At 30.3% G+C, this 271,543-nt stretch overlaps 2 protein-coding genes and 1 long non-coding RNA gene across 4 annotated transcripts; 1 reads left to right on the top strand and 2 right to left on the bottom strand.

The window, feature by feature from the left end:
• Positions 1–30,251: 30,251 nt before the first annotated feature.
• Positions 30,252–189,123, bottom strand: LOC129958516 (alpha-1,3-mannosyl-glycoprotein 4-beta-N-acetylglucosaminyltransferase A-like). The gene is made up of 12 exons (XM_056071041.1): positions 188,632–189,123; positions 124,744–125,070; positions 123,444–123,577; positions 120,944–120,990; positions 120,690–120,803; positions 118,005–118,080; positions 99,052–99,172; positions 87,129–87,259; positions 80,070–80,177; positions 71,619–71,812; positions 62,085–62,334; positions 30,252–34,900 (listed from the first exon to the last, which is right to left on the bottom strand). The coding sequence occupies exons 1-12, from the start codon at positions 188,717–188,719 to the stop codon at positions 34,853–34,855; spliced, it is 1,638 nt and encodes a 545-aa protein (XP_055927016.1). The 5' UTR covers positions 188,720–189,123; the 3' UTR covers positions 30,252–34,852.
• Positions 189,124–192,556: 3,433 nt separating this feature from the next.
• On the top strand, positions 192,557–193,388 carry LOC129958497 (uncharacterized). Its single transcript, XM_056071014.1, has one exon. The coding sequence runs from the start codon at positions 192,636–192,638 to the stop codon at positions 193,386–193,388; it is 753 nt and encodes a 250-aa protein (XP_055926989.1). The 5' UTR covers positions 192,557–192,635.
• A 30,447-nt stretch (positions 193,389–223,835) lies between these two features.
• Positions 223,836–259,127, bottom strand: LOC129958971 (uncharacterized). 2 transcript variants are annotated; one of them, XR_008783359.1, is made up of 4 exons: positions 258,811–259,127; positions 244,666–244,886; positions 237,420–237,615; positions 223,836–223,937 (listed from the first exon to the last, which is right to left on the bottom strand). It is a non-coding gene; the product is annotated as an uncharacterized LOC129958971 (long non-coding RNA). The 2 variants fall into 2 exon arrangements; XR_008783360.1 differs by lacking the exon at positions 258,811–259,127 and adding an exon at positions 247,837–247,925.
• Positions 259,128–271,543: the final 12,416 nt, after the last annotated feature.

The following is a 271,543-nucleotide window of genomic DNA, read 5'->3' as shown; positions in this document are numbered from 1 at the left end:
CTGAAATGTGGGAAAATGAAAGATTAAAGACAAAAATTCCTCTTCACAAACAAAAAACATAATATGAATAAAACAAAAGATACATGTCGGCTTACTTAATTTTCTGTAATCTTTTAAACGATCGATTATGCTATCCAAATTAAAAGAAATTTTATATATCTGCAAATATAAATTCATTTGAAACACAGGCCTCTACTCTTAAATTTATATTACCTTCAAAGAATAATCTATTACTTTGAAATTCTATTTCAACTTTTTTTGCAGTTTTCTAAAAAAGTTTCAAAGTTAAGACTAAGCAGCATATAATTTGAATGCGTAGTTGGTTTTCTTCAAATACGAACCATTTTGGAGACAAACTTAACCTACACGCTACATTTCCTTCACCTTCCGATATGAAAACGGTCGTTTTTCATTGGATGAATGAAAAGATTATACAACTTGGGAGGTGGTAGCGGAATTGGAAGGAAATATTCACACTTATTCTTCATGGACTGAATTTTGAAAAAAAGAATTTTTTCTATGATGAGTTTGAATTTTTTTTCTCGAGAAACTCGTGTTGTTAGATAGATTTATGGTTTTAAGCTATCTTCCTTTGAAAAGAAAAATTATGGCGTTCGCATCATATTTGTTGAAAATTTTTAACTAATGATAATAAAAATATTTTTTCATCATCATGATAAAGCGCATCGCTTTCAAAAGGATTACTATATTTATCTGTACAAATTTCAATCAATTATTTCACCTCTAACCAGCGAATGAGTTCATCAGACGATGAAGAAGTTTTAGGTCTAATGATACTTTTTTTTTTTTCCTTTGATGTCTTGAAATAAGCAGTTGCTTATCGAACAAAATCCCAATGAAATAAAATCAAGATTTTCTGCAATAGCGGTCATTTTGGATAGAATTCCGACTATTCTAAGCAGTTTATAGCAAACACTAGAATCTCAAATGATGTCAAATTATCAGCTAATTTCTGTTAATACAGAGTCATCTTACAGTTTTTTTTTTCTATATTTGAAATTCTAAATAGCATGGTTTTTACTTTGTTGAATGTATAATAAGAGTTTCAGATATATTTGAGAGTTAATAACAAACATGACAACTGGAAGGGTATGGTCAGAAGATTCAGTAGTTTTGATCGTCAGAAAAAAAAATGATGCCTAATCATAGCTTTAAGTCGGAATTTAAATGCCTATAGCCCAAACAAAATGCCTACCAAACAAAATAACCGAAGAACAAAAACAATCGCCAGAGCATTGAATAAAGTCTTGCTTAAATTAGTACCTTTTAAAATGGCAAGCTCTACCGTCCTTGATTATATACAAAATTAATTTTTCTATTCTATAATATATATTTATTTATTAAGTAGATCAGGAACAGTGTTTGGAAAGAAGAAATAATTGGAAACGATGACTGCGGTACCTACTGATGAAGCCTTATCGTGTTGGGAAACATGTGCCTTCTTTAAGACACTCTAGAGGGAATGAACAATACTTTTATAATTTTTTTCAGTGCTAATTTCTAACATTTGTCTAGTTTAATTGAAACTGTGTTAAATACAAGTGAGACAAAAACTTTCCAAGCTTCTTCATTCATTCCCTACATCAGCTATTTACGAGGGAAGTTGCAAAATTATACATTTCTTGGATCTGTAGTATATAACGGTTACGAGAAAGATTCATTTTTGAAATATTTCCTGCCAAACAGGAAAGTATTTTCAGTTATCCCTGACGACTTTTTATGTATGGTGTAATTAAGCACAGAATTTAATAGAACTGAAACCTATATTTTTCATGCATTTGGAAAAATTTATTTTATGATAGAAAGTAATACTGAATCTTGGTAACGGCCCATTTCATCAATAATGTTGGTTTTTTATATTAAATTAAAAATTTTAAAGAATACCCCGTCTTTACAAAAAATACTTTCATGTATGAAAGGGATTAATAACAATTTGATTCTGTTTGAGGTCAAATATGGAAGAAAACAAGAAAGGTGACGACGAATAAAGAAAAATATATGCTGAAAGAGAAATCTGATGATGAAGATTTTGATTCTTTTCAATCAGATATGGGGGCTGGGAAGATAAAGGAAATAATCTTAATTTGGATACAGTTGATTTTTCAATAGCTGTGTATATTTTGAGAAATTATGTTGAAGGTACCAGTAAGAAAGCCCACTATTCGTAATTTAAAGGATTGGAGTTGACAGCGATCAAATGAATGTCACATATTTGAAGAGCACTAGTTTGATCAAAATAAAGCTTATTTTAGAGGTTAATGAGAGTTTAAAGTTTCAGATTTCCAAAAGTCAAAGTTTCTGTCAGAACCTAACGTTTAAGTAAGCTTTATCAGGTGAGAGATGAATGAGTTGAGTAGGAGATTGAACGTTCTTCCTGAAGTGATAGCAATACATTCTGTTTCTAAATTGGACCATTGGCTCATTTCAAAATGCTTCTAGATATTTCTTTTTCGTGTCTCATAGAATTCAGTAACTCCTGATTTTATGAAGGTTCATTTTCCAATTTCATATTGGAGGTATTAAATATATATGATAGTTTATATGCGAATTCCCATTAAGAACGTATTTTTTTAATGAAAATTCCTTTTAAAAATAATACCTTGGGATATATAAATAAATTCTGGGATATTAAAAAATAATTTCTTATCATTTCAAATATATTTTCTTCAAATCAGTTAGCTGTTGTAATCAAATGTCAAAACAGGTGCTCTCAATTATCCCTATAATATCTTTGGTAAATGGGTATATATCGGATTAATTATGAGTGTTACTATAACTGATATTGTTTCATTAATATATTAATTTGGGAGAAAACTCATTTTTGATTAAGTTCTCCAGAGTAAGATATTATGTACTCACATAAAATAAAAGCTCATTTTCCATCTTATACGACCATTTCAAATCAAAGAAAATGAGAAAGTTTGCAAAAGTTGTTCCAATTATCCTAACTGGCTATTATAGTATTTTTAATTAGACCTGCTGTGGGATTCTTTTTCGTTTTTAAATTATTTATTTAATTGATAGAAAAACATGCTTTTTAATTTAGAGAAAAAAAATTAAGGTAAATAGATTTATATATCCATATTATGTAATTATCTACCATTAATTAAATATGTATACAGTGCAATTGTAATTAAGGCGGCTTTTTCAAAAAGCTTTAAAAAATAGAGCCACTAGTCAGAATGACCTGATATTTCATCTAAGTTAAGCAGTGGGAATTTGATTTGAGAAACAAAAAAGAATTAAAAGTTGACCGATAGATGGCACTCGTCATAAGATGCTAATTAAAAGACGGGAAGTGTTGTTATGGCCAGGGCCTCCGAGAACGAAAAGAGCAATAAAAGTTTTAATAAGTTAAGGGCCCTGGTAGAATCCTGTCTCGATAAGTTCCATCAAGCAACAAAGCAGAGAAATATCTGAAAGTTTACTCTTAAGAAATGGCTCAGTTCGAGCATGCGCGAAGCACTTAATCATCGATCATGGCGACGAACCAGGTGGGCGTAGCACACTAGAGACATGATTCAATAGCCCTAAATATACGTAGAAAATTTTAATAAGTTCTTTGCATTAAAAAATATCCAAGTTCCAGTAGTGGCACAAATAAAACTTTCAAAGTTATCATACTTCTAAACACATTTTAAATAATATAATATATATCCAGAAATAAATTAAACACGACCACACTCATCCAAGTTGCACACTTCCCTCAGCTTCAGAATGAGGTGTTTTTTAAACTTTAATTATTTTTATTTGTTTTCTAGTTTCCAGCTTTCATAAAATCGAAAGAATGATGTGCGATTTCGGCCACAATTCACATGCTTTTTTATTTTATTTTGCGCAACACTGATGACTATCATTACCTTTCTCTGCTCAGCGGGCACTAGTGAGCGTGCCAGGCAATTAGTTTTAGAGTGGCCAAAACGCTGACATTGAAAACCTCATAGGTAGGGATTGCAATACCGGATCAAAAGCTCAATACCGGTATTTGGTATTTTTTAAATCTTAATACCGGGATACCGGTTTTAATACCGGTAGTAGAAATTTTAGAAAAAGAAAGAAAACACACGTGTTTCTTTGTTTTATTTGCCAGTTTTGTTAGAGAGTGTAAATATCACAAAAAATAATTTGTAACTTATAAATTATAACAGTATATAATCACAAAAAAGTAAAGAAACATCTTATTTATTTAAATCACCAAAAAGTTTAAATATCACTATTCAATCTATGGTACTAATACAAATTTTTGAAAAGTGAATTTAAAAAACATAATGCATCAATTGTACTGTCATTAATCCTGGAACGCAATTTTTTGCAAAAATGACCAGCTGCCGAAAACGCTCTTTCGGCATCTACACTAGTTGGTGGTACTGTTGGCAATGCGCGATATACTTTTTCCAAGTATTTACCTCTAAATCCCTCATCTTCAAATAAATCGATTTCCCGTCGGATGGTTTTGGATATAGCTGATTTCTGAATTGTATTTTGGTTCGTTGAATTTCTTTTATTTATCGCTAATTTTAATTTTTTTTTCAAGAGACAATTCCTTTTCACTATAGAGAGTAATGACACAATAATCTTCTATAATTGAACCGAATTCTTCTGAATGTGGATAGGTTTGTGGGTAAAAAATGTTAAGAAAATTTACTCTAAACTTATTCAAAATTGAATTGGTTATTTTCTTTTCTTCTTTTTCATTTTCATTTTTAAAATCATTATAATTATGTAAATACCATAAGACATTTTCTATTTCGGTATGCCTTTCTTCTGTGCGATTTTTCAATGTAATATATAATTCTTCAGATAGTGATGTGTGCTGTTTTTTCAGTGACTGCAACATGAAATTTATTGTTGCATTAGCTGTTAATAAATTAGAATCTCTCCGACATAATGCGTCAATAGTCAGTTTTATTGGAAGTAAAGCTGATATAGTTCTGGATATTAAGTCGAATTTACTATCTGAAAAATTAATTTACAGGTTTAAGTCGATTATTGCTTTTTGGATTGGATTTCTCAGTTCAAAAATCGTTCCATCATTAGGAGTAAACTGTTCCAACGTGTTTTAGAATCTAATATTAGCATATATTCTGCTTTATTTTCAGTTAGTATATATTTTAGTAATATATCAGTTTTTATAGGGAAACGTTTAAATATCTTAACAATTTTTCGAACTTTATAAATTATAGGAAGCAATTCTTGATGGGTTAATATTTCACCCTCATTAGCAATATCTTCTTCAACAATTACATTGTCATTATCTTCATTTTCAATATCACTCTCACTCTTACTCTTTTCAAAGTTGGAATCCGAAGTTTCTATATCCACAGTATTTGAATTCTTCTGTTCTTTATTTTTTTGGTATTATACATCTATTACTCCTAATTGAATTCCATGTGCATAGCACAACTGCTGATTTGCACCAATCAACTTTCCAACTTTTTCCATAATTTTTGCTCCATCAGTCATTATGGAAATATTTTCTTTCAGGGATAATCCATGTTTCACTAATTTATATTTAAGCAATTAATTAAGCCATTAATTAGCTAATTAATTTCGCCCGTTAGGGAGACATAAAAACAAAAACGCATTCTATTTTGCTATGTTCGCGATCCCTGAACATATAGGGGAGACAATTTTAAAAATTTCTAGTAAATACCGAAAAACCGGTATTTAAACTTGTGAATACCGGTATTACAAAACTGTACAAATGGCTCAAAATACCGGTATTCGGTATCCCGGTATACCGGTATTGCAATCCCTACTCATAGGGTTTGGGATATGCTTTCACACCGGTAATTTTACATAACGTGCATATAAATTTTGGTAATTTTGGGCTGGGAAATACAAGGATTTAATATTTAGTGGAAGGAGTTGTTTAACTAGCTGAATATTAATTTGACGTGCATGTGTCTCTCCTTGTGATTTTAGTTCTGCAGATATTTAACCTAAAAAAACATTGAACAGTTCTCTACATATGATTATACATTTTTAAAATTTAGTGACATGTGAGAACTTACAGGTGTAGTAGCCAAAGTTCTTAACCCCTTCCAATAACAATTAATAATGAAAAATTGTGCACGAAGTGAGCATTTAATTTTTATTTAAAACACGTTTCATTTTATTTTGTACATAGTGTTAATCAAAACTATATTATTAATATGGATATAATTGCAATTCATAAGTTCATATTCAACACTTCTAATGACTTCGGATTAGCGTCTAGTTTTCCCAACAGAGCGTTTACACCAGGCACTCCGGTAAATTTCTTTATTTTAGGCACATTGTCTATTTCCTTCCATTCTTCTGATAATGTGTCTACGATTCCATAATATTCACTAGAATCATTTATTAGTCGCCCTGTATGTCTTCGTCTTATTTCTAATATTTCACTATCGTGAGTCTCATTATCAGTATGGCGTAAATATTTGCTTATTTCTTCTGATTCTTCAGAATCCCTCCAATCACCTAGATATTCATAGTCTGCACTATCCATTACGGTGTTTATTTCACAACATGTTTTTCCCTTAGTAAAAATATATACTGACCTGACCTATGTTTTCACTAAATGTTTATAAGAATGAAATCCCACTGACTGTCAACAATTTGGCCAGGACTTGTACCAAGAAATTCTAACAATAAACAATATGCGATAGAGATTTATGATATCAACAAAATTAATAAAAGTGCTGCCAAATTCAGTATACTAGAATTTTAAACAAAATTTATTATCATATTCAACAGTAACTTTAGTCGGATGACGAGTGTAGTTTGTCAGCGTGCTGTATGGCTTGAAAATTCAATGACGAGCTATACTCGTCATTTTACTGGAAGGGGTTAATTTTATTTTGCTGGACTTGCGTTTTAGAGCAGACTTCTACCAACAAATCAACAGAATGCATTTTACGAAAGGATGAAACTGCACGGACTACTGATGCAATGGCTGTATTAAAGGTGTCTTGTTCGTCAGAGACTTGTCACAATAAAACATGTATCAAACGGCTTAGGATTAGTACATATTGATTTCTGATGTCCACTGAAGAGAATTTTTTTCTCTCTCGTATGATATTCAAAGAAGGTTCAAGCTAGAGAGACAGCCCAACAGAAAGCAGCCAGTGGCTCTGGACACACCCCGCCTCGGCACTTACCTTATTGATAGCCAGAGCCTATAATTTCAGAGTCGTTTCAGAGAACAATAAAGCAAACCCTTAAAGCAAAGCCCATGAAGTGATTGCTTCGTTTTATTCCTAACAGATTAGGCACAAAGGAGACTAGTTATCAGTGAATTGATACACCTGGACCAGAATGCCCCACTCATTCGATGGGTTAGCAGGCATGGCCAATGCATGTGATTTTTGGTTACCCATGAGAAGAAAGAAACAAATAGAGCTGCGAAAGATTCTCGTAGGGAGCTCCCTCGATTGCCATCGATGAAAGTAAGAAAGCAAAAAGCAGCAGTCTAAGGCTAAGTAATCTAGAAGGCATTCCAGATCATTAAGGTACTTCGAGATCGTGAGGCCCTTGATATTTAAAGTTGATGTGTCCCAAAAGAGATTATGGCTATTAAGGTAGCTCAAAATAATGAACAGAGATGGAATTTAGCAAACCAAAGTATTAAAGTCTGTTTGACTGATTTTTTCATTAGAAGGCATGTAGAGGCTAGAAACCGTTATCAAGTATGGCATCTAAATGCGTATAGCTACAGCTTGTAAATTAAGGTTTAAATTTAATTGCATGGCTGGCATATCTGTACCTGCAAGAACTGAAACGCCTTCAGAAGCTGTATTTTGAATATTGTGCTTGCTGAAAATTTTGTTTTTGTAGATGTTTTGTTTATCTGTTTAAGTTGCATTTCCTGGAATGCAATGCAGGCGAGAGGATAATTGTAATGTCTCTCAATTCTGAAAATTTATTCATACAATCGCGGCAGTTCCATGACACAAATGTAGCCATAAATAATTTTAAAAGGGAGCGGAAAAACAAGGAAACTGCTTTAAGTAAGAGGCAATATTGAAGACTAGAGAACATAACCTCTAGATTTTTGGAAAATTTTAATTTAAAATAGTCTGATGAAATGTGAGATCAGAGTTAACTCTGTTGTCATCCATATAATTTATATTGTCGTCAGAAGAATGAATTTTTAAATGCTTTTCTTTTCCTTCTATTTTATTTATTTCTCTTTCTTTTGGTAATTCTTTTTTTTTTTTTACATCGTTTTTTCCTTTTATAAAGCATTTTTTCCCTCTTTGACATTTTAAAGGAAATAGAAGTTTCTTTCAATTTTTTATATTTTTTTTTTATTTCAAAGAGTGCAAGATGGTAGGTTTTTCTTTATTGTTATAATATCAGTTTCTTCTACTATGCGAGATACAGGAGTCTTTATGACTGTGGTTATTAGCTGCTGATTTTGTGAGCGACATTGTTCTGAATGTAGAAAAGAGGAATTTAATGCTGATGAATATGAGACCTGGTTTCGATATTCTGTTATTTACCTGTTTTGCGTGCTTTTGGGAAACGAAATACTTTTTATTGTTTTGTTTGAATTTCCTTTTCTTATTTGTAGCGTGGGCATGAATGGAGGTAAGTTTATTGATCACTTTGACAGTTATAAGAGTTTTGTTTCATAGAAGTACAGTTTTTATTATTGTAGTCCAGGAGAGAGCATCGAGCGAAAATTTCTTTATTTCCCTTGCAGGCTGTTGTCGTGTCCAAATTTGTGACATTTAAAGCAGTGGAGTGGATCTGGAATGTATGGTTTAACTGGACAATTGATATAAGCTATTCCTACCGCTTTTGAGAACTGGAGTGTCGAGTGATACAATGCTTTGTAGGAAGATTTTTTTTATTTGTAATCCTGCAAAGTGCTTTTATCTTTTGATCTTTTAAATTGTCTGAAATATCCTCTTCCAGATCTCTTTGGAATTCAATTTCAAATTTAACCCTCTGGAACGATTAAGGGAAAGGCGGTAAACAGAGATGACATCCATCTCCCCTTTCTCTTTTAAATTTATGATATTTTCAGATTGCTGCTTGTATTTTACTTCAATCAGAAGATGTAATATAATGTTCTACTATTATGTAATTTTTTTTATATTTTGAACTTCTCCTACGAGATAAATATTTTTAATTTTAACTAATTTTAATCAATTTAATTTTAATATTAACTAATTTTAAAGAGGGATTTTCTGGATTAACAGTAAAGAATTTTTTGAAAGCATTAATATAGTATCAAGCAATAGAATTCATGCGATATTGAGAACGATTCGGGGACGGTGGTATCGTCCACCATGGAGCTCAACAAAGATGGCAGTTACTAACTTTGGACATTTCCAGCCATGGCCATAATGCTAAAAAGAATCTATATGTTGGCCACCCTTAAAGCTAAATACAAGGAGAGACCCATTCACCTGATCCCCTTGAGCAGACCAATCAAGTGGTTGAGATCCGACCGATTGGTCCACCAGGAACCAAAATGTACAACTCATCAAATGGATCTCATGCATGTTCATTATGTAGATGATTTTGGCTGTCCATGAGAAGCAGGGAGCATACAGAGTGGCGACGGCTTCTCTTGGAGAGCTCAAATAGAATCAAAGGGGAGAGAATAAAGATCCCTGGGACCCTCAGGATTGTGATACTTGTATCACTTATAGAAGGTGAGCCCTGAGGACAAAAACAGTTAATATAAATACTAATACTAAATGAGAGAATAAAAACGAAGAGTTTTTAAAAGGTTAAGATATTCGATTGGTATTTTTCACCATCCAAGTCTTGTAAATTTGATGATGATTAATGAAAAAAGTGCAGACGATAGGGATTAAAACAAAGACATCTAATTAAAATATGATGAACTATAAAATTGATTCGAAAGTATATCGAAACATGCTCGCTAAATATGAAATGTTTATGGATGAAGCGAGTATATCCGACTCGGAGACAAATCAATATGAAATTCGTCACACATATAGGAAGAACAGGCCAAAAATCAATGTTTGATAGAACGCAAATTGCTATGGATCTACAAATCCCATGTTTTTTTTTCCAATTAGAATAAATATAATTTATAAAGGACTTCTTAGCATCGTTGTATGGTGGTCCTTCGTTTATAAGCAACAGGGCGAATTTTGCTGCAGAATTCGCCATTTTGTCTCTAAAAATGTCTTCATATCTCAGAATATAACCAAAAAAAATTATATGAAAACCAGCATTTTGTAGGAGACGCAAAGTGAATAAAATTCTGATAGAAATCGGAAGCATTGGATAGTGACAATAAGAAAGTATATCCCAAACACTCATGCTATCGGTATAAATAACAAATTTACGCTGAGAAGAAGGTGTCATTTTCTGAAGAGTACAGAAAATAGTTATTACCTCAGAAGTAAATACTGAGCAGCAACTGTGCAGGCAGTAGTTCATTGTATCAAATGAAAAAATAAATCCACAACTAATAAAGCCATTCGATTTCGAGACACCAGTTTCATCAAAATGCATGGATTTAAAGTCGAGTAATAAGCGCTGAAATGTTGACGAAATGCAGCCAAAATTTTAAATTCTGAATTCCAGATATACCATACAGGCTACAATTTGTCAAATTTGCCAAAAACTTGCCCATGCTATCGGCTTCGTAGTCCACCATAACGAATATAGGTATTTTATTTCAGGAAAAATTCCTTTCTTGGTAACACATCCCTGAAATCAGCGTTCGTCAATAAAGAAACCCTAAGAGGGGCCCATAGCCACTCCTGATTTTAATTTCCTCTTTACCTGCATCATGCTGTTAAAGTTAGGAGCACGAAAAAAACTTAGTCAAATAAGAAAAATAACTTTTATTCAGAATGGTAAAAAAAGTACAATAGGAAAAAAAAGTAGTATAACTTTTCAAAAAGAAATATCCAAAAATGCAAAAAAAAAAAAAAAAAAAAAAAAAAAAAAGTTGAACTTAACACCATGTAAGGAATATAATGATGCCTCTGAAACTGGTTGCCGCCACATCTGATGCATGTTTTTAGTCTTTTGGGAATGGACTTAACAGCTTTTTTTTAAAAATAACGGTTCACCCTTAAGTAATAAGATCTCCTCTCGAACTCACTTCTTATACCTTCTAAACTGGCAACTTCTGCACGGTAAAGTTCTTGCTTGAGAAACCTGAAAGAAATGAGCCCATTGAAATCAAATATGGCGATCTAGGTGGCCAAAAACTTGGCCCCTATGACCAATCCACCTTGAATAATGCCCATTTAGGAAGTCCTGAAATGCCATTGCAGAATGTGTAAGGACCCCATCTTATTGGAGAATAATTGCTCATCGTTTGGGTGCGGGAATGACATCAAGTAATCCTGGTAGATGACGTTAAAAGAATTAAAAATGCGTATTGCTTGTCGAAGGACCCTGGAAAACATGTGGACCAATTAAACAATCGCCGTTCATTCCAAGCCAAACATTTAAGATGAATCGTGTCTGGAACGAAGAGTTTCGTGCTACGTGAGGATTTTGTTGCGCGTAATGCCAAATGTGCTAATTGAAAAGGCCATCTCGAGTAAAAGTGACTCATCTGTCCGCAGTATCATTCTCAGGAAATGTCTTACTTTGATATTTCTTTGCAACAGCTAATGGCAAAATGTTGCCTGCTTTTGGAAGTCTGAACTCCGTAATTCTTGCACCTGTGTAAAATGGTATGGGCGATATTCGTTGGTATGGCGATAAGATTTTCATCACTGTACTTTGTGAAGTTCCAACTTCACTAGTAAGTGTAGGAAACTAGCACACGGATTTTCATCTAAAGTGTCGAGTACACTTTCCTTAACGGTGATGGGTCGGAACGATGAAACATCTTACTAAATGAATAGTCTTACCTTACCTTAAAACCTTAACCTCTGGTGAACTGCGGCAAATACAGCAAGGTTAGGTGTGCGACTATTTAGATAACGCAGATGATACTCTTCCTCGGCTCCCCGAGAGTTACAATTGCAAAATCCGTATGCAAAATGAATACCCGCGTACTCTTCGTTTGTAAAACGAGACATACCCGTTAAGAGGTGAGTAGTAATAAGCGCAACAACGAGCTGAAGCGACGTTCTGAAATGTTGGAGCAATAACAAAAGCAAACATCTAAACGGTTGACAAGCTAATGATGCAATCAGTGGATTGTCTTGCCTTTTGTAACTGTGTGTGTGATGCGCGCACAAGTAAATTACAACACATCTACACATCCGAAAACTTTCATAACAGGAGATTTGGGTTATATTCCATTTATCCGTAATTGTTTTGCTTGACGAATTTTCGTCAAATATCTCTTTTATTGAACATTGATTTCTATGATGCATTGCCAACGAGACAATTTCTCCTGAAATAAAACACTTATATGTCTTATGGTGGTCTCATTCGAAAGCGGATGGTATTGGCATGTTTTTGGTAAATTTGACAAACTGTAGCAGTTTTTTCGGAATTCAGAATTAAAAGTTTTAGCGACATTTCGATTTTGAATTTCGCTAACATTTCAGCGTTTATTACTCGGCTGTAAATTCATGTATTTTCCTGAAACTGGTGTCATCTTAAATTATTTAAATCATTCTTTCAGAATATGTGCTTACTTTGAGCGAGAATATGCACAAAATGTTTTAAACTTAGATTTCTTCACGATTTTGAGCAAAATCAATTTATTTTCCACAACTCGCAAACGGTTAGAGATGGGCTAGGGTTGCTATAATGTTTTATGATCCCCATGAGCTCTTCGATAACCCTCTTTCGTTTGTCAAAATTGATTAAACTCACCCTGTAGAGTGCTTTGGGTTTTGTTTTGGTTTACATGGTTTATTGACGAAAGAGCCATATTTGGTCAAACTATATTAAGCAGATGGTAAACTCTTATAAAAGAGTAGATAGAAACATTTAAACACTTACAAAAGCATAAGTAGAAAGACAAAAATGTAAAAAACCATAACGATATAAATAATGATTTCAGTATCTTAAAGTGAAACCATGATTCAAAAAAAAAAATCGAAAAGATGATGCAGCGTAAAAAAATATTTAATACAGTCAGAAATGTTTAATACAAACTAAATTTTAAAAAAGTGCTAAATGCAAGTCTTTATTCACTTAAAAAATATTTGGATGGTATTTTTCAACCATCTTCATGCCAAGTTAAACAAAACGAAGCAAAAAAATCGAACGTGATATGGATTAAAAGGAGGACATCAATTAAAATGCGAGGAACTGTAAACTAGATCTGGCACCTGCTATATATAGGAGCAGTTTTGCCAAATATGAGATATTTGTGAGTGAATCGGACATGTTCTATAAGGAGACGAGTGCATTTGCCATCCATCTCACATAAAGGAAAAATAAGCCACACGACCAGTGTACGTTTTCAAAGAATGTAGTTTGTAATGGATCTGCAGATTCTATGTTTTGTTTTTTACAGGAAGAAAAAATATGACAGGAGTAGGGCCTCTTCGCAAAACGTCCTTTAATAAAAAAAAAAAAAAAAAAATGCCATCGCAGATTTTGCAGCTGAATCTACCTTCTCAGAAATGCTTACGTGAGTCGGAATTCAACAAAACACGATATTAAAACCACCATACTGCAATAAACGCAAAAAACAGATAACAATCGGATGCATCCGACTGTAATAGTTAGAAAGCGTCTTCAAAGCTCTCATTCTATCTTAATAAATAATCAAATTACTTTGAAGAGAAGGTCAAAATTTCTATGCAACACAGAGAATTGTCCCCAATTCAGCATTAAAAATGGAGCAACAATGGTACAGATAATAAGTTAATGTGCCAGATTGAAATACGAGGCCAAAACCAACATGCCCATCTGATTTCGGGACATCCGTAAAAATTAACTCAAAAGAAAAATGACATAGAAACGATATAACGATGATATAGAAAACAGCCGAAGCAGTTGAAAAATTTTCTATAAAGGGATTCTATAAAGGAATTTAAAAAAAGAAAAATGTGAGATATCTCAGGGTGCGAATCTATTTTTTAGCGAGTTTATTTTACTTCCATTCCAAGTTATATTTATACAACACGCGTTTCGCATAGTTAATTCATCAAATTAAATAAACAAAAAGGCGTAACTGAAACTTTTGTCAATTACTTGTTTGAAAAAAATTAACAAATGTAACAATAAATAAGGTTTTTCAGAATAGAAAATTATTTCACTTAGATTGTATTCTTTTTTTAAAAAATGGCATTAAAATGTATATTTAATTTAAAATTTAGTAATAATACTTATATCATCGAAATTTATGAGGAATAAAGTATTTCTACATAATATCTTAAAAGAATCGCTTATCTGTTCTAGGTGCCTTTGAATGTTCTTGAAAATGATTACTTTATTGAAAATGGCTACAATATGGTGGAAACATATGGGGGGTCTTAAAATATGTCAATCTTGTTAAATTTCACAAATGCTTTAAATCAGTAGAACAATCCGGAAATTAGAAAATAAATTTTTAATGAAAACATTTAATCGGTGTTTAACATGGTATAGTTTGGTAAGTTTTTAATTGGATGTTTCGTTATTTCGAAGCATTTAAGAGCGAAGATGTCGTTAATTTTTTTATAAAAAAAATCATTAAAAAGCAACCTAATTTTGAAAAAAAATAAATTGTAATGAGGTATTTTAGAGCTTGGATCATTAATACCTAAGCAGTAAATTATGTGGTTTTGGAATACCAATTACCAAAACAGTTTGCTGACTCGCACTTAAAAACTCTGTTTTATTATAATAGCAGATGATGCTACTGAATCTGAAATTTAGTATAGGCTATTATGTGACATTATTTGTACATAACATATATAATCGCTTTTTCGATTATTTATTAATCTGGACTAATATATTGCAAATGTTGTTGCGCAAATATAAAAATATTACAAATTATTGATAGCAGAAAAGTTTGTCAGTATGATGATTCAAATTTTAATTTGCCCTATATTTTGATTTTTTTTTCGCAATATGCGTTATTAATTCATGAAATTATTTTGATTTTAATTGTTAAGGTATAAGAAAAATTTGAATTGGAAATATTTTTTATCAGAAATTCTATTTCAGCATAGTTGTGTAAAATCTTTCTAGTCTAAATACTGAAGTTATTTTGATGAAATATTGTATATTGTGGCTAGCACAAGGACTTTCTATTTTTATTTTAATTATTGGAAATTTTAGGCAAATAATTTACAAGTAATAAAAGCGTAGCTATTATTAAAAATCAAGAGTGATTTTAATTTGTCGCTTTTATCTATTTAAAACGCATACTTTCTTCTCAACCGTAAGGCTTTGTTTATTATTAAACAAACAAACAAACTTTGTTTATTATTAATAAACAAAAAATAATGCGTTAAATAAAAAAACAATGCATTGTTCCTTCAGAGCTGAGTAATTCATTTGACGAAATTACAGCTTTCTCGAGTTTTAACCATACAGAACATTTAATTTTCTGTCGCCGATTTATTTTTATGTCCCAACAATATTTCTTTGTGCTGATATTATAGCGTCGGATTGTTGTTGGAAATCTAGAAAGTTCGAAAACAAATAATCCTTGTAGTGGTCATTTTCTGGTGACCCATTATTACTCTTACAAAAATCATGTGACTACTGTTTTAGTTAGAAGGCACGCATTATAATGGGGCTTGGTGAGCGTCTTCTCTCCGCCTCTCAATGCAGTCCATGATGACACCTCCTTTTGTTAGAAGTGGGCAAGTTCTGGATGAAGAGAAACTGACGCAATATTACATCAGGACTAAATTATTCAATTAGATGCTGCTATAGAAAAATATTGATTTAATCTCCTGTCATAATAGAGCAAGAGGGGGGGAATTTAATGTCGCCGTGAATGAGGTTTTTCCAGGACTAGATTAAAAAATTGAAGAGGCATCTAAAATCTGTTTTTCCCATTCCTGTCCAGACGCATGCCGAGTGATGGAACAAAATGATGAAGCAGAATTGGAATGTGTGGGGCTTTACTTTATAATTTCTCTTTTGTTGTGCCGCCATCATCAATTGTATCTCCTACACGTAAACTATCCGATATGCGTCTCAAAATGTTTGTCTCTAAGATAGATAATATCTAACTTCATTTCTTATATTTGTGTGAAAAGTCAAAATTAAGTCAGTTTGCATTTAAAGTTTGTAGCTTACGTTTGAATATGTACGTGTAATGAAATTAGATAAAACTCTAGAGCATTCTCTTGACTCTCTTTGCTAGAAATTGAATATAAATAATGTATAATGTGAAATATAATGAAGAGTTCAAAATGTGTAAATAAGAATTTTTTTTTTTTTTTTGCATTCATTTATACAAGTTTTGTTATGCATTTTTGTTCGTTCAATATAGAGGGATTAATTAAAAATATTTTGTAAGAAAATATAATGATGCATGTGTTTCATTTGTATTTCATTGATTAGCATATTTGTTTATATTTACCAATAATGCTGATGATATAGTATGTGGGTTTCTTTTTTTTTTTTAGATACACCGTATAATCTAAACTAATGCTTTGTAATAAATATTTAAATGCTTTTGGAGAAGTTCTGTGATTTCTTTCATTTTTCAGCATGTGAAACAAATCATACGATGAGATGAGGTAGTGACATATATGTGATGAAACTGTGGTAGTGACTTGTTATAGAAGAATCTATGATTTAATTTTAAAATTCCATTATCTTGGGTGAAAATTGTTGATAAAAACTAAAATTCTCATAATACAGGAAGTATTGAATTTGTATTTCTTTCCGTTAATTTTTCAAAAATCCCAGTCGCAATATATTCTGATACAATAATAACAACACACCGTGCGCCTGTAACTATAATTTTAACATTATTTAAGCAGTGTTGTGAACATTAAAGTGAAAATAAATCACAATTGAGGGTACTGATCTTTCTTTGTTCTCACCGGCCTACCAGCATCAAAATTTAATTGTTCAAAATAAATAAAAAAAATGAGGAATATTAATCAGTATCGGGTACGTAAAGCTGGACTGTGCTTCTGTGTTACAAAATGTGACAGAAATATGTTGGTAACAAGAATAATGAAGACACAAAATTGCACAAAAGCACATGACAAAAGAATCGCAAAATAAAAACAGAAAATAGGCAAATTGCAAGATGAGAATAAATGTTATTTACCAAACAAAATAATATGAAAAAAAAAGAGATAATAAGGAGGAAATAATGAGGAATAAAAAAAGAAAGCATTTACAAAAAAAAACCCTAAATTAGATCGTCAATTTTTAATGTACAAAGAAGAGCGTTTAGTTTTCCATAAACTATTATAGTAAATTGCAATTTAATCAGGATTCAGCGTTTATATTTTATATATTAATTCGCTATATAGTGAAAAAATCAGAAAATGAGCAGGTGTTTATTAGGAATTCTTATAAGATAGACAAAAAGGAATTTTTAAAAAATCGGAGGATATTTTTTAAAAATATAATAATACAAAAACTAAACAGAAAAAAGCAAAAGAAATACAGAACTAAAAAAAAATCAAAACATTTAAACGCACAAATATACAAACAAAATAAATACAGTATTAAAAGATTGGTATCTTTGCAACTATTTGGTTGTCTGATTAATCAGTTTGAAAACAGATTAAATGAAAATATTGTACATATAAAGCTTCATGGGTCTATGCAAAATATAAATAACAGGGTGAGGGATAACCAGTTGAAAAAAAAAACTTTTCGTGGAGCTCATAGATGAACTGACCGCACACAAAATGTCAAATTTGGGGACCTTATATTCTGATATAGGGGGTGTCAGATTTTTCTTGCATTATCTTAATAGGTTTAACCATCAAGATATAAATAACGGATATTTATTCGAATAAATCGGGGATTTTTAAACCTATGTGCAGGAGAAAATAATCAAAATTTATGCAAATGATTTTTTAAATTCACTCTTTCTCCTTCATGCAGCTGTACTGAAACTTTTACTGTCATCATTTGTTTTATTGTCATATTAAAACTCAAGAGGAAAAAATAATGATGTATGCAATATCGCAACTAATTTTGCCTATTAACTCTCTTTAAAATCTTGCAATAATTTTTCAATTATATCTCTTTTTCCCTCTCTTCCGGAATAAAAGATGTCTCCCCATGAAAACAGTCATCGAAGCGATGTTTATAAGGGTACCGTCATTTCTAGAGCTAAGGTTCTGGATTTATCATTTTCTGTTCAATGAACAATACTCCTACTTAATCTTCTAAGAAGGAACAAGAACTGTAACGATTGCCAATAACGTTTTCCAAAGAATTCTTTTGAAATGTTGTTCGCGCTTGACTGATATCAATAGTATGGAAAATTGTTAAAAAAACTATCGAATTCGGTTTTCTGGAAGACATTCTTTGTCTAAGAAACTTTGAATGCAGAAAAATCTCTCCGCGTTTTGGGTAAATATCCACACTTGCTACAAATTCTTACGACAGGCTGAAAAAAAAAATGGTTCGTTTCGAAGAAAATATAGAATGAACACATGCGTGAATATGTAAAATATTCTTTTTCAACAAGAAATCAGAATATATCAGAAAGAAATGCATATTACAGAAACAAAATGCATATATTTGTAAGCTATCTACCAAATTTAATTCTTTTACTTTACAATTTTTTTTAAAGATCTGTGATTACAATTTATTTATGGATCTAATAACCGTCAATGAACCATTTTCATAAAAAAAAATGTACCATCCTAAATGTATGCTTAACATTTATTTAATAATTTGTTATGATTCATAACTGCAAAATGATATTTGGGAGGGGAAACGAAATAAGCAGGTTTCGTAATAAAATTATATATCTGTGGCAGAGGCTCGATCACTGGCACGATTTCATTTGCACGTTCTCCATGTCTTAGTTTTCGTAATTTTTGTAGCAAAAAAAGTCCTCTATTTGTTTGAATATGTAGTGGAATTATATTTTCTATCTAAGCATTGAATCTCTTTGGGAGATATTTCCTTCCTGTCAATGCTTTCTCACCAGATGATACGATTTTCGAGCAGAGCCTCTAATTGGAAGATGTTCTTATTTTAGGGCCACCATTTGCTTACAGGCAAAAGGTGCCCTAAAATAAGACCAGACTGTTGTACCAGATTTTTTTTTTCTTTTAATTACGGGTCGGTAGAACTATTGTACCAGTGACGAGTTAGGATTTCCTCCCCTCCCCCCCCCCCGACTAAACTTTCCAGCAACACTCCAATTGTCCCATAAAATCATTTGTTTATTGTGTCGTACCCCATAATTTCAGGGATTTCCGAAAGCAGAAGATAAAATCAGTGTTGGATTGGATTGGATTGGATTTTTAGATTTTTATGGCGCAAGAATTAAATCTGACCATGCTGCGCCAAAACAAGTGGCGTGTGTATATGATCCATTAAAGAAATCATTTCTTCAAGGTTAAAATACAAACAACGTTTTACACTTATAAAAGCAAAGCACTATAAGTTTAAAGGACAAAGATCTTAAAATTATGACTCCAATTACGGAAAAAATTCCAAGAAAATGTTTAAAATCCTTATGGTATTCATATAAAATGGATAAAATTTATAGATCTTAAAAATTCAAAGATATTCTTGTGAGAATGTTCTCCCACCAATTCACGCATCTCCAATGTTAATGAATTAAAAAACCGCAGTCGATGAGAATGAAATTTAGGACACTGAATTAAAATGTGTAAAACTGTAAGATTAACATTGCAGTCTGAGTACATCGGTGCACGCTGACCAAACAAAAGATGTTTGTGCGTAAGACGAGTGTGACCAATGCGTAGTCTGGTTAATTTGACATCTACCCCGCTAACAGAGACAACAGGCCACAAGTTAATAGTCGGTTTAATAAAATGCAATTTATTTTGCATTTCTCTATCCCAGGATTCTTGCCAAACAGAAATTATGTACTTGTCAGATGTGGCAAACAGATCGGTATGAGTGCATGGTCGTGATAGATTATATAGAGCCGCTCTCGCAGCGCAATCAGCCTTTTCATTACCAACTACACCTACATGACTAGTATGCTGAGTCCCTTTGTTTGAAGTGTTTTTAAGCGACAATGAATATCGATTGCAACAGGATGTTTGCATTTTGTATGCCATTACTTTGCATTACTGCTTCTATCAAAGAAAACATTTCTTCTTTATTCATATTTTCTTTAAGGGTAATAAAGTTTATAAGCTTTGTAAAAGTTTTTTTTTTAAGATTTTAAGAACAATAAAGGTTTTTAAAGATTGTAAAGTTTTAAAGATTATAAAGTTATTTTAAATTCATTAAAAAATTCGAAAAAAAAAACTCAAAAATGAAAATCAAAGATAAAAATAAAAACCAAAGAAAATAAAAAAAATTTTAAGATGTATTCAAAAACTCCGTAGGTCCATAATAAAATTTCAATAGTTTTTGCACTTAATTTAAACTCTATATTAGGAAGTCTTATTCTCATTATAACTGTACAAATCAGTTATTTTCTCAATAAGTTTAATTAAAAATTCAGAAGTGAAATTATTTAATATTTCGATTCCATTCCAATGAACATATTTATCGGAGTTTTAGATTATATTTTTGCTCGTATTTTGTTATCTAAAAATAAAGTCATGTTCAGTTTTCTCACATTATCTAAAATAAATCGATCATTTAACTTCATATAGCAATCCAATTGTTTTTATGATCATGCATTAATATGAATGTTTCAGATAATCATTGATATTTAGAAATAATATCCCTATCTAGTAATTTTTCATTTCCAGTTTATAATTTTTGATAAACTGAAATGCTTTGCCAGTTGACTTTATCTTTAAATTTTAAAATGAAATTTTCTGATACTTAGAAATTAAATTCCAGTGCAGTTCGTTTTTAAATTCTCTGAACAAAGCTTCGGTTAGACCAGGATTTTTAGAATTTTCTTTACAGTTGACGTCACCTATTAATTTAGAAAATGAATTTTTAAAGCGAGTGTTTACACGACTATTTCAATATAAAGAAAAAATTTTATTTGAGTTAATATTGGATGAACGGATAAATATACAAAAAAAGAATAGCCACTTTTTCCCTATTCCAAAAATATTATCTGATTTTTGATAATTGTTTCCTTTTTGAGTTTTATAACAAATTATTAGAGAAATAAATTATAAATTAAATATGGAAGAATTGAAATAATGCTAAACGCATTAAAAAATTTGATTTTTTTTTCATGTATCTCATTTTAATGAACCTGAAAATTAGATACAGAAAGAACTTTAACCATATGTAAATGATGGAAGAATATTTAGAAAAAGAGTTATAATTGCTTTCACAAGCTATGCATTTCTTTATCTATGAGTAAATTTATTTTAAGTTTATCAGCATTCACTTTCATCCCATTAGTAGTATTGAATTGAAATGTGGGAATTGTTGAGATTATTGAAAAATCATTAAATGTTTTAGATTGAAAAGAAGAATGCAAAAAATGTTACAGATTTTATGAACATTTGTTAAATTTATGAAAAGCAAAATCAATTTATGAGGAAAGAGTCTATCGACAAGAACAAGATTTTAAAAAAAATTTAAACTATTTTCCTGTTGAAAAATAACATAATTAAATGGATATAAATATATTCCTAAGGCTACAGAGTGTCACCCTAAATAAATGGTGCGTAAAAAATATTCCTACTTTTACAGAAATCAAAGTTTCAGGTATCATAAAAATTGTTAAATATGTTAGTTGGTTGTAAGATAAAATCAATCCTCTTGAAATGCACATTTCAGAATATCAATACTTTGGACCATTTACAAAATTAGATAAACGTTTAAAAAGAGGTGATTTAGGTATAAATATAATAACTAAAAGATGAAAAGAATATGATATTAAATATAGTGAAATATGATAAATAAATTGAGACATATTACAAATCAAGAATTATTAGATGCTATTGAAAATCCTACAAATTGTATTAATCCTTTAGGAGAAAAACAAGCTAAAGCTATTAATTACACTGGTGGACAAAATTAAGAGATGGAAAGCATTTTCGCACATTTCTCTAAAAATACCGCACAAAACCTGGACAGTTGATTGCCATATATGGTCACTGTAGCGCTATTGGCCCTGAAATAAGTTTACGTATTCTTGTGGGCGTTGCTAAGCCAGCAGGAGGTATAAAAGTCCGCATCGAGCTGTTCATCTCATTCTACTCTTCAACACAGTTGCAGATTTTAGTGCATTTTTTGAATAATCGTGTTGTTTCTTGCTGGTTTTTAGGTGAAATGAGTGAATATCATCGTTTAGACGACAGTATGAGGTGAAGAATTATGGGTATACTTGAGGCAGGCCAGTCCCAAGCTCAGGTTGCTAGGGAATTGGATATAACACCAAGCGTCATTTCCAATTTGGGGAGTCAATTTAAAACTAGTGGGACAGTATGTAGACGACCAGAACAAGGTCGCCCGAGGGCTACAACGGGCAATGAAGACCGGTATTTGTTCGTTTCAGCTAAGCGCCAGAGGACGGCTACAGCCACTCAATTGTCTAGGGACCTCGCGGCTGCTACAGAAACATCAATTTCGAGTAAGACAGTTTCCAGAAGACTCCATGAAAGAGGGCTGTATGCCAGGAAGCCCGCTATTTGCATCCCACTCACTCCTTTCCACAAAAGAGCGCGTGCAGAATGGTGCAGACAACATCAGAATTGGACACAGATTCAATGGGCTAATGTTCTCTTCACCGATGAGTCCAGATTCAGTCTACAACCTGATTCTGGGCGGTTATTGATATGGAGGGAACCTGGAACCCGATACCATCCCAGCAACATTATCGAAAGGGACCATTATGCTGGTGGATGACTCATGGTTTGGGCAGGGACCATGCAAGATACCCGCACACCACTCCATGTGTTTGACAATGGTTCTGTGAATGCCCAGAGGTACAGGCAGGAGGTTCTAGAGCCCTATGTGAGCCTTTTCAAGGGCGCTGTTGGCCCTGAGTTAATTTTTATGGACGACAATGCGCGACCACATAAGGCTCTCATGGTTGATGAGTATCTGGAAAGCGAGGACATTCAACGAATGGATTGGCCAGCCAAATCCTCTTACCTGAATCCTATTGAACATGCTTGGGATGCTCTAGGGAGAGCTATTGCGATGCGCCAACCTCCCCTCAGAACCATTTTAGAGTTAAAAATTGCTCTGGTGGAAGAATGGGAGGGTCTTCCACAACCCCTCCTTAACTCCCTTATTAACAGCATGCATACTCGTTGTGCATGCTGTCTGTCTGTCAGGGGTGACCATACATCATACTAGAGGCAACACACACTGTACAAGCCTCACTTTTATTGTCATCTTTTATCCTTAAGTTCAGACTACATTGGATTTATTGGCAATAGGTCCTGCCAGTGAATAGCACTTTCATTTTTGTTTTGCATACTTTATTATCATGGTATAAGCTATATCCATACCAAATTTTTTTTTATTTACATTCAGTATTTTTTGAGATATTTCGGAAAACGTCTTCCATCTCTTAATTTTGTCCACCAGTGTATTAAGCCTATTCAAGGGACTATCAAGGCTAAAAATACATTTGAATTGGGTTCGACGAAAGACGGTTTAAAATGTAAATCTAATACAGAAACAAAAGATTCAAAAGAAACTGTTTCTAAAAATAATAGACCTCGGTTAAAATTAATTTACATAAATTGTGCAAGTAAAAAGAGTCGTTTTTTAGAACTAAAGCCGAAGGATTAAGGATGAAATCATTCAGATTAAAACATCAAGTCTTAGAAAAGGCATGTAATCCAGAAACAGGATTTTGTAGTATTAAAGAATTGAAAAGAAAAATTGGATTCAGTTAAAAAGATGCTATATAGTTTGCATTCAACGTGTTCTACAGAGTGTCTACATGTTACCTTGGCCTGCAAGATCACCAGATCTGCTTCCAATTGAGCACGTATGGGATATCATTGGACGACAACTCCAGCATCATCCACAGCCAGCACTGAACGTCCTAGTATTGACAGAACAAGTACAACAAGCATAGAATTCCATACCACAAAGTGACATTCGGCACCTGTATGACACAATGCATGAACTTTTGCATGCTTGCATTCAAAATTCTGAAGGATACACCGGTTGATAATGTAATAACATTTCACATTTGAAATGCATTTTCTTGAACTTAAATTAACCTGTGATCTTGAAAATTTAATCAATTAAACATGTTAACTAGACAAATACATTGTCCAAATTTCGCTACTCTACAATATTTCTTGGTGTTGGAATTTTTTTTTCTGTCTGTGTATGTCAAAAGGGAAGTTGTTTTGTAATTAGATTTTTAATGAATAAATGTTTATTCCGCAAAAATTATCACAAAAAAACGAGTTTGATTCATATTTTAATTAATGCTAAATCAAGGAAAAATACAACATTTTCTCTTATTTTAAAGAATTATATTTTTCAAGGGGAGCGAATGAGTTGGAAAATTGAGTTCATTGTGAGGTTTAATATAGTGATAGTATATCTTTAGGATGTCCACTCATTAAAATATTAAAGCACAATAACCAGCCGTTTTAGATCATTTTAAAAAACTGACTTTTCGTAGTTTTATTATGTTGGATAGTCTCATTTGGAAATTTTAAATAACGAGGAGGCAGATAAGCGGCAAAGTGGTGACTATTTCAATCATTACCTCTATTAATATAAGCCACTTAAAAAAGCACACTAAAATACTTCTTTATCCAAAATCGCAGACACAGTGGGATCTTTAGATTGACAACGAACTTGATACTGTCAAACCTTTTCTGCAATCTTGGCCTTCATTAGCAAACAGAAAAGCAGATACAATTTTGTCTTTCTTACACATCACCCACTCCACTTGTTACTAGCAGAATAATCACCATTTTGCTCACAGTGTGACTATCAATCATTTGAGAAATTATTAGATGTAATCCACAACCAACGGCTTTGTATAGCTACAGAGGCTTTCAGAACATCGCCACATCCCAGTTTTCATGCTTTAACTGGTGAACTCACCTTCGAACTCAATTGCTAATTCCATTGCCCCATTTTTATAAAATTAAAAGTGTCGAATCTCATTCAGTGTGCAACAAGATTATTAATCCTATATACGGATCTTTATTTTCCATTAAACTGTGTTTTACGCAACATTTTAGATTCCGTATTTGAGAAATTTTAAGGTTCTTTAAAACTGACTTCCCGTTAATAGTAAATATTAATGCCCTATTCCTCCAAAGCAGGACACACTGTTTGATTTTATGGATGTTCTTTCCTGAAATTATCCACATCCGATGTGATTTTTCAAAATTGTTTTTTTGTGTTTGGAATGAGAATGCAAAATTGTTTGGAAATGAGAATGCCGACAAGATAGCAAAAAGCTAAAGCCGATTGAGAGCTGTTTTTTCCATCGTCTGATGCATAGCAAGCAATTATAAATAGCCAAAAATTTAATTTTGACATTCGATGTGGGAAAAGCTATCAACGAATAAACTATTCCAAATGCAATTATCTGTCAAAGGCTTCAAAAGTCAACTTTAAACCAAAAGGAAAGATGTAACTATAACGCGCCTCCGTATGGATCATATTTATTTAACACAAAAATACCTATTGCTTTTTTGATCATGCATCAATTTGTAATAAATGTTATTGTACTATAAAACATATTCTATATGAATACCGGGATTGTAGCACAGAACAAGTTCATTTTGGAACTGCTATTTTTTTAACTCAAATGGCAATTTAGGGGATAACTTTCATCCACATATTTTTGGCTTTTTAAAAAATATTCAAATTTTAAACGAGATTGAATTTTATTACTTTTACAATAACTTAATTTTTAACATGAAATCCGTGTCGAACATATTTTTTGACACAGCATGGCGAAATCTGTCTCTAGTGCCATAACCATTTATTACCCTTAATTCACTTTTTGATGAAGTGAATTGGGACAGAATTTGGCTGCAACTGTCTTGACAGAATTCTTTATTTCTGTCAAGAAGTGAAGTTTGTATTTGCTTTTTCAATACACAATTCATTTCTTTAATTCTTCACATTTTAACACTTTCATTACAATCCTTTTTTAAGTATGATGAGGAGCTATACAGAAACTAGGTGTATTTATGTAATCGCAGAAATGAAACTCTATCAAATATTTACTGTCAAATATGATACAAAATTATAATGATAAAAGAAGTAAAACAATTAATTGGCTATATTCCCTAATGGAAGAAGAATCTTTTTTAAACAATTATATAAAGAACATCAATTTTTTTTGAAATCAAACCCAAAAACTGACGAGACATTTTTTTCCCCTGACTCATTTAGTTCCTTTCAACAATGTCAGGAAAATATCTGAGAACACTTTTTTTTTTTTTTTTTCTAAATTTCTGACAAATTAATTTGCCAATCAGATTCACTGTACAACATAGCGAAAGCAGTTCAAATGGAAATAATTTAGAACAGAGATAATCATTGCAATTCATTTGTCTTTAATCCGATTTAGATTATTAATTAGGCTTGATTGAATAGTCTAAGAATTCAAAATAATCATAGTTAAATAATAAAAAAAAATTAAGTTTTTAAAAACACGCTTTTACATGAGTACTAAAGAGAAGAAAATATTTTTCCTTTTGAAAAAATATGGATGCAAAAATGACACGATCAACTATGAAATACTCTAAGCAAATTTTGTTTTAATCAGATTTGAAATATGTTTTAATTTTTAACGAATATTTAGAAATTTTCTTTTTCATAATCACTCTGGTTAAGTTAATTTATAGTGGTGTTGTCAGTGCCTAATGATTCGGTTTATGAGTCCACATTTTTGATAATATTTTCTTCTTTTAAGTACACAAATAAATTAATTTTTTTCAAAAACTTTGATTTTAATTATTTTATACTCTTTAATTTTCAATATATTTAATAATTGATTCTTAAAAAATTTTTTATCAATTTTTCCTAAATTCACTTTAAGCTTTGTTGGTTGGTTGTTGGATTTTTCTGACGCAAGAGCCAATTCTGGCCATACTGCGCCAAGCTTATGGACGATTAACTAAACGTGGAGAAAATACATGCGGAGATATAGAATAAAAGCCCTTTAAAATTGTTTGCTATACTCATAGTGAAATCAAAAAGTTAAAAAATTTATGTTAAAAACTGATTGAAGAACCTTTTACATACGTTTGAAAGCACGTAATTTAAAATGTTCTGTGATGTGAGGAACATGGATATGAATACTGAAATAAAACCTGCCCATAAAATGCTAAAATATTGCCTCGCCTATATTTCCAGAAATAGCTTTTTCGACTAGAAATGGTGACACATTATGAAAAGTTCCTTCAGTTTAAGATATTCTATGAATTATGAAGAAAGTCGGAAAATTGTTATGCTGCGGAATGGAAGCATAGTTATCCACTGAAGGGAAACGATTTTTTTGTTTACCCATACGACATTGATAAGGATTCAGGCACGACGGCACCGCCCACCACGGAGCCTAAGAAGGGATGGCAGTCACCGCTCTGGATATTCCCAGCCTCGGCATTTACCATAGTGCTAATCGGAATCCATACGCTAGGAGTCACCCTGGGGACAGTGACCATCCTTAAAGCCAAAGCCCAAGAAGTGACCCCTTCGCTTGATCCGTAGCAGACTAATCGCTCAGGTGACTAGCTACCGGCCGATTGATACACCGGAACCAAAGTGCACCACCCGGCAAATGAGTCGCCACGCACGGCCAACACGTGGGGTTCTTGGCTGTCCATGAGAAGCAGGAAGCAAACAGATTGGCGAAAGCTTCTCACGGGAATTTTTCCTTCCCTCGCTTGCAGTCCATGAAAGGAGGGGGGGGGGGGAGAGCAGAAAGCAGCAGATTGAGGGGAGGGTAAACTGAAATGAGGTCAGACACTGAGGTAACTAGGTGTCGTGAAGCCCGTCACACCTGAAGAAAATGTGCTCCTGAGGACAGATGAAGGCACTAACATGGAATCAAAATGAATTCATTGATAACTGAAAACGTTAAACTTACGAGAACGAACAACTTGAAAAAAATTTCAAAATTTTAATACTTTTCAATAACAAAATTCAATCTTTACAAAAAAAGAAATAAAAGTGTGAAATAATAATTATTTAAAGAGGCTACCAAATGATGGAATTAAACCTCCTGATCTAGAAGGATATCCTAACTACGCTCGCTACTATTTAGAATGCATTTGGTGCTGCTTCGGCTTTATACTTAAAAGTTGTAGATATTCTATTGGAGAATCGATTTGACTGATATTGCAGAAGTGCATCTTCCTCCCCACCCCAACGTTCATTGAAAGAGTACTATAAGACACGGATGATAAATAGAAAAACAAACCACTCCGTTACCTAATACATTTTAAATGGGAAAACCAGGGCATTTTTCGATATAATTTTTTTCAAATACCCATGTGACACTCAAACAATTAATGATTGGAAATTCTCAACACAAAGGCTAATGACTATTGCCCGAAAAAATATCTGTTTATATACATTATTTTTATAGTACTTTGAATTTTACATCTGTTTAACAAAAAATTTTCAAGATGAATAGATAAAATATTAAAAATTCAAAGCTAAATCTTTCGGTTTCAGACGTAAGTTTTCCCTCAGAAGAAGAGTTCGAAACGTTGATATACCATTTTATAAAAGCAAAATTTAAAGAATTGCCCATCTAAAATCTATTCTACTTCGAAAAGCAGTTCTAATATTACTTATTTAAACTAGCGAGAGTGGTCTCCCCGAAACTTTCTCGCATACTCTCCAATAAAGGTCTTAAATCCCTTGATCCTACCTTGCGTAGCATTTATGAACGTTAGTTGGGAAATATAAATCTTTGTCGTGAATTTAGCATTTTTACTGAATTTTACATATCGTCAGAATATGTATTTTGGGCCCTTTTTGCCAGTCGATGGACACCAAAATTTTACACAAAACTACAGTTTTCGCCACAAGATAACATTCCGATATCAAGTTAATACTAAATTAAATCATTGCGTTCATGTGAATGCAAAACTACAGACCGATAGACGGTGAAGCGTTTAACAGATTTGGTTCAAAATTCGATAAGTATCTTTATTTTAGATTATAAATCTGTGTACCAAATTTTTGCTAGCTAGCTTATTGAGTTTTGTAATTATTGAGTTCACTTATACTTGGATAGCCAGATTTCTCCAGAATGTATTTCTTTCAAAAATTGACAGAAATCAACAAACTTGGTTATAATTCCATACACCGAATTTCAGGCGTCTATCTCAAAGCGTTTTTTGTGTTTACAGACAGACAGACATAATGTCAAAAATGTGTCTTTCAGACTCGGGAAGTCTGAAACATGGAGAGTCGCCTAAATTTCGATTTCGAATTTTTGGCAATACTTCACATACAATAAAATAAAATGAAAAAAAAAAATTTAAAAAAAAACGATGAACACTCACCTTTTTTGGACACTTTTGTTGGCGCTCCATCTAGAAGCGGTGTTTTGATACATATAGCAAGCAAAAATTGTTATAAAGATGAGAAAGTTTTCAGTACGATTTCTACTATGAACACCAAACTCTTAGACATTGGTTTACAAGTTCATTGCTATGCAAAAGGCACGAGGTTTTAATTTTTCACATTTATTCCCAAAAAATAAAACAATGAATAAGAAGCACTGTCTAGATTAACCACTTAAACCATTAATTGCTCAAGTTCCAAAACAGAAAGGAGTAAAGAGATATAGCACATGGCTTTTTCTCACAAGAAATAATTTTAAAACGCTTCTAGAATTCAGCCTATTCATCAGTTGAGTTAAGTTTAGTAAAACTAATCTCCATTTTCTTAATGCACGATGGTTATTTTGGGACAAAATTCATATTTTTGAGCAAAAGTCAGAAGCCGAGTTGGCACCTAAACCTCCGTCTCACACAGCAGCAAAATTCAAAAGCTTGTATACACGACGATCCTCCATGGAATCTTGCAATTCTTACTCGCGTTCGGAAATGAGAAAATAAAAGCATTACTATGAAAGATAAGAACGGAAATTATTGGCACCAGAAGTTTACAACTGATAAAACTGTGAATAATTTCAAGGTATTTTAAAACTATTCGGACAGTAGTTTGACATTAAATTATAGTTTTTTTTCAACATGTATCACAAAAATAAAAAGTCAAAGATGGTTTATGATGATTATTACTCAGTGTACTATATATAATAAAAGTAAATTAAGTGACAAATAAAAGAAGACACACACTCAAATCACTTAAAATAAAATAATATAGTTATCTTTAATTACAATTTTGCACAAAGTTTTACAAAAATGGTTGGGACATTAATCTGTAACAGGGTCTTTATATAGAAATTTAGCATCTTCAAGGTCCAACATACATAGTATTAAAATATATCTGCCCTACTGTGAAACAAAATAATATTCAAAAGAGAATTTAAAAAATAGTATTTCAGCATTTGATGCGAAGTCCTTCTGAAATTTACTTCTTAGTATCACTCATGTTAATGGATCTTAAAATAGTCGTATTTCATCCACAACTCGTATCTACAGACACTTGTTTGGCACTTGAGATTTTTTAAAGTATATACAAGTATTTTGTTAATAATTTACAATTATATGACTCAATTAAGCATTCGACCACACTAGAAACTAAAAACAAGTTGGGTGAAAGCACTGCTTCCAAAACTTTTGATTGATTGGGAAAAAAAATAAGTTTCAAAACTTAGATACAAGAAAAGTAATAAAGCAGCTCTGGTCGTGCAGCCGTGCAGAGAGATATTTGAAAGAATATAATATACAAATATTAACATGTGAGCATAATGACAGTTGTAAAATACACGAAAACGTCACAGTGTTTTATATACTAATATTTCTTTTGTGTGATGCAATGGCGTATCGAGGTAAGCGACGCCCGTCAACATTACGATACTTTTGCCCTCAGTCATATTGCGGTTTAGCAAGTGTAAATGGTGGCCGGGTCATCACCCTCCTCCCAAATAAGAAATAACTAATAATACAAAATAATAATATGCTTCCATAGTGCTTTACAAGCAGATGCTCCTTTCGCTCATATAATTCGCACCACTGATATAATAATCAATCCATTCAGATTTTAAATGCAGAATAATCAGGACATAAAAAGCAAGAATATTTTCACACAAAAAATGAATACAGAAACCGAATTATATAAATAAAACGTATACGTATAGTATAATGAGCAACAATTATAAGATAACATGCCACTGAACAATAAACATAATACCAAAAACACACTCCTTTACAGACATAATAAGAATACAATTTTTCTGAATAATTAGAAGAAATAAACTTTATAAGCTCATAAAATTAGAAATCTCTTGTGTGGCATTTTTTTCGACAGAAATTTACTATGCACCAGTTTATATAGCATTTACTTCGCTCATGTCAAAACTGATTAGGTAAACATCATGCTTTTTAAGAAATAGATTGAATTTCAAATATCAAATTTTACAATGGAGAAATAACAATAGCTATCTTAGATTCGGAAGTTCTTTATGTTTCATATAAAAAAAATCCTCACTGAATTAATGTAAATATATTTAAAAAACGGTTTCAAACATGTATGGTACTGTATTCATTGCATCATATTTAATAAAGCATCATGACAATATTATCCATTCAAAATTAATTCATATTGTGTTACGATATGAATGTTTTGATGTGTAAATAAAAATAAAAACGGATTATGCAAATGAACTAAATATATGATAACAGTATTCAGCCTTTTAATCCAGATCACAGCACATGCTATTCATACTATATACTTTTAATCAAAAGTCTATCAAAAATATAGACGTACGGAAGGGAAGAGAGGCATATATAGATTTTTTGCTACGTTCAGACCTCTAGGGATGCATTAATATTGCGGGGTTTGTTTTCGGATGTTTATAAAGACAGCATTTATAAAATGTTGTGAGAATGAAATGTTCTATGGAAGATATTGCTAAAATGTCAAAATGTGAGCCATTCTTTATGGCATTTCAGTTTTTTTTTTTTTTTTCCATTTATTAAAGCACCTATGAGGTGAGGATATCTCAGCTTAAGTGTATCTATAATAAAACAAACGAAAATTTAAAAAATAGTTGTTAGATAATAGTCAAGCATTCAGTATAGAAATATCAGTACAGATGAGTAAGTTGTTGGGTTGGTCATCTAAAATTTGCCATTACATCAAGCAGCTAGATAAGGAAGAAGAAGGGCAGAGTAAATATCCATGGTCACCTCTTAAAAAAAGGTTACTAATCTTAGCGAGACAACTTAAATAAGAATGTTATAAAATATTACAAAAATCCATATGCCATGAGTCACTGAAAGTTAGAAAAGCTTAATAAAGAAAAGAATAAATTGCATTAAAAAAAACTGTTCCTAATGTAATCAAACTTTTTGCATTTCTTCAAGAGTACGTGTTATATACAGGAGAAAACATCCATTAAAATTTCATATGAGTAACTGAATTTTTTTTAAAAAAATTTGGCTTTTCGAAGAAAGATCGTTGAAGAAAGTAGATCTGGTTTTATTTCAAGAAGTGGAAAGAATCTTATTCTAAACGTGTTTTTGTACAATTTTAAATGGTTCCTAGGTAACTTTTATGCAGAAAAAAAAAGATATGAAGATTAAAATAGAAGCTAATAATTTTTTCTCAGTTATTCTACCTCATTTTCAGTATCTGCAAATGATTTTTTACGATTTTGCATAATGATTTTTTAAAATAATTTTTCCTGATTTTATGTTGTTAGATTAACAGCCTATTATCTAAATGTGAAAAACCAATTATTTAACTTTCCTTCCTAAATTCCTTATCCAGTCTGATATTTTGCTTTGTGGCATAATGGTACGTTTTGGATGACCAATGCAACCACACTTAAGCAATAAAAATTGAACAGCACAGGTATAATATCAGAGTCCCAAGGCTTTATCAAACAAACGAAAAAAAACATAATATCACTTGCTTAACTTAACTTTAGCATATATTATTCACTTATATGATTAAAAAAAATTGTTATAAAGATATATTAGTACCTGCTAACAACTTTTGTCATTATTTAACACAAGGAAATCACTAAATGGTAAAACACTGTAATTTAATGGTAATAGCATTAGAATACAGTACAGTTGTAATTGTTTAAATATAAATATATAGATCTTTATTAATCACATAAAAATTGCTCATTCAATATTAATCCATTCGACACCATTAGTCTCACCAATAAAGTTTTATCGTTTCAGACAAATACTATCTAAATAGAGTATAAATCGAATTTTCAATAATTTTTAATGTGTCATGTATATAATTTTATTCATTATTTTATTATCTTTGAAAAGTTTTTTTATTTGAAAAATCTAAAAATAATCTAATAGAAAATAAGGAAAATTATAAGACTTACTAAAGCATTAGTGAGAAATAAGTTTATATATTTATTCTATAACTTTAATTTCTGTTGTTTTGAAGGATAATAAAAAAATAATGACAATGATTTGATTCCATCTACTAAATGGAATAGCACAAAAACACTACTTTGTGCGAGTCAATGGCGTACGAATAAGTGCACTTCAAATGCATAATTGGAAAAGAATAATTAATATAATGTCTGGAGTTTTCCCTTTCGAAATTATGATTAACAAGAAATACTAAATAACATGCTTATAACTTTAAACAAATTTTACTAATTCTAAAACTACTAAACATTCAAACAACTGTAGTAATTAATTCGTTACAAAAATAATCTTCATTTCTTATAATAGTAATTTGACAAACAATAAGACAGTAATGCAGCAATATCGATAGATTTTAAAATCAAAGAAAATAAACATCTGGTTTAGTAATTATATATATAATTTCGGCAACAATTGTGAGTAACTAAAATATTTTCATTTTGAAACAAAATGTTATCAACTTAGAAATACACTTAAAAGATGAAACAGATTAGTCAAGGTATAAATTGTAGGTTTTGAACTATAGTTAAAATATAAAGACATTGAAATGTACAATACTGAATGATATTTCAAATAAAAAATCTAGAATCTTAAATGTTCACTTGAATTCATATATTAAAAGAAGAAGATTTAAGAAGTAAGAAATATTTTTTTACGAGATTCAAATAGAATTTTGTAGCTTTAATAAATATTAAAACAATAAAAAGGAATAAGCGAAATTAGCTCAATGTTTGCTTGGAAAAATAAAATATAAAAACTTATTCTAAAAATTAGTTATAAAAACTTACGCTTTCGAAGATTGGATGTTTTTAAATAAAGCAAAAAACTTCTTTACAAGGTTTTCCATTCATTGATAAATTTTCAATAAAAAATTGGTCAATATTGACTCATTTGCAATTATAAAACTTAGTCAGGATTTATTATAAGTTTTATATTTTCAGTGTGAACATGTTCATTAAACACTAAAAACACCTCAGTTACAAAGAATTAAGGATAAGGAATAACTGGAAATTAATTTTCTTTACCAATGGTCTAAATTTTCTATGAATTAATAACGTTAAGCACCAATATGAGAAATGCATGGAATTTTCTACTTGGTCATTTTTATGGGATGAGCGAAAATACCCAAATTAAAAAACTGACAAAATAACTAAAAATCCCCGAAATTACAAGTTTGTAATCTTCAAAATCCACCATCAAGAGATTGTATCCAATTCATCCATTTAGTGTTTCTTGATCTATTCTATCAAACAATATTGCTTAGTTATCACTTTATGTCTTAAAACACATTCCAGTCCTGTTTTATTAAAAGTTTCAATAAGGCACGAAATTAAGGAACACGTAGTCTGCAATGAAGGTGTTTTCAGCAGCAGAGCTGCATTTTCATGTCACCGACCAAAGATGCCCATTTTATTTTCTGCTGGTTGTATATGAATCTGAAAATAAATGAATACAAAAAAATCACATTAACTCAAAAAGACAATTTATTATACTTATGATATGAAAATAAAAGGAAATATCGATGATTTTCAACAAAATAAAATTGAGCACTAGATGCATTTCTGTCAAACTGTTTTTAAATATCGGTTTAGTTTTTCCCTTTAGAAATTGCAGTATGCCTACTCTAGTTAAAAAACAAAGGCGGCAATACTAGGAGAAAGAATGATTGCCCTCATTCCCTCCAATCAAGTTCACGACAAATTAAAAGATTCTTCGGAAGAGAGATACCAAAGAATCTGATAGTTTAAAATCCATCTTAATATTATTATATAGTGAACAATTGAAAGAGAGAATTATACGACCCAGTTAACAGTACTTATTCGCAAGAATGTTAGACAATTGATTCAGTTGGCGTCCCGTACCCTGTACAAATACAAATGAATCTGATGTCACAATCTGCCGACAATGTTTAGTCAGTCGGTTAAGAAATCAACACGACAAATAAAAATTTGCCAGGGAAAATTAGAATATTAGCATTACACAAGGGGCATGTATTAGGGTAATACCCCTTGTGTAATAATACGCTCATGCATTTACTAATACAAGGGTATTAGTAAACGCATAAGCGTCTTTCAAGATTCAAATTCTAAAGAACACTTAAAAAGAGACCTTTTATTTATCTAATACTGTGAATATATACATATATATTTGCAGCAATATATTTCAGATTTTTTTTTTCAGTTCGCTACATTTTTATTAAGATTTCGTACTTGCAAAATATTGTTTAATTTAAGGAGAAACTGGCGAATTATTAACAATATCCTGCCCAGATAGCCCCGTGTACCTGGCAGATAGAGGCAGTGAGAAAGTATGCTAATTTATATAATTCTGAAAGAAAATATGCTGGCTTTCGCTGGAAGAAAGCATTCTGGGTTTGGTACTTGTTTTAAGTCATTGCGAGAAAATTAGAATTCGAGGAATATAGAAGCTAAAATGGCACCTGAGTTTCTGTGATTAAAAAATAATTATTTTAGGGCACAAATAAACAAAAATTATTACAATTCATCCTCCCCCCGCAAATCTCATATGATGGTTTGTTATTACATGTGGCAAGATGATGACTCAATCAAGATTTATCAGAATTTGACTTAATAAATATTTTTGAAAAATTTACTGGACACCGTCATGGCCTAAAATAAACATTTAATAAGCAGAAAAAAGTTACAAATGTAAATTTATTTTTAAAACTCAATTGAAAAAAATTTTTAATTTTGAAAAATTCTATTACAATATGGAATCATTTTAATTTAGGATTTCGCCGAAATGAGCTGTAAGCAAACACCTCACGACATTAGCATTTTCTTCTAATCGCCAAAGGAAGTGTAATAAGAGATGTTAAATCGCATCCCCGCTTTTAGTTTTGATTTTTCCATGATTTCATTTTCTCGATTCTTTATAAAAAAATTTCCACTAGAACAAAAAACGGTACGTTTTTCTACACATCTGAAAGTTATTTTAAAGCCATAAATCCTGTAGTACTCTTCATTGTTTATAATCGTACAACATCCTTATATGGTCCAACACAAAGAAATTATCTTCGCATGCCCAGAATAAAGAAACACTTCTAAGAAATCTGCACCTTCATAACTGGTGTCTGAAACGCAATGTATTTTCCTTTCTACAACAATTTCATTTAATATCATTATGTGTAATTATAATTATATGGTCGAAGCTCATCTTTTTAAAACAGCAAAGTTAGGTTTGAGTCTGAATTTGTTGAATGGTATTTCCAATTTCTTGAACCATGGTAAGTCTTAAAAAGTCAATAAACAGAAACAGTAGTTTCTAACATTAACGAAATAAACCCAAACAGTTAGTACATAGGCAACTTATGAGGACTGATTAACTGAGATTTGGGTTGACGGAAATTTCAGCTACAAAGATAATCATACCCGGATTAATAAAGATTTCTAAAAAATAAATATATGTTAAAAAAAGTCAATTTTGTAAAAGTTTAAAAAGGCTTTGATTATTTTGTAAAATTTTGGATTATGAATTATCTTCCCATGAAAGTTGGACACGGATGGAGCAAAAGCAATACTACTTTTTATTGACTAACTGTCATCTGAAACTATACTAAAAAAACGTCGAAAAACATCTTATAGGCAAAATAGAATGAGATATTTAGAGTTTTGAGATCTCTTAAAGGCTTGGTGGATATATTCACCGGACTCACCGGATATTTTCGAAAATTTATCCCAAAATACTCCACTATTGATAAACCATTAAGTGATCTCTTAAAAAAAGATCGAAAGTTTAAATTTGGTGAAGAGGAAAGAAATTCATTTAATCAGTTAAAATTACTGTTAGCTGAAAAGCCTGTCTTTAGAATCTATAATTTCTAATTAGGAAACTGAATTGCATACTGACGCCAGCTTAGAGGGATACGGAGCTATTTTAATGTAGAAATCCCCTAATAATAAAAACTTTCATCCCACTTATTACATGAATAAGAAGGCAACAGATGCCGAAAAGAAATATTCTAGCTATAAACTTAAGGCTCTGGCCATTATTGAGGTAATAAAGAAATTTCGTGTTTACCTATTGGGAATTTCATTCAAAAGAGTAACAGACTGCTCCGCGCTCGAAAAAAATGTGCGAAAAAGAAACTTGTCAATTTGCGTTGCACGTTGGGCTTTATTGTTGGAAGAATTCAATTATGTCATTGAGCAACGTTAAGGTATAACGGATGGCTCATTTTGATGCTCTAAGTAGATCTCTCCTAAACGTATTTTGTATCTCATTTGATAACATCTTACCAAGATTAAAATCAGCCCAAGGTAATGAAAAATGAAATAAAAGCAATAAAAGATTTATCAAAGATTTCTGCTTACGAAGACTGCGATCAAAATGGAATTTAACATAAATTTGCTAAGGGTAAAGAATTAGTAGTTGTACCTGGCAGTATGCAAACCGAAATTATTAGAAATTCACATGAAAGAGATCATACTGGAGTTATACACCGAGAAACACTTTCAAGATTATTATTACATTCCTAAAATTAGACAGAAAGTAAAGAATATCATATCCAATTGTGTCCATTGTATCCTGATAAACCAGAAGAGAGGAAAGAAGGAGGGTCTTCTGCAGCTGTTATATAAAGATACACCGTTACACACCTATCATATTGATCATCTCGGGCCTCTGAAAAGTACGCATAAAAATTATAAACATGTTTTGGCGATCATCGACGCATTTAATAAGTGTGTATGGATTTATCTTACAAAAAGCACAACAGCTGAGGTAATAGCAAAGTTGGAAACTCAAAAGGCTGTGTTTGGAGCCCTTCCCAAATAATCTCCGATAGAGGTACAGCTTTTACCTCTGGTGATTTTGCCAAATATTGTGCCAAAGGAAAAAAAAAAAAAAAAAACATCATTTAATCACAACTGGCCTGCCAAGAGCAAACGAACAGATTGAACGGATCCACCAGACTATCATATCGATTCTTTCAAAATTATCCCTGGAAAATCCAAACAAGTGGTAAAAGTTCACAAATGGATTACAGCAAACGATAAATTCCATCTATCAACGAAGTATCGACACCACGCCTTTTGAATTACTTTTTGGCACGAAGATGAATACTGAAATCTTAGATAAGCTCAAAGAAATTATTGAAGCTGAATTTCAGGCCAATTTTTGAAGCTCCGAGAAAGCATGCGAAGCAACAAATCTTCAAGGTTCAAGGCGAAACTCGAAAGACATACAATCTAAGAAGGCGAGAACTAAAACCTTACAGAGTTGGAGATCCTTTTGCCATCAAAAGAACTCAGTTTGGACCACACCTGAAACTTAAGCCGAAGTATCTAGGACCCTAAAATATCGCTAGAGCAAACGCAGGAAATACCTACGACGTTATCAAAGAGGGAAACCACGAAGGACCTAACTTTACGACAACATGTACCAAATACCTGAAACCCTGGAACGCGATATCGGAACTCTGATATCATGAATTTTTCCCTTTTTTTAGAGCCTTGTAATTTTTATTTCCCGCTGCGTTTCTTTCCCTTTTTGTTGTTTTGTTTGTATTTTTGCAGTGTCGTCTGGAGGGCAGCCGATTGCAGGAAGGCCGAGATTGTGATGCCAGGTATCTCACTTCTCGCCATTAAGCAGCGTCTCTAGTGAAGGAAACGAGAGTTGCTGTCAGTTGACGTTTAGACGGAACGAGGTGAAGACGAAATATTACGACATGCTGTTGAAAAGACGAAGACGAACAATTACGACGTATTTTTATGTTAGCTCTGAACCTGATCATAGTAGTTTCATCTTGTAAATTTGTCATCTTCAATTCGTTCATCATAATTTGTACATAATTAACGTAACTATATCATTTCTTAAATTCTGAATTATCAACTAACTCGGAACTTTTTATTGATTGGCCATCACATCCCCCACATTATTACATTCACGATATTCAAGTAGAATAAATGCCTTTTTCTTTCAATATCATAAACATTTATTAATAATTTATATTTGCTGAATTCTCTTAAAAATAGTTAAATATGTTTTCATAAGTGCATAATTAATAAAACAAATCGTAAAATAACAAGAATTTTAAATATGAATTTCGCTCACCTCATTCAAAGCAGGTGTATTTTTAGCAGTATAAGTTGCAGTCTTTTTCAACATCTTGCAAATACTTCGATTAAAAAAAGTCGTCTTTTTTATTATCCTTCTCTTGAACCGCAAGTCACAGATACAGATATTTGACCAACGAGAATTGCAGGGATATAGAGATATAAGGACATAATTTATAAGGACCAGTCTGCTTTAATCTCCTTATTCAAAAACGTGGAGGCATTATCAAATTACAAAACCCTTCTAGCTTGTTTCAGTGTAGAAAGATTTTGCTCTCTTTGTTTCAGTGGCTACTGTCACTTCTTATGGATAGTTATCAAGATTTTATGCGCTTAATCCTCATTTTACTTAGAAGGATGAAAGTCAGAACTATATATTTTTTCTAGCGTTATGCGTACCAAAAAGCATTAAATTTTGACACAGAAAGATTAAAAAATATACGTAGTTCTTTAAAATCATTTCACCTTCCTTTTCGTAGACGCGATTTTCATGAAGCATTCGGCGTGCTTTCAAAACGTTTGATGCTGACGAAACGTTTTTTAAGAAAAGTAAACTTTCCACAAGAGAAAAAAAAAGTTTCAAGCAATGGTTTTTTTCTCCCTCCCTCCAAGGAACAAAGAGCTCGTGTTAAATTATGTGACAATTCTTAAATTTAGACGAAACAATTTATGATTTGAATACTATAATTATTAACATGTTAAACATAACATGTATAATGCGTATATATATTTAAACAGACAAATACTTCAAAATTTCTAGAATTAAAATGTTTCATTGTTTATGCGTAATTCACTGAACTTAAATGCTTGACCCCCCCCCTCCCCCGAATCTAAATACTATTTGCAGAAAATAAAAGAAAGAAAATCATAATATAGTTGAAGAGAACAAAAGAAACTAATGAATTTTAAAAAAGGCACAGAAGAGGTAAGGTTAAATGCGCGGCCTTTTTAAGTGTCCATAATTTGGCATTGATAAATATTAGTATTCTCATAACTAGGTTACATTTAATAAAAACTCCAACATGTAGTCAATAGTAATTCTTTTTCTGTTGCATAATGTGGGAAAAGGCAACGACTAGCATTAATATGTGAAATATATTTATTAAGATTAAAGGAGAAAAGATAAAACATTACTACATAGAACATAAAAAATACATGAGCGTGAGCTGCACGTCTTGCAGTCTCACTGCCCAACTCTCATCTGCCAATAATGGCGGGGAAGCATTACGTGATTAATGACGTGACGCAACATGGCCAACATGGCGCCATACAGGATACGAGATCTGTCAGCGCTTCCCACATCGGCCATCATGACAGGATAGGCGACCTCGCCTTATGGTATACAGTACAATGAAGTAAATATATAAAACAAACAGCAAACACAGGAAAATAATAATATGTAAAATTGAAATAGTCACAAGATAAAACAAATAAAATAGTCATACCAGCATAAGTATATAGCAATACAATAGCGTGCACTGGAAATATCGAATAACTAAATAAAAATAATATTAGTGTTCAGCATATAGAAATACAATAACACAAAATAAATAGAATAAAAATCAAAGTTTATATCGTCCATATATACACACACAAAAAGAAGGAAGATAGTTCTCTTTCTCTTTAAGTAGTGTTCAGTGTTTTCTTTTGAAACACAATTCAAGTGATATGTTCTATATTGCTGGACCATGGTTTCATATATTCTGCACAAGTTGAAGTTTTTGATGGTCCATCGAAGAAATCACACTTTTCAACATCGTATGTGTCGTTTGCTTTAATATTGATCACTTTATATGGTCCGAGAAATTTTTGTTTCAATTTCAGACCAGGGCCAAATTGAGTGCGCTTGATTGCGACGAGATCATTCAATTGAAATTTTTGAGCATGTTTCCTACGCAGATTGTAGGTACGGCAATTTTCTTCTTGGATTTTGAGGATTTGTTGTTTACGGAGTTCATCACGCTGTTGGAGAAATGCAGACTGGATCTCTTCGTTGACGATTTCGAGGATTTTTATATCATGCTCAGATTTCATTTTAGTTCCAAACAGAATTTCGAATGGAGTAGAATTGATACTTCGTTGAAATGTAGAATTAATAATTTGCTGAACGGAAGCAACATGGCTATACCATTTCTCAGGGTTTTCTATGGATAGCTTGGAGAGTACAGATATGATAGTAGAATTAAGTCTTTCTACCTGACCGTTTGATCTAGGAAGTCCAGCTGTAATAGCAATATGGGTGATATGCTGATGTTCACAATATTCTTTGAATGACGTAGATGTGAAAGCGGTACCTCTGTCCGTAATAATCCTTGAAGGATTACCGAAAACTGATCTTTGGCATTCGAGCTTATTGAGAACTTCAGCGGTGTCGGTGGACTTGGTCGGGTAAAGCCACACAAACTTCGTAAAGGAATCGATGATTGCCAGAATATGCTTAGAAGTGCTGGGAAGAGGACCCAAATGATCAATTTGGTATGTATGAAAGGGAGTATCGTCTTTGTCAAGTGGATGCAAAGTGCCATCTAATTTGCCACGTTTTCTGTTATTTAGAATGCATGTTACACAGTTGCGTATACATCGTTCAATTTTCTCTTTCAAGTTCAGAATAAAGAATTCTTTGTTTAACATTTCCTGCGTGCGTTTTACTGCAAAATGGTCTCGTTCATGACAGGATTTAATAATGTTGGCCTGCATATCATCAGGTACGACAAATAAATCGATTCCGTCTAAGTTCTTATATAAAATGTTGTTCTTGACTATGTAGTTCTCGTAAGGTGCATTTTGAAGTAATGTTTTTATAGCTGTAATATGCTCATCTGTCTGTTGAGCTTTGAAAATTTGAAGATTGACACAGTCTTGAATGATCATGCAGCATGGGCTTCGGCTAAGAGCGTCGACATGAGTCATCTTTGAACCGGTTCGATGCTCTATTTCGTAGTCAAAATCCTGAAGGTATAATGCCCATCGCGAAATGCGGGAATTCATTTCTTTTTTTATTTAACGTTTTGACGAATGCATTACAGTCAGTGATAATTTTAAAGTGTGATCCGAGGATGTAAATTCGGAAATTTTTAAGAACTTCTACAATGGCGAGTACCTCCAGTTCATAACTGGTGTATTTTCTTTCGTTGTCAGACGTTTTCTTGGACATATAATACACTGGATGGAATTTGTTATCATCTTTGGATTTTTGTAGTAGGACTGCCCCCAAGCCATCAATTGACGCGTCTGTATGAATTTCAATGGGACTGCCTTGATTAAAAATAGTTAAAACGGGTTTATCAGAAAGTAACTGTTTTAAACGTAAAAACGCAGTTTTTTGCTGAGCTTGAAATAGAAAGGGGCTGTCCTTACGAAGAAGATGACTAAGTGGTTTTGCTATAGTAGAGTGTGAGGGGATAAATTTTCTAAAGTATCCCGTAAGACCTAGAAAACGTTGTACGTCTTTTGCATTTTTTAACTCAGGATAATTAAGAACGGCTTTAGTTTTGGAGGGTGAAGGGAGCAATTTGCCGTGTTCTACTACGTGACCCCAAAATTCAATCTGACTATACAAAAACTGACATTTTTTAAAGTTTATATCTAGTCCATAATCGCGAGCTACTTTTAGAACAGTGTTAAGGCGTTCGAGAGCCTCAGATTCATTATTTGCGGGAATGACGATGTCATCCATATACGGGAGGACAATGCCTTTTGCAATAAGATCACGAAAAACGGCATTTATGTATCGCATAAAGACAGGAGGACATGAACTTAAACCGAATGGCATATAAAGGAATTGAAATTGACCTGTATTTGTGACGAAACTTGTGTAACAACGACTTTTTTCTTTTACCGGCACATGAAAAAATCCGTTACGCAAATCGAGAGTACTGAAAATTTTAGCATTTTGAAGATGATCTAAAATGTCATCAATTAATGGTAGTGGATAATGGCCTTTAACTAATTACGATTTAATTTTCTATAATCTATACAGACTCTATGTTTTCCATCTTTCTTACGAACTACGACAACTTGACTAGCATAAGGTGAAGAACATGGTTCTATAATTCCATTTTTTAACCACTCGTCTGTCTGCGCATTTACTATATCACGTTCGGCAAAGGGTAAACGTCGAGGAGTGTGGAAAATTGGCTCATCGTCAGTAAGCGTTATATTAAGTGCGATGTTCGCGGTTTTAGTTTTGTTAGGTTTATAGGCTAACAAAATCTGTTCAACCTCATTGCGAGTTTGTTTAGAAATATTCGGACCTATATCAAACGTGGGAGTTTCGGCAGAAATAGCCATTATAAAACTGTCAGTTTCAACAGGATTATCAGATTTAGAAATTTTGGAAAATACAACACCGTCAGGTTTAATTGTCAAATTTGCCTGATTTATTACGTCGCAACCTATTATTAGATCATAAGTAGTACAATAATTAGGTACCACAGAAATAAAAACAGGAAAACTTTGTTTGTCAATAATAATTTCAGATTCAAAGGAACCTATTATTTTAGTTTGGGAAAAACCGAATCCAGTTAGTGTTATCTTGTTATTCGTCAACGGTGGCGATTCTAGTTTAATCCATGCAGAATGTTTGAGAAGTGTCGAAAAACTACCAGTATCGACTAATCCGGAAAGTGTATTATTAAGAATAACAACCTCTTTATGCATATTCGACGGAGAATGCAATAAATGTAAAGTGTTGACATTATCACGTGGGGTAGAACTGTCATTCCGAGTAGTACGATGACAATCGGAAGATTTATGTCCGAAAAGATTACAAGAAAGACATTTAGGACCACGATTACGATTAGGGCAAGACTTTGCGATATGTCCAAAATCGTTACAGTTAAAACAACGCGTCTTACTGTTAGTCGGATTACTAAGATTCGATTTTGATTCTCTTTGTTGGACAGGGATTTTATGTATTGTATCACGTCTTTGGCCGTCATTAGCATATCTAGAATACATCTTTGAATTATTTGCGTTCATTGCACTTACGATAGTTCCGAAAATTCGTAATTTTTCTTTAAACTGAGAATAACATTTTGCACCGTAAAGAATAATTTTATCAGAAGGGGAACCCTGTATCCCATTTATTGTGTATTGAATAACAGAACATTCATCAATAAGGGTTTCAGACTGATTCGCAATTTCACGCATGGCTATAAAATATTGCATAAAAGTTTCATTCGAGCGCATTTTACGTCTTTCTAGTTGTTTATGTATTTCAATAGAAGTTACTTTATCGGAAAATTCATTAATTAATGCACTTTTAAAAGCATGATAGGAATTTAGATTTCTTGGAGAGAATAAAAAAGATTTAGCTGCGCCGGAAACTAATCTCTTTACAAAGATTAATTTTTGTTGTTCGCTTAAAGAAGGAAAAAGAGAAAAATTCTCTTCAACATCATAAAAAAAACTTTTAATCGAATAGGAATCATTTCCTGTGAAGTTTCTACAACTACCACAGAGATCGCGTAATAAAAAACAAAACTGAAGGTTTATTTCATTCATCGTTTGGTTATTCGAGGGATCATTTTCGAGTGATTCCCTTTTGGCGCCAGTAATTAATGCCTGACTGTTATTTATGAATGTTTCGTCTGAAGTTACGGGGATGGGGAAGGAAGAATTATTACCCCCCATTACTTGATGAACTTTCGGTTTCAGAAATCTGTTGAGGAGATAAAAGTTTTTCTTCTGTTTCCGATAAAAAAACTAGTATCTAGCGAGTTCTGAAATTCATTTAAATTTGTTAGGGCTTTAAAAATATTTTCACACAAAGCATCTTTGTCGGTCTCAGTTACTTCTAAGTGTAATAAATCAGAAACGGAGATAAAATCAGATAAAGAAAAATTATTCAACAACTCTTGTTTATGTTTTTCTACATCTAAATTTTCAAATCTTTCAAAATTTCTCATTCTTTTTCAAGAAGAATGATCAAAATTACTGTAACCTAACACAGAGTTAATCAATTTTACTGAATTAGTTTTTGCATATTTAAGGGAGTTAGCGATTAATTGAATATCGCCTAGTTTTAAAGACATTGTAATGAATTAAAACAGAACTAATACACATTCACTCGGGATTAAAATTTAAAGGGAGAATGAAATAAAATAACGTACTATAAATTACAAACTTGGGAAAAAATTGCGCCTACCTGGTTGGGAGCAGTCGAATTATTCACTCTTAAATGTTCCTTTTTTTAAAGCAGCCAGTATATGTCAGCACAGTTGCACAAGAACACGAAGTAATTGAAACTTTAACGTTTTCACTTGAATCATATCCATCAAAACGTGCACTAACGTCCATTCACCAGTCCAGTAAAATACCCACGGCAAAAATCCACTCTTATCAAAATTTTTAGCATCAATTTAACGTCTTAAATTGTACTAACGTCCACAGCTTTTCAACAATTTGGCGGGATTTGCTAGGGGTATTCACGAGAAAGGCCGAGCCCCCCAAAATGTGGGAAAAGGCAACGACCAGCATTAATATGTGAAATATATTTATTAAGATTAAAGGAGAAAAGATAAAACATTACTACATAGAACATAAAAGTTACGTGAGCGTGAACTGCACGCCTTGCAGTCTCACTGCCCAACTCTCATCTGCCAATAATGGCGGGAAAGCATTACGTGATTAATGACGTGACGCAACATGGCCAACATGGCGCCATACAGGATACGAGATCTGTCAGCGCTTCCCACAATAATAAACATTATCCATGCAATTTTTATATCAAAATAATAAAATCTTAGTAATATTTCTTTCGCAAATATTACTAAAGCTTTTAATGTCTTTTTTATAAAAGCTTTTACGTAAAATGCTTTTATTTATTTATTTTTTAACATTGGAAATAATAATCTTAAGAATCCATGAAGTAATTTCGGAGAATAATATCTCTCAAGGTATCAAGTTTATGCTTTTAACAAACTTCACGAAGGGAAAATTCAAATAATTAGATATTCCTTGTTTATGAAAATGAATTCATATTTCTTTCGTTCATTAAAAAATATTAAATAAATAAGCAGACGACAAAATATCAAAATTAAAATTATAGTATCTTTTAAGTATCATTGTCTATAAATCATGTAAAAAGTGGAAATTTATACATATGTATGATAGTAAAGAAAAATTGCAATTGTAATTTTTAAAATATGCATTTGTTTGTCTCCACATTTCAAAGAATCGTCCATAATTGGGCTATCCTCAAAAAATTCCGCAAAATAATAATAATTTATTGTTAAGTCCCGTTTCCATGGTCCGAGTGCGCCTTACCGTCCGGCGCATTTTGCCCTCTGTCCCCTCATTTGTGGTTATCCGGAGATCTTTGATGCCTTTCAGGAAGCTCCCGATCGACGTCCAGAGGCAAGAGTGGCCCTACAATGGGTCATATCGCAGATTTACAACCATATCCGTAAAGCCAACGGGCCATGGGAACGGGGCTTTAAAATAATGCTGTGATGGAACATATAGGAAACAAAAATACATAGAGGTGTTCACAAAGCAATGTTCTCCCCTCGGTATAAGGTCAATGTGGGTCCGCCGAGATAAAAATACATTCTATGAGCCTGGGACAGGTTAGAAGGGAGAAAGACTAAGTAATGTTTGCTTTTTGCTTACCATGTTTACACTCCTTCTCGTGCCGTTGTTTTAAAACTACGTGGCATTAATTTCAATTTATGATTAATAATCAACATAATGAGAATATAAAATGATAAGTAATATATATTATATACATATATATGTAATGATATTTTAACTCTAATTTCAATTTAATTAATTTTCATAGTAACTTCATCTTAATTTAGCCCATAGTAACTTCATTCTAAAAATATTCTCTTATTTTGTGATCCAATTCCACAGTCTCTACTTAATTAATTCAAGAGAAGCTTTGTTAAATTGTTGAATCAGCTAAAATCTAACTTTCCCACACTACGCGTGAAGAGATAAAATACCGCTGATCATGCAAATTCTTTTTTTAAATCTCCCTGTGTTTCCCCTACCTTCTCCGCGTCTGTAATGAAAATCCCTATCGAAATCTCATAATACATTAGCAATGTGAAGAAGTATTTTCCCTATCAAAATCATAGGTTATATAAGACCAGGGATAAAATGTCCGAGAGCTCTTCCCTCATTCCTTTCTGTGTCGTTCTGTGTGCTCGTCGCTTGTACATATGCTTGCTTCTTCAAAATGAAATAAAACGACGTCACGAAATTAAAAGTATCTTCATTGTCTTCAAACTGCATTCTACTTCACAAAAATAATATTACATATATATTCAAAATGAATTTGAACCATTTGCATTTACAGAAAAAGTTGATTCTACAAAATAATTTAAAGACTATTTGCTTAATAAGAATTCTACGGGCAAATATAAAGGTAGTTTTTGAAAACTTTTTACAAAAGTTAAATATTTTAAAATTTGTTAAAAACGTTTAACAATGTCTTCATTTGGATGTGACAGCTTTTGCTTATAAATATCAAGCAGAGATTTCTCTGCCATTTTTCTTTCTAATATTAATTTTATATATGATTAAAAATTTCAAAAAGACAAAGCTCATATTATTTTGAAAGCAACTTCAGTCTGTTACATATATAAATTAAAAACAATTGTGTTAATTTTATTTAATAATAGAATCATTCCTTCTTATATTAAGTATCAATCATGTGTATCAAAAATAATGAAAATGTTTTTTTTTTTAATTATTTTTCCTAAAAATTTTTTTAATTGATTCCTGAAAAATTTTAAAAATTGATTTCTCCAAAATTTTAAAAATTCATTTAAGAAAGACATAATGCAGTACCATCCTTAACATTCATGTGAATACTTAAGAAAATTTCTTTCTTTCTATAAACAATATTTTCCGAAATATTAAATACTATTAATTTTATGCATTTGTTATAAAAATAGTTAAAAATTTTTTAAATGTCTCTAGACGAAAACTTTAACATAAAAAAAGATGTTTTTCATAAAAAGCAAAAGAAAATTATAACAAACAATTTATCTTTAAAATAACGATATAAAATCAGAGTTATTTATATCATCAAAACGCGGATTGTGGAACGTGCGCTCAGCAGCATTTGCGCTAACTCATTAACCCTCCTGCCGGCGGCTTTCAGATTGCTATCCTTACCGAAAGCGGCACGCCGAAATAACAGGTTCAACCTTAAAATGTCGCGGTTTGGTCTAAAGGATTGCTTTCCCCTTTTGCGGTCAGTTCAGCGCTGCAAGTGGGAAGTGATTAGCAAATTTCATGCTGTGAGTAGCAGGTGTTTCTTATCGTAGTCTTTCGATTTCTAAGAGCATTTTTCTTTCAGTGCTTAGGAAGAGATTGACAATAACATCGATTGAAAATGCGAAAATGTGATTGGTTTTTTCAGAGGTTTTTCGATTATTTTATAAAGCAATACATAAAATTTATGTTAGGAATAAGTTATTATCATGTTTATTTTGATACTAGTCTAGTTTTTATAAATTGAAAGTTCTCACCTAATATTTTTTTCATTGCAATATGTTTCGCAAATTATTTTATTCCGTAGTACTGTGAAATTATTTCTCGACATTACGTGCAAGTGATTTAATTTTTAAACAAAAACCTTTCAGCGCATTGCCAATTTATTTTAATATTTTAAAATCCGTGTTTAAAACATTAATTGCGATAAGTAACACTACGTTATAACTTTGTTTCTTCAGTATTCAAAAAAATAATTGTGTAATTAGGGAATTTCATGCGATGTTTCACTTTCAAATATATCGATTTTCAGTATTTATCTGCATGATTAAAATTTTATAATTAAATATACTTTACAATATTTAATTGGAAAAGCTAATTGGCCAGTTATTCAGTAATGCTGAAATAACTGGTCGATGCGCCTTATGACTGTAACAAATAAAAATAATTGTCAAAATATTTCTTTGTAATATTTATGATACAAATTTGGCATGGAAAAATGACTCAAATAATACAGATTATTTAGACTCATAATTAACCATTTGCAACTGGAATTTTTTGAATACCTTCAAATCAAGTTCCTACAGAATATTAAGTACTGTTTTAAAATAAATTACAATTTTTGAAAAATCTCAGTTTTAAGTTTTTCGGGTTAGAATCAAAGCTCTTACTATTTTGCAATCGGATAACGACAAACCGTGGGGTAAACGAATCATTAAAAAGAAAAATCTGAATTTAAAAGCTTTGCAAATATAATTGCATTGATCTTTTTTACTTATTACTTTTACATTATTTATTGCTTTCGGTGATCAGCACATGTGTTACGTCGAGGTTAATAGCCAATATAAAATTTTTAATTAAATGTTTTCTTCGGCAAAACATCTTGAAATTTCAAATTTTGATAGTCATATAATTCATACTATTGCAGACTGATTGTACAATTCTGTATTGCAGATTTTTTGAATTTTCTGTCAGCTCCTTGACAGTAATTCCTTAATTTAAAACGGGAGTGAATAAACTTCAATTAATGCAAAACCTGTTTTGTTGAAACCAATCAGGCTTATTAAATTTCTAAATACAGGGAATAGAATCATTCAGCAATAAAGTTTTATGTATATACTGAATATTTCTTTTTAATTTTTGAAATGACTCGGATGATTTCTCATATCTCTTATTCAATAAAAATTTCCAAAAATTCCTTCTTATTCTGTAATAATTTTGAAAGTTATGATGGAATACACTTCAAAATCTCATTTTATTTTTAATTCATAATTTTTAAAAATTTTCAGAAGTAAAAAAAAAAAAAAAAAAAAAAAAACCATTTTACACATTTTCATTTTCTAAGATGCATATTCCACTAAGATACATATGGAAGCTCTAATAGAAGCCACGCACAAACATTCGTCAAAGTTAATAATAAAGATGGACGAGTGTGTGTGTCATTATTTGTCTGGTTGTATTGGTACTTTTCAGACCAGACAATTTGAAATAGAATTACCAAAATCTACACCTACATACTTTGGACAATGGGAATCATTTCTTTAAAATTTTAATTAACCCTTTCAAGGGACAAGGGAAGTATGCTCATCACCAAATTCAACAATTTTTGAATAAAGTTATGTAAGTTGGCATAAATTCTTATGAATTTTTCAATAAGGTTTCAATTGTAGGTTAGAGGTTTCAATTGTTTATCTCAAATAAAATGAAGTATCTTGATTTATTTCTTAGTTATTAATTGGAAAAATTAATTAATAAATCAGATTAAATTGATCTAATAAGTTGAATGAATTACTTTTCCTAGGCCAATCTTAATTTTAAAAACATTTTACTCCAACATGACTAAGAAAAAAAGGCCCTTTAAAGGGTTAATAAAAATTATTAAAATTTTTAAGTTCATTCGAAAATATCACAGTAGAAAAATAATTTGTACATTAATTGTGAATTCAAATTTTTTTTATCAATGATGCGAAATTTTGTGTCATGTAATTTTCCCACTTTTAATTAAATTAAAAATATTTTAGCATATTTTAAAAATATATTTTATTTTTGAATTGAAACTAAACGTTTTCATTGTTATCCCTATATTTCATTCCGGCTTTTTACCCATTGATGATGATTTAGTTAAAAGGTTAAAAAGATCTAAGCTAAAAGCAAAGGGGTAAAAATTTCTTTACTGAAATACAAATAAACCATGTGGCTGAAGAGAATGCTCCATAATTAGCATCTCAATAAATAAGACACTAAAAGTTCAAGATCTTAATTTTACCTCAAAGAATGAATTTTCTTGGTGATACATTCAAATGTATAAATGACACGTATAAATTATATTAGAATAATTTCGTATTTTATCGCTGATAAATGGTAAAATTTTAAATAATTTTTAATTAACAGAAGTTTTAATTAAAATTTTGAAAATTTCATCTCGAGGTGAACATTTACAGTTTTCTAATTATTTAATGTCGAAGTGTGTTCGCTCTAAGTCAAACAGTTTGATCTGGAGATCGCCAATACGAACATTCATATTCATTATAATTAGAGATATTCGCTACTTTAATAGAAATATTCGCAAGCAACCTTCATGTCTGACACCCTTGTTCAAACTAATTCTGTTTTTAAAAAGTGAAAATGTGAGGCTAAAGGTTATTAAGAATATAGAATTTCAAATTACATGGAAGTGGGAGTTTCTGAATTTTTTTTACTCTCGTGATCAAAAATAAAATAAAAACAAAGATCATATCCCGTCTTGTTTGTTAAAAATCACATCCAGTGAACTCGAACTGACCAAACAGGAGAAGAAAATAGTCTAAATGCCAGTTGTACGCATTGAAAATTTTTTAAATGCTAACATATGAGATAAAATTAGATCAAGGAGTTAAAATAATGGCAACAATTTTAAAATTATTAATTCTCACATTTAACTCACACATTCACTCACTTTCAAGTGGATTAAAATTCGTGGATTAAATTACTCAGCATTAAGAGTAAAAATGTCAGTTTAAACCAGTTTCATATAAACAGAATCGTGCGATGTATATATAAGATTGTACTGTGAAATAAGATTAATATTTCGATACAAAAAATAGAACCTGTAAAAACTGCGCTTATATTAACTTTGAAAATATTATTAAAAACCAGCGGAAAAATATAAAAACAATGAAACTTATATCTCTACAATGCTTACATTTTTGTTCGAATTCGTCAAAGAGTGTGAAATTCTATAAGGTTTAAAGAATGAAACAAATATTCAATTTTCATATATAGTTTATTACGTTATAAAAATAAGGATTTAATGTAACGAATACTAATCTTTCCGAAAAATCGCACTTTAATATATTGGTTCTATATATCTCCCCGTTTTGAAATACACTTATTAATGAATACTAAAAAAAAAATAATAATTCATTAAAAGTTAAAAAGTTTCGTTCGTTAAGTAAATTCTGTAAATAAGCTTAGTGTCTTATTTTCAAAAATAAGTTGCATAAGCAATGTCAATTCTAAAATCCTTAAATGAAAGCACGCTATAAAAAAGAAACTTGTCAAATTTTAATTTTATATTTTTTATTTATTTTTTACATTAACTATTTTCTTATGCTAGAAAGCTTTAAAATCTTATGTTTCAAATTATTAATAATAATACGTTTATGTATGTATTCATTCCAGGTATATATTTTCATACGTTCAATTTTATTCTCGTTATTTAAATTTTATTTTGGATACGTAATTATTATCAAAATCTCAAAAGTAACGGATCAGAACGTAAGCGAGGTTTTAAAATGCTTAAAACGGCGCGAGCAGGAAGACATCAATCATATCGTCCACTGATAACGATTCACTTTTCCTTATCTCACATTCCCTTCTCATTATCTCACAGCTTGAGATTAGGGGTAGGGAAAAACTGGAACCCGTAAAAATACGGGCAGTGACAGTTTTAGGGGAGTTTTTGTTTCCGTCTATAGACGGGTCCGCCGTTTTGAAGGGAGAAAATATTCCGTCTTTTTCCGTGTTTGCCGCTTTGAGGGTTAAATAGTGTCATTTGTGCTCGCATTGTAGGTTTACTGGGATTTAATTACATTAGACAGGAAAATTTGGCGTGCATCTAGAGGGGTTATAGAGAATGCACATTTCTCGGATTGATAAGAAAGTGATTGATGATTGAGGGTCCTTTTCCTTGAAAAATTCACTTTTTTTTCTCACGGTAAAACTTATAAGTTCTCTCCAAGAATTTGTCTCTTCTAAACATTTTTGAAAGCTTATTTTGCACTAGATGCCCGGGGTGGGGTCCCCCCCCTCTCCGTCATTTTGATCTTATTTTAAATATAAATAACAGTATTGAAGTTTCCAAAACATCAAAAGGAAAGCCATCGGCAGTATATAATGGATATCAATATCCGCAATATCACTGTGACCTTGAAAATGTGGTAACATGGTGCTGCATTAACGAAAAGTGTAAAGGACTGCTGAAGACAAAAGACAACTGTGTTCTCTCTGAAATGCCTCATTCTTGTAAGCCGGATGAAGCTCAAATCGACGTCAAGAAACATTTAGTACAAATTAAAAGGAGAATTCGTGAGACTGATGAATCAGTCTCAAAATTATACCTTGAGGAAATGTGTCCTCTTTTTCAAAGTGGTTGTGAATTTTTGACGGAAATTTCCACTTTATCCTCCATCAAGAGTTATTTTACATAAATTGAGAAGAAAAGTACAAGGGACTAGCAATGAAGCAATAAGTAATGAAAGCCGATACAGCAAGTAAAATACGCCTCCCTACGGAACTGTTAAAATGGATGAAACATCTAGTTTCTTTGCTTGCTGATTACGACTGCAAGTGAATCAAATGAAAGAATGATTGTCTTTGTGACTTCAAAAGACAAAAATATTCTTTAAAAATGTAAAAAAAATCTATTCAAAAGGAACATTCAAAACCTGCCGTAAGCAATTTCTGCAGGTTTATTCTCTACACGCAGAATATTGGAAACAATTAAGAGGAAGTTAATATTATCCCAATTATATTCGCACTTCTTCCGAGTAAAAAAAAACTACCTACGTAAAACTATTCAATATTTCAAAAGAATCTAATTGGAATCCTGAATGTTTGACTATAGATTTTGAAACTGCTGCTATAAGGGCGCGGAAATTGCATTCCCTACATTAGAAATAAAAGGCAGCAATTTTCATTTTAACCAATGCTTATGGAGGCAAGTGCAAAGTACCAGCTTGGCAGAAGCTTACAAATCCAATGCAGAAATTAGACTCCATGTTCGCACGTGTACTGCTTTGGCTTTTCTGCCAGAAGAAGATTTGGATGATGCATGGATGAAAATCTAGGAAGACAGTCCTCAACATTTTTTTTTTTTTTTTTTTTTAAATTTATGATTACCAATTTACGATTACCAACCAGTTGACCAATGGTTTGAAAATTCCACGACTGTGGAATTATTACAAGAGACTCCATAGAACAAACAATGCTATCGAATGTTAGAACAACAAAATAAATTTGTTTATTGGGAAATCACATCCAAGAGTAGAGGAACTGATTCGTTTCTTAAAAAGGGAAGCTGAATACAGAAGAGTTAAATTTAGAGGGAAATTGGAGAGCGAAAAAATATATAAATCTAGATAATAGAATAATCCGAACAATAGAAAAATATTTTTTGACAAGGATTTAAAGATATGCCTTGTAACTCTTGCAAATATAGCAAAATTGTTGTAAATTATTTTAAAGCAATAAATAATGCAATTTTATTTGAAAAATAATTTGTAGTAATGAAATGGAATTGAAAAAAACTAAGCAGGTGTAAACTTGAAGAAATAAAATGCATAAAATACTTTTAGGTAATATGAATAATTTTTCATGTATTTGTAATTCATTCTTATTTCTTTTGCCTGTATTATATTTTTTACTTTTTATCATTGACTAAAATAACATTTAAGTAGCAGTGTGATAGAGAATATTTTGCAGTATTTCAAAAATTGTTGAATTGAAATTATTCGATCTGTGTTAAATATTCGAATAATAGCATTTTTTAAAATAAACCATTTGTGTATACTTTATTATAAGTTTTTATTAATTTTTTATTAATATATTGCATAGCCACTTTAAAATATTTAAGTACTGCAAAGAATTTTTATAAAAAAAAATCACATGTCTAATGATAAATTAATTTTATATAATTATCTTAAAGATATGTTAAAGGATGATGCTGAAGCTGAAAGTAAATGGATTTCCTTAATATTTATTACTAACGCTCATTTGCTAAAATATTTGACACTTATTATACTTTAATGATTCAAAATTAATCAGCATAAAATTATAATATTTATTTCTTTGCACATTATAAATTTAAAAAGCATTCATGTTTGTTTGTTTTTTAAATTCATTCTTAAAATAGTCAATAAATATTTCAATTGTGGAAAAAGCTTCTTATATAGAGACCATTATATAAAATGAATAATTATATAACAATTTATATAATTTGAATAAAACTGTTTTCAATGGAAAATGAAACAAAGTTTTTTCCCTCCCATATAAATGTAAGACAAGCAAATGTCCAATTATCCTCAATATTTGACAAAGAATTTTTAACAATGAAAATAAAATAATTATTACATTCATAAACTTTCCTTTCAAACTATTTGATTCGTTGGATATCATACTATGCAAAGCTATCATTTATACTAAATATTGAAAAAAAATCATTCAATTTCTACCCTGATTGTATATTGCCTAAAAGAATTTGAAATAATCTTTGAAAAATTGACGCTAAAAACTATAGATATATCAAATTTTAGAACAGCAAGCCTCTATAATAGTTATTAATCAAATAGTTGTAATATAACCGAAATTAATTTGAAATAATTTTTTAAAAAATAGGCGCTAAAAACTATAGATACATTAAATTTTTAGAATAATAATTGTTGTAAGTATAAAAATATCCAAAAATTGTTAATCTCAATAGCTTGCGTCGTTTTAGTAGGAGTAAAATTGTCTTAACACTTATTTAAATCAGATTCCTAATGGAAAAGAAATAGAAGAAAAAACAAATGTGCATAAGTGGAATTCAGGGTGCTTAGTGAGAAATTACTGCAAAGATTAAGCACCTTTGTACATGTGAGCAAAAAGCTATCAATACCAAACATTTAAATCAACTTTTAAAATATTAACAATCAAGATCTGTGATACATTTCAATATTTCTTAAAATAACAAACTACCGGTTTATTTAAATAGATAAATCATTTCTGAAAATGCTGCCATTGATGTAGAAGCATGCCATGACCAAACAGTTTGTATTTGATTTTTAAATATGCAGCAACAAATAATATTCAACATAGCTGGTATAGAAAGTGTAAATTTCCTCCTGCATTAGTTCACTAAATTTAAAAATATTAGTTACAGTCTTATAAAACTAAGCAATCCGGAATGGAATTCTTTATGTTTTGCAGAATGACATATGATTTATATATATACACACACACAAATAAATCATAGATTTCAAGAATTCTTTTGCCTTTTTTATTCAATACATTAGTTAGGCAAAAAGCCCACCTTTGTTTATTTCAACTCACCTTTATGTTAAATATTCTTCTAAAAAATATTTTAAATGATGTTAATCTATTCATATAATCATACAGATATATACTGCTTTTATACAGAGAAATGTCTTATGATGTCTGAGAGATAATTGTATTTTACAAAAAAAGATAAAGAAAATAGATGTCTAAAAAGGTCATTTTCACATCCGAAATTTGAAATCTATGTTTGAAATTTGAAATCTATCTTCTTAGATAGAAGAGAATATCTAATACATAGGGAAATGAATTTTTAGGCTATGACAAGAGTTAAGTTTTAGCTTCAAATTCAGCTTTTAGTGATACTACTTAGTGATTCAGTTTTAGTGATACAACTATATAAATTAACAAAAAAAAAATTAATGTAACTGGTCAGTAAATAGAATTCCACACAATTATCATTTCATAGATTTTGTTTCCTTCTCAATTATATTTGATGCATTAAGAAGAAAATTAGTTTGTTGTTGCTTACTTTAAAAGGAGTATTTTTAAAATAGCTTTAAAATAGCTTTTTTAAAAAGAAAAGTTTGTCATATTTGAATCACCTAAATATTTTTTAATGGAAACTGATTGAAAACTAATTTCAATAAAACAAAAGCAGTAATTTTTTAAAAGTTTATTTGCTTTTAAGAATGGAAATAAACTTTCCGAGAAATACACTTTAAAGTATAATAAAGCATAGCCTATTAAATTGTTTCATCGGTCCAATTAAAGAAAATGTTTCTTCAAATTACATCACCAATTTCTTTAAGCTTAATAATGCAAAATATTTTTTTGATTTTTCAAGTTCAAATCAGCAAATAAAACCTGAAGTCAAGTTTGATATTTTATGATCTGTAGCACTTTTTTTTAATAATTTGTTTGTTCCTCAAGATATAAAAACACACTGCCTTAGTTTTTCTATTGCTTGGTGTCTTTTTATATTTATTATTATTATTTGCTTTAGTTTTTCCAATTCCAATTAATGATAATGATTATAACTGTATTCTGAGAGCTACAATAGACCTCTTGATCTGACTATCAAATTCAGGAAATAATTTTAATTCCAATTTAAGTCCCTTTTGGAGGAATTCCCCCCCCCCCAAATAAAGAATAACCTAACCTTATCTTTAAAGTATCTGAATAAATTATATTGTAACTGTGGTCAATACTGTGGCTAAACTGTGGTCAATAAAATTTACTCTCAAAGGATATAACATGTTTTGTTATTTAATTTCAAGCAGTCTAAATTCTATCTTTCCTTTGCTAAAGCATATAACTTATTTATTAACTTTCATTATTTATTTTTTAAAAATAGCCTGGTATTGCATTAATTGAAGTGCTTAAAAATTTATTCCAAATTAGCACCTTCGACACCTATAGGAAATTCCATTATCTTAATAATACTTGGGCATATGTGATCGAGTTCATGTAACATAAGGACTGGCTTTTTGAGTTAGTCAGCAAAGATTTATCAAATATCTACTGATAAAGTTAATTAATTTCTTAGTTCAGATATAATGCCCATAAAAATTAGCTGAATGCATCGGTATGATACAATATACTTTTGTAGAAAATGGGAGCAACTAAAGAACTTCTAAAAATAGCAGCATGTAACAAATAAACAGAAAACTGTGATTGATGATGAATTTCTTGCAGGAGAAATTGTTTTCACTTTTCCAAACATTCCAAATTTGAAAATTAATCTTTCTATCTAGATCAAAGCAACATTTTTCAGAAAAGAAAGTTCTGATTTTGCCAGAGGGAGGGCATATTTGTCTGATTTTAGACGTCGACCTTGTGTTCTGTACGAGTGCCTCTTATTAAAATTGAAATATTCTCTACACAGTCAATTTTGGAATGTTGAGCTCTGTACAGACTGTTTCTAATCTAGAAAAGGGTAGCCTACAAAATAGATCAAAATGTCAATTTTTTTCATCATATATATGACACTTCATTCACACCACTTCCCTGCGGTTGGAGTACCGATCCTACAATTTTTAATCACTAAATCATCCAGCCTATTAAAATGTTGGGAACTGAAAATGACACTGTATTCTTCCAGAACTAGGGAAGTAAAATGCCTAACTTATTTAATGAAATTTTGTAATTGCAAGTATCTCTAAATACAATATTAAAAAAACTTGTTCCTAAGTGCAACCACCTAATGCTTTTTAGAAGAAAAAAAAAATTAATTTCAGAAACTATGCTTACATAGCTGTGAAATTAGTCTTATCTTATAGCCTAATATTTAAATATTTACTATTGCAATTTCAATTTTGATTACGATAAAGCAGGAAATTCGGGGGGGGGGGACGAGAAGGGAAAAAAAAGAATAAATAAAATATAAAATAATCTATTTTATTTCTAGCTTCTTTTTTTTTCTCGTGCATAGATTTAGGACAAATTGAAAATTAGTATTAAATCATTGGCAACGGTTTTAAGAAAATAAGCAGAAATTTGCTACTACATTAGCTGCGAATAAAACTTTAACTCATGACACTGTATCTGAGAATTAAGAGTTTTAATGTAGTACGTATATATATTTAAATCTGATAGTAAATAAGCTAGAAAATGAGGTAATATATTTCAGATTTGAGGGAATTTCAGTAATTATCAACATTTTCTTATTAAAAATAAGTTTTTTTTCTCCTGAGAATTAATCAGCAGTTATTTTTAAAATTACTAATATGATTCCTATCTTATTTATATTAGACAAAGTTCTTATTATTTTGCAAGAAAAAAAGAAAGAAAAAGTGCAACTTATTTGAACAACTTCACCATATTAGCTCATTTCAAGTATCAGCTTGTGGAATATATATATGCATAAAACATATTGAAAGAGCTAAACATTATTGATATCCATTTAAATTTGAATTTAAAGCACTTTATGTTTTTTTTTTCGCATTTTGTTAAATAAACTTAAACCCTAAGAGATATAAAGATTAAAACCTCATAAAACTGAAAATTATACTTCACTTTATTAGATTAAATTTGTATTATGAACATCAAAATTATAATTTTTATAGATATCTTCTGCATGGGAAAATTATAAACGTGTTTCTTTATAATAAATTTTTTAAGTAAACTTCCCACATTTTATTTATTATTTTCAACACTCGTCTGAAACGCGGCAAGGATCAGCAGCATTTTTCTCACGGAAGCTTCGTTTCGTTATCAGGGATATGGAGTATCATTCTCACTCTGACAATGATTGATTACCATATTACGTACATTGTAAAATAGCCAAATCTTACATTCAAAGATAAAAGTTATAATGTGGTAACCTTTTTAAAGCTTGAGCACAAATGCGACAGACTGCATCGGACACACAACCGTTTACTCGCTACAACTGAAAAGTCTAATGCTAACATAATCTTAGACTTAATATATAGCTGCAATCAAAAAGTTACAACTCGGAAAATAGTGCTAATAAAGAGAAAAAAATGTATTAAGTACTAACATGAATTACAGAGATGATGCATATTCTGTTTTATTTAATCCATTGGTAAACTAGAAATATTTGAACGAATTTTAAACGCAAACAGATTTAAGAAATCAAAATCATGACAGGGGTCACAGTGGTCTGCTATAGGAAACTGACACTGCCCACAATAGAAGCGGCCCATCGCTTATTTTCGAGCCGTAATGCGAAAAGGGTCAGAATTCCAGACCCATAAAATGATTTAACTACTTTCTCGGAAGTCAATGCCATACCCTTTTCTCCTTGAAACGAGAACAGGATGACATTACCTGAAAAAGAAACTTCTCTCTTTATCTTATGATAGTTTAGAACTGTGAATTTAAGAGTTAGTTAGCGAACGAAAGCAAACTAGACCTCACTGATCTGCAAACAAATTTAAAATAAATACATCATAAAACATTTTGAAATTTGAACGAAAGTTTATTTGAATTAGAATGCATTAGAGTACAGCATTTTTTTCAAAATCAAAAATAAATTAAATACAGATTCAAGGGGGGACACGGATGATCAGTTACTAATAGTATTCGAATCCTGCGATAATGCTAATCATATTGCAAGTAATTTAGAACAAGTGTTATTGATATATTATTTTTTTCCTAATATTATATATATATATATATATATATATATATATATATATATATATATATATATATATATATATATATATATATATATATATATATATATATATATATATATATCTTAGTAATTTCCCGAATATCAAATCTTTTTGAAATAAATCATATATATATATATATATATATATATATATATATATATATATATATATATATATATATATATTAGCGTTTCTATTCATGTTTATTTCTCCCCAAGTTTCATTTTCATACAGTTTATTTCTTTCCTCGTTTTTTTAAGAGTAAGGAGAAAATTTATGTAAACTTGTTCACAATGTGAGTGGGGTGCCGCCAGCTGAACACTACGATGTGGATTTTAAGGCCCCACCAGGTCTTAAGTCACCAGGCAACAGCCTCTAACATTTGGGCAGAAAACCGCCACTGTCCCACCCCCACCCCCAAAGATTTGTTTTGGGAGGAACAGGTCATGATCCCCAAGACACCCCCCCCCTTGTATCCGCCTCTCTATACAGTTAATAAGGGAAGTGGAGTTCTTAAAAGAAACATTTTCTCTCCCTATGCATTCAGTAGATTAACAGCTGCTTTCTACTATTTCCATATTAAAATGAATTCCATAAAGTTAGAATGAAGAATTTGAACTATGTAAATCCAATAACTTAAAATATTTACTGACTTTTAATGATAATAGTAATTAAAATTATTTTTCTCATTAAAATTGAATTTACACTTATTTGCTACAAAAATAAATTTTTTCTGTAATTTAAGTACCATATGATTGGACAGTTATTTTATGCATAAAAATAATTCGTGTTTTAAGTAAAAAACATTTCTAAATTTGAAATTGTTATTTTCTAAAAGTATTTTGAAAAAATTAATTTATTAAAATTGCATGCATGATTAAACTCCACTCACACAATCGGAAATGGAGTTTACTGTGTCACTGCTAGTTGAGAGTGGCAATGTAGTATGATACATTTTGTGCCGAAATTAACGTTTTTCTTTCCAGAATTGTTCTGCTATTTTTTTTATAATTTCATTGAATGCATACCTAAAAGATATACTACTTATATATTAAATCTTTTCCCAACGCATATTCTCCCCATGCTAGGCATTTGCAACAATATTATACTTATACTGAACATTACGAAATTATACTTAACAACACGAAATTAATAAAATAACCATCCATGCAGTAAAGTTATTTGTGACATGCAATACCACATTTCTTTAAAAAATTGTCAATTTATAATATTTTAGATCTATTTCAATTTTTATTTCTAAAGACCCTAAGTATAAAATTACCTCAAACAACTGCAATACTTTTATTAGGCAGTTTAAGGTTAATATAAAATAGAATAAAAGCGTTTTATTAAATCTTTAATTAATTAAAATTTTCAAAAGAATGTAAAAATAAATTATTCTCAATACATTAATCCATTCAAGATTATAATAAACTATGTACCTCACTTAAAATGGCCCAGCGATCACTTTCAGAATGAACATACAATCTCATGACTTTAACAAAACCAACAGTAGAACTGATATTTCCTTCAGCAATCCCGGTTGATTCTTTGAACTGACCAACAACAAGGAACCCGTCTTTGGTTTTGGAATATATCTGATCTTCAGAATATGACACTGGTAATACTTCAACGGAAGTATTAAAGAACTTGTCTTCCGGATGTTCAACATTTCCACTTCTAAACAAATACCTAAAAAAAATGTTAAAAAAGGAACACTTTCAGAACGAAAGGTCATTTTTGAATAAAATTATACAAAACTAGAATATAATTATGGTCTCGTGGATTGACACAAAAGTTGATTGAAAATCATTGACTAGGTTATTTCAAAAATTGAATAAATGAATAAGTACACAGATCAAAGTGCAAGCAATATTTTTTATGCTTCGTTTTAAAACATTTAATATTAAAATAAGCGAAAGAATTTTTAAATCAAAATAAATTATTTCCCAAATTCGAAATATTTACAAAAACAAAAGCGTAATTAATAATATGTAAAAGAAATTTAAAAATTATAATAAATAAGTAGAGAAAGTGGACAGAGTGGCCAAGCCAACCGGGTGACCGGAATCATCAGGAAATTTCGGGAGGCCGGGGAAAAGCAGGGAAATTTATAATAAAACTGGAATTTTTTTTTTAACTCGGCAATTTTTATTGGTTGTAAAATATTGACCCATTATTATAATTCCAAAACAATTTATATTAATTAAACAAATACTTTACAATAATTATTTTTCTCCCTCTCCCTTTTAGATGATAATTTTGTTGAATTATGAAGTATCACACATTATTGCTTTTATTTCCGTAATAACTTTTTTTAAAAACATTATGAACACGGATTACTAAATGTTTCATATGAATGGATGCTATGGACGATATGAAATGAACGTATTGCTAATATTTTGTTTTAACATTTTTTTTTTTTTTTTTTATTTTCTGTTCATTTAAAATTTTCCATACATTCAACAAAATGTTTTATAATTTTAAAATGATATGAAACACGAGAAATTAATTTGCTTGATGCATTATAGGTACACATGCCACTTGCAGTTTTTTTTTTTTTTTTCAAAAACATTTTTAATAAAGAGAATGCTTTTCTTATACCTTTTGATGTATATGAAACTGTTTGGCACAAAAATTTACAAAATTCATTCAAACCATCTTTTTTGAAATTTATACCTCTAAAACATTTTTCTTTTTTATGCAATAAAGAAAAAAAATTGATAAGGACCAATTTTCCACTTTTTTTTCTCTCTGTTTTACGAGTTAAGCACTGAGCAAACGATTTTTTTTTTTTTTAAATTATAGTTGGTGAGCTAAAAATCAATGCAGTTTTGATTTCATTGAAGAATTTTTCTTATTCTGATGCAGAGATTTCATTTTGTATTTGTAAATTATTATTTTTTTTCTGTTAGTAAAATTATTGTTCAGTTCTGATTGGCATATTGATAAACAATATGGATAGGGGAGACCCGAATGGAAGTAAAACAAATCATTTCATTCTTAAGCACTCCACCAATGTGCATATATTTTTGTACAACATTTTTCGTGAGTAAATTTGACAAATAATTTTGGGATATGACTGGTTGTCTAAAGGTCGGTCTAGATGGGCATGTATCGTATAATGTTGGTTAAAATATATGCAAAAAAGGGAAGATTTTCATATGATTGAAGCTTATCTGAAATTCAATAAATGAAAATGATATATGTTTTTTTCCTAAGAATTAAATTTTATTTTACATTGATTTTAGATTAAAGAGTAGAACAATTTTTCAAATACAGTTAAGAACATATTGTGCAATAGTTAAAGATAATAAAGTAAAGAAACATCGATCTGAAGATATTTGAAATATTCTAAAAATGTAAGGGAAATTTCTTTAAAAATCTGGAAATGTCAAGGAAAAGTCAGGGAATTTCAAACGGCAGAAATGCTGGCCACCCTGTTGGAAAAGTTAATACCAGTAAAAATACATTTTTAAAACCGATATTAAAAACATCTTGTAGCCGACACAACAATGCAATACCATGTTAAAATACTGCGACGACGTATGTTTAAAAAATTCAAATATGTAAAATAACAGAATACAAGTTAAAAAAATAAGCTAACGCAAATATCGTATTTCAGAATCCGAGAATTTTGACAAACTTTTGATCCAAAATGTAATATGAAATTAGAAGTATTAACACATACATAAAATGAGGTGAAAAAAGTCATGGAATACCTCCGAATAACGTGTTGGACCAACTTTTGTCCCGCGTAGTTTAACAACTCGTCGTGGCATGGACTCAACAAGTAACTAGAAATCCCCAGCAGAAATATTGAGCCGTGCTGCCTCTACAGAAGTCCATAATTGCGAAAGTGTTGCGAATGCAGGATTTTGTGCACGAACTAACGTCCTGATTATGCTTCATAAATGTTCGATGGTGATTAATGTCGAGCCAAATTACACGCTGGAACTGTCTAGGATGTTCTTCATACCAATCGCAAACAGTTGCGGCCAGGTGACATGGCGCATTGTCATCCTTAAAAATTTCATCGTTGTTTGGGTACATGAACTCCGTGAATGACAGCAAGTGGTTTCCAAGTAGCTAAACACAACCACTTCCAATCAATCATCAGTTCGGTTGGATCAAACAACCCCGTCCATTCCATGTAAAAATAGCCTACACCATAATGGAGCCACCACCAGCTACTGTGTCTACCACCAGAACACTTTCTGGCGGACTTCTGGGAGTAATTTTTTTCTTGGCGTCAATTTGGTGCGTAAAAAAAACTCCTGATCATTCATCTTGCTTTAGCCGTAGTTGCACGTGTCTTTATATTCGCTTAGCTTACTTCTTTTATATTTTATTAAGATTTTCTCTGAATAATATTAACTGCATTTGATTATTTGTAAATTCAGTCTACAGTTAAAAGGCTTATCAAAGAAAGAAAAGTCACTGGTGAATTAAGTCTGGAGTATTTACAAAATTTATTGTGCCAAGTTATGGGCGCATTGCCATTATGTGAAAAAAAACCTGTAAACACCTATAGGGAAAAGGGTGGAATTTTAGAAGAGCTAGTGGATGAACTGGCAATTAAAATTAGGAGCAGTAATTCGGATTCCGATTCGGAAGAAATGGAATCTCGTGACAGATTTTTTTAAAAAAATTATACAACTGCAACTCGATCTTTGGGAAATAGTTTTGACATTTTGAAATAAGATAATTTTGCATTCTATTATTTATCTATTCTTTTAATTGTCCATTATTTCTGCTTTTCATGTTTGAGTCGATGATAAAAAAAATTTCACCTTAACATTCTTTTAATTGTCCTTTTTTTTAAAAAAAGTTTTATTTTGATTTTCTTTTTCTGTTCCTGATTGATATTGTCACATTTTGGGGGCAGAAATGACTAAAAATAAAGCACAAAATTATTTGGTTAGTTAATTGATGATTAATTAAATTTTATAAGCGTTTTGATTAATAATTTAAGTTGTAGAAAATGAAAGAAAGAAATAATACACCCTAACCTTTATAAATATTTTTACATACTTCAAACATTTCTCTTAAAAACTTGATATATTCACAATATAAATATGCTTTTTACAGAGTAAATGAAATGCTTTAAAAAAATATTAAAGTTATCCTTTTTTCAATATGGATTCAGTATTCCTACTTGTGGCCAAAACGCAACATAAATAATATTTGAAGTTTGATAGATAAATAATTAAATCTGCTTCTAAAATGTCATTATTACTTTTGTAATAAACGATTTGTTTCATTTACATTCGTTGAATGCTGTTTTGCCTTTCGAATTTGTCGTGAATTTTTAATTATTTGCATTAAGTGCCACAAAAATTAATTATAAAAGTATTTTTCATATGATTTGCAGTTAAAACTAAAAGACACATTCTTCAAAAAATTTTGTATCATAATACATTTTATGCCTTTTTTTTTATAAATAGAAAGCTTTAATTTAATGCCATAAACTAAAATTTAATGAAAATTTGTTAGTTAGAAATTTTTTTAATAAATTAAACAAAATCACCCTTTGAATTTATCGATATATGGATCTGGAAAATTCAGAAATTCATTTCAAGAACATAACTTTTAAAACAATACACATTTGAAACTTTTTATGCAAAATATATTCAGTTGTTTACATAGGAAAAATTAAACTGATTATTAATTTTGAATTCTTTTTCTTTGGAAATTGTATTGAAGATTTTAGTTAAAGAAAGTTCTTACATCAAACTTTGAATTTCATTATTTTTTAAAGGAAATATATTTTACGAATTCGGTATTTTATTTTCCTCGAAATTATTGAATTATTTCCATTGAAATTCAGTTATCTCCTGTCATAATCATTATCAAAATTAAAAAAAAAAGGAGAAATAAATCACGGATTGAAGCTTTTGCTTTTAATTTTAAATAATAATTATAAAAAAAAATTGAAGTTAAACTTTAAAAGAATAGGAATTACTCTGAATTTAAAAACAGCGATTTTATTATGATATATGAAAATACTTAAAGATCAGTATGCTTTTATTTCTTTGCTGGAATTCAATGAGAATATGTAATTATAAAAAAGTGATTGTATTAAATAGCTACTACCAAACATTATGCAACACTATAATGATATGAAGATTACATTACATTATAAGAAATGCCTTAAACTTATTTATTTTTCTGAAAAGAAAAAGAAATCAGCTCAGACTTGTTTTCTCGCCTTCTTGTTGTTTGAATAGCTTTTCTCAAGATGTAACTCCAGGAAGCTAAACACTTAACCACGTTAATGTGAGTTAGAGCAATTAGAATATTTAACGAGATTTCTTCTACTCAGGTACCCTGAATGTGATAATAGATACAAAATTGATGGGTATTCTCAAATGGCATTTAATGCGCTTTGACTTTGAGCAAAAATGTGAAGGAGAAACTGAAGGACATTGAAGTGAAAAATTTTCAACCCCGAAATAATAAAATGAATGCAGGTCCTTTACTGCTACTATACTAATGACTACTGATATTCATTAAACGGAAAAGCTAATTTTCTCGCTCATTATTTGAAACTGCGATTCGTGAGTAAATGTTTTTTCTTTGAAATAAGTAGGTTTCTTTTATCAAGCTAGGGAAAATGAATACATGGTCATCTGAAATACTACCTTAAAACAAGTTTTTACATCTTTTTTTCGTAGAGATAATGTAAAGAGATTTCAAATAATTTTTTAAAGACTTTACTTGGGTTTCTCTTTAAGTCCAGCACCCCTAGTACACGTCTGAATGAACACTTGAATTATTACAAAATTCAGAATATTTTTACATATAAACTTTGTGAAGTTATGTTTTAGAAATCTTGTGCATATTAAAAATAAATTACAAATCAAATTTAGATTTTAAAAAACCTAAAACTTGATAGTATGATAGTTCTGTGTTCTGGAAAAAAGTATATACTTCAGAGGAAATAAATAAATTTTGAAAAGGTTTCAGGTGTATTTAATAATTAGCTTTTTATATTAGAATATAAACAGCCTTTTATAAAAATTATGAAATAATTATGATAAATTATAATATCGTTTTAATTTTAAATTATACAGATTACCTTATGGATTACCTGTGGAGAATTTGATGTTTATTACTTACATAAATTTAAAACAAATGAAATGAATAGGATTAATTTTTTGCATGCACTGATTCTACTTTAGATTTCTTAATTAATTTTTTTTTCTTCTTATTGTACAATCTTTTGAAATACAAATAATTATTCAGTTTCTTCATTTGACTTGGGTTGTTATTTGTATACATATGACTGGAATATCAGATATTTTTAAGATTTCGAGTATTCAAATAATTTTCAACTTAGTGCATAATTTTTTGAATGTGTCTTTAAAAATTAAATGTAATAATACCACATATCACCTACCTGACACTAAACGTGCCAGTGTAAGAAACTTGAATGAACTTCCGCCTACACGTATGAACTCTGCCCACGAAATGAACTTTTCCTACAGTAATCTGTTTCTTTAGCGACTGCCGCAAATAAAGACATTTGGCGGGAAGTATTCTCGTGGTGGACATAAAGTAGCACAGTTCCGTGTTGTCAACCTGACTCCATAATTTCGTCGAGACCGTGTTACACTCGAACCCTACCATCAGCTCTTACTAACCGAAATTGCGATTCATCTGACCTAGCCACGGTTTTCCAAAAATCTAGGGCCCGTATGATATGGTCATGAGCCCAGGAAAGGCGCTGCAATCGATTCGTGCTGTTAGTAAAGGCACACGTGTCGGTTTTCTGTTGCATTAGCCCATTAAAGCCAAAATTCGCAGTCCTCGTACATTCCATCTTTTAGTTATTTCCCTCAGTGTAGCTTGTCTGTTAACACTGGCAACGCATACGTCGCTGATATAGGTCATTAAAATGCAGACGGTTGGCCACTGCATTGTCCATGGTGGGAGGTTATATCTGAAATTAGGTATTCTTGGCACACTCTTGACATTGTGGACCTCAGCATGTTGAATTCCCTAAAAATTCTCGAAATGAAATGTCCCATGCGTCTAGCTCCAGTTACCATTCCGGGTTCAATCTGTTAATTTCCACCGTGTGGCTATGATCACTTCAGAAACATTCTCACGTGAATCATTTGCATACAAATGAAAGCCCTACTAATGCACTGCTCATTTATGCATTATGTACGCGAAACTATTGTCATTTTATATTTGCATTTTGCTATCCCATGACTTTGTCACCTTAGTGTAAATTAAAACTGTGTAACGAAAAATAACCTGACTTCCCATGAATCGTTAATATTATATTTTTACAGATGCTGTAACTGTTAGTCACAATTACACTTAATTACTCTATGAATATATGACGAAAAATTTCCAATAAAAAATGCATACATTAGTATGGGAAAAATTAAGAATTACTCATGCATCATGCTTTTGCATTAGAATAAAAGATAAGAACAAAAAAACAAATAAAGTCCTCCAAAAGTTTTTATGTGAAAAACTTCATAAAATTAATTTTGGAGACTAGTTTTATAACAATGTGGAGCTGCTATAACTTCAACATTATATAGTGATGATTTTTGCATAAAATAAATTAAGCCCTTTTCAATTAACTTTCTGCACTGAATTTCATTACTCTAGCTGCTCGCTTTTTAAATTATCGTGCTTATATACATACGGATAGACTGACATAATATTTCTCATATTCTTTTTGGAGAGAAGGAAAAGAGAAAATTCTAAGGGTTGATGAACGGGAAGATTCCTTAAAGTCTCAATCAAAAATTCTCGAATCAAATCTTAAGTAATTCCAATATTATTTTTTTTTCCTTTAAATACGACGATTAGTATATTCCTCCATAGTACAGCTATATTCATTCAAATTTCCAGCAGTTGATTCTGAGTGGATAATACATCATGTAAAGAACAGACAACAGCTAGAACAGCTTATTACAGCTTATTTTATATTCTGTGTTGTTACGTGCCTTGGAGTTAACTTTGTTTCTTTTAGCTTTTTCTCGCCCCCTCCCCCCCCCAAACAAGTCATCGGTTTCTTCACGATTCCAAATAAGATTGCACAGAATAATATTAGAAATGTAAAAATTTTGCAAGCATCTTTCTTCAGATCTTTCAATAAGTAAAAATTGTCATGAAATCATATGAGAGCAAAGAAAATATTTTAATTTATCCGCAATAAATTTCAAATCTAAATGTTTATTTATCTTTAATTATTTCGTCATTTTCCTTTATTAATTATTTTCGAATTTCGTTTCGCGAAAAACTTTGATGAGTGCGGGATTGCCTACAATACATTCTTCTATTAATCGCTTTACTGAGAAAGATAAAGAGTGCTTTGTAAATGGACATGATCCAATTGAAGGAATTGAGATACAAGGAATTCACAGTATTCAGAGAGGAATACTCTAGTAGGGAAAAGACAGCGGCGAGAGAAAAAATTTTCCAGTAACCTAAGTATCCTTCCTGCTTTTCAACTGAAAACATGGATACTGAATTATTAAATTGTTGATGAATAAATGAAAAATCAAAAACTTATATAATAAAATTTAGATGCCGCAAAATAATCAGTTCTGCAATTTAAACACAAGCGCCCCGGAAAGCATTAAATTTAAAAATGTTCTTTGGCAATGTCCATTCCTGATGAAACAAATGTAACTAAACTCAGTGGCACGACAGCCCATGTGAGCCAAGGCCTACAGTGCCCATATCTGCTTTCTTGATCGACGGCCCTGGGATGCAAGGTATATGTCCGGTTAGGGGGTCAGCCTAACGCGGAACCCCAATGTTTAGTTCCCAAATATGCTTGGTCTTCAAATTACCCAATCGACCCACTGAAGGGATGAAAGGCTAAGTCGACCTTGCCCAACCCGAGGATCAAACCTCGGACCTGTGCCGCTACGCCACCGGGCTTCATGAAACAAATGCAACATGGCAAAATTATATTAAAATTATAATTTAATATAAAAAACATAATTTGTAGAGATGCATAATATACATTTTTTCAAAGAGGAAGAAGTCAAGTCTTTAAATTAAATGCATAACATTTTGCACAACTCTACATTCAATTTTTCATTTCTATGCTTATATCGAGATAGCGATACACTTTGCAATTAAGTGGTTCTTTAAAAGCCATTGCAAACTGCTTAATACAGAAGCTTGAATATAAATACTAATGGAATGCTCAGTACAAACTTAATTTTCATGCTGACTTAAAAAACAGTTACTGAAATGGTACTTGCCTTGTTTTTAAAAGCTGAAAAAATATAAGCATGTATATCTATCTATCCACACACACACCGGTAACTCTTTCTAATCTAGTATGATGCACCTGGTGATGAGTCATACTTACCTATTAAAAGTTCAAATGTTTCCCCTTTTAGTACATGATTTGTTTGTTTAATGTGGTCCTACTCTATAACCTTAATATATTTCTCTCTTTAGCAAATTGTTAGTTTGCTCTGCACATATAGAAAAAGAAATCATTCCATAATACAGTTATGTCTATCTGATTTCCTACAGTTTGGATACTCTCGTTAACCCAACAAGTGTCTGTTCCCATACGTATCGGATTGGAGAAAGTATATTGAATTAATATAAAAATAATTTTCGAAATGAAAATTATTTTTATTTCAATCATACGAAATACTTTTAATATAAAAATAATTTTCATTTCGAAAATTATTTTTATTTTAATCATTTAAAATATGATTAATATAAAAATCATATTGCATGTATATAAATTTGCATGAATAATAATTTTCATTTCGAAATTATTAGCCCCTTTACACGGATAGTAGTAGCTTTACACTGATTTCATAAAATAAAATTATCTAAATTAATCTGCATTTAAGTTAGATATCTAAATTTATCTACATTTACTGAAATGAAAAATATGATTAAAATGAAATGTACATCAAGGAAATATTGGTGGGCAAAATCTGAATTAAAGTAAAAAGTACTGACAAGCATACCTCTCAATCATAAGGGGTTTATGAAAGTGAAATGCCAGTATGTCACCAGGTTGGGGCAATAAACTCCAGAAAAAAGTATCTCCTTTATAAGCTCGTACAGCAGTATACCCTTTATAAGCTTTCAACGTAGTTTTCACATCAGCATCAGGATTTTTATGAGGATGATGAAGTGACAATTTTCCAAACTGTTTATCCTATTTTTTGTGAAAATATTTTTTTAAGAATCTTAAATAATAATTTCAAGATTCTGATCCTTAAATTTAAAATTTTTATCAGAAAAAAAACATTGTTATATAAATAAGAAAAAAATTAGACAAACAGATGGAAAATAAAACCAATAAGTAGTTATAATCAGATAATTTACATTTTCACTCAATAAAATAAAAAGTCACTTTTTAAAGTTAAAAAAGTAATCAACATTGCGGCCTTACAAATAAGAGAAGTTTTAAATAAAAGAACAAATTCGAAAATTAAGAAATAAATATTTAAAATTGTGTAATACATGTAAAAACAGTGCACACAAATTAAATACACTAAATTAATGAGCCAAGAAGTTCCTCGACTGCGCCAAAATGACTGAATGTGATCAATATGCAGAGAAAAAGAAATCATTATCAGGTTTGACAAATAGGCCTGTGATGATGACTCATAACTAAGGCTGGGCATCGAACTTAATAAGCGCAATATATCGTCAAAAATTAATCGATATTTCTTAATATATCCTGATGTTATTATATATTTATTGCAATTATAAATAACCTCTTTTAACATATTAATTAATTAGAATGTTTCCAAATAAAGAGAAATATCAGTTGAATTGCTGAATTGTTATTTTATATAATAAAAATATTCGTACTTTTCCTTCCAATAAATTAATTAAAAGTAATTGTATTAAAAACCTTTCAATAAAGTGTATCAATGAGAAAGCAATATCTGCGTTTTACAATTTATCACAATCGATTTCATCAAAAATGGAGCGATTTTAAAATTTTTAACTTTTTTGTTGTTGACTTGGTCAATGTCACTTTTTTCATATTATTATTCACAAAAAGATATTAATGCCATTCACATGCAAAATTAATTGAAAATTAATTTGAAATCTAAAATCTAATATCATGAAAAATAAATTCATTATATGAATTAATTCTTTCATGAGTCCGATCAAAATTATGAAATTATGTTTGCGAGTTGTCTGTAAGAATAATTATGGAAAATACATAAAAAAAATACAAAATTAAATTGTAATCGTAACATCAAAATTGTCGATTTCTATTAATTTTGTATCGAAATCCCTCAATAGATATATCTTCGTTAACGGGATGCATGTGAAAAGGGAAAGTAAAAAACTGGAACAGCAACAAGGATTAAAATTAAGATATAGTTTCTTTATCAAATTTATGGATCTGGATCATTTTGAGCTAAATCTATCAAAAATTACCCAAGTCAGTCTATCTATTCGAAAGTATATGAACAATAAATATAACACAAAAACGTAAGACTGATATAAATAAAATATAGTATGCGATGAAGTGGTCTAAACTACATATCTAAATTAAAATTTGCCCTCGGTCGTTCAGAAAGAAGACATTCAAAATCGATGACAAAATTTCCCTGAAAATATACTTACCAAATCAAATTTTTGAATTTTATGAAATCTATATATTATCTATTAGATAACAGTACATCTTATTTAGAGTTATTTCAAATTAATTTCATATTATTAAGAAAATTTACAGCAGCAGATTTTGCAAACATTATTAGTTTTCAATTCCAGAAAAACCAAAATTTATTATGCTTTAGTTTCGGATAGAAAGAATTTTATAAAATACTCTGTGTATTCTGAAAAATAAGATGAAATTACTCTATCTTTTCTATACAACAAATTAAGCTTCATTTAGGCTTTCTACCTGAATTTCTATAAGCATCGGGCACGCAACAGCTACAATAAGAACACGCGTCTGTGTAATAGTCAAGCGAAAGTAGAGAGAAGAATTTAATAGATATCTCCCACATGCAACCTTAAGGTTCGGCATTATGATTTTAAGGACCCTATAGTGTTCATATTTGAAGTATCCATTTCCATTTTAGATTTACTAAGAACTATTAAAAAGCAAGGAATCAGTCACTGAGAAGCAATATTTATTAGAGAAAGCACTCGGGTCTCATATCAATGAAGTGACCCCAAGATCACTGCAACAGACAAAATACACTAAACTAAATTTATCATGGATATCAAAAGTAGATTAAGTACACTTTTCTAATCAAGACCTCCATTGCTTTCCAACATGAATCCAGAATGAATAGTTCAACAATAAACTATGACTGTAAAAAAAAAAAAACTATTAACCAGTACAGTACTATATTTTGTAGAAAAATCCTACTTTAAGGTAATAAAATTAGAATGCTAGAGCAAAGTGAAAAAATACACCTAACAAATTAAGCTTATACAACATTATATATATATGTTACACAACCAATATACAAGGTGATTATAATTAAAGTTTAAGTTTCAAAACGCTATAAGAAAAGAACCACTGATGCGAATGATGTCAAATTTAAACGGTATGTTATTGAAGAAGGCGGAAAGCGTATGGCAGAAGAAAAAATTTAGTTTCAAATTTTAGCAACAGATGGCACTGTAAGCAGCAGAATCACGACGAGAAATGATTCGTAAAACAACGGCTAAGGTGTAAGTTGCACATTAAAGCGCATTGACAAATTAGAATTGTTGAGTAGTTTTATTTGCATGACTGTACGTGGTTGCGCAAAAAATAAGCATAGCGATGACCAGTGACGGTAGCGGTAACAGGACCGGAAGCATCCGTCTGCTCGAAAAAATATGGCTATAGGATGAATGATGCCATAAAGCCTCGCCACACCGTGCCCTTTTCAGGATGAAGTGGTACGGGGTGAGTTGCCAGTGGATTTTCTGTTGCCCATATTCGAGAATTCTGGGTATTGACGTACCTTGTCAGATGGAAATGGACTTCATCTGTCCACAAAATTTTCCACGGCCATTCATTATCCACTTCCATGCGAGCAAGAAATTCTAACGCCCTTGCTGGCAAATCAAACGGAAGCAACTCCTGCACATAGCCAATTTTGTATGGATAGCATTGCAGGATGTTTCGTACAATTTTCACCACCGTGCTCGTAGGCCTGTCCAATATTCGGGCAATTCCTCGTGCACTGACGGTTGCACACCACCGGCCGACCTCTCTTGTAATGCTGTGGCCACTTATTCATTGCACACCGTCGAATGCATTCGTTTTCTCCCTCTACCAGATTGCACATCAAACGAACCTGTCGTTTCGAATTTTTGCATCATTTTCTTCAGACACACGACACTCATTGGACCAATGCCTTCTTTTATACCCTTCAGTGTCCTAAACTTTTGCAAAGCTTTTTTTTTTTTTTTTTTTTTTTTTTTTGCACAATCATCGTTCTTGTTATACAGCTTTACCAGCAGAGCGCGGTCCTGCAGTGAGACACCCATGGCGAACGTATGAGACGCGAAATGAGGAACAGCCGTGTACCTGGCGATTTTATAACACTGAAATGTGTCGTGTGCATGACAGGTATTTTGATTTACATCTTCTACCGCTTACAGCGCCATCTGTTGCTAAAATATGAAACTAAATTTTTTCTTCTGCCATACGCTTTCCGCCTTCTTCAATAACATGCCGTTCAAATTTGACGTCATTCTCATCAGTGGTTCTTTTTTTATAGCATTTTGAAACTTAAACTTTAATTATAATCACCCTGTATAATTCACAGAAGGCAAAATTGAAAGGTTATAGACCACCGAGTCTATGCGCCTCACAGACTTCTGGCCTTCACTGCCATTCATTTCTGTTTACTTTTTAATATTCTCCTCTTCCTGAAATGTTAAGGTAGTGTTTCTCCATTCTAGCTTGCCAAAGGGAAAATCGCCACCTATTAGCTGCAGTGCCATGTTGCCAAAAGATAGAGGAATATTCTATTGCTTTCAATATATTACAATAGTTTCATCCGTTTTCAGTTATAAAGAAATGTAAATTCAAACGAAATGGTACTTTTAGGGTCCATCCAAAAAAATACAGGGCCTTGAAATAAATAATTTACTGCATTTTATAATTTGTCAAAATTCACAAACTGATATAGCAAGGGCTTAAGGAAAACATGGAAAAGATAAATTGTTTTATAAAGTTAATATATCAGTCGCACAAAACATCGTTAAACAATCAAATAACAAAAATAGTTTCTTCATAAATTTATGACATACAATTTGGAATGCACTAAAATATATGTACAATATATAGTTTTTACTTCCTTTAAATGATTTTTATTTCATTTTTTATAGCAAATTGACTGGTAATATCATTATATTTGGGGGGGGGTATCAATTTTAATCATAGATAAAATGGCGAATATAGGAAAACAGTTCTGGACATATACTAGAATCCACAGTAATTTTATATTCTTTTTAATCTTGATTTCTGCAGATGACATGGAAATTGATAAAGTTAATATAATTTTCAGAATAGTAAAATATTTGGATACATTTCAAATAGATTATTTTTAAATAAAAATTGTAACATTTGCAACGTCATGATCTTAGACGGCAAAACTAAAAGATTTTGATTTTATTAACAAATAGATGCAATCGACACCTCTTGCAAAGTCGTACAACGTCACTAACTTTTAAAATCATCATCTTCAGTCAATTTGTAAATATTAACCGAATTATTTAAAAAGTAACACTGTATCTTGCTTGTGATAAATTTTGAATATTTTCTTTAAAAAGTGATAGTACTATAGATAATAATCAGGAATTACTGAGTTCGGAAATATTCATCACCAGATAAAATAGAATTCTTCATAACAAAAGTTTACTTTTCACGATATAATTACACGAAAACACACATATATATTCGGTCTTTTGCTTTTCATTTTATTTTAATCAAATATGTAATTTATGTGCCTATATCTACTAGACATGGCGTGTAGCTGTCTAAAAATAATATTATTAATATTATAAACTTCCTTAGTAGGATAATTATAACAAGTAACACTAAATTATAATATTCAGTAAAGTGTAATAATATATCACATTAACTGCTTTGTCTCCCTTGTAAATGTGATTATTTTCATATTACGAGATTAAAATACATTAAAATGCATTATTTTTACCTTACTCACTAAGCAGTCACATGCACGGTTACACTCAAAACATCCATTTTTGCTTTGGCTTACTTAACGTAAAGTATGCACAGATCACTAGATATTCGAATGCATGTATGTTTGGATTAAATCAAAAAGCAGAAAGTCGTTTCCAACATGCAAAATCATTCAGCTACATGGTGCCTGATGCGTTCATACTGTTTGCATCCTCCTGTTGAATAGCGTAATAAACGACATTCTTTAGAGTACCTGCTACAAAGTTTCAAAGCTGATTTGAGGGATGTGTTCTTGAACTCAAATTTGGGTGATATGGTACCATGGCACTGAGTACTTAGTAAGTGGTTGTGCTTAGTTAAGTAAAAGTTTTTCATAGAATAGTACACTGATAATAACTTACATTTCATTAAAAAAAGAGAAAAAAATCAAAGACAGAGTTTTACATTGATTTGTTTTCGGCAAATTCAGGCCAGAGTCAAGTAGGTGTGGTAAAGCTATGATGAAGACTTAGGCATGAAGGAGATTGCGGGGCGTTTTTTAGAAGCGTTGATAGTAAGTTTCAATTTCTTTTATGGCGATGTTGTCACTTTTTTCTGCTTTTTCGAAGAATCTTACGGAGAGTTTCTTGCGAAATTCCTGTAATGTTACAAGGCTAAGGTCATTAAGGATGTTATCGCTCCTAAGAAACCACGGCATTTTACTGATTTGCAGAACCATCAAATTTTGCAATCCTACAAGTGCAGTGATGTGAGCGTTGGCAGCAGTCGCCCAAATAGGTGATGTGTATGAGATTAGGGGCCGAAGCATGGTCTTGTGGATAAGAAGCTTATTCTTTTGAGAGAGTTTTGACTCGAAAAAGTTCCCAAATAGATAAAAGTTATTTTCGAAGAATCGTGATTATCATTCATGGAATCCTCCAAGCTTTAAGGAAGAAAAAAACGACCGTATTTATTACAAATCTGTAAATATCTTATTCAATAAAAGTTTTAAGCCTTTTAATGTTAAACCAGAGAAATCTTTGCCAACTTTTCTCCTTTCATAATGGTGGACCCGAGATATCCCGAAAAGAAAAACTCACCTAAAAGTGTCAGGCCCGAGATTTCTGGGTTGCTGGTTTTCCCCTTCCCCCAGATATCAAGCAGTGAGATAATGAGATGGGAGTGTCTGTTATTAGTGGACGGTATGATTGATCGAAATGACAATGTTTCTGAAATATTTTTTTTTCTTTTTTTAATTAAAGAACTAAATCAATCACTCTTACTTAATTTCGAGAAATAATTTGCTAGTCCGACAAAATAAAAAATATTTTGTCAAGCCTGTTGCAACTAAAAAATACTAAACGAACACTTTTAATTGATAAAAATTAGACTTATATCAAAGTAGACATGATATTAATTTATTCATGTAACGTAAATTTTATGTAGTGTTTATGAAATAATCGAAAAACTTCTAAAAGGATCCCTCAAACTTCCTGCGTTTTCAATCTTTGTCATTATCAATCTCTTCCTAAACACTAAAAGAAAATATACTCTTAGAAATCGGAAGATTGTGGGATAAACACACATCTGTTACTAACACCATGTGGTCTCTCATTACTTCTCGGCTGCAACGCTGAACTCACCGCAAAAGGGGAAAGCAATATTTTCGTCTAAACCCTGACATTTTTAATGCAGGGTGGGCAAAAGGTCCGTAAAAACTTTAAAAATTCATAAAACCTGAAAAAATATCCAGAATAAAAAACGGTTTGCAGATTTGGCATTGATAGGTTACGGGATTTTTTTTTTTATTTTTTTTAAGATAAGAAAAAAAATAAAACAACCGACAGATGGCGCTGGTGTGAACGACTTAGTTGGAAATATGCAAATGAAACACGCTCTTTATCCAGAATCAATTCTCCGTTGCATGTCATGTAAGTGAACAAGGAATCAGCAAGTTGCACTACGTAAATTCCGACTTCAGAAAAGTGTGAAGACTGGAAAAGAGCAGTGGCAGGCCTCATAAAGCTTGTTCAGCGATTTGAGGATACTGGATCGCTGTAAGGTTTGGACGACCAAGTCTAATGCAGACACGTTCGGAGCGTGTTGCAGCCGAAATGGAAACATTAGCTTTCGAAACCGCGGCAGGGACTAGCAGTGCACGAAAAGCTGGCAGACACTTGGGATTACCACAATCCTCGATACGTAACATTCTTCATGGAGATCTTCATCAGTATCCATAATACAGTCTTGCCATGAACTTTTCTCGTCGGATACCGTCAAGACAGAAGCATTTGCAAGATTGGCTCTCTCCAAAATTGAACAAGATCCCTCCTGAATTTTTAACATCTTGTGGACAGATGAAGTTCATTTTTCGCTCCATGGCGTCGTTAGTTAATATTAGCAGACGTTGCAAGTTTCGATCCCGTCCATCCAATCCGCCGAAAGCTGTCCTATATACAGCCAGATATGCTGCACTCTGTCGCTGCTGGATTTGTGACAAGCCTGCAATGTGTTATCACCAGAGGTGGTGGACATATGGAGCGCATACTGCTATAATAAATGATTTGGTAACATTAGTTTTGTTATTTACGTGTCTTTTCTTTCACTTATGTACGAAACGCCACCTATCGGCTTTTTTTTTAATTTTTTCCCTTATCTTAAAAAAAAAATCCCGCGACTTATCAATGCTAACCCTGCAAAACTTTTTATTTCGCTTAATTCTCCGGGTATTATAAATTTTTAAAACTTTTACGGACTTTCTGCTCACCCTGTAGTAAACTTGTTCAGACGTGGCGCTTTCGGTAAATATAGCAATCTGAATGCTGCAAAAGGAGGGTTAATATATGAGTAATAAGTACCATGAAATTTTGCGGCCATCAGCAAATTTTTTTAATCAATATCATGAATTCGACGATATTCTATACAGAAACGTTTCACGAAGACGGCTTTAAAGCAGTTTTCAAATTGCAAGTATATGCCTATCTTTAATCATTTCGAAAGTAGCTATTTGACTACGATTAGAGAAGATATCCTGTTTGTTTTCTTTAAAAAATGACTTCTATTCCCAAGTAATAAAAGTTTCCAGAAGTGATTTGATGATAAATGCATGACTGATATAGTTTAATTAAAATAGAGACAGCATAACAAAGTATATTTTATTTCATGCCCTTCAAACAAACAAACCCTCCACGCAAACGATTTTATTTGCATAAAAATATCTCAAAAATAAATAAATAATAACTATTAAAATTTAATTTGGTTGATTATATATAAAAAGACATTTTAAAACATTCAAGCACATTTTGAACTTTACCTTTAGTTTCTGAACTTTGCCTTTTAAAGAAGAATGGGTGCCTACATGTTGAAACAATGAAGGCTTAAAATGAAGCCATACTTGGTCTTTCCTCTTCTTACAATCTTTCTGTTATAAAAATAACAATAAAATTATAAAAATAACTGAAACTTAATGAATATTTTAATATTTTATCCTGATTTAAATACAAAGACAAAGAAAAAGAATTTTTTGATTATAGGATCGTTTGATTATAGCAGTAAGAATTGTATATAATAATAATTCAGAGTTAGCCTTAAAATATAAAATAAAAAAACAGATATAAAAAATTTTCAAAACAAATTCCAATCTTAAAACAATAAAATTCTAGAGGATAAAAATTAAGGCAACTACACCCACAGCCAGCCTCAGGAAGTGCAAAGGCCAACTGGAAATAATTTTTAATAGTACCTGGTTCCCATCCATATTTCACGCAGAACATAAAATAAATTTAATTTAAAAAACATTTTTAAAAAGCACGTCTTTTAGTGAATTTAACCTTTAAATTGTTTTTTACGTTCTAGTAATTATTATTACATACATAATGGAATCTTAAAATATATTTTTTTTTTCAAATTCACTACCAGGTGATACCGCAGACATAAAATTAAAATTGTGTATAGTCACAGAGAATACAAATGCGAGTACAATTTGAAAACTCCATCCCATAAAGATGTGAGAGGTCTTTTCCATTACACTGAAAGATTTTTCTTTATTTGCAGCCACTGAGAATTCTGTTAAAAAGTACATTAGAAAAAGAAGTAATTTGTATCAAAGGCATAATCGCCAAAAATAATATCAAAATTTAAATCGTATTATTTCAAATAATCAAAATTTCTATAAAGGACAAAAAATAATTCTCTTGCAGGGTGGCCAGCATTTCAGCTGTTTGAATTTCCCTGACATTTCAAGGTGTTTTAAGAAATTTTCCTCACATTTTTCGGATGTTTCTAATACCTTCAGAACGATGTCGCTTTATTTCATTCTCTCTAATTGTTAAACAATATGTTCTTAACTTTTTTTGAAAAATTGTTCTACTCTTTTAACTAAAATCAATGCAAAATAAAATTTAATTCTCAGACCATTTTCAGTTATTGAATTTCGAATGAGCTTCCCTTATGTATTTTTTTTTTTTTTTTTTTTTTTGCTAGTATGATAGCCAACATTAGAAGATACATGCATGCCCATCTACACGACTTTTAGCCAACAAGTCATACCTCAGAATTGTTTGTCAAATTTACTCACGAAAAATGCAACAAAAAATTATATGCACATTGGCGAAGTGCTTAAGAATGAAATTATTTGTTTCCTTCCAATGAGGTCTGACTTATCTATAATGTTTACCATACTGACTTATAAAGTAGATATATACAATTACTAACTTATTTATGCAGGATGTAACAACTTGTAAATGTTTAATTAAAGCAAAATACAAAAAGAAATAATTCAACTAAAACAAAAAAGCATCAGATTTTATGCGTCAAAAAAAGCAAACAAAGAACATTAATACAGATAAAAACAATGAAAGCTGTAATATTAATATTTTGTCTGCAGCCCTTTAGATTTTATTACTGCCTTTAATCGTCTAGGCATAGATGCGACCAGTTTTGTTGTTGTTGTTGTTATTTTGGGAGGGATTTTTTGCCATTTTTTATGCCAATTTGTTCCAACTCTTCCTTATTAAAAATGGTTCTTTGGCGTATACTTTTCTCAAGATATGCCCATAAATTTAAAGTGGGGTTTAGATCTGGTGACTGTGGGGGATGGTCCAGTCTTCGCAATACGATAGAGTAACCATTCTTTCACAATCTTTGATGTGTGTTTGGGATCGTTATCATATTGGAAGATCCAGCTTCGTGACAATCCCAAATTCGAAATACCATGGGACAACATTATCTTTAAAAATAATTATAATCCATTTTGTTCATTGTAGATTCGACACATTACCGACTCCTGCAGCCGCCATATATCCTCAAAGCATAATAGATCTACCTTCCACCTCCATGTTTAATCGTCTTAACTGAATACTTATTACTGGATTCTTCATCTTTTGGTCTCCATATTTCTGTGAGCTTCTGCGTGCCAAACAATTCATTTTTTTTTCCTTATCACTAAATAAAATATTTCAAAAATCTAATCATTATTCAGGTACTTTTTGGAAAACAACAGACCCTTTTTCTGGTTCGGTTTCGTGGAGAATTGTTTCTTGCATGGAATCCTGCCATGTAACTCATTTCCTTGAAGAGTCCTTATTACAGAGCTTGCAGTCACTATCTTCACTGATCTTTGAGAGATGCTTCGAGATATTTTAACAACACTCGCTTAGCTTTACCTTTAGGATTAGCTTTGATCTCTTGTACTACTGCTATCACTTCTGTATCAGTAAGTCGTCATAGTCTTCTTGTTGTCTGAAAATCTTTACTTTATCTATACTTGAAATATTTGTCAAAAATTTTCTTCACAGTGCAATGGTTTTTTTTTCAACAATTTTTCCTATTTCACGTAAGGATTTACAATTTTCCTTCATGTTTACTGTCAGTTTTTTCGTTTCTAATGCTGTTTGTTTCTTCATCGCAACATCTCACAGATTTTTCTAGAAATTTACATAAATTCTGGCAGAATATAAGACTTTAACTTATATCAAGATCCTTTAAGAAAAAAAAATGGTAATATGTATAAAATAAAAACAATTGAAGGAGAAATAATTACGAGTGTTTATTTCTTTTTTTCACCTTGACGCATAAAATTAGATGATCTTAGGTTCAAATTGATTTATTTCTTTATGTATTCTATTTTAATTGAATGTTTACAAGTTGTTCGATTCTGCTTAAATAATTTAATAATTATATATATCTACTTTATATAATAAATCAATAATATATTTTAAATAACACATTTTCAAAATCCATCATAGTTGTTTACTGCCTTTTGACTCTCACTGTATATCTTTTTAAATATAAGAGATCCTCCATTAAAGCTTAAAACTACAACGGTAAAAGGAGCTGGGCATTAGTTAGGTTGCCTTTTCGCTAAATATGTCGAAAACTTGACAATATAACATTATTGATTTTCATTAGTTGCCAACAATGCTTCATTTTACTTATGGGAAGGGGACAGCGAATTATCATGTTTGATAAAAATTACAGATTTATAAAAATAATTTCCAGTTTTATAATAAATTTATCTGCCTATTCCCGACCTCTCGGAATTCCGAGACGATTTCCGATTTTCCGGTCAGCTGACCACCCTGTCTTGCTGTTTAAAAAGGAAAATGTTTCGGAATTCAACACAAAATGAATTCCCATCCATCATTATTACATAAATGACATTCAAATGGGGGGGGGTATTTCTTATCAGAATGTTTGAAAAATCTTCCTTTCTTTCTTTCTTTTTTTTTTTTTTTTTAATTATTCATTTTACCATGAACTTTCAATGTTATTTGATATCGGTATATATACGCGGAATTATCTCAAATTTATTAAAATGTCATATTTTTGTAAACAAATAATGCAAAATAATGAAAAGAGCAAAACTTGCTTAATTCGAAGCAGTTACGAAAACTGGATTTATTCAAAAATTTAAATTAAGAAAAATTTCTAAAACTGCAACAAGAGGAAACGATGGACTTTAAACTAAAATCGGCGTAAAGCGATTCATCCATTATATCTAACAATTTGAATAAATAGTACATGATAAATAAATAAAGTACGAAATCTTAAATAATAATTTTATATTTATTTATAACTTTTTTAAATAATTATAATTAAGGAATTCTTTCTACTGATGCATTGAACAGCAGTCAAAAACGGAAGGGAATTAAGGTCATCAAAAATTTTATATTCACGATCGCTGTCTACATAAAGTACTGCTGTATTTAACAAATGAACTCCACGCAGAAATTTTTAAAAATTGTACTTTGTGGTCTTTATTTTAAACTAAACAAAATACAGGGTATCTATAATTAAAATTTACATTTGTGAGATGTCCGGGTCAAGTTTAGGCCAGAGTTCATAAAAAACGATTGGTAACTACGACATAAGAATAAGCGACTTCTACAACAATCCTACTTTTGAAAAGATACGTTAAATCCTCATTATTATTACTTGACTAATTTGAAAGTTTTAATTCACAGGCAATTCGAATTTTTTTTTCCTTCAACTCTTTGAATTTTCTGTTAATATAATGTTAAAATATCGTATGTAAGATGAATGTACAAGGTGTCCATTACTGAAGTTCTCATTTACAAGACGTCTGTATTAAACACCATGCAGTAAAATTTAATGAAAACTGGGTGAGGGCATAATGAGATGATGGGAATTTTATCTAGCAAAGAAGTTCAAAAATCATCATTAGATGACGCTATGCGACAGTCCTTCTGGTATAAGCAAATGTCGTAACCATAGTAATCCTATGCTCCCGCAGCAGTACACGCGATAAAAAAAAAAAAAAAAAAAAAAAAAAAAAAATGCGATAGACAAATCTCAGTCATACCTGTTTCGAAGTTAAGAAAGATGACATAGATTATGCAGGAAATCGAATTGTTGCATCAAAACGGGACTTTGCTACTGAAGCTTTGCAAAAATTTTAATCTTTGAAGAAGTTACGAAAAGGTCCAGTCACTACTCACAGACTACAAAAAATGATTAAGAAATGTGAAGCAACAATGTCATTAGACGTTCAGCCAGGAAGTGGACGAACATGTGTTGCAGCAAAGGAAGTGGATGATGTTGCGATGCAAGCAGAGGAAGACATGATATCCCTTTTCACGAGCAGCACTAGTTTTCGGCGTATTGCAGAAAATGTTGACCAACTTCTTTCCACAGTTCATAAGATTCTTCGAAAGGTGTACGTTACTATCCCTGTAAACTGTCACTTGTGCAGCAGCTCTTACCAGCTAATTTTAATAGCCCACAAACCTTTCTTTCGCGATTTCAGCTCAAAATGAACGGCCATGAAACATTATTGTGGGCGGATGAAGTTCACTTCCATCTGTTTGGTGCGGTTAACATGTAAAATTGCCGTATTTGGGCTACAACAAACCCATATGAATATCTGCAAATACTGTTACACTCTTCGCATGTAACGGTTTGGTGCAATTGTACTGCTTCATTCATTCCAGTCCTCTTCCCCCCCCCCCGAAGAGCTCAGCTCCGCATGTATTATCACCGGTCAATGCTACCCATTGTTATTTGAGCAATCCGCGATTCCGACATTTCAAGCTAGGGGGTAAGTTTCAACAACAGTGTTTATGAAGAATGTTGCTTCCCTACACATCGTCCGTTGTATGAAACAAGTGTTCCACTGCCATTTTCATGACGACGCCATCATCAGCCGTCATTTCCCTACAACTTAGCCTCCCAGATCGCCAGGCTTGAATCAATGCGATTTCTGTTTGGATGTGATTTCATTCCAAACAGAAATCACTATCGTGATCCCATTACATTTGTCTCCGAACTAAATGATTGCATAGTACGCCATGTGCGTAACCTTTCCCGGCATTCTCTTCTGTCAGCAGTTGAACATGCGTTTTATGCTTCTAGATGGTAGCAGACAATGATGGACATGCCATCGAGCATGTTTTGCAAAAAGAAATTTTGTGAATTTCTTTCATGTTCTCTATAAAGCTATAATACTCCATCTAGGGATGGTTTTTTTTGTTAGATAAACTTCCCATCATTTCATTATGCCATCGCCCAATTTTCATCAAACTCTGCTGCATAGTATTTGATACAGACATCTCGCAAATGAGAACTTCAGTAATGGACACCTTGTACATTCATTTTACATACAATAATTTAACATTATATTAAGAGAAAATTCAAAGAGCTGAAGGAAAAATTCGAAATGCCACAGAATTAAAACTTTCAAATTGGACAGTGACTAATGATAGTGAATTTAGTAATACTAATGATAATTTAACGTATCTTTTTAAAAGAAATTTGTTGTAGAAATCGTTTGTACATATGTCGAAATTACCGATGTATTCCAAATTATTTTTGTATCAATTCTTGTCTAAGCTTGGTAAGTGAACGAAATATTTATTCACTAAGAATTAAAGGCTTCTGAACTGTAATAATAAATCTATTAGAGTCCGTCTACTTTGTACAACTTTTTCACAAATGTTTTAATTCGAAGGCATCATCGAATTACATCAGCGGCGAACTAGTCAGTTTGCACTACGGCAAGTGGATCCCCTTACTCATAAAACAATATTACTCATAAACGATGTGTGCATGAGAGAGAGAGAGAGAGAGAGAGAAAGAAAGAAAGAAAGGGGAAAACTTGTAATTGCTGGGAATTACTAGAAATTTCCACGCCTTTTTTCAATAAAATAAACAAATTAACAAAAAAATGTATGTTAAAAACACACTGGAAAGGCTTGGTCGCGAGGACTACACAGATTTTTTTATGGCCGTTGGAACACTGGAATAAAAAGGAAATAGTACTATCTCTCTTTACAGGAAGAAACGGTCCTTGTGAGAAGTAATTAAGCAACGTGTTTCTTTCTCTTTTTGAAGTTGTATTTCATTATTCAAAATTAAAATTGCGTTAAAAAAAAGTCAGCAAGTGAATTTAAAAACGTGACAAAATCCTAAAATCGATTATCAAAAAATAAACCGATGGCTAATTTTATTTCGAAAAAGTTCCGAGTACACTTTTATAGGCCTCTGGTGCGGGACTCTATTGGAAGCAATAGAACAATCAACTAAAGATCAGTTTAGCCTTTACCCATTTAAAGCGGAGGATAATCAAATTATAGTCTTTGAGCAGCACGTATAAGTAATATTTTTCCATCTTATATGCATTTTCTTTCACCAATGAAGATTATTAAAGCATATAATTTGAAACATATTTCGAATTTTCAAAAAGTCAGTTTTAATAAAAAAATAAAAAAAAAAAAATAAATAAAAGAGAGAGAGAGAAAGAGAGAGACTGGATTCTATTCAATCACATGGTGATAATGAAATAATTATTATGACACACACATAAAATTATGCATTTTTTATGCGACTGTTGCAATAATCAAAAATTTTAACTTACCGGATCTTTATCAAATCGACACACTTTTGTTTGCACAACATGATCAAGGAGCCAATCAACAGGTTTGTCATTATGAAATATTATAAAGAAGGTAATGAGCTTCGATAGGTCCACACATTTGAACATTTTGCCTATAAAAAATAAAAAACAAGAATCGAAAAATTAACACTTCGAATAAAGAGTCAAATAAACAGACGGGCCATGAATAGATACCAATAAATTTCCTTTTAATAAAGTTATCAATATCACACAGTAATATCCGAAATAATATTGGTAAACAGCATTGTTTAAATATCAAAAATTACGCACTCTTAAATCTCCAGGCCACTTTTTTTCCGAAATATTCGACATTCATGTATGAAGTTAGCCATTCGGATCTATTAATTACTTTTCGGATAGCAAACTATATCTGCATTACTGAAAGGAAAATAAACCAGAATATAATTGGACAGAATTGATTTTACAAGTTTCGATCATTTATATTTCGCCTTTTGCCTAAAAAGTGTACATTGGATTAAAATGTTAATGACAGTTTATATAATGCTGAAAATTATAATATAATGGGGCATATATCAGCTTGATATCCACAATTATTTTTATTTCAAAATTGAATTCCCTTTCACATCAGAATAATTTATTTTAAGTCCATAAACGGAAATTGGATCTGTTGATTATCTGAATTTTATTCAACCGATGTAGTGTTTTATAATTTCGTCAAAGGTTAAGAATCACTGGAAGAGCGCTGAAATGAAACTATTTTAATCACATTAATTTTGTAAGTATGCAACAATAGCGCTGATATACTGGAATTCTAAATAAAAAGTTATTTAGTAGCATAATTCTAAATAGATTTTCTAAGCATTCAACGAAAACGTTACAAAAATTTTCAAAGTTCCGCATGCTTTAGTTTCAGATAACTAGTTATTACAGAGAAAAGCTTAATGTAATTCTGTTAAAAAAAAAAAAAAAAAAAAAAAAAAAAAAACTGCAACATTGGTAAATTTGAAATTACAATCACTGGATAAAATGATACTAATGTTACAATTTCTATAGCATAAAGAGACCTCCTCCTTACATAAAGTTTCATAAACCAATGTACAGAATGTTGCTGTCTAAGGAAAATATACGGTAAGAGCAAACTTCGTGCCAAGACAATATCTAGATACATGATATCTGGCCACATTAAGATAACGAATGGGGTTTCGTTTTCACAGACTGGTTAAATGGGATGTGTGTCACTTTCGCTCGCTCATTAAATCGTGTCATTTGCGTTCAAGCATTATAATGGCTGTCCATATTATAAAGTTTATATATAAAAGTGGCGCATTAACAACTAACGACACATGATAATTAATCAATGTCACGGTGAGAATGGCACTGCATGTCTCTGATAAAGGAATGGAGCTTCCACGGAAAAATGCTAATGACAGTAGCAGTTGCTCTTTTGAAACGGGTAATACCGAGTGATAAAAGAAAGTTGAAAATAATGAATAAACTGAGAGAAATTTGCTCATAAAAGTTTATTAAGAAGGAATAAATCTATAACTTTCCTATACCAAACACATTTATAAAAATTATAATTTTGGTATGCATAATACTAATTTAATATAATAAACTGAAGTATAATTTTCAAATTATCTCAACATTTTGCAAATTTAATTTTTATAACTTGTTTAATTTATTTAATAGAATGAACAAAACATACAAAAACTAATTTAGATTCAAGTTTAAATGGTTATCAATAATATTTAGTTCTTTCACTTATTCTCAAAATTCTTCAACAATACAACTGTCTTCTAGTACATGTTACATACCTATAGTCTGTGTATTTTCTGTAGGCGGTTCAAGGTCACCTTTTCTCCCGCGTTACTGGTATCAGACAACCAATAACGAGGTAGAAAATCTGACCTTGAACCGCCTACAGAAAATACACAGACTATAATATGTGGCAAACTGTGGAGAAGTTTACATCAGTTGTTAAAGAAGTGGTTAAACATTTAAAAGAAAGACTGTTTCATACCGTCATCGCAGAAAATGCTATATTAATGCGTAAATGAAACAGTATGGATAGATTTTACATTTCTCAAAACTGACTGAATACTGCCTACAATTCATTAGAAAAAATAATTAAGTATTTTTTTAAGAAACAAAAATCAACGAAAGGATCCTTTAAATTTCAATTTAAAATATTCTTTTCCTTGATAAACCAAAAACAAAAATTTTAATTATGTTATCAAAGCATATATTAAACAACTTATCGTTTTATATGCACATGATGATCTATGTACATCTATCTTGAAACGTTTTTTTTTATTTATTTATTGCGCTTTTAAAAAATGTTCATCTGCCATATTTGAGTTTTATTGAAATATTTTAAGAAATTTTTAGATTAATGGCTAATTGAATATATATTTTATATTTTCTTCAGAAATCAATACTGAAAATATGCTAATAACGCATTTTTTACATGGAAGTTGTTCAAACAAGTTGCATAAAATTCAGTTTTTCTGCAAAATAATAAGCATTCTTGTTATAAACGAGCAGGAATAATAGGAATATTTCATGAAAAAACTATTCCATATAATAGTGAAAGTAACGGTAAAGCTGAAAGAGTGAATCGCGTCCTTTGAGAAAGGACTAAATCTTTATTATATGAAAGTGAGCTTCCATTAAAATTTTGGGGCGAAGCCATTAATTGTAGCACCCAAGTGTCTAATGTAAACCCCACGTAAAGGAAAAGAAAAAATGAAATTGGACAGGACCCTTGAAATTTGGACAGGTAGAAAACCGAAATTAAAAAATTCGGCTAAGTGGCTTATTTTCATGTTCCGAAAGTAATGAGAAATAAATTTGAAGTTCCAAGAAGACGTAGTATAATGCTAAAATACGCTAGAGAAAGAAAGGACTATCGAATTTATGATATTAAAAGCCGAAAAATAATAGAAGAGAGAGCAGTTAAATTCAATGAATCTTTAAAGGTAGTACTTATTTGGGGGAAACGAAAGCAAAAACTTGGGATATTAATCCACTGCTTGAAACTTCTCCAGCGGCATGCGAGATAAATAAAAATAAATAAATAAAAAGTTAAATATCTAGTTTAGAAATTCCTGCAGAATCGGCAGAGGATGAGAATAGTGACTCATCGATTCTATACCACAGCGGAACTTCGATTCAGAGAGACGCTATGGAGGATGAAAACGAAACACCAGATTTTCAGTCGAGTAGTAATAATATCGTAAATCAGAACCCAGTCAGACGTTCGGAAAGGCTCAATTCTAAACAAATCTCAGTTAATGTAAACAAATGTCAGCTAATGTAGTTCCTAACATTCAGAATGCTTACTTAACATACTCAGAACATACTTAAATGCAAAAAATAGTGCCAATTGGAAGAACTGGGAAATAGTAATTCGTTAAATAAACACGAAGTTCGGGAAATAGTAAACAAACCTGCAAAAACAAAATTAATACAAAGCAAATGGATACATTCTTTAAAACTAGATTACTCTGGTAAAATAAAATACAAAGCGAAACTTGTAGCAGCAGGTTTTAATCAAATAAAAAATAAATATTATTCCGAGTCCTATTCGCCCATTGTAAATATCGAATCTTTCAGAATGTTAGTTGCACTTGGGTATAAATTAAATTTATTTTTTAAGTTCTTTGATGTTAAAACTGCATATTTATATAGTGATATTGAAGAAACTATTTATATGTTACCTTCATCTGGTTATGAAAAATTAATTGGAGATGAAAAAGTTTGTAAGTTGCGAAAGAGTATTTATGGCTTACCACAATCTGGCTGAAACTGGTATATAATTATAAAAGATAAATTAGAAAAATTAGGATTGATGTAACTGGCCTCTGATAATTATGTGTTCATTAAAACTGTTGCTAAAAATATTTTTATATTATGTATATATGTAGATGATTTAGCAATTTTTTCTAGTAATGATGAAATGTATCAAGAGATTGTAAATAGCATCAAAAACATATTTGAATTACATGAGAACAAAACCAGTAAGTGTTTAGGCATAGAAATTGTTAAACATGAAAATGGTATTAGTCTGTGTCAATCTGAATATATTGAATCATTATTGGTTAAACATAATCTAGAAAAATGTAAAAATGTTAAAACTCCAATTGTAAATGGAGAAGATAAAGAGTTTCCCTTCCACAAATGAACTGATTGACATCACGATGTATCGAGAATAAATTGGTGAACTTTTATATTTAGCTAATAGAACGCGACCTGATTTATAATTTGTAACAACATATTTGTCACAATTTAATCATAAACCAGAAAAAAGGTACTATAATTTAGCTAAAACAGCACTAAGATATTTAATGGGTTCAAAAGATAAAAAAAATTGCTTTATGACAATAAATTTGGTTTTCTTAATGCAATGTCTGATGCTAGTTAGGGGTATGCAGAAAATGGCAAATCATTCTCCGGTGGTGTAATTTTATTAAGTAATTCATTAATTTCATGGCAATGTCATAAACAAAAAAGTGTCAACATGTGAATCTATTTGCTATTTCTGAAATATGTAAAGACATTATTTGGACTGTAAATTTAAACTGAGTTAAACTGTAAACAGTTCATAAATGATGCTGTAACCTTAAATTCAGATAGTCAAGCAGCAATTCAGTGGATTAAGTGCACCAGGCCTTCATATAAATCAAGACATATGAACTTACGTTTTCATTTTGTGAAAGATTTGTTGGAAGACAATGTAATTAAATTAGAATATGTTCAAACAGAATGGTTGGTTGCAGAATTTTTTACAAAAGCTGGAAGTGAGGAAAAGCTAAAATATTTCGTTAATTTCTTAATTTTTGCATGTACATGTAATTTTGTATTGTTGTGTGTACTTAATTTTTATGTGTATTATTATAAATGCTTGAAAAATATCCCTCGCAGTGTTGGGATGAAGTGAGCGGACTATTTTTCTCGAGTAGGAATATCTGTGTGGATACGCTTCTGGTTTCGTTCCGGCGCATTCCTCCCGCGAAATGCTCAACATGCTATGTGCGTAACCATCAATATATGTGTCCTTTACTTTTCTGTGTCTAATAAATATGCTGACTTCAAGAACCATGCTGAGATTTATTTAAAATTAACAACACCTTTTGCATTAGCAGTCTTATTTAGATAAATATTAAGGTAATTTTACACAGCTAAAATGATGCATTGAAAGCTATTGAGATTAACATTTTTGTGCTTTTATATTTGTCACAATTATAAATATTTCTTATTCTAAAATTTAATATATCTACAGTTTTTAGAGCAACCTTTCAAACATTATTTTAAATTCTTTGTGACTGTATTTCAATCAGGAAAGTAATTAAATGATTTTTTTTCAATATTTAGTGTAAACTACAGTTTTGCATGGAATAATATCCAAACTGACCAAGTAATACTACAGGAAAGGTCATATTTCCATCAACGAAAATACATTGATAAAAATTTTGGTTAAAAAGTATTTATTTCAAAATGAAAATCTAATCTTTTAATATAATGACTAATTAAAGAAGGTATAATGCATTTATAAATAAGACAGTTCAAGCCTTCTAGTTAAAATTTCGCATTTAACATTTTTGAAATATTGTCTATCATACATTTGCAATACTTGAGTGTTCAGAGGAAAAACAAACCAGTCATTTTTATTTATAAGAAATAACTTACTTTTTAAGATAGCGTCCATTTAAAATAGATATTCACAAACCAATAGGAGAATTAAACCAGTTTATATGTTATTTTTTCTTTCTTTCTTATTTCTTTAAAAATCTTTCGTATTTTTCTTTGTTTGTAAATTTTTATCTATGTATATAACATTTCATCTTACATAAAATATTAAATTTTAAATTATATAAATGCAAGATTAAATCAGATTTCTTTCTTCGACTGTAATATATTTGGAGCTTTTAGTCTGAAATATCAATGATTATTTTATTTTGATTGTTACAAATTCCGAATATTGAAGGTAATTTAACATTGCTTGTCTTACATAAGAAATATTTTTAAAAAGGTTGTTCCGCTTTCCCCTGAAGACAGTATTTTCCCAACTATAAAAAAATTATATACATTTATTCAATTTACATTATAATTTCCTATATTGGAAGCGTTTTCTGCAATTGGAATATTTACTGGCTATCTTAATATATATATATATATATATATATATATATATATATATATATATATATATATATATATATATATATATATATATATATATATATATATATATATATATATATATATATATATATATATGTAACAAATTCGAATCCTGTCGGCTTTTTGATATGTAATATTATTTGTTGTGAAGCATGATGCAGTTTGAAGACAGTGAAGAGATTTTTTACATTTTATCTTTTTCAATTCTTTTTAATATCCATCGGGAAAGCATAATTATTTACAAGCAGAAACGCGGACAAGTCCGCCACAGCGCGTTGCAAAAGCAGAAGTGGGGAAAAAGGGCCAAAATAAATTATCCCTCGCCTTATATAACCTTAGATTTTGGTAGGGAAAATATTTCTTCACAGTACTAATATATTAATAAGATTCTGATAGGGATTTCTGATGCATGTCAATCACATGTAAGGGAAACACAGGGATCTTTTAAGAAAGAATGTGCTTACTGGACATTTTTACCCCTTCACGCCGAGCGTGTGAAAGTATCGGCGTTTAGCTGACTAAGTAATTTTATAAAGCTTCTCTTGAATTAATTAAATAGAGAAAGTGGAATTGGATCACGAAATAAGAGAATATTTTTAGAATGAAGTTACTATGGGCTAAATTAAGATAAAATCTTGAAAATTAATTAAATTGAAATTAGAGTTAAAATATCATTACATATTATATATATATATATATATATATATATATATATATATATATATATATATATATATATATATATATATATATATATATATTTAAAGCATGAATAGTGCTTGAATTTATAATTTGCAAAGATTCATATCTGTCAAAAATTCATATTCACTTTCAAAAAGAGGAGGCATTTCCTTTTCTGAGATGGGTTCATCGGACTATCCATGTAATTTTTGCTAGATGTTTCTTGGCGTCGATCTTAGCTTCATTCGACTTACAAAAATGAGTGATTCTGGAGATAATACTGCTACACGTTGTACTTTCAAATGTTCTTTACACTTTTCAAATTTTTTCTTAAAGTAGCGGCATCTAATTATATTCTTAAGGCTACTGCAATATTTTCGGTTTTGATATCTATTATACATAAATGATGTCTTTACTTTTGATGTTTTGATAATTTCAATAGTATTTATTATTCATATTTAAAATCATGTCAATGCAATGAAGAGGAGGGGGAGGGAACGCAGACATACTGAATAACGTCAAGAGGTAAAATTTCTAAGATGTTCACGCGTTCTTTAAGAAGTTTTACCGTGGAAAAAGGCGATTATTCCATGAGAAATAACCCTCAACGATCAATCATCTCGTGTCAGAACCAAAAATAGGCATTCTCTATAATTCCTCTAATTTCTCGCCAAATTTTCCTGCAAAGGTAATTAAGTTCTAGAAACCTACGAAGTGAGCGCAAGTAGCACTATTAATGTAGGAACGCAAATGCGACTCAACGCAATTTCCACTATCCCAAAAATTCATTCTCGAGATTTTGATAATTCTTCGTGTTTCATTATAAAATGAAGCAGAAAAAACATTTATGGGATTGTTTCTGCCTGCCTGAAGACAGAGCTATAAATTAATAATGGAATGAGCCAGACAAATGGAATTTAACAACAACAATGCAAATATCAAATCCTGTATAAAGTACATTGATGGCATCCCATGCGATCCCCCACGATAACTCACAATCAGAAAGAGGTGGATAAATAGAATTTTAATTTCATCCAATCTGCCATTGCCAGATAGCAATAGCGGATTTAGGTATTTTGTGACTATAAGCAGTACACAATATGGGACCCTCTTTTAATAATATGGTCAATTTAATTTCACAGTGCCTTTAACATGTTAATGATTTATTTCAACTTAACATTCTTTTATGTCACTAACTAGGAGAATATGTATTTAATTTATTTGTTAAAATTCGAAACCTCCCAGTATCCACGTTCGTAGACAACATTATTGAAGTAAATGTCCGGTTTCATAAACATTTTAAAAACTAAGTGCACATTATACTTGATAAAGTTTATTATCCTAATATTTTATCATCCACATAATATGTATTTTTTTCACAAACTCATTTATTCGGCAATTAAAAAATTAATTTTTTATCGATCTGCTTATGACCAGTTTCCAGCCCAGCAGGCCTAGGCAACTGCCCAGTTTGTCTATTTAGAAATCCGCCACTGCTTCTTGATGTGTTGGAGTTTTAAAATTATATACACATTCATATTCTCTATGACTATTCAAAAAGTTATTATATTTTTTTAGAATTAACTTATGAATTGATCTATCAATTAACTTAAATTTAATCCCATGTTAATTACCACGTTAGTGAATTTGAGAAAAATATTCATTTTACGATTCCATAATGATTATAACAGGGTTGCCACTCGAATCTGGAAAAAAAAAAAAAATCCCCTGTTTTTTCCCAGTACATAAATTCAAGATACGAGAAAATGCGCGAATAGTACTAGCAATAGCAATGTATTATTTATAATGGAATATGGTTTTAAGGAATGGAAAAAACAATTTAACATTTTTCGAAATAATAGCATGTTAAAAAAAGATTTATATTTATATACAAAAAAAAATTATCTTTATTTATTATCTAGAATTAAGCAAGACAAAATTTATATAGTAAGGGGGGATATATTACCTCGCATGATTTTTAATTGTAAGTCAGACACAATTAAGGACTCGGGTGAAATAAAATACAAAACATTTTTGTTATCGTGATCCAACTCATTTAAAGATCATTTAACAAAAAACATTACAGAACAAGTCTTTTTTATTATTATTATTAATAATTATTTATTCATTTTTGCCGATTCAAGTATTTGGGCGTCAATTTCTGCCGAATTTTCAGACATCAGTTTCATGGAGCTAATGGACCTAATTCGTAATAAATAAGGTACATTTCTGTATAGCCTAACGCACATTTTTTAGCTATTTCACTTTCAGTGAATATATGTGAAAATATTTCCGATATATCATTGAATGGATTAAAGGACGAAGGTGACGCAATAAGTTTTAATGCCCATACAAAATCAAATTTAAATGATTGCTCTTAAACTAAAAAGTTCAAAATCGGTTTATTTTCGGACATTAAATCTGACGGTTTCCGATTTGATGTGTCATTCCATTTAGATACTAAGTCCAGCATCAGTGATGACTCTTTTGAATTGGCATGCAGTCTTGTATGTTTTCTTCTTTCGGCAGGGTTAGTAAGCGCCCGTTATGCCATAATTATTGAGGTTTATTATTTTCTTACAAAGCGAGAATTACACAACAAATTGATTTTGTGGAACTTCTCGAACACATTCAGCAAAACCAGGACTGATTTTTTTTTTTTTTTTTTTATCAATTTAATTCGTATTACATACGGATTTACAAATATTCTCTAATCTATTTCGAATAAGCTCACAGTTTCTCAAATAATAAATAAACCATTCAATAAACTCAAGAATGGTAGACTAAACCCCACTGCGCTACTTCCGCATATCGAATGTTTCGGCCACAGAAATGTATTCTACTCTTTCGCGCAGTTACAGAAGTCTCGCGTATTCTCAATTGCTGCAATTTGGGAATCTTGTGGAAAAAGAGCAATTGTCTCGCAAATCGAAACTAGAAGTATCGATACAAAAAAAGGGGGTGAATTTCCGCATTATACAATCCTGAATGTGTGCCCCCCCCCCCCGATTTTTAAGCTATAACTATGATCTTTTATTCTTGCAATTTTTTAGCGATCAGTCTTATTTGCGATGAGAAAAAAAATAACCAAGAAATTTAAAATCCCCTGTATTTTCTCTGTTTTTATAAATATTTTCAAATTCCCTTACATTTTCCTGTTATTTAAGGCAATTTTTAAATTCCCCGTGTTCACCCGGTTTTTCCTGTTCTCCTGATGGACTGGCAACAGTGTTGTAATAATAATTAATGACTAAAAAGTAAAAAACAATTAAAACTGTTTTTTTAATAAATTTATTTGACATTCGGTGTGAAACCAAGCGAGGAATCGGGTACTATAAAAAATTGTTTCCAAATGGGCCCTGTACCTTCGAAGGCCAGCCCTGCTTCATATATATTTTCCACGAACTACGAACAATAGATATAAACACACAAATAACAGTAAAGCAACATATTTTAACGATGATTTAAGTAAACATTTTCTGCACAAATACAATATTTCACACCAAAATAAACAAAACATAGAAGAAACAAATTCGAAATGAAAGCATTGCTCAAACTATATGTGAAGATTTATTCGAAAATTTGTTAAAATTAATGAAAAAAATTGCATCACACTTTATTAAAATTTTAAGATGAAGTGTAAAAAAAGTTCACTAATATTTTCATAAATTACTGCCAAAATATTATAAAACTCTGTTTGTACATATCTATCCCCCACCAATACGTACAATTCGTTTTAATTGTTAGGGGAAAAAATACAAGTGCATATATAATATAACTAATGGTAAATGTTAAATAAAATTAAATGATCCACATATTGATACGTTTTTACCTACCGTCATCACTCACACTCACAAGCGTCAAATGCAGTATTTGTAAAAGTTACCATTCTTGCCCTAATATGAGAGAAATTAAACACATGTGAACACTGCGTCTTATTTCTCATTAGAAAATAAGGAGACGCTTTAGATGCAACTCTGAAGATCATTAAATAACATAGAATCGTAGGAAAATTGCACACACAGCTACCGCGTCGGATAAATTTACTCTAAGTGGCTGCGCTAATGGCAATGACTTAGATAATTTACTTACACCAATCGAAAAGAGGAACTTGATTCCATATTTTTCGATAATGCAACTTCATTTTATCTACATCAAACATTGAAAATAAGATTTTTAAAAAAATAAGCGTTCGTACAATGAGAAAATCCACCACCACCACCCTCAAATTTGGGAAAATCACATTTAAGGAAATATTCGAGAATTCATTTTCACACATTTGCCATATTCTTCAAATGTATTCTTCAAGAAAACTTCTTCCTGAATTGTAATTTATTTTAGAAATTTGCAAAAGTACATTTTTGCATATGAAGCAAGACTTGTTGTTTTTCCAGAAGCACTGTATATACTTTCGTATACTGAAATAACTTCATAAACTTCATTACAATTCATTATATCAATTAAACTTCTTTGTTACAATCTTATAATAGAACTTTGTGCCATAAAATTATACGTAATAAATCAAGAGAAAGTATTACAATATGTTTAAACCACGGTCAATGAAGTTACTAAAGAAAATGAAATCTTTATGGTTTGCAAATACCCGAAAAAATCATCATAATTTTAATTTACCATATTAAATGAGAATAACATTAAAGTGTATACTAGTACAACGAATAATATCTTTAAACAGCAAAGCTAATTTTTACAGAAAATGCCCTTAAAATATAATTAAAAAAATTAAAAATATAAAAGCAACAAATTATAATTGCAAGTCAGAATAAATCTAAATGAATGCATACAAATGTGTTACTAAATTTAAATAAGAATTGTTCATCGCTTATTCTATTTCGAGAAGAAAATAAACTTTTTATTCGCTTCTAAGTCAGGGAAGATAATGATTTTAAAAATTAAACTGATAATTCATCTACAATATCTCGTTAAGAAATTAAATCCCACGGCTATTCCCAATATCCCTGAAAATACATAATGTACTATCAATACATTTTGAAAATTATTCAAATTTTTAAATGTTAAAGTTAAAATTAATATAGCTTACCTATAAAACCAAGCTGACAAAAATCCAAAATAATCCAATCCTTTTTTTCGCTTATTTGCTTATAAGCAAACTTCTTCATTGTTTCAATATAACCAGGTTTTGACAAAATGTCATCTTCAAGCTACAAAATAACAAAGTGATTTGACATCTTTTATAATGCAAAATTTCAACTGTTTTTAACAATATGTTAATTTTTCAAATTTTCATTTATTTAAAAAATTTATTTCTTATTTGAGTAACTGCTTCTGAATGAAAAAGGTGTCTGTATTAACATTTTCATTATTGTTATTTATACATAATCTGTGCTGTTGTACACTTGACCAAGAATCAATTACAAAACTCAAATTATCTTGAATGTTGCATATTACTGTAAATTGCGTTTCGTTATACAAGTTCGTTATTCAATATATAATGCATATTACAAACAGAAAATGCGAACATATAAGATTATTTGAAAAATAATTTTAAATATTAGGAGTTAAATTCCATTGGAATCCAGTATAAAAAGTCAGGATTTCTTTTCAAACCGTTTATTTATTACTATAAAAAAGAGAGAGAGAAGAACAAAAACAGTTCATTTAATTTCGGTTACAGTTAATAAATGATGTACAAATACTGGAGTTCTAGTTCACTTAGATCAACAAAATAATTTGAAAACATCCTCCAACCTTACGTTGCTGGAAGGCACTCAAACAAACAAACAAACAAAAATTTGAAATTCAGAATTAAATAAAAAATAGAATTAAATAAAGTATAAAACAGTCTAACTTTTATACGTCTAACTTTAGATGATATTTAACTCTCCTACCACATCTTATTTTTAAACTAAAAGGTATATAAATGTCCTTATTAGCATTTTAAAATCGCACCCACTTTTAGACTGCTTTTGAACAAGGATAAGGCAACTTTAAGTAGAAAATTCTCCCTATTGGTCGTAAAAGTTCTCCCTTAGAAGTATGCAGGCGTACTAGTTTGATAACACCTTCTTTTCTTAGGTAACAATTCCATAATGAGTCCAAAAAGCCAATCAGAAAATTTAACATGATCATTTACAATGAGGACACCTTTCGCCAAGTTCAACTTGCCATCCCTGTTTCTAGTATTCATTCCTCTGAATCAAAAGTCTCAAATAATCGGAAAAAAAGTTTTCCGAATAACTGAGATTAGCTGTTGTCCATATTATATTCTTTGGCAAAGAGCAACTTCATCTGCTTGATCGAAAGCTGGGACATCTATTTGCCAAAAATCTTGCAAAAATTAATTAAGTAACAAGAGTATATGTTCAAAATCCTTTTCTAACATGTCACAATTAAGTAACAAGAGTATAGGTTCAAAATCCTTTTCCAACATGTCACAAAGCGATCTAAAGTTTATAATTGACTGTGTATCATGTAAGACTATACCCATTTCTTTTTAAGGGGATATGATATTTTCCAGAAATCACCCTAAAATCTGCATCATTATACTAACTAACCACTTCCAGAGCCCTCTCGCCACCAAGAAACGGCTGGAGGATAGAAAAACCACTGTATTCTTCTTAAACTGCAAAACTGTACAATTTCATCCCAGTTGACATATTTTTAATAATTTGTAGCATCAATGAAATTATTTTCATTATCACAATATAGGATGAATGGTCTTTCTCTTCTTGTAATGAATCTATGAAAACTTTGAAGAAACTTTTTTGGCTTCAGTTGTTAATGCCAAAAGAAATTCAAAATGTATAACTTCGAATGAAGCAAACATACATATACAAATAAAAATCTAAGCTATACTCCCTCCCTTTAAATACCACGGTTCAACTAAAACGAAACAGAATATCTCAAAAACTGCAGCATCTTTGATTCTGCTTTCTGGAAGTGATGCAGTGGGAGTTCATAACTTTTTAGTGTATCTTAGGTAAAGAATAAATACATTTTGATAATACGGATAGAATACTCTTTCTCGCGTTCAAAAATTCAATAATGTTTATTGAGAATATTTAAAAGCAATAACAATTGCGCATGATTTTTTTTTTTTTTTTTTTTTGTATTTAGCTATGTTTAACTACGCTTGAAGATGAGATGGTAAAAAGATAAAGTTCTTCAAATCTTATGAATCCTTTCTACACGTTATTTCTTTCTTTCACTCAAAAGATTCCATTCCCATCTAAGTATGTTGTCAGTTTTTTATTATTATTATTATTATTATTATTCATTTCAAAAATGAAACATTCATCTTGTATCATCTCTGCAATTTTTAATTCTTTTTGCTTTACTTCTTTCTGTGATAAATCACCAGGATTCGTGAAATGGAGTTTCCATAGCTGAAAATGAATCTTTTCTTTCAATTAGATATACTAGATATGATTCTGTGACTACTAACCCATTAGATTCTATTTCCAGTAAAAAGTCTACCAGCAAAGTTTGTTCATATGAGAACATCAACTGGATTCTAATTGTCTTTTATATGAAAAGTTGGCGCATTCATAAATCTCAATTTGTCAATCCATGGATAATACGAAACAGAGGGAACACTATCGTAATTAATTTCCTGGTTACTTTATTAAATTATAATAAAAATTTCCATCTAGCCTTTCTAGTTCAATTTTGTAAACATCAAGAAGCTCATCAACACTCTTTTCCCCCTCAAAAATGACACGAGACAGAAATTGTTGATGTAAAAAGCTGCGTCCCGCAATTTCCAAGGGTTGGCAATCAGTCCCAATTGCATCCCGCGTTTTTCGCAATTTAGAGTGTTTATTTTACGATTACAGATTTTTATTAAATTATATTATTATCTTGTAACATATAATATCAGTTCACTTTCTTTGAAAAATATTTGAACTCATTTGCAAACATCGCATCTAAATAGAGATTTTAAAGAATTACGCAGTAAGAGGGTTAATTCTTTTAAGATATACGACTTTTGAGACTCCGAAGCATACGAGGCGCTAATAATTAAAACATAATTCCAACTTTTTAATTCAATCTTCAAAGACTGCAACAAGACTGAAATATTCGAACTGTTTCTGAAAATTACCGATTTATTTTGCCCTTTAATTTCCTTTTCCGAATTATTTGATGTGGACTTGCTTACATTTTTATACTAATTTGAATCGGTACATATAATTTGCATAATGCATCTTGTTAGTATATTTTGCAAAACATCGGCAATTTTCTCCTACCTATAAACACTTAAAATGGTACACTTTCTCTTTTATAATCTTTATTTTTTCGTTGTCATTTTGTGTGTTTTAAAACAATTTTTGACACATGTTTTCCACAGCAAAAAATGTACAATTTAGCGGCAATCACAGAAATAACCAATAAACTAACTGCACTTTTTTTTCTTCTATTTTCTTAAGATGAATCATCTTTTAAGGCACAACCAATCATAGTTAAATCGATTCGCTCTTCAGATTCTACTTCCGTTTTTAAAACTTTCCATTTTTTTTTGTTATTCCTGTTTAGAATAATTCATTATGCAATCAGCATATCATAGATGGCAAATGCAAAAATATAAAATGATCAGAAAACTAGTTAATTCGGAATTTACATTAGTTAGGAATAATAATATTTAGGAATTTAAATTCAGCTGGGATCCAAAATAAACAACGACAGTTCGAACCAATCTGTTTATTCAATTCTAGAGAAGAAAAAATGGGGAGGGGGGGGGGGCTCATCTAATTTAATTTCGGTTATAGTTAATAAGTTCAGCACAAATACCAGAGACCTGGTTCACCTTAAACTAACAAAATAATTTGAAAGCTGAATTTGACAAATTGCTAGTTGATAATCACAGAATGTTCACAAATAACCAGTATTGAAAAACTGTGTTGCTTACAAAAGGATATTCAACCGCAAATATTATTTTTAGAGTTGTAAGATGTCATTGAGAAACTGGTAGGATAAGAAATTCAGTTCGGGTTAGATGTCCTACCGAATCAATTCTACGTGAACTCGGCGAAATTGTTTTGGGCTAGGCCCTCGCTCATCCCAAAAGCAGCTTACGAGAAATGATCTAAGCGCGTACATATTCAAAATTACACGGATAGAAAATTTCAAACAAATACCGGACATACCCACATCACATAATAATGGGACAAGAGCTATCGCCCGTCGATTACGCACGGTCTTTGACTTTGTTTTAAACATATGTGAGAGAAGAGTATCAATTGGTAAGATAAGGTTGAGTTAAAACATAAATTAACTACTTTGAGGTGCTAGAAAATCTTCATAACATATACCCAAACAAGCACTAACTGCATTGATCTATGAATGTTTAATGTAGAATATGAAAATGAACTTTAATTGGTTCATTCTTCTTCGCTGAAGCTCTAACATCGACTAAGTATACGGCTATTTTATCCAACCCCTTATATGATTATTAAGAGAAGCCTGTTTTGTTCAGGGAAGAATGTAGTTTCTACATGATGAACCTCCTGCTCATAAAACCCTTGAGCCAAGCGCTTTATTTACCAAACCTTTTGGGAATAATATTTGTTATAGAGGTAGGTGCAAGTGACCCCCACGATCACCAGATTTATGCTCATACGATTATTCTCTTTGAGGTTAATGAAAAAATAAACCATACGAAAGAGAATCTACGAGTCGAGTATACGCATTTCCTAATTCCAAAGCATGTCCTAATCCCAGAATCTTTATTTCCTGTGTGTTTTAAGATCCTGGGGATATTTACTGTTTATCCTCCCCATATGCCTCCTACTTTCCACTTTATTTCGCCATCTCTCTACAGCAAAAGAAGGAACCCTCCATGAGAAGCTGTCATTGCGTTGTTTGTTTTTCATGGACAGCCGAGGTCCTCACATGTTGGCTGTGTGTGGCGACCCATTTGACGGGTGGCAATTTCGATTCTAGGTGTTTCAGTCGATCGGTATCTCAGCCATCTTGCTGATCTGCTCAAAGGGATCAACCAAAGAGGTCTCTACTTGGACATAGCATTAAGGGTAGTGACTGATCAAGGGGTAAAATTCACAGCGTATATGCAAGCACCATGGTAAACGCTGAGGCTGGAAATATCCAGAGTGGTATATCCACTCCTTGTTGGGCTCCAAAGTAGTTGGTACCGTCGGGGCTGGAATTCTTATCTTTTTTGCATACGTCTTTTGTCTCGAACCGATTCCGAAAAATCAATTAACATTGTACACACTGAATTTACGAAATTTCTTTTGAAATATTCAATTATTTACTAATAAACAATTTTCCAAAAAAAAAATATATAAAACATGTCACCGTTTATGATACAAGAGTAATCCAAAGTTCTGCTGAGAATATCACTTCAGAAAAAAAAATTAAATCTAGGGACATATTAGTCGAATGAACAATCAAAGCAACTATTGGTGATAATTAATTTTGGTAATAGTCCAATAGAAGTGCTAGGCCATTATACTAAAGGAGAGGTATCTAATAAAAATCTTATAAAGGTGCATGATGAAGAATTTGTTTCTGAACTGCAGTCACAAAGAGTCACAGGTGCATAACTTTAAAAAGAGACCGTAGAATAGTTTCGACCAAGCATGTTATTTCAAAATTTGCCATACATGCCATACAAAATTGCTCCCAAAAAAGATAACCGTTGTTTTTATTAGTTGCGAAGCGATGTTTTAAAAAGCGGAGGTTGGGACACACGCAAATTAGTTGCCCGTTTCTTCCCCTTGCTGCCTTCAATATTCTGAGACAGACCATGGCACTCCAAGTAAAAAGCCCGTAAAATGTATTAAACTGCAATGGCAGTCACCTTATCAAATTATGCACTTCTGAAAAAAGATAATATGCCTTTTTTTTTTTTCTGACGGAGTTGCATAGTTCACTACACGCCGTTTGACCTGCAATGAAGTAGTTTTAAACATTGGATTAAAGCAGTTGTTATCGAAATTCAACAAAAATTATTAACAACAATTTACTACCTACCTCTAAAGAATAAATAGAATAGAGACATTTAGGAAAAATTACCTAGAGAGTAGAGACATTAATTGAACATCCATCAAGCCCATTTTTATTTTAGGCAATTGAAAACAGCCATAACCCTTATACGGAGTAACCGTGATGTTAATATCAGAGAAATGCAAATAGAAAACTGATGGTCACTACCTTTGTGTGCTTAATGATAATATTCTCACTCATTTTCACTACACCAGCAAGATATTTTACACAAATGATCTTGCACTATGTTCTCCCATACTTGCCCTATAATGTTTTTCTGTGGTTTCAAATCTGTACAATAGTGATCACTACCCTATTATATTAGCGCACATTCAAAATGATTCTATATTTCATAGATTACCTATGAAATATAATTTCAATAAAGCCAGGTGGCCGTTGCTTAATTCATAATATAATCTGACACCAGATATGATTGATGATATTCCAATTGATTTGGCAGTTAAGTATGTAACTAAATATATAATTGTAATAGCAAATCTCGGTATTCTCAAAAGATCGGGGTCAATAGCAAAGACATGTAAGAGGTCGTAGAATGACAAGAACAAGAATTACAAAACAACACTAGATAAGACATGAAAATCTTTCGGAAGATACCCTGCCATCCAAAATCTAATTAACTTTTAATAAAAACCAAGATTCCTGTATAAACCGATGTATTAGATAGAATCAATCCCATTCAAAGACAAGTTACTTGTAAGATTGCATGGAACAAACTAAAAAAGATTTTCCGCTGATACTCAGAACTCAGATAATATATCTTTTTAAAAATTCAATGGACTAATAATGTCTAATGTAAAAGAAAATGCTCATTTAATAGGAAAAAATCTTTCTGACAAAATGAGGGAAGAATTTTATTCCAGAGATGTCCTTTGCTTTAAAAAAATAGAGAAACAAATATTGGATTTCTTACCTTCACATGAAGGAAAGTACAATACTTTTTTTTTAATATCATGAATTGAGAAGTGCTTTAAGCCGGCGTTCTGGCTTAGAAGTAGCGCGTCTTCCCCTTAATCTGGGCTTCCCGGGTTCGAGTCCTGGTTTGGACATGGTTGTTCTTCCCCTGTGTTCTATCTGTGAGGTGTGTGAAAGAACCCCCCTGTAAAAAGGGTTTGCGCAAGCGAGTCTATGAGTGTCATCTTCATATGAGCTAGAAGTCAGATTTCTGCTCTCGGGTGCTCAGGGATCTTTACCCTCAGAAGCTACTGCGACTCCTTTCCGTGGTAACGCGGACACATCATCAGAAGTGCTCTAAAAAAATCCCTCCAAATCACCGGAACCTGCCGAAATACACTATGATTTACTGAACTTTTTCAACGAGTCGTCATTGCTGATATTTTTAACTTTATTTAACAAAATCTGGTTAGACAAATACTTCCCATCTTGCTGGCAGTAGGAAATAATAATTTTCATTTCCAAACCTGGAAAGAATAGGCAATATCCCAACAAGTTCCCTCTAAAACTGTATAGAACAAAATAAAAAAGATTTTTGGCAGATACTCAAAACTCATATAATATATCCTTTTTAAAATTCAATGGACAAGCAATATATAGTGCAAAAGAAATCGCTAATGCTATAGGAAAAGCTTTATCAAACATATCGAATAAATAATTTTATCCAGAATATTTTACTGTTTTTAAGAAACAGCCAGAGAAAGAAACACTGGATTTCTCGTACGATATTATTTTTAAATTGCATAAAAAAATAAATGCATTTAAAAAATCTGATTTTACATCAACAGGCCCCGACAGAATAGTTATGATATGCTAAAACATCTCAGCAAGTCATCAGTGCGGGTACTTTTAATTTAATTTAGCAGAATTTGGATAAAAACGTTCTTCTTGTCTTACAAAAATAATTTCCTTTAAAATGTCTAAAAAGGATCGGCAAGATCCCATCAGTTACAGATATATAGCCCTCGCTAGCTGCCTCAGTAAACTAATAGAATGTATGGTTAGTGCTAAACTAATGTATGTCTTGGAAAAGAAAAACTGGCTCTCTCCTTTCTAAAGTGGCTTTCGCAATAAGATAATATTTTGGACAACTTACTAAAGCTAGAATGTAATCAGAGAAGCTTTTGTAAGCAGAAAAATACCTTGCATCAATATTTTTATATGGATAAAATTCAGGAGCAAACCTGGCATTACGGCATTTTAAAAGATTTATTTCCCTTAGATTTAAATCTTTTAAATCTAAGGGAAATAAATCTTTTAAAATGCGGTAATGCCAGGTTTGCTCATGAATTTTACCCATATAAAAATATTCCCTTAGATTTATACCCACAGGGGGGGGGCACCTCGAAATGAGGATGAGATGCTTCCGGCATGGTGGTTGGATCTCGCCACCCTGGAGGGTACACTAATAGGTAGGGGATCTGGCTCCTCCCATCGATGACGGGACGTACTTCCTTCGGGGAGGGTTGTACCGTGGCCGGTGACGGCCCTTAGGACTCAACCACAGTTCCCGCCAATGTTGCTGTTGCGGCGGTCCGGTCATTCAGTTTTATGGTTTAAATCCGTGTGCCTTCGGGCGGGTCGGAGAGTTAGATGATTGACTTCCCTTAGATTTAAAAAAGGTAATCTACTAATTTTTATACAAAACTTTTTATGAAAAAGAATATTTCAATTCGAATTGATTATGTTTTGTCATATATTTTTAGTCAGCATGAAGGTCTCCTTCAAGGTAGCACTTTGAGCGTTTTATTGCTTATCATAAAAATCAATGGAATCGTTTCAAACATTTGTACACACTTCACTTTATATCAATGACATCCAGATACATTGTGATTAGGGATTGCAATACCGGACCAAAAGTTCAATACCGGTATTCGGTATTTTTTAAATCTTCATACCGGGATACCGGTTTTAATACCGGTATTAGAAATTTTAGAAAAAGAAAGAAAACACAGGTGTTTCTTTCTTTTATTTGCCAGTTTTGTTAGAGAGTGTAAATATCACAAAAATAATTTGTAACTTATAAATTATAACAGTATATAATCACAAAAAAGAAAGAAACATCTTATTTATTTAAATCACAAAAAGTGTAAATATCACTATTCAGTCTGGGGTATTTTGAAATGTGATCTTAAAAAACATAATGCATCAATTGTACTGTCATTAAGCCTGGAAAGTAATTTTGTGTAAAAATTACCAGCTATCGAAAACGCTCTTTCGGCATCTGCGCTAGTTGGTGGTACTGTTAGCAATGCGCAATATACTTTTTTCAAGTATTTACCTCTAAATCCCTCATCTTCAAATAATCGATTTCTCGTCGGATGGTTTTAGCTATAGCTGATTTCTGTATTGTATTTTGGTTCGTTGAAATTTTTTTATTTATCGATAGTTCTAATTTTTGTTCAAGAGACAATTCGTTTTCACTATCGACAGTAGTGACATCATAATCTTCGATAATTGAGCTGAATTCTTCTGAATGTGGATAGGGTTGTGGGTAAAAAATTTTAAGAAGATTTAGTCCAAACATAATCAGATTTGAATTGGTTATTTTCTTTTCTTCTTTTTCATTTTTAAAATCATTATAATTATGTAAATACCGTAAGACATTTTCTATTTCGGTATGCCTTTCTTCTGTGCGATTTTTCAATGTAATATATAATTCTTCAGATAATGATGTGTGCTGTTCTTTCAGTGACTGCAACATGAAATTTATTGTTGCATTAGCTGTTGATAAATTAGAATCTCTCCGACACAATGCCTCAATAGTCAGTTTTATTGGAAGTAGAGCTGATATATTTCTGGATATTAAGTCGCATTCCCTATCTGAAAAATTAATTTACAGGTTTAAGTCGATTTTTGCTTTTTGGATTGGACTTCTCAGTTTCAAAAATCGTTCCATCATTAGGAGTAAACTATTCCAACGTGTTTTAGAATCTAATATTAACATATATTCTGTTTTATTTTCAGTTAGTATATATTTTAGTAAAATATCCTTTTTATAGGGGAACGTTTAAATATCTTAACAATTTTTCGAACTTTATAAATTATAGGAAGCAATTCTTGATAGGTTAATATTTCATCCTCATTAGCAATATCATCTTCAACAATTACATTGTCATTATCTTCATTGTCAATATCACTCTTACTCACTTCAAAGTTGGAATCCGAAATTTCTATATCCACAGTATTTGGATTCTTCTGTTCTTTATTTTTTTGGTATAATACATCTATTATTCCTAATTGAATTCGATGTGCATAGCACAACTGCTGATTTGCACCAACTTTTTTCCAACTTTTTTCATAATTGTTGCTCTATTAGTCGTTAAGGGTACAATATTTTCTTTCAGGGATAATCCATGTTTCGCTAATTTAGATTTAAGCAATTAAGCCGTTAATTAGCTAATTAATTTCGCCCGTTATGGAGACATAAAAACAAAAACGCATACTATTTTGCTATGTTCGCGATACCTGAACATATAGTGGAGAAATTTTAAAAATTTCTAGTAAATACCGAAAAACCGGTATTTAAACTTGTGAATACCGGTATTACGAAATTGTACAAATGGCTCAAAATACCGGTATTCGGTATCCCGGTATACCGGTATTGCAATCCCTAATTGTGATAGAGAAAGTATGGAGTTCATTCAGCCATAGATAATACGTGATGATTAAAATTAAACTGACATTATTCAGACACTTGTAACTCCGTTCCTACTGAATGAATTTGAATGAAATTTCAAATATCTGTTACTTAACTAGCGGGTCGAGGTTTCCATCGGAAAAAGAAATAGTTTGAAATTTTGCCAATTGATGGCCCCATACTACATAAAAATATATGCTAATTAGCAACTCATTTAATTTCGCTGTAAAAACGAAGCACATATTTCGGAGAAATATTTAGCTAGCAGTGAATATGCCGCTGACCAAGAAAGAGAGCGCATTCATCACAAAACTCTTTTATGAAAATACGTGCAGTGCTTTAGCAGCATTCCATGCTTACCGGCGGAAGAAAAACTTAAGGAAAGGGCATATGTCCGAAAGTGAAATTAAAAGCATGATGTGTAAGTTTGAAGAAATCGGTTATCTGGTTGCTGCACCGGGAAAAGGACTAGGAGCAACCCAGCCGGCAACTATGCAGGAAGTTGCAATTGCAACAAGTGAAGCATTTGCAAGTTCAAATGTTATTGTAAGAGACCGCCCAATATCACGACCACTTCACATTTAGTGGGCAGCAGTGCGCATGATTTTATGCAAAATTCTGAAGTTGTACCTTTACAAGATGCATTTCGTGCAACAATTGAAATAGTCTGAAAATTGAATTACTCTACACATCTAGATTTTGCATTGTGTTTTTTGGCGAGGACGCAAGTAGTTGAATACTGGAAATGCAAGTACTGGCCATCGCATACCTTAGCGACAGACGAAGCTCATTTTCACTTAAATGATGCTGTGAACACATAGAATTGCCTGCCGCGAATAGGATTCCATCAGTCCTCAAGCTGTGGAATAATAGCAGCTACATTCCCCATACTTCACAGCATGATGTGGATTCACGACGAATTTCATTCTTGGTCCGTTTTCTTCGAGGAAGTCACAATGAGCGGATTCTTTAGGTGCATAGTCATCAGTGATCGTTACAGAGACTCCTGAAAGATCATGTTGTCTCAGCGTTAAGGCAAAGAGACTGCTTGGTCACTACAGTGTTAATGCAAAACGGTAACCTTTGGTTATATGGCAAGGTGTGTAAAGAAGGCGATTTAAGCTCATTTCACTGATGAACCCGTCATCTTACGTACCCTCTCCCTTGCCTAGACAGCACTGTCACCAGATATGAAACCTAGCTACTTCTAGCTGTGGAATTTTCTCAAAGACCACTTTTAGCAAGGACGCGTAACTAATGATGCGGAGTTGAAAACAAGCTTAGTTCGAAATGTGTATTAAAATACCTATAGAAATGTTGCGTGCGGAAAATTGGTATCGGGGTGGTAAACTTTAAGCTTATTATTGACCGATAAATTCAATACGTAGTGACATAGAGAGCACAGGTGTGCAAATAAATGAAATATTATGTTATATTATTTTTGCGTTTATTTTTTATGTTATATTATTTGTTACAGCGCCAACTGTTGACAACCTCGATCCATGGTCTAAGTGACAATATATGAAGTATTATTCGGATTCGTTCAGCAGAAACAGAGCTACGAGTCTAGGATCCAAGCTTCATTACAAGGCTCCATATGGCTTAGCAACCAAATCTGGCCAGAAATTATTAGATGTAGTCCACAACCAACGGTTTCGTATTGCTACAGGAGCTTTCAGAACATCGCCACTTCCCAGTTTACATGCTTCAAGTGGTAAACTCACCTTCGAACTCAATTGCCAATTCCATTACCCTATTTTTATAAAATTAAAAATTTCGAATCCCGTTCAATGTACAACAAGATTATTAATCCTATATACGGTACTTAATTTTCCATAAAATTGTGTTTTACGCAACATTTTAGATTCTATATATGAGAAATTTTAAGGTTCTTTAAAACTGACTTCCTGTTAATTGAAAATATTAATGCCCCATTCCTCCAAAGCAGGAGACACTGTTTGATTTCATGGATGTTTTTAAGCATTTCCTGAAATCATCAACATCCAATGTGGTTTTTCAAAATTGTTTTTTAGGAACACAGACAAAGATGCCCTTCTTTCCGACCTGTATAAGGAGATGGATCAAAATGTGGCAACCTTGTCGTCTCAACAGCAGTTTTCTGATACAACAATATCTGAAAGACTCCATTCTTTCTGTTCTGTCTTTACATCCGAACTAAGTGCAATGTAAGCAAGTATTTTAAAAACTGTTGCTGAGCCGTGGAAATTTATGTCTCATTTTCCAAATTTAGAACTTATAATGATACCAAAATAAGTATCGCGGCTCTAAATTGATGCAACATCGGAAAGTCACTCCTTATTCAGGATACAACTGCCTCAAAAATAATTTCACAATTACATTTTGAAGTATTTCCGGACTCAAGGAAACGAGGATATCGCCAGTGCATACGAGATGTGAATGGATTTGAAGAAATTCAACAACACACACACACACAGACAGAAAGAATAATTGAGTTCTTGGAGTCATTACCTAGGGTCAACAGTATCCTGGGAGGAGATATATCTACTGTTCACAGTTATGAACTGGTTTTGAAAGCGTGGAAGATCTCGGGAAAAAATACACGTTGAATTAGTACTTGATACAACCTTTCGAAATAAAATTCTTACATGATTTTAATGAAAAAAACTTTAAATCGTAAGAATACATATAAATTAAAATTTCAGGAAAATTCATTTTCTTAAGTTGATTTCAGTGAGAATTTTATAATCAAGAAAACTATTATTGTGTGCAACATTAATAAATATAAAATGTTTTTTATAAGTTGGGTTAACTTTTACCCCAGAAAATAAAATTTTAAAAAGCCTTATTTATAAACTTGACTCGGGCGTGACTCAATTATTTAATATTTTAAAAGTGGTAAAAAATAGACCTGGTAGGCCGTTTAAGTTTACTAGTAATGTACTAGTAAAAAAACTTCACACAACTTTATGTCTGAATGACAATTCACAATTTAAATATTTTCATAGTTTCATCAATAATATATCGATTCACTTATTTAAATTTTATTTTTACACGAGGTGTTCCATAATTGCGAATCTGAGAAAAAATTACTTCAACATCACATAATAACAAATTTGAAATAAAAATTAATCAGCAGGAAGAAATTTTCTTTTATTTAAGTACATTAATAAAAGTATAAAAGATTCTCTCAAAATGAAGTGTATGATTTATGCTATAGCATGTAAAATATGAGAATTTTAATATAAGGAGAAGGAATCATATTACTAAAACATGTATATATGATATCAAATTGCTGCTTAAAACAAGGTTATGATTAAAGTCTTTGGGGTAACATTTGAGAGGCACATAATTAAAACAAATTTACACTAAAAAAACTTTCTAAAATTTTTCAGGATTTGAAAAATAAAATGTCTGGAAACATTCATTAAAATTTTAAAAGTTTAAAAAACAAATTTATCAAATTTATTTGTGAAAAGCATAATAAATGTATTCATTTTAAACAATCAATCAAAAAGAATTTTTTAAAATAAAACAAAACTGCTTTGATTAAAATATTTTATTTAAACATTTTAAAATAGAAATATAGGATAATACCCATCGAATCTAACACAGTAGATTTCCTACTATCTGAGTAATATTTGCTTCATATTATATAATATTTGTTTTATTATATAAACAAATAAAAAAATTATTTTTAGTTAATTAGGTATTACAAAAGACTTTAGTTGAAATTCGGTTAATCGCAAAGAATTTTTTCTTGAAACCAACGGCCAAGCAATATAATTTATATAATTATCAATCAGATAGTGTAAGTTAATTGCATCCAATATATTGCATACATGTTTTATTGGTAATTTACTTACAACTTTCTCTATTTCAAAGCTAATTTTATTTCATATGAAGGAATATAGAAGTTTATAATTCTGTTTTGTTGACTAATAATAACATGTGAATTCCTCAAAAATCTATTCCCTACTATCTAAAATCTACTGTCAAATCAACTGTTACAGTTTGGTACGCTTAATGTTACAAGATGGCATGCTTTTGTTCAACCAATATTCCTAAATATTCAATGATGAGAAAATGTTACATCATGTGACATCTCTTTATCTAAGAGTAATTTGGATCATAAGTAAGGGTAATATTACACATAAATATTTTCAGGCTAATTTCGTTACTATAAAAGCAGGAGTCTTGCATCTTGAGAACACTTTCTCTTTGCACAAAAAATGTAATATAAAAATGTAAAATTCAGTAAAGTAATAATAATTTTTCAAGGATTCTCAATTGGCGAGCATTTTTTTTCTTACAATTTAAAGAAGAGTGGCACTGGTTGAAGCTCTATCAAGAACTGCATCAAATCAATTAGTGAATCTATTATGGCTACCCTGCAGACATCCTGCTATGAAAAGTGCACAAAGCGGAAGAGCCTATTTTTGCCAAACTATTTCTAAACAAACTTTCGCCTCATTATACTTAGGTTTCGGCTGCCTTCAGGAGTAAGAGAGATAAGTGTCATGAGACCATGATAACAAATACTAAACAGAAATGAAAAAAGTTATCTGCTCTACATTCTTATGATATTTATTTATATATTCTTATTCTATTATTCTTATGACATTTATTCTTTTTTCAATTCATATACAAAATGCCCAAAAAAGTATTTATTTCTTTGTTTCCTAAAAACTATTTATTTCTACAAGTGTTTATTTCCTTGACGATTGCAATCAGGCATATACTTCCAGTTGCAAAATTCCAGCAAATAAAGTACCCCAGTGTAAGAAAATAATCTAGCATCTCTAGAGATTCTTAATAAAAAATTTAAATTTTTTTAATGACCCCCGTAGCGAAATAGGCTTCAGGAGTAAAAGGATTCTCTTACACTCATTTCTAAGCACACAAAATTTCAGATTCCAAGCCTTAAAAGTTGTTGAGATATTAAAAGACAGAGACTTCGATCATTTTTCCATATCTCACACAGGTTTTGAGGAAATCTTTCGTTATACATATCACGGATAATCAAGTTATCACAAAATATAATTAAAAGGACGGAATCAGAAAATAATAATGTATTAAGGTTGCCATTCAAATATGAAAAATAATTCTCCGTTTTCCCTATATGTATATGCAGTAAAACAGGAAGCGCACAAATAGTATTCATGTGCAAGTTACAATAAAATAGCAATACCTCCTAATTTTTATCTGTGGAAAGAACAAAGAGAATTAAGCAATATTATCTAAAATAACATTAAGTGAAAATTTATATTTACAAATTTTCTTTATCATTGCCTAGAATTTCTCAAAACAAATTCGCATGATAAGAGAAAAAAAAGTATTGATCACTCGCCTCATGTTCTCTAATGTAAAGCCATGCACAATTAAGAACTCGGGTGAGATAAACCACAAAATAGCATTCTTGCTATCATGATCCAAATCATTTAGTGATTACTTAAGCATTACAAAGATTATTATTATTATTATTATTGCCAATTCATAATTTTTCCCACCAATTCCTGCAGATTTTTAAGCCATCAGCTTCATTTTTTTTTTTTTTTTTTTTTTTGCAACAATTTAATTTGCAAAGTTGTGTAGCGTTCGTTGAATTCTCTCTCACACTCTTTTTCCCCTGGACTTTTTCCTTCCCTTTCTTATGCTTCTTAATACGCCAAATGCGCTAATTTTGCAAACTTTAGAAATCTCTTGAAAAATTAATATTTAAGAAACTTCCACAAAAGGTTAAGAAAGGCAGAATTCGTAAACCAATTAAAGAATTTTCTTTCAGAGTTTCAACAAGCATATCCTTACTGATACTAAGTCCACTTTCCACAGTCGCATTAAAATTTAACAAGATAAGAATTATTTTTACGACTTCCCAAAAATTAGGAAATTCTTTCGACCTCAAAACATTAGAAAAAAAGTCATATAAACGAATTTCTTCATTAAGTGAATCAAGCTGCTCTTTATATTCGGTTTTTTTTTTTTTGTTTTTTTTTTTTTGTGTGTGTGTGTGTGTGTGTGTGTGTGTGTGTGTGTGTGTGTGTGTGTGTGTGTGTGTGTGTGTGTGTGTGTGTGTGTGTGTGTGTGTGTGTGTGTGTGTGTGTGTGTGTGTGTGTGTGTGTGTGTGTGTGTGTGTGTGTGTGTGTGTGTGTGTGTGTGTGTGTGTGTGTGTGTGTGTGTGTGTGTGTTTGTTTTTTCGGGACAATTTCAAATTGGAACCTTGAAAATTCCAAGTATGCAGCATAAATGTGTGCTTTGGAATGAAGAAGCAAATAAATCATTCATTGTTTTACATCATAACACTGCATTGTTTTTCATTAAATATTGGTTTAAATAAGATACACCGTATAAAACAGCAAAATATTTGGACATGCATTCAAATACTTTTTTGTAGTCTTCTTTACAAATATATAATACTGCTAAAAATTGTCTTCGTTCAGTATCAATAGATCCACTACATTCAAGTAGCTGTAGACACTATCCCAAAATCCGTATTTTTCATTAGTCTTGGAAATTAAACCGATCTAAGCGGAAGGAAAGGAAATTGCGCGAATATCATTCTTTAAGTTTTAGAGTTATGGCGGCGATCTTTCATTCTTGCAATGCTTAAAGAAAACGGCATTTTTACATGAAAAAATTAAGAAATTTAAATTACTTGTACTTTCCTAGTTTGTAATGAAAATTTCAAAATCTTCCAACTATTCCTTGTTTTTAGATGACTTTTAAACTCCCTCTGTTTTCCTAATATTCCCAGTGTCATGATAATCTTGATGCATTTATCAACCTTCATTAAAAAAAATTTTAAAAAGCTTAAACATTACTTTAATTAAAGCCTTGCTGAAAATGAGCAATTTCTACCTCTAAACAAATTCGCATTCCTCTAAAAAATTTCATCCATTCAGTACAAGTGATTCAGTTCATCAATTGTGACATCAAGACATGTTTCTTGAATTCGTAGGCAAAGATATGTGGTGTCTACAGGAAACGGGCTAATCACAGATAAATGTAAGCAACCCCACAAGTAAAAGTCAAGAAACGTCAAGTAGAAAGGAGAAGGATATAGGAGAAAATACAATAAGTCCTTGTAAGCCATTCCACCTATCAAAGAATTCAGCATCAAACCATCGTCTTACAGCAGAACATATGGTGAGGAGGACCATCATATAATTGCAACTAATCTGTGTAAGTAAACATAACATCATTCATAATTTACTGAATATATCTGACACCATTCAGGATATTACTGCACAAAATTGAGCCAACAAACGAATTTCCGTAAATGCTACACCATAAACTTATAGAAATGCCTTTCATAATTAGTCTTTTATACGAAGAATGAATTTTTATCGTTCCAGAAGCAATGTTTAAGAGAGAAAGATTTGACTCTTATCTGTAGCGAAGCCCAAATGTAAAACTAAGAGTCTGACGATGATCTAATTGCTGGAGGAGCTCACTTGAGGTTCATTAAACAAGTCCACGCATATTATGGATCTCAGTTATTATTTTAAAGTATTCTTTGCACTACCACTTTTGGAATACTGAATTCTGAACTGACTGTTCTGTAGACCAGTATGAAGTCAGTTTGAAAAATAAATAAGCAAAAATGTTAATTTCTGTGTATTCTTCTGCAAATAAACCTATTTTACGACTGCATACCACACTAATAATCAACATTTCGGAACGTTCCTCGTTACTGAAATATTCTGTTCTTCTGGAAAGCTAAATATCATATAAATAAGATCAAAGACTTTTTTTAATATAATTCTACTACTTCCCTGAGATATCTATTTTTTTAATTTCAAGTCTCTACTTCAGAAAGTCGAATTTGGAACTACTGATCAATGAAAGTGAACACCAATATGCTTGCTTAGCAAATTTCATTTAAAACACATTGACAGTATGATGTATTATAGACATATATTTGCATATAAAGGTTTTTCTATATGTAATAAATTTGCATATAGTAAAATAAAGATTTACATCCAAATTTTTGATTAGCCTCTTTAAATTTTAAAACAAGTATGTCTGCAAATTTTGTAGAAGCATGAAATTTTGTGTATACATAAATAAACGTGAGAGAAACATTTTACTAACTGACAATTTTACCCGAAACGATCCTCACATAAAACTTCTATAACTGTTTATTATCACCCTCTCCAGAGCAAGTCAAAGTGTTTTTATAAAATTTCCAATCTTATTTAAAGAATTTATGCAACTGGAATTATATGTCTAGGAACAATATTTAGGAAAATGAATACTTGTTTCATTGTTTTGGAACACTTGTGTAATAAGTAATGGACATATGAGATATTTAACTCTTTTCAAATTATTTTTGACTTAAATTTTAACTTACAGATTTCAATATGAAAGAATCTGCAATTACATGCACGAATTAAGGCACATTACTGCTAGCAAAAGGGTTTAATATTTTACCTTACCTGTACATAAAATGTTCCCTTTGGCTGAGCATACATCATAAGATAAGAAAAGTCTAGATTTTGCTTTGTTCTCCATCTACAAACAAATAATTAATGTAAATTTTCAAAGTATACTCAAATTATCAATGTGTTTTTAAGATAGTACCACTGAATACATAAAAATATAATATCCATATGAATTTCTACAAAAGATACAATAGGAAATATAATCTCTAGAAATCACAAAAAATGCGAACTTTCACTGAAAGCACAAATTATGCACCAGAAAATTAATCTCTAAATTCTAAAACTTGATGTATTTGTTTTTATCTCATGAATATCTCTATTTTACATAATATCAGATCATTTCAATGCCTGCATCTGGGAAGATCTGCTTGAGGAGATTGTATATTGGATTAAAATAATGAAATTCAAAACCTCACACCTCCATCAGTTTCCATCACAAAAATGGAACTTTTCTGTTTAAAATATTAGTCTTGTTTAGTAAAATATTCTTGACACTCTGATGGAACTAAAGGCTGTAAAAAAATTTCAATCTCTAAATTTTTCTGCAATCTATTTATTGGTTCAAACAACATAAAATATAATTCTTTGTGTCATTTAAGACATTTTTCCATTAGAAAATGTATGCCTATTTCTACCATAAAGTATCTAAAGTAACAGACTGAGCACTGTGTGTGTGTCATCCTTTCAACAGTACATCCATAGAATATAATGTCAAAACAGACAGATCAAATTGTTTATTAGGGCTAATGTTAGGACCAGAAACAAACTTCATAAGTAGGTTTATGTAAGAGTGTATTTTTATCGCAAGAATGTTTACTTGAAAGTTAACATTGTATTCACACATAAAGTTTCAGTTAGCATTTAAAATTATTTCAATAAACATGTTACTTACATTTTAATTTTGATAAAAAGGTTAAAAAATTCAAGTAAAACATATATTTATTTAGGCATTTCACTAATAAAAATAGCAAGTGTTTCAGAATAAACATACAAAATGACTCTAAGACATGCATTTCTTTTTATACAAAATAAACATCTTTTTTTAATACAAACATTTAAAAATCCAACTCCAAAAAATTATTTTCTTATTATAAAATTATTCACAAAAATTTCGATTTCTACATTAGTCTATTATAAGCGGCCAGTTAGCTGCATACTGTGGTAAGATGTTAAAACTTTCTTTTGGTTCATTTTTTTGACTAAGAGGATAGAAGGTTAAAATTTCGAATCTAAAAGCAGATCATATGTGATATTTTTTCCCTTTTTACATCAGGCTTATATTATAAATCTAAAATTATTTAGAACTGTAACACTTTCCATCCTTTTTTACCAGGTATCCAAAATATTTGTGTAGTTTTTGTTAGTAAATAATAAAAAACCCTAAATGCAACTTAATTCACCAATTCACTTAACAAAATAATATCCTGCTGATTCAATTACATGACCTCAGTGAATTACAAATTTTTAAGTTTTTGTCCCTAAGATTAAAAAATTAAATTATCATCTATATGATAACTGTTGTACAGACGCTCTTTGTGCAAATTGTTTCTGCATGCCACAACCGACAATAGATCATAGAACATCGTCCGGGAATTAAAGTACATGATTTAAAACTTGCCAATCAAATTTGTTGATTACCTTCTTGGTCATTTTCACCTTATGAAGCCTGGGATTATGAAATAAGATCATTCCTTCCATGTTACTGTACTAGCTGTTTCTGCCAGACTGCAGCTACAACTCTTTAAACCGGGATGAGTATAACTGGGTTGTGACAGCTCTGCCACTCTATAGGAATTCAAAATATGCAAGACCACCGATATTCCACCAAAATGCAGAGCATTATTTTTTATTGATAAATACTTCGTGTAAAGGCAAATGATGTCACAGAACCAGGGAAAGACACACGATTTTTATTTCCTTTTGGGGGAGGAGGTATTTTTTGTATAATACCAATTTCCTATTGTACAAATATATTCCGAGCAATGCATGAAACGCCGATATTCTATAGAACACCTAGTCATTTTAAGACAAAATATGAAATATAGAAATTAGTTGTTTTTATTTTATAATTTACCTTGATCTTCTTTCAAATGGCAATTGCAATTTAGACACAGTATGGAAAGATCACAAAAAAATATTAACCGTGCGTGTGTGTGATGAGGATTGCACTTGATGCCTTCCTTGAGCATGGTTTGTCATAGTGAATGGTGGCCAAGCTCTTAATTTATTTTAAACTCTTATCTCCCAATGGGTATCAACTAAACCCATTATATGCTGTACCCTCACTCACTGATGTCTCTTCTCCCAATCCAAAATATTTTTTTGAAAGATTTATTGCCCTATTTGAACATGAAAAGCAAAAATTACCGTAAAAAATCCTTCGAAATTGACATGTTTATTTCATGACTGTATTTTCTACAGAAATACAGCACGCCTTACAACTTTGCATCAATGACGGCTGAAGGAAAATAAAATTTTGTCGTCATCTTAGTAACATTACTTATACTTGCAGTTTGAATTTAACATCTTCCCTCCAGGGGAACGAACTTTCTTTGAATACTTGGTATACATGTAAAACGTTTTTGTTTACAGTTTAAAAGTAAAATTACATCAAAATGCTACAACTAAATTATAAAAAATGGAAATAAAAAAATTGCTTTGTTTTTAAGAAACACTTACTTGACACGCTCTAATGGGTCTCCTAAAGTCTGTCTTAATTTGTCAAAATCAGGATAGTAGGTACTAGGAGGTGCTATAACTTCTAATAATCCAGAATTAATGTGCTCTTGAAATCTACAAACGATATTTTTATTATTAATGAAAATGGAAGCATCTGTTAACAAATCTCAAATTAAAATGTAACACTAATTGCAGATGTAATAACTTCTAGAATAAAGAATCATTGGAATTTATATACTATATTTTTCACTCACTGATTTTCTATGTCTGCTGCTTGTCGAGTGACATATTCACTATCAGTCTGTAAAATAAAAAGGACGGATTTAACATACTATATGATAACTGAGTTTTTCTTAAAAGATGTCCAGAATTTATAATTATAATCAGCATCAAAAGAATCTCTATCACCCTGGGAAATGAAATAGAAGTGCCTAAAGATTGATGGAAAACCGATGAATTCAGGACAAAACAGTAAATAATATACGCACAGGATGAATCTGCTTAGTACAACCATCCGATATTCTCACAGGACTGTTAAATTTATAAAAAAGATTCTGGTAATTGCTACAGTGTTTCATTTACCAAATATAAACTGATACTAAAAAAAAAAATTTACAAATTCATTTTTAATAATAATTCAAAAGTTTAATCTATAATTAATGTAAAGCAAACATCTAATGCTTGTTAAACAATTAAAAAAGATTTCTTCACATACTTGATATAATTATTTCATAAATTAGTTAATTTTGTCTACACGGTTATATTTTCTCGTCGTAAAATGACAAAACAGATCAACTGGGGATTTATTCTCGAAATCGTTTAGAAAATTGACTGAAATGGCGAGAAATCAGTATACTGACAACATAAGAACCAGTTTGTGAAATACTAGTATTGCAGAAATCATCTACTATTTGTACAAACGTACATGCTATAATAAACATACAAGGGGTGTTCAAATGATAAGATACGAAACGACACTGCGGATATAAATGAAGACTTTATTCAAAGTATATACCATAGGCTTGTGCACAATGATCCCATTGATTAACGAGCCGAAGGATTCCTAGTACCTAGAATTCCTGTGGCCGTGACGACACCCAGTCCTTTAAAGCGTCCTTGAGTTCGCCGTCCAAGTTTGAAGCGCTTCCCTTTCAGATGTTTTTTCAGGGGACCAAACACATGAAAATTGCAGGGCGATATGTCCGGGCTGTAGGGCGGATGGTCAAGCTGCTTCCACTTGAACTTGGCCAGTTCCGCGTGTGTGACCCTGGAGACATGTGGACGCGCGTTATCATGGAGCAGAACCCCGCCCTCCGTGAGTAGCCCCGGACTTTTGTTCTTGATGGACCTGCGTAGTCATCGGAGTATCTCACAGTACACATCGGATTTAATGGTTCTTCTGTGCTCGAGGAATTCAACAAGTAGCTTACCTTCGACGTCGAAAAAGACGGTGAGCAACACCTTGCCTATTAACGCCAAGGCTTTGAACATTTTAGGAGGAGGTGACGACGTACGCTTCCACTGCATGCTGTCCCGCTTTGTCTCTGCCTCGTAGTCATGGCACCAGCTCTCATCACCTGTGACGATTCGCTCCATGAAAGCGGGGTCTTCCTGATGCCGAAACAGATGTTGAAGTGCTATCCCCATACGCAGTTCCCTGTGCTGATCGGTCAGCTGTTTTAGAGCCCACTGCGCGCCCACCTTCCGATAACGCAACCTGTCGTGAACAATTGTCCACGCTGTTTCTACGCTGACATCCACCTTCACCGCCAACGTTCGTAATGCGACACACCGATCATTTCTCACTAGATCGTCAACCTTGTCTATGAGATCAGCCGTGATAACTGTGTTTGCCTGACCTGGTCTCGGATCATCAACCAAACTCTCACGACTTGCACGAAAACGGGCAATCCATTTTCTCACTGACTTGTCTGACACACAGTCTTCCCCGTATACAGTGACCATCCAGCGATGAATAGCGGCCGGTGTAAAAGCTTCCGCTGTCAGAAATCGGATAAATGCTCCTCATCGTCGAATTTTGCAATGTGAACGCCATCCTGTCTTCACAGGCACTGCCACGTCAATTGGACGGCGCTCTTTATAAGAGCCTCTGCTCTCTCCTGTGCGTGCGCATGCTCCGATCTACGCCGGAGACTCCAATAGCATCCGTAGATTTCTCGCTACGTTCTCTCATAGCGGCATAGGCAAATATGTTAACGGTTACATTGTTACGACGTTTCGTACCTTTTCATTAGAACACCCCTTGTATAAATTATATTTAAATGAATTTACATTATCTAATTTCATGTTTGTAAAAAAATAGTTTTTACAAAATTTAATTTTAAAAAATAATCATTTAAATCAGTACATAAGTTCATCCACTTCAAGTTGATAAATATGCAATTTTCGATCTTAAGTAAAAAAGTGTGGTAATTTTATGTTTCTTCAATTTCCCACAGCAATAAGCACCACCATCTCTTCACTGCTTGAATATGGCCCGGCACAACATGATGATTTGTGTTTATCTACCTGTTTTCTATCGCCAATAACGTTTTTAGTGAGTTCTAAAATACTTTGTATATATTGCTTTCGCTTGTTTTTAGATATTGTGTTCTAAATAAGGAAAAAAAAAAATGTAATTGGAAAAATCCTTCCTCAACTAAGTTTCTTATCAGAAAGTGCTTTAACACAAGATTTTTGAATAAAGAACAGGAAACAAATTAACTTACTAAAAAAAAAGAAAGTGAAACTTACTTCTGCAATAAAAACTATTATGACAGCATCATCTCTCTCTTCAGGAGACATATTTTCAATAAGATTTTGTAAAGTAGACATTAAGTAGCTTTGAACTTCACGTTTAACTGTAGGTATACCAAGAACCATAGTTACTAAAAAGAAAAAGGGGGAAAAATAGTATTTATGTATTTCAACTTTCTGACAATTGAAAAGTTTACCACATTTGCTCAAAATGAGAAATTGTCATAGAAAAATAGAGAAAAATTCTTAAAAACACATACAAAAAAAATGAAATTTTAAAGTAAACATTAATATACTCGAATACATTCGTAGACATCTGTGTTGAATATCTAGTTGAAGCAACTCATAGCAACACAGAGAAATATAACCTGCAATTAATCCATTGCCGATGATAATATATACAACAAATGTAGTATAGTTAACTCCGATATTCGAATCTGCGCCGGCCAGAATAAAGATGTAGTCTGGCACAAAGTTGGCTTGCAGGATCTTGAATTTACTGCATTGTGCTAATTATTATAACTCACCAACTGCTGTGCTAAAGAATTAAGGAATACATAAAAAGGATAAGCAAGTAAGTTTTTAAAGTAAACATTTTAGTCATAAAAATAAAAAGAAGCCATTTACAAAGATAACTGACTCAAACTTATAAAATATAATTAGATATGCGATTTACTAGAATAAGGATAGAGTTTGTGATTTTCGTTTCATTTTTTTTACATGCTTTTTATCAAATTCGTTTTTAGCAACGCTGCAGATTTTGAAATGAACAGATTCAATGGCAGCTTGAAATAATTACAATTAAACTTTTCAGAACTAGATTTTGCAAAATGTAATTTATTCAAATTAAATAAATTGGTATTTCAAATCTGAAAATAGATTTTGCGAATATTTTTAAAGACCTGAATAGACTCCATAAACATAGCCACAAAAAAGGCGACACATTGAAGAACCGGATCAATCGTATTGAAAACAAGGCAAGATAAAAATAAGTCCATTTAATGTTTGCTACTTAAAAATTTACCTTTTAAAAAAAGAAAAAGGAAGAAATTGAACGCCTTAAACAAAGGAATTTCATATCCCCCCCCCGTTTCTTTTCTTTTTCTTTGTTTTTTTATTTTTTTTTTTTTTTAATTCTTTTTTTCAATTCAGGAAACAAAAGAAAGGACAGATTGGATGGGATAGAAAATCGAGCATTTCAAAATTCCATGGCATAAAAAAGGAATGCGATTCAGTAATTCAAATAAGAATTTAAATTTGAAGAACGTTAACAAATCGAGACTAGAAACTCGTTTACCTCCACTCCTTCCTCTCGAAAGTTTAATGGATGGAGATAAACTATCAGGAGAACTAAGTAAATGAGGAAGAAAATGGTGAATAGATGGCAACTGTAAGTCCATCCCTCCTTGTATGCCTGCCAATAATTGCTGAGAGTCCTTCAATAAATTAGTAATGCTGGAGCTGTTCACATTATCTAGTTGAGTGGCCGCACTTAGTAAAGTGCCAAAATGTTGCCTCAGGTGGAAAATATCACTTCGTCTTTCCAAGTTCAGCATTTCAGCATGCTTTAGCCTGGCGTATAGTTCCACGACCTTCTGATTTAGAATGCGCTCTTCGGAAAGATCTGGGGGGGGAAAAAGAAAAGAAAGAAATTGAGTAAATACGCAATTTTATTAACGGTCTCAATAAGGAACATAATTATAAGAAATGAAAATGTAATTTTATTAGGTAACTAAAAATTGATTTTTTAAAGTAATTTTTATATTTTAGTTACATTATGTTAGAATACCTTTTTATAAATATTTTAGAATCTTGTAAATAATTTTATTTCAAACTAGCCGCCTTTGGCGATCAGCCGGTACGCCAATCTTAATGCTCGTTAAAATTTTAATAATTAAATATTTTATGTAACTCCTATTTTAATAGCTTCTTCATCAAAATATTTTAAAGCTTCAAATTTTGATAGTCATATAATTCATTCATAATATTATAAAGGCCTTCAGCCATAACGTAATATGTATCTCTCTAATTTTCTGTTAGCTCCCGTATATGCTTTAAATTAAAGTGGAAATGATTAAATTGCAATTAATATAAGAGTCGCAGAGTATTTAAATATTATGGGCACTAAAAAATATCTTTCTTAATTTATGTAATATCTCAAGAAGTTTTCTGCACAATTTTCTCATATTCATCATGAACAGATCAATTAATAAACAATGTTTAGTTTTAAATTCATGAAACTCTAAGAAAATAAAAAGAATCGTTTGAATCAATCCGTCGAAACATGTTAAGCCTTCAAAACCAAGTCTGTATCCATTGAAAATAGTTGTCAACAATCCGAACAAAATGCGCATGCATGAATTTTCAACGCCAATTATGGTAACGCAAATGCGTGAATTTTCTACACCAGTTGGGGTAATGCTACGCAGATTAGAAATTTTAATTTCCTTTATTCTGTTTTATTTTAATTCAAAAGTACTTCATAATGAATCTGAAAGATAGACTGATTAACAATGTTTAATTTTAAATATATGAAACACTAAGAAAATAAACAGAAAAGTTTGAAATAATCAGCCGAAAATATGTTAAGTCTATCCTCGTTAGCGTGGGGAAAAAACTGAAGCCTTACTCATTTGGCGGTAGGGAAATGAAAAGATTTTTTGGCGGGAAAATTAGTTTTTAATCAATAACCCCAGATGCACATTCCCGACCTCCAAGGTATGCATGTGCCAAATTTGGTAACTGTAGGTCGAACGATCTGGCCAGAAGAGCGTCAACACACACACATTGAGCTTTATAGAAGTATAGATTTAGAATCAGGTTAGGTCATTCATATGTAATCAAAATTTATTTAAATTTGCCTATTAATCGATACTTAAGAGCTGAATATGTTAAAATAATGTGTTCTCGTCGAGTACCCACAAATTCAGAAATTTCAAAATTACAGCACTCCAAGAAATGACGAAAAATGGGTTACAAAATTGAATTTTCACAAACATGAAATATGAAGTTAAATAAAAGACCGGGTGGCTAGAATTTCTGCTGTTTTCTCTGCCTTTTCCCTATTATTACTAGGTTTTATAAAAAAATTTCCCTCACTTTTTACAGATGTATTTAAAATCTTCAAAACGATCTAGCTTCATTTTCCTCTTCTTATTTATTCCACAATACATTCTTAATACAGGATTCTCTCTCTTATTGAAGAAAAAATTCAAGGATCACAAAATTACATACTTTCGATATATAAATGCAAATAATAAATTTAAGTAAAATATTTACACTATAAATTTCAAATGCATGATCACTTTCTTGCTTACTTTTTCTAAGTGCTTAAGAGAAGAGCACAAAGAGATTTATTATACTCATTTTCAGATAACAAGCCAAAACTCGCAACTCCAAGTGGGTTTCGAGATCGCCTTTACCGCTAGCCACCACACAGCAACTACTACATGCTAATTTCCCACAAACTAGTAAAAGATACTAATTTCACAAACACTTTCACAATTTAATTGAAACAAAAATCATTAAAAAATTTTAATTCCTTAAAAATTTCTTAAACTAATTTTTGACCAGTGCTTAGTACAATGAAAAGGAAAATGTAAGATGCAAACACAAATTAAGAAATTTTTATTTACATTTAAACAAATGAACTGGAAACAGTATATCATTAAAATATTTTTAACTTGAATATTAAACGACACTGCTTAAGCTTTAATTCCTAAAATTATTCCTAGACTATTTAATTCCTAAACTGCACAGAAAAATTTCAATTATCTCCCTTTTCTACTAATCTGTTCACAGATTCCTGCAGGTTAAAAATTATCTCTTCAGCTTTCGTCTTTCTTTTATTTTAAATTATTTAGTTTAATTGCAATGCTTTTCTTTTTCTCATGCTTTTCACCAATTTGAGATTGTAATCTTCGTTTGTCCACTTATCCCCCTCGACATATTTAGAGTAGCCATTTTTCTGCTTATACAAGTTATTTTGTGATTTGAAAATTCTCTACACAAATCGCATGTTTTTCAATTCACCTGAAACAAAATGTTTTATAGCATATATTTCTTTAGTAAATTTCTCAACCTCAGTATTTTTATTTTTAAAAAATTCCCTTTGTTCTATTGTCTAGCCATGGGACTTTCTCTTTGTTCTATAGTCTGGCCATAGGATTGCATCATCAGTCTTAATTACTTTACACAAGTTTCGATAAGACTTTTAACATTTTCAATATTTTAATAAAAACTTTCGATTTTTTTGGATACTTTAAACTCCTGAAATTATACTGAATTGCAACCCACATCATTCAAAACGTTGTTTAATTCTATTAAAATATAATCACATCCTTTTTCTTGTAGGCGGGTGCAATTCATGAAAACAGAAAGAATGATTTTCATCTTGTTACAGCATGGCTTGTTTGATTATTCTTCACAGATCTAAACACTCAGATTTCTGAGAAGTATGGAAATTATCTAAAATTTTACGAATGAAGGTATATACTAAGTCCTGATGTTCATGTTTCAAATCCGTTAGCTGTTCTTTCCAAAAAAATATGATTAATTATACTTTTTAGAATTTTATTCCTAAAGAATCAGTATTAATTTTTTTGATATCGAAATATGAGTACTATTTATAGTTTTTAGGCCTTTAAGAACATTACTTTTCATGGCAGTTTGCAAACGGGTAGTGGCGTTCTTTATTATATCATGCGCTAAAAATTAGCAGTCTATATAGAATATAAAAAATGGTTGGATAATTTTAGTCAATGATGAGAAAAATCTTTGTCTGAAATACAGGATCTCTATAGCATTTAGACTTTGATGTTATAAATTATTATATCTTCAATAGTAACTACATTCTCTAAACGTTTTGTTCTCCAAACATTCTTAGGAAGTCATCCATTCTATAAAAATTTGAAGTATAATCTTCACTTCTCTCAGGCGAACTTTTGAATTAATAATAAATATTAGATAAAAAGAGGTTTAAAATTACATACAAGCTACAACTACTTGAAAATTCGTTTTGAATTTCATCATTTAATAAGTAAAAAAATTACCAATTTACTCATGAACTATAAACCAACATAGATAAAATCATTCTCAAATCAAATTTTTCTGCAAAATATGAAAGTATCGTAAAACACAGTTGACTGTGGAATGGCCCATTAAAGTTATCTAGTATCACACTTGGGTTTTTATTTTTTATTTATTTTCATTCCAAAACAGATACTATAAATTCATTTGCCTTGTTTCAAGAAATGATTGAATGTTTATCAGGCATTAACTATATTTTATATATATATATATATATATATATATATATATATATATATATATATATATATATATATATATATATATATATATATATATATATATATACAGGGTGATTATAATTAAAGTTTAAGATTCAAAACGCTATAAGAAAAGAACCACTGATGAGAATGACGTCAAATTTGAACGGCATTTTATTGAAGAAGGCGGAAAGCGTATGGCAGAAGAAAAAATTTAGTTTCAAATTTTAGCAACAGATGGCGGTGTAAGCGGCAGAATCACGATGAGAAATGATTCGTAAAACAACGGCTAAGGTGTAAGTTACACATTAGAACGTATTGACAAATTAGAATTGTTGAGTAGTTTTATTTGCATGACTGTACATATCGCATCGAAAGGGACAAATCGGTTTCAAGAGTTTTGCGGCGACATACCGCATAAGAACCATTCATCAAAGAAATTCGGAAATATCGCGAAACTGGCGCAAAACATGTTGAATATGGTGTCCACCGTTGTGTGCAACAAGTTGAAAGCGACAAACAGCATGTTCCACAGCAGATCGCAGTGTCTCCGGGGTGATGTTCAGAATGTGATTTGAAATGCATGTCTTTAATATCGCTAAATTTGCAATTGGAGCACGGCACACAACATCTTTCAGATAACCCCACAGCCAGAAGTCACACGGAGTAAGATCAGGTGATCGGGGTGGCCAGGCTGTAAGGAAATGACGGCTGATAATTCGAGCACTTCCGAAATGGCGCCTCATCAGCTGCTTCACCGTATGTGCACGGGAGCGCCATCTTGCATAAAAATGATTCCATCCACACATCCACGCTGTTGCAGAGCTGGAATGACGTGGTTGCGCAAAAGATAAGCATAGCGATGACCAGTGACGGTAGCGGTAACAGGACCAGAAGCACCCGTCTGCTCGAAAAAATATGGCTGTAGGATGAATGATGCCGTAAAGCCTCACCACACCGTGACCTTTTCAGGATGAAGTGGTACGAGGTGAGTTGCCAGTGGATTTTCTGTTACCCATACTAGAGAATTCTGGGTATTAACATACCCTGTCAGATGGAAATGAACTTCATCTGTCCACAAAATTTTCCACGGCCATTCATTATCCACTTCCATGCGAGCAAGAAATTCTAACGCCCTTGTTGGCAAATCAGACGGAAGCAACTCCTGCACATGGCCAATTTGTACGGATAGCATTGCAGGATGTTCAGCACCGTGCTCGTAGGCCTGTCCAATGTTCGGGCAATTCCTCGTGCACTGCACGGTTGCATACCACCGGCCGACCCCTCCTGTAATGCTGTGGCCACTTCTTCAATTACCGTCGAATGCACTCGTTTTCTCCCTCTACCAGATTTCACATCAAACGAACCTGTCGTTTCGAATTTATGCATCATTTTCTTCAGACACACGACACTCATTGGACCAATGCCTTCTTTTATACCCTTCAGTGTCCTAAATTTTTGCAAAGTTTTTTTTTTTTTTTTTTTTTTTTTTTGCACAATCATCGTTCTTGTTATACAGCTTTACCAGCAGAGCGCGGTCCTGCAATGAGACACCAATGGCGAACGTCTGAGACGCGAAATAAGGAACAGCCGTGTACCTGGCGATTTTATAACATTGAAATGTGTCGTGTGCATGACAGGTATTTTGATTTACATCTTCTACCGCTTACAACGCCATCTGTTGCTAAAATATGAAACTAATTTTTTTTCTTCTGCCATACGCTTTCCGCCTTCTTCAATAACATGCCATTCAAATTTGACGTCATTCTCATCAGTGGTTCTTTTTTTATAGCGTTTTGAAACTTAAACTTTAATTATAATCACCCTGTATATATCAGACTTTAAAATAGACTACCCTGAATTTATGGAAAATGTAAAATGTAAATACATTCTTACAAAAATAATAATTCTCTCCGCATTTCAAAAACCAAATCAGTTCTATATCTACGGCGTAATAATATTATCTCCAGTTTCTTGGGATGTTGAAAATCCCTTCCTTGTTTAGTAATTCTGTTCGCTGCATCACCTTTCCCCTTCCTTCAAATAATAGAGAGATAAAAGATTGGAAATTGAAAACTCTCCCCTATCTTTCTTCTGTTACTGAAAATTCTCAAGACAAAACTAATAGTCCAGTCGAACTGTTATGAAAAACATCAGAACGTGAAGAAAAAAAAAAACACATAACAAAAATTTTATTGGTTTAAGTTGTTTAATTGCCTTTTGAAAACAGGATTAAGTTTGCATCTTCTTCTTCTTCTTATGAACAGCCAACCATCCCGCCACCACTGAACGGGACAGTATCGACAGGATTTGTTGTGGCCGACTGGGGAGAGTGTGCAAGTCGGAACACAGATTTTCTGCCCCTTAAATAAAGGCTATTGATTTGAGGAAACAATTTAATTGCAAAGCTATAGGTACTAAGAAGCCTAAACAATAAGCTATAGAATGATAAGATAGCTTCATCCTATCAGGAATAAATGTTTATAAAGTTGTAATTTAGAAAATATATATATACTTCATCCGAGTGAAAATTCTGTAATTCCATTTAAAAATGTGTTAAGACGAAGGAAAATACCTAATAAAAATTCATTTTAGATTGACATCTGGATTACTTTTCGAAAAATCCACCTTTATCGAAATAAACAGTGTTGTCGTCCAAGCACTGTTAGAATTCGTGGATCGAAAAAAAAAACTATTAAAAAATACATTCAAAATGTTTTTCGATTTCGGATGGTATAATAATTACAAAATCTTACAAAATAAATCAAAAATTACAATATAATCTCTTGGAAATACAAAAGTCTTATTTAGTGGCAAGTGGTTTTCGAATAAAAATAAATAACATTTTCTCCAACAGTAACGAAAATATATTCAAATTTAATATTGAAACAAAAAAATTTTATTTCAAATTTAACTTTCACCTCTTCATTTCTAAAAATTTACTATTATAATGCGATAGGAAATCGTAGAGCAGCATTTTTAAAATAGGATACCCCCCCCCCCCCAATCCGCCAAATGAAAAAATTGGTTTCATATTTCAAGGATTTTTAAAGGACCTAACAAAAATTCAAGTATTTTTCCGGGGCATCGAGTACAGCAAAATAAAATTCAATGAGTTTTTAAGAATTTTTAAGGACCATGGGAACCCTGCAATTAGTATGGGAAAAATAGTGGGTTCCCCCCCCCCAACTAAAACCAATATAGAATAAACAAAATTTAATGCACAGATAATAAAACAAAAAAAAGTCATTTTCAATCATTAATTTCAAGATAAGCGTCAATTTTCTAAACATTTCCCCGATTTATGCATACATAATAATCATCATACACAATACTAAATGATGTGAGCCCCTCTGTCCGTACTTTTCTCAAAACTGAATGTCACAGATTTATTCATGATAAATGTAATACAAAATCACATGACAGAGTCTTGAGGAATGAAATAATCTTTTTTCTTCTAGTGGGATTTTTTCTACTTATATTATTTACCACTTTTTCTACTTATATTATTTCAACTTCCACATCAAAGTTGAACAATAACTCATATACGAAAAAAAATCATATACGAACACAAAATGAAAAACATCCGAAAGAAAATATTGGCAATAATAGCATGCACTTTCAAACTATAAAGAAGTAGTATTGTACCAAAATTTAAATTTTGTGAAGTTTTGTGGCGATCAGTTTCATATATTATCTATTCTCAGATACGGAAAACCTCCCCGCTATTGCGCATGCGCCAGGAGGTATTAGATAAAATGTAATGGTAAAATCAACAATACAGCATATTTCGATTATGAGCGGAATTAGGAAGCATAGCAACCGCGGATAAATCGCAAAATAATAAAATAGTAATGATCAAAATGACAAGAGGGAGAAAATCAAAATGAAAAGAAGAGGAGAGAGGGAATCAAGGGCAAATCAGACAGAGGTGTAAACACAATTTCTCGAATTTAATTTCAAAATAACTCATAATAATTAATTAAAAATCTAATTAAAGCAAAACAAGTATTAATTAGTTCAGTAAAATAATTCACCTTCCTAATTTCCCTTTTTATTAAGGTACTGAGCCTCATTTTTCGATCATTAATAAAAATTTGCTATATTTCTAAAAAAAAATAAAAAATTGTTCCCCATTTCTTTTGCTGACCATTAAAAAATTATCAATATTTGATTCATTTTTTATGAGATTTAATTGAACCTAGATCAAATTCTAGAAAATATACGGTTATATTCTATTCTAGATTTTAGTATCTAGATGCAAAACACAAATAAATCACCAAAATTTATTGTAGCATCTTTATGGAAATATCGAATCAGACTTTAACGAAGAATACATTTTAAACTACTTTGAATTAGGTTCGAATTTAACAAAATTCTAAATATTCTGGATTTTTTTAATACTTATAAAATGTTTAAATAATAATAAAAATGAATTAAACGAACAGAACTACATTAATTTATAAATGCCTAATATTGAATAATGATAACAAATGTAAAATAATACTTAATAAAATGAAATAACTGAATACAAAATTTACCAAAAAGTTTTCTTGGAGATTTAATTTTCTTGAAAATGAACAATGCTTCTACCATATATATAATACTTATACGAAAAGAAATAATGTATAAGACACAGTCGACGGAAAGGAAAACACAAATAATCAAGCGTGTGTTCATTCTTATTAAGCCCTTCCAATTTAATAAGAAAGCAAACATAAAATTTTTAATTGAGAGAGGTACCCTAAAGAATATCACAGCTTCCATCGTCTTCAAGTGAGGAACTTTTGATGAAATAATTTTCCCACAGTCTCTTCCGTTTTCACATTCACTCTAAGTAGGGCTACACAATTTTCTTGTACTAAGTAGTGGGTCTTTTAGCATAATCAATGTTAAAGCATTTTTTAAAAACAATGCATTCAACTTTGTATCAATTTCGCCAGGATGACATGTCATGTTGTATGAACGAATGGATGCTCTTAATAATATAAGCTATATAAAATAAATCTACAAAGAAAATTAAAACGTTTTTATAAAAGAAATTTTTTAGAAATCCAGAATAATAAATAAAAAAAAATCAATATTTTCACCAAAATTCGATATTTTTTAGCATAGTCAATTACCTAAAATAATTTTTAAATACGGATTGCAATAACGACTATGAATTCAATGTATTTCCAGTATGATGCGAATAATACGTTCCCATGCACGAACAAAAATTTACTACTTTTCAAACACGAATAATATAGAATGCGGAAAAGATACGACGATATTGTTGTTTTTAAACAAGGCTGGAGAAAATATTTTGTAAATATATGTTCAAACTTATTCTTTTATGTAATACTTAACAAGATGTGAAAAACGCACATGTGAAAATGAGTTACACAAACTTTAGATTCGCATTGCACTTATTTACATATGTATATTTAGAATTAAAAACCAATGCATTTTATTTAAAATCAATTAGATCTTCAATATGAACTCTCGTAACGTGCGTTCTTATCATTAAGTACTTTTTTCCCCCTCGGAATTATTGCAAGCTAATATCCCCCCCCCAAAATGTTTTTTTCTTCTCAACAGTATGCATTGGTTTTTCATAATGTGTTCTATATTCATTGAACAATCACTTTAATTATCGTTTCATTAAGACACCTTTATCCAAAGTCTATTCAAAATTACAATTACTTAATTATAATTATAATTACAATTATATAATAAATAGCAATTATATAGTTTATGTCATGAAAAATAATTGATAGAAAAATTGAAGATGAGAAAAAAATATATTATCCGATTGTATAATTATACTGCTAATGTAGAATCTGAAAAATTTAAGAACTAATTTATTTAAGAAATTTAGTACGTACTCGAACAAGATCTTTCAATGTAGCTGAAAAGCTATCATAACATATATGTTTTTTTCGTTAATTGCAGTCTGTAATATTTTATTAGAGAAATAATTGCAGCTTAATTCTGCAACTGCAGTCAGCAATATTTCTTTAATGGAATAATTGCAGTTTAATAAATCAGATTGCAAAACACAGATATTTTAGCCTTAAATAAAACCTAAGTTACAATTACACAGTTTTCTTAATCCAGTGATCATATAATTTAGCAACATAAAAGCAACTTTACCTAGCATGCATACTGCAAAATAGTGCCGACAACAGTTGCCTATGTTTCATTAAATATATTTTAACTATTAACCAAATTTTAATTAGAGAATTATCATATTGAAACAAGCATAACATTATAGAAAAACTGACTAATTCATTGCCAAGGAAGCAACATTTGATGAATAAAATGATTATTCTTTTCCGAACTAGTCAATGAATTCTGAATCAAGGAAAGCAATCTTATCCCCCTATTCATCTCTACTACTAATAAAAATGTTTGTTTTTTTTCTTGTTTGTATGAGTGTGCGTGCGTGCGTGTGTTTTGACGATCGACAGGAAGATCGTTTGACTTACAGCTACTAAATTTGGAGAATAAAAAAGTACACCTCGGACTGAACTTTTGAAATTAAATTAGAATTTTAATTAATTAAAAATTAAGATAAAATTTGGCATTTTGCTACAATAACTGTATTATTTCACAAAAAAGTTTATAAACGAATGTATAAATTGTATACCATTGCAAAATTTAAAAAAATATTTTTATTATAATTTAATAGTCGCCTGAATTTGGGGATTTTTGTTAAAATATTTTTATCTAATTTCCGAAAACAGATTACATTGTTGCTCTGAAGCTCAAACCGTTTACATTGTTTATTTAACAACCTGATCGTGTGTTTTTCTTTCACTGCTGAAGTTAAAGACCAAGAGATTTTGTTTTCTATCTGAGTAGTTTACGAGACGGATAAAAAAGTGAAGTAACAATATCGCGAAATATATAAGACACATGAGCCAGGTATTTACATTTTTAATAGCATCACGATATCATGGGACTAGTCTGCATTAGAAAGATTCATGTACTCAATATGCGGAGCATATGCAAGACAATCAAAGTAATACATCTTTAATGTTTGGCAATTTCACGGTGATACGGATATGAAATTATATCTAACAGAAATTACAGATAACTAATATGCCCGGTGAACCAGCTGGTTCTCTAACGCGGCTAGGTTTAATATAAATGCTTTAATTTTCCTAATAATTCCACGATAGATGATTGAAATAGTGGATGAAACTATAAACAATTTTTTCTAAATCATAATGATATCTTAAATAAAAAAAACAGAGACCATCCGGCAAGATGAGATACTTTATTCCACATGTCATTTTATCAGGTCTACTCCCAAAATTAATAAAAATTAAAGCTGAATGAACATTATTAATGAGATGCTTGAAAATCAGCAGGCAACGTCGTCGACAACCGTCGCATTGATTTCTTAATCGATCGACCAAAAATTATCGACAAAATGCGGCCTTCTATTGACTTTTAACCCTATCAGATATTTTGCCAAATGTAATCATTCTGCCAACTTAAAACCGTTACTTGGATTTTTCGATTGTTTACAATATATTAACTTTATAAGATGCTTTTTCAATTATCATATACGTTAATGCTCAGCTCTCCACAGCCGTTCCGAAGAAATGAAAAATTTGCCGACGAAACTCTTACTAGGGTCCGTAGTGAGAAACTGCTGTAAAAATTCATTTTTAAGCACTTTTTAAACACCTTAACTCCCAAAATTAAGCACCTTTCTATATGTAAACTGCGTATTTTCTAAGTATGGTATTTTTTCTGTTCAGAAAAATTAATATTATTGAAAAAAATTTATGTTTAATTTATTTACATTAAATTTATATTATTGAAAAAATTTATATTATTTAATTTATTTATATTAAGTTTATATTATTGAAAAAAAATCTTAAAAATTCATTTTAAATGCTTATTTTTTTAAATTTTAATATTTATTTCTGTATTTGCACAACAACATCTATTGTAAAATTATGCCTTTTTGGATTTGACAAAAGGATAGAAATGATCATAAAAAATGAAAAAAAAAAAAAAACTATTAATATGAAAAAAAAAAATGAAGTCAACTTTTATAAGATTAGCAATAAAGATTCGTGAGCTTTTTCAACATTTCTTAAAAAATAAAATATCATAGATACAACATTTTTGAAAATGTCGATACTGATGTAGAAGCTCAGCATGATCACAAATTTTGTATTTATTTTTTATATAAGAAACAATAAGATTCAACATGGCTGGGATGGAAAGAGTCAATTTCTGCCTGCACTGACTCATTCTATTAAGTAATTTTCTTTGCAATCTTATAAAGCTAAGAACTAAAGCATTGATATGGCTATCATCAAACGACTGGCAAAACTGCCATGAAATTGATGACAGGACAATGCCATGTTCTAAATAAGTTTTTTTTTTTAAATCATTTTTTAATAGAAAGTAATAACAATGTTCCCAAATGATCACACTAAAAAGAAATTATCTTATCGCATCTTATTTCTAAAATGTAGTAAAAGTGTTTTTTGAACGTTTAACGTGCTTAAAATTTAATGAAAACTTGCTTATTAACCTATAAGCAAAAATTCTTACTTAAAGAAAATTACGGAAGAAACGTTATATTATATAAGCATTATTTTATGTGAAGCAGAATACAGTTTGAAGACAGTGAAGATACTTTTAATTTCGTGATGTCGTTTTATTTCATTTTGAAGAAGCAGGCATATGTACAAGCGACGAGCACACAGAACGACACAGAAAAGGAATGAGGAAAAAGCTCTTGGACATTTTATCCCTGATCTTATATAACCTATGATTTTGATAGGGAAAATATTTCTTTACAGTGCTAATATATTAATAAGATTCTGATAGGGATTTCTGATGCGTGTCAATCACATGAAAGGGAAACAAAGGGATCTTTTAAGAAAGAATGTGCTTACTGGACATTTTTTACCCCTTCACGCCGAGCGTGTGAAAGTGTTGGCGTTTCGCCGATTCAGCAATTTTATAAAGCTTCTCTTGAATTAATTAAGTAGAGAAAGTGGAATTGGATCACGAAATAAAAGAATATTTTAGAATGAAGTTATTATGGGCTAAATTAAGATAAAATCTTGGAAATTAATTAAGTTGAAATTAAAGTCATATATATTACGAATATCATTACATATATATTACGAAGAAATGAAAATGCCTTAACAAGTAATAGTTTTCATAAATAAGGGAAACAAATTCCGAAAGTCAAAAAAAAAAAAATCAGCTCTGTAGTTAGAAGCAAAACGGAAATAAATCAGCGAGAGCGTCACCCGAAATCTTTCTCGCATATTGCCAGAAATGCCTTGTGTTGCACTGGTGTACAATAGTTACAGAATATTAACACTAGGCGTGAATTAAATATTTTTACTAATTCTATCATATGATCGTTGGCACGCGTTTTGGGATTAATCTGTAGCATTGAAAGTATCCGAAAAGCGAATTTGGGTTTTAGACGCATTCTTCCCAATCGATTAAAACAAAAAATTTCACTTTATAGTCACAATCATTATACTTATAGTCACAAAATTGCATACCAAATTTGATATATTTAATTCACTACATTTTTGATCTATCGCGTTTAAATATTTCTGCAAATACAGACCGATATGCGGTGAACTCCTTGTTGGACTTGGCTCAAAATTTGACAATATTTATACAATAGATATTAAATCTGTGTATTAAATTTTAACTATCTAGCTCTTTTCGGTTTTTGTAGTTATGCTAACTTATATTCGATCAGACGGTCATACAAACAGATTTCCTCTAAAAGGATGTTACTGAAATTTTGATCGAAATCTACAAGTTTGTTGCGAAGACCGTATACCAAATTTCATCCATCTAGCACAAAGTGTTTCTGTGTTATCACAGTCAGACATTTTCCGAAAATGTTTTTTTTTTTTTTTTTTTTTTTTTTTTTCCGAATTTAAGGAGATATGAAACGAGGAGATTCATCAAAATCTCGTTCGAAATATTTGACGATTGCAATATTTTCTCTAAATTCTGTATACGAGAAAGTAAAAATGCCAATTGAAGCACTTTTTTAAAAAGTCTTTCTTGAAACCAGCGCGAGACAATATATCGTATTGCTTCAAATTTAACAAAACTTATCAAATGAAGAATTTTATTCAATGAACATCCTTTACAATTTTTTAAGTTTAAATAAAAGCAAAAAAGGCATTTTTTCCTCTTTTTTCTACAATTTTAACGGTTGCAAAATGATGTAATTCAACGATTCGAAGAAGCAATATCATTTTGAATTACATTATAATAAAAATATTTGTTATAAACTGTGTCCAAAACCTATTTCCTAGAAATTATTTTTAAAAAATTACATTCAACCAAACAAAATTTTTATTATTCAAAAGCATTTTTTAACCTTTAAAACGGTGTTAAAATAATTTTTATGCAATAATATGCTTTGATATGATGAAAACGCATTAAAATTCTATTTTTAATTAAACTTCGAATTAAACGTTTGTTTCAGAAATCCGTTCTTAGTGTGCCTCTAATGCCCAAAAAATAAATTCACAAGCTCCATGCTCCTCAACTATGCTAAGTGTTGCTCAGGACAAAACTTTACATAAAATGAAACGAAATAGTCAGGATATTTTTGGTGCCGTAATGTACATAAAATTCCAAAATCCCCAAATGAGGATTATGGTAGCTGCATTATTTCTATTTCCATAGTGAAGAAATAAATAAGTAATAAATGTTAGTTTTCAACAGCGAGCGAGTGGTAAACATCAACAAAAAGATCTGAAAAAGCTTATAAAGACTGTGGTAAACAATATCAGTTAAGTTATCAATACTTCGAAATTTATCAACAATGCGAATACTAAAACAATACTTCGAACCTTACTTATTTTCTATTAATGCAATGAAGTGCATTCGACAGAGTAACCAACAGGAATAGTCTCCCCAAACTTTTCTCGCATACTCTCTAATAAAGATGAATTTTGGTTTTAGGCGCATTTTTTCCCAACCGATTCAAACCAAAATTTGACACAAAACTACAATTGTGGTCACAAAATCACATAAAAAATTTGACATATTTAAGTTATTGCGTTTTTAAGTCATTGCATTTACTTGCTTCTGAAAGTACAACCCCTAATTGCATCCGGCTCAAAATTTGATAGGTGTCTACACTTTAAATGTTTAATCTGTGAACCGAGTTTTATTTATCTAGCACTCTTCTTTTCCTAAATACCGTGTTAACTCATATTTGAACAGCAGAATTTTGAGCAAAATCCATTCCTCTGAATGGATTTTGCTCAAAATAATATAAATCTATAAATTTGGTGGAAAGACCATATGCCAAAGTTTATCAGTCTAGCTCAAAACGTTTTTAAGTTTGACATAATGCCAAAAATATGTTTTTCGAACTCAGGGAGGTCTCAAAAGTGGAGATTCGCCAAAATTTTGAGTTCGAATTTTTTAGACGATTACAATACTTCTTTCTCTGCAAGAAAGTAAAAATATGGGTTCGACTTTTTTTAAAGTATTTTTTAAACATTTATTATTGCCGCAGAACTTGAATTTTAGCATTTAAACAATCTTCGAAACTCATTTATTGTACATAAAATAAAAAAGCAAGATAGAATCTTTCGTATTAATATCTTCTTTCCGATACATTTTGTAAAAATTTTTAAAGAATGCAGTAAACCCTATTTCAGAAATAATCTGAAGCTTTCCACACTATTCCGTTCATTTCGTGGAGGTTTACACGTTCATTGTAAAATCTTTTTTGTCTAATATCATAGCAATCAATATTTCAGAATCACAAGAAATCATTTTCTATGAATGAATATATGTACTTGAATATAATTCATTTTTCTTCCTCATCTTTTATAATTAGAGAGGAAAAATTTTCGCTAACACTATTTTTTTAAAAAATGAAAGACCACATCTATAGAATTTTCCCCCTCGTATAACACACCTCTTTTTATTTCTTTTTTTTTTTTTTTTTTTTTCCTTTTCCTTCTTCTTTCTTTCTTTTACAATTCAAGAATAATTTGCTTATATGATATTGAACTTTCTTGTTAATATGCTTACCTAAATATCTTACTTCTATAGATAAAAAATATTTTAAATTTTTGCATAACAAAATGAAAACATAAATAACGCTGTTTCTTAATGTAAATAAAAATACTACCTTTCTGTTAACTTTTCAACATGAAAACGGTATTGCATGGCTCATTTCTTTTATTTTTCAAATATTCTATTCATCTGCAAAAATTTTTTTATCTTTTACTTATCTGTAAAAATTTCAGTTACTCAAATTCTTTGTAATATTGTTACTGTTTACTAAACGCCTTTGGCGACCAGTTAGTACGCCTGGAAAATACGTTGCATTTGATTTCACTTTAATCTTTAATGCAAAACATGATATTTATAATTGCATCAGTTAAGTTTTTTTAGAATTCAAATTGAGAGAGAAATACAGGGTTAATAAAATAAATCGCATTATTTTTGGTATACTTACACTATATCTGCCTTTTACGTGCATAAATTTTCTCAATGAAATGCCATAATCGCCTGAAAATTACTATTGCTTACATTATATAACATTTTAGTTCTTTAGTTCCAGATTCTAACACTATACGGGGCAAAGCAGTTAGCTTTCATTATATGACAAAGCCCAAAAGTATATTAGCTAAATTAAAGAATGCTGACGAAAAAATTTGAAAGAAAAGTAAGCACAACCATCTTTTCAAACATAATTAATGTAATTGAGTTTTGTATAGATTCCACAAAAAATTGAATGAAATAAAAAAATTTGCAATGGCATTGTTAAAAAATATTAAGAGAATCTTCATTTCTTGACTTTTAACAAAGGTAGAAATACACACGATTAAATATATTATGAAACAATGAATTTCATTGCAACAAAGAAAAGTAATGTCTGAAAATTATGAATCAAAATGTTTTCAAAATTTGAAAAAAATAAGTAAAAAATAGTACGATAGTGAAACTGATGTCGTTAAAAAGATACATTTTGAGTTTAAAACACATTTTGAGCCATAATACTTTTGAGTTATCGTGAATTTCACTTTATTTTTTAATAAATTAAAATTTTCACAAGAATTACGCCTAAATGCACATTTCCACACTCCAAAGTGTGATTGTGCAGAACTTCGTAGTTCTAGGTCCAGCAGTCTGCTCTGTAGAGCACCAACACACACACTATTTTTTTAGTAGTAACGAGCCGTCTTCGGAACCAGCTGTTCCCCTGTGACATTAATAGCATTCATTTAGTAATATCAATATTACTAAATCTCATGAGCTATCAGATGAAACATATATATCTAAATATCAGAAGCTTTCATATGAAATAAAAATTAGCGAAATTGGGAGAGTGCTTGCTGCTGGATTTTTTAGGCTTTCCTTATTATCTTAAATTGTATGTGACGCTTCTATTTTTATTACTGAAACATTAACTGGAATTCAGTTTTTATCAGTTAAGAGCATTTTATTAGGTAGGCCATATTGCTTTTGCGTGTGTGCGAGAAAATTTTATTGGAATATTTTTTTTATAGTTTGATTTGAGGTAATAAACCCTAACTGAATGAATAGAAGAAATTATTATGGAAGGAATAATAATTTCTTCTAATGCAGTTCTCATCGAATAATTTTTAAATAAAAATTTTATCGAAGTGACTTTAATTACTTTAATGGAAATTATTGTGATATGGCCCTTAGTTGGCTGCGCCACATATCAATTCATGCTAAAGTTATTTATGCTTAACCTTTTGGGTACACATTTATTTGAAAAATTTTTTACACTTGGAGCATATCTTATTTCGTGGGCAAGTAAGTGCAGAACACTTTATCCAAGAATTAATTTATTTCGTATTATTCATTATATATACTCGTCTCAATTTTAACGACATATCAAAACGTCATGTGCGTCTTTGCCCAAACGTACTAATGCATGACGTACTGATACGTCAAATGTAGCCAATAATATTATATATTTGAAATAATATACATCATTTAAAATTGCTCCGATTATGATTAATTAACAATATTCCTTCCTTGATTTAGTTACGCGTGCGCGGCGTCTCTAAGTGTGTGCAAATAATTAAGAGTAAATTTTAAAAATAAAATAAAGGTCAAGTCTAAAACATTATGCCTAATTTTTGAGTCGAATCATTCGTCAAAGGAAAGTTGAATCACCAAATGTTTTATCCATATTTTGGCGATTTATGTAATCCTTTTAATTGCGTAAAGTTGGTAATGGCAATTGTTGTTGCTACAGTGACATCGGCTTTAATTTCCCTCAAACTATTCAGTCATTTAAGGTGTTTTAGTGCTTTAGATTCCAAAGGAACAAGGCATTTTTCGTATAACTCGATGATTTCTAAAATTTATATTTCAGTATTTTATTCTTTTCCTTACTCCAATTTATTATAAACTTTTAAAATAAAAAATATGGTTGGAAAAAAGGTTAAACTAAAATATAAATTCTTTTAATATATTTTTTATGACTAATGTAGCATTTTTAAAAGTGTTAGACCATAAATAGAGAGCTGAATTTTATGGAATAAAAAAATGCTAAATATGCAAACAATATATAATAAAAAAATGTAGTTTTCTCTGTTCCGTTCAATAATATGTTCACAAATTACTTAAAAATTCTCTTACAGTTTGGTATAGAGCAAAATAATCACTGATGAATTTAACAGAAGTGGTGAATTAATATTAAATGCATCACTTGCTAATATTAATCAGTATTAACAAAGAAAAGTCTCTAAAATCTACTTTCGGTGCTGACAAAACCGAAAGGACTGTATTGAAAATTATGGGGAAAATGGCGAAGAGCGTCATAATTTCTTTTGCACCCCTCTATTCTATTATTCTATGAAAATGTATAATATTAACTTTCCTTACTTCAGCGAAAGTGTTTTTTGTTTTGTTTTTTTTTCCCTCAAAGATATATTAGTAAGACAAAATAAGAAATATATAATCTTATATTATCCATAAATTTTAAATAAAAAAAACATGCAAAAATATTTCATCGTCTTCTGAAATATGTAAACATACTTTATTTAAATATGCAAAAATCATGTGTGCATTTAAAATTTAGTATACTGCATCTATTCATCTATCTAAACTTATTTTCGACTGTTTACGACCTCGCAAATAATATTCATCTTCATGAAAATCCGCTCTCTAGGAAAATATAATCATTGGAATTATAAGAAGAAACAAAGTAAAATGACGCATCTTACTCTGAATATTCGTGATTCACATCTTTCAACACTTGTCATTAGAGCTCCTCAGGTCAGAAATAAAATATATGTATATATCTATTAAACGATTGCAATTTAAAACCAGCTTCCTCAATAAAGATCATATCACCCTCATCCCCTACATAAAATTTTGCACCTTGGGTAAGGCTGCGAATGCCTTACATAGCATTGACAAGTGATAGTTACGAAATATTGATCTTTGGCGTAAATCTAACATTTCTATTGAATCTATTGTGCATATATAATTAGGAGCCTTTTTTTCTGATCAACTGAAACCAAAATTTGATACGAAACCATAGCTGTAGTCGCAAGATCACATACCGAATTTCATTGGTTTAAGGCATTGCATTTATAGTTATTGTGTTTGCAAGCATGCGAAAATAACAACCATGTTTAACCCTTCGACATGATTAGTTCAAAATTTGATAAAAATCTATAATTTAGATGCTAAAACTGTATACAGAATTTTATCAATCTAACTCTTAACGTTTGATAGTTATCGAGTTCACTTGTACTTGAAAAGTCAGAGAGACTTCCTCTGAAATGGATTTCCTCCAAAATTTAATAGAATTCAACAAATTTAGTCTAAACTACATAAACAAAATTTCAACCGTTTAGCCCAAAGCGTTTTGAGTTAGCGTGTTCACAGTCAAAGAGATATAATTAAAAATGTATTTTTCGGTTTCGGGGATATCTGAAACAAGGAAATTCGACATAACCTCAACTTTTTTTTTTTTTTTTTGTCCCAACAATGACAATACATTTTTTAATATGAGAAAGAAGAACCTACTACTTCACCGGCTACTTCAACCATAAATAGCTTAAGATTTTAGATTTCAAGTATTAAATAGATAATTTATAATATAAATTCCTTGAAGTTTTATCAATACATGATTTGCAACGACTATCGTTTTTACATGTAATAACTGATACCACCATTAAAAAAAATTGGTTATCTGAATAACATTTTAGAAAATCATCCAAGTACTTTATTTAAGAATAACCTCTAACAAAGGAAAATGAATTTCCAATAAACCAAATGCGTTTCTGACAAGACAGCAAGCTTCGCAAGCAAAACTAATGAAACAGGTAATAAAAAAAAATGAGATTACAGACGTAAACTTTGAATGGGAAGAAAGGAAAAAAAAAAAAAAAAACACAGTTTGCCGCGCTCCAAACTGGGGACTGGTCTAACTGCAGCTCTAGCGAATTGAATTAAAAGAATTGCTTCCATCGCCAATTAATCAGTTGTGTGGGCAGTGGGCTTTCATGAGTGACCTGCGTCTATCTTGCTCTTGATTCATTTCTCACTTATTTTCTTGTTTTTACTACTTCTCTGCTTTTTCATTGAAAATCGAGCTCTCAAAGAGCAAAAGTAAACAAAAACCATCGAACTCTCAGTATAGAAAATCAAGCAAATTACCCGAAACGAAAGCGCAGTCTTAAAAAATAATTTCAAGGGATACAGTCCTGCAGTCCTTGTGGACGAAAGACCACTGCATTAAGTTCAGTCCAAGTACATTAAGTTCCAAGTCCTGCTACATAATGTTAAAATATGGTATATAGTGAGAAATTGCTACAAAAATTAAAATTAAAAAATTTTTAACACCTAAGTCAAAAAATTAATCACCTTTGTACAAGTATATGCAGATATTAGTATCTTTTAAGCTTAGGATATTTTCTGTTTCATAATAATGAAAAGATTTTATTGAGAAACCTCATGTTTCTTTTCAACTTTATACATGTATTTTTTTTTTTTTTAATTTTAATACTTATTCCTTTATTTGCACATCTATTGTAAAACAAAAAATGTCTTTTGGTCTGATAAAAAAAAATAATAAATTTAAAAAAACGATAATGCAAATTATCATTATCAAAAAAAAATAAAATCAACTTTTATAAGGTTAAGCAAGGGTGTATAGCGAGAAATTGCTGTAAAAAGTAAGCAATAGGTCAAAAAATTAAGCTCCTTTATATATTCAAGTATATGGAAAACTGCGTACTTTCTAAGCATAGGATGTTTTCTGTTTCATAAAAATGGATTGTTTTTTATTGAATTTTTTTAATTCTAAATCAGTATTTTTTTTTAAAAAAATTTTAATACTTATTTTTGTACTTGCACAAAGTCTTCTATTGTAAACCAAATGATACCTTTTTAGTTTAGACAAAAAATAAAAATGATCACAAAAATGAAAAAACTATCATTACCAATATATATATATATATGTATATAAAAAATTAACATTAAAATTCTGTGAATTTTTCCAACATTTCTTAAAATTAACAGTTGATTGGATGGATTTTTGAAAATGTCGATATTGATGCAGAAGCAGAGTATAACCAAAAATGTTATATTTGATTTTCATATATGCAGCAGCAAATAAAACCCAGCATGATTTGGATGGGAAGTGTAAATTTCCTCCTACACTAACTCATCATATTTAACAATCTAGAACATATTATTTGCAGTCTTATAAAACTAAAAATTAAAACCTTTCAGGATGACTACCATCATAAGATTGACAAAAGTGCCACGAAATTAATGATTCTGCGTTTTATTTAGATTAAACTTTTTTTAACAGAAAAGAATAGCAGCATTTAGAAATGGTCAGACTATAAAAAAAAATATCTTATCGTTTCTTACTTCTGAAGTAACTTCGTTAGTAAAGGACTTTTACGAACATTGCACATTTCGAAAATTTAATACAAAACCACTTTTTAACTTCTGCGTAATATATATTTACTTTAGCTTTAAATAAATTACAAAAAAATATGATTACATATTTTATGACGAAAGGAAAATGATTAACAATTTCTAGTTTTTGTGAATAACAGAAGCAAATTCATCAAATTAAAAAAAAAGTCAGCTTTGTAATTAGAAGCAAATGTTAAATAAATAATGCCGGTTGATGTATTTTTTAAAAGTACTTCTTGAAGCGCGAGACAAAATATCGCATTGCCTCAAAATTTAACAACGCTCGTCAAATAAAGAATTTAATTCAGTGAACAGCTTTGAGGTTTCTAAGCTTAAATTAAAGCAAAAGAAAGCATTCTTTTACTATTATTATTATTATTATTATTATGACGTTAACAGCGGTAAAATCAAGTGACTCAACAATTCGATGAAGCAATGACATCGTTTTGAATTTCACTACAAAAAAAATCACTGTTACAAATTGTATCAAAACTAAATCTTCAAAACACATTAAAGAAAGAAAAAAAAAACTTTTAAAAAAATGCCTTCATTCAAACAAAATTAATAATACTAAAAAGCTACTTTTTTTTTTTTTTTTTTTTTTTTTTTTTAGCCTTTCAGACGGTGTGAAAAAAATTCTTTGTGCGATAATATAATTTGATGTTATGGTAAAAACAGGTTTAAATTCTATTTTATAATTATTCTATGAAAATTTTGAAAAATCCGTTCTTAGGCTTATAAACAAAGAAGCAACTTCCTGCCAAATTTTATATTCTTAATTTCAATGTTGGATGCATCATTTCTGAAAATGCCGACATCGATGTAAAAGCACAGCATGACCAAAAAATGTTAGCAGGCAGCAACAAAAATTTTTCTTCATCATTTTAAAACTGAATCAAAAATTAGAGGATGCACGAATCCATACGTTTTATATCTCCTGGAATTTGAAACAATCATTCCCTACTATATGTAACTCTCTACTAAACTTCAAGTTCAATGGTATCATGACCTGCGAGATTTTGAGATGAGTCAAGAATATCATCTGCACCAATAGGGAAATCATTGAAAACATATTGCGTATACGTATTCCAAAATTGGTAATACATTATAAGCAAGCATTAAATAGGCGATTATTATAGTTTTCCGTGTACCGGAAGGTTCATGTACGAAATAAATGAGAATCTCTCTTCTATATAGCAAAGATGGTTTAGAAGCTACTACATATAAATTAGTAATAGGAAACGTTTATAAATACTACCAAACATTTTCTTAGAACCTCATGGTGAACATAATTGAGGCTTATGAAGCAGAATATATACGACACCTTCGCCTTTTATCTTAGACACGAAGCTAATAGGAGCGGTCTGCAATCTATAAAATATTGGGGGAAAAAAATAAAATGAGCGAAGGCACTTCTTCCTCAAGATGATAATATGAGGAAGGAAACCCAACCGCTTATCAAATATTGTGTCTAAAAATATATGCATATATTCAAAATGAACTGAAACACTATTCAATAACAATTCTGGATCTGATTGAAGGGGTCCATTACGGGATACAAAAATACAAATACATTTTTATTGAGAAATAATAAGCCCATTCCTATATTACCACTAAACAATATTGTTTGAAGATGTTGTGGTGACGCTTTATAAGTCAGATAACAGCTACGAGACATGAGAAATTTCTTTTGTCTAGTGGTCTTGTTACTCGGCTACGAACCCAAAGGTTGCGAGTTCGATCCTCGCCTATCGCCAGCAGCAACATTGGTGACCCGGACGTGATACGCAAACTTCATACAACTGTTGTGGCGCCCTCTACCAGAAATAAATGAAGCTGATAAATAATCAGCCAATAAATAAATGAAGCTGATAAATAATCAGCCAATAAATAAAATGAAGCTGATAAATAATCAGCCAATAAAAAAAATGAAGCTGATAAATAGTCAGCCAATAAAAAATGCAGCTGATAAAAAATCAGCCAATAAATAAAGGAAGCTGATAAATAATCAGCCAATAAAAAAAAATGGATAAGGCGCAACAGCCAATATATCACCACAAATAACAGCAAAAACAGGACAAAAAATCGTTCGTCTCACCTCCGACGAACTGAAGGGGGAGTAATGTGGTGACGCTTTATAAGTCAGATAACAGCTACGAGACATGAGAAATTTCTTTTGTCTCGTAGCTGTTATCTGACTTATAAAGCGTCACCACAATGTCTTTCTATGAATTCCATATTGCGAGTATAGCATTAAATTTGTAAATCCTCAACCAAAAGAATTTTATTGACAGTCAGTGAAATAACTGATAAAATGGGATTAATGGCTAAAACTGTTGGCAGAAGCGGAAAAAAAAAAAGCAAATAAAGGAATCACCAAATGAATATGAGCACTTAAAAACTCTGCTGGACTTTTTCACTTCTTGAAGCTTACATCCTGCACCTACAAGGGTTATGGCCGGTGTCAAACTCAAAACTTCAACGTGATCCTTTCATAAAGAGCTGTCAACACTCGAATTTCCTCACATGGTAAATTTTTTTGGTGTCGATTGAAGGAAACAAAAATGGAAAAGGAGTAAAACCAGCTGTTTGTATTTCCTAAACAAAACGCTTCAAATCACAGCCAATGGAAAGAAGATATGAAAATACTTCTGACAAAAACTGCTGCGAAATTATTAAAACGAAGAAGTTGAAGAACTATCAAATGTAAAAGAACAAAAATATTCAAGATGCGAAAGAAACGAGCCTACAACACAATATGCCTAGGAGTTGAACGTGAATTCTTACTTCTGATAACTAACACTACTGATGGAAAAATAACTAGGAAAATCTTTAGAGCTATCTCCAAATCAATAGCACGACTAGCAGGCTTAATCAATGAGTTCTACGATTTAAGATTCAAAGGAAATGAAGAAAATGACTGGAATATTTTGCAGAAACATTACTAGCTATACAACTTCTCTAAAAACTGCACGATAAACAGTTCCATTTACAAATTTTTAAAATTAACTGATAAGTGAATCCAGGAGAATATTGCAGATGAAGAAAAATCAAGGCGGCCATGCAGTAATTGGAGCTTATATCGCGAAAAGTACATTGAAAAAAGGAACAGTTTTCAATCTACAATGCAATAGCTCTGGCTCAGTCGGAAGAACTTAATAGTACTTCGAATCTAAAATATTGTAATTTTCACAAATGCCAAGAACATGCGATCAACAATTGCTACAGATGGTAAAAAGAAAGATATTGAAATCTTCGTCTTCAAGGTGTTCGACAACTCTTCTACAACGATGATCGGGATCAATAGAATCAGTTCTATTCTGTTATCGAACCAATGGACTTAGATGGTTGTTTGTTGGTTGTCTTTAAAGAACGACTTTGATCGGAAATAAAGACTATAAATCGAAAATTTCCGATAGAGATAATATAAATTTCAATTTTTCTAGTTATGGTAATTTTTTTAAGCTGACTTTAAAGAATGTTTTATCAGCGCCGAATATATGTGTAGAAATTTAATAAGTGGCGCAAAGACTGATATAAAGAGATTAAAATTATTTGGCATAACAATAAAATGATTATGTATGATAGAAAAAGTAAATATTTTGTGACATTTCCGTCAGTTGGAAAGTTGTATGTTGTAACGGGATTATCTGCTAAATATTATGAATCTATAATAATGTTTGTAAATCAAGTAGAAATATTAACCCTTTGAACTCGGATGGTGACTCTACCTCAGGGTCTTGAAAAACGAAGTGATTGTTTCTGCCATCCGTGTGGAAAACCACCACTGATTGAAAGTTTAATATATTAAAATCAATTTTCTGAAAATTTTATTTGTTCGCCAACCAATGTTTTACCCCATTTTTCTACAACAAGCAAATATTACATCAACTCAATATCTGAATACAGATCTTTCAGAATAATAGATGGTGAATTTCTATGCGTTTACAAAAGGCATGAAAACGAGCACAGAAAGGTGGCTAATAAATATATTTTAACAACTAAAAATATCGTACAAACACAAGTACTTTACATTTAACAAAAGTCTTAGAAAATGAACAAAAACAAATCTGTCGAATAATTATCGGAGGCACACTCACTGAATCTACTTTTCTGAAATCTTTCCAAACCCCATTTTTAATAAAGCAGTTTCGATTATAATTTGTTTAGCGATAACAATATTACCAATACTTTTCCTTGCAGGTATATTTCAAACATTTTAAGCATATTAAATTAACTAAATGAAGAAAAAATTGATTTATAACGAGAAAAAATTTCGACATATAAAACTGACAAAAAAAAAATGCTTAGTCCAAACGAATGAAACGTTCGAATGATTTGCAACAGTTCGAAATGATTTGCAAACGTTCGAATGATTAAAGTGTTACTTTGGAATATGATCAGCATGAATTAGATACACATGATTTCGAGATAAAGTTGCTTTTCGAGCAAATTCCGGAGTAAATCATTTCGCTTAACCTTTACAATACTTTCTATTGGAAAAAACTTCAAATTAACAAAAACATTTATATAAAAAAAAGAAAGAAAGAAATTTGCAGAAATACAATGAAAATATTCCAAGACAGAAGTACAGGGCCGAAAAGAACTATAGCTTGAACTTTTCAAGTTCGATTTATTAAATATCATTAGGAGATCAAAAACATTACATTTATACTGTTTTTACTTTCCTGGTTAAAAACTGAATGGAGGATCTTTCTTCATTTTATTAATTTATCTTATACTTAAATGCAAGAAGATCACATTTTTTATTAATGGGCCAGATTCTGGTTGGCATTATTTACAAAGAAATAATTCCATATATATCCAGAACCCAAAATGCTAGATGAAAGCTGAACTATCCAATTTATATTATTTATTTTATTATTTCTGAAGGAATCATAATCTGAACTTCTTTTGATTTTCTAAAATCTACACGTGAAAAAATATTTAAGCAATTTGTTGAAATGTAACAAGTTTATTTTAATTGTAATAAATATTGTGATCATCAACTGCCTTAATTTTACTTAATTCTTCATTAATTATTAACATTTTTTTCAATAAAATTCACTTCACACATGGATGAACCCACAAAAGTTTTTGGGAGCACAACAAACGCAACCCACTAATCAAGTTCAATTACATTGTATCATTTGACAAATGAATAACGTTCCAGTCCTTGATTTTCGTAACAGGTCAATGATGCTATACATAATAAAAGAAGATTAACTTTGGCAGCTTTATCAAGGTCAGTAGCACTTGCCTAAATAGATCTACTAATAAAGAAATAATAATATATTATGCCTTACCACTCTCTACAAATTTCTAGAAATTGGATGTCAATCGATCTTGATAGTACATTTAGGAAGATTATCAAAATGCTGCAATGGCTCTCACTTGTTCAGAGATATTACAAAGAAATAAGAGAGAGTTGATTGTCTCTCTTTAATATGGAGAAACTAATCGAGTCATCAGTTAAATTTTTTTGTTAAGATATATGCAGAATTGAACTATATTAAATAAAAATCAGGACTCAAATTTAATTCAATATCAAATCAACTGCTAGTCAACTTCAAAAGTAAATCAAATCGTACTGATAAAGGTGTCAGTAAAACATCTGTTATCAGAGAAAGCCGCTCTTTCAGGAGCATTTACACAAGCCCAACTATTGCAGGCAGTAGTTCTCTAGTTTTGTTCCGCTGTTGTCCTAATGTAAATTATTTAGATAACGTTATCGGGACAATAATTTGCAGTCCTCCCAACAGGGTCGTGTGATGATCTACTGCAAACGCTCCTTCACAGACTGAGAATACAGCAGATTTTAATTTGTATAAATATTAATTCATTCAAAAAGTTTGTGGTGCTCTCACGAATAATTCCTTAGAGACAAATTAACCGCTGTATAAATTTTAACTAATATACCATGATTATGTAGGAAGATATTTAGCAAGGATCGACTAAACTTCGGAAATAACATTTTTTGTACGTGACAATGTAAATATATCTTTAAAATTGTATTCAATCCCCTGTTACAAACGATTACAACTTGATACATAACAAATTATAACCTGCTTTAAAGGTTCGATTCCTTCTTTTCTTTTTCTTTTTTTTTTTTTTTTTTTTTTTTTTTTAAGCACCTCAACAACGGTGGGAATTTTTTTCTAAATTAATTGCGCCTGAGCTTGAAGAGTCATTACGCAAAATGCGCTAAAATTGAAAATAAGCCTGATAGGAACAAATAAAATATATCTTCTATTATTTTAACGAAATGTTAACATTAGTGATAAAAATAATAATTTGATGGCAGAGAAAAAAAAAATGAAAGATTTTTTTTCCTCCTCTGCGTTTTATTTTTCTGCACGATATTTCTATCAATCTTTTCTTAACACACATTCATTAAAGGGCTTTTGAAACAATATACCTTATTTTGTATGCATACGCATGTATATTTTGTATGCTCGCACGAGCACGAGTATCGCTCGAGTATACTACAACAGTCTTTCAATCCCTTCACTTGTAAATGTAAATCAGTTTTCATTTATGCAGGCAGCTTAGTATTCTATACAAGTGCTTTTTAATTACATAAAGCTTCATTACATGAAGACACAGATCCAGTATAGATGTGTATTACAAAAATGAAAAGCAAACCGCAGAAATATTCATTCATTTATTTAATATATTTTTAATTTTCGCTATTGTGGTATTTTTTTAATAGTTACGGTAGCGATTTATCAAATGCTTTACTATTTCAGATATGAACAAAAATATGAAATCATTAATCTATGGAATAATTATTCCTAAATTGTATAGGAATAATTATTCCATAGAATGTCAAAGTAACTAGGTTAATAATCGAAAAATTAAAAATCGAAGTTAATTTTTTAACTAAACACAAGAAAATGAATAAGAATGGCAGAGCAGAAAAAGCATTTATGAAACCAAATATATTCACTAGAAGAACAAAATTACTAAATTAGAATTAAAAGTCCTAAGAACACATCTAACTACTGTCGAGAACACGCATTATATTTAAAAAATTAAAGAACAGAAAAAGGTTTAATTATTGTATTTGTTTTAAGAAGAATAAAATTCATTTCATAAAGACATAAGAAGAGTGCTTTAATTCGTAGAATTATTTGACAAATCATGTATGTCCAATTAAATAAAATCAAATATAAAATATTTACAATTATTTTAAAATTTAAAAATCACTTTAAAAAATCTTGTCTTCTCAGTAACATTTTTTTAAACCAAGATAAAAATGAAATACATTTGAAATTTAGTATATATTTTGCAATAAAATATTTTTGCATACCTTAAAGAGAAATTCTTACAAAACATTTTTTTTTTTTTTTTTTTGAAAAACTTCATTCATCTCAGCATCTAGAAGCTTGGAATTTGTTATTTTTAAATTTTATTTGAACCGCTTCTGTTCTCATTTAAATGTAAAGAAATGCATAATTTTACACTGCCAAAAATTGTAGTTATCTAGAATGTTAAAATTATTTCGAATGGTTTCCATATGTACATGGAATCAATGTAAGAATTATTTTGCTACCAAAAAAAAATCAATGCTAATTGCGTAATCCGGTCATTCAGTAAGAGCATATTCATGCCATAGCGGATTATGATCATATTCAATATTAGAATAAAACAATTAAGATAATATTTGTGATTTTTCTGAGAAACCTTGAAAAAATAAAAACAAAAACTTCCTGTTACAAAATATGCTAATTGTGCATTAATCATTAATAGTAATAATTTATGTCACACATTAGCATATCTGTAAAATTACATAGTTAAAAACTTGCAAAGTATTTAATAAGAAATTCATTTCTTGAATTTTGTGAGGGGTATTGAGCCGACAAGTAAAACTTCTAACTTACCGCAAGCAAAGCAACTCTCTACCAGATTTCAAAATATAATTGCACTGGAAAGCATTTTTTAATTTGAATTCTTATTCTTACGTAACATTAAAATGGGAAGCAATATCTGACACAAAAAAAAATTCGAGTGGAAAAAAAAAAAAAAAAGTGCCCACATTTTGAAATTTGTGACTTCGCCCATGTTGTTTTAGAAAAAATATAGAAAACTTAATATAACGTATAAACTACTTTTGGAATGAGCTAATTTTGCATGCTAAGATAAAACGACCTTTAATTTGTGCCAAAACCTATGGGAGTAAACATTAAGGAAAAGAACTGATTTTGATTAAACTGGATGTTAAAAATTACTTTTAAACTATATATATATAAGCAAAATGTGTAGAATACTTTATATTTCCATATTAAAAATATATGAAGTCAATAACCATATAATATTTAAAATTATAAGATGAATAAAAATCAATAATTTTATTTTAGTATTAGAGGGACAAAAATGTTTTACTTCATAATATCGACTTCATATTCCTTAATTAGAATAATTTTTTAAAAATATCTTTAAATATGATTTATAATAATAAGTTTTACATATGATATTTAAATCAAACCTATTTCATAGTTTCTACAGATCTTTTAAATCATTTATTTTTCTCCTGTTGAAAAGCATCATTATATATCAGATAACTTTTTTAAATTTAAAATTTTATTTTAGTCTTATGCTATGAAAAGAGAGTATTGATTTTACAACTAAACGAATATAGAATTTCTTTCTCATTCTCTGTATGATTTTATTTTAGTATTCATTTATCTGGCAATAACTATTAATTAAACATAAGTTATTTTAAAAAATTTCAAAACTTCCTAAGATAGAGTTATTTTTTTAATTATGTATTTCAACAGAAAATGGCATGGTTTCTCATTTTAAGAGTTAGAGCATCTTAACTATTCATCTGTCTAACTGATTTATGTGATATAAGTAGATTAAATATATAATTTATAATCACCTAATAAGCGCAATTACTGTAATAATTATTAGAATCATAGGTAACTTAAATGGTTAAAAAGTCGTTACATATATATATTCGGACAACTTTGTCAGATTTTTCTTTTCTTTCCGAAGTTTTATAAGCGAGCTATGAATAATAATTTTTTAAAACGATCATAAGTCTTTAGTCTCGATTGCTAGTTATACATTCTATAGAAGAAAGACAACTTAAATAAACATTCATTTCTTTAAAAAAAAATAATAATAACTGCTTTAGCAAAATTCTACTAAGGAAAAATTTTGCCATTTATGTAAAAACCAGTAGAAATCTTCAAAAAACATACGGGAAAATATATTTTTAATCTATGAAAATATTTTACACATTAGTATTAATTCTTTATTGTAAAGAAAGATAAGCAAAAATATTAAAAATTATTTTTTAAAAATTGAATGTTTAAAATTCACAAACCTAAAAATCAAAAAAAAAAAAAAAAAGAATTCATACTATTTCATTAAAAATGAATATTTCCCACGGCATTGTAAAGATGGTCAACTTTGTACATTCAATAAAAATTTATCATACATGTTTAAGAAATAAAATATTTTCCTTCTGTCATTCGCTTGATGATATTATACTTGAAACTATATGTCTCCTACAATTAAGTGAGCGAGTTTATCCTACAAAATTCTTTTTACAAAAAAAATTTTACAAAGTCCTTGATGTACTTTTTAATCTTAACAACAAATATTCTAAGCTTAGTTCTGAAGAACCATTTCATCAATCACCTAGGTCTCGTTGACTCTCAACATTTCATGATGTTCGTCAGATGCATCATGTAAAGAAAACGTACAACTAGACTCATCTCTGTTGCTGTTATCATTCCTCTAATTATTCTATTTACGAGTCCCCTAACCCTAATAATGATTTGTACTCAGAAGGAATTAGTATTTTTCTATCAACTGTAAAATTGCGGAATCTGCCTCCTAAGGAATCTATTGCACAAAGTATATCAATAGGCATTGCCCAGTCTGTACAAGAAAGCATTTGTTTGAGGATCTCCTCATCATCATTGCTCAATAAAATCTAGTGTCTCGGTTTCTTCGAAAGAAGACACAATTTTTATTTCCAATGATTCTTCGAGGAATATTATCATTTTCAAATGTTTCACCACAAGCTCTTTCCTTATTGATTACAGTAAAGACAGCAATTTGCAACATAGTATCGTCATAATTTTGATATCTATGTTTTCCCCAACGAGGTCCTAATGCGTCTTGGCCTGTAACTTAAAAACAAACACGAAAAACACACGATTTGAAAAAAAAAACTCATAAAAATTTGAGAAAAAGATAAAATTCTAGACAGGCAAAGTTGTCCAATTTTTATCCAAATTTCTGATGCAACTTTATCAAGTTATACTTTTAAACCAAACTGTAACATAAAATTCAAATCCAAAAATGATTCTGAAATGAAGTAATAAATGGGCTGTTAAAATCACTTAAGATGACTACATAAGCAAATTGTTGAACAAATTGAAAACTGATTGTGAACAACTTATAAGGATTAAACGTGTAAAAAGGCTGTCGTTAAATGTCTTCTCAGTGTGGTGAAATAATCGGCAAATTTATTAGTTCAGAAACTCAATAAGAAACCAAGCAATTTTTTTAAAAACTGGCAAATTGTTTCTGTTTATAATATATTTTTTTGCAAATTATTTAATACTTTTAAAATTTTTACATCTTATGGGTGCCTTTTTTCTGAACTTTTCATTGTGGGACTATGATAATAAACATTTCAGAATTATACTTGGCATGAGATGTATTTTTTTAAGAAACTGAATAATTTAGATAGTTGCTATGATTTTTTTTAAATTATCCGGATATATTTATAGTTGTGCATTTCATAAGATGGTAACTTTGATTAGTTTCCTTATATAAGAATCCGCAGCAATTAATTTGTTAATCAATTGTGTAATGTAATTTGCTTAAATATGTTCTTCATAATTGCTAAATAATGAGCAATTATTATAATTTATACATATATAACGTTAACACAGAAATTGGGCTTGTGATTCATGTGAAAAGATTTCTGACATGATTATGACCGCACGACGGGAATTAAAAAACTTTGAACGCGGAGTTGGAGATGTAATTAGACGCATGGGTCATTCATTACATTTCGGAAATCGTTAGGGAATTCAACAGTGCGAAATCCACAGTGTCAAAAGTATGCTGAGAGTATCTAATTTAACCATGGATAACGCAGTAGCCAACCATTTGCACTTAATGAGAGAGACCAGCTACTGTGTGAGTGGAATTGTCAGTGTTAATAGACAAGCAATACTGCGTGAAATAACAGCAGGAATCAATATGGGACGTACGACGGGCGTGTTCGTTAGGACAGTGCGGCGAATTTGGCTTTAATGGGCTATGGCAGCATAAGACCAACTTGAGTGCCTTTATTAACAACGCCTCTCCTGTAGCTTAAATTTTGTTCCAATAGTACATCAAAAAAGTCAATGTAAAAGCAGATTTCTCATAATAATTTTTAAAGAATAAAAAAATCAATCTAAAAACTGGATTTCACAATTGCTTGCGTTTTCATTTTAAAAACTAAATCAAGAAATATCATTTTTTGTCTGGGAAAAAGTCAGAAACTATTGTAGAAGACGGGTTAAACAGTACGCACCTCTATCTGAAGCATAAGTAACATTAGAATTTAATTAGTGCATTAATAGTTATAACTGTCTTCTGTCGAGGTACTCTGTATGAATTTTGCTATCTTTAAATTATATTATTTTACATGAAAACGTTTCAAAATGTTAAAAACGAAGAACTGTTTTGTTTTTTAACACTTTTTGTATTATTTCAGTTCTTCTGAATTCATAAAAACATTATGTTCATGTTTTATCGAAACTTCTTCTATCGAAACTCTGTTCTTCTTAAGTCTGTACATGAGGAAAGTATTTTTATATGACTCTATGTATTAGATGTTAAGTGAAACATAAAAAGTTCGTTTTGAGAATTAATACATTCCATGAGAAAACTACGATTTCGCGCAACTCAGAAGTTAAAGATATCAAAAATATTTTTCAGAGAATAGTTCAGTTACAAATTGTAACACACACACACACATATAGTCAACCTTCTAACTCTCCGACCCGCCCTAAGGCACACGGATTTAAACCATAAAACTGAATGACCGGACCGCCGCAACAGCAATTGGCGGGAACTGTGGTTGAGTCCTAAGGGCCGTCACCGGCCACGGTACAACCCTCCCCGAAGGAAGTACGTCCCGTCATCGATGTTCCAGTATACTCTCTAATACAGATATCACTTACCACCCCCATAAAATCGTGAACATTAGGCAATACCATCATCACCACAAATGCTCAGATCTTTATTTTCAAAGACGGCATATGAGTTTTGTGTTTCATCTTACAGTGAAAAAAATCAACTATGCATTGAGAATGCCTTTTTTCGAATCGACTAAAATCAAAATTTAACACAGTTACAATATCATGATTACATATAAGATTTCATTAATCTGAATCATGTTTTTAAATTTTCGCATTTACATGTACACAAAAGTACAGTACAAATAAACGGTCAATTCTTTGATGGATTTGTTTCAAAACTCAATAAGTATCTAGCTTTAGATATTAAATTTGTGCACCGATTTTATTCGAATGAATATAGCTAGCTATTTACTGTCTATCGCGCTCACTTATACTCAAACAGCCAAACACACAGACTTCATGTCAGTGAATTTTATTCAAAATTTGAAACATATTTGTCGTAAAAACCACGCAACTAAATTTCAATTTGTCTAATTCAAGAAGATTTCGAGCTTAGATTTATAGATTTATTTATTTCTCAAATTGTGATTTTTGGACTCAGGGAAGTTTGAAATGTCAAGATCTCGAATTGAATTTTTTAATGATTTCAATACTTTCTCTTTGGATACTTCGTTAAACTTGAAAATAAAAAAAATGGGCTTGAGTTCACAAATCACAATATTTTTTATGAATAATACATTTTAATATAAATAGAGGCCCCTGATGGGAAAATTTTATATTCTTTCTAATCTTCGAACTGAAATAAACAATGTCAACTTTCTATAACTCGAATAAAATATTCTATAATCTAGCATATTTTCTGATAAAGAAATATTAAATAACAAACAAATTCAAACTGAAATTAAATTTTAGAGGGAGGTACAAAAGTGCATATTGGGTAGCATTAAATTCATACTTTTGATGTGGTAATACAAGAAATGAAAAAAAAAGTAAAAATTTACAAACATAGAAACAGATACTGAAAACCATCAAAGTGTCACTTTTAATTGGAAAAACTTGCCTATAATATTTTGATGACATAACTTTCAATAAATAAACTGGACAGTTGACTCATACTATTCCGCAAATAGTTCTTGACTGTTTTAGAACAGAAAAAACGGTCTCTCACAACTTGCATTATAGATTCGGCATGGCTCTCCGTTAGATTTTAATTTGGAGAAAACTAAACAAAAAGCAATCGAAAAATTTTAATCACCATTTATAACTTAATAAATTAAGAATGTTTCTATTATTTTTTTTTAATTTAGTAGTATTATTCATTAATTCAAGTGATCTGGCATTATTGAAAATGGAAAATTCGCCTTTAGCGACGATGACATTTTTGAGGGAGAAAAATCAAACCCCCTCATTACTGGCAACTCTGATTCAAGCAGAAAAGAAAAATCGCACTATAGCATCAGAATTCGATTATTTATGTAAATGATTATTGTACAAAATTAATCCTTTTCATTGGATAAGCAAAAGACTGGTAGATATTCTTTTTATGCTTTTAGCTCTAAAGATACTAACCGCCCTTCATATTAAAAGAAATAATTTAACCGTTTCAACTACTTTTGACCAACTGCATTTCACCAAGATAAATGAAATAATATTTTAAAGCATTCTTGCACAATCAACATTGAACGTACTGACTAATTAGTTATGCATGCAAAGAGGCGAAATTAAGTGGGGAATAAAACTGACATAATCTGTCTGGTTGTTAAGGGGCGAGGGTTGCTCGATAGTTTTATTTTGCATTAACTCGCAAAATGGTGTGATAGAGAGGAACAGGTGATCATTGATGACTTATCTAGAGAATGTGAACTTCTTGCGAAACAGAAATTTGCAAAATCTAACTGGAGGTTGAGGTTGGGTGTCTGGTCAATTTGTTTCCTTATTAATTTAACTATAGATTGTTAGTTTAATAATACCGTTTTTTGCCATATCATAATTAGAAACTACTGAAAAACACGGCTTTTGGCAGTCTGTTGTTGTTGTTTTTTACTCCGATTCCTGTTAGTGTTTATTTTCTCCAATATTTCTTTTGGCTCTTTTTTACATTCATTTTTTTAAAGAAAAAGTAAAGGGAGAAAATTCGGTGAGCCAAACCGAAGGGAAGACTAAGGACAAAAAAGTTTTCCCGACTGCTTAGCACTATGATATATGTCGAAATAGGTTTTGAGGGCCCCTGCAGATCTGGAGGCACAACGCGACCGTCTCTACCACGTGTGCGGAAAACCGCCACTTTTAATACCTAAAGCAATTTTGCGAAGAATTAACATTTTCTTGTACAGAGCAAATCCCGAAGTAATACATATATCATAATACATTCACTTCAGTTTAATGCATCTAAATTATCAATACAAAGATGCTAATAAAATTACATAATGCAGTCATTCTAAAACCAAATGTTACAAATAAAAAAATATATTTACAGGGTTGCCCCTCAAATCAGGAAAAAAAAAAAAAAAAATAGTCCTGTATTTTCCCCTGTACGTATATGCAATGCAAGAGGACATCAGTTCACAAACATTGAAAATATTTAATGATTTTTTTTATACGTTTCGCTGAAAAAATCTTATTAAAGGATTTTCGTTCTTAAATCTTAAATTATTTAATTACACTACAGTTAACATGTCTAGAATATAAATATCACGCTAATTTCATTGAATATGTAAATAAAAATTTGTTTCTTTTCAGATATTTTTTTTTCGAACTATTTCAATTCGTTCAAATTTCTCACTAATAATTTTTCCAACTCATTAGATTTTGTTATAGCGAAAATTTTCTGGCTTGTGGAACAAGTGCATTAGCTTTATATTCAATTTCAGAAATTTCCTTTCCTAAGAGAAATTTTTTGTTCTTTAAAGAGATCAAGACTAACTTTCTCCATGTCACTGGAGCTATTTCTCTCGCCATATGCCCCCTCCCCCCCAAAAAATAAGCGATATTTTAAATGAGTCGATGTTGTTAACATTCTCAATTGTTTAACAATGTCTACTGTGTGGATTCTGCCAGACTGCTCTATGTGGTTTACATGTTTGTGAAATATATTTTTCATTCAAATTTTCCACTTCAATATTTTTATTGATGCTGAATCTTCTTTCAACATGTGCTTTTTTTTTTTTTTTTTTTCAAAATTATCCACAGTTTAAATTTATGGTCTTCAAATAAAGGGCAAATAAACCCACATCCGATCTCATTTCCCTAACATTAAAATGCTAGAAATCGAGTAACGATTATTCGACCAAGAAATCTAAAAAAACTAATAACAGCATCTTTATCTGTTTATTCTCTCTGATGAGAGTACAACACAAAGCATGTTTCTTTTTTATACACTTACTTATTCTCTGTCAATACAACATTTCTTACCAAGGCATAATTTACCGGAAATCTGTTGATGATGTTGATACATTCCAACGTTTTCAAAACAAGCTACTAACAATCACACTTGAAAAGTATATAACTTTATCAGATATTTCATTTGGAGAAAGTAAGACATACAAAAATGCGTTGCTACTTAAACCCGCACTGACTTTATCAATTGCAGAATATGATGCATTATTAGAAAAATTAAACTGACATTCGCAATTTACTAAAGAAGTAATTTGAAATGATTTTTTTTCAAAACTTGAAAATAAAATACAATCAAGTGAAATCAAAGCGTTTTCGTTGGCGGGTTAACAGACAATCCAAAAATGTGTTTTTCGGAGGTTTAAATTGAATTGAACGCGAAGATTGGAAGAAAATTCAAATTCGAATCTTTGGTGATTACATTTTTTTCTCTTTAAAAACTTCGTATAAGAGAGTATAAAAAAATAATTTTATTGGAATTAATTTGGATTGGTATGTTTTGGCAAGAGAACAAATAACCTACAAGTAACTTCGGAGCATCATATATTTTGCTTCACTTTTATTTTTGGAAGCCTTGAATCATTCAGTGAATCACTTTTGAAAGTCCATCGTGAATTAAATACTCATTTTCCAGCATACTGTTAAAAGGTTTTGAACTTTTGTACAAAAACTGCCTGAAGTAAAAATACTAAATTATTCACTAAATGTTGAAATATAACTAGAAAATGCTCTACAAACAAGTAACAACGTGAAGAAAAGTAACGACGAGTTGAAATTACTCGTGTTAAAAACTAACTCGTGATTTTTCATAAATACATATACTTTTTCCTAAAAAGAAAGGCAAAAAGCAAAAGATGAAAGAAGAATCAAGTAAAAGAAAGGGATCTAGTTTCTCCATACAATCATTATTTCTCTAAACTGATATTCAGCCTTTTCCACTGATCTCCAGATTCATTGAGATCCGTTAAGCATTGAAAGATCAGACAGAGCAAAGAAAACATACTCATATAATTGAGCAGATCTAGCATGGTTCTAAAGCATGATGAAACATTTTTTTCCCCAGCCAGAAAGAAAGAAAATAATAAGCACCTGGGAAAAAAAATAAACACTTTTAAGACCCTTAAATAATGACCAGCAAAAATAAGCAACTTTTAAGGACTTACTGACGCTATTGAACCCTCACTACACCACACATTTACAGGCAATTGCTACTGACGGTGAACCTCTCGAACGAAGGGTGAATTTTTTTTGTCGTTCCAAAAGTGATAATTTGAACATAGTTTTTTATTTCGATTAAAGTTACATTCGTCTGTTCAAATTGCATTTTTCAGAAAAGAACGATTTGATTTTGGTATCGGAACATTTGCGCTCGGTAAATCATTCCCTACCCCTGTTGCTGTCATAGGTTTACTGGGATTTGGACCTTTGGCAAGAAAACTTGGCGCGGGTGACGGTTTTTAGTTTTCCATAGCTGCATTTCCGGTCGGGCTTATTGGTAATAATGGAATGGCGATAATTTTTGTAAAAATTTTATTTGATCTTTCATTTATGAGATCTTGTACATACATTTATCTTATTCATATATCTTGCAATAAATGATAATTAATTCTATTATTAATAGAAAAGTAAGACTGTTTTTATCAGAAAAATAAATAGCGGAATTAAATGCATTTAAAAAGAAGTAAGATATAAGAGAATCTATAGCTGTTTTATTTACTAATATTTGAACAATCTCATATTTCTGAATGAATTTTCTTCAAAATCGCTATTATCTTTACTCATAAAAGGGAAAAAATGTATGTGTATGTATATATATTACAATAGTTCACTTAGCAATTTTATGTTTTTTAATCTCAATAGTACTCATGTTTTATGTCATAAAGTAAAATTGTCTTAACATTTATTGAAATTAGATTCGTAATGGAAAAGAAATTTTAGTAAAAAAAAAATGTACATAAGTGGATTAATTTGAACATAGGATTCTGCCAATTATCTGCCAGTTTTATATTATAGATTTCAAGAATTCTTTTGCCTTTTTCTTTCAATACATTAGTTTAAAAATTAAATTATGTAAAAATTATGTAAAATTTTTAAATTATGTAAATTCTATTTACAAAATCAATTCTGCTTTTATGCAAAGAAATGTCTTATATCTGATAAATAATTATGTTTTACAAAAAAAAGATAAAGAAAATAGATGCCTAAAGAGAACATTTTCACATGCGAAATTTGAATACTATATCTTGGATAGAATAGGATATCTAATACACAAGGAATTGAATTTTTAGGCTACGACAAGACATAAGTTTTGACTTCAAATTCAGGTTTTAGTGATACAACTATATCAATTAACAACAACAAAAAAAAATCTAATGTAATTGGTCAGTAAATAGAATGATTAGTGCGTTCCACATCATTTTATAGATTTTGTTTCCTTCGTAATTATATTTATTGGTTAAGAAAAAAATTAGTTTGATATTGCTTACTTTAATAGGAATATTTTCAAAATAGTAGAAATAAGGGAAGTTTGTCATATTTGAATCGCCAAAATAGTTTTTAATGAAATCTGACAGAAAAATAATTTCAATAAAAGAAAAACAGTAAATTTTTTGTAGTTTATTTACTTTTAAAAATGTAATAAACACTCTGAGAAATACGCTTTAATGTAGAAAAAAATATAGCCTATTAAAATCGTTTCATCGGATCAATTAAAGAAAATGATTCCACAAATTACATCACTAATTTTTTTAAGCTCAATAATGGAAAAGAGGTTTTGATTTTCAAGCTCATATCAGCATATAAAATCTGAACTCAAGTTTGATATTTTATGAACGATATCATTTCCTTTTTTATTCGTTTGTTCCTCAAGATATAAAAGAATACAGCCTTAATTTTTCTATTGATTGGTGGCTTTTTATATTAATTATTATTTTTTTGCTTTAGACTTTTCCAATTTCAATTAATGATAATGTTTATAACTGCTTTCTGAGAGCTACGATAGACCTCTTCAAATTCAGGTAATAATTTTAATTCCAATTTAAGCCCTTTTTGGAGGAGCTCCCCCCCCCCCAAAAAAAGAATAACCTAACATTATCTTTAAAGTATTTGAATAAAATTATACTATAATATGTACTAAACTGTGGTCAATAAAATTTACTCTCAAAGGATATAACATGCTTAATTTCAAGCGGTTGAAATTCTATCTTTCCTTTGATAAAACATAACATTTATTAACTTTCATTACATTTTTTTTAAAAAAATAGAATGATATTCCATTAATTAAAGTGCTTAAAAATTGGTTCCAAATTAACACCTTCAACACCTATGCAGAATTACATTAACTTAATAATGTTTGAGCATATGTGATTGAGTTCATGTGACATGAGGACTGGCTTTTTGAGTTAGTCAGCAAAGATTTATCAAATATCTATTGATAAAGTTAATTCATTTCTTAGTTCAGATATAGTGCCAATAAAAATTAACTGAATCTATCGTTACCATACAATATACTTTTGTAGACAATGAGACCAACTCAAGGACTTCTAAAAACGGCAGTTGTAACATATGAACAGAAAACTGCGAGTGATGATGAATTTCTTGCACGAAAAATTGTCTTCACTTTTCCAAACGTGAAATTTTTTCAAATTAATGTTTCTAGATTAAAACAACATTTCAACAACTATCTAGATTAAAACAACATTCGTCTCTCCAAATAACATTTTTCAGAAAAAAAAGTTTTGATTTTGCATTGCAACAAAAACAATGCTTTTCTTGCTGAGTATTCCAGTAAGTCATTGAGATGGTTTAAATGTTCAGTTCCCCAAGTTTCTCTTCCCTTCTTTATAAAGATGATAATGCAACTGCCGAAGAGTGAAAATGAACAACGTTATTATTATCAAATTTTTTTCAAGTCATAATGACTTGATGATGTACTAATTGCATTCCGAAATAAACGCTTTCTTCCACATTTGTGGCCAGTCCTTCGAAATTTAAAACTAAGCATATACCTACAAATGCTCTAGATAGAAATGTGAAATTTTGTATAGATGAAAATAAGAATCAATATATACTAATTCACTCTTGAAATTATGATGGATATAAAAAAATTTAATTTTTGTACAATTACCTATCTTATTTAATGAAATTTTGTAATTCGAAGTATGTTTAGATGCAATATTAAAAAAAAAAAGTGACTTTAGAAACCATGCTTACATAGTTGTGAAATTAGTTTTTATCTTAAGGCCTAATATTTAAATATTTACCATTGTAATTTCAATTTCGATTACGATAAAGGTCCAATCTATATAAATCTATACTTTTGGCAAGAAATTCAGGGGCGAAAAAAACAAAAGAACGAATAAAATATAAAATAATATATTTTATTTTTAGCTTTCTTTCGTGCATAGATTTAAGACAAATTGAAAATTAGTAATATATCATTGGCAGCGCTTTTAAGAAAATAGGCAGAAATTTGCTACTACATTAATTGCGAATAAAATTTAAGCTCATGATATTGTATTTGAGAATTAAGCGTTTTAACGTAGCACGTTTAGATGTTGCATTTAAATTAATTATCAACATTTTCTTATTGAAAATGTATTTTTTTTCTCCTGAGAATTAACCAGCAGCTGTTTTTAAAATTATTAATATGATTCCTATCATTTATTTTAGCCAGTCAAAAAGTTTTTTTTTTTTTTTTTTTTTTTTTTTGCAAAAAAAAAAAAAAACCTTATTTGAACAGCTTTAACGTAAAAAATACATTAGCTCATTTCAAGTATCAGTTTGTGGAATGTATATACATAAAAGCATACATACATATAGAAAGAATTAAACATTATTGATATCCATTTAAATTTGAATTTAAAGACCTTTCTATGTATTTTTTTTTTTTTTCATTTTGTTAAATAAAGTTAAAATGTAAGAGATATAAAGATTAAATCCTCATAAAAGTAAAAATTATAATTCATTTTATTAGATTAAATTTGTATTATGCACATCAGAATTATAATTTTTATAAATGTCTTCCGTGTGGGAAAATTATAAACGTATTCCTTTTAATAAATACATTTTTAAAGCAAATTTCTCACACTTTATATTTATTATATTCAACACTCGTTTGAAACGTGGTAAGGTCATCAGCATTTTTCTCAAGGAAGTTTCGTTTTGTTATCAGAGACAAGGAGTATCTTTCTCATTCATAGTGAGTTGATTACCATTTGGCGTACTTTGTAAAATCGCCAAATCTTACATGCAAAGATAAAGTTTATAATGTGGTAGTCTTTCTTGACACTTGAGCGGAAAGGGGGAAATTTATCGAGCGCAAGTGACATAGAACCTTGATTTTATCTAAAACAGAGCACAGTCATATAATTCTAGATTTCGAACCTGTAAGTTATTCGTATAACTGTTGTAACTGTTTATCGACTCTACGAATATTTTATGGATGTCAGTTATTATATTGAAATTACCTCTACAATGTCGGTTTTGGAATATTGAGTTCTGGATTGATTATTCGCACACTAGCGTAAGAGTAACAAGAACAATATGTTAAAATGTCAATTTCTGCATCACGTGTATTAACACATCATCTCCCTCCTTCCTTCCTCTCCGGAAAAATAAGAATCCATAACCGCTAAACCGTTCTGCAAACTCACTTATGGGATTTCGGAAAACCATTTGTATTCCTTTCATCACAAAATAACCAATTGAGAATCATTGTTTTGACTATTCTGACTTGTCAAAGCAATGCGTCCATTAAATAAATCATAACAAGATGAACTATGATCTTCAATGGAATCGAGATTCAAAGGCATCTATGTGAATTCACCCCCCCCCCTCCTTTCTTTAGAAAATTGGTGGTGGGGGGGGGGAGGCGGCCAATCAGCCAGCAGCTGCGAAAGAGATCATAACTGAATCCATCTGAATAATTCGGAATTTCTTCCGAAGTTTGTAAACACTAGAATACAATGACCGAGAAATACATCTATTCAGAGTTATCTGTGAAATAATTAAGCATACCAATTAATCGTTTATTGAAGGTAATTAAATAAAGCATGAACTGTTCAAGCATACGTACTTAGAGTAAAATTCCGCAAAAATACCCTTTCAACAAACTCTGGGTTAAGACCATTAATGAAATTCAAACGAATAAGTAGTATGGCAATATCTTCAAGGAAACTTCTTTTTTCTGACTCATGAATTTCTTATTTGGTTTAAACATATTGAGACTTCCAAATGAATGAAGATACAAAAATAATGCCAATGATTACGGTGAGTTAAAAAACTACAGCATTTTAGGTGATGAGGGGGGGAGGTCCGACAATTGCACACAAGTTACACATACAAACATTTTTCAGCCAAGAGCAACTGAACCAGAAATATTGTGAAAACTGATTCATTCAACAAAGGAAATTCATCTTCTATATCAAAATATCAAATACATGAAATTTTCACAGGGAATAAAAATTTAGAGAGCAGAAAAGCAAAAGGAAAAAATATATAACTTTTTTTATAAACTTATTTATATCAATTTTTTCCAACACAAAGAAGCTTAACAAAATAAGCGGAGGTCAATCGTGACGAACGGATTTCTTTGATGGTCCAATAACAACAACAATAAAAAAATGTTGTCACTCACTTAGAAAAGGAAAAGGAATTGCAGACTAACAAAGAGGAAAGAAATGCAATTAATTTGACATCATGTGAAGTTACGGGGTTAAACTCAGAAAGAGAATTTCAACAACGAAATTAATGTGCATAAAATTAGAACAAACAAAGAAGTGGAATTTTATTGCGAAACTTCAAATTAGCACTCTTGAACCTGCGATTAGAAGAATTTAAAAATATTTTTAACCGGAATGATCAACTATGGAGACTTTTTGCCAGGACTCTTTTTCTCTGAAATTTGAATTACCAAAAAAATTTGACGATTTTACATGCATTTTATTATAGTCAAAATTAATTAGAAAAACATTTCATTGTCTGAGAATTGGAATTAAAAAGACTCATTCAGAGATAGCAGCCAATAGACATGATACAGGCTTAAAACTCCATAAAATAATGAATTACGCCAAATATAAACACCCTGAAAAATAACAAGTATGAAAAACTGAACAATAAAAGGAAAAATAAAAATTATACAAAAAATGCTTCAGATATTAAGAATATTGTAGAATTATTATATAAAAGAAAATTAATCGATCTCAATAATAATAAAATTCGATTCTAAAATGTATCATATTTGAAACTGACACAGATTCTCGTTACGATCTGCATATTTTTTTGCAATCCAAATTAAAAGCGGCTTGAATTTCTAGTCAAAAAAACGGGAAAGAAAAATTTTGCTCCTGATTAAATATATAAAATATTTGCTTGTTTTTTTTTTTATTAGAGAAATTCAAAGATATCCTTAGCCATAAATTATAATTCTTTCCATTAAATACAAATTTTCTGCTATTAAAAAAAAAAGAGGGAGAAATAGATTGCTCACTTATGAAAGTACCAAAAACACTGCTTATAATAAAATTTCACTCATCCATTATTATTTAATGTTTCATTTTCTAGCGCATATGTGCCTTCGAGATAATGAAAAAATAATTGTCAGAAATATTGGATGTAGCAACTTTAAAACCTAGTTATTGATTGAATTGAACCTAGTATACTGCTAATTGAACCTAGTATTTTGAAAGATCTCAACAATAGATGATGCGTTACTTTTGTTTATAAAAAATTAATTATTCACAGTAATTTCGTAGCCAAGCAAAAAATACAAAAGGAAAATTTAGTACGATTATTGGTTAAGACTAAGTAAACAGACTATATATAAGACTATAACAGTTTGTACGAATTTTCAAGGTAACACGGGATTAATTATTATTCTTGTAATTTGAAAAATCATTATCAGCTCCTAGTTTATGAAACATCTTGAATTAAAATAGACCCGCTTATAATCGTGAGAAAAATCAAACGCAATAGGAAAAGGATAAGTAATTTTCTTCACTATACTTGTTTCTAACAGATGAAGAAAAATGAATACAAACTGTCAATCGAAGCCCGCTAATAAATGTTCCAATTTTATTCAGATTAATCATAATTATATGAAACGTTATCAAATCATGGTATCATTATGAAATATCATAATCAATTGGAACACTGCCTTCGACATGAAAAGCCATTATAATGACAAACTCATAAAAATGCAATAAATCGAAAAATGAGAAAGAAAATTTTATGGAGAGAATGCCATAGAATATTGCTCCTCAGAAGAGGAAATATTCCATAATATTCAAAATACTTTTTCTTTATTGACGCTTATTTCCCTTAATATTATATTTTCTTAGTATTCGCAATTTATATTTGTATTTTTAGATTTTTCAATCTTTCCATTTGAATGTTGTGTTTGCAAATGACCAGTAAGGAAAAATTTTTCTTCTTGACAGTCAGTTGAAATTCTCAGCAATAGTTGTGAATGTACCTCGCATAACAAACATAATTCATTCCTGCATATCGCTCTTAATGCGGAAAACTCGTTGAGCGAAACAATTTTTTCCATGCATTCCATTCTAAAATACTAATACAAATTTATAATAATGATTTATGCTTTGCTTTTATGAATGATGCATGCTTCTTTTTACAAGAAAATTGTTTAAAAGCATTTGCGAAAGTCAGACCACAGCATTATCATTATATGAATTTCTAGTGTGCAAAGCTACTCCCTTATCAGAGGGATGTTTCTAAACGTACGATGTAATAATTTCCCATGTTTTCAACACCACTCTTATATCATTAAAAGGTTGTTGTTTTGTTATTTTTTCCTCTCCTGGCCATATCACCCCCGCAGCTTTTCACTGGGAGACAGAATGTGGCTCTATAAATTTTTTGGTAGGTCTGGCTATGTTCTTCCACCAGCACATCGATGTCGCTACTATTCATCTCAAGTTCTATAATCTTAGCCAGAGGAAAACCTCGTCAATAAAGGCACCACAGACACTTCCTCAAACTCCCCAGAGTCACATTCGACAACGCTAACCAGCCAAAATTTCTTCCATGTAATTATAAGAGTTATCTTCAAACAAGCGCTCAACACATATTGATACAAGCCAATCCAGCATATGACCTCATTATTCCGCCTCGCCACTCGTTCTAAGAAACATCGCTCGTTAAAAAACGCTTCTTTTTTTTTAAACTTGTTATGCGAGGTGCTCGTTAAATGAGGTTTGATGGTATACTGTTAAATTATGACTATGAAGCGATGTAACATGTCCTCTGGGAAGAGGCCAAAAACGAAAAGAGAGTAGACAAGGCCTTTATGCATTCGAAATGGGACTTTCCACACAATTTCAAGATGAAACAAAAAATAGTTGAGTCTACAAATTGGTGGGAGCTTGTGATGTTATTCGCATGGCCACATCGTTGTCATGCAGTTTCAATTACAGTAATTAGATTTCATTGAAAAAACAAAAAACCAGTGGGACTTAGAAGTACTTTTATGCTTAAATTTCAGTGGTGAGAAAATGAATTAATTTTTAAGGCGTGACAAAATTTAATAAATCAAATTATATACACACATATATATAACAATCACTTGGGCATTTAACAAGGCACCTGAAGTGAAAACATTCCATTCTACATCTATATGTATCGAGAGTTGTTTTTTTTTATTATTATTTTTACAGCATCATAAAAACGAAAGCTTTTGTTAAAGTAGTGATAAAGATCTTTCGTTTTTGTGCTGAAGCAATGATGTGATCAGTTGATGCTGATGTCGTGTCCGCGTTAACACAGAAAGGGGGTGCAGTAGCTTCTGAGGGTAAAGACCCCTGAGCACCAGAGGGCAGAAATCTGACTTCTAGCTCATTTGAAAATGACACTCACACACTCGCTTGCACAGCCCCTTTTTACAAGAGGGGGGGGGGGGCTCTTTCACATACCTCACAAATAGAACACAGGGGAAGAACAACCCTGCCCGAACCAGGACTCGAACGCGGGACGCCCAGATCCCACGGAAGAAACGCGACCCCTAGGCCAGGACGCCGGTGATGTCATCGGTTAATCATTAAAAACTCAATCTGGAAAATTAAAAATACCATATTATATTTTAAACGTAAGACTGCAAGTAGAGATACACATAAGCAACGATAATATGAATTATTAACAGAAATAAGTACCTAAGTGCTAAAAAAATTTAATGCTGTTCTACAAATTTCATCCTTTTTTTGACATGCATTTTAACAAATTTGTTGTTATACATGTCAATGAACATCTGCATTGAAATAACTTGAATTAAAAGAAACCAGAAAGCTATAAAAATTGTTTAGTCCAGAACAATATTTTTCTAATTAACTTGCATGCAAATGCTAGTTTTCTTTTAAAGGTGGATCAACTGACAATGGAATAGTAGACGAAACCTATGAGTAGTGGTATAAAGGGAAGTAAGAAAGAATCTTTATTGCTGACGGAACTTGCCCTAAGTACAAACGTCGTTTTATGAATTCCAAGTATTCCCCTAGGACAGGGGTGGCGAACCTTTATGGATCAACGTGCCATCTTTTCTGAAGAAATGTCTAATGAGGTATAGACGTGCTATCAAATAATTTTGGCCTGTGATTTTTGGGAAGATAATAAAACTAAATACTAACAACTCGAAAACTTTATTTACCACGAAAAAATACATTTTGCACTGTATAATAGTAAATGTTTTGTATACGTGTAATTCAAATTAAATTAGCATTAATGTGACTTCTGTTGTTGCAGATTAAATAACAAATAATTTATATATTTATTTAACAATCAGTTCAGAAATCAATATTCCAAAAACGACAAAGCATAGAATATTTCAACGTAATAACAGTACTCGTAGATTCCATGGGCAGCTACAATTAGATTATGACCACGTCTAGAGTTTTGCAAATGGACCTACTTCAGGCGGAATCAAATTCTTCCGTTCTATCAAATGTTGATGAGTGACGCTTGAATCGCGATAGAACAATCAATCATCAAAACGATTACGAGAAAAATCCAGTCTTCGTACGGGAGAGTTTATAAACAGTGGCAATTTTCTACAAATGTGTAGTATAGCATATTTACAGACTGGTTCGTTGGTTCTATTTTCTACAACAACATACCGAATTCAGTTACTTTTGAATGCAATTGCATCTGAACCTGAATGAACTGCTTTTGACAATATTTCTACATCTGTGATTACAATTAGATGGTATTCCACCTCACCACTAGTCAGTTGTAAGACAATGTAAAATGGAATTCTCTAACAGGTGAATTCGTTTGCACGGACCTGTTGAATTCCCTTCTTGATCACCTGACTTGACGCCTCTTAACTTTTAGTAATGGACTAGCTTATGTTACTAGCACGCTTTCTGTAGATGTACCAAACCTTTACCGACGAATTCCTGTCTATATATCACAAGTGATTAACTGGATCGCGTATGTACAAATATTGTTAGAAAAGTGAAATTTTGTATAGATATAGATGTTAATTTTGAGCTTTAATTAAAATATTTGGTTATAATATTGGTTATTATAATATAAATGCCTTATCTGATTCCGCCCTTTTAATATCCTACTGTAATAGTGTATTATCTCTGAAATGTACAAAGAAAGACTCGTCTGAAATACAAAAAAATTGATCTAAATTAATAAATTTGCTCTTTTTATATTTCAGCAAATTTTGCAGATAGAAATATTAATTTTTGTGTGCTTATATACTGGAAAAAAAATTCCATAATGACACTTTTCATCATGGACACCGTATAAAAATATAATTTTCGTAATTAATGATAAAAATATTTTTTTTTATTATTATTATTATTCGTCTCCACAGAAATCAAATGCTTTCATTGAATTATCTACATTATTTAATGAAACTTTGCAACTGAAAATATATGTCTAACTGCAATATTTAAGAAAATAAATGCTTGTCCCACTTTTTTTGTAAGAGGGTTTTGAATTTTGATTAAATCATGAGTTAAAAAATGTATTATCATATCATCTCAGACTCTGAAATATTCGGTAATTGTTTTATGAATTTTTTTTGCTTGCAATTCCTGCCAAGATACAATGCTTAATATCATTTTGTAATCTTGCGAGTTATCTTCTCTTGTCTTCTCCTATTAAACCATTTGTCACCATTTTGAAATATTTTTAATCCCATGTACTTTCAAATATTCTTTAAATACTCCTTCCGCTTTAGATATTTTAAAAATATATTCCAGATATTTCGATAGCCTCTTCTTTTGAGATCTTCTCAGTTATCGGCATTTCGACAAAATTATAAAAGTATCAAGTAGCAATTCTGGAATAAAGATTTATTTTAAAGCTATAAAACAGGCGATACTGATTTAAAAGATTTGCTGTAGCAAATTAAAACATTTCAGTTAAAAATCAAATATTTCTAAAATCTTTCATTGCACAGCTCACTTGCCAAAACAGAAAGAGGAGAAAAGTGAGAAGATAATACACTTTGTTTATTTAATATAGAAATTCAAATAAACACAGTAGAATATATTACTGCAGATGTAACCTTATTTAACAGATTATAAAATAGAATGTCAATGGAATTATTAAATTTTGGCGCGAATAAAAGAATTAATCGATTTGGCAAGAGAAAAAAGTAATAAATTCAATATTCATATGTTTTTTTAATCTCTTGTATATGGAGTATATACAGAAAAAATATTGCGAAGGTCGAAATCGAGATTTTGAAGAATCTCCGCGTTTCAAGCTTAAATAAGTTTTTAAAAAATCCATTATTGAAATCATGTCTGTCTGTTTGTGAACACAACTCAAAAACGATTTCAGATAAATACACGAAATTTGATATGTAATTTTTACATCAAATTTGCAGATTTCTATCAAATTTTGGACAAAATCCTTTAACAGAAAGTCTGGTTCGCTGGCTAGCTGTCTGAAAATATATACAGTGGCTCAAAAAATTGGGAGTACACCTTACTTTTAATTGATAAATCCGACTTTCAATATAAATAACACATTACCGAGAAGAGCAAACATGTTTTTATTTTTACACATAACAAATGGTTTAATTTAGAGTAAAAATAAAGAAAAATCAACGAAAAACATATAAAATTGGAAATTTTCAGAAGCATTTTAAATAAAAAAGCGCAGAATTTTGCCTCAAAAAATTGAGAATACACCAATGAAGTTTTTGCAATATCACGCATAGAAACAAAGTGTCACAATTAATTTGCATGTCTTTTGGCTCTTATAATGGCCTCTAAACGTCATGGTACCGATTCGATCAATAGTTGGTGGCATCTGAATATATTTTATGCCATTCTTCTTGCAACGCTTGCTTTAAATGAGTTTTGTTTCTAATTTTGTGTTTTTGGAACAATGCTTCGAGTGTGGCCCACAAATATTTAATGGTATTGATGTCGGGGTGTTGTGTTGGTGAGTGCAACTGCTGTTTACAATGAAAAATACACCATATTTTGACGTTACGTGCATTCTGTTTGCGGTCGTTGTCCTACTGAAAAATGAAATTTCCATCTAAATCCAAATTTTTAGCACTTTCCATTAGACTGCTGCGAAGTATATCCAAGTAAACCATATCGTTTATAATGCCATCTATAAAAAATAAATTTCCTACCCCGGATAAAGCCATGCGACCTCAAATCATGACGGAGTCACCATCATGTTTAACTGTAGGACGTAAATTTTTTGGAACCAAAGCAGTATTAGGCTTTCTCCATACAGTACGATGGCTGTCACTGGCAAAAATGTTGAATTTTCTTTCATTACTAAATATAGCTTTTTTCCAATGGTTATTGGTCTTCAATCGATGAGTTTTTGCAAACTTCAAATGCTTTTTCTGAGTTTGCAAGCTGATGAACGGTTTCTTTTTAATAATGTAACTTTTGTATCCAGCTTGTCTAATTACATTTCGCACAGTTTCAGTACTTACACTTCTGCCTATGATATGAGAAATTTCTGTAGCAAGTTGGATGAACCATATAGTCGCAGCAATCTAAAGGAAAGTGCTAAAAATTTGGGTTTAGATGGAAATTCCATTTTCCAGCAGGACAACGATCTCAAATAGAAAGCACGTAACGTCAAAACATGGTGTCTTTTTCATTGCAAACAGCAGTTTCACACACCACCACAGTAACCCGACATTAATGCCATTCAATATTCGTGGACCATACTCGAAAAAATAGTTCAAAAACACAAAATTAGAAATAAAACCTATTTAAAACAAGTGTTACAAGAAGAATGGGGTAAAATATCTTCAAATACCGCCAAAAATTGGTCGAATCAGTACCATGACGTTTAGAGGCCATTGTAGGAACCAAAAGACATGCAACTTAACAGTGACAGTTTGTCTATATGAGAGATATTACAAAAATTTTATTGGTGTACTCTTTTGAGACAAAAATTCTGAGTATGTTTATTTAAAATGCTTCTGAAACTTTTCAATTTAGAAGTTTTTCGTTGATTTTTCTTTATTTTTACTCTAAATTAAACCATTTGTGATGTGCAAAAATAAAAACATGTTTGCACTTCCCGGTAATGCGTTATTTACATTGAAAGTCGGATTTATTAAGTAAAATTAAGGTGTACTCCCAATTTTTTGAGCCACTGTAAATACGATAACTACAAAACGCAAGGAGTTAAATAAAATTCGGTACATAGGTTTCACATCAAAAATGTAAATCCTTATATGATTTTGAACCAAATACGTCAAAGAATTACCGTCTGTTGGATACATGTTAACGAGATAATTCAAATAAATAAAATTTAGTATGTGATCTTATTAAAATTACAGTTTTGTGTTGAAGAAGACATCCAAGATTGCGAAGCACAAAAATAAAAAGGTAAGCATTCTTGGTATTCATAGTCACATAATTTTCTGCCAGGGAAGGTGAAAATAGCACTTTTGTTAGAGAATATGCGAGAAAGTTTTCCACTTCCGTTGTTGACAAATTCTATTATCGTATATTTTTATTAAAGATTAAACAATGATTATTATTGTTATTAATTTTGTTTAAACTGATTATTCAGCAACAAATTTACATCCGTCAACTCCCATTATATCGATTTTATCTTAAATTTTTATAATAAACATGTTAATATAGGAAGAATATATTTCAACAAGTCTATCATAGAAATAATGGTATAAAAAAAAGAGAATGGAAAAAGTTTTTCTAAAACCTATTGTAGCTAAAATTAAAATAATTATTCAATAACCTACCAGTATACTTATTTCTGCGGTAGATGGAGTCTTTCACTTATTCATTATGATCAGATAAGATTAAAAATAGACACACATAGAATGCATGCTGCGATGTGGATTTATATAAGATTATGGAGCTTCTGAAAAAATTATTCATTAAGTGGTCTTGATTCCTATTATTAGAGAAAGGTATTAAGAGTGAATATATTAAGTAAATGCATAGAGGAATATAAAAAAAATCCAATTAATCGGTTTGACTTGTGCGAAGCTCATTTATGAGACAGATGACATTTTCATTTTCTGAATTTTAATATCACTTTTAACTATTTTCTTATGTTTTTAAACGCACACAGAAAAAAATCTTCCCTATATACAAATCAGATTTTAGTTTGAAATGGCGCTTTCGTTCAGTGTTATATTTAGAGACAGGCATAAAGAAGTGGAGCTGGGCGATGACCGAACTTCATCATCGCGATATATCGTCCAACAAATATGACATTTTTCGATATATTGCGATATCATTCTTTATTTATATCTATTATAAATTATAAATAGCATCTCTTAGCATACTGATTAATCAGAACGAATCGAAATAAAATGAAGTTTCATTTTATATAATAAAAATATTCGTGTTCTTTTCAAAAAAAAGAACAAAATAATTAAGCTAAAACCCCTTTAATAAAATGTGTCAGTGCCAAAGCAACGTCTGCATGTTACAATTTATCATAATGCGTTTTTTCAATAATATAATAGTTTTTAAAATTTTACCTTTTTTTACTGCTGATCTTTTTAAAAATATCAGTTTCTTTCATTCTTCATTTTTAAAAAAAGGATAACGACTTAATAACGCCTTTAACAAATGAAATTAAGTAGTTTTAATAAAACCCGAATTCGAAATCTGATGTCTGGAAAAATTAATTTTGTACATGAATTACATAAATTTTCATTCTTATTTTAATAATATTATTGACAGATTTAATTTAAACATGCATTACAATTTTAAAAATAGGTGTATTAGATAATTGAAATTAACTATTCAATTTACTATTTCAAAATTCAAAAAGAGACGTAAAATAATAATTCAGAACTGAATAAAACATTAATAACAAATATTAGGGAGGATAACAAATATTAACAAACATGATGAAGTACATTAAAAATTTTAGAAAGGTCTTAAACATGATCAAATAAAAGATTAATATGACATTATATATCATCACCAATACAAACTCTATGAAAAAATAACCAACACTCAAGAATAACGCTATGTTTCTGAATATTAAAATTCTAGCTAATTATCTATTATTTTTAGTTATTGTATCAATATTTAGGCATATTGTGAAAATCAAAATGAAAAATTTAATTTTTCATATTTTATTTTAATTTTAAAATGTCGGGAGAAAATGAAAAAAAGATAATACAAAAAATAGTTCAAAAATTGAAAAATTACTACTAAAATATCTTTACATAAAAAACAGAAAAATAATAATTTTTCACAAAAAATTTCTCAAGTCAATTGAATGCAGGAATTTTCAAATCAATTCAAAATACTATATATTTGAAAATAAAAAAAGAAGATGAAAACGAAAAAGAAAAGAAAAGTCTTCTAAACTGTGCGAAAATTTAAAAAAAAAAAAAAAACGCAACATTTAATTCAATCACAAAGTGAAATAAATCGAAATAATAAAATGTATCCATTAAAAATAATCTTTAGCTTAAATTTTTAAAAAATAATAACTATTGCAATACAAATACATTTTGAAATAGGAAAAGTGCATTTTTTAAAGATATAAAACAAGAAAAATTATACACTTTTAGAAATATAAAAGCGAACACTACATAAAAGCATGCGAATTAAAAAGAAATGAAAAAAAGGACAAAATAATGGATGGACACCGATATACAAAACAATGCTAAAAAGTATTCGTAAAACATTATCAGGACTGATTATCTTTAGTTCATGAAAATTCGATCAATATTGAAAATCGGTAATTCGATAAGTATCAACATTTCGATTTGTATATGAAAATTTCAATTTTGGAAGTTATGCATAGAATTTGAAAGTTAAGTTATACTAATTTTGAACATTTTTTTTTTTTCTAGGGGAACAATGACTCGACATATCTTAGCTATACTTAGTTGTTAATAGTGTATTATCTTAGAGTAAGATATAATATTTGTTTTCTTTACTTAAAGAAGTTGTATTTCAATTTCGAATTTATTTAATAAAAATGTTTATACAGGGTGTTACCGAATTCGACCAACAAATTCAGAGGGGTGATAGTAGGCATCAGGAGGATAAAAAATTACCAAACAATGTGTTTGGTAGGTGAAAAAAATTGAAAATATAGAGTCGGGGAATTGTTGGAAACTGTAAAAAATTAATAAAAAATAACAAATGGTGTTTCAACTATAAACTTTTTTTAAATAAAAAAACATTCTTAAAAGGTTTTTTTTTTTTTTTTTTCATGCTGGTAACATGCGGATTTGATGATCTAGGGGGTCGAAAATTACTGAAATCGAAAAAGTAGTTTAGAAACTATATTTGTAAAAATATTAAAACTTGAATAACAGTAAAAACTTGAAAATGTAAGGAATTTCATATTCTATAATTTGATATAAACGTGTAGTGTGAGAACTGGAGAGTTTTAAAGATATTCAAGAAAAACTAAAATAGGAAACCAGAAAACATCGCTGCAACATCAGAACCGTTGCTCGCAGAGATCGTTGCCAAATTCGAAAGACAAATTCAAAGCAAGGATAGTAGGCATTATGAAAAATTACCAGAAAACATAGGGTCGTAAATATTATTTATTCAGTGAAAATCGCAAAAACAGACGCCGAAAAGACAATGAGTCTGGCGAATAGAATGGCCCTATGAATGCGAGAATTAGGAACAATGTAATCGAGAAAAGGCCTTGTATGTAAATTTTTCATGCGTTCGAGAAAAATAAAAGCAGCGAGCAAGTATTCATTAATGAGCATTGTAGAATTGATGGTCGTTATACTTCATTCGCAAACAATAAGCCAGATTTCACGAATGTAACTAAAATGTGCTGGTGCTCCATCATGCATTAACCAAATAGTTGGTGATCCTTGCAGTAAATCTGGAGGAACGTGCTAGAAGAAAACAAGGTACTTTTTGCCGCTGAGGTGTTCGGGTAGAAGATACTGTCCAAATAGAAGACTTTGCCCAGATGTTAATATCAAACTTGTGTTGTAAGTTCGACGAGATAATGATGTGTCGATTTTCGAATGACCAAATATTCGCCTTGTGCGTGTTGAAGACACCTTCTCTCGTAAAGCAGGCTTCATCTGAGAATAAAACTTTAGCAGAAAAGTGTGCATTTTCCTGTGTGGCATCAAGCGTCCAGCGTGCGAACTCCGCCCGATTTGCGATTTTCATTGAAAAACGTTACCTGCGATCCTATGTTTTCTAGTAATTTTTCATCTACTTAATGCCTATTATCCTTGCTCAGAATTTATCTTTCCAATTTGACAACGCTCTCTGCGAATAGCGGTACTGACGTTGCAGCAATGTAATGTTTTCTGGTCCCCATTTTAGTTTTTCTTGAATACCTTTAACTCCCCCAGTTCTCACACTACACGCTTATATCAAATTATAGAAAATAAAATTCCTTTCATTTTCAAGCTTTTATTTTTCTTCAAGTTTTAATATTTTTGCAAATATAGGTTCTAAACTACTTTTTCGTTTTCAGTAATTTACCGCCCTCTGGATCATCAAATGGGCATGTTACCTACATGAAAAAAAATTTTTTTTATTATTAATTAAACCATTCGGGGGTTTTTTTATAAATTTTTTACAGTTTCCAATAGTTCTCCGACTTTCTATATTTTTGAGATTTTCACCTACTAAACATTGTTTGGGACCCCATGTTGTATGGTGATTCTTTATCCTCTTGATGCCTACTATCATCCCTCTGAATTTGTCGGTCGAATTCGGTATATTAAGTTACAACTTCCGTGCCCCTGGCTGCCCAGAACAACAATACTAAGATTTTTTTTTTAAGAAATGCCAATTTTAATAGTTAAAAAGGTTTAAAAAATTATTATAGCAAATTAAAATCGGACTTAAAAAAACATTATATCAACAATTTAAAAAAAACAGGACTTTTGTTTAAATCGAATCTATAAAAAATTTAGTTTTTTCAGTTACAATGTATATTCGTAAGTAAATTTTTGAAATGCATTACAAAATTTAGACTTTAAAAATTTGTATAGAAAAAATTAAATAAAAAATGCTTGGGAAATGATGGCAATGTTCGAATTAAATATATTTGCTCTAAATTTCAAATTTAAATTAAATAATAATTAATATCCTACTTAATATTTTGATTGGACCGTAATTTCTTAGTTGGATAAATGCTATAAGTTTTTTTAACTAAATAATTTTTAGCATCTGTTTCTGAACAGATACATTTGGAGTTAATTATTTGTACGATTTTTAAATTTAATTCATAAAGGTATTAAAAATTATTACAAAACTTTTACCATTATTTCTGGAAAATATTTCGCATGTTTAGAAAGAGTAAAGCCTAAAAAATTTAATTGAATTGTAGATACTAATGAAAATAAAAGATACATAATTCTTATATTTAAATATAAATTTGTAGATGATATCATTCAGTTAGGGAAAAGAGAGTTTATTCCAAAATGACACGTTTAAAATAAGTATTTTTATATATAGTGGTGGAATGTAGATTATTATGATCCGTGCAGGAAGCAACAAGACTATGTTTTCAAGAACATTTCTTTTAATAATCACACTCACACTAAACAAAGACAAGACAGGACATTCAGGCCTGCAGCTTAAAAGAACGGCATATCATGTCATTTACATTACACTCGCAATGCATTATGAGATGCGTACTTAATCAGGCATCGCCATCTATCTATCATTCAAAAAAGAAAATAAGAGTAATGCAACTGCTACAATATTAGAATATGACAGTATTTATAGAAATATTAACACAAATTAAGAATGAAGGTGGAAAAGAATGAAGAGCAACAAAAATAAACACTAACCAGAAACCAAAATGAAATCGGAAACGCATGTTAATTCTGAATATCGATTTATTGTATCGCGATTCATCGTGAAGCATGATTCATGACCTTAAAACCTATATATCAATATTTTTCAAAAAATCGATTTTTAAAAAACATCGATTCTTTTCGATAAATCGAAAATTGGTACAGCCCTACTTAAAAGGCAGGTGCTTTATACTGAAAAACAATTCTTTCTGCTTTCATTCCTCTGAGTAGTCTGCCCACTAATATACCACTAATAAAGGTTGCAATATAAAATTCATTTATAAAAAAATATTTGTTTGAAGCATTTATAAAAAAAAAACAGTTCTGAACTTGTTAAGTGTAAGTAAACATAAATAGAAGGCAAATTTATTAGACGTATTTGGAATGACCTTCATAATTCCGCCCTCACAACATAAAACTTATAAGTATGCGGAAAGCAACAACTTCATAATTCTGAAGTTTTAATATAATGCTTCTTAACATTCCAATTCAAGTGCACTGATTCAACAATTACTACACAATTTTCCCCTTCCATCGGCAACATATAATATGCTGTATAATAAACAAACTCAAATGGCATCATGTGCCAATAAAAATCCTTCCATGTACACATTATCTTAGAAATAACAACCTTTTTAATTATTACCATTTAGTGAAGCTTTCTGTAGCTACTACCATCTTATATTCTATTCTTATTAATTTGAATTTAATATTTCCTTTCACTTCCATAATAAGTTTTCTGAACAAAAAGATTATGAATGGTACTTGAACTTCCATCCCATTATATAACACATACATCCAATGAGGCTTGAACCTCTGAAAAAAAATCTACAAGATTCATAAAATTGCCTAACATAAACCAATGATAAACTTCAAAATGCACATGCCTCACAGTTAAGGAACTTTTAATGTTCAACTTTTAAACTTGGTGCAATATTTTAATAAAAATAAATGCATTGTGAACAGGTTAAGAAATAACAGCAATTTACTTCTTATGCTTCATAATCTGTATAGATTTAAATTAAAAATAAGTTAATGATACTAAGATAATTCAAAATAATTTCAGCAAATTTAAGCATTAAGTACATATAGATAGCAAATCAAAGTTTCTCCAGTTCATTAAATAACAAATCTTTTTTTTTTTTTTTTTTTTCAATTTTATGTGAAAGCAGAGGAACAATCATTGAACAAGAAGATCATGCAGCTTGAACTTCAAATTAGTTATTAATTATCTCACAATTCAGATAACCTGAAATATTTCAAAAGATACTAATGCAAAGTGGAATATTTTGTATTGTACAAAAGGAACATATTAAGACCTATAAAAACATATAGCAGAATGAAAGAAGAATAAATTCCATTACACAGGAGCTTTAAGAAATTATAATACTATAAGCAGCAGCAGTGAAATATCTAAAATTTATAATAATGAGTATTTGTTCCAATTGATACAATTAGTAGGCAATTATGCGAGAACGAATATTTAAAATTTTATGATATTTAAACCAGAAATTCCATTTCAAAAAACTGTTTTTATTCCTGCTGCCACAATTTATGTAAAAGTCAAGACATACAAATGAAATGATTGGGCCTTGCAATAAGTAGAATTTCAAGCATTTAAACTTGAAGTAAATAGTGCTGCTGCATTAAAAAAATTTATCTATTTAAAATATGAAGGAAGAAACTATAGTAAAATTATGATCAAGCTAAAAACATATTTTAATGCAGATCACCATTTTTTTAATTATTAATAACAATAAGTGGTAGCTCTTCAATTCAAAATCTAGTAATCTCCAAAGATATTTCCAGACATGATACAAACTTGGAACAAAAAAGATGAACTTTATGAAAGAATGAATTGTGCTAAACACAAATACCAAGAAGTACAATAAGTATGATTAATGGAACAATAAAATAAATAAAATTACACAATCAGTGCTCAAAATATTAAAAATGTTGTACAATTACAACACAAATATGATAAAATTTAATTCTGAAAATGTTGAAATCTGCAGAAATGTCATAAGTGTTCTCCCATTCTTTCAAATCCTGTATAATATGATATATTAGATGTTTAACCTTATATAGTGAAGAAAAGTAAAAATTTTGGATCTCTTCCAATTGTTTATGATGTGCATTGAGCACAGATATGGTTATTCCATGCAAGAAGCCTAACAGTCCCTTATTTTAATTTCAGCATACTACATTGTTCATACAATAAAAGTACTCATCTTAATGACATCCATGGAATATAACTATGATTTAACAAGCAGTTAATCAAACCAATGTATTATTAGGAAGAAAAGTCAGTAAATCATATGAACTAAGCTAATAACTAATGTTTTGAAATAATGTAAGATGTGCCGTAGCTTTGCAACGCCAATGGATAAGATACCACTGAAAAAAATGCAAAATGTTAAACATTTTTTCAAATGCTAAGGCTTTCAATGACTAAGAGTCATTTATATTAAATATTATATATATATATATTATATATATATTCACAGCCTGCAAATAAAAAAAATAGTTGCCAAGAAATGACTACACTAATTTATACTTACATTTGAAAAACAACCTGGAATTTAAAAGCATTGAAAAGAAAATATGCATGTCTGTTGAAAGCTGGATTATATCCTTTCTTTAGTTTCTTTTCACGCTATTGACGTATTAATAGTGGATGTTAATTACTGGATATAAATGGATCAAGGTAAACCCTTTGCAATTTTATTTCTCATATCAAACAAAAATTTAAAAAACAAAGCACAAAAAACATCTATTAATATGTTAGATATAAAATATATTCATCAAAAGTATTATAATTAAATAGATAGAAATATAAGTTATTTAACTATCTAAAATACTTTTAAAAAAATACAGAACTTGAAATTTCTATTTCAAAGGTGTCTTTTGATTAATAAAATCATAATATCATAATAGGCTTATTGAAAAGCTAATAATATTTTGTCTTGCAATGGCATGCAAAACTAGTTCAGTGTGTGTGTGTCTGCCTAATGATATTCCTTAATATAATTTAAATCCTAATTAATTTCCTAATTTTTATCTTAATTTAGCCCATATTAACTTTATTCTAAAATGTTCTCTTATTTCCTGATCCAATTCCACTTTTTTTATTTAATTAATTCAACATGTATTCTATAAAACTGCTCACTTCAACAGTTTCTCACGTTCCGAGGGAAGGGATAAAAATCTCATTATAAAATCACTGAGGGAAAAATTTCTGTCTCTTTTCCACTTCTGCTCTTATGTCACAGTATAGACTGATGTATTTCTTACCGCTTATTCTTTATACATAAATTATGCCTCCCATGGTAAAATAATTTGAAGTTTTAAAACTTCAAAAAATTTTCTATTCGGTCATGCAACTGCTGAAATATGCTTATATATATATATATATATATATATATATATATAATCAGATTTTACATATTTTCCCTTTTCCCATTCATTGTCTTTATATATATATATACTAAAAACATTTCATGATTATCAAATCAAATACATAAACAAAATGTAAAAATGATTAATGAAAAATTATTAAATATAATTAATAAGAAAATCAATTCCTCAGAATAATTTGACATATTTAACAGCCTATTACGCATAATAAAGGCATAAAAATGCCTTTACATCAAGGAAAAGGTTCCCCCCCCCCAAAAAAAAAATCTTTTAAAAAAGAAAATTTGATTTTTTATAAATGAAACTGATAGATGCCAAAGAAATGTAGGAAAGTATTTTTCAGGATTTGTTCAGTAATAATTGAAATATTATATCGATGACAGCTAACAGAAATTAACTTTAGCACACGGTCAGCTGGAAGACAGAAATAAAATTGCATCTTGAATCTCACCGTTCCCTAAGAAAAGGGATAATACACTGAAGAATATTAAGATTAAATTATGATTTTACATAATCAATCATAACAAATGGCACCATTCAACCAAAACAATTTTCTACAGTGCTAAAACATTTCTTTATCCATTCAATTTATAGGTAAAAAATGGAATATCAATACTCTATACATGTAAGGAATACTTCAAGAGCTTTCACGTTCCTGTTTTAATAATGTGAGATCTTGAACTTTTATGAAAAAAAAAAAAAGAATATTTTAAAATAAAAGGATACCAGATATTAAAACCCAATAGAACAGCATTTCTTAAACTATAGTTGAAACTCTCTAAGAGTCGACAAGAAGATAAAAAGGTATGCAAAACCTAAAACATCATCTTCATTTTCTCTGATGAATAGCATTTGTAAGCAAAAGTGATTAATAAAATCCTTTCAACTTAAAGAATTTGATTATAATTTATATATTCTTTCATGAAAAATTTATAATTGTTTTTTGTTATCTTACTTGCTCTTGGAGTTACTATGTGCTTTCCTGGGTGAAAATAAAGTTACGAAAATTATTTTACAATTCAAAAGAGAAAAAAATTAAGAAACTTGGTAAAAGAGTATTTTTATCCAAAGAAAGAATTCTTTTTATATTTTAAGAATAAGCAAAAAAATTTAAGGCCTTCAAAAGATGTTCAAATACTCAGCAATGAATAACAAGTCACCTGTAATTGAAAATGATTTAACAGAAAAATAATGATTTAACATGAATAATATTTAAGTCATAACAGGAAAATATATTCTAAAAAACTTTCAAAATCAATGTTCCAAAATTTAACAAACAAGGATATAATGATTAAATAATAAAATTACTTAAAAATAAATGATATTATTAAAAAACAGTTGAAAAATATTCCTTTTAGTAAAATATTAAAGTGGTTTTAAAAAATATATCATAAATGTGAATAATTTTATAATCCCCCTAGATCCTCCTTCCTCCATATAAAAATTACACATCATCATCTCAAGTATAGGAAATAACTTGATTGATACAGCTATTTGTTTTGTATTTAATTATACCAATTCTTACTAAGAATTTGTAGTTTTATACCAGCCCATTTATATTAAAAAGTTATTTAATTCATTAAATTGATTTAAAAATTTCATAATTACATCTTATTCCTCCTCTATGGATTTCTTTTGATTAACTATTCATGGAAATTATAGAAAATGCAAATATTATTACCAAAATAATAAAAATTCAATAAAAAAAAAAAAGAGACAGAGAAGTGAAATAGCAAAAATAAGCTACCAAAGTACAAAAAAAAAAATACTGTTAAATATATTTGAAAAACTATCTGAAATATTTAATTGAAATCAAACCAAATTTAAATTAAATAAAAGCCCTAATATCTTTTTAATCTAATTTTAATAGTTAAAATAATAAATACAGAATCAGATGTAACAATATTTGAAAATAAATTTATTCTAATATCTGAGTAATTACAAAAAGGTTATACTAAATATATTAAAATTTAAAATTTTCTAAATATGAGAAAAAAAAAAGCTTAAGCATTGGCAAAAAGAAATAGGAAGTTTATGGTTTAAAAAAAATAAATAAATTATTTCTGCAGTAAGAACATGAAAAATTTATTTTTGCATACATCAAACATACTATGCAATTAAGATCAGTCCTAGATTAATGAATTTCTTTCAGTTTTGTATTATTAGATTAATTCACCAAGATCGATTCACCAAGAAAGATTATTTTAATCACTGCAGTAAAGAATTATATTATATTAATTGTACTGAAAAAGCACATAATAATAAAAACATTACTTAATGATTTTTAGCATAATTATTGTTTTACCAGTCATTACATTCAACATTTTCTGAATAAAATTCAATAATTGAAGAACTTTCAAATTATTTCTGAAGAAAACATATCACAATTCAATTCTGTGTAAAAATTACACAATTTTACTTTTCATTCATTTCAATAAATTCGAACGTGATGATCAGATATATTGAATGATGATCAGATATATTAAAATGAATTACTATATAAACGAGTCATTTCTTAAAGACTGTATGACTGATGCATCAAAAATCAAATTTGTTTTAAATTGAATATTATACTAAATATTTATATTAAGCAATAACATAAATGTTAGTGAAGTCTGAAATTATATTAATACCATGTACATATAAGCAAAATAAGTGAGGCTATGGAATGAAACTAGATTACAAAATACATGAAAAAATCTTATTTAAATTTTACTTACCGGGACCATTGAGTAAAATAAATAATGTAAAAAACGGCACAGTGACGATAAGAACACCTATATAAAATGCAAAAGCTGGTCTCCTCATTGTACTTTTCAATTGTTTCTTTTCATATTACTAAAGTTTTAATAGATTATTTTAATCACTGCAGTAAAGAAATGACATCATACAATATTTCACATCTAGAACATTTCTCCATCTGATACAATAAAACAAAGCGAGAAATTATGGTCATGATACACAACGATTTTAAAACATTTCATATAATGAACACGAAATCAGGGCAGATTTCAAGTCAACGCAAAAGTGTCCGCATTGTTTTCGATAAGCAATTCTAAAGATTTTATCAAACAAGATAATATTTACAGAGTACACCCGCCAACCTTACTTCTGTCTTGTCAATGGGATCATAATTATTCTACCCAAGGATTTTAAATTTGCCTGATAATAAGATATCTGTGAGTCATGATTCAATAGAGTGATTCGACTCTCCGTTATGAAACAATTCAATGAATCGATTCATAATATTAAAAGGATCTTAAATCTGTATTATCTTTGAAAATGCTTCTCTAATAATTTTAAAGGCATGATGTAAGGTTTATTTATTTTATTTTTTTAATTTTATTATAAATAGTAAAAAAAAAAAACTTTCTTTAATTTAATACAAGTTATTTATGCAAGTAAGAAAAGAAATAAGAAATGTATTTTAATTTTCCCCACTAGATGGCGACATATGTCTAATCATCTAATTAGCATAGATTGCTATAAAAATGGGATTTCGAATTTTAGCGCCAGAAATTATGCATTTCGCACAATAAAAAGAAATAGAAAAGTTTCTGATCAAAGTATCAGGCAGAAAATTCTTTCTTTTTTTTTAAATCAGCTTAGCAATTTAGGATTTAATGTGCTTTTATGTAAAATGTTAGTTTTAAAATTAACCTCCTTTTGAAGAATGTTAAATGAAACAACAATCAGAGCTTTTGCTGTTTTGAATTTGACGTTTCTATAGTTACTACGAATATAATATTTTTGAAATTTCGCAACAAATTTCTTCGGTTCAAATCTACGCTTCCGCCATAGCATCCAAAATCGTGGATGATCAGGATGTCGCCAGTTTATTACCTTTATATCGGCAAATGTATTTACTGCTAATTGTCGCATGGCTCTATCCGGTAACTCCTCTGGTATGGAAACAAAAAAGATTAGAGGAAAGCCTCGGGCTGAGTAATCTCCGGAAGTGAAAAAGCAATTTCAATTCTGATTGACCACATGTGATTGGCAAACGTGACTACACGTTGCAGGAACGAAGCCTAATATAAAACAATATGCAAAATTACGAGGCCTAATTATAAACAATAATAGGCGAAATTTGCAGATTTACAATACAAAGAAATGCTTAAAGCTCAATTAGAAAGACAACCATTCTTTTTATTTTTATGAATACATGAACACATCGCCAGACTAATGTTTCTTGAAGTCAATTTCAGCTTCCTCCGACCACAGAGAATGAGATCCAGAGGTCTCATTCTCATAGACACTAATGGCAACTTTTTTAAAATGATCATTCACATAGGCAGTAGCGCCGTCTTTGTTGATGCCTGCGACTTGGAACTATTGCGCGGTGGAATGACATCATCTTTCTTCGTGATGTCATGATAAGAATGTCAACAAAGCAACTACATTTAATATATTGACTTTTCTCGACCAAATTTCAGTCTTGGGATAATATCCCCTAATAAATTGTTATTTGAAATAATTATTTTTTCATTTATTTTCTCCCTTCTTATATAAAAACAAAAAAATTCATCTCTGCTTGTTGTATACTAGTGAAATTCAGATGCATTACCATATTTCAGATTAATTAAATTACATTTACACTTCACTATGAAATTTCATCAAATTATTTTTAAAAAATTCTATTCCACCAGAAATGAGTTTTTAAAGTTCATATGTAAGGTAAATACTTATTTTTGGCAACCTAAAGAGCAAATTTGAAATTTTACAGTGAATGAATTGCATATTATATTAAGTTCTATTATTGATTATTAATTTTCACTTTCCATTAATTATACTATATATCAGTAGATTTTAAATTGCAATTTATGAGTTTTAAAATATTTTATTCCAATTTGGACAACTTTTAATCAATTTTACTCTGTATTTATACTAGCTTTAATCACTCATATATCAGGTTTGGCTACTCTAATTTAATTTTATGTAAGTTATTTTAAGAGTGAAAATTAATTTCCGAAATTTTTTACAAATTCTAACAAAATTAAATACATATATTTAGTATTACAGAATAATCATGTAATAAATAACAAACAACAAAAATAATGTTGTCTTATTTTATTAAAGAAAAAAATAATTGAAAACAATCCACATATTACATGGCAAAAAATATTAGTAAATATAGCATAAGCTCATTTGAAAAAGAAATTTCAATCAAAAATGAGGAGTGATTAGTTTTATAAATTAAAAATCTATGAGAAAAAGGTTTGTATGCAATATCAATATTTTATCAATAATTATCTATTATTATAATTATCTAATATTATAAAGGTTCTTATCAATAATTTTACAAGATAAAAATACAGTTGGCTTGAGTCACATTTTTAACATGCTTCAGATGGTAAATTAAAAAAGTGGAAAACATGAAAACAACAAACTGACATAATTATTACAAATTAATTTTCAAAAAATAAAATTAAAAAACTATACATGAAAACCTTTAATTTTTTTCGAAAATAGTAGGTTGTCATTTCTTCATTTATTTTTTTGATTTTATGTTTAATCATCATCCTTTTAAAAGAAGAAATAAAACTGTGCTTTTCTTTGTGTTCTATGTGATTATTAAAAAACTCTAAAGTAACTTAGTTTAAAACAGTTTTAAATTTCTGACTTTTACCATCTCTTTGGAAAAAAAGGCTAAAATTACCAGAAAAACATTCATGTAATTTAGAAAAGTATTGAAATAAATATTCAGTTGGCCATTTTAATCCTGATTTACACATGTCATATTCTTTAAAATATAAAAAAATTGTATCATTATATAAATTTTTTTCATCATTTACTAGTAATTTTCTGCATTTAATACATTTATGAGAAGACAAAAACTTTTTTGCTAAAAAACCCTATACATATGATAAAATATTTTCTTCCACTATATTTATGGTACTCATGTTCAAGTTATCCATGTCATATTGTTTCTTTCCTTCATCCAAGTCCTCAGAATTTTCATTTATTAACTCACACAATTCTTTCTTGTTTAAAGAGGTAAAATCGATTAAAGTAGAAGCATCATCATCCTCTCTGTTATTATTTGTTGTCTGTTTTTAAAAAAATTAGAAATTATTACTTTGTGAATAGTATATCTGAATTCATAAGCATCTGGATTGTCTTGGAAGCCTTTACGTCGTCTAACAGAAGAAAATGTATTCTCTAAAGCATCTTGATTAAATCTATTAGTAAGGATAAATTTGACTTTAGTGAATAAATTCCGAAATTCCAATGAAAGCACATAAAGCTAAGATCCAACAATTTTTACATGGTACAACATTCTTCCTAATGCTTTTTCTTAATTTAAAATGCTATGTTGCTATCCACTCTATCATTTCTTCCCAGAACGAAATATGGAAACTGCCCTTTGTTAATGCACATAATTCTTTCTTTTCATGATACAATGTTCTTGCTGTAGTGATCGTAGCGTCATCTTTAATCATGTCATTCTAAAGCGCTACCTATCTACTTTCCCTAATACAATCTATGTTAATACTTCTCCCGGGGAATCCCCGTTCTGTATATACGTGCGCTAAGCAGCGATGTTCGATAGTTGTTAGTGTAATAAAGAGTTTATTTTTCTAATAGCGATGAAATACTTTATACTACACTCTACATGAACATCACCACAATGGTGACCCGGATAAGAAATCACGCATCTCTTTTGATTTAATTTGATTAATATTATCTTACTAAGTTTCGTTTTGAAACGAAAGCGCACTTCATGATGGAGGAAATCTCAGCTGTGAAGATGCCTAACTTCATTCCGTCCGACCCTTCCCTCTGGTTTACGATGGTAGAGTCAACATTTGAATTGGCTATTCCAAAGCCAATTACAGCTTCTCGCACTAAATTCAACTACTGCGTGAGCACTTTGCCACCTGAAATCGCGATAACTGTGCGCGATATCATTCTTTCGCCAGATGCAACTGACCCTTACAGCCAACTTAAATCTGAGATAATTTCCCGATGCGGAGAATCAAAATCTCAGGAAATTCGTAAGTTATTGGCTGGAGAGCAGTTGCATGATAGAAAGCCGTCCGAGCTGTTAAGAATTATGCAAAGACGTGCCGAAAGTCACAATATTGCCGATTCTCTTTTACTGGAATTATTTCTTCAGCAACTACCATCTAATGTGCAATCGATTCTTGCCTCAATACAACCTTTGACACCTCAAAACGCCTCTGAAATAGCCGACAAAATACTGGATATAACACCAAACCAGGTAAGTGCTGTTTCAAATGCAACTGCTACAGCTGATTCTGAACTGTTATCAGAAATTAAAATGTTGCGTAAAGAAATTGCACAGATGCGTCGCCATTCCAGAAGTCATTCACGGAATCGCCAACCTCGTTTTCGACGGAAAAGCCCTGCCAGTAATGATGATATCTGTTGGTATCATCGGAAGTACGACTCCAAAGCGCATAAATGCATTCCGCCTTGCAGTTATCAGCCAAACCACAACGGCAAGGAGTAGCGGCGACATACGCCTCGCCCAGTAGTTCTCGTCGCCTTTTTGTTCGCGATAGAAAATCAAATGTAAATTTTCTTGTTGACACTGGCAGTGATTGTAGTTTGATTCCTGCGACTAGAAATGATAAACTCTGTATTCCGATTCAAAAATTTTTTGCAGCAAATGGTTCCATCATAAATGTTTATAAACAGAAGTTATTATCTTTAGATTTAGGTTTAAGAAAACAATTTGTTTATCCTTTTTATGTTTGTGATATTAAAACTGCAATTATTGGTGCAGATTGTTTACATCATTTTAATTTGCAACCTGATTTAAGAAATCGTCGTTTAAATGATATATATACACATATAAATGCTCATGCTATTCTTAATAATACTGATGTTCATTCTGTAAAATCTGTATTTTGTAATGATGATTTTTCAAAGTTATTGAATGATTTTCCTAATATTGTTAAAGCTCCATGTGCAAACCAAACTGTAAAACATTCTGTTATGCATCATATTGAAACTTTTGGTTCTCCTGTTTATGCAAAACCTCGTAGGCTAGCACCCGATCGCTTAAAAATCGCTAAAATGGAATTTCAGCATATGTTGGATTTAGGCCATATGCGGCCATCTAACAGCAATTATGCCTCTCCTCTACATATGGTTCCGAAAAAGGGAAGTGACGATTGGCGTCCTGTTGGTGATTTTAGTGCTCTTAATGCTCAGACCAAAAAGGACAAATATCCGATTCCCAGTGTTTTGGATTTTACTAGCGAACTACATGGAACCACAATTTTTTCTCATATTGATTTAGTAAAAGCTTTTCATCAAATTCCGATTGCTCCCGAGGACGTTCATAAAACAGCTATTTGTACTCCGTTCGGACTCTTCGAGAGCACTCGGATGCAATTTGGTTTGTGCAATGCATCAAGTACCTTTCAGAGATTTATTGATGAAGTTACTAGAGATTTAGATGGTGTGTATGCTTTTATTGACGATTTATTAATTGCTTCAAAATCAATCGAAGAGCATAGACAACATCTCAGAGCTCTCTTTTCAAAATTAGACCATTATGGACTTACAATTAAATCTTCTAAGTGTACATTTGGTGTTCCTACCCTAGATTTTTTAGGATTTAAAGTTTCCAAAGAAGGTATTTCTCCAATTCCTGATCGAGTTAGTGCAATTCAAGAATTCCCCCGACCCACTACCCTTATTCAACTTCGTAGATTTTTGGGTATGTTTAATTTTTACCGCAGATTTCTTCCCAAGGCAGCTCATATATTATCACCTTTGATTAAGTTTCTTGAAGGCCATACTAACAAAAAGAAATCACCACGGCCAGCAAAAAAATCTGAAACTACTCTGCAATAGTCTGAGGAAGCTGATAAGGCATTTTCTAATGCTAAGAAAGCTCTTGCCGAAGCTACCCTACTCAAACATCCGATTCCTGGAGCTCCTTTAAGTCTGTGGACTGATGCATCCTTATTTGCTATCGGAAGCTCTTTAAATCAACTTTCAAATGGAATTTGGGAACCTATTGCATTCTTCTCAATGAAACTTTCTAAAAGTCAAACTAATTGGTCAACATACGACAGAGAACTTCTTGCTATTTATGCTTCCATAAAAAAATTTCGACACATGCTTGAAGGTAGGGAATTTTCAATCTATACTGATCAAAGACCCCTTACTGAAGCCTTTAAGCAAAAGCCGGATAAATGCTCACCTCGTCAACTAAGACATTTAGACTTCATATCCCAGTTTTCTGCCGATATTCGTTATGTCAAGGGTACAGAAAACATTGTTGCAGATGCATTGTCTCGCATTGAAATCAATTCAATTTCAAAGAAAAATTTAAATTTTAATGACATCTCACTTGCACAGTTAAATGATTCTGAACTTAAAGAATATCTGAAGTCTTCAAATTGTAAAATAGAAAAGCAATATTTTCCCTTAGAGGATGTAACCTTGTATTGTGACTTATCTACTAATTCACCTCGTCCGTACATTCCAAATTCTTTTCGTTCAATAGTTTTTGAAAATATTCACAATCTTTCTCATCCTGGCATTCGAGCAACAAGAAAGCTGATTACTAAACGTTATTTTTGGCCAAACATGAATTAATTTATTAAAAATTCTGTTCAATATTGTCATAATTGCCAACGTTCTAAAATTCAAAAACATACAAAATCTCCTATAGGCACTTTCGCTTTGCCAGATGCTCGATTTGCCCATATAAACATTGATTTCATAGGACCACTTCCACTATGTTATTAGCTGCAACAGCCAAATTCAAAGCAGTTGCAACAGAGTGACTAAGTACCTACAAATATAAAACAAATGTTGTTGAAAACAATTCAGGCAACTTGTTTCTTTTTAAAAGCATTAATATATTATACATCATTATGAATAAGAAAGCAATTAAATAAAAGTTGAACTTCCTAGTGAATCAATGAAGTAGAAGTTAATCTAAAAGGTGATTGTGAATTTACTATCCATTAAGCATAAATAAATCTTCATTCTTTGAAAATAAAACTGAATATAAAGTGAAAATTTTGATCAGACATTTTGGAAATTTTTACAGAATATAATAAGTGTGGTAGGTTAATCCGTAAATGCTTAAGTAGATGATGTAGAAAGTTTTAGAACAAGTATGCTGGAATTAATAGTAAAAAAAAGTATTATATTGTGACTATCTCTACCTGATCTGCCAGTTTTACATTCATTTTCTTTATTCTATACACTTACATTATTATTAAACATTCAAAATCTGAGCTTTATTACACTAAAATTACAATAAAAGACAGAAACATTTTGCCATCACATCATATTTAAAGCATTAAATCCATTAAAATATACTACGAAAAAATTTAAGAATCAATGAAATATAACTAGAAATATTATTTTACATGATTAAATTTACGAAATATGACAGTAATTCAATAACACAAATGGAAATTTCTCATGTTCTCTAAATAAGGTAATTCTAATTCGTTCAATTTATTTTCATATTCAATTTCCAAACAATTATTAAACATACCTGCTCTCATCCGAAGGAAATTTGAATAATATCAATCCAGGTGTTTCATTCTGACTTCTACAACAAAGACAACATCTAAATTTGCTCACTTAGAATTTTCTCGATGATTTATCTGTAGTCATACAAGGTCCGGCGTTCGCATCCATTCGAAAAATATACAAGAAACACAGTACACAAGGAAGAAAAATCTAAACAAATAAAAGAGAGAAAATGCCCAAAACAAGATAAATCAAGCAAAATAATAATTTCAAATGTAAAAAAATGAATCAAAAGAGAATCTTCAAGGTTTCAACAACACGCTCAAAACAACAAGCAACATGCTCAAAATGGCGGCGACTTCCTGTTTCGTTTCGAAAATTCTCCGCTTTCGTTTAGTTCCCGTACAAAGGCATCAACAGAGACCTCCGGATATCTTTCTCTGTGCCTCCGACTTACAAGATTGAGGCATTTCGGAGAAAATAAAAGTTGTCTTTTGTCTTCAGCAGCCCTTTATATTTTTCGGACTTTTCGTTAATGCAGCGCCATGTTACCACATTTTCAAGGTTACAGTGATATTGCCAGTATTGATATAAATTGTATACAGCTGACGGCTTTCCTTTTGACATTTCGAAAACTTCAATATCTGTTATTCATATTTAAAATCAGATCAAAATAACGGAGGAAAAATATTTAAAGACAAATTCTTAGAGAAAACTTATCAGTTTTACCGTCAAAAAAAAAGTGAATATTTCAAGGAAAAGGATGCTCACTCATCAATCATTCTCTTATCAGTACGAAAAATGTATTGATATAAATGTATAGCCCCTCTAGATCCACGCCAAGTTTTCCTGCCAAAGGTAATTAAATCCCAGTAAACCTACAATGCGAGTGCAAATGACACTATTTATTGAGTTAGCGCTAATGCGACTGAGCGCAAGTTCCACTATCTCGTCTCTGATAACGGAATGGAGTTTCCGAGGAAAATGCTAATGACCGTAGTGATCGCTCTTTCGAAACGGATAATACCGCGTTGTAAAAGAGTGTTGAAAATAATGAAAAAAAGTGAGAGAAATTTGCTTCTAAAAGTTAATTAAGAAGGAATATATCAATAAGTTTGCCATACCAAGCACATTTATAAAAATTATAGTTTTGGTATACATAATATTAATTTAATCTAATTAACTGACGTATAATTTTCAAATTTAATCTCTACATCTTGCAAATTTAATTTTTATAACTTGCTTAATTTATTTAATAGAATGAAGCAAATTATTAATAATATTTAGTTCTTTAATTATCCTCAAAATTCTTCAACAGTGCAACTGTCTTCTAGTGGGTATTACATACTTAATATGTGGCAAACTGTGAAGAAATTTACATCAGTTGTTAAAGTGGTTAACATTTGAAAGAAAGACTGTTTCACATCGTCACCGATGAAAATGCTATATTGATGTATAAATCAAACAGTATAGATGGATTTGACATTCTTAAATTGATTAGTGTCCAACATGATTTTAAAGATATACTTTTAAATATAAATAAATATCATAGATTTCATATTTGCCTTTCCATCATTTTAATGAGATGAAAGATAAAAAGTACTATTTTATCATGCATCCTTATGTGAATTGTGTTGAAAACTTCCACAAAACTGTCAATTTAACAGTTATAATATTAAAAAATTACAAACAATTAAATAAAATATCTGATTCATTATAACTCTTGAAAAATAATAAAATGACTACAGTTCTTGTAAAATAATAGTCAGCATCATTCAAAGCCTGTTTAAATTTTGTGGGATTAAAACTAATAAGCTAAGAACTCTTATGCAGGTTCGCTCAGGTCTGGCCATCTGAGGGAGGGAGGGGGGGTGCGGCGGATGCTATGCACCGGGGTCCCACTATTGAGGAGGTCCCACCGTGATCAAGAATTAAAATAGTGTTCTGAACAATAATAGCGTTTACACATACTGAAAGTATACAAGTTTGTTTCCAGGTGGCTGGCTGAGCGTCGACTGACGCCTTTATTAGGCAGCCACGTTATTTATCACAGCGATAACTATAAAAAGGGGGAAGCTCATTTATGAATACGGAAATCCCCTTCAGACATGTTAAGACAGAACGGCATAACTTCTGGGTGCAAGCAGCGCACTCAGAAGGCTGGTTCAATTGGATTTGTAAATCACCAACCATTTACTTTTTTCTACATTTAATATAATATATTTCATGTGTGCATCTGAGTATGTTTGTTTATATTAAGCTGTTAAATAAAAAGTAAAACGAAGATAAATTAAATGATCAACTCCTAACAATGCACATTGCATTACTTCTCCGCCCACCACGACCGGAATGAAAAGAATTAAGGAAGAAATTTAAATGGAGCAGTCGACGGATTTGGAAATATACGAAGTTTACAGTATATATTTACAGTCTAATGCAAGTTTACAAATATTATTAATATAAGTTGAATAGATTTACAGTCACTTACCTCAGTTACTAGGTCATAGCGTAAAGTATAGCATATAATAATTTGATAATTTATTCTATAAGCTGCTTAATACTGTTAGATATAACCATGTTCATGCCAAGGAAATATCCCTCAGGTGTCAAAAAAAGAAAATTATCAGAAAAGAAAAGAAAAAAAAAAAAAAAAAAAAAAAAGCTAAATTTCACAAAAAGTCACAAGCAGATCTGTTTTCTTGGCTACGGAGTAATTCTGGCCATCAACTTCAGAAGCTACAAATCAAATTTCAACTGGGGAAGAAAGTTCTGCGCAAAGTACAAATGAATAAATGGAAATGAAGCAAGTTATAGAAAAAAGAAACAGAAAAGAGATATTAAAGGCTTCAAAATACTGGTTCAAACAGAACAAAAACTAAGACTGCATGATTTTCTCTCATATGTTAGGAACAAACGAATACATTTTTTAAAAAATGATACCATTCTTAAAATGTCAAACTTGAATTCAAACTTCATATCAATATGAAAACCAAAGAATATTCTGCATTATTGAGCTGAAAGAAATTGGCGATGTAATTTGACCTTTTCTTTGATTAAACTAATCACATAATTTTAATAAGTTGTGTTTCATTCTACTTTTAAAGTATGTTTCTTAAAAGATTTTTACGTTTTTTTTTTGGGGGGGGGGGTCAAAGTAATACATTACTTAAAAAGAATAAAATTCTAAAAATTTATTATTTAGCTGCTACAAATAGATAACACAACAATCATTAATGATTCTTCATAACATAAGGAATTATATTTTGAAAAAAAAAAAAATATTTGAGTTTATTTTACCTCTTACTATTATTATTGCTATTTATTTAAATATCAAAATGTTTTACTTCCTCCTTTTTCTCTCTCTTTTTTGAAGTAATGAAAAAAAAAAAATGTAATCTTTAATAATTTAAAAGTAATGTTCAGGGGAATCTCATTTTCGAAAAAATTTAGTTCCTTTTGCATTAGCAGTCTTATTTAGACAAAAGGCAATTTTACTTTCCTAAAATGATATATTGAAAGCTATTGAGATTAACATTTTGGTACTTTTATATTTATCATATTTATAAACATTTGTTATTCTAAAATTTTATGTATGTACAGTTTTTAGTGCCTACCTTTAAAAGATTATTTTAAATTCTTTTTGACGGCATTTCAATCAGGAAAGTAATTAAAGGATATTTTTTCTAATATTTAGTGTAAATTACAGCCCCTTATGGTAAAGTATCCAAACAGCCCAAGTAATACTGAAGGAAAGGTTATATTTCCGTCAACGAAAATACATTGATAAAAATTTTGGCAAAAAAGTATTTATTTCAAAATGAAAATCTAATTTTTTTAATATAGTGACTAATTAAAGAAGGTATAATGCATTTATAATTAAGACAATTGAAGCATTCTATTTAAAATTGCGCATTTTACACATTTTTGAAATATTGTCTATCATATATTTGTAATATTTGGATGTTAAGAGGAAAAGCAAACCAGTCACTTTTATTTATAAGAAATAACTTCATTTTAAAAAGAGCGTCTATTTAAAATACATATTCGCAAAACAATAGGAGAGTTAAACAAATATGTTGCTACTTTAAGCAGATAACCATCTTTCGTATTTTTCTTTGTAAATTTTTAAGTATGCATGTAAATTTTCATTTTGCATAAAATATCAGATTTTAAATCATATATATGCAAGATTAAATCATAGTTCTTTCTTCCACTATAATACATTTGGTGCTTTTAGACTGAACTAACAATAATTATTTTATTTTGATTGTGAAAATTCTGAATATTAGTGATAATTTAACATTTCTTGTCTTACATTTAGAAATACAAAAAAAAAAAAAAAAAAAAAAAAAAAAAAAAAAAAAATCGTTCCACATATCACTGAAGACGGTATTTTCCAAATCATAAAAAAAATTATATACAATTATTTAATTTACATTATAACATTTATATTGGAAGCATTTTCTGCAATCGAAATATTTATTGATTATCTTAAAATAGATATTTTTAAAACATGAATGATGCTTACACTTATAATTTGGAAAGATTCATATCCATCGAAAATTCATATTCACTTTGAAAAAGAGGAGACATTTCCTCTGGATATATTTTTTAGACGAATTCATGAGTCTCACAAACTTTCCTTGTAATTTTTGCTACATGTTTTTTTGTAGTCGATCGGCTCCTGGCTTTCAAAAATGAGTGATTCTGGAGAGAATATTGTGGTATCTTGTTTTCAAACGTTCTTTATACTTTTCCGATTTTTCGTTAAAGCAGTGATATCTATTATACACATTATTTTGATATCTATTATACACATATGATGGCTTTACTTTTGGTATTTCGAAAATTTCAAATGTCAAAATCATGTCAAAGCAATGAAGAAAAAAAAAAGTAGACACAGCGAGCAACAAATCAAGATGTAAATTTTCTAAGATGTTTCACATGTTCTTTAAGAGGTTTAGTAAGTTTTACCATGGAAAAAAGATGTAATTCCACGTGAAATAACTCTCAACGATAAATAATCTATCAGAACGAGAAATAGACATTCTCTATAATTAATCTAATTCTCTATAATGCTCGCCAAATTTTCTTGCCGAAGGTTCAACTGCAGCAAACCTACGAAATGTGAGCAAGTAGTACTAGTTAATGAGTGAGCGCAAATGCGACTAAACGCAAGTTCCACTATCCCGCTACGATGAGCTTGTGGTGAATAGCATATAAGCCAGTAACAGCGCTTCTACCCGAACGATCGTTTCGGTATAATTGTTAAGTTACTGGACTGCTAACCAAAAGATCCAAGGTTCTGTCCATCGCCATACCGCTTCATTGGTGACCTCGGACGCTGCACCTTCAACCTTCGTAACAGCTGTTGTGGCGCCATCTACCCGCACCCAAAGTCGTCAGACTCACGTGACGCAGTAACCCAAAGCCGTCAGACACACTTGGCGCATCAGCACCCACACACGCTTGGTCCTATTCAACTGGGTACAGGCCCATTAAGACAACAGCTACTAATAACTTAATATATATCAAAATCCATATCGCTCGTCTCACCTTCGACTCACTGGAGGGAGAGTACTGTGATGAATAGCATATAAGCCAGTAACAGCGCTTCTACCCGAACAGCTGTTTTGGTAAAATGGTTTAGTTACTGGACTGCTAACCAAAAGGTCCCAGGTTCTATTCTAGCGCATTCCATTACCGCCTCAAGCTCACGCTTGAAATTTCTGGATTTTTTCAAAAATAACTAATCAAAATAATTAAATCAGTCCCCATAGTAAAAGGCAACTGCAACGTAATTCCATTAAAGTTCTCTTTCCTCCACAAATAATCAAAATATTATTTTATATTAATAATTATATCATAAAAATAGTAATAATCAACAGTTCTACCAAATTTCATGCCGTTAAACCTTTATGAGTTCGTCTAAACTAGTTTCAATTAATTTTAATCTTCCCCTAATCTTATAAATTATAATAACTATTCCAAATTATGATGTGGGAGTGCTCATGACCACTTTTCCACACCGTTCAACTCCGAAACGTGACGACGTTGCCTTTGCCGTACATTAGTTTATTGCCTTTTAATTAATTAGAAAAAACATGCTCCTTTGGAAGAATCTATGTAAATAAATGAAATTATGAATATACGTAAATAAATCATATTAGGATATTGCCCGTTCATGCACATAAGCGAGGTATACCTTCTTCGTACAGCCGGCACCCCCTGGAACCGACAATCATTACAGCAGGCTTTCATCCTTGGCGTGTAAATACACTTTCACCTTTTGGCGCAAAAAGCTTTTACGCAAGCAACCATGCATGTAGGGGTAGCGTTAACCGGAGGACGTATTGGAGGATCAAGCTAGGTTCCAATTAGTGCCTGTAGACAGCGCCAGCAGTCTACAGCCATCAGCCAACGATGTGCTTCGTACACGGTGTTGGGGTGGAGTGCCGTATTAAAAGTCTACAGCCATCTATAGACGCTAACAAAAACTATCCCAATTCCAGGATTAGCTATAATAGGGGTTATAAGATTTGGCAAAGAAGCATATTTGTGGCGAATTATGCCAATCTTTTTCATTTTCTGTTACGCGATTTTGTTTTTTATTTTATTTCGCCAAAACTTAGAATCGTCAAACTGTTTCGTTTCTTTTACTCTTTCTGAAACTTTACTCGTTTCTTTTACACTCTTTCAGAAATTCATCAAATAATTTTTTACTTTAAATTGAATTTGATGTAAATACATTCTTTATTTTATTAAAATGTATTTATTTATTAAGAATTTTTTTTTAAGTCATTCGCTAAAAATAATTATTTATTAAAAAATATAAATGTATTTATTTATTATTTTTTATTTATTTTATTATTGTATAATTATTTTTCATTTGAAAGATAATTAATTAAAGCAAGGACTTTCCATATACTATATATATAAATTTTTTTCTAAAAGAGAACGTGAGTGTGTGTGCAGAGAAAAATAAATATGTTTTAGAAGGTTGGAAAGTGTAATGTTTGGTAGAGCAATTTTTTAATTTTTATTATTTAAAAACAGCGAAAAAGTTTGATGTTTTTCTGCACTAACTTCCGAAAATGTCCCCAGATTAAAAAAGATTTTAATTCATCTTTAAAATAAAAGTATATTTATATATATATCTTTTTAATTATAAAATCTTATGATATTCCTTCTTTATTTTAAAAAATTTTTTAAATATTGATTTTCAACGATATTGTGAATGAAAGACAAATCATTTTCATTGTTCAATCAAAGCTGAACGATTTTCCCTTGTTAAAAAATATGAGATAAACTTATTCATACTTTTAATATAATAATATTTATAGGCTGGCATAAATTGCGTCTTTCGGGGCGGATTGTTGGACTTAATGCTTACAAATTTAGCTATTTCTTGGATAGCAATATTAAGAAATAGTGTTTCAAAAATTAAATTAAGATTTTAATAAAAAATTAACAAAATTCCAGCATTTTCTTTAATAACTTCAAAATATATCATTGACCAAAAACATTTTCAATTTTAAAAATTAGTTTTTCAGTTATCTCTTTTTTAATTCCATTCAATATTTTTCTCCTTTCATCTTAGTATTTTTCAAAATACTTTCAAACATATTATTCAAAAATATTTTTCATTGGTTTAGTAAACTATATTTTTGTATGAGCACATTGCAGTGATATTAAATACAATTTTATGTGCAAATTATTGTCATTTTAATTTTTTAAAGATAATATAAAACTAAACAATTAAAATCTGCAATCTTTGCATCCTATGTTTTGAATGAAGATTCAAATCTACTTTATTATTTTCATTTCCATTATTTATTTTGTATTTATTTCATTTCATTTATTTTAGGTTAACATGAAATTAAAAATTAGGTATTACTGGAGCATCGTCTTTTTTTCCCCAATAAAATACAGTTGATTTTTTTTTATTTTACCAGTTTTTTATGGCTTTTTTTAGCATTTAATAAAAAGCAATTTTAAAAATTAACTTTCTAATAGTTTTAATATATTCACTTCTCAGCTCAATCATTAAATAAGTCTTCAGTCAACTGCAAGATAATTCTTTTCGAAGGTTATGTTAATTATTTATATATAGTTTGCTTAAACAGTAATTCTAAAAAAAAAACCCAGATTTCTTATAATAATTTACAACTATATATAACTTGTTCTTTAATTGCAATTCATGCATTAATTTAACAAAAATTAAATTTATTGCAAATACTTTATAATTAATTGACATAATTAAAGTAATACTAAATGTATGATTTACATACCAGCTGGCCACCAAAAGCATCTGGTACATCCCTAATTATTTCAATTTCGTTTCCAAAGTATACGTCTAACAATAATCATCCTTATAATGTAAATGTGTTTTTAATGTGAAATAAAACAGTGTATATCATTGGGGAACGCGATGTTTATATATTAAATAGCTAACATTAGAGCTCATGTTTCTTCTTGGTCTTTAGCCATATCATACATGGGATACCTGCTTAGTTATGCACCGACTCCTCTTAAAATCCAAAATTAATATTTATTGACTGATTCTCTATTTAGCATTTATATTCATTCTGCCGGGTATGTGCCTATATTGTTATGTTAATGCTGAATGAGTAGCATAGACCTTTAATTGTTCTATAAATTTCTACATACCTTTTCTAATCAACTACTATTCTTTCAATAATCTACATTCATTCCCTGAAAATGTTAAGAACTTGCTTGTAGATTATTTGATGAAAATAAGCTGGAATGTATAAATCTCATAATGGAATTTATGATAGGTGATTTTATCAAGTAAATTCTTCCAATCAGACTCCAAATTTTAAGAAATAAAAAATTCAATTAAATTTTCATCAAATACTATTGTTATGACTGTTTCAAACGCAATCAATAGAAGGATATTGGAAAACCTATCAGGAAAAAATGATAGAAAAAAAACCATGAAGGAGCCCGAAGTAGAGCAGTTCTCTTAGTTTTCGGAAAGGGGATATCCTAAAACTTCTCAGGCATTGTGTTTTAATTTTGTTCAATTAAGTCCTGTTACTCCTTCCAATGATTAATCCATTAATCTTATCCGGTGTCAATGACATCATGTAATTGATCTTGACCACTTGTTATCTGCTAGGAGAAAACAGATTAAGGAAAAAAATGTCTTTGACGGCAGATCAAAAATATCCTTATATTTTCTATAGACTACTTATATTCTCTTTTCAAATTTATCACAGAAATTATACAAAAAATAAATATTAAGGGGATTCGAACCTTTCATTTGAAATACCGTAGTATAATAATATTTTAGGTTTCATTTTAATCTATCTTTATATTATTCTTTTCCCTTAATTACAACAGCAATAAAGTAAATAAAAATGGTGTTTAGTAACGACAATATCAAACACATTCTTGAGTATAAGACCAAGTATTAAGCAGGTTAGGTCTTTAGTCGATTGCCTCCAATTGGGCGACGTTCACAAGGTCTCTTTCACATTTCCTGCATACAGGCTAATTTTTCTTCCGCCTTGCCATGGACCTTAACAAACATAAAAAAATCCCGGTAGTCTTTTTACGAAAGGTATTGTAGGTTCGTAACATAAAATTTATAGCTACTTTGTCTATTTAGTAGAGAAAAAAAGGGGCACGAGAAGGGTATTGGGACCGGACATTTCCGTACGAGTCAAACGTCCAATAAATCATTCTTAGCTCATTGAAAACAGGGGCTAGGGAGTGATTAGTCTTTGCTAAAAACATATAAGCCTGCTGGCAAGAATGTTTAGTGAGAAAATGTATTGGTATTTTAACCAAATTTTGATACTTAAACATAAGGAAAAAGCTTTTGTCTATTTGTACATGTGCTGACTTTACAAACCAACCTTTTTGACATGTATCAATCAGATTTGGCAAACATTTAGTTTGGTGGGTAGAAATGTGCTCATCAGAGCAATTTTTAAAACTTTTTAATTAATTAAAAATTAAACGAAATATTTGCCTTTATTCGGGATAATTTTAAAAAAGTTTACAGTAGAAAAATAGTTTTATAGCATTATAAAATTAAAAATATATATATCCTTTTAACGATACCAAATTTTTTTATCATACAATTTTTCTTACAATATTTAATACATTTTTTGAAATATTTTAAACGTATTTTGCAACAATATATATTTCATTGTTTTAAGGAAAAAAAAAGCTCAAAACCGTTTTTAATGTTGCTACTAATTTTGTATCGGCTTTTTTTTCTGTTCCCATCATTGTTACCAGTTTTTGTGTATCATTGTTTCTATCTGATTTTTTTTTTTTTTTTTTTTTTTTTTTGAATTTACAATTTAGAAGAATTCGGAAAGTTAAAACTCTTCAATAAGCAACGGAAATTATTAACTTCTTGTCCACTTAACATACTGTTTACTTTTCTAAATGGATCTTTGGCGAAACTTTTCATTAGCAGAAAAAAAAAAAAAAAATTCAAGGCATTTCTTTTTTAAAAATAATTAGCGTTTTATGCATTGGACTCTGGTTCATTATAAAATAGGCGTTTTCTATAAAATTTGAATAAAGGAATTTTTAAATAAAAGTTTTTAACTAGGAAATGTCAATTTATGAAATTATTATTCTCAACTCAATTTATTCAAAAACAAGATATTTGTTCTTAATTCGAATTTTCCTGTATTCCTGAAGGGTTATTTTTAAGAATTTTATTTTAACTTTTGCAAACTTAAATGCCCACAAAAATGAGTATTTTTTTTTTTTTTTTTCAATTTTAAAAACTTTTTTTTCCATTATGGTGGATATGGATATTTTATCAACATTTTTCTTTATTAATCTCCATTTTAGCAAGACGCATTTATCCATATGTCATTAATGGGAACATTTGGAAGAATATGTTTTTTTTTCGTGAAATAATTGCAGAAGGAAAAAAAAAATCTCATTCCGATTTATTTTTTAGTATAGTAAATATGATGGTTGAATGCTTTGTGAGGAAATTAAAAAATGCCTTTAGAGATTTAAAGAAAAAAAAAAAAGCATGAAAATTTTAGCATTTCTTGCTTGTGATAACAGATAAGACGCATTTCAAATTTATATATTCATCTACGGATTCTGTTGACAATTTCAGTTTCTGGAGCACTTGTAGAAAGAAAGTTTTCCAACTTGAAATTAATTACGATCATTAAATCATTAATTATAAAACATATTTACGATCATTAATTCAGCAAGAACACTTAAATCGTTGGGCAGTTATTTCTATTGGATCTGAAATCAGCCGAATTTCAGATTTACATAAAAAGTTCGCAAAAGGAAATAAAAGCAAGAAAAATTGCTCCCCAATAATAAACGACAATAATGATCTATGAATTTTCAATTATTTTTTTATGTAAGTCCTAAAAATTATTTACTTCTGTCAATGTTCTTGCATTTCAATTTTCTTTTTGTACCAAATAAAGAATTTTCATAACTCTTTGTTAAGTCACTGAAATAAATAGTATAGTGACCTATTTACTTATTACAGATAATATACAACTTTTTGTTCATTTGTTGGCTAACTTATGTGCATTCATGAATTAAAAATTAAAACATATGTTTTAAAGTATATATAAACTTACGAGTATGTTTGGTTTATTAATCAGTGTGAAAAACACCTTTTAATCATTTTCTATTTAGCGTTAATTTCTATTTGTGATTTCCATTTTATTGCTGAGTTATATCTATAGCAACATTTTATTTAATACTAGTCACCGACCAACTATCTAGCCAAAGTTAATGGCTGCTAAAATTTTCAATTAAATAATTTACGTAACTGGGTCTTAATAGATTCTTCAGCAAATTATTTATAAGCTTCAAATTTTGATAGATAGTCTATAATAAATATTATATTTGAAGACTTCTATGATTCTGTTCATTTTACTATGCATTTCCCTTATTTTTTGCCAACGCCACTAACCATCATGGATGCACTTTGATATTTTTAGTCTTTTCACATTACAATCTAATTTCTAACCTAGAGCAAAACAAAAAGTGACATTTTTCTTCATATTAAAAGTATTTTAAATGTAAACTTTTCAGATTTTTTTTTCAGAATTAAATAACTATATTGCTGGCTTTCCTGAAATTAGCTTTGCCAGTAAAAATTTTTGTAAAGGAAAGAATAATAATTGGCACTGTAAAGCGAAAACTGAACATTTTTTTGTAAATTTAATAATAACTTTGGTGTTCTTCCAGAATTCTTATGCTTTTGTATTATTATTCTTGATACGTTTAATATTTGCTCAGAATTCTTCAGATTTTTGCTGGAAAATGTGCTTAACATATTTTTAAAAAATTGATTAAATATGAAAAAAATATTAATACTGCAAAAAAATTACAATCATTGAAAAAAAATTCTGAATATGTAAAAATAATATTTATTCTGTAATACTTTCGAAAGTTATCAAGGGACAAAAACATCAAGAACTTGCTTAATTTTTAATTAATTAAAATTCTAAATGAAATTTTTAAAACATTGCTCCGAAGTGCGCATTTTATCCGTCCAACATAGTTGCATACTAAGTATGGTAGCTATAGGTCTTACGGTTTGATTAATAGAGCGTCAACATCCAGATATACAGACGCACAAACACATACTCATCTTTATTATTAGTAGAGATCGCTCCTGGTGATCAGCTGGTAAGACAAAAATATTGATTATATTTAATTCCAAATAAATTATTTAGATATAACTATATATCCATGATACCTCAAAATTTCCAGACATCAAAGATGTGTTACTTTTATTGTCTTACGCAAATACTCACATACGCAAGAAGACACATACATTCATCTTTATTATTAGCATAGATAATGCACTTCATGTTTGTAAAGATGAAGTCTTGTAATGGAATTTTTATTCACTCTCTCAGATGACAGAGTTTCAAAATTGCACGGCACGTTTGTATTCTCTATGATTATACATAATTTTGCTAGAAATTAAATTGTCAATTTACTTAATTTTTAATTTTACATGAGTAGTGCCATCCGGTACTGAATATGAGAAAAAAACAATTTATTTTTAAATTACATAATGCATATAATTACACTAATTATAAAGATAAATTTGTGTGTGTTTGTATTGGCACTGTACAGGGCAAATCGTTTGATCTATAACAACCAAATTTTGCACATATATGCAGTGCGGAAATTTGAAATTACGGTGCAATTTTTTGAATTTTCAGTTAATTAAAATTTGTAAAATTTTGGTGTTTTTGCAATAATTTCTGAAAATATTATAGCAGAAAAACAAATTGTACAGCATCTTAAAATTCAAAACAATATCTTTTCAATGATGCCAAATTTTTTGCCATATAATTTTTTATTTTTTAAAAAGTTTTTGAGTTTATTTTACAACACTGTATTTTATTATTGAAGAGAAACTGAAACCATTTACATTGTTGCTCCTAATACCTCATCTTGGCCTTCTCCCACTGATATGACCAAGATATGAAGGTTCGGTTTATTTTCCCATGTTGAGTTGGCTTAAATATGAAGCATGCTTTTAATAATTTTTCTACATATATTTTTTTGCTTTAAATAAAAAAGTTCGCCCTTTTGTGACCAAAACTGAGTGAGTTATGACAATTTGAAGGTCACTGTTTTATAAAAACGCGGAATTCGATTGACCATCTCGAAGATATTCAATCAGTGCCCTGAGTTTCCCCAAGATTGATCGACCTAAAATAATTACATTTTTGATTGTCCTAAAATAAGGATATTCAAGGCTTTATAACTCGGTAAGATTTGGCCACAAAAGATGGAAACGTTAGATGATCAAGATTATTTTATTGAATAGGTTTCTTAGGTCTGAAGGACAAAATAAAATTTAGACTTCATAACCGTTTACAGAAGTACTTTTTTTATTGAAATAAAATAAAATATTACGACATTTAAATCCTTCAGAAAGCAAAATTGAAAATAAAATTTTATGATGAGGCCAAAGAAAATATTATTGAACAATGTTTTTATATAATTCATAAATTATTAAAATATTCTGTAATAGATTTCAATTCTGAACTCATGTTTTTTTTAAAAGACGTGTTTGGTTTTAAAAAAAATATATTTATTGGAGTTTTATCAATTCCGGCTTCAATTTCAAGTTCACATTTTACGGGAACTGATAGAAAATTAGAGAAAGGCATTGAAGAACGAACAGAATAAGGTAAGGCTTCTATAATAGTATCGGTGATACGTTTATAAAAATTTGAAGCTTAAAAATATTTTGCTTGAGAATCTATTAAGAGAGCAAGTTACATAAAATATTTAATTGAAAAACAAATGTTAATTCTGGCAAACCAGCTAGTTGCCAGAGGGGAATAGTAACAATGATTTAAAAATTAAAAAAAAATCAATTAAAATTTTTTAAAATCTACTTTTAATTCACTAATTAAAATATCTTTTAAAAAGTTTTTTTTTTTTTTTTTTTTTTTTTTTACAAAAGTTATTTTATATTACTGGTAAAAATTGTCTAGAAATAAGTATTATAGAAAATAGTTTCAAATTGGACCTCGCGTCTTCTAAGACCGCCCCTGTAACAAAGGCACTAGAAAGTATTATTATAAAATATTCTTTAAAATATTTTCAAATATTTAATTAACATATGAAAAGAAATTGCACAGAAATAAAATTGATATCACTGAATAATTAATATTTTGAATTTTAGAATGGCGTAAGAATGGCTTCTATGGAACAATACGCTCGGAAGTTATTGAGACGAAGGGTTGAAACGTCAATAAATTTTTAAAGTAAAAACTTATTTACAATTTTAAAAACCTTTCTTATTGAATATCTACTATTCAAATTACGAACTAACTTTCGGTTGAACGGTCTAGCTTTCAGAAATCTTGAATATGTTTTTGCATTATAAATGTTCTCCTAACTTAATTCGGAGACAACATCCAGTCTATAAATTTAATCATGTTAAATTTTTTGTAAATAATACGACATCCTTTTCAGAAAAATTAGACATATCAACCGAATGAAAAAATGAGCCCAATATAAAAAAATATAATTAAAAATCGGTATTTTAACTTGAATTTATTTTTGAAAACAGCTGCCTTTATTTGAGAAGCTACTTTTAAGCGAGAAGCTACTTTCTTTGATGAATACAATACCAAACAAGAAAGGGGAAAATATAAAACTCATGTTAATAAAATTTATTTGATTAAAAATCTTCATCACTAAGTAGATGAATAAAAATTTTGCTATATGCTGCATTCCAAATAGCTCTTCTCGGTCCTTTATAATGAATATTAAATCAAAAGAATAACGTTAGAGTAAGGTGCTGCTACCCGTTCGTAATTCCAATCTTATTGAAGAATAGTATACTTGTTAATGTGTTTATCTATATGTTAACATGAGTTGCAAGACAGACTGCGAACTTCAAAGCTTGAACATTTTGCAAACGTGATTTAGAGGTTATTGAAATAAAGCTCATTCGACCTAGTTATATAAAAAAATGGTTCAATTTTTGCTATCAAAACATTAACAATACTAAAATTCAACTCAAAACAGCAAACTCAAAAACTGACTAAAATGCATCGATAAAAAAGTATTAAATAAGAAATAAATTATTGAAACGTTAACTCGAAATGAAAACTTGGTATCTCTATATAGTATAACTGATTCATATATACGAATTAATAATAAGGTATAATTCATATATACGAAAAAAAAGTTTAAATAGATTCATCGTGATTATCATAATTCCAATATTCTTTATCAAGCATTTGTAATATTTATATGCTACAAGGGAAAAATAGATGCAGTTTAATCAGTTTTACTTATAAGACATTATAAAACGTCTGTTTAAAATATATACAGGCCAATGCGAATATTAAACATATTGTTATATTATTTCTGTAGAGAAATAACCGCCTGTTTACTCGTTTCTTAGCTTGTCATGTTTTAAAAAATTTCAGTAAAACTTTATTTATCTGCCTTTGTATGAATTATATACAAATGTGAAAGAAACGAAACCATGAGTTCACTGAAATTTCCCATTTCCAGGCACGAATTAAAGCATAATTATCAAGCTTCGCGTGGGAAAAATGTTGATTATCCTATAAAAATGAATCATCATCCATCAATTATTATCTTATCAGAATAACTTCAGCACATATGATACTAGTTAGAACGCATCTGCATACGACCAGCCGTTTTCCTCCCTCAATTTGCCTACGCAAATTGTAGGAGCTTTTTAGAAGCAGCAAAGAATGGTAAGAAAGATACAAGAAACAATTATAGAACAATCGTGCGTGTCTATTTTTCTTTCTTAACGCTCATAAAAACATCTGTTACTGCCCTGTTTAAGAAATACTACTCTGCTAATAAAAATGGCTTTCTTTGAGAATCTACATTTAAGCGATTTTTTTTTCTTTGATGATTACAATACCAAACAAGAAAAGGAAAATATCAAATTAATGCTCTTCAAAATTATTTGATTAGAAACCTTCAGCACTTTTAAACAGAATAGAAGATGAATAAAAATTTAGCAAGATGCTGCATTCCAGATAGCTCTTTTTTTATCTTTTGTAATGGATATCAAATCAAAAGAATAACATTAGAACAACATACTGATAAGCATTAATTAAAAATTTAGCAAGAATGTTATGTTTCCCTTTGATAACTTCCAAAAAATATTACTCCACAAAAACAATTTTAATAGCATTTTCTAATTAAAAAAAAACATGTTTTTGTCGATATCAATTTCATTGTTGTGCAGCTCTTTTTCTAATTTTAAATGCGTTTTCAAAGATATTTTTGAGAATATTTTAACAATGATTTTCATTCTTGTTACGAATTTCATTTCATTTCTATTGTTTCTTCAAACTTCAACTACACAAGAAAAGAATTTTTTTTGTGTCATTGATTTAAAAACTGCGTTTATTTCGCTTACATTCGTATCGTGTAACAGCACTCGGATATTTTTTAAATTTTGAAAAAGAATCAAGGTGGAAATAAATATGGAATGCGCTCAATATTACTAAAAAAAAATTACAAATGAGGTTAATAACTTCTTATATTTTTATAATGCTACTTTCAATGTATTCTTGAAAATGTTTAAAGTATTTGTTTAATGCAAGAGATTAAATCAAGTAGCATTGTCCAAACCGAAATTTATAGAGGAGGTTTTGTTTAAATGTCACTTATCCTTTCCTTTATAAAGAACTTTTTTTCTTCAGGAATAAAGTTTAATTTTCATGTTGTGTTGAAGTTTGATTATGAATTGGTTTGTGATGTAAAATTTTTGGGTATCTAACTTTTAGTGTAAGTGTCCTGAATGGGTATTTATTTTTCATTTAATTATATTTGCATAAAACATCTGCTTTGATATTAATATGATATTGTTGTATATATAAAGAAAGGTATGTTATGGTAAAGAAAACTGAGAAACATATAAAACTTTAAAATTTTATAAAAATTTAAAAAATTAACCAGAAAAAGCAAACACAATATTACATACATATTTAACATAAAATTTAAATAACAACCTTTAATTAAAATAAGTTATTAATTTTTACGTATAATTTTAATTAAATCAAAGAAAATTTTGATTTTGAGAAGATTTAGAGATAATAGACAGAGGCGGCGGTAGCAGGGGGGCAATTGCCCCCCCCCCGTCGGAGAGCAATGCAGAGTTTCGTAGGCAAAAGTGTTCACCATTTCATAATGGTTGTAGAGAGTTGAGCATTATCGAATATGATTATTTAAAATCCACCTTAAAGTTAATATATTGTAAACAATCGAAATATACAAGTAATGGTTCAAGTGCTATGGCTATATTTGGTAAAGTCGATTGGGGGAGATCAATTATAGATAGGGAGGTAGGTCAATAATCTGCCGTATTTTGCGGACAATTTTTGATAGACCAAACTAAGAACTACATGCAATGGATGTCGAAGACGTTAAGTTCGCAGTTTTTCAGACATTTGATTCAAATGTCTTTCATTAAGCTATAATTTCTACTACTTTTGGCAATATAACCGACAAGGTAACAAGTGAATAAGATAATGACAAGGTGGTATTCTCATTTTGCTAGCAATTTTTGGTCGGTCGACTGAACTCAATCCGGTGAGTGCCGAAGATGTTAATGTCGTTCACTTAGCTTATAATTTGCATTAGATTTGGCAATATATCTGACAAGTGAATAAGATACCGCATTCTGCCGATAACTTTTGGGCCACCGACTATGAACTAAATATGATGAATGTCGAAAAATATGTCCACAGATTTTGAGACATTTGATTCAAATGTCGTTCATCAAGCTTTTAATTTGTACTACTTTTGGCAATATGACGAACAAGACGACATGTGTATAAAACATAAGACATGTCGCTTTTTGTCAAAAAATTTTGATCGGTTGACTAAGAATTCAATGCGAAGGGATGTCGACGAGTCCAAATTCTCAGTCATTTTATTTAAATGTCATAATGTTCATTCAGCATATAATTTATACTATGTTTAGCAGAGTAGTCAATAATCTGGCAAATGAATACGACGTCACATTTTTTCCGACTAATCTTTATCCTTCGGCTAAGATTTTATCATAGATTATGAAAAAAGAATTGTTTTCGTCGAGAACTTCGACTATCTGCCAGTGGAATTATTAAAGAAATTGAAGCTTTTATATTATTCATGAATAGGACCATAAGTTGTTTTCCATAATTCATAATTCAAATTAGAGATGCATAATCCACGATTTTTTGAATAACAAATAATATTGCTATTGTTATTTTTAAATATGAGTTCCAAATATCTGTTATTTCAATCATATTATTAATTAAAATTATTACTTAATATTAAATATAAAATTTATTAATTGTAATTAATACTTAATTTACTAATTTAATTAACGTGTGATTGAATTAATTTATCTGTTTCAGCTTACTTCTTAAATTTTATTTTTTTCTCAAAACTATTTAATTTATTTATTAGAGTGAACCATTTTCTGGAAAAGATGAGTTAAAAATATATGTCATTTCTTTAAAATGTTTACTTTAGTTCTATATTCTACCAATAGATGGCGCCAGCAGTAAACAGAGTACATGTAATCAAAGTCAATCATGTTACGAGCAATTAAAAATGATCTATATGGAATAGCGCATCATCAAATACGAATATCGGTCACTCCCGTAAAGTGGAGCGGTGACTTCGCACTTTCCGATAAAATCACAGCTCCGATAAATTTCAGTGATATGCAATTCAATGATACCATACGATAATTCCAATAACCGGTCCGTTCACTTTTCAATCCAATCACAGATTTCTTTCGAGAGCTTCCATTGGACAGATCGTATCAATTGTTACTTTCCAGTGAAGTCACCGCTCCGGTAAATTTCAGTGATATCGTATCGATTGTTACTTCTATCGTGATCCAAGACCTGTAATCGAAATACCACCAGTAAGATCGTATCAAGGATTTGAATCACACCCCTCTTTGAAAAGTATTGATCACTTGTATTTGTGACTTTTTGATATTGGCTACGCAATAATCGCTCTTAAAATATTCGTCATCCCTAATTCAAATCCAAGTTCTAAAATGAATCATAATCTTATTCATATAATAGTTATTTCCTCGGTAACGAATTGATAAATTTATTTTATTCATTTCACTAGGAGAATTGCCTTACTAAAATCTAGTTAATGATTAAACTAAATTAAAAAAAAAAACACTGTTTTCTTTTGACACTCTTGTGAGTATGCATGCTAAGAAGAGTTATTTTGCTGTAACCAAATTATGTGAATTCTTATAAATCACTAGTGTAAGTAAATTGTATAATTGTAAATTAAATCCATTTAACAATAAAATATCTGTTTTCTTTTGCGATCTAATTTATCAGGCTACATTATTACATTAAAGAAATATTAGCGATTGCAGTTGATGACAAAAAGAAAAAAAAAAAACATTTTTGGTATGGTAGCTTTTTAGCTACACTAAAAGAGTTTATTCAAGTATGCACTAATTTTTTTAAAATAAATTACTATATAAATGCTTAAGACTCTGCATTCAATATTATGACTATGTAATCGGAGAACGTATCATTTATATATACTTTTCTTTCATTACTATTATCAGCAAAAAGTATATAATTTCAGATGCTCCTAAATTTTTAATAGACTTTCAATAAAGATGCCTTGATAAAAAGATTATTAAAATAGTTATTCTTAGAATATTCATAAATAACACATTAACCCCTTGATATACAAATTTACTTAATTTCCTAATTAGATGGCAGATCTTAATTGGGACAAGTATCGTTATTTTAATCCCCAGAAAAATATAAGGGCATTTGAGGTAATGATGCCTTTTCAAATGATTTTAGCGTTTTAAATTACTTAATACTTTCACTTAATTGCAGATTTAAAATTAAAAATTAAATAATTAAATACGCGAGTTAGACTCGCCATTGTATATGAAGGGGTTAAAAATGCCTATGTATGCAACTGAGGGGATAAACTCACCTTTTGGTAGGAAATTAGCTTGTAATAACTTCGAATTAAGGAAGTACTCAATAGTACATAGAACAGTCAGAAAGTACATAAATAAAAATGAAGATAGGTGAATTCATGTTCAAGATCTAATTTTTTTTTCAAATAAAATGCATTGGTCCTTTTAAGCCTAAATATATATAGAAAAATAAATACAAGGGGATCTAACGTTTAAGCAGGCCATTTTTCATAAGAATATTTTTCACATCTGATATAAAATAGAAAATTTGTACATATATTTACAAAATATTCTCTCCGGCCTACTTAAGAAACAACATATTGTATCTTTTCTGCATTCTATATTGTTCGTGTCCGAACTATAATAAATTTTTGTTGAGTACGCGCACTTATTTTCCTCGGATTTGAAACACATCTTGATTCTTGCTCGTTGTTGCAATCCTTACTTAACAAATATTTTAGCAGAAAAATTGGTTTTTGGAGAAAACATCGAATATTTTTAATTTATTATTCTGAATTTCTAAAACAGTTACTTTTATAAAACTTTTTGTTTCAACATTCATTTTATATAAATTCTCATATAAAATAGTAAGAGTACGTCAAGAGTACATCATTTGTCCATTTAGCGTGACACGTCATTCTGGTACAATCTATGTTTCTATCTATATACTACAATCTAGAATGAAACATGACTATATTTTTACTAAAATTAGATCGCAAAGAAATTAAATCTCAAGAGACTCATAAAAAAATAGACTCAAACATTGACAATTTTTTTATGGTTAGTAAAAAAAACTGAGAACCTGTTTTTTTCCAAATACCTTTATAAAGTTTTAACAGTGAAAAAAGGATCAGCATCTGAATAAAAAAGAATTAAATGATACTTGATTTTCTTTAATTAAATGTAAAATTAATTATTATGAGTTATTTTGAAGCCAAATTAGAGATATTTTGCTTGCCCCCCTGTCTGATTTGTCTTGCCCTCCCGTCGGCAAATCTCTATCGCCACCTCTGCAGGGGGCAATTGTCCCCCCGTCGGCGAGAGATTGAGAGTTTCGTCGGCAAAAGTGTTCATTTCAGGATGGTTGTAGGGAGTTGCACATTATCGAATATGATTATTTAAAATTCACTTTAGTTAATATACTATAAACAGTCGAAGTATCACAAGTAACGGTTAAAGTATTTTGCCTCTATTCGGCAAAATAATCAATAGGGCGGTAGGCCAATAATATACCGTATTTTGCGGATAATTTTTGATAGACCGAATTAAGAACTGAATGCAATGGATGTCGAAGATGTTAAATTCGCAGATTTCAGATATCTGATTCAAATGTCGTTCATTAAGCTTATAATTTGTACTACTTTTGGCAATATAACCGACAAGGTAACAAGTGAATAAGATATCAATAAGGTGATATTCTCATTTTGTTGGTAATTTTTGGTCGGTCGATTATGAACTCAATGCGGTGAATGCCGAAGACGTTAAATCTGCAGATTTTCAGACATTTGATTGAAAATTTTTGGGCGATCGACTATGAACTGCATGTGACGAAAGTCGAAAATTCTATCCATTGATTTTCAGACATTTGACTCAAATGTCGTTCATCAAGTTTTTAATTTGCACTACTTTTGGCAATATAACCGACAAGACGACATGTGAATAAAACATATGATATGTCCCATTTTGTCAAAAAGTTTTGATCGGTCGACTAAGAATTTAATGCAAATGGTTGTCGACGAGTCAGTCATTTTATTTAAATGTCATAATGTTCAGTCAGTATTTAATTTATACTCAATTTAGTAGAATAATAAGATGGCAAATGAAAACGTCACATTTTTTCTAATATTTGTTCTTCGGGTAAGATTTTATCATAGATTATGGAAAAAAAAATTTTCATCACTTTGATTATCTTTAGTGAAACTATTAGAGAAATTGATGCTTTTATATTATTCATGAATAAGACGATAGAGTTGCTTTCTATAATTCATCATTCAAATTCAAGTTCTAAAATTAATCGTCATCTTATTTATATAATCGTTATTTCCGCAGTAACGAACTGGTAAATTTATTTTATTCATTTCACTATGAGAATGGTTCGACTAAAATCTGCTTAAAGGTTAAACTAAATTTAATAAAACGCTCTTTTCTTTTGACATTCTTGTGAAAATGCATGCTAAAAAAATTATTTTGCTGAAGTCATATTATGTGAATTCATTATAAATCACTAAATAAAGTAAGTAAATTGTTAATTGTAAATTAAATTTATTTAAAAGTAAAATATCTTTTTTTTCGCAATCTAATTTATCAGGCTGCAGTTAATACACTAAACAAATATTACCGACTACAGTTGACGACAAAAATAAATAAATATTTGCGGTATGATAGCTTTTTAGCTACACTAAAACAGTTTACCTAAATATGCATTCAATTTGTTAAATAAATAAATTACTACCTAGCTTGAAATTCTTTATTCAATATTATGACTATGTAATCGGGGAATGTATCGTTTATATATTTTTTTTCCTTTCAATTACTATTTGCGGTAAAAACTATATAATTTCAGATGCTTCTCATTTTTTTTAACAGACTTTGAATAAAGATGCCTTGGTATAAAGATGATTAAAATAGTTATTTTTAGAATATTCATAAATAACGCAACCTCTTGAAATACGGATTTACTTAATTTCTTAATTAGACGACAGATCTTATTTGGGACAATTATTGTTATTTTAATCCTTAGAAAAATATAAGGGCATTTGAGGTAATGCATTTTCAAGTGATTTTTGCATTTTAAATTACTTAATGCTTTCACTTAATTTCAGATTTAAAATTTAAAATTAAATAATTCCATAAGCGAGTCAGATTTGCCATTGTATATAAAGGAGTTAAGAAAAACCAATGCATGCAACTGAGGGAATAAAACTAACGCTTTTGGGTGGAATGTTAGTTTGCAATAACTTCGAATTAAAAAAGTACTTAATCGCAAGAACGCGTGCCTAAAAATGAAGATAGAGAAGTTCATATTCAAGTTCTAATTGTTTTTAAATAAAATGCGTTGGTTTTTTTAAGCCTAAATATATGTAGTGATTGGATTTTGAAGCGTTAGGAAATAAACGTTCATAGATGGCACTAGACAACTAGCGCGAGTGTAATTAAAAGAGTGTTCAAGAGTAATCATTCGAGTGTTTGCTCTTGGAGGAGAAGGAGTTACTGAGCAGAGCAACTCGAAGGAATCTGCAATAAATTTGTTAAGTTTTCTATTTGCCTATTTTTTTCAAAGCACTCACGAACCAGCCACGACAATATATTTAAAAATACATGGGGAGATATAATGTTTAAACAGTCATAAAAATTTCATAAGAATGTTTTTCATATCTTATATAAAATAGTAAGTTTATACATAAATTTAGAAAATATTTTCTCCAGCCTTCTTAAGAAACAACATCACTGTATCTTTTCCGCATTCTATATTGTTCGTGTCCGAACTATAGTCAATTTTTGTTGAGTACGCCCATTGATTCTCCTCAGATTCCCAACACCTCTGCTCGTTGTCGCAATCCTTATTTAACAAATATTTAAAGTAGGGAACTGAGCTGAAAAATCAATGTTTTGGTGAAAACATCGAATATTTATTAATTATTATTTTGGATTTCTGAAAAAGTTTCTTTTACAAAACTTTTTTCTTTCAAAATGCATTTCATATAGATTCCAAGATAAGAACATACATTTGTTCATTTAGAATGAACAAATGCGTTTTCTTATGCATTTGCTTGCAGGAACATAGAATGCTATTCTGGCTCAATCTGTGTTCCTATCCATATACTACAACCTAGAATAAAATAAAGCCTTAGTTCTTTTCTAAAATTAGATCTCAGGGCAATTAAATCTCAAGAGTCTCATAAAAGATATGCTCAAATATTAGCGATATTTTCACAGTCAGTAAAAGAAACCGAGAACAACATTTTTTTTTTACAAATATCTTTGCAAATTTTTAACAATGAAAGAATGGGTCAGTATCTGGATAAAAAAGAAGCTAAATAATTATTTTCTTTAATCAAATGTAAAATTAATTATGAGTTATTTTGAAGTCAGATTATAGATATTTTGTTTGCCCCCCTGTCGGATTTGTCCTGCCTCCCCGTCGGCAAATCTCTGCCGCCGCCTCTGTCGGAAAGTCAAGGCCACTCCCATGAAGTGGAGCGGTGACTTCGCTCTTTGCAGTGAAGCCTCACACTTTCCAGTGAAGTCACCGCTTCGATAAATTTCAGTGATATGCAATTCAATGAGACGATAATTCCGAAAATAATCGGCCCATTTACTTCAGTGGGTAACGGACTTTCCCTATGCATGATTGAACTCTTGTTCGAGAGCTTCCATTGGACAGATCGTATCGATTGTTACTTTCTATCGTGATCCAAGACCTGTAATCGGAATATCGTCAGTAAGATCGTATCACGGATTTGAATCACACCCCTCTTTGAAAAGTATTGATAACTGGTATTTGACTTTTTGATATTGGTTACGTAATAACCGCTCGTAAAATATTCGTCATCCGTAAACTCAACTGAACTCGGCACCAGTTCTGATCTCATCACCAAACGCAGACATAACTCAGTCTCCCTTCAATAACATCTACTTTAGTGATGACTCAGCTTCCTGGATGCCATAGCAATGCAAGAGTAAAAATTTTTTCTATTCATATTAAAACGCCAATTTAAAGCTCTATTTCCTAATCGAGACTCGCAAAAATTTTTAAAAAATTGCAAAAAGTGGGTTTTTATGAAAATTCAACGTCCTTGTGACACCGTACTCTAATAATTTTTATTTATCTCAACCAAAAGACATCTTTTCCACGCTATTACAAATTAAAAATCAAAAGCCGATTATTTCGTAAAAAAACTAAAATATAGCAAAAATTTCAATTTTGACATTTTAACGCTCTTGCGGCACCTCAAGACGTACTCTAATATTGATCATATTTATAGTTTATTGTATCTACACCAAAAGGCAACTTTTCCGCGCTATTCCAAATTAAAAATCAAAAGTTCGTTTTTTCGTTCTACCCTACTGTACAGTAGCAAGTACGTACTTGTCGAGAACAAGATTTTGTGTATAAGCTGAAAGAACAGATAATGGCAATCTAATTTCTGCTGATGTGCGACTTACTGAAATTTATGATTGGCTGAGTTTAAATCCACCTTTATTTAAACTTTAAGAAAGTCATTGGCTTAAAATGTCATTCAACTAATTAGTTCCTTCATAAAGTAAAATTTCACTTAGAAGTATTAGAAGCGAATTACAATCACAATTAAAATTTCATGATATAAAATTAGCTTGAGAGGGATAAACCCCTGGAGGATTCTGAAAAATTAAGGTAATGAAGTCCTGAAATTTTTAACAATATACTAATTGTAATCTGGAAACGAGTTTTAATCTAACGATCAGTCAGATTCAAGTTTAGTTAATTCTTTGGAATCCAAGTGAAATTAAAATTAATGCATTTATTTTGCTTTTAGCACACAGATTTCTTTAATATGTGGCCCATAATGGATTGCTTAAAACTACCCAAAAGGATCCAAAATTAACTATCTCACAATACGAATTTTGGAATGAAATTTTATGCACATAAAAAACACTGGATCAAATGATCAAAAAGCCGGATTTTCGGAATCAAAAAATTCCGAAATTCTAATTAACTCTGTGAATGAATTCTCAATCAACTTGTAGCGGATTGGCAGCAACAAAATTGAAGAATCGATTGTATTTTTTATTTTAAGACATTTGTATTGTTAAACATCAACTTAACTGATTAATATAGAACGTTTTACTTCTCCAACTTCGCTTCTATTTTCTTACGTACCGTGTTTTTCGACCACCGATTAGAAATGGTTAGTTATAGTTAAGACGATGGGAAACGCAATTAAAACATGTTTCCTAAACACAAGTTAATTGCTTATAATGAATTGGACATTTCTTAAGAAGCTAATGCCTACATTGAATGAGGAGATCATAAAAACCGAAACTCCATAAACTAGTCTTGAGTAATTTCCATCGATATCAATTTCCAGTAGATGCGATAGCAACGAATTTACAAGAATTTTTCTGGAATTATAATCTTTTGATAATTTTTTGAGATCTGTACACACATTAAATTTAACACTCGATTAATTGGGGATTTCCGAGATTTATAGAGTTTTATTATCTAGAATAAGATACTTTTCAGTATTTTGTTAGATTAGTAGAGGGTATTGCATTCTTTCTAAATACTTGTGCACAAAAACATTTTTAGTTTAAGAATAGATCTTCAAAACTTCTAAATATTTTTAAAAAATTTACACGCGAAATTTGGTTCACAAGCTAATTTCAGATTTGGATGCAATTAAAATACATAGTCAACACGTTAAAAACTTTAGTTCGAACTTTGTTTCCGTAATGATTTTACATAGCCGGCAAAGAATAGAGATCTTACGATTAATATAAATTAACAAATGACAAATTTGAACAAAACAACTTTATTACACACAGTCGAAGTTATTTACAGTCTGTCTTCTATAAACTAGAATTAATAAAAAATTACAGATTATACAGGTATAAAGGATAAATTGAAATTGTATACAACCAATTGTAATACATAAAACTGAGATTACACACTTACATTTATAGATATCTCGTTTTAAATGGCGCCATTTAGAACACTTTACACGCACTAGAACTGAAGGCACTTTACACGCACTAGAACTGAAGGCACTTTGCACACTAAAAATGGATACACTTTACACACACTAAAAATGGATACACTTTACACACACTAAAAATGGATACACTTTACACACACTAAAAATGGATACACTTTACACACACTAAAAATGGATACACTTTACACACACTAAAAATGGATACACTTTACACACACTAAAAATGGATACACTTTACACACACTAAAAATGGATACACTTTACACACACTAAAAATGGATACACTTTACACACACTAAAAATGGATACACTTTACACACACTAAAAATGGATACACTTTACACACACTAAAAATGGATACACTTTACACACACTAAAAATGGATACAGTTTACACATATATGAAACATATGCCATAAGAATAATACAAAGGCTAAGTGAGAGTTTTCCGATATTTTTTTTTTTACTTTTAAAGCTGATTAGGGCATTTCCTAATTGAACACATTGTTTTTTCTTCTTTAGATATGCATATACAATTCAATTACAATATTATACTTTGATTATGTGAAAAGCTAATAAGTTTGGAATTTGAAGTAATCTAAACAAAATAGAATCACGATCAGAATTCTACCTATGACGAATTCGACTAAAGTAGTAGATAACCAGCTTCTATTGTAATAAACTGTTATTCTTAGAAGAGTTTAAAGTAACCACGATATACTAATGCTTTCCATGCATGAATGCAAAGAGAAAGTGAAAAAGCTTTTTACGAATATGGAAGACCAGATAAGCTCCAACTAGATATTAAGACAAAAGCATGGCATATAGAATTGTAGTTAGTGAACTGTTGCCGCAATTGGAGACTGACCAGAATTGGTCCGATTCTCGACCACTGGTGTCCGACAGTAAATTTCTCCAATCTAGTAAGCACAAGCGTATGCAGAGAAAAATGTGCGGAAAAATTTAGTCTTTAGCATTCCACTGATATTGTTACGAGGACATTGAATCTCGTGCATGATTTAGGATTAAATACAATTTATTCAAATACAGAAAGACTTGCTGAGATCAACTAATATTGGTTGTTAATCAGTAGTTGCTTTGCCTTTTACGAAACTTTTTACTTGTTTAAGACAGTAAAGAAATACAAGTCATTTAAAATAGTATTTAGATGGCAAAGATTCAAGTTTAAAACTGGCTTATAAAATTGCTTATGGACAGATCTAATCCGATATATAAATCTATATAAAGAGCCTTAGAAATGGCATCGAATTCACCGAGAGATTCTTATGGACGAGGGCAAATGGAGACTGAGAAAGCCAGTTTCTTCACCTTCTTATGAAAGTCAGAAGAATCAAAGATCGGGTTCTTGAAGTATTTAGAAGTATAATTTATAAGGATTTGCCAAACCTCAAATATACAATATTTATCTCCATTACGAAATGGAATAAATCGGATTCCTAAGCGACAGTGTTCGAGTCTATCCAATGATACAATTTAATTCTGGAGACGAACACTTCCATAGAACACGTGCGACTTGGATTTCAGGCAGTTTTTGGATCAAAATGGCATTTGAAGTTTTTAATTAAATTCTAAATATGATCATTAAAAACCCAAAAAGGCACCTTGGCTGAATAGGTTAAGAGATTTGTTAGAAAAATTTTTTTTAACAGGAAGTAAAGCATTGTTTCGTCTCCTGGGATTTATCAGTCTCGAGATAAATTTCTGAAGATCAGTGAAAATTGAGTAGCTTACCAGAAGGCATTAAAAGTTTACTACGCAGTCCTTTTCGCTCAGTCAAATTGAATTCCTCAATATTTAGGACAGAAAAAGTTCAAAGAATTGATCAATATATGCCCATAACCATGGCTGTTATTGCTGAAGTCAAACAGGCCATTGGCTTCTAGAATTTTCATTTGATATTTAAGTATAGTATACTTTTAAAGTTGAAATATTAAACTAGAAACTCAAAAGCAAGTACTGAAATATATATTTTTTAAAAGATGCTATTCCCTCTCACTTTCCCACAACAAATGGCAATATGGTACCCAACATTAAAGAAATTGCGATAGTACAGACAATTGGAAAGTAGCTGCCTTGGAGAGTGAAAAACAAGAATTCACAGATGCAAGCTAACTGGAATACTTTCAATGCTAACCTTTTATTTTAACCTTCGGCTCTGCCTAGTTAATCGGATGAAGCCATTTTAAATTACTGGTTACTTACCGATTCCATACTCAATAGGAGAAGCTTTATCCAGACAGAATTACAAAAATGAATTAAACGAAGAATCCCTTAACATTTCTTTCCGTTTTCATCCAGAAATAAACTTCATATGCCATATTTTCAACACAATGAAAGAGTCAACCATTATCTCAAAGCACCATATTATAATGATTAAGTCATGGTTATTGGAGACAAGATCACAATACAAACTTATGTAAACGACTCGGCAAGACCAAACCTGTCTTGAAAAGGAAAATCCAATAGTCGTCCAATCTATTAACTATATTACTGAAAATGAGTAAACAGTTTCTACCTAAAATCCTTTAGTAAACTCGATTTTATCAGTCACAAAACAATGTATTTACACGTAGCAGGATGTAAGCAATCAATAACCCGATGTCCATATAGATGGAAAAGATTCAATTGAGACATTATCTACAACCAGCAATCAATCAGTCATTTTTACAAGATTATCAAGTGGATCATCTCTATAAGACAGGCGAAATAAAACCGGATGGTTTCCCCTTGGCTTACACGTATAATATTGAACCTAGCAGAGATAGGCAGAAAATTCAGCAATTCAAGCGCTTGTAGAACAGCCGCGATTAGATTACAGACAGCCCCATTTCATTTATAGGTTGACTAATCTCAAGAAATGGAAAATAGAATGACTAACCTCTGCAGACTAAGACTGTTGACATTAAGTCTATATAATAAAAAGCTGCAAATTGGACAGAAAACTCCTTAAGATACCTCGGCCAAGAACAAACCTCACTTGCAGACTGGCATTTTGCAGTTTTACATTGACATGTATACACAGATGACTCCAGGACCCAACTTTTAGTTTGTGTTATGTATTTCATCCAAGAGCAGATATTTCCCATATTAAATTGCTTTTTCGACGCATAATTGGCAACTTTTAGGAATACAACAACGCACAAAAACAATTTAATAGAAAATGTATAACAGCAATGCTTCTGAAGCATTCCAGCATAAAGGAAATACGGACAAAAGCATATATCGAATAAAGAGTGAACAAAATAGCTGACAAGCTTTTAAACATACAACCAAGGAAGACACTATTAAAGTACAGAACTATAGCTGCACAAAACGAATCTTTGGAACCTAATGATGGAAGTCTGACATGTACAGGAGAACCATTTCATAGACCAAGAATCAAATTACAAACCACGATTGGAAATCGGACTAACTTTCACGCGTTTGTCTATTTAGAGAGCCCTTTTGTATATTGCAGCCAACTGAAAGACAACTGCAGCTGTGTTTGAGCTGCAGTTTTTAACAAATTGCATTTTGTTATTAAATATGTGTCGATAGTCATATCTATGACAAAGTTAGAAATGAATATGGAGGCATTGTGTTAAGCATACAGCCGACAACCCAATTTTCAGAAATATCGTTATCCAAGATTCCCAATCGAGTAATGGGTCGATTAATGCTTTTTGCTCTCATTTCAGTCAATGCTGAAATACTATAATTCATATTTTCCGATATGCAGTTTCCTATAAGCTGAAGGGAGTGCCCAATTTTTTCTCTGAAGAATGCACGCATCTAACTAGCACGGATTGTTTATTTTTAAGTTTTGCAGTAAATAGGAGAATTTACTTTATCGGATTAAATAAGAAAAACTGATACACGAATTAGTTTTTACTCTTAGCACAACAGAAAATTTTACTTCAATTGTTCATTGCATTTTCGAACTAGTATATACGAGAATTTTCCTCCCTCGACGAAAACTCAAAATTTGCTTCTGAAGACTTATGCTTAAAATTAAGGTGTAAGAATAAGAAGGCACTAGGAAAACAATGATTTCGAATTAATGGAACAAAGCACAAAAATCAATGTCTTAGATATCGCAACGAAAAATTAACCTATCATGCAGTCTCATATTTTATTTCTAATGGGGAATTTTGGATTAATACATTAAGTGGAAGGTGGTTATATTAACCGTTTGACGTCTAGTTTAATCTAAAAGAAAATAAATATATCTGAAAGTTTTTTTTTTTATTTACTATCTTACCTATAATCTACATTCACATTTTCAAATTGCATTTCCTATTATACATTTAATTTTCAGAATTGTTTACGATTTTTAACTAGACTGCACAAAATTTAAAAAGATTTTAGAATAATTGTTTTTGCTTTAACTTAATTTTGAGTTTGGTAGGTCCAAAAAATGGATTACAGATGGATAGCATGGATTACAAATGAGTAACTTTTCCTATTTAAGAACAATTGCGAATAAAGGTCAGCTTAAGAGGGACGTGTCTGGCATCATGGCCAGATGGCGATTACTAGGTCTGTTTTCCAAAATATCTTCTACAAAATAAAAGCAAGACTAATTTTGTCGATCCCAAGAAGATTAGCGTCTAAAACATTGAAGTTCTCCTAGATTACCATTTCGGGCAATTCCTCAACGTGCTCACCAAAATACCTCAAGATCAAAATTTCTGTTAATCGATTTCAACAACATTAAATTCATTAATATAGCTTTTCCAATCACAACGCTACTTGTAGATAAACTTTAAAAACTCTGCATTCCATATCAAGACATGGAAGAGATGGCAACATAAAATGAAGACGATACTTTTCTGCTTAATGTAACTTTCCTTTCTCTGCAAGTTGCTTAATTCTCCATTTGTTCATAAATCCCTTAAACAAACCCATGAACCGACCTCGAACTTATGCTCTATTCAATAACGGGTCTTCCTGTAGAAAGCTCTTATCGGGAGGGAAAACACAGCCACGCACTCGGGGGGGGAGGGAAAACACAGCCACGCACTCGGGGGGGGAAACACAGCCACGCACTCGGGGGGGGGAAACACAGCCACGCACTCGGGGGGGGGAAACACAGCCACGCACTCGGGGGGGGGAAACACAGCCACGCACTCGGGGGGGGAGGGAAAACACAGCCACGCACTCGGGGGGGGAGGGAAAACACAGCCACGCACTCGGGGGGGGAGGGAAAACACAGCCACGCACTCGGGGGGGGAGGGAAAACACAGCCACGCACTCGGGGGGGGAGGGAAAACACAGCCACGCACTCGGGGGGGGAGGGAAAACACAGCCACGCACTCGGGGGGGGAGGGAAAACACAGCCACGCACTCGGGGGGGGAGGGAAAACACAGCCACGCACTCGGGGGGGGAGGGAAACACAGCCACGCACTCGGGGGGGAGGGAAAACACAGCCACGCACTCGGGGGGGAGGGAAAACACAGCCACGCACTCGGGGGGGAGGGAAAACACAGCCACGCACTCGGGGGGGGAGGGAAAACACAGCCACGCACTCGGGGGGGAGGGAAAACACAGCCACGCACTCGGGGGGGGAGGGAGGAAAAACACAGCCACGCACTCGGGGGGGGAGGGAGGAAAAACACAGCCACGCACTCGGGGGGGGAGGAAAAACACAGCCACGCACTCGGGGGGGGAGGAAAAACACAGCCACGCACTCGGGGGGGAGGAAAAACACAGCCACGCACTCGGGGGGGGAGGAAAAACACAGCCACGCACTCGGGGGGGGAGGAAAAACACAGCCACGCACTCGGGGGGGAGGAAAAACACAGCCACGCACTCGGGGGGGAGGAAAAACACAGCCACGCACTCGGGGGGAGGAAAAACACAGCCACGCACTCGGGGGGAGGAAAAACACAGCCACGCACTCGGGGGGAGGAAAAACACAGCCACGCACTCGGGGGGAGGGAAAACACAGACACGCACTCGGGGTTCAAGCGAGTTCTCAAATTAGGAATCGTTAACACCACAAAGTAATACGCTTAAGTTAGTTTAACAGAAGGAATCTCCTCCCCAAGAGACCTTTGATATTATGGATAATTCCCGGATGAATTGTGTTGAACAAATACAATTAAGCATTTTGTAGAGAAGGGAAAATTGCGTTAAGCAAAGAAGCGTCGCTATTTCCTTTGTTAGCTATCCCTTGCCTTGATGTGAAATATAGAATTCGTATAAGATAGTCTACATAGTAACATTGCAATAGGAAATGTTATGCTAATGAGTTTATGATTGCATTGACAACGAATAAAATTAACAGAAGTAAACAATTCAGTTTTATTTCAGGTTGTCATGAAAAATGCAATTTCTAGCCCATATTTAAGAAATTGTTATTACAAAAGTTTCCAAACTGTTCCTGATCTTCCTACAATCACATTTGAAAAAATGAAATTAGAATTTAGAAGAGATGCCTTGCTCGGTCACTTCTGGAGTACTTTCATAAAGTACGTTTTCCAATGCAGAGAGCCTTGTCCAAATTCGTGGGTGCGCTGTATGCTACAAGAAGCACTACAGAGAATCATCGCGCATGTTGATTATTGCTGACGATGACAGCCACACGGGTAGTTCACGGTTATAAAGCATGAAGTGAGCAGACTGGTGGAGCACCAATGCATGACAGCCTGTCTTGTGTAAAGGTTCTTCAGTTTCGGAGGATGGCCTCAAATTCTCTGAGGATTTATATCAGATTTAACTGCATCCCAACAAAGTTCGCTTTGATTGGCAAATTAAACATTGAATTTATCCTAGACCTTGCTGGTATCGCTAAAATTAGTCTCGTGTTCATGTTGCGTAAGGGATATTGAAAGACGGACCCATTAATCTTTCATCCATGCCAGATGACGACAAGTCCTCTTAAGCCTTCCCTTTCCCTACTCTTATACCTTACTATCCATTACGTTTTCGATTTTTGAGCACTAGAATTTCACGATTGAAAGGAGAAGAAACACGACACCAAGTTATTTCTACAAATTTCGTTCTTAATACTAATTCCTCACTAGATTAAGATCCTTCGTTCTTATGGTTCTTAAATCTAAAGAAATTTAAAGGGCTGGACTAATATTTTTAATTTAATAAAGATTTTACTTAACTGAAGTAAAGAATGAATTTTAAAAAATTAGTGATGTATTTCGGTATAATTTTCGAAGATCCTGAAGTATATTGGGAGTAATTCGATTCTTTTACCAACGGAACAATGTATTTCAGAGACTTCCCTTGAATTTTCTGTTATAGAAATCTATTGAAAGAATCGACTCGCGTTTTAATAAACTGTTCTAACTTGTATATAACCAAGAAGCTGTTTTTAAATTTAACCGATGGTCAATTTTAAAATGGGTTATTTTGAATAGCGGAACTCTAGCGAAATGCTTCATACGCATGAAAAAAAGGGGATAGGCCAACTTAGAGATTTAAACTTTTCAAGAACGGAGATTCAAAAACTGTTCCCTTGGTAATTGCAAGCTTTGTAAGAAAATTTATACAAAACTCTAGAAGCTAATTTTAAAGTTAAACGCAGAGAACGCTCTTCAGTTTTACTGCGAACATTGTTGTGCTGTTGTGTTCTTTACAGAGCGAGATGACTTCTGCTAATGCGTTAGTTACAAGTATCACTTATGTGTTCAACTCGGCTATGTTAGCTGCATTCAGAGTTCCCCTGAAATATTTATAGAATAAACTATCTTCTATTTCTCGGCGTACTAAACTTATACTTATTCACTGGTCTATTTCTGCAATAGTATTAAGTATGAAATTCACCTAAAAGAAGTGAACGGTTAAACATGCCAAAACCTCTCGAAATCAGTCGCATCACTACCGATAGAGTAGACAATATAGGTTTCCTACACTGTAGACTACAGAATGGCGACAATACATAGGATACTGCATTGTAATAGTGAAATAGTAACAAAATTCCAAATTAGAGATAAAAGTTCTAAATTGAAAGTTGCCTCCATGACTTGGACCAAAGAACGAGACAAGCATGAGAAGCACTAAATTTTCACACAACTGAATAACCACAATGATTTTCCCAATACTGTAACGAATTATTTAAATATTCGAATTTCCAGAAAACCTTTAATGAAATAAAAAAGAACACACTGGACTTTAAAACTCAGACTCCAATCCAAAATAAAACACAAGGCAGCTACTATCAATAAACTAGATGGGCATACATTGTTAGTATTTCAGGCTGCATCAGATTACATAATTATTAAAAATGATAGACTCGCAGTTATTTTAAGCTTGAATATAGATGTTGCACTTCAATAACATTTAGAGTATTGCTAGAAACTCGATTAAAAGAAAGAATTCCATCTCTGAAGATTTTTTGAATTTTGGATATTCAATTTCTACAAAGATTGCAGTTTTGTAAATAAGACCCAGGATTAGACAAACTTGCTTATTTTCCAGAACTGGATTGAAGATTACAAGTTAATTTTAACTTTGCATTATGCTTATAAAACCAGCAGGAGCGGTCTTTCCAAAATTTCCACATACTCTAATAAACTTGTGCCAGAAAGGGCCTTGCATGACATAATGCACAATAGTAACGAAAAATTAACTTTTGGCTTGAGTTTGGCATTTACTGTATCGATCGTGTCATCGTTGGCGAGTTATTTGGCAATGAATCGTCGGCATGTGTTAATAGTCGACAAAAATTGGATTAGGGCTTTAGACACTTTTCTCAATCGATTGAAACAAAACAGCATTTGTAATAAAAATAAACTGATTTGATATATTTATCTCATTGTTTTTGAATAATAGCAATTGCATTTTTTTCTGAAAGTACAGACAGACAGTTATCCCTTTGTTGGATTTAGCTCAAAATTCCGCAGATGTGTACCTTAGAGATGTTACATTTTTTTAAACGAATTTTATCTATTTAGCTCTTTTTTAACTGTGTTAACTCGAACAGAAAGGCAGACGGATTTGAAAGAATTTTGCTTACGATTTCATAGACTACAAATTTGGTGTGGAGACTTTATACCAAATTTCAACCATCTAGCTCAAAGTTTGTTGTCACAGACAGACATTTTCAAAAAATGGGTTCAAACTCAGGGAAGTTTAAAACGAGGAGATTTGCCAAAGTATCGAGTTCGAAATTTGACAATAACTATTTTTTCTTTACACTTCGTATACGAAAATGTAATGCAATAGATTTCGTTCTAGGTTTTATGATCTTGAAATCTTGATAAAAATATGCTAAATCTTACAACTCCATTCATTATTTCCTATTCAAGTAGCGCAGATTAACAGCCTGTACTTTCAGAATAATTTTAAGATTTATTTAAAACCAGGCAGTAAGCATTACAATGGCTTGATTCATTTGGTCCATTTCAGAATGGCCAAGCAAATGTGGAAATCCATGAGTTATTTCTACAGGTCAACTCAATTGAAAGCAATTGGGAAAATCTTTGCAAGATTCATTTCTTTACAGTATCAACATAAGCAGAAAAGTTATGCGCAAAGGGGGGGGGTGCAAGAATTAATAAACGAACAAGAATTTGAAGGCTCAAGAATTAGATATACAAGAAGCATAATTGGAAATTAGATATATATATATAAAGATTCCACAGAATAATTTTGAATTCAATACATATCAAAGCATTTAATCTTCAATATTTGGAAAACCCCTCTCAATGGATAAGATTCAACGAATTCACTGTGCTAAACATACCAACTACTTATTCAATAATAAGGAGTTATTTTATTTAACTAAGTTAAAAGTAGTAAAAATATAACACTAATGTACATAATGTAACTTTCATAGGCATTACTTTAAAAGTCCCTAGAAAGTTATCCCATTTCTCAAGTTGCACAATATATAAATATATTCTTAACATTTGCTTATGCAGTATTAATGACAAAGTATAAACATAAGTTGAAAGCACATAAAATTGAATGAAATAGGGTAAAAATATGAAAAATTTCACCACCATTCATCTGTAAGTTATCGTTATATTCATTTTACCAAATATTTGAATACAAAATCAATGGCAAAAGTTTGGATTCCCAATATGAACTTTACAAGTCAATTTATAGATTTAAGAATTAAAAAATAATGGCCCAAAGCAAGTGCTCTGTTCTTTGCAGTTCTATATCCTCTGACAATGAGTAGTACTGTTCTTAATTAGTTATGAAGAAAGAAATTTCAATGCATTTAAGTACAACTGAAGATTGATTTATGAAAAAATTATTTCAAGCTATCGAATACATCAACTATTGCATCAATAAGTAGGCAATCAATAGCACAGATCCAAAATATTGGAAAAGTTGAACTAAGGCTACTTTAGCCTGATAAAATATAGTCTCTAGTAGACTTTGGAAGTCTATGTTAGCATTTGAGTAAACTCTTCCTGCCAATTTAAGCATTTAGTTGTAACATTTGCCATCTTTTTTTACATCTAGAAAATTGTTATACGATGTCTAATTACGCAATATAATTCAACGCCGCAATTTTAAAAGAAATGTTGCCCTCAAAAATCAAAGGTTGCATCCAAGAGCTTCCGATTTGTACGAATTGCTGCATAGGCACTGGGATGGTTAATGTTGCGGCACTCGTCTCGAAACGAATGCTAGAATTTTAAAGCTTATGTGTTTTCATCTTTTAAATTGAGTTGGGGCATGTTTTTACTTTTCGACTTTAATTTTGAAAGCGTTTCATAATGCGTGTTTCCTCAATAACTTGGGTTTGTTTTTATTAGTTAAGCTTTCTAATAATTCAATAACTTTGAGCACCTACAAGTATTTAATAATGTGCGATTTCTAACAGATGATCAATAAAATAAGATGGAAAAATTTTATATCAAACAGAGGGCCAAACTGTATTTGGGAATTTTACGCAATCCATTAAAATACATAAAATTTTCTAAATTCTTTAGAAGAGCGCTTTTAGTGCAAATATTTTTAAAGGGGAAAATTAAGTTTGCTATCTAAGTAAATTTTATTTGAAGACTTAAAATACCACAGAACATAAGTGGATGTCAATATCCTTTAAGAATAAGAGTAGCGGAAATTTGAATAGACGTTAAATATGCAGTTGAAAGCATCTATAATTATAGAACTCGCTCCATTTTTGGAAGAATTCTATACATTCTTTGACAATGAAGATAAGAAGGAACCACTGTTAAATATTTAATAAATTAGAAATGATTCTGGGCAAAATTTAAAATTCTATTGGATTATGAATTTATTCCATCTAGAAAACTGATCAGAAACTGAATAACTGGATGACTTACCAGAAGTAGCCGAGCAGTGATACCAACTTTACTGCACAAATAAGTATTCAATCGATATTTTTAGAGTTATAAGACTAATTTGGGGAATTTGATTCTGCATTTCGCATTCAGCTTTGAAGAACAGTATGTGTTATGTGTATTCCTAACAATTCAATGAGCCTCATCCTAACTCAATGAGCCTCATCCTAACTCAATGAGCTTCTGGTTTGCTTTTATAACTGAGCATCAGAAAGATTGACATTATCGTTCGATATCTTTTTACGGGAAATTTCAATTTTTTTCCACCACCTACCAAAACAAAGTATAAATTAAGCTTCTTTTGGTGGTAAAGGGAGAAATTAATTTATAGTTATGAATATTTTCCCACCCTCTCACCAGCCGGCCGGTAGCTAGCCCATCCTATTTTTTAAGAAAAAGGGGAGGGGAGGGCGCTATCCTAAACCTTATCCCCAATTTAATGTTAAATATATTAAGCCTTTCTATTAAATACCTAACCCTAATAGTGCGCGCGCACTTCCGTTATTTTTATCTGAATCTTTCTAAAATAAGAAGCCCATCTTTATACTTCAGAGTTGGAACGAGGGAAAGAAATGAAATTTCTCCTTCACTTTCTGCAACTGAAATGGTGTCCAAGTACCTCCTGAGAAATTATCGAGTTTCGATTTCATGACGCAAGGCTCAGATCTGTGCCAAAATGCACCACTGCAAATGTATGCTGACAAGTTATGGTTTTATTAAAGAGCCAAATATGGCCAAACTGTGCCAATCATGGCTTGGAGTTGTAAATGTAATATTAATGAAAGGTCAATGTAGTATTAATTTTTGTATTCAACAAATTAAAATGAATATGAAATTCGCTATACTTAAGAATACGTAATAATGTTTGTCGATTAAAATCGAGTATCGGATAAAAAAATTAAGTGAATCGACGTGGGTTGATGAACACCGAGTACTAAAAAGTTAGTGAAACGGGTTTGGTTAATACAAAATCGATTCATTTTCACTTCAATCTCTGCTACAGGAAGATAAATCCAGAAAGTAGGCAACATTGATAGAATGAAGTGCAATTTATTAGAGATTTATAGATTTTGGTCGTGAATTAAATATAATGGTGAAAAAAATTCCTTCATTGAAGTATTTGCAATTTATATAAATGAAACATTTTCCCCGCATCTAACGTTACTGATGAAGGATTTTGCAAGAGGGGATTGATAATTGTGTTCCTGCCATTTTACATTCAGTTCTTTAAATGCATTGTTACTGGTTATTTGAAGTTTTAAAGATTTAGATATCGAGAAAGATGAGCATTAGGCGCATAGTTAAAGGGTCGGAAAATTTATATTTCCATCTTAATTCTATGTCTTTACTTCTGTATTATTGTGGTAGACACCATATTAATTTTTGAACTTCCAATTTCAGAATCGTAATTCAGGACACTTTCTCACAATTTAAAATTAATAATAAACGCATAGCATTTCCTATTCTGATGCATTATTTTCCTAGGAGAAAAATGGAATCGAGAGGGAAAAATTATGCAATTTACAAATTTCTACTAATACTCTATTAATATTCGTTTTTAAGTTAATAAATTTCAGAGTATTTATTTCCAAAATTAATGTCGCCATTTATTCAGTTTTACCGTGTGTAAACTTGCATATATTTTTAACATGAATCATATTCACATTCTTGGCTCTGAGATTAAAATTTATTGCTTGAAGAGTCACGACTTAAGTCTTGAAAGGCAAAAAGTCAGATGACTTGATGAAGCCAATTTTATTCTCAATATTATAAGTATTGAATTTTTTTCAATCGGACGAATTAATATTGAATATTCGGTGCTCAAAGTATTGAGTTTCTTGGATTGATTTTCTTTTATTCAAAGGTATGCTGCGGGTACTTAACTATAATTTAAAACGGTTTCAAATTTATGTTTTTATGTTTACATAGTCTATCAAAACACAAGACAAGATATCGTATTCTTCACAGACAATAGTTTTATTGATGAGTCGAGGCTTGTATACTATTATTCGGAGCAGCCACTTATAGAAGGATTAGTTTCGAATTCTAATCTTAATGGAATGAAGATTTGGGGGGGGGGGAGGGAAGAGGCTGAACCGCCATACGTTAATCGAAGTATTTCGAGCTTTCAGAACTGGAAAAAGATTTCTACACTACTTCGCAATGAACTGCACAACACTTAAAACGATTAACATACTGAAAATTAGACATCTAATGGACAAAAAAGAATCAAAATCATTCGAGCTTCTGTATCAAAGATCTTTCGCATGCAATTGCGAAAGAAAATTGCAGTTTTTCTGCTAACAAGGTCAGATTTTTGAAATTTCGTCGAGACTCGGAAAAATCTGCCACAGAAGTCTGATCAAACAGCAGAGAGCACTTGCTAAGACAGTCTACAATGGGAATTTAGAGTCAGTCAAGCGCTTCAAGTATTCATTGCACATGCTTATTTTACACAAATTTTATATCTTTAGAAACATCCTATTTTGGATAACATACTATGAAAATTTCTTAAATAATCCAGAAAATATTCAAAAATATTTTTAATTATAATTTCAGTCAAAAAATATTACCATGTTAAATTCAATTCCTTGGGCTCTTCCGGGCTGTATTTTCTGAAGAAACTTTCTGATCTGTTCGGGAAGAGCAAACAAGCTTGGGTTTACAGGAATAATAGATTCCTGAAGTAACTTATCTGGTCAGGTTCCTCCTTCAGAGCAGCTTGCGGTAGATTCTTATATGCATTCAGTAATGAAAGAACCAACAACCCTAAAAAGAAATAACTTTATTTAAACCTCTAAACACGTAGGATTGAGATAAAAATTAAAGTATTATAAAGTTTAATGAGATAAAATTTAATTTGCCAAATATTACTTAATCATGTCTGAACTATAAGAAAATATTGTGAACGTCAAAAAATTCGAACTCTACATTTTAACGAATCCACGCTTGAAGCCATTCCGCATTCGAAAAACATTTTTGCGATCTTATTTGAACACTTGCAAACTGAATTTGGTGGATGAAATTTGGTATGTGGTCTTAACATATCTTGTAAATATCGCTAGATTTCTACAAAATGTGATACGAACATAAATGAAGACGATAACTACAAAACTTAGAGCTAGATAGATAAAATTTGGTATATAGAATTAGCATTTAAGGTGAAAAATACAAAAGGAAAATTTCGAAATAAATCTATTGAGATTTTATCTGTTCTGTACTTTCCTATGGATATAAAAGTGATAACTCAAAAACGCAGCGCCATAAACGTCGCATTTATATCAAATGTTATTTGTCTATGTAATCTTACTAAAATTGAAGTTTTGCTAAATTGTGACCTCAGTCGAACCAAGATTCTATATTTCTGAATATATGGTTCATCGAAAAAATTCTCTACTTCTAGAGCAAGACTCATACAGGGGTTGAAAATGAAGCTCAGCACCCGTGGAGTTCAATCTCGTCCAAGTTCAACAATTATATGTGAAGGAAGGCAAGTGTGACGATGAAGTAGAAAGTACGCGCGAAAATTTCTGCAAGACTCCGTCCAGTTGATTCTTATCTGTATACAGTATACAGAGTTAGATACCAAACAGTTAAAATAATTTCGAATGGCAAATGTCATGTCAATAGGCTTGTAATTTTAGAAATCTCTAGCCACCGTAGGTGACTAGTTCTTCGAAATTTATAAAATAAATTTTATACTAAATGAAAATGCCATTTAACATTCAGCCGTCAACATTTTTATTGGTTAGATATGTACGTAAATTGAAGAAAAACGACGAAATGACTCCAGAGGGTGATTCTGGGGCTATATCGAAATTTTATATTTTGAGAGCTTAAAAATTGAAGCGCGGCATGGAGCAGGTGACACTGGGCTATATAAAGACCACCAGTTTCTTTTCCATCCAACAAAAATGAGTTTGGAGAAAGCCAAACTCATTTAATAAACGTTACACTTTCACATAAAACTGAATCTTGGGCAAAATATGCCAATATTTTGACTGGCATTGGTGATCAATAGTTACTAAATATTAATCTTTGGCGTAACTGGCATTTTCTCGTATACGATGCATCGATAAAGTATTGTAATCGTCAAAAAATTCAAACTCGATATTGACGAGTCTCCACATTTTAGAAATCGAATTAAATAAACATTTTTATAATTATATCAGTCCGTCCGTGTTCTTCCAGCATTAAATCTATATGGCAGAACTGAAAAAGCTTTAAGCTAGACATATGAAAACTTATTCCTCTGAGTAAACTAACCCAAATTTTAGCAGAGAAATTTTATGTCGAGGATGCATAAAGTTGAAAGCAATTTCCTTAAAGTAACTTATTGATTATAAAGTATAAAGTCAATGTGCTCATTACTGGTGCAATCAAAATACGATAAATGTTAAAATCAAAGTTCAAATTAACATTACCAGATCTTGGTCAGATTCGAACCATTCATCCTTTCTGTCTAAAGTTTAAACGAACTGAAAGAAACCGTTTAAAAAAGGTGAAGCAACAAACCAGTTGCCCACAGTTAACTTCCGCCTCGACCGAAGAGCTTAAACCACTTCGCATATTCCGTCTAAAGTACTTACATGAGGCGAGTTTAAACAGCAGCCAAATTTGCATTGCAGTTGCTGCCAACCACAAATCACGAAAAAGGTCGGGTTCGAATCCTTTAGTTTACTTGAGACTATGGCGCGGAATTCGAAAAAGCCCAAAGACACCATAAAAATTCGGATCCGAAATAATTTTCTGTATGGATCTTTTCCAAATGTCCAACAAACTCAGTTTTCACACGAGATTTGTAGATTTCAGTCAAATTTCGAACAAAATCCGTCCAGTGGATGTCTGTTCGAATTTAAGTTAAAGCGGTAATTACAAAGACGGGTCTAAATGGATTAACTTCGGTACACAGATTTAACATCTATGAACTTTTGAGCCAAATCCAACTTGGTTGATAGTTGGCCGATTCATACTTTCAGAAACGTGTAAACTTTACTTGAGTGTTACAAATTTGGCATGTGATTGCGATTACAAGTGTAGACTTTCTAACTGTACAAAAAAATTGCATCAACAAATTCGATTTTCAAATACTCTTTGCCTAAAACCAAGGATTAATCGGCAAAAAACGCGCCAAAGAACAAAAGTCGGATTCAATAAAAATGGCAAACTGATGTCAAAGTTAGCATTTCTTGTCTATAGTAGACTAATGCCATACAAGGCGTTCTCCGAGCTTGACTATGATTAGTTCGGTTCAGTGGTACAAAGACCGAATTATCGTACGTTATTTTTCCGGTTATGTTTAATAAACATTGTTAAAAGCAAGTCAATTTAATTCGAATTTCTCCAAGTAAAGCATTGCCGACCCCAAGGGTGTCAATTGACATAACGATATGGGCTTCAAAGTGGCTTGTCTAAGTAAAAAGTTTTTGCATATACATAACACATACTTAATGCTTAAAATACAATTACACATGTTACATGTGACGTTCTCTGGAATAACACTTATTGGAAAGGAAACTTAGTGAAACTACTCCCACTGGTTGCTCACTGATTAAGACAAAAATTTGACAGATATAAATGTAATCTGAAATAAATAGAATTTTGTATATGAACTTAAATTGCGTTGATATGCATGTAAAAGTACAGATCGATAAAAGCCAAATTTGGAGACGAATTTGATTCCAAATTTGAACCGAATCCACATTTTAGATGCTAAACTTGTGTATCAAACTATATGTTGGCTGCACTTAACTATGCGTTGGTTCTAAGTTTTGTATTTATTGCGCTCGTTTTACTCGGAAAGCTTCGACTAACTTTCCCCGATTAGATTTTTTCTCCAAAATTTGACAGAACTATTAATTTGATATTAAGTCCCACACCAAATTCATCTTTTTAGCTCAAAGCGTTTGAATTACTTTCACAGAAAAGCGGGAATAAATGCCAAAAAGGCGATGTGGATTTTAAGATATCTGAAAAGATTCGTGAAAAATCCCTAATTGAGTTTTTTTGCAAATTGCAATACTTTTTATGAGAAAGTAAATTTTGAGGAAATCGGCGTAATAGTTGTGGCTTGAAGATTATCATGGCTTTCGTCAGAAAATGAAATACAGGGCGAGAAAAATCTCGCTGTATTTTATATTCTATTCATGCTAATTTAATATATCTGCGCTCTACATACAAAACCGTTTTACTTAGAACTAGTAAACTTGTCAGAAACGCATTTTAGAGGGTGGGAATTTTACTTCGGGAAAAGGTGCAAATTTCAATCAGAATTTTCATTAACTGAAAATGAAGCGAAATATCGGTATCTTTCCTCTATGACTTCCGAAAATATAGCCAAAATGGTTTCTGCATCATTTTAAAGTTCAAAAAAATCAAATTATACCAATGTTAACTTATAAATTAAGTTTCTACTTTTAATGAATTTTAAGAAAATATTTTAAATGTTTTCAAACAATTTATTTCACAAAGAAATGAAGTGCGTAGAAAAAAGTAGTTCTATTTATCATATTGCAATTACGCTGGCAAAAACTCCAGTTAAAAGACCGAGTTAATTCTTTCTGAAATTTTAACTTAAAAATGCGATTTTTAGCATTTGTATGAAATAGATTATGAAATGCGATATTTTCTAAAAAAGCGATACGAGAAAAAGTTCTACGATGTTTTAAAATGGTTATCAGTTCAATAATTCAATCTTATTTAAGGCATATACAACTTAATACATAGGATATCCACACTAATCAGGGACCAACAGCTGATTTCTACAACTTTATTAGATACATACGCGAATTAGTCTAAATGAGACATTTTATATAGTTTGAATCAAATATTCCTATAAATTACGCTCAGATTTATTTTTACATTAAAAAACTTTATACGGATCCTATATTCTATAAGTCATTAAATATTAATGTCTCAAGCCTATTTTATTAAAAGTTCCACTCTTTTGCAATTAAAATGTATTAAATTTTTCAATTAAAATGTCTTAAGTGAAATTTGAATGCCTATTCTATAAAAAAGATTCGTCTTGACGAAAAAGCGCTACTCAGGGCTCGGATTTTCTAAGGCCGATTGTCTAAAATAATGCAATTGTTGATAATCTTAAAATATTCAAAGCATTATAACTGGATCAGGCTTGCTCTCGGAAGACAACCGTTAGAAGCAAGATAATTTTACCGACTATGATTTACAGGATCGAAGAACTGTATAACGTAGAATTCATAATTTTCTGAAATACATTTATTGATTGAAATAACACTTGCCGCATTCAAATCTTTTTGAAGAAAAAACTGAATTGACGAATCAGAAGTTCACTGAATTATAAAATATTCTCCGATACATATATAAGTTTACAATACTGAAAGATTCGATTTTCTGTAATTAAAAATGACTGGTTTTAGTAAAAAAGTTCGCATTTATTGAAATTCTCTTTCATTTCAAATTCAAATTTAAATCTTACGGCAAATTGGAGATGACAGAAAATAGATATTACGATGGACAAAATGTCGTAAGGCTTCTATAATGTGAGCTATGGAACTGTGAATTTAAAGCTTAATATTTTGATTAAGCTATTAAGAGACCAAAGCACAAATATTTAACTGAATTTTGTGAGTTTTACACCTGGTGACCCAATTGGTGAAGAAAGGCGTCCAATATTAAATAAGCCGCATCCATTTTAAACTCATAATTTATATATGAAAGAGCACATCACTGCGTGTAATTGAAGTAGTGGAGTGCATGAGCAGTTTCATCGGCATTTGACTTAGATGGCGTAAATTTACTCCTGAACTCAATTGGTTAAAAACATTCTAGATGGCAACAGATCCATTAACCATTTCGAGCACATTTCGGATTTTAATTGACAGTTTTGAAACATTTAACTTTAATTTTATGAACCAATTGAAAAATGCTGAAAGGACGATTTTAAGTAGAATTTATGACTGAAACAGCCTGTTGCTAATTGGCTAGACTGCTTTAGTTGAGTAAAATTATTGGGAATGGCGGTAAATTTAAGTATCTTGCTTCACAATATATAACTTATTTCAACACTGAAGAATTAAATATATTCTTAACCGTACAAATAAGAGCCAGTTGAAGTGGGCACCAAAACTGTCACATACTCTAAAGAGGTGTTACTCCAGAGAACATGTTCCATGGCTTTGGTGTTCAATTATGAAATATTCATTTCAATAAAGAATTTAACGTGTGATCCTAAATTCGTCAGAATGTTACGGAGTCCCCATTAATACCTAGCATGCGGTTAATAGTACCCGAAAGACTAATGCGTTTTAGGCGCATTTATTCCAGCCGATTGAAATCGGTTTGGCCTAAAACCATATATATATATATACTAACCGCCTTTGGCTGATTTTACGAATGTTTACACTTGATAGAATCATAAGCACACACACACACACACACACACACACACACACACACACACACACACACACACACACACACACACACACACTAGCCGCCTTTGGCGATCAGCCGGTTCTTCAATCTTAATGTTCATTAAAATTTTAATATTTTATGCAATTACTTTAATAGCTACTTCAAAATATTTTAAAACTTGAAATTTTGGATAGTCATAATTCACTCATAATATTTATAAAGGCCTTCAATCATAACGTAATATGTATCTAATCTTGTTAGCTCCCATAGAATTTATACTTTAATTTAAAGTGGAAAGGATTAATCTGCAATTAATATAGTAATATTTTTTACTGAAACAAAGTATTTTTTGTATTATGATTACTGAAAACAGTCACTGAGCGTTTAAACTAAAGAATATCTTAATTTATGTAATATTTCAAGAATCTGTCGAAATATTTTCTCAGATTCATCATGGCCAGATCGATTAATTAACAATGTTTAATTTTAAATACATCAAACACTAAGAAAATAAAACGAATCGTTTAAAATAATCGGTCGAAAACATTTTAAGCCTAGCCTAATTAGAGTAGGAAAAAAAACTGAAGCCTTACTCATTTGGCGGTGGGGAAAATGAAAAGTTTTTGGCGGAAAAGTTAGTTTTTAATTAAAATTTTAATTAAAAATTCATAAAAATGGTCCCCAGGTGAACATTCCCGACCTCCAAGCTATACATGTACCAAATTTGGTAGCTGTAGGTCAAACGGTCTGACCTGTTACAGACTGACCGACCAACGTGAACCCCTTGATAGATTTGATTCAAAATTTAATGGACATCTATACTATAGATATTAAGCCTGTACCAAGTTTAGTTTAGCTCTGTTAATGTCTAGATTTAAAGCAACACTAGTCTATTGAAATATGTACCAAGTTGCATCTGAACTCTCGAAGTTAGTGCTAATTTTTATTTAAGCAACAGGGCAGATTTCTTTAGGACGGATTTTGCTTATAATTTGGCAACAATTTAAAAATCTTGCGTAAAAACCGTAGTCCAAATTCACCCGTCTGTCTCAAAGTATTTTTGAACTGTATCACAGACGAACAAATATTTCTGTTATATTTCGTGTTATTCATAATCGGGGTGGTGAAAATCTCGAATTTGAATTTTTTGACGATTACAGTACTTCATGTGTTAGAAAGTATGAATGAACATGGAATCGCAATTAAAAAAAAATCAACACTTCTACCAAGCACATGCAGCAAACTCATTTAGTAATATACTTAGTATGATTTTACTGTCAATAAATAGTATTAGCAATTGAATATATTAATTTCAGGAGACAATTTTAAGCTGCTTAAAATATAACATTCAGCATTTAAGCTTAAAAGTTGAGAGGAAGTAATTGTAAATTAAGAAAAATAATGATATTTCAATTTACTTACATTTGTAAAAGTCCCGTACTGGCGTAACGCATCTCGGATCCAGCGTTATCCTTGTTGAAACTAATTGCACCAGCAGATAATTACGGAAGTCAGCCTCCATTGCGTTTGGCATTAGTCGATTCTTGTATAGCAAGTCTTCTAAAATCCCGACATTTTTGTACTAATTTTCTCGACTCACCAAGTATCCAGACAATAGCAGATGAGATGACAAATTGAATAGCCTGAAAAGAACGGAAATATATAAATGAAACGTGTTTAAACTGTTCACAACTTAAAGATATAGAAAATGATATGATGCCTCAAGTAATCTCAGTTTATAAAACCATTGACAGTGATTTATTTTGCTAATCAGATGATGCAACTTATTTGGGGCATTATTTTAATTTCTATGAAAAGGGCATTTGGGTAGTGAAGCGTTTTAATGATTTGCCTTTTAGATTTATATTTTTACTTAATTGCAGATTAAAGATTCAGTAATTCGATGCACGAGTGAGACTCATCATCTTTTGCGAAACTTAATAAAGAATTAAAAGACAGCTTACAGGTGTTGAGTTGATGCTAGATAATCAGTTTCAGTTTTTTTGCTGTGGAACAAATGCTTGACAAAACATGCCGAAGCGTCTTCAAGAAACTCCCCAATGCAGATGTTATCCTCCTGCCCCAGCATTTAAATTGTGAACCATTGTTAAGGTCATGACAACCACGAATTTATTTTTATTTGATGTCCGCATATGACCGTTTTGTACCTCAATATTATAGTGAACCGAGAATATAAGGATTTTTTGTCGATCGAAATTAAAATTGTTAGAAATCCAATTTTTGTACGAAAATCACATGCCATATTTCATCTTATTAAATGTTGAGTTTTTATCACATGCAAATATACTTACTGACAGTCAACCCATTGACTGATTAGTTTCAAATTTGGCACAGATAATTTAGATGTTAAAATTGTACCAAATGCCAAGCGTCTACCTTTTTATACTTCATAGCTATTGTGTTGTATTCGAACAGATGTTCTGTGAATGGTTTTGGCCAAAATTTAATCGAGCTCTTAAAATTTTGAGCTACGTTTCATTGTTGTAGCTCAACGCGTTTCGATTATGGCCAAATACAGACATCTCTAAAGACAGTTTCCGAACTCGTGGAGGACTGAAACATAACAATTCATCAAAAACTCGAGTTCGAAATTTAGCGATCATAATAAGCTAGGAGAAATGGCATGATAAATTAAAACCCATCAAAACGCAAAGCATAACTTATTAGATACGACATAATCCAATCATTCAATTGCCCCTAGATGAAATTTCATTTAAGATTGAAATTTTTCATGAACAAAATGCAATGGATAATTGCAAAGTATATAATTTTGAAATGTGAACTCCACAAAAAATTTGTACATTAATTGAGCAATTAACAAAGTTAGCGGTATTTTTACCTTGTAACCATACATTGCATTTTCGACATCAGAGTGGCTCGTTTTGGTCCGTTTATCTTAAAAGATTAACACTACGCTTGCATATAAAACCTTTGAATTCAACGCATTAGAGAAGCTACTAAGCTCACATTATAGTTTCAGGCGAATTTTTAAAGTTAAAACAATATCTGCAACATTCCATCTTCAGATACCCCAAGGATGGCGACTTTCAATTCTCAATGACGAATACAGGCGCTTTCAGGTTGGAGAGTATTACAGACTAACCACCGATTGATTTTCTGGAAATATTGCTTTCGTTTTATGTTGAATCTCGTAAATATAACTTCACGCTCATGATTCTGTCCTCAACTGAAGCATGTTCCTAATGAAGCATAATTCCATGATATCGTTTAAATGTTTATTAAGTTTCTCAAAATTAAGTTTCCAAGTATTCTAAATCAAATTTCAAGTTATCTTTTAAGGTAATGTAATTACAGTTTGTTCCAGGATTAGTAGAAGCGTTTTTTCCTGAAGCTTTCAGAAATGGAAGGAAGTCATGCGATTGCTATTTGATGAAACACAAATGGTTTGAATATCATTACAATAATGTAATGTAAGAAAAACTAATAGTTATTTTAAATATTGTCAAAATTCAGAAAAATTGTATGGTAATAACATTTTCTTAGACAATCTTTTAAATTTTAAAAAGACGCAGAAACTAAATTTTTGCTTCAAGGTTTCAGGAAATAATCACCCAAGAAAATTCAAGTTTCATTTAGTATGCAATTAAAGTTTCATAAAATCGCTTAGAGATAAACATTTTCATTTTATAAAGTATACCTGTGCCGAATTTGATAGTTTTAGAGGCTGTCCTGTAAACTTCCGGCACAAATATATACACTTCCTTGTTAAGTATAGATTTCACAGTTCAAGAGAAAACCAATCGAGATAAAAAAAAAAATATCAAATAAACAATTAGAAATGAAATATGCTTTGAGAAATTAGAAGTTTCATTAAAAAATAGGTCGGAATATGTTTGAATTCGATTGTTCAAATTCTTGTAATTCTATAGTTTCAGATTTCATAGTGTAGGGATAAAATGCAGTTAGAAAGCGATTGTTTTGCATTTGCGAACTAAATATTGCACATACTAATATAGCCATAAAGGTTTTGAACTTAAAGTTTGTGACCCAAATGGACAAGCAAATTGTTTGTCGGGATATGCCATTGAAACTTTTAATTGATAAATTTCTTATTCGAACTTCAATTAAAAATTCTTCAACAATAAAGCAATTGTTATAATTGGAGCTTAATCAACATATTTCGCTTAAATAAGAAGAGTAAATGCTCAAAAGACGTCCAAAAAGTGTCGAAAATGAGATTAAATTAATTTTCAGAACAATGGCTCACAATTACCAACTTCGCATTCAATAAAATTGCGTGACAAAACGTTACAAACGAGGATACATATTATACGCTGGCTGAGAATGAATATTCCATAGATAACTAATTACAGAAACATTAAAAACTAGCGTCAAACATTATTCACTTTCATTTGCAGAAAAATACTTACAGGGTTATGAAATAATTGACTCCTCAGAAAAATTAGGTTGCAAAAAACTGTTAGAACGCAATGGTCTATAATTATCAGTTTATAACCTAAAGCAAAGTACTAGAAAACATCCGCATAGTAATGATATTTATATTTACTGAATATAATAAACAACTTGCGATAGAAGCACAAGAAAAATTACCTTTATCAGATTAACAGGAGTCTGTCTCAATCCTAAGGCAGTCGGATTGTCCCCCCCCCCTCTCCAACTCAGAATTCTCACGAAGTGAGATATCACTATACCAAAAATCTTTGCAAATTATAATCTACTTCACTTCAAATCAATGGACTGGAGCATAACTCCTTAAGCTATGGGCCCAGGTTCTAATCATGATTGTTTGAAATCTTTTTATGCTATTAAAATTTCGTCAGCCTTTGCAATATGGATTTTTTTTTATTTATTAAGTTGCGATAAATAACTCCATTTAATTCTAAGAATTCCATTCCAGTTTTACAAATACGCACTATAAACTATATTTCTTTTTAAATTCTTTTATTGCAGATCAGTTATTTGTTTTTGTTTTCAATTTCCTTGATTATGAATACACTTGGGAACGCCAATAATATGATCTCAAATGAGGCTGCATTTGTAAAAAGTATTTGAAGCCCTGGTAAAGAACTCCAGGATAGATTAATATTCTATTATTATGTTCGTGACTTTTTAGAATTTAAGAAAGAATTTTGAAATCAACAACAACAACAACAAAAAGATGAGTTAAATACTAAATTGTAATAATAAATAAATACTAAATACTTAATAGCACAAATGGCAATCCAGAAGGCAATTTCAAACAACAGAACTTGAGATTATACACTATCTACCAAAAAGTATTTGGGCACCCATGCAAATGAGATTATCTGTGGTCATGATGACGTCACATCTTCTATACTTAAATATCGTGTAGGATCCAGTAATGGCACTAGCCACGAAATTCAGCTCTGTCTGACATCGAGAAAAGTGTAATTGTTGGATATCATTGAAATGGTCGATCCTTGAAAGGTATATATAGCGAGTTAAACATTCCAAAATCGTTAATAGTTTTTGTCGTTAGGAAATGGAAGGTGAGTGCTGGTTGTTAAAATGCATTTAAACCCAGCAGACCACGCAACTAAGAAGTAGACTGTACCAAACCGATGGCGTACAGACTCCAGGAGTTCCCATGTCTCTGACTATTTATTTAATAAACAATAAAGAAACGCGAGGAAGCCCACTTGTTTGGTTTCCATGGCTTGTTGCCGTCCATAAGATTTCGAATGCAAAATCCATCCAGCTCTGGTGCAAGGCACGTCAGAATTGTATCCTAAATTTGTGTAAATGGGTTTTCTAGAATAATGATAAAGGTTCAATCGGATGACAATATGGGATTATAATATACATGAACGCTTTCGACAGAAAATATTACGTTTACAGTAGAGCTTGGAGGAGGAATTATAATCTCGCGATATTTCTTGTGGTATAGACCAGAGGCGGCGGTAGCAGGGGGGCATTTGCCCCCCTGTCGGCAGCCTCTTGCCCCCCCCCCCCGTCGGAGAGCAATGCAGAGTTTCGTCGGCAAAAGTGTTTACCATTTCATAATGGTTTTAGAGAGTTGAGCATTATCGAACACGATTGTTTAAAATTCACCTAAAAGTTAATATATTGTAAACAATCGAAATATTCAAGTAATGGTTAAAGTGTTTTGGATATATTTAGCAACATCATTTGGAAGTAGGTCAATAATCGATAGAATTCTACGTCAATAGTATGTCATATTTTACAGACAATTTTTGATAGACCAAACTAAGAACTGACTGCAATGAATGTCGAAGACGTTAAGTTCGCAGATTTTCAGACATTAAGCCATTAAGCTTATAATTTGTACTACTTTTGGCAATATAACCGACAAGGTAACAAGTGAAAATATCACCTTGTCAATACCTTATTTATTTTGCTAGCAATTTTTGGTCGTTCGACTAAACTCAATGGCGAGTGCCGAAGATGTTAAATCTGCAGATTTTCAGACATTTGATTGAAATGTCATTCATCAATCTTTCAATTTGCACTACTTTTGGCAATATAACCGACAAGGCGGCATGTGTATAAAACATAAGACATGTCGCATTTTGTCAAGAAAATTTGATCGTTTGACTAAGAATTCAATGTGAAGGGATGTCGACGAGTCCAAATTCTCAGTCATTTTATTTAAATGTCATAATGTTCATTCAGCATATAATTTATACTATGTTTAGCAGAGTAGTCAATAATCTGGCAAATGAACACAACGTCACTTTTATCCCGACTAATCTTTATCCTTCGGCTAAGATTTTCTCATTGATTATAAAAAAAAAAATTGTTTTCATCGAGCACTTCTATTGCCTGCCAGTGGAATTATTAGAAATTGGAGCTTTTATATTATTCATGAATAGGACAATAGTTTTCTATAATTCATAACTCAAATCCAAGTTCTAAAATTAATCATTACCTTATTCATATAATTGTTAATTCCTCGGTAACGAATTGATAAATTTATTTTATTCGTTTCACTATGAGAATTGCTGACTAAAATCTAGTTAATCTAGTTAAAAAAACACGCACACACATACACACACAATGTTTTCTTTTGACACTCTTGTGAGTATGCATACTAAGAAGAGTTATTTTGCTGTAACCAAATTATGTGAATTCATTATAAATCACTGGAGTAAGTAAATTGTATAATTGTAAATTAAATCCATTCAACAATAAAATATCTGTTTTCTTTTGCAATCTAATTTATCAGGCTACAATTATTACTCTACAGATATAATACCGACTGCAGTTGACGAAAAAAAAAATATTTTTGGTATGGTAACTTTTTAGCTACACTAAAAGAGTTTATCCAAGTATGCGCTAATTTTTTTAAAATAAATTACTACCTAAATGCTTAAGACTCTGCATTCAATATTATGACTATGTAATCGGAGAACGTATAATTTATATATACTTTTCTTTCAATTACTATTATTGGCAAAAAGTATATAATTTCAGATGCTCCTAAATTTTTAATAGACTTTGAATAAAGATGATTAAAATAGTCATTCTTAGAATATTCATAAATAACACTTTAACCCCTTGATCTACGAATTTACTTACTTCCTAAGTAAATGGCAGATCTTATTTGGGACAATTATCGTTACCTTAATCACCAGAAAAATATAAGGGCATTTGAGGTAAAGATGCGTTTTCAAGTGATTTTAGCGTTTTATATTACTTAATACTTTCACTTAATTTCAGATTTAAAATTAAAAATTAAATAATTCCATACTCGAGTTCGACTCGTCATTATATATGAAGCGGTTAAAAATGCCTATGTATGCAACTGAGGGGATAAACTCACCTTTTGGTAGGAAATTAGCTTGTAATAACTTCGAATTAAGGAAGTACTCAATAGTACATAGAACAGTCAGAAAGTACATAAATAAAAATGAAGATAGGTGAATTCATGTTCAAGATCTAATTTTTTTTTCAAATAAAATGCATTGGTTTTTTTAAGCCTAAATATATATAGAAAAATAAATACAAGGGGGATCTAACGTTTAAACAGTCCATTTTTCATAAGAATATTTTTTATATCTTACATAAAATAGTAATTTTGTACATATATTTACAAAATATTTTAAAAAACAACATATTGTATCATTTCTGCATTCTATATTATTCGTGTCCGAACTGTAGTAAAGGTTTGTTGAGTACGCGCACTTATTCTCCTCGGATTCGAAACACATCTTAATTCTTACTCGTTGTTGCAATTCTTACTTAACAAATATTTCAGGTAGGGGACTAAACAGAAAAATCGGTTTTTGAAGAAAACATCGAATATTTTTTATTTATTATTCTGAATTTCTAAAACAGTTACTTTTATAAAACTTTTTGTTTCGACGTTCATTTTATATAGCTTCTCATATAAAATAGTAAGAGTATGTATTTTTCCATTTATCACGATGCGTCAATCTGGTACAATCTGTGTTTCTATCTATATACTACAATCTAGAATAGAATGACTATTTTTTTCTTAAATTAGATCGCAGAGAAATTAAATCTCAAGAGTCTCATAAAAAAAATAGTCATAAATATTGACAATATTTTGATGGTTAGTAAAAGAAAATGAGAACCTGTTTTTTTTACAAATAACTTTATAAAGTTTTAACAATGAAAAAAAAGAATTAAATAATACTTTATTTTCTTTAATTAAATGTAAAATTAATTATTAAGAGTTATTTTGAAGTCAAATTGGAGATATGGTGCTTGCCCCCCTGCCGGATTTGTCTTGCCCCCTCGTCGGCAAATCTCTACCGCCACCTCTGATAATAGAATTTTTTTTTTTCTCTTTTTAGATTGTGGCTTAAGCATTAATAAGAATAGGATATTTCAGATGCAGAGTTTAAATTTTTAGATGAATTGCACATACCACCTATTTTTATGTTATCTTTTTCTCCCTTGTAAATGGTTGCATATTTTTGTTATTTGTTTTTTAGTGTCATAATTTGTTCAGTGTAGTTTTTGCTTTATTCAAATCTTCTCATCATAGAGTAGAAGCTTTCTATCATATGATACATATACAAGTTCAACTGCTCTTTCAATGACAAATGGTTTCTTTCTTTAAGGATGGGTTTGCATTAAAGCACTTATGAGCATGTAAGCCCAGAAAAAAGATTGTCCATGTGCTGGAAGAGTGGGCAAAAGCAAATACTGGTCTCAATGGGACAAGTATTCGCTGTTGTACACTTCCTGCATGTGCATGGCCTTACTGGAATGATATAACTAAATCAATGTAAAAAGTCTTTACCATAAATCCACGTAAAAGCACTGAAAGCTCCTTCAGTTACATTTGAAATGTGCCTAGCCTTTTCAGCTATAATACTGATTCGAAGAAAACTTCTCCATCATAATAATAGTAGACTGAAAAATATTTTCTAAATCTTCCAGCAATGTTTTTCTTCCCCAGAGTCCATCTTTTCACTTAAATGGATTAGATCTGTTTTCAGTTAAATACCATTTAACTTCATTCACTACTGACTTCGTAAATGAAAGTTAAACCATCAGGTAGGTCAGATGAGTTCTTGAGTAATTAAATTTAAAGTCTCTCTCTTAAGGTAAATTGAGTCATTATTTAACTTTTCCTCTTACATTTTTAGAGAATTAGCTTTTCTTCAGCTATTTGTAAAGGAGACTATGGAAGTTGCTTTGGAAAGATATTCTTTAAGTTATTTAACTGTTTACTGGATGGGGGAGTTTGTAGATCATTTGACACAAGGCATATAAATGTCATAACTGGCTCTAAAATAAAAATCATTTTTTCAACATAACTTAAACAGTGTTAAAATGTATTGTTTATTCTAATTACTATAAATTTACATTGGCAGAAATAAGCTATCCTTCTATCCTATTTAAGTTCTAGAAGTTCTTTTATCATGATTGAAATTGCTTATTTTTTTTTTTTTTTTTTCATAATTTGATCAAAACATTAATTTTAAAATACAGTATATCACATATAAGAATTTTATGTTTCAATTTAAGATAAAAATTCAGCACCAAATCGTCCTTTACATTTTATTGATAACATAATAATTAGTATGTTTGGAAAACAAATAACTTCCATTTTATGAATTAATGTAAAAATAAAATAAGGTATAATAATGTTACTATATATTGAGACAAAGAAAGAAAATTTCTTGAGAAGAATTTCTTTCAATAAAATGTGACTTTTATACAAATATAAATAATTAATTTGCTTAGAATATTAACATAAAATTCCATTCTATTAATTTAGAATAACATGTAATTGCTATATTAAATTCAAAACCGTCTTAAACAAACAACTAAATATTACATTTCAGATTATTTTTAAGTTTTTACTTTCGTACATTATTATAAAACTTTCACTTTTTGAAAAAAAATTATTAACATAAAAAAATACTTAAAGTGCCAAAAAAAATAATAAGCGTCTTTTGTTAACAAATTGCAAATTTCATTTACAATGCAATTCAATAATACATTTTTCAAATGTCATTATATCTATACGTTAACATGAGTTGCAAGACAAAAGCCCCCAAAGCTTAACATTTAGCAAACGTGATTTAGAGGTTAAAAATGTGTACTTTTAGGCAATTTATCAGAATTTACAACTATAATTTTAATTAATCTCTCTCTCTCTCTATATATATACTATATATTGAAATAAAACTCATTCGACATGGTTGTATAAAAAATGGTTTTGAGGATTCTTGCTATCAAAACATTAACTATATTAAAATGCAACTCAAAACAGCGAACTCAAAAAATGACTAATAATCGATAAAAAAGTATTAAATAAGAAATAAATCGTAATAATAATTCCAATATTCTTTATCAAGTATTTTTAATATTTATATGCTACAAGGGAAAAATAAATTCAGTTTAATCAACTTTACTTAAAAAACATCCGTTCAAAATGGATATTCACTGACCAATGCGCATGTCAAATACTTTGTTATATTATTTGTGTAAACAAATAACTGTCTGTTTAATTTTTCCTTAATTTGTCTTTTTTTAAAAATTTTATAAAAATTTATTCATTTGCCTTTATAATATGAAGGCATTTATTTGAAGGAAATTAGACCATGAGTTCACTGAATTTTCCCTTCTCCAGGCATGGGTTAAAGTGTAATTATCAAGTTTCGCATGGGAAAAATGTTGATTATCCCATAAAAAAGAATCATTATCCATCAATCACTCTCATTATAAGAATGAGAAAGATGCATTCCCTACAGTTTTTCTAACTGTTTACCAAGTTTTCTCTAAAAGGTAATTAAATTCCATTAATCCCACAACTTCAGCACATATGATACTAGTTAAGAGCGCATTTGCCATACGACCACCCGGTGGTTTTGTTGCCGTAGGCAAATTGGGGTAGCTTTTCAAAAGCAACAAAGATAGGTAAGTAAATGGAAGTGGAGGAATCAATTACATAACTCTCATACGTATCTTTTTTTCTTTCTTGATGCTCATAAAAGCATCGGTTACTGCCCTATCTAAGAAATACTTCTCTGCAAATAAGCTTTCTTTGAGAAACTATATTTAAGCAATTTTATTTTGATGATTAAAATGATAAGAAGAAAGGGTAAAATATCAAAATAATGTTTATTAAAATTATTTGATAAAAAAAAAACTTCACTTTTAAATAGAATAGTAGATGAATAAAAATTTTACAATATGCTGTATTCCAGTGAATATCAAATCAAAAGAATAACATTAGGTCAACATACAGATATGCAATCGTAATTTCAATCTTACTGAAGAAATATATAGTTGTTCATATATTTATCTATACTTATTAGTTCATATATTTATTAGTTATAAGACAGACTGCCGACTCCAGAAACGGAATATTTATCAAACTTGCTTTAAAGGTTGAAAACGTGTGCTTTGATGCAATGCATCAAAATTTCCAATTATAATTGTAACTAAACAAATGTTGATGTTTTCCTCTTATAATTCTCAAAATATATTATTGTACAAAAATGATACTAACACTATTTTCCAAACTTAATATCAAAATCCTTTTATTGATATCAATTTCATTATCATACAATTGTCTTTTTAATATTAATAAACTAAAAAAATATTTTAGAATGTATTTCTACAATAATTTTTATTATTGTAATACAATTCATTTCATTCCCAATACTCTATCAAAATTTAACTACTCAAGTAAAGACAAATTTATTCTTTTGTTATTAATTTAAACTTGTTTTTTCTGTCACTCAACATTACATGTTTGTTTGTATGCAATATAGTAATTGCAAAAAAAAAAAAAAAGTATGACCAATAATATTATTTGATAACAATAATCTTTGAAAAAAAAATGGAATATCATATTTGCAGTAATAGCTGAAAAATCTACAAACGAGCATAACAATTCCTTATGACATCTTGACACAACACAATTTCTCCTACCCTTCAAGATATTTTATTTTACTAAAAATGCTTAGGTAAATTAACAAAGCCATATTCGAAATTTTGTTAAGATGCCATTTTATCATTCAGATTTAGTATTTAAAACTTCAAAAATAACATTTGGAAATTATGAAATTTTCTTCTGAAGCATTAACAAAGGTTTCTTTTACTCACAAAAGAATTATTTTTCTTCAAAAGTAAAATTTTCTTTAAAAAAAAAATGCTGTAAAGAAATTTAAGTGTGAGTTGATTAGTGATGGCATTCGGGTATCTAATTTTAAGGATAAATATCCAGAATGGATATTTATTTTTCAATTAATTGTATTCACATAAAAAAAAACTGTATGACCTTATATGCTAATGTTATAAAGAGGCAGAAAAAGTATAAAGATAAAAGAGAGAAAAAAAGAGAAGCATATGAATTTTTTTTTTTATTTTATAAAATTAAAAAAAAATTAATAAAAAAAACAATAAAACATCATACATTTTACATACTTGATTTAGATTCTTTTTAGTTACAATGAACAATAAAGAGGTAGACGATTTTTTAAAAAGTAATTTTAACTATATTAAAAAAAAATGATTTTTTTTCACTTAAAATGATATTGGAAACAAAAGTGAAAGATATTGTTTACAGTTTTTTTCCTTTCAATTTTTAGGCTGTGGTTTAAGCATTAATAAGAATCATATTTTAGAGGTAGAATTTGAATTTTGAGAGGAGTTGCATAGATTATCGGCTTTTATACAATATCTTGTGGAATATATTATATCAGATATTCCATTTGTAAATGATTGTGCTTTCTCTTTGTTCATTAAGTTTTTTTTTTTTTTTTTTTTTCTGTCTCTTTATCTTTTTAGAAGTTTCTAATTATATGATACATATCCAAGTTCAACTGCTCTTTCATGTGCTAAAAGATTTCTTTTGTGAATAAAATGGCCCAGGAAGTTCTTTCAGTTGTATTTAAAATGTACAAAACTACTTTGATTTTTAAAATACTGGTTTCATGCAAACTCCTTCATCAAAACAGTGGACAGAACATATTTTGTGATCTTTCTGATATTTTTCATTCTCTGTCCATCCTTTTTTCTGTAATGAATAAAATCTGTCTTCAGTTGATTGCCATCTACTTTCTTTTATTGATTCAATTGATATATGTAAGTTAAACCACTCAGACAGTTTTAACTTATTTGTGTCATTAGCTTTAAAATTTTTACTGCAGGTGAATTGAATCAATACTAAATTATTTTTGGAAATTAACCTTTCTTTACGTTTTTGTAATGGGGACAATGGAAGTTGTTTTAAGTGATTAAAGTCATATTCTCCAAGTTATTAAATTGCCTATTGAACAAATGAATTTGCAGATAATTTGATTCAGAGATTAGGATTATTTTTATTATTGATTCCAAATTGCAAATAATTTTTTCAACTTAACATAAACAGTGTTAAAATTCATTATTCCATTTTATTATCATTACTTTAAAACAATAAAAATTATTCTCTCATTTCATTTTTCTACATTTTTTCTTTCTTTCTATATCCTCATAGAAATTGTTTTTTTTTAAAAATAATTTAGTCAAAACCTTAATTTTAAAAGATAAAGTAGGTATATAAACTATATAAGTTTTAAGGATTTTCATCATCTTTTATAATTTTTTTTTACACAATATCTCAGAAATATTCACCATTCAGTATTTATCCATTCATTTGAATCAGAACAATACAAGTATAGCATTTTTTAAGGTGGAGCAAATGTTTCTTATTTTGTTAATGGTTTGGTTAACTAATATACATTAGTATATTACAATAATGAATGCTTCTGAAGCAAATCACTTTTATTTCATGAATTATTACTGAAAATCAAAATAAGAAGAAATTAAGCTTAAAAAAACTGAGAAAAAGAAATTTTTTTCAGAAAATGTAAGTGTTGAATAAAATGACTTAAATATTAAATTCTATTGACTAATTTAGAATAAACTAATATTATTATATTAAATTAAAAAAATAATTTTTATTTTTTGAAATTAAAAATTACATTCCAAATTTTTTACTTCTGTGTATTATTATAAAAGTAGAAAATTCAACATTTTGAACAAATTTATCCAAGATATTAAAATTTTTAGTACAATTTTTCTTTAAAAATATTATTACACCAACTGTATAATTACAAAGAATTGATTCTATTACCTTTTCAGATTTAGTTTGGCTACTTTCAATTAAAATTCTGATTTTTAGCATTAAAAGAAAATTTAGAATAAGAAATATATGTATTGAAAAAGTAATTTTTAAAATCATGTAATATTAATCAGCTTATGCATATAATTTTTAATTCAATATCAATCTTATTTTAACAAAACAAAAATTAGTTTTTATTAAATAGAAAATATTGAATATTTTGATGATTCCTGTGAAGATTTTTGGTTATCATACTTTCTTAACAGAGAATAAGCCTTATTTTATTTAAAAAAACTATATTGAAATAACCATATTTTATTTATTAAAAACTTAGCTAAAATTATATATATATAGTGAAAAGAATTCATATATATATATCTTTACAGTGCATATTTTTTACAAGTATGAATTATTCAATTTTAAAACAAATTTTAAAGAGTTTAGCATGCAAATTATCAACATAAAAAAAAAATGGACAAAACTGCAAGAAAGAGATTACAGATTTTTATAATTGCCGTTTTTAGACCACAAAATATAAATGCTTTATTGTTAATACAAATACTGCCAAATAAAATCAAAGCATGCCTGCAGGTATAAAAAAATGTTTTAAATGTTCTATAACACTAATTTATTACTAAATTAGGTAGTATATATATATATAATTTTTAAAAAGCATCACTTAAAAAAATTTTAGTTAATTTTTTAAAAACATTTAGCTTTGTACATTAAACAAAATATGAGCATTAAAATTAAAAGCATAAAAAAATTAAAATACTTTCCAATGAATACAGCCAAATTGCAAGAAATAAAATTAAAACAACATCGAATTTGTATTCCGAATAAAGCATCATTTTTAGCTTCCATTAAGAATTTAAATGAAACTTGTAAGTTCATTCCATTACGTTGTGAAAACTTTAAATTTCATTTACCAAACCAATAGAAGATAGAATTTAATGAGCAAAAATAAATAAATTATATCACGGTATTACCCTTTTATTAAGAAAGATCGTGCATAAATAAGGTCTGTCTTTTTCATAGATCAGATCGACAGTCATTCACACTCCACCCTATGCATTCTAAAAATGCGATTCATTCTTGGCGTGTAAATAAATTTTCAACTTTTGGCTCAAAAATGCTTTTTTGTAAGCAACCATACATCTATTCCCCCATTTCCATCACTACCGGAATGAAATTCATCCTCCAGTGCTACTTCCTTCATCGCTTCTAATGCTTCCCCCCCCACTTTGAACTTCTAGTGGGGAGGAGGGTTCAAGCGTCCTCCGGTTAACGAGTCTCTACATGTAGTGCGTCTTTCCGCATTTTCAACTCTACCGGAATGAAACCCGTCCTCTAGAGCTACTTCCTCTTTGGACTACTGGATGAGGATCAAGCTTCCTCCGATTAACGTCTCTTGAAAAAGTTTGGTTTGACCGGACTAGCGTCTCAATCGCAACGTAATCCCTATGGGAAGGGCGAATCCATCATGAACCGTACTTTTCACAGGTAGGTACGTTTGCCCGAGAGGGGCAGCAGGGATAAACGTTGGCTTTTAAATGTTGAGTTGAGTACCGGACTAGCGTCTCAATCGCAACGTAATCCCTATGGGAAGGGCGAATCCATCATGAACCGTACTTTTCACAGGTAGGTACGTTTGCCCGAGAGGGGCAGCAGGGATAAACGTTGGCTTTTAAATGTTGAGTTGTAGCTCAACGCTTATCCCGGTTCATTTGAATCGTTTTTCATTGATCACGAGGGAATACGTTGTCATTACTTTAGCATGTTAATGTGGATATAGTTTTCCTCTCTATTAATGTCTATTTTTAAATCACTATTTCTTATCTTTGAAAATGTTTACAAATTTGTTCTTGTGTTGCATTTCATAAACGGATCGTATATAATTTTTAGAAATGTATAAAATTACATTGTGAATGAAGAGGTAATGTGATATTGATATTTAAGTTTCAGTATGTAATATGGAAATAAAGCAAATCATTAACCATTTCATTTTCATACTTGATTTTTTTTTGCCATTATATTACTCTTGTGCTTTGTAGTTTTAAGTAAATGCATGTTAAATTCTTGTAAAGGTAATAAACTAACAGGAATGAAATAACTTATTGAATTTAAATAACACGTTTTGTGAGTAGAAGACATATAACCAAAACTTAATGATCTAGGTCATCTTTATTTTTAAAAAAATAAGTTAAATAACTTTTACACAAATTTAGAAAAATAATTTTATAAAGTGCTTACTGTAAAAACAACTTTAGCACAAAGTTTATTTCCTACTCGGGGTTCATAGTGTAATAAAAGACATAGCATGTTGAGTAGGTATATATTGTAATATTTATTGTATATCAAGTCAAGCCTTTATTCAAGAAACAGTTTTCTTAAAAGGATTCTGATTTTATTAATGTTTGATTGAGATTTATTTTACTATATTATAAATTTCTGAAATTTTTATTATCACAAGTTGTTTTCCTCTTCTCAATAAATAAAACAAATTGAGTTTTATTACTTAACAGATAAATCTCATTAAATGAGCTATAAAAATATGAACCTTTTTAATGCATGAAATAAAACTATTTTCAATTCATGTTTTATTGATAATTTAAGTTCTTTTGTAACAAATTAGTCCTACATAAATGACACAATTGTAAATATATTTAAAATATTTTCATTTGATGAAGTTATTTTATTAGTTCAATTAGTATTATTTGAAAAATAACATTTTAATAATGTCTGTTAGCAATTTAAAGTTGCAAAGAATTGTATTTTATAGTGATTTTTTTTAAACATAGGACTATTTAAATTCAATTTTCTTATGACTAGTATAAGATTATTTTCAATTACATAAAAGTATTAAAATGTAACTCCCTGCGAATATTTCGGAGGATATAATTTTTTTTTTTTTAATACTGGTTTTCTTTAAGGTTTGTTTTTCTAGTTATTAAGAAATCATGTTATATAGAGTTTCATGTTCATACTTGCACCTTCCTCAGTATATTTCAAAATATAAATATTTTTGAAAGATTAATATAATGGTCTTTTAAAAGATGTTCAGAATATTCACAATATTGCAGCCTGTTACTGACATTCTGAATATAGGAAAGGAATATTTTAAAAAATGAATTTATTTTTAAAAAATGAAACTACTAACTACTCTACTACTCTATTTTTAAAAAATGAAACTACTAAATTTTCCTGTTAATAACTGAAAAAGAAGTGATATTGAACTAATATATTATACAAATATAGAAAGCCTGAATGTTACGCATGTCACATGTTCTATTTCTAGTAGCACCAATATGTCTCCATGTGAAAACTTTTTTAAAGAGGGTTAGTGGAATTTGGCTTCATTCTATTTAGTCGTAGATGCCTCCAAATGGGGAAAGTTATTTTATGGTCACCCTGTAGTTTAATTACACAAAATTTTTGAAATATGGCAAAGTGAAGTTTTAAAAATTCATTTAAAAAAAGTAAAAATTGGAGCCAAAAAATTATAGTTAGGAAAGAATTAATTTTACCTGCTAAATCATGCAGCAGTTATTTTTTTCATGTTTAGGAGTATGAATATAATATCCTGAAAATTCTACAATTAAATAACAAGCTAATTTTGAATTAAGCAATAACATTTGGAAAAATAGAAATATAGTCAAATATCAAATTCTTATTGGTTTAACAGTATAATATAAACAAATTAACATATGAAATAAAAACTAAAGAAAATAAATAATATATAGCACTGTATTACACAATTTTTTGACTAAACTTTAATAAGTTAATGTCATAACTAGGCAGTTTTTAGAGTGAGGAAAAATATAATGTATCGATTGTTAGCTTTATACAGCTATAAAATGTAAATAAATGTGTTCATGGTAATTTTTTTCAGATTGTTGTTCTGTGACATAAAATCATATTTACAGTGTTTGGGAATGAAGTAATCGTGTTATCTTCCTTTTGTGAATAATTGCAATACTTATTAATTTATTTGAAAAATCTTGGTTGATTTCATTATAAGAGTCATAAAAAGAAATAGCTATAATATATATAATCCTTATGATGAGAAAGGTTTTATTTGATTTGTCAAAATTTTTCTCATCTCATCTCATCTCATCTTAATGCTTATCTTATTGAAATGATAGTGCAAGTTTACACATTACTAAAGTTTCTACTATTTTAATAACAAAACAATGACAAAATGAGATTCTCATCTTACTGTTTATCAAATAAAATACAAAGATATCCTTACCAAATATGAAATCATGATAAAAAGAATTAAATAATAATTAGCAAGTTCACTTGAATCACAACAAGGAAAACTAAAAGCTAAATTTAGAAGAGCCTACAGAAGCAAATTGTTTTTTGAGATGTAATCTAACTGACATTGCTCACAAATGGTAAAATGTTTAGTATGTAATAAAGTTAAATATAATAAAAACGCAATATATATTTATTACGAAAACATTGTGTAATGAAACAAACAGAAAATGGATTAATATTAGTATGAAAGAGAATACTATGCAATATTGAAACATGACATTGTTTTCATATTTGTTATAGTCTGTTCCATCATTCTGTTATGCATTTCATAGTATATATATTCATACTTGTCACATCAGGTGACCAGTTTGTTCATCAGGAACATTGGTTGTATTTGTTTTTAGATAAATTGTTTAGATATAACTTCATATCAATGAGTCTATCAAATAGTTTAGCATTAAAATTGTGATTTTAACTGACTTATTTAAATATTCTTATTTACTCTGTGTATTGTGATCATAAACTTTTCTGATTGAGACTGTTACTTGACATCATGGCACTGTTGAAAATGTAAATAACCCTTTCATCTATCTTCTGAATTTGAGGTATTGTAACTTCACTTTTTCTATTTGTTTTATAAATTGCTCAGATATTAAATATAATACTTCTTTACTTGCCTTTCAATAATGGGCGAAAACCATGTGATTAATTACATGATGAAAAAATGAAAACGATTTGGATTTCAGGGTAATAATGTAACATTAAATGTGGGGGGGGATATTTTTTAAAAAAGTAAATATTCGTTCTACAATTCAATTGATATAATTAAAAAAATTTCAAACAATGTAAAATTTATGTTTGTGCAGTGATATTTTCAGAAATTATCGTGGAAAAACGGCGAATTTCAGCTTAAAATAATATTTAAAATTTCCAAAAAAATCGGTCCAAGGTGCACACGTCCACCTTTCTACATATGTGTCACATTTGATACATGTAGGTCAAATATTTGGCTTGTAGAGCACCAAAACACACACATTCAACTTTATTATTAGTATATAAATATATTTGTTCCACTTTTTTTATAATTAAATGTTTCGTTATTCGTTCGTTGAAGCAAGTTATGTATGGGGTGGATTAAAAAATGATTCCGTTTTTATCCTTATAATGTATTAAAATAGTTAAATATAATAATAATAAAAGAAATATGCAAGTGATACAATAAATGAGTTTTTCTTTTTATTGGTTAGATAATGCAGACAAAGATATTTACATAAATACTACAGACAACAACTCTGTACACGATGACTTGCAATTCTGTTATTTGGTTAAATGTTACAAACTGCATTTTGGTTTATATATTATAAACTAGTGAATCTGTAGAACTTCAGCTCTCAAGAATTGAATAAATTTGATGATAGTTAATAGATATTTTATAGAAACTTTTAATTTAATAAATTTAAATAATATTTTAAAAACTTTCTATAGCAAACAACTTTTTTTTTGTTATCTTTATTGAATATAGAATAAGAAATGAAATACTTTTTTTACTTAATATACAAATGAATCTAAATTTTTCAAGGCAGATTTTTTAAAAATTTTAAATGCAATTTAGTTCCTCCATTGGTATATTATATCTAATTATTAAAAAATATAGCATTGTAGTTTTATTAGAAACAAAGAATTTTTCAAAAGCATACAATATATTTCATCATTTGAAGAACTTATTGTGCTATTTGACTTTATGAGGCAGAAAAAAAACTTAACACAAATTAAAAATATATAATGAAAATAGTTATTTCCATTTTTTTATTAGTATTTATATAAGAATATGTTCTTTTCTATGTGAAGAAATGTTATACTTCTATAATTTTATCGTTTTACAATAAAAAAATAATAAACACAAAATAAAGTTAGATGAACACTCTAGAAACAAAGTAAACAGAATGAAAGTAATTTGATTAAAACTTGTTTTAAATATTTACATAACAGCTCATTTTTGTGAGGCAGTTAAGAAAATAATATATTTGTTTTCATTAGGTTTGCTTCAAAATCATTAAGGAAACCAAAATATGAATGGCTGATAAGCATAGATAATATACTCTCAATTAGCATTGGAACCATTGTGCCTGCATATTGTGCATTATATATGTAATTTTCATAATTGTGCTATAGGTATAGGAAAAATATTTATTCACTTAAAATATATAAATGTTACAGTGTTAAAGAATATAGTAAAAATATTTACAGATTGGTTACAGAAGGCTACACTTAGCTGAATGCCTGCTAAAAATGTCTTTGGTAAGTGGTTAGTGATTAAAAAAAATAACTATAATTTGGTTATTTATTTACTGAATTATATAGGTAATTCTCATAATTTATAAGACTAACATTTATACATGAACATTTGACCGAGTGAAAAACATTTATGCATGAACATTTGACCGAGTTAGTCCAACAAACATTGATGTTGCATAATAGGAGATGCTTTGGATGTAGAATATTTTACTATATAACTTTCAAAAATCAAATAATAAAAACAGAAAATTATTTAGCATGTAACTAAATTGAAATACTAATATGAAAATTTTTTTTGTCTATTGAATTGATATATTTGGCTCTACATTCAAGAATTGATATATTACAATGTAAAATTGTAATGAAAGGAATTAACATTATCAAGAGGGTATTGCAATGAATAGACACATATTAAATGCACAAACTACATATAAAATGCTAAGCAAAATGTGTAAACTTTATTAAGAATGAGAACAAAACGCATAATGTAAAAAAAATATTACAACTGAAAAACATAGATACCATAATTACAATTTCAGGATCAATAAAGTAAAGAAAGCGACAAGAAGGAAAAATTTACCTAAGTATTTTAAACACCAGTATATCTTCTCACAAATCATGTGATGTGTCGCATTTTATTGTTAAAAAACGTTCCAAGATTCAAATTGCCAATACTACAATTGATTTTGAATAATCAATTTTTGAATACTTAGTACATTCTAAAAGAGACACTATGAATCTATGTGTGCAATATTTTACTTGGATTTTTTCTTTTTAAAAAGAATTTATCATAGCATAATTATTTTTAGAAACTATATAATTGCAACTGGCTAATGGAAAATAAATGTAAAACATATGAAGTTTCCAAATAATGTCTTAAATTGTGTTTTTATGATATGAGAACATGATACAGTTTTGGGAATGAAATTTTTATTTCAGAAAAAAATTGGCCAGCTATATCTTTAAATTGGGACTGCAGAAAATGCAAAATATCAGAAAACATTCTAAATCCATTCCAAATTTATTCTGTTTGAGTTTATATTCTGAATTAACAACATTCTAATTATATTATAGAAAATACTTCTACAGAATGATTATATCAGGAAGCATATTCTATTTAAAGTATATATATTTCAGATGCTTCAATTTGTCAATGCCTTTTGTGACTATCTATGGTTTAAAAATCCAAATTTTAGTTTATGTTACAAAATTAAAATGTTCTCATGTCATATTTTAAATTTAAAAATAGCAGTATATATATATATATTTTTTTTTCAGTTCATGGTAAAATATTAAGACAAATAGAAATGTGAAGTTTAGGAATTATAAAAAAATAAACATACACTGTTCTGGGAATGTAAAGGCAAATATAACCATTGGCAGAATATTTTTTTTCTCAGACTATAAAGATATTATATCCATACAATCATATAATAGGCACATCTTTTTTATTTATTGCAGAAATAGTACATGTTAGATGTAAATGAAAAATATGTTTCCATATTATTCAAAAATTTTTCTGTAAAGGAATGTTATCATATTACAATTAAATTTTTTTCAAAATCAGTAAATTACCAGTTTTGAAGATGATGTATTAATGGAAACATTCGTCGGGTCAAAAGTACTTTTAAATGATTTCAAGATTCATTAATATCAGGAAATTCAGAACCCTATAAAAGCAGAATTAGTAATAATAATAATAAAAACAGTAGAAAACAAGTAAAAGCCACCTGAAAATGAATTGTCTGAAATATAGCTTTTGGTAAAATAAATGGTATTTGTAATAAATATCCATTGAATAAGATGAAGGTCACTGGAAAATATGTTTAAAGCTAATATGTCGACAGCTTGCTTGGAAAACGCATCCTTCCACTCCAGCGGAAAACGATTCAATTGAAGCGGGATAAGCGTTGAGCTACAACTCAACATTTAAAAGACAACGTTTATCCCTGCTGCCCCTCTCGGTCAAACGTCCCTACCTTTCGAAAGTATGGTTTGGGATGGATTCGCCCATCCCATAGGGATAGACGTTGCGATTGAGACGCTAGTGTCTTCTCTTCCTTCTTTTCACAAAAAATACTATAAAATATAGCATTAATCATTTCATTATTGGCGGGAACTGAATTTTTATTTGATCGAAAAGATATTGACTCGTATCTAATTGATAAGATTGCATGAGTTTAAGTAAATATTTTTAATCCATATACTAGAATATTTTCTGAATGTTGTAATTAGTATTAATCATTTTCAATTACTTATATTTAAACTTATCTTATGGTCATTTTGATGATTAATGCATTAATAGTATCGAGTTAGAGTGTAGGAAGTTATCCATACTTATTACATTTCATTGAAAGATATTTCAACTCTTATATTAGTATTTTCAATATCCATTAAAAAGTTTTTCAGTATTGCTAATGAAGAATGGTAACTGATTCATAAATCAAATAAGGAAGTAACCTAATAGAAAATGCAAATAATTATTTAAAAAATAAAAACAAAGAGATAATTAATAAGATTTATTTAAAGAGAGACAGTAGGCAGATAATTATGATACAGTGTTAAAATCATTATGTGAGCATTTTGTAACATATTTTTCCTACATTTCTGTATCTAGAAAATTAAATAATAATATAAAAATCATTGAAATTAAATAATTTAGTGTATTGTACCATGATTTTCATATTATCAGTAACATTTCTTTTATGCGTTGATTTGTTTATTCATTTAAAGAAATAATGTTTCTCTAATTGACGATGTACTTTTTCTATAAAATTCAGTTAGACTTGAATATTAATAATAGTATTATGAGTTCCAATTTTTATTTCATTTCTTTTTCTCCAAAATTTGTATTTTGTTGACGTATTAATAATCCATATTAGATTCTTGGTAAATATTACTTGAAATATAATTTAATATGATTTCATATTAATGATAAATTAAGTTTTATTTAATATAACATTTTTTAAATAGAACATTATTAATTCAGCTATGCTTGGAACCATCTACATGTTCCTACCTTATTTTTTCCCTTTCGTTGATCGGTCATCAGAAAGCAAAAAAATTTTTACATATTTGTTTTTCCATCCATCTGTACTTTTCCTTTTTTTCATCGGCCTCACACATTGACCTTTTAAGAAAATTATTTTTAAAATGTTTAAATATGAAATTCAATAAATTTTCACAATTGTTTATGATTTTAAATTGATTCCTGAAACAATGATTGCACTTAGGCTAAAATAGATGATTTTAATTGTGGTGTCTATATTAGTTACTATGTGTATCAAAAATTAAACAATTTATCATTGACTGAAAATTTTAATATAGTTGCTTTTAGAGCATTAAATTTTTAAAATGCTAGTTTTGTTTTGAACACACGTTTTCAGCATTGTATGCTCACTACATTTCTTTAAGTAATTAAAAATAATGGGAATTGGACTGTACACCATTAATATTTTAAACTTTAAATTAATAAAATTCCCAATGGTTGCGTTTAGGTGATTGTCCAGACATTTTCTGGCTTTCACTTAAGCTTTTAACTTTAAAAAATTCAAATGCTAATTAACATCGTTAAATAAAATGCTGAGTAGATTTCCAATGTTGAAAATTAAATCTTCAACGTAAAAAACATTATATCAGAAATGAAACAATTGCGTCAGATGTTTTAGGTACTGTATCGTGAATAGTTACGAATTTTGTTACGACTGTAGTTAGGATTTTTGTCACTAAAACGTGCGAGCGCTGCTAAAGTTTTGAGTGTCTATATTGATATTATCTCTTATTTATTTCAGATTTGTTTTTTGTGTGTATTAGTCTTCTCTTCCTTCTTTACACAAAAAATACTATAAAATATAGCATTAATCATTTCATTATTGGCGGGAACTGAATTTTTATTTGATCGAAAAGATATTGACTCGTATCTAATTGATAAGATTACATGAGTTTAAGTAAATATTTTTAATCCATATACTAGAATATTTTCTGAATGCTGTAATTAGTATTAATCATTTTCAATTACTTATATTTAACCTTATCTTATGGTCATTTTGATGATTAATGCATTAATAGTATCGAGTTAGAGTGTAGGAAGTTATCCATACTTATTACATTTCATTGAAAGATATTTCAACTCTTATATTAGTATTTTCAATATCCATTAAAAAGTTTTTCAGTATTGATAATGAAGAATGGTAACTGATTCATAAATCAAATAAGGAAGTAACCTAATAGAAAATGCAAATAATTATTTAAAAAATAAAAACAAAGAGATAATTAATAAGATTTATTTAAAGAGAGACAGTAGGCAGATAATTATGATACAGTGTTAAAATCATTATGTGAGCATTTTGTAACATATTTTTCCTACATTTCTGTATCTAGAAAATTAAATAATAATATAAAAATCATTGAAATTAAATAATGTAGTGTATTGTACCATGATTTTCATATTATCAGTAACATTTCTTTTATGCATTGATTTGTTTATTCATTTAAAGAAATAATGTTTCTCTAATTGACGATGTACTTTTTCTATAAAATTCAGTTAGACTTGAATATTAATAATAGTATTATGAGTTCCAATTTTTATTTCATTTCTTTTTCTCCAAAATTTGTATTTTGTTGACGTATTAATAATCCATATTAGATTCTTGGTAAATATTACTTGAAATATAATTTAATATGATTTCATATTAATGATAAATTAAGTTTTATTTAATATAACATTTTTTAAATAGAACATTATTAATTCAGCTATGCTTGGAACCATCTACATGTTCCTACCTTATTTTTTCCCTTTCGTTGATCGGTCATCAGAAAGCAAAAAAATTTTTACATATTTGTTTTTCCATCCATCTGTACTTTTCCTTTTTTTCATCGGCCTCACACATTGACCTTTTAAGAAAATTATTTTTAAAATGTTTAAATATGAAATTCAATAAATTTTCACAATTGTTTATGATTTTAAATTTGATTCCTGAAACAATGATTGCACTTAGGCTAAAATATGGAAATAATTATATTATCAGGCTGTGTGACTGAATGTTGTCTCATATTCATGAGTGTCACACTTAACACAGTTAAATTTAATATTATCAAATGTTAATTATTCAGTTATATAATAATGAATATATAATATTTGTAGATTCTGTTAATTTATTATTTTATTGGGCTATTAAGGTATTAGTTAATCATTTATCATAATATCAACCGTCATATCAATCAAGGATTAATTCGAGGGCAGAACGAAATGGTAAACGTAAAAATAAAAAGGAGGTAATTCCTTTCAGTGTAAGTTGTCCCGTTAAGATTTGCATATGTGAACAGAAGAATTTGATACAGGTTACATATTATTCCATTCATAGCTATCAAGTCAGTTACAAGAACACTAAATATCAAACCCTTAAGGAAAGTTGATGCGATTTCATGAAATGTTACTTATTACTTTCTTTTCCCATTGCAAAAATTGTAGGTTTATTACGTGGGTATGTAGGATGTCGAGATAATAGAAATTTTTTTCCTAAAAAGGAAGTCTTCGTATCTCGTAAAACTATACAGAATTATTTAAGGTGCTTGCACAGTTCAATTCAGCCAGCCAATAATGCCAGGTCTCGTTCTTGTATAGTAGAGGAATTAAGGAAAGAACCATACAATCCTTTTTTAATTTCAGAAGTCAAAAATAATTTGGGGCCCTGCACATTTAGATAATTTGCCAAATTATGAAAGTTCTTTTGCATTAGGTTTACAGACTAAAGTACAAAAGGATATGTTAGTTGAGCATTCAGATAAAATTCTTTGTATTGATGCAACTCATGGCACAAACTTTTGACTTTTATCTTCTTTCTCTCCTTGTTCAGGATGAGTATGGTCAAGGTTATCAAGTTGCACATTTTATCGCTAATGATTTAGATTACCATACCTTAATTGCTTTATTTTCAAGTTTACATTGTCGGATTCCTGATCTGAATGTAAATACTGTAATGACCGATGATGATGGTTATTCCTTTAAAGCATTTAATTCTTTATTTGGTCCAAATATAAAACATCTACTATTATGTTTTTCGTGCTTGGAAAAGGCAGTTAACTTCAAAAGCATGCAATAAGTTTCGCCGTCAATAAATGTTATACAAGTTATTGAAAATAATGAAGGAAGTGTCTGAAATAAATTTTGAAAATAAACTTTCAATGTTAATCACCTGCACATGCGATTTCCACATGGTAATACCAACTAACAATTATTACGAATCTTTTCACAATCAGCTAAAAACAATATGTCTTGAGTGTAAGTATATTAGGTGAATAGATTATCTTGTTTCAACTCTTTTGAAAATGGAAAGGGATGGATTTTTAAAATATTCTTGTAATGTTATAAATAATATTCCTACTCATTCCAAGTTCACTAACACTGCTAAAGAGAAACATGACAGGCCTTTAAAGATTCAGAACGTAGATGTCATTGAATATGACAATCATTGGGAGGTTAAATCTCAGTCCGTAAAATCAAAGTTATATGTAGTAAGAAAAACTGCAGATGCTTGTGTTTTATTGGATCATTGCAACTTTAAATGTCCAGATATTAATTGTGCAACATTGTGCAGTCATTTGTATCATTGCTCTTGCGAAGACTGCAACAACTTGTGTAAGCACATACATAAAATTCATTTAATGTCTTAGAAACCTAATATGTACACAACTGATGATTTTCATAAATTTGATGAAGAAAAATTTTACAATTAATTCTGATATTTTAAGTGAAAAATTAAATCCCAACATGTTATCTACCGAGAAGTGCAGATCAAAGGAGGCAGAGTTCAAAAAGTTATATTCGGAAATAGTAGAATTAATAGAAATTCCTCAGATTAAAGAAAACATGTTAAATAATGTAGTTAGTTGTTTGAATAATTTAGTAGCTGGTATACGTGGGGTTTTGAATCTTAAAAATAATCCAGTTTCTGTTGTTCCTAATGAAAAAATTAATCCTGAGATTGAGTTTTTTAAAACTTCTCATAGAAAAAGAAAGGAACTGCTCAGCCCATAAAAATTGCAATAAGAAGCAAAAATTAAATGAAGGACTTCTTGATGGACCTAATAATCTTTTTGAGCAAGAGGCAGATATAAAATCCTTTTATGTTAAAAATTCTGAATGTGTTAATCTTGATGTGTTTC

This window comes from Argiope bruennichi, chromosome X1 (genome assembly GCF_947563725.1).
Source record: "Argiope bruennichi chromosome X1, qqArgBrue1.1, whole genome shotgun sequence".
Lineage (NCBI taxonomy): Eukaryota > Metazoa > Arthropoda > Arachnida > Araneae > Araneidae > Argiope > Argiope bruennichi.
This window is presented reverse-complemented; position numbering and strand designations above follow the sequence as displayed.

What these genes read in the sequence shown, in the direction of transcription:
- LOC129958516 (XM_056071041.1), bottom strand. Translation starts at nt 188,719, where the DNA reads ATGAGGAGACCAGCTTTTGCATTTTATATAGGTGTTCTTATCGTCACT. An exon ending in TAATAGTTTTTATTGCAGAA is followed by an intron (nt 120,991 to 123,443) that starts GTAAGTTTCACT and finishes TTTATTTTACAG; the next exon opens with ACTGATAGTGAATATGTCAC. An exon ending in GACCCATTAGAGCGTGTCAA is followed by an intron (nt 118,081 to 120,689) that starts GTAAGTGTTTCT and finishes ATTTGTTTGTAG; the next exon opens with ATGGAGAACAAAGCAAAATC.
- LOC129958497 (XM_056071014.1), top strand. Translation starts at nt 192,636, where the DNA reads ATGATGGAGGAAATCTCAGCTGTGAAGATGCCTAACTTCATTCCGTCC.